The 234,374-nt window shown below is 40.0% G+C and overlaps 9 protein-coding genes and 1 long non-coding RNA gene across 15 annotated transcripts; 7 read left to right on the forward strand and 3 right to left on the reverse strand.

Moving 5' to 3' along the window:
• The first annotated feature begins 1,106 nt into the window (after positions 1-1,106).
• Positions 1,107-16,635, forward strand: zbtb10 (zinc finger and BTB domain containing 10). Its single transcript, XM_017693856.2, has 4 exons — positions 1,107-2,109; positions 6,494-7,433; positions 12,916-13,091; positions 13,769-16,635. Exons 1-4 carry the CDS (start codon positions 1,402-1,404, stop codon positions 14,072-14,074), a joined length of 2,130 nt encoding a protein of 709 aa, XP_017549345.1. The 5' UTR covers positions 1,107-1,401; the 3' UTR covers positions 14,075-16,635.
• A 53,863-nt stretch (positions 16,636-70,498) lies between these two features.
• hey1 (hes-related family bHLH transcription factor with YRPW motif 1) lies at positions 70,499-74,096 on the forward strand. Its single transcript, XM_017692630.2, has 5 exons — positions 70,499-70,655; positions 71,383-71,458; positions 71,567-71,650; positions 71,758-71,839; positions 72,225-74,096. Exons 1-5 carry the CDS (start codon positions 70,570-70,572, stop codon positions 72,863-72,865), a joined length of 969 nt encoding a protein of 322 aa, XP_017548119.1. The 5' UTR covers positions 70,499-70,569; the 3' UTR covers positions 72,866-74,096.
• Positions 74,097-77,610: 3,514 nt separating this feature from the next.
• On the reverse strand, positions 77,611-88,959 carry stmn2b (stathmin 2b). The gene is made up of 5 exons (XM_017693868.2): positions 88,802-88,959; positions 82,882-82,977; positions 82,388-82,560; positions 80,984-81,175; positions 77,611-79,299 (listed from the first exon to the last, which is right to left on the reverse strand). Exons 1-5 carry the CDS (start codon positions 88,818-88,820, stop codon positions 79,240-79,242), a joined length of 540 nt encoding a protein of 179 aa, XP_017549357.1. The 5' UTR covers positions 88,821-88,959; the 3' UTR covers positions 77,611-79,239.
• A 10,864-nt stretch (positions 88,960-99,823) lies between these two features.
• LOC108425296 lies at positions 99,824-102,423 on the forward strand. Its single transcript, XR_001857694.2, has 3 exons — positions 99,824-99,967; positions 101,085-101,154; positions 102,323-102,423. It is a non-coding gene; the product is annotated as an uncharacterized LOC108425296 (long non-coding RNA).
• Positions 102,424-102,482: 59 nt separating this feature from the next.
• Positions 102,483-116,194, forward strand: si:dkeyp-120h9.1 (uncharacterized protein LOC566469 homolog). The gene is made up of 9 exons (XM_017692489.2): positions 102,483-102,929; positions 108,358-108,483; positions 108,871-109,015; positions 109,504-109,627; positions 110,420-110,523; positions 111,566-111,662; positions 111,764-111,913; positions 112,647-112,830; positions 113,418-116,194. Exons 1-9 carry the CDS (start codon positions 102,485-102,487, stop codon positions 113,513-113,515), a joined length of 1,473 nt encoding a protein of 490 aa, XP_017547978.2. The 5' UTR covers positions 102,483-102,484; the 3' UTR covers positions 113,516-116,194.
• Positions 116,195-117,372: 1,178 nt separating this feature from the next.
• On the forward strand, positions 117,373-204,874 carry ripor2 (RHO family interacting cell polarization regulator 2). Of its 4 annotated transcripts, none has more exons than XM_037535378.1 (23): positions 117,373-117,696; positions 175,506-175,626; positions 178,211-178,369; positions 179,269-179,347; positions 179,580-179,603; positions 179,863-179,916; positions 189,640-189,789; positions 189,960-190,023; positions 190,124-190,167; positions 190,583-190,708; positions 191,215-191,363; positions 191,925-192,054; positions 193,189-193,335; positions 194,685-195,332; positions 195,888-196,060; positions 197,289-197,454; positions 197,708-197,840; positions 198,312-198,473; positions 198,705-198,878; positions 200,073-200,275; positions 200,513-200,596; positions 200,713-200,803; positions 202,171-204,874. In XM_037535378.1, the coding sequence occupies exons 1-23, from the start codon at positions 117,621-117,623 to the stop codon at positions 202,269-202,271; spliced, it is 3,258 nt and encodes a 1,085-aa protein (XP_037391275.1). In that variant the 5' UTR covers positions 117,373-117,620; the 3' UTR covers positions 202,272-204,874. The 4 variants fall into 4 exon arrangements, with proteins under 4 accessions (XP_037391275.1, XP_037391274.1, XP_017549370.1 ...); XM_037535377.1 differs by lacking the exon at positions 117,373-117,696 and adding an exon at positions 140,870-141,134; XM_037535379.1 differs by lacking the exon at positions 117,373-117,696 and adding an exon at positions 154,395-154,559.
• A 1,064-nt stretch (positions 204,875-205,938) lies between these two features.
• Positions 205,939-210,368, reverse strand: gmnn (geminin DNA replication inhibitor). 2 transcript variants are annotated; one of them, XM_017692652.2, is made up of 7 exons: positions 209,921-210,368; positions 208,184-208,254; positions 207,283-207,384; positions 207,038-207,194; positions 206,717-206,799; positions 206,473-206,583; positions 205,939-206,393 (listed from the first exon to the last, which is right to left on the reverse strand). In XM_017692652.2, exons 2-7 carry the CDS (start codon positions 208,235-208,237, stop codon positions 206,244-206,246), a joined length of 657 nt encoding a protein of 218 aa, XP_017548141.1. In that variant the 5' UTR covers positions 208,238-208,254; positions 209,921-210,368; the 3' UTR covers positions 205,939-206,243. The 2 variants fall into 2 exon arrangements, with proteins under 2 accessions (XP_017548141.1, XP_017548132.1); XM_017692643.2 differs by having other exon boundaries at positions 209,925-210,284.
• A 1,833-nt stretch (positions 210,369-212,201) lies between these two features.
• On the forward strand, positions 212,202-218,490 carry c27h6orf62 (chromosome 27 C6orf62 homolog). Its single transcript, XM_017693897.2, has 5 exons — positions 212,202-213,857; positions 215,887-216,063; positions 216,871-216,996; positions 217,100-217,234; positions 217,323-218,490. Exons 1-5 carry the CDS (start codon positions 213,729-213,731, stop codon positions 217,446-217,448), a joined length of 693 nt encoding a protein of 230 aa, XP_017549386.1. The 5' UTR covers positions 212,202-213,728; the 3' UTR covers positions 217,449-218,490.
• On the reverse strand, positions 218,298-220,427 carry acot13 (acyl-CoA thioesterase 13). The gene is made up of 3 exons (XM_017693907.2): positions 220,263-220,427; positions 218,994-219,178; positions 218,298-218,852 (listed from the first exon to the last, which is right to left on the reverse strand). The coding sequence occupies exons 1-3, from the start codon at positions 220,344-220,346 to the stop codon at positions 218,696-218,698; spliced, it is 426 nt and encodes a 141-aa protein (XP_017549396.1). The 5' UTR covers positions 220,347-220,427; the 3' UTR covers positions 218,298-218,695.
• Positions 220,428-221,623: 1,196 nt separating this feature from the next.
• tmem106bb (transmembrane protein 106Bb) lies at positions 221,624-230,553 on the forward strand. 2 transcript variants are annotated; one of them, XM_017693920.2, is made up of 8 exons: positions 221,624-221,745; positions 226,132-226,344; positions 226,511-226,574; positions 226,761-226,920; positions 227,056-227,196; positions 228,362-228,411; positions 228,494-228,547; positions 228,695-230,553. In XM_017693920.2, the coding sequence occupies exons 2-8, from the start codon at positions 226,140-226,142 to the stop codon at positions 228,822-228,824; spliced, it is 804 nt and encodes a 267-aa protein (XP_017549409.1). In that variant the 5' UTR covers positions 221,624-221,745; positions 226,132-226,139; the 3' UTR covers positions 228,825-230,553. The 2 variants fall into 2 exon arrangements, with proteins under 2 accessions (XP_017549409.1, XP_017549419.1); XM_017693930.2 differs by having other exon boundaries at positions 221,681-221,821.
• Positions 230,554-234,374: the final 3,821 nt, after the last annotated feature.

The following is a 234,374-nucleotide window of genomic DNA, read 5'->3' on the forward strand; positions in this document are numbered from 1 at the left end:
TGTGGTTGAGTCGGCATGTAGATTTTGATGGACTTTGGACAATAGGTGGCGCTAGAGCACGGAAATAACGACAGCTCAAGCCCCTCCTCTACAAAACTCTGATCCTCTTTGATTGATCCTCTACAAACTCCAAAATTCATAACTTACCAAATTTGAGTTCTCTCTCTCTCTCTCTCTCTCTCTCTCTCAATGTGTACACACTTAATCGTTAGGGAATACTCTCCACCTCTGCTCATCACTGTAATCAGTTGAATCCTGCCATTGTTGTTGTACAGTATTAGTGTCCTAATACAGTAATTTCTTATACATAAATATGCACCACTGTTTTTGTTTGGTTGAAAACAGTGATCCCAAACTTTTGAACGCTAACGAATACACACATAGGGGAGCCGCCGATGTTGGTAAAGTTAGTGCAGTTAAAACCTTATAATATCATTGCACAGAGGAAAGCACGACACCTGCTGGGTGACTATACTGAACGAATCCATACCTGACAGTTAAAATAAGATCTTGTGCAGACATGTTAAATCATCTATTTATTAAATATACATTCATACATACATGCATGTGTAATAAATAAATAAGAGAAAATCACCTAATGACTCTTTCATTTATTATTATTATTTTTTTAACACAACACATTTCATACTTATTACACATATTAACACCTTTTCAGCTGTATAGATAGATAAATAAAAAATACACATACACACATACATGTATATAAATATATATTATTATTATTTATTTATTTAATTTTTTTTTTCAAGGGGGGCTTGGACTGTGTTATCGAAAACAAGCCAACCTCCCCTGAGCCCCCCTCCCTACCGCCGCCACCACCTGTAATTAACGCACCTAAACGCTGGGCTTTGTCTTAGCTATCCTTCACCTGTTCTTCTGCTTTTCTCTGCCCTCCGTGTGTTTTCGCGCTGTGTTTATAATGCCGCTCCCCGGCGGACAGCAGACTTATTAGTTCAAGACAAGCGACTCCCAAAGATGAAAAGTGCGCTTAGGGAGGGAGAGGTGGGTGCAGCCTCCGAACACAAATGCCCCCCTCACTGTTCCAGTCACCCCCCATCCTCCTTTAAAAGTGCCCCACGACCCCCCTCACTCGAAGCGAGGTGCATTGTGGGGAAAGTCGTTGCCATTCGACCTCTGCGGGGCCTGCGCGGACGGAGCCAGAAACCCTCAAATTCATTATGCCTTTAAAACCCTTATTTATTTCCGCATAACCTACATACTCTCTCCGGGAGGCCAAAGCGCAAAAAACCCAACATTTCGATGCGGAATATTTCATTTTAGACAACGATTTCTCGTAATCGTAATTAGCCGTTTGGAAAATATATATATTTATAAAAATCGTTGGGAAAGTAGATTGTAGTTTAACGCTATTAAAGGAAAATGTCCGGAGAACGAAACCGCAGGTCGCTGGCTTTCCGAGGAGGTGGATCAGCCCCGACCGGCTCCAGTGGTGTCCGAGGCAGCAACGGTAACAGCTGGGAGGCCCAGGCCTGGCAAGATCGGCATTTAAACGGGACCAGGCCGGATCAGGAGGAGGACAGGGATCTGGGGGCGAAAGGACCGTCGCTGGTAAAAGTGGAGGGCGGGGGGTCCGTCAGCGACAGCACAGAGCCGGAGGCAGAGGAGGAGGAAGATCCGGAAGGGGGTCGATGGACAGCCGGGAAAGACGTTGACAGCATCGGGTGGACGGCCGCTACAGTCGCGGGGGAGGAGGGCGATAGTTGGACGGTCGGCAACGGTGTGAACAGCGAGGACGGCGCGGGCAGCGGAGCCACGGGATCCGAGGACGATCGAGGCGAAACAGGGAGCGGCGGGGAGCGGGAGGAGACGGGTGCCAGAAAAACCTGTGTAGAGATGAGACCTCAGACGCTGCTTCAGAAACACTCGCTTTTCCAAGCCTCCTGGCTGCAGGAGTTTCCCTGGCTGAAATTTAGCCGAGAGACGGGAATCATGTCGTGCTCTTGGTGTCACAACATTGCCACTTTCAACAGCGATGAGCTGGTCAAAGGCAGCCGAAACTACAAGCGGGCCTTGCTGCTCAGACATCACCTGTCCTCGGAGCACGGCAGAAACGACCCGACCAAACAGGTAAAGTTACACCAGACCAACACCGCGCTCAGAGTTTGTGCTCGTCACCACCACCAGGTTACTGTAGATCGTATACTCCTATGAAACCATGACGAGAGATTTATTTTATTATCGAAAATAAGTCGCGTTTTTAACGTGTTCAGTGCTGTTCTGTTCCTTAACAAAAAATATCGCGCTAACGGCTTTGCTAGTTCGTTAGCTAGCGCGGTTAGCCTGCTAAGCTAACTAGCTCACCGTTTCTAATGGGAAACGTTGCTAAAATGCTTTAGCAGATAAGCTAGGTTTACTGGCTCACAGTACTGTCGAGCTAGGTTGGCTAGCTAGCTAGGTTAGTATCTTTCTCACTGTGTTAGTGACACTTTTCAGCGATTCGTTTACGTCGTGGTTTTTCAGTATTTAATATGTTCTCAGTATGTTTGTGGATACACAGAAATTGTATTACGCGAACGACCCAGACCATTTCTGAGAAAGGTTAGTAATACTGACAGTACTGTAGTTAGTTACTTGATACCAGTTTCGGTTAAACACTTAAAGAAAGTTGAGATGTGTAAATTTTCACTGTCTGGGTAAGATTGTGTAAGGACAGTCAACCGTAAGAGTGACAGCTTAACCGTATAAACATTTGATATTGTCCTCCAGACGTTTTAACTAAGGTATGATAGCTATTTTTTTATCTGAGGGGGACATAGACGTCGTCTTCAACGGTTAGCTTACAGACGTTTGTCTTGAAACAGTCTATTTTCAAAATGACTGAATTACGTCTTTATGAGTTTTTGAATGCAACCCTTTTAATTTAGAGTTCAGGATGAGCGTGCTTCCCTTTCTTTTGTAGGTATTAGACCAGTTTACCTCATGCATGTATTACACTGCAATTATCAGCCTTAGTTGCCTTGGCAACGTGAGTTGATTACCAGGGAGGTCATGATGGCAGGATCTTGACCAGCAGGCTTTGGGGAGTCACAGCCCAGCCCAACCCAACCCCCCAACCCCCTCCTCCTCATTGTAAAAGTGACCTCTGCCACATCTCATCTTCCCCTTTAGGGCACCTAAATCAGAGCCATTGTTTTAGATGGATCTCCAAGATTCATGGCTGGCTCAATTTGGCTAGTAGTACCCCTAAATCAAGTGACCTATGATAGGTGTGCTTACTGTTTGGTATCCATCTGGCTGAACACTATAAGAGCGAGTATAAATAAATTTAGCACATGACCTTCTGACCTGATTGCTTTACCCCCCACACTCTGAAGGCAACTTGGATCAATAGTGCGCTGTAATCATTTTCAGGTCACACATTTGGATCTGTCATGAGCCTTAATGCTATGTAATGAATCTTTAATCTGTGGCCTCATTAAGACTGTTATTCTTAAGACCCTATCAGATATTGTGAATAAATGTTTTAACATCTGATGGCACTGCTCCCTGAAAAGCTTGTCTGCTTACAGATTGAAGTGTTACATTTATATTTGATATTAGAGCCTCTGACAGTATGAACATGCTGAATTTGATTTGTTTGTTAATAAAATCCCAGGGGTTAGCATTGCAAGTGCAGCCAGTTGTTCATACTAATCAGGATGACTTAAAGCGTTCCAGTTACTCAATTTATACCCTTCACTAATTAGGCAGGAAAGCAGTAGGAGGGATTACGGGCTCCTCCCTAGCAACAGAGGGGTTAAGACGCGGTTTTAGATTAGTATCAGCCATGACACTACTTCTTTTGCTCTGCTGGGTTTTCTCATCACTTCTGCAGTTACTCCTTGCTTTTAATATTTATTTTTCTTTGTATAGATGGCCAAAAGGCTGATGTCAGTTCAGACTGCTGTAGGAAAGGTGGACTAATACTATGGCATCAAAAGGGGATAAATTAGCATAAAGGATTGTGTAGGATACAATTTCTGGGGGAAAAAATATGTTAGGGTGTCCCTTCAGCAGGGCTGTGAGTGACTTTTCTAATTGTGGCATGTTGTACAGATCAGTGATGTCCCAGACAGTGGGCTAAATTTCTTTGCTTATCCAGATCTGGTTACTGGAACTCAATTAACCAAATAGGGGGTATCTGGGTTGCTTCACTCTCGGGTCTGGCCATTGTCCTCAGAGTTGCCATCCCTCGCTTCTCTTGTTAGAGAGGCTTTAGAGGAGACAGTGGCTCCACCCAACCTCTGTCTGCCACTTGTGAAATGTAGGCCTATGTGTATTGGGGGGAAGAACTCTGTGGAATTCTACATCGATGAGCTCTCCACATTGTTGGGAGGCCCAGAGCCTGGTGTTCTCCACCCACACCTTGGGTCAAGCACACTGCTACATTGTTCAAGCATCTGTGAGATGGGCTGGGAGAGGGGACATGGCTCTGGCCTGAGGGGTAGGCTGGCCCTGGGTAGGGTATGCCAAAGGAAAACAAAACTGCTGTCCCTGCAGTCTTGGGGACAATTTGGGTCCCTTTTGATAGACAAAAAGATAGATGTTCATTATTGATCTCCAGCGGGTGTAACAATACCAGATGAACATGAAACATACACATATACTACGTACTACTACATATACTTACATATGCACACAGTGCAGGAGAACATCAGGTTGATTTAACAACGCGTCTAATATACATTCAGAGTTGGCAGGTAAATGAGTCTGCAGTGGATTACATTTTGGACAGGTGTGTTTGTTTACAGTCCTAGATGTTTTTGATTTTACAATGAGATGCTCGATAACATGGTAATTGGGTAATGGGTCTCTAACATAGTGCAGAGAAGCAAACCTGGGGGGGGGGGGTGGGGGGTGGAGTATTAGTGGTGGTGGTTGTATTGTGTTCCTGTTCCACATCAAACCGAAAGTCTGAGGTGTGAAACTAGAAAGAGAGAAACCACTGTGGTTTTCATGTGTGACGTGCTCTATGAGAGAGGAGGTTTTTTTATTTATTTATTTAAATAAACACTCCTAGTTTGCAACAAAATCTGCTATAGTAGTTGGTCATAATTTCAATGCTGTTTTAAAGTTCAAGCCCAGTTTATTAAGGTTGCCTGCGTCATTTAGATTTTTCCAGTCTTTCCTCTTTCAGCTCTTTCAGTTCTTGTCCATGGAAAAAGAGCCACGTCAAAAGTCGACTGTCACCACAGCCTCATTTGGACAGCTAGTGTTGGGGCTCCTCTGAAAGCATCTGTTCTCCAGCTCCGTGTTAACACGTGGCACATCTGGAGAAAGGATGAGCAGAGGCAGAGAGATGGTGTGGAGAAGTGAATTTTGGACCAGTCTGTTCTTTCCTGCTAAGTATGTTGACTGACACCACTTCTGTCCCTCTTACCACAACATGGCTAGGCACGGTGTCAAAGCCTCTCCCCGAAACAAACAGTTGCTTGAGGCAAAGCAGGGAAACAATGGAGAACAATATGACACCACAAACTGACAACCATTCCCATATCAACCCCTTCTCCTCCACATCCCCCCATTGACTCGAACTCTCCATCTGCCTCGTTGTGTTCTGCCTTTTAACATTTTCTTATGTAAATGCATCATAACATTGTCTATATTTGGTTGCCCCATGAACAAAATCATTTTGAACATATACTGGTAAACCTTTTGCACATCTTTGTGGATGTGTGCTATAGCACAAGGAGCTGAGTGCAAGCAGCACAAAGCCTCAGTGTAGCGCAAAAACTACACTGAACAATGAGCCTGAAGGAAAGGGCTGGCATTGTGTGGAGAAATGGGGTTGCCCTCTATCTCTTCTCTCTCTGTCCACTGGTTAGGCTGGCTGCTGCTGGAGCCACGCTACAGTAATAAACCCCTTCCACCCGGACAAGGGCTGCAGTGTGGAGGAGGGGGCTGGGATGGCCTCCGCCCCTGAGAAATGGATTTAATCTGAATTACTCGAGCAAAAAAACACAGCTGTGTGATAGGAGGGGGAAAATGCTGGGCCAGAGTGGTATAAATGACTTCGTGGATTAGGACATCTGCTTTGCAATCCAGAAATGTAGCACGTACGTGTACTCTCTCTGATAGGTACCAGTCTGTTCTGCTTCTCCTTTTTTTTTTTTTTTTTTTTTTTTTTTTTTTTTTCTCCCCCTCTCCATCTTGCAGGCATAACTAAGTCTCATCAGCAGTAAAGTCTGGTGTAGAGAGAGGGGTGTTGGCCCAGTGAATCTTTCAACTTAAAGAGCTTTAGCTGAGTGAGTGGAATGGTTTGCGTAGGGTGTGTCTTGTTATACAGTTTGTGTTGAGTGGGGGGTTTCAGTTATATACAGTTCCCACAGTGCTGCAGCTTGAGAGCTGGTCAAACCAGTTCTGCTGTTGTGGTGGTGTCACCATACACCCACCACCTTGAGTTTACACTATGCACTAATACTGTTTGTCTTCTTGTGTTTATTTTTTGTGCGTGCGCGCGCACCTCCACTAGGAGACAGAGAGGCCAGAGGACAATGAGGGCACAGAGGTCGAGGACTACAGGAGCAGGCCAAATGAGAACTCCTACTGCTACCAGCTGCTCCAGGAGTTGGACAAGCAGCGCAAGAGTGGCATCCTCTGTGATGTCAACATTGTGGTGGGCGGCCAGGTGTTCAGGGCACACAAGAATATACTGGTTGCGGGCAGCCGCTACTTCAAGACCCTTTATTGCCTGACCAAGAGTGAGAGCTGTGACCAAACCACCATTACACACCTAGATGTGGCGGCCGTGCAGGGTTTCTCCGTTATCCTAGACTTCCTGTACTCTGGCAACCTGCTGCTGACCAGCCAGAATGCCATAGAGGTGATGTCCGTGGCCAGCTACCTGCAGATGACCGAAGTGGTGCAGTCGTGTCGCGCCTTCATCAAAGATGCCCTAAACATCAGCATCAAGCAGGAGGCTCCAGACTCCGTGGTGGTGGACTACAACAAGCGGAGGACTGTGCCAAAGGACAGCCAGGGTGCTGACAAAAAGCCCAGCAACTTCTGGGCCACTAGCATCCTGTCCAAATTGTCCATAAAGGCCAGCGGACAGGTGAAGGAGGAGCCCAGCGACGTGGCTGTGTCTGCGGGGGAGGGCTGCGCATTGGGCAGCTCTGGCTGGGGAGGAGATAACTCATCTGAATCCACACAGACGGAGCCTCAGGGCCCTGGGCCGGTGTTCGTCTGGAACGAACCAGCCCCGGGTGCTGGAGCTGCGGTGAAGAGGGAGGAACGGCCAGAGCCAGAGGAGCGACCAGAGCCAGGCAGTGGCAGACGGAAAAAGCAAATCGCCAGACGCTTCGTCTATAACATCCCGCCCGAGCCAGAAGAGGGCTTTGACGAGGGCATGTTCATTCAACCGTCCGCTTCCTTCACCCGAGAGGACTACTCCTATCTCTCAGAGAATGCAGGTAAACCACATATCCTTCGCTTTTTACACCCCCCTCTAAATGCACAAAATGGCTTCTCACAAGATAATGTGGGCTGCCATTTTGGATGGGGTCACACCAGATCAAATTCCGCTGCTGTTGTTGTTTTCTGCTGAACGTTTTTGCCATTAAGATAACACAACTAAATGAAAAAGGCTCTGTGCTGTTTTACAGGTTTGCGCTTCGAGTGCCTTTTGTGTTTAACGTTTCTGAGGCTGAGTATAGGGATTTATTTGAATAAGACGGCAGTGGTGGCTGATATGCTAAGTAGTTGGAGAGACTACATAAGAGAGAGTGGTGTCCTTGGCTCTTCACATGCACATCTTCAAGCTATTACACTGAAATTATACGCTGCAGTGTTGATAAAGGTGCATTTTTGTGCACTTGGTTTACATTAACACCATGTTTTCTGCCCCCCCCCCCAGTTATTAACAGTGAAATTGTAGTGACTGTCAGTGTTGTTCCTGTAACAGAGCATCCAGTGCTTTATCTTACACTGTCAGTAAGATTTTGAAGAAATTCCATAATCTTCTGTGAATGTGTAGCACATAAACTGAGCTGCAACTTTATTGTTTTGCCAAAAGGTTAGTAATTCAATGTTCCTGTGACAGTTTTTGATCTTCGTAACCATATGACAGTTTCAAGTCTATTGTTGGCTGTTTGCTGTGGTTAAGGCAGGCTACCATAAAAGACCATGCTTTCATGACTGTTGTACCGGGAATGAACCTAAATGGAGGTTGTGGTGTAACTCATAGACGGAAACATGAACTTTACTTCACTTGCACAAGATGACTGTAGTGATCTAAACTTTAATTTAATGACTTCTTGGAATTTAAGTAGTCTGGTATACTTCAGCACTGAAACCTTGATTTAAGGATAAGGCTGTGCATGACAGTAAGTCCTGTTGAAGGAAACCAGGGGAACTAGATTAACATTCAGATGTCCTTGTATTAGGAATGTGGATTTTTGCAAATTCTTTTGACTGATGATGATCATTTAGTTGGAGAATGGTTGATAACTGACATAAAATCAAAGACATGGCCCATGAAAACATCAAACATAGCACTGTGCTTTACATAAACAAGGGTTCAGACTTTATTGAATTAAATTAGGCTGCATTTTTCAAAGATATGACAGGAATGTAATGTTGTCTACTTGCTTGTCTACTACTTATAGTAGTAATATATAGTATAGTGTGTGTGTGTGTGTGTGTGTGTGTGTGTGTGTGTGTGTGTGTATAGTAGTATATATTCAAAAAACATTGACAAGTTTAATAAAAAAAATCTTCCTATTCAAATATCAGCTGTTCCTCAGAAATCAAATGAATGTTTTAGCTTGAAGCATTGGTTGAACATTTATATATTATAGGCCCTAGTTGTTTAGTTTCTGTAACACTGAAAAAACGAACAGCCTCTTCCATCTTTCATGAGAATACCAGCAATTAAACAAAGAGCTAATACTTAAGTTCCTTCAGTAACTTAAGTCAGGAGATCATTGTCTAAAATATTTTCATGTTTTTTTTTTTTTGTTTGTTTTTTTTTTTTTTGGTTGTTTTTTTGCCTGTCTGCTTTTTCTTAAGGAAAGTCTGCTGCTGACTATTCATTATCTCTGTCGGTTTGTGGAAAATATCTCAAACCTTTTCTGGAATGTCCATTGTTTGCTTTGTCATTGGAACGATTTGCCGTGTCTAAGACACTCTTTCTTGCTTAGCAATGTCTGCCATGGTTAGCTGGAGGCTCTTTCCTGTAAACAGGGACATCTCCTATATTGCTTAAGCACATTCTTACACACACGCGCACACAGCCATGCCCCGACCTTTGCTTGTGGCACCCTGCCAGCCATGGTCTTACATCAAGATTGCTTTTCTACTGGCCTGCGTGGCTGGGGTGTGTAGTATGCAGGGCCACGAGCCATCTCTCCTTTTAATTAGAGGGCCAGTCAGTGTGCCTGTGTCCTTATTAAGCTGGCTGCCTCTCCGCCTGCCTCATACCACACAAACCTGTGTAATCTCCAGCCTGTGGAGCTGTCAAGCCTCAGTCTCTGTCCCCGTTAAGCACAGCAGAGCGTGAAATGATATCATGTATTAAGTGATGTGGTACTGAGAAGGGGTGCCCCCCTCCCCACCCCCAAACGATGTATTCTCCTAATGCGGGATAATGAAGTAAAGCTGGGGAAACATTCTTCCCTCAGGCTCCCTAAATGCTCTCAAATGCGCTTAGCTCCTATTCCTCAGGGCACTTTAATATGGAGAGGCCCGATGCTCATGGCACACACTCTGTGTGTGCATACGGGTGTGAGGGCGAGTGTATTGACACATAGCCTACTTCCTTTTACACTCAAAGCTTTTCCTTTACACAGTGTGTTGCCTAACGACTGCTATGTAGACACCAGGCAACTAGCTTTTTCTGGTTTGTTTCTAAAGCTGAAAGGGATCTGGTAGAGTTGCTTAGTAGTAGTTGTAAGAACCTGTCTGGTCTCTACGTTGCATAGAGCAAGGATTCATTGTCGTAAATACTTGAATCATTTCCAAACTGTTTGCAACTGCTGCTTGACTGTTTGCAGCTAAACACACACACTCCCACGAGCACTTCCCCCAGTTCTGAGGTGCAAAGCTGCCAGGGGTCGTCCCGCCCTAATCCTCCCTAATGCAGAGCGTCCGTCCCCGCCATTCCAAATATTGACCCAGGCAGAACAGGCCCACAGCACTGGCCCTTACAGTGGGATCTAACGGCTTTGCCCTGCCAGCCCCTCAACAGGCCCTGTGAAAGATGATCCACTGTTATAGCGTGTAAATGACTGACAGAAGCTGTATCACCCACCCCCCCACCTTCCACAAACCCAATACAAAAAAAAAAAAAACGGGCAGTCTATAACTTGTACAAGTTGCCTCAGAACACTGCACTTCTTCAGAAGTCAGGCAGGTATTTATGATGCATTTAGTAGTGAACGACAGTGAATGCTGGCAAGCTATGCAGTAGCAGTAAGTGCATATGTCCTCGAGGGCTTTCAGCTAGTGTACAGATGGAGCAATTACTGGGTGGAGACCACTCAGACCCTCAGCCCATTACGATCATGTCCCATTGTGTCTCCTCACCAAGCTGACCAACTTGGTCGCTTACAAAATCCTTTAAGATTCCCAGCAAAGGGGGAGGGGGGGTTAGTGTTTGGTGATATCATCAAAACATTGTTTTGTTTGTGTGATTAGCTTTTGGCCTAAAAAGGTATTTTAATCCATTCGTGGCAGAGTAGTACATGCAGGACATTGTAGCTCATATTTTTCCAGTGTTTGATCATTATCAGCATTACCTGTAAAACCTGTAGGTTCAATAGTGGTAACCGCCAGTACACCACCGATGTAAAGGAAAAAAAGTAAATGAATTTCACTACAGTACACCATTTCACATCAGACCAGTCTGAATGATTTTTTTTGTTTTTTTACATCTCTGCACTGAATTGTGCAAAATTTTTGACCAATCTGTGAAATTTGCAGTTATTTGAAATAATTCCAAAACACACAAACTGTGGTATGTCTCCTTTTTGAAACTTTGGTTTCTGTTCAACATTCACAACATTTGTGTAAGTTTTCTTTGGTGTGAATTGAAGAAAAGCAGAACAAAACAATCCTGTCAAATGTAGTGTTTAACTTTGGAAAGTCTGTATTTCCATCGAGGGGGATTTCATTGATTTTATTAAAATCTCTGCATACGTCATTAGGGTGTAAACAGTCATTCAGAATGATTTGATGTGAAATTCTAGAGAAACTGTCTCTGATTTCTTCATAGTGATGGTGATGGGAAGGCATGGGTCACAATGTCAACAAGATAAAAATAGCAATTTTATTTACTATCCAAAATCACCAGTTCACACCTTTCTTCTGAGTTTTTATTTATGTATACACATGTTGATATTGGGCAAGAAGTGGTAAATTTGAAAGCATGTCTTTTATTTTTACATATATATATATATATATATATATATATATATATATATATATATATATATATATATATATATATATATATATATATATATATAGTGTGTGTGTGTGTGTTACGAGGCCCGTGTATTTAAAAAAAAAAAAAATAAAAAAAATTGATTTTTATCCTAACGTCACCTCAAACTCATCCTTAAATATCAGACATGCTGTTCATGATGGAGTTTTTAGGGGCATTAAACTCTTCAGTCTGGTTGCTGCCATCACCACTATGAATAATTCTTCTGACTCTGCAAGATTCTCGAACAGAATATTTCACATCAAACCGCTTTGAATGACTTGGTTCATGTCTCAACCACAGTCAATAAATTTTTAAAAATTAGCACAATAACCCTTTGAGTGTTATCAGTGCTATGAATGCCGTGATGGATGTGGAAAGTATCATGTCAGTACCACCCAGCACTACATGAGGGCTCAGTTCTTCCTTCGTGACACACTGCACAGGCCAGCGACGTGTGCAGCCCCAACAGTGGGTTTTTTTTTTTTTTTTTCTTCTTCTCAAGCCACAACAGCTTCACACCATTTGAGAGTTGTTTGATGATTAACTATCCTGAGTAATATTTTAATGGCAAAGTCTGATCCTAGGTGTGTACCTGACTACTGCATAGTGACAGATTGAACTTTAATTTAAGGCTGCATAACAGAAGGGGAAGAATCAGTGATTGTCAGCTCTTCTTCAGCCCACACGGTGGTGTGCATTCCCAGTTAAATTCCCAGGTGATCTGGCTTTCGTCAGCCCCTTGGCAACCTGCTTGACGACCCTTTTGTTTGGGCCATTTTGGCTCAAACAAAGCTGGACTCCTTCGTTCAGCATGCCACAGTACAGAGTGTCATGCTCTGCTTAACTATAGCAAGACAGGCACCACTCCCTGCAGGACTGGTGAGTGCACCAGCCTTTTGGAGCACAAATGAAAGTGCAGTTGAAGCCTCTATTCCAAAATGTCTTGACTTATTAAGCGCGAACTTATAAAATTTTTTTTTTTTCCTTTTTTCCATTACAAAAAAGCAGATTTTTTATTTTTTTTTTCCCTCTCTCTTTATTTCCTCTGATTGGTAAAATTGCATTATACTAATATAGTTAGGCCTCCAGTACAGAGTTGCCGTAGCAACTGAGAATTCACCAGGTTGCTTAGTTCTGTATTTGTGAGAGTAACGCTGAAGGGAGTGCGTTTTCCCTTCACCCATAAACATGATATCCTGACACAATAAAACAGTCCCACTGCCTGCGCCTCTCACTCTCGCTCACTCTTTATAGGTCACACGCCACAGAGCGGCCTCCGAGCTCTAGAGCACACCAACAAAATGGACTCTGCGATGAAAAACTAGGCTAGCTATGTCCACTCGTTTTTACAGATTACCAGCTCACTGTTTGTTAGAGTAACTGGTGTAAAATGCCCACTGACTTTTTTTTTTTTTTTCTTTCTTTCTTTCTTTTCCCTCTCTCTATCTCTGTTTGTGTTTCTCTTCTAGCTGAAACGTCCGACACTGCTCTGAATAAGCTAAAGTGTCCCCACTGTAACTACATTGCCAAGCACCGGCGAACACTAAAGAGACATCTGATCATTCACTCAGGCGTGCGCTCCTTCAGCTGCGACATCTGTGGGAAGCTGTTCACCCGCCGAGAGCACGTCAAGAGACATTCCCTGGTGAGACAGACACAAACACATTTTGCTCAAAATACAAAACTGCAAGAATTTCCCATACAAATGCCAGCGAGGAGAGTCTTTGGAGAATTGCAAGGACAATGAGTTTTCATGGCACTCCTGAGATTAAAAGACTTTGTCATGGCTGTGGCTTAAACCCTGTCCCACATACAAAGCTGTAACATTATCTGCTATGCTATGTAATTATGAGATGGTGAGTAATAACTGTATCTAAGAGCTCCACAGAGCCTAGCCTAAATTCCTACTTTTTACAAATTAACTTGGGTTCATGGTCATTAGCACACATTTCAGCCTATGTTGTTAGTTTGCCATTCAAAATAACCATAGCAAGACATTGACAAGTTACGCTTTCTTAAGTAGACATAAGCGCAGTGTCAGCAGTATTTTCACTGTGGGGATGCATGCATCCATGACAGGTCGAAGTAAGTTATTAAGGGAAAACCTTGAAGTGTCAATACTGCACCAGTGCTGGGTTCCAAGAGGGATGAAGTTTGTGGAACCTGAGCCAAACCACAAGGTCTGTTCACTGAAATGGATCTTGAAGAATGACCAATGAAGAATGGTCTGTCTGTGTAAATGCCTGGACACAACATTTTGTAAAATTGTTCCTTTTCGTATTTTGTATTCCTCATTTCTGTGATGTCACCATCCTCTTGCAGGTGCACAAGAAGGATAAGAAGTACAAGTGCATGGTCTGTAAGAAGATTTTCATGCTGGCAGCCAGTGTAGGGATCCGGCACGGTTCGCGCCGCTACGGGGTGTGTGTGGACTGTGCTGATTCCCACCAGGCCACACAGGAAGGCCTGGTGGGCATGCAGGAGCTGGAGTTCGCCCGAGACGAAGACTTCGAAGAGACCCCCGAAGGAGATGAGGACATGGTGGAGGAGGGCGAAGGAGAGGAGCCCAACGAGATTGACCAATCCAACTGGGACGGTGACACAGGTGCCACCCCCGAGGAGGACTAAGTTAAATGCAACTTTAAAAAATAAAAAACAAAAAAAATAAATAAATAATAGCTGGGAAACAATCAACAACTCCAAAGTGCTATCAAACCTTGTGGTTGCACAGTAATGTGCATGTCAAAGAGAAAATAAAAAGCTTTGGTAGATAGGGACTCCAAGATGTAAAGATTATTGTGTGTCTGAGAGTCTGGGCCTTCTGCCTAAAAGAGAAAGAGATGATATGATTTTATGAAAATCAGGTTTTTCAGTGATGTATTTTTTTTTTTCCTTCCTTTTCTAGGGTATGATGGTGTACAGTGTTTTAAGTTACGATAGGCCAATCATCTTAAATATGAATTATTTAATTTATGAAGAAAGTTATTATGGTCTTATTAAAATTATATAATTTGTTTTCGTTGTTTCTTGTCTGATGAGAGAAGTTCCGTTGTAGGCTGTGCTTCCTGTCGTGTCCGAACATCCACAGCTTTAGATGCCGATTCTGATTTTAAAGACGGAGCATTGTGATGTTGCCTACAGGAAGATTTTTATTTCCTTTCGAATTGTGTAGATATGTTGTCATGAAAATTTATGAGCTATATTTCCTTTCCTTTATCCCTGCACAAATCTTGGAACCAAAAAAAATCTGTTTTGTGACTCTAATTGACCACAGCCATATTTATGATTAAGTTATATTGGGGCTGTGCCATTGTGCCAAGCAGAATGCACACCAAGATTTGGCAGGACACAAACTACTGAAAATGCTGAGAGAAAACGTATAGCAGAGAAAACAAAGTTTAAAAAAAAAAAGAAAGTATAAGGGGAATATATTATTGCTAGCTTTATATGAATCACAGCATCACATTAACACTTTATAGAGCATTTTGACATTCACTTAAAGCTTGAATTTTGCCAAATGATGGAAACGTTTGGTGCTGTAACGCTTGTTTTTTTTGTTGTTTTGAAATACTGGACCTACAAGCTGTATATGATGTTAATAATCGTAAAAGCCTACTCAACTCAGATATACTAATCAGCTCTGTTTGTAACACTGTTGTGCTAAAGAGCCTATCAGGTATGCTTTGCCATTGTTTTTTTTTTTTTTATTTAATGCACATACACTCACAAACATACCATCTTTATTTTCTTTACTTTTCTTTTTTAAATGTTTTTTTTATTATTTTATTTTTAATCTACCGGCAGACCATGTAAAGATGACCCACAGTTTCGGACCTTCCTGAATTGGTGTGAAGAGGTACTTAGCATACTGATAATCACTTGAACAGCGTGTGTAAGGTAATGGTGAAGAATGCTGATTGATTGGGCTGTTTGAAGTTCTGTTTTGTGAAAGACTCCATTTTAGTGCAAAAAAAAAACTACTTAATCATTTTATTTTGACTTTTTTGTCTGCCAAGTTAATTACACTTTGGTTATATTAATGTAAAGTGGAGCTCTATGGAGAAACATAGACATGCACTTACTCCTTCTTATTTCCCCAAAGCCGGTCTGGATGGAAATAAAAGAAAACTGTTTAGTCCATGCGGAACCTTTTTTTTTTTCCTTCTTCTTTTAACATTTCATTATTTAATATTTTATATATATATATTGACTCCAAATGCAATCAAGACTGTTAATTTCTATTTGTCCTACCAAAATTGTTGTTTAATTAATGTTGAATTAATGTATGAGAAAGCCAGGTAACCTGTTTAGTGTAAATCCTTGCTTGTGTCTGTAATTGTCAGATTTAAATGTTTTTATTCCGGAATCATTCACTTTACCCTAGATGCATATATTGTTTTATTTGTCCTTTCTACAATGTTTTTTTTTTTTTTTTTTTTTTTTTTTTTTTTTTTTTTCTTATTTCCTTAAATTTTTATAAGAAATATTGTGGGTTGAAACCTAGGAAGAGCAGTTTCTGTTCATATGCAGTGGATATATTGAAGTGCTATAATGAGACAGAGTATGTTTATCTTTCCCTTTACTCCAGATGAAAGTGTATTTTAAGAGCTGTATAGAAGATATTCATCCTGTTCATATTATTTACCTTCAAATCACTGTGGGAGGGATATATAGTATATATATATAATAAATAAATAAATATATGAATAGATATTTAAGTTAATTGAAATAATGGCTCACGGCTGCATTTAACTCCTTTCAAACCTTGGCCTGGCTTTTGTTGTCCTGTCCATCCTTGTTTCTGTTCACACGTGTGCTTGTTCACCCAGACACACTGTTGGTTCTTTCTCATTTTCTCATTTTGTTTTGTGTATCTGATGAACTCGAGATGACTTTCTCCTTACATTTTATGCTGTATATGGACATAACCAACAGAAAAAAAAAAAAGACGGAACACTACAGATGAAGGTTTTTTCCAGCTGTATTTTTTTAAAGCCGTTTTAAAGATGTATTTTTCAACTCTCTTACAGTGATGCAAACCGGGCCTTTGGCTCACCTCAAACACAAATCAAATCAGGTTACTCTTTTTATGTTTTTCAAGGTTTTAAGATGAATACATTCTCCTTTCTGTTTCAATTGTACTACTGTTCCTCTATAATAAAATTGAAAATAAAACTTTATTGCTCTAATGTGGCTTTGTGTCAAGTGCATTATAGATAGTGGGAAGAACTTTGAGGCCTAGATTCTCTGAAGATCATCTTAGGCAAACATTGGTTTCAGCACTACCTCATTTATGGGGGAATTCCAGTTTTTCAAGATTTCTTGTTAACTAAATGGTTAAGATATAAAGTCATTCAGAGTGGTTTGGGAATTTATGTCCAATAGTCAAAAAAACATTTGCATGTCAGGCACTGGCCCTCAGTTGACATTCCAGTTAATCGGTGGGGTTGAGGTCAGGTCTGTGTAGGCCACTGGAGTTCCTCCACACCAAATTTGTCGAACCATGTGTTTCTGGACCTCGTTTTGTGCATCTAGGGCACAGTCATGCTGGAACAGCAAAGGGTCTTCTTCAGACTGTTCACTCAAAGTTGGAAATATAAAAATGTCTAAAAAGTGTGCTGTAGCATTAACATTACTCTTCACTGGAATTAAAGAGGCAGAGCCCAAACTCAAAACACAAATATTCCCAGACCATTATCCCTCCTCCACCAAACTACTAGATTCTGGCATGTAGTGCTCTACTGGCATCCACCAAACACAGATTCATCCATGAGACTACAATATTCATCACTCCAGAGACCACTGGCAGTATGCTTTACACCACTCTAGCTGTGCATAGTGATCATAGGTTTGTGTGCAGCTGCTCAGCCTTAGAAACCCATTTAATGAAGCTCCTGACACAGTTCTTTTGCTGATGTTGCTTCCAAAACCAGTTTGGAACTCTAGTGAGTGATGCAAAGGAGGACAAACTATTGTTGAGTACTACGTGCTTCAGCATGGTTTACTACTTCAGCATGGTCTACTACTTCAGCATGGTCTACTACTTTGTGGCTGAACTGTTGTGTTTAAATGCTTCCCTTTCACAATAACACTTACAGTTGCCCGGGGCAGATGTAGCAGGGCAGAAATTTCGCAAACTGACTTGTGACAAAGGTGGCATCTGATGACAGCACCATGTTTAAAGCCACTGAGCTCTTCAGCATGACCCAATCTACTGTCTGTGCTTGTCAGTTGATGGTGCTAAAACACCAGAACACTTCTAAAAGTTATTATATGAAATGGAGTAATAAAAACTCCCATGGTGGAGAGGTACAGAGCATTATGAGGCAAAACAGTCCCCCCAAAAACTTCCACACAATGTAGAGGGCTGCTGGCAATTTTTAAATTATGAAAAATAATTGATATAATAATATAATAAACCATCAAAATGATGTGAGGTTTTGTTTCAACATTGACAATATAACTCATGTAGATTCACTAGTCACCACCACTGTAAATAAATCTGAGCTGGAAAGTATCTCTGTAATGAACCATTTCACATGAAATGATTCTGAATGACTTTGTGACTGAATGACTGCCCTGATTGTGGCTTGGCATTATAAATAACAGGTAAATATGACGTTCTGTCATGTCTGCTGTTGAATGTTTTCCCCTCAAAGTTTCACTCAGAATTAGCGTGACTATTGAAAATCCTCACTTTGTTTCATGCTTTCGCTTTAAGTCTCCAGCAAACGCTATCGTGTGCTGCCATCTTGTGGTGATTTGTAAAATTGTAAAAGCCACTGATTTTGTTTCACATAGGTTTTTGATACTTGCAGTGTTTAAGCCTCTTATTACTTATCTTCGTGCAATTATGTCCAACTAACGAATATGCATAATTCTTTAAACGAACAAGAACTCTAAAATAATTTGTAAATAATATTTCTCCAATAATAGCGGCACGGTGGGTAGCGCTGTCGCCTCACAGCAAGGAGGACCTGGGGTCGAGTCCCCGGCCGGGCGACCATATATCTGCGTGGGTTTCCTCCGGGTTCTCCGGTTTCCTCCCACGGTCCAAAGACATGCAGTCAGGCCGTTTGGACATGTTAAATTGCCCCTGTGTGTGAGTGAATGTATCTGTCTGTCTGCCCTGCGATTGGACTGGCGACCTGTCCAGGGTCTGTCCTGCCTTTCGCCCAGTGACAGCTGGGACAGGCTCAAGCACCCCCGGCAACCCAGAATGAGAAGCGGCTTAGAATGTGTGGATGCATTTCTCCGATAATTAGACGCTGACATCGTATGTAGTTTTAGAATCAGACACTAGATGGCAGCCAATCACTTGCTTGTTATTCATTCTTTTAGACGTTCACAGTCAGAGCTCAAAACAAAACATCCTTGAGCGCTTAATAAATGCTATAGGACCTCCACAACATTCAGGGTGCATTGCTACTCATCCTGGGGTCAGTTACGACGCATGGACTTTAATTTGCTCATTTGTACCCTTAAAGAGGAATTCCGCTGCTGTTTCAAAATGTCTATATAATTAACGTGCTAAGATGTAAACAGAGTCTTTCAGGGTTGTTTGATGTGAAATGCTCTGTTCTAGAGAAACTTACAGATTCAGATTTTGGTGACAGGAGCCAAAACTGTAAACAAATGTCAGAAGAGTTTAATGCCCCTAAAAGCTCACTCACCGAAAGTTATAACATGATGCCTGAGACTTTGGTTTAAGATGATTTTGGCCTAAAACACTATTTCTAAATCCATTTTTGGCAGCCACGATGCAGGATGCAGGGTGTAGTATGGTGAAATGGTACCCAGAGAAAACTTGCTTTTCTTCTATTTTATCATTAGCAGCATTACATATAAATATTCAGCAGATATGTAGATTCACTGGTTGTTTTGGAGAGTTAATTAAATGGCTGTGTTTGCATAGACACCAAGGCCCCTGGTTCCTATCACTACCACTGTAAAATCAGTAAAGAGTCATTTCACATTAAACCAATCTGAGCAACTTTGTTTAGATATCCATCACTGAATTATGCAATTTGAAAATTTGATGAAATTCCCCTTTGATCCCTTTGTGGTGTAAGGTGATGTTCACACTTATTTTTGTTAAGCTGATATCTGATTTAGAGAGTACAGTTTCTGGATTGTAATTGTATGTGTTTGTGTTCAGTTATGCACATTCATCTGTGTGTGTGTGTGTGTGTGTGTGTGTGTGTGTGTTTGTTTATACACTGTGCCCTGTGTGCGAGTGTGTACATGGCTACCGCAGTGTGTGTGCTGTTCAAACATGCCCCTGGGCAGTCACACACTGGCCCATTCTCTGGGCTGTGTGAGAATGGAGGGCCGCCTTTGTGTGAGTGTCTGTCAGTGCTGTTGTGCGGAGTTTAGCCCCATTGTGCCCGACCACTGTTTCTTATTGACACAGAACCCCTCTCTCTGCCTGTTTCCCAGGCTCAGACCCTCCAGCCCGGCCCGCCAGCGCATGAAACCGGATCCCCTGAGCACCGGCCCGTTTGTGTCCTCCCTCCTTCTCTCCCGCTGCTATTGTCTGCTGCCGTATTTCAATCTAAACTGTGGTTGGCCCATCAAAGGACAGCAGGTAATGGTGTGGTCACAGCTGCAGCTGCTGTGGCGGCTGCTCATTCAGAGTGGGCCTGAATGGCTGCGGCCACTTTGCTTTGTGTAGCCCGTTGCATGCTGCTGTATCCTCTGTGGCGGGTCAGATAGAGGACGTGGCTCACGTATTCTCGGTTGTTCTGGAGCTGCTGTGTGGGAGGATAATTGGTCTTTAGACCTCCCAGTGATTCACAGGCAGGTAGGATGGCCCTGCAGGTAATGTGAGTCATGTGAGTGTGTAGGCTTGTCACCTCAAGGCCACTGCTTGGGCTTACCGCTGCTGAGAATGCAGGGATTTCCCAGCATACTCGTGCTCTCCTCTGCAGCATCAGCAGGGATTCAGTGATAGCTTGACCAAAAGTCAAATGTGCATGATTTTTCTCTTACCTCACATGTAATCAACCAACCGAGACATGTTTGGTTTCCGGTGTTTGCTTCTTTTGTTTTGCCCTTGGGTTGATTAGTTTACAAGTAATACTGTAGGCCCATTCAAAGCCAGAGACATTGGAATTTTCCTTCCTTCCTACACTATGATCGTCTTGATACATCTGGTGTTAAACTATTAAAATCATTATTGACTCTATACATCAAAATTACTGTTTAATATATAACTGCAATGGCGATTCTAGGCGTATATAAAAAGGGTGGCTATAGAGTAGCCAAGGCAGTTTTAGGATGTCCAAAGTTCAGAAACAAATATGACCTAGAGTTTCTTTGCCCGAAAATGGACCAAAAATTATTCAAAATAACCCAGAAAAGAGGCCTATTTCATTTTGTCCACTTCATGTCAACAAAAATTATGACCCTGGTATCAGATGAATGGCTATGAATGGCTGATGTATATATTTTAATGTACAGGAGTGAAAACACTGGAGGGCATTGCTATGACATCTTGACACAATACTCAACACATCAATAATGCAAACCACAATGCACATAAAGTGCACACACACGGTCTAATGGAGCCTTAACTTGAATTTCCGTCCCACCTTAACTGATGCAGGAATTACGTTCTATGTGAAACACAAGGCTCATGGGTCAGACCAGGCCCAGAAAACAATTTCGATTCTCTATTAATATTAGGCTATTTTACAGTGTGCTGCAATGCAGTCTCCAGCATGCACTGCAGTGCAATGTGCATTCAGTTTCAACCTCCTTCCCGTCCCCCCAACAACAATATATGGGACAGTGGATACACAGGACGTATAAAGGACAAAAATCATTTTTAAATTATGTCAAAAACTGGAAAATGGCAAATATGGACATACAAGATTTTGTTTCAACAGCAGTGAGATTTTAGTAGTTGAGTTTGACACCAGTCATATTTAGCAATGAGGCTATATAGCAATGGAACTGCTGCACCATTTAAGGTGAAATATAAACTCGAATAAGACGCCCATTTCTTCATCATTTATGCCATGCTTATGCACTTGCTCACAAATATACTCCATTGATCATACACAGCTTACACAGCTGCTATAAAATGAAAAAAAAGCTGTGTCGCTGGTTCTTTTGAGCATCTGCAAAATCACAATCTCCTCTAAACTGCCAGAGGTGCTAAACTCTACCACCACTGCCACCCCTCTGGGTTTGTGTCAAAATGCATTGAATGTCATTGACTTACAGTTTAAAGTGGGCTTTACATATAAATCAATACCATGTTAGATACCACCTTTAGTAGATAAATAAAAATGTTCTTCTTGTCAAACCTCTTCTTGTTAATAATGTGTATACAGCATTTGGAATCAAACTGTGTTTATGAGCCCCTTCCCAAAAGTTTTGGTGAAACATCAAGTGTGTGCAATTTCCCCCTCATCCCAAACAAAGCTGATCAGCCAAGACATGTTTGGTGGCCAAGGTTTGCTTCTTTAGTTTTGCACTAGAGCTACAAGGCTTATGTTGCTGAGAAGCAATGAAAAAACCCACAAGCCACAAACAAATGTAAAGTCAACCTGAAATCACACCTGACCATTTTTCCATGTTAATTCAAGTCCCTGAAAATATTAAGAGCAAATCATCATATAATTTCAAAGACAAAATCTTGTAATCTAAATGTAATGGCTTTTGCCCACCTCTAAAACATGTTTTATCCTGTCAGTGTGCACTAGTGGACAGGAAAGAATAATACTAACCAATAATAGCATGTTGCATGCAGTTTCCATGACACTAACTAGTGGCTAGAAGCTCCAGGTTACGAATAAGCTATATTAGTTTTGTAGCTCCAGTGCAAAGCTAAAGAAGCGAAACTTCAGGCACCAAACATATCTTGACTATGTTCAGCCTAGGGAGAAAATTTATACATTGACTTTTTTGCCAAACTATTTCCTTGGTTTTAAGCTAAGCCCTTCCCAATACAGAGGCATTGGAATTCGTTTTGTTGCCTTATGATCCTCCTGACAGTGCAGGAAAACATTGTATGTATTTATTACATCACACTGTTTCACATTTTAGCAACCTGTGTTATTGAACCACTGCTCATAAGTCTTAATACAGCTGCATTACAGGAAGAACAGTTGAGTGCATTAGAAGTCCTGGCGGGGAAGGCCGTGTTGCTGAGAGTTGGGTCAGGATGTATGATCTCCTTTCAGCTGTCCAACATCACCAGAGACAGAGAGGCTGCTGCCAGGTTCAGCACGTGAGAAAGAGCAGAAGAAAAATTAAATGTTGCCTGGACACTTCTCTCTTACAGTGGACATTGCTGTTTGGGGGGGAAAGGAGCAATGAAACTGTGTTCTGCTGGGTATTGTCCATTTGGCTGGCCCCACAAAAGCCAGTTCTGTTCACACACAGTGTGTTGCGTGAAGCTGGCAAGGTCAGTTCTGAACAGCCTGTTCCTCCTGCACCGGGGACACACTGGGGCTATTTGCATGTGAAAACAGCAGGAAATTAAGTTGTCAAGTTTAAACACTGCTTTACATTCATGTCACAGTCACTTTATCAGGTGTTTTTATCTATCTATCTATCTATCTATCTATCTATCTATCTATCTATCTATCTATCTATCTATCTATCTATCTATTTATCTATCTATCTATCTATCTATCTATCTATCTATCTATCTATCTATCTATCTATCTATCTATCTATCTATCTATCTATCTATCTATCTATCTATATTTGTTTATTTATTAGGGTGAATCCTGAAGTCAAGGTCAGAATTTACTACTCCACAAACACTCCTAGCTCACAAATCATGTGTCGTTCATTGCAGCCTTACACACATGCACACAGCAAGTGTGTGAACATGCGTGTGTGTGTGTGTGTGTTTGGGTATGAATCTTTGCGCCTGTTGCTGTGTGTGAGGTGTGTGTGCTTTATTGTGTGAGGCAATCTGTCAGCACATGTTTATGTACACAGCACAGCCGTGTGTGTGTGTGTGTGCAGCCATGTGTGCACACGTGTGTGTGTGTGTGTGCCTGATGAGGTGCTGGTTCCCACAGCTCTGATCTAATTCGGCTGTAACTCAATCTCCGTGTGAGCGTCGCTCAGCCAGTGCTCACCCTCCCACCGGCAGCATTCTGTGTGTGTGTGTGTGTGTGTGTGTGTGTGTGTGTGCGTGCACGTGTGTATGTGTGAGTGTGTCAGTCACTTCCCCTGTCAGTCCCTCAGGCCCGTGGGCACAGCAGTTTAGCCAGATTGGTTTACTGTGTCAACTCTGGGAGCGGGCAGCACATACCCTGCTGCATCCTGTGTGTGTGTGTGTGTGTGTGTGTGTGTGTGCGCATGTGTGCATGCACACGCACCATCCACACACCCTATACACCCTATACCTGCCATTCAGCAACTGCAGGAGGCACAGTGGGTGGGAGGCATTGAGTTTCAGGACATTTCGCCTGCCAGGAGCAGCAAGACTGAGAATGAGAGCAGCTTGTGTGTGTGTAGGTGTGTGTGTGTGTGTGTGTGTGTGTGTGTGTGTGTGTGTGTGTGTGTGTGTGTGTGTGTGTGTGTGTGTGTGTGTGTGTGCGTGCGTGCGTGTGTGTGTGTGTCTGTGTGCGCTTTGTACATTTTCAGGTCTCTATTTAAAAAAAAAAAGAGTTGCATAGAGCATGATTGAAATTACCACTTTCTTTACAGTGCTGGTGATAGGAACCAGGTTTCACAATGCAAATATTTATTGTTCTTCACACATTTAAATGACCAGTGAATGAACTTGTGTCTTCTCATGTTTATATATAAAGTTAATATAAAATAATAGTAAAACCTAAAGAATGTTTTCTTACCATCCATATTATTTTGCCATACAATACCCTGAATGTATGTGTAATCTGCCTTGAATGGATTTAAAAAACACAGACAAACATATTAAGACCAAAACTTTACCCCAGAACTACTGTAAAACAATCAGGTGGCATATTTATAACTTTTTCATTTTGTAACTTTCTGTGATGTAGCTTTAAGATTTAGAGGTGTGGTTCCTATCACCACCACTGTGACTTTCTCTAAAACAGAGTATTTGATATCAAATCACTCTACATGACTTTATCCAATTTATTTATTTATTTTTTATTTAATAATGCAGAATTTTTTGAAAAGTGGAATTCCCCTTTCAATTTAGGTTTAGGGGTAAAATTGAAAATTCCTCATCTATCATCTCTGCCATAACAAAAACCTCACTTTTAAGATATTATAACACTATAGTAGAAGAAAACATTAATGTACATTAATGTAAAGCCATTTTAACCATTTCTATTGGCCCATTTGTCATGAAATGGAAGGGGTAGTTGATATTTATAGTGTCAAATAGTGTAAGGTTAAATAAAAAATGGAGTGGAACATAATCCGTGTATCCGTGTGTGTGTGTGTGTGTGTGTGTGTGTGTGTCTGTGTGTGTGTGCAAGTGTGTGTTGTGATGAGAAGGTGGGAATGTGTGTGTGAGTTGGGCAAAGGCATAGTTGAGAGAGTTGAATAACAGGAGTCTATGAAAGAATGCTTGTTAAAGTCTGGAGTCAGGCCCCTCAGGGTTCAGGGAGAGTAGGGGGTAGCAGAGAGTTCACACCAATCATCATTATACTCCACTGTCACAGCCCAGATTGACTTTTAAGCCCAGTGCACACCAACCCAATGTTCTCCAACACCATCATTTACACTGTTCACATGGTTCCCTAATGTTCTCCCCCATTCACATTTTAGAATATTCTAGAAAGTTTGTTTGGATTGTTCGTTCTTATTCTGGAGCTAAAGCTATTTGACCTGTCCATGCCCACAATCCACACACCAAATGATATATCATAGCAGCTGTTGCCAGGTTGGACATGCTGTATGTAATGTAAAACTCTCATTCAACCAAATGAGCAAAATAATGACTGACACTACTCTCAGCCAATCACAGTGTTCTCTAAGTACTATTTTCTCTGTCAAGCAAAGGAAAGTCTCAGCTGCTCAGAACAATCCTAAATAGTTTAATTTGTTAGACTAGGAGATGAAAAAGGTGATGCCAGGGAATCAGATACATAATATCCTGATCATTGGCAGCAAAGTGTTGTTTTTATTTCATTACTGAAACTGTTAAATTTGAATTATGCTATGCAGATTAAACACTTCTCAATGACTAAACTAAAAAACTATAATTGTTTTTGCTAAAATGTATTTCAATATGATGTCAACAGTAAATAACTTTACAGGATAATGTTAAAAGTGCAATATGTAAGATTTAGGGAGATCTATTAGCAGAAGTGGAATGTAGTATACAAAACCACATTTTCATTAGTGTATAATTACCTGTAACCACAAAAAGTTGTGTTTTCATTATTTTATAATGAGCCCTTCATGTATACACGGGGAACAGGTCTCTTCTACCACCATGTTGCGCCCCTATGTTTTTTACAGTAGCCAAGAATGGACAAACCAAACACTGCCTCTAGAGAGTGTGTTTCACCTTCACCTAACATTGAAGCGACAGCTTGAATTTGGTGGCTCTATAGCACTGGTTGGAGGTGCTGGAAGATTCAGTGGCGGCTGCGGGTGCTGGATAAACAGTTTGTGTTGTGAGAAGTTTGAGAACACAAACTGTGATAAATGGATGGACATGTTATGTAGCACAAGAAAAAGCAAAGGACAGTGAATCCTCGTCATTAAAAAGCAAAAACATGAAAAATCAAAATGAAATCAGGACAGACAACGTCAGAAAACTTGATGGCCACTGTAGGTTCTACTACACATTTGGAAAGGTATGGGCGAGGAAGGGGTATTCAGTTGTTTGCAATCTGCAATTCCCCCACTAAATGCCATTAAATCTTACACTCTGGACGTTTAAGGTTGAGCTAATTTCCTAAGATGTCTCAAGATGGAGAATGCATATTATTTATTCTTAAATGAAAGGTTGCTGCAAAAATATACAATCAAATTGTAAGTGACTAACCCTTTGTTAAAAGAGGTAATCACAATATTTTACAAGAGATGGGGGGAGGGACAGAGAGAAAGGGAGGGACAGAGAGAGAGAGAGACAGAGAGAAAGAAAGGGGGAGAGAGAAAGAGAGAGAGAGAGAGAGAGAGAAAGAAGGGGAGAGAGAGGGGGAAAGAAAGGGAGGGGGGGTGGAGAAAGAAAGGTAAAGGTCTGTGAATCTTGCTGCACGCACACACACACACACACACACACACACACACACACACACACACACACACACACACACTCCTCTTAGTCTCAGGCTGAAGTTTCACACCTCTATAAACAAGCCTACACTCTCACAGCCTTCATAGCTCACCTCTCCCTCAGGATAAACTAACACACACAAACACACACTCCATCGGCCTCCACAGCAAATAAACACCAGCCCCTCACCTCTTACCATGTCAAACAAACACACTCCCTCTCTGCCCCCCACATAGCATCCAACAAACACATGTTCACACACATCTCTCATGTGCTGTAACTGTTGAGCAAGCAGTTCGATTCACACTCAGTCTACAGTTTCTGGCTGTGAAGGGTTTCATTCATCTTACTGACTGACCCTTTTACTCTCTTAGTCGAGCTCTAAAACCTGCCACATCTGTCCAGCGACGCAGAGTTTGTGTGATATGGATAATTCTGCCAAATTCTTTCAAACTGTAGTTCAACAATAAAAAAGACATTTAGGCATTAGATGTTCACAAGGACTATGTTATGACACATTCATTAAGATAGTAATAAGCTACATTTATACAAAATCATAATTTATAGGCTACCTTTATGAACTACAATTGTCACTACTGTAGCAGTCATTACACTGTAAAAAAGGTGTGCTTTAATATTTTGAGCTAATCAAGCTTCAAACAGGAAGTTAACAGAACAAAAATATGTGTTTGATGCCCCATTAACTTATGATTTGAAGTTCAAATCGTTTTATTTTTACAGTGTACTGAAACATTTGGTAAAGTTTTTATAGAGTTATGATTGTTACCAACAAAATGTTTAGTTATTCCTTCCAGTAAAATAAACATAATTAAGTTATAAGGTTATTCAAAGCAAATGGAGTTTAGCCTAAAGTCCAAGTGTGTCAAAAGTCCAAGTTGTTTACCAAGTTGTGTGTCACAGGACTCATTATGTGATTTACACTTTTGGTGGCTGTAACGTTCCACTATTTTGAAGCATATAAACTACTCACAGTAAGCATTAGCTAGGCTAAAGTACAGCCTCCACAGAGTGGGGTTAGTTTAAACACAGTGTTATAACAAAGTTTCCTAACATAAATAGTTTTTATGTACGTAAACTCATCAAAAGCATACTGCATGTCATGGAAAGAAAATCTATTTCCTTTTGGTTGAACTGATGTTGACTATAATATTGTTTGATCAAAAATAATAAGATCGTCATGCTTGTCTTTTTTTTATTGTTTTGTTAAATTTTGGTTCTAAACAAAAGACATACAATCTTGAAACACCAAATGAAAAACTAAGGACAGTTTTCTGTGAGGTCTCTAGGTGGATACAGCCAAGTGAGCACTCCCATTGCTTAGGACTTCAGAAGCTGAACTAAAGGCCTTACACATTAGATTAAACACTAACATAATTAGAAACTCACAGTGGAATCGTCCAGTCAGGTTTTGATTGACAACGGATCAGACCAAAACTTTCACTCTAGGCTTTCTGGAAGTTCTAGATACATCACTGACTGGAGTTGTAGTTTAATGACCAGAGCTCTTTACTGAGTCACTATAAAAATGATACTCATGAAAAAAATGAAGCTCAAATATATGTTAATGTCGGTTATAAGTACAAATGTGTGTATTTAATGTAGAACGGCCATTTGTATTGTTACTCTCACATACTACTAGAATCCAATAATGGCACATGCAAAAATTAGCATTATTAAAGAGGTTTTTCCTGGTTCTCAACAATTTTGGCCTGAAACAGAAGGCCTAGTTCTAACAGTCATGGTTCACCACTGAATATAAATAATTCAAATCAGTATATTTAAATAATCTAAAATCATTTGGTGCAGAAAAATGTGTAAAATGATTCTAAAATGCGAAGAAAAATTAAGAAATGAAGAAAGGCTAGAACGGTGAATGACCAAAGAGAAATATGTTATAATATGATTAACATTCAGAATGCCTTATAGGGAAATGTAGGGATCAAATATCAAGGCAGGTGGCGCTGTTAATGTGTAATAACACTATATAATTTATTCTTTGAATTACTAATTTATTCATGAAATAATTTCACAAAATTCTTGAAATATATAAAAAACATCTAAAAATACCTTTTAGTGAATAGTTTCTAAGACTTAAATACATAGTGATCAAGTTATTATTGTACATAAAATAAGACAAACTATTGATAATGACGAGTTATTATAAGCTGTTGAACGATAATGCAGCTATGAACAACATCTTTAAGAGTATGTGTGTGTGTGTGTTGTGTGTGTGTGTGTGTGTCTGTGTCTGTGTGTGTGTGTGTGTGTGTGTGTGTGTGTGTGTGTGTGTGTGTGTGTGTGTGTGTGTGTGTGTGTGTGTGTGTGTATATGTATGTCCTGAGGGAGTCTGGCTGAAATAAATCTGAGTTGTGTGAAAACAAACCCTGCAGTTCCGCTTCTCATGCATGCTCTGACACTTGATCTCTCTCTCTCTCTCTCTCTGTCTCTCTCTCTCTCTCTCTTTTATCTAGCCACCTATTTCACACACATGCACACTCATTGTTCCTCTTGGGACATAAATATGTGGTCACACACACAGAAACCACACATAAACACGCTCACACACACTCAGTCATTAGTGTGCTGGAACTGAAAGGGCCCATATGGATGAGCTCAGTGGCAGAATGGCTATAGCACTCAGCTCTGTACCATGTGATCACATTAAGGAAAGCATAGCATCACACTAACTCAGTGCACCTCAAAGAACCAACAGCAACAAGTGCAGTTTTTCTCTGAAAATATTACTTCATTTTACCACTTAATGCGGTAACAAGTAAATCAACTTTTATTCAACTCAAAAAATTGTGTTGTTTAGCTTGGATAAAGCTACCCGATTAACTTGTTACCACATGAAGTAAGTTTTTAGGTTGGACTGATGAACAATTTATCGTGGAAATTTTGGGAGGACCAAAACTTTGCTAAAAGATAAATACTATTTTGGAATTATTTGATTAGTTTTATTTTGTTCAAACAAAGTTTTTGAAAAGAATCATAGCTGACATATCATGGAAAGCAATTTTGTATTTTTCTAATAGAGGTGACATTAATGTAATATAGCATTGATATTTCTTTTATGTGTAAAGTCCAAACCCATCAATGCATATCATGAAAAGAAAGGAAATTCCTAAAAGTGATCTGTAGTGCATTTTGCAGTGAAACTCTTCAGTGCACAATCTTTTATAGTAGTTTCTTGATAGGTGATCTGCTTGATATTTGATCACCATGTTTACAGAGTGGAGCTTTGTGTTATGTTAGCTTCATTCTCATTGTTTGACAGCTCAATCATTATCATATATATCAGTAAGGCAGAAACAGTCACATATTATCCCTATTCTTTAACAACATGCTTTCAGATGTACAGTGACAAGATTCAGGTAATACTCCAATACTTTAAGAAATCTTAAGGGGTTTTTGAAGATGGAAGGATCTGTCTGTGGGCCCACAATTCAGTTTGTCACTATATAAGTTATATTTTAGCTTTATAGTATATACTGAATAACTGAAAGTGGTCTAGTGAAGTAAGTTAGTCTACAGTTCAGTAAATTACTGAAGATTATTTAAGTAATAAAACATGTAGAGTTCAAAGGGTTAAGGAGAAGATATGAAATGCTGGAAGATAATCTGTACTTTGTATAGGACATTCTTTGTACCATGAAACTACAAAGACCCACCACCGTCCACAAGGTGCTGGACTAAATGATTCTTTTTCCTGAGCGCTGGGAAGAGCAGAGGCAACTAAGTTGGCTGTTTACTGAAGGCCTGGCAGAAAGGAAACATAAATAATGGTCCATCACAATTTTATCGGAGAGAAAGGTCCCTGTTTGAGGGGCACCGGCTCCTTTCCCAGTGGCTGCTCTGTGCCAGCTGTCTTGGCCCAGGAGTGCTGCGGCTTTCCCAAGCTCCGGCCTGTGGGAAAATCCACACTGGCCAGTAATTGATTCCGCCCTGCCAGCTCCATTAGTGCGCAACACAGTCAAACAGCCAGTAATCTACAGACAGCCTGCGAGCGAACGAGCAAACGCACCCCTGCACCCCCACCCCTCTCTCTCTCTCTCTCTCTCTCTCTCTCTCTCTCACTCTCTCTCTCTCTCTCTTTGCTGTTGACTGAACGCACGTCTTGTAAAGTTGACCCTCGCCACAATTAGCGCCTGTGCGAAACAGACCACCCCCTGTCTGCAGGCTCAGCCACCTGACCTAGCATGTGCACTCCCATTCATACACACTGGGCCACCTCCTGATGCCAACCCAGCACACACACACACACACACACACACCCACACACATCGTTGACCCTCGCTCATACACTGCACACCCCACTACACGAATATATATACACACGTAGAGGTGGTACCAGAAAGGCATCTTAGGAGCAATGGCATAGAAGAAATACTTTTTGGTCCCTTAAGAACCTTTCAAAGGGTGACTGTTTCAAGAAGATTTTTTGTAGATGAGATATGCGTCTGTGAAGAACCTTTTAAAGATTATACGACCTTCACATAATGTTATGGTTCTACATCAATTAATTTTATTTAGCAACATTCAAGGGAAGAACCAGCCATTAACCTTAATTTTTAAAATAATAAATAAGTAAAAAATAGTACTCAGTTTCCAAGAACTGTAGTGAAACCTCTGTCTATCAACATAGGAGCTCATTTGTGGTGATTTGTTTATTTTTTTGGTTAAATAAAATGCAAAAGCTCAAACCTAAAGGTGAGCAATAACAAAGCAGTACAGGTGCTAAACCGACCAAAAAAGATATTTAATAAAGTGCAGTACTATGTAACAGTCAAAGACCACCCTGCACTTCATTTCCAGGCAAAACAGCATTAAATAGAAGTTAATCATTTTTCAGGAGGTAGTTCTGAGGAGATTAGATATAACATAATCCACTTGCTTAAAAACGTCAAAGGAAAATATGTGAAAAAACAGGAGTTTCCAAAACTAGAGTGTCAAAAAATGTTTAAAAGATACAGAAAAATGGGACTCCTAACAACTATGCCAGACCTTTTATAATTGATTAATTTGATGTTTAAATGAATAACTATAATAATCTAAAAATGAATAGCTTGTGCTCATTGGCTGTTTTGACTAGAAATTAAAAACATCAGTATAAATGAGTATATACAACTAGCTATTACCAACTTCTGGATGCAAGTGTGCAACAACACTAACACACACACATACACACTTGTGTCCACTCAAGCGAGCCGTCTTACACCCTGAGAATGCACACAACCATGAACAAAGCCATACTTTCAAATTCAGAAAGTGACCTCTTTAAATGTTTGCTGACACACCCTCAGTTTCACACACACACACACACACACACACACACACACACACATGCACATACACTGACACAAACATGCTCACTAGCACACATTTGTTCCCTTCCCAGCTTATCGGTCTCCTTACCACACCCTTTTATCTGTCATATCTTGCGCTAAGGGACTGTTCAATATGCACTCAGTCTGCCCTGGGGCCAGTCTGTCCCCTGTACCATTCCCCATAGAGCACCAATTTCACCCCATCACCACCATTAGTGCCTTTCATTTAGATCAAAGCCCCGGCCTTTCCGCTTTCCATTGTTATGCTTTACCTCACTTCTCTGGTGGGGCTCACTTTGATACATTTTTGTTATGACTTTTTGCTGTTTGTGATGACTAAGGCAATATTAGAGTAAACTGAAAGACTGAAGTCATGAGCTGCGTTTACATGACAGGGTTGAAGTGGCACAAAGCCGACCCATAGCGTCAATCAATTTTTTCCAACATGGTGTGAAACTTGAGCTTGTTAAATCAGATTTCAGCCTTGTCCATATGTGGTCATAACATTTTTACATACATTTACAGTTACATAACATAATGACTATATTTTTTTAAGATCACACTTAACTGCACATGCACATTTTTTATGGTCACAAGCTCAATGTGCTTGAAGGAGAACATAACTGCTAATTTTGTCATGTCAGCTAACAGACACTCATGTTGGCTAGCATCATGCTGAGTGGGGAAAGGGAAGACCATCCCAGCCACAGAGAGAGAGCAAGTCCAAATGCTTTCTTGGCCTCCTGGCCACGCGTAGTTGTGCCAGGTGATCCCTTGTGAACTTGTGAGCTCTCAAAGATGGGGTCAAATGCTTAGATGGTTGTGCTACTCCTTTTAAAATAAGAAACTAAAGGATTATTTGCACATTTACAGACAATACATATCAAAAACATTACAGCAAACATATTATATTACAATCAAATCACAGGCATGAAGGTGAGTGAAAATCTTAGGTACCTAGCTCTTTATCAATGTAGTGTACAGGGCCAAAAGCAAGTGCAGCCATACCACATAGGATGTGTAGCAGTGACAGCGCTGATAAACAGTAAGTGAAAGTTCATTTTTAAGTCAACACAGATTCATATAATGTAACACTCTTCACAAAATCACTGTTAAAAGTTACAAGGTAAAATAAGTTACAGTGTGATTAGGCCAACAACAGTAGCTGAGGTAAGAGACAATTATCATTTGTTTGTTTGTCCTAAAGAATTTAGGCTAAATGCTTTTCACGATATAAATATCAAGCCATATGTCATCTGCTTTGGTTTTTTGTGGTCTCTTTTTGGGTCTAATTTAAAGCAGGAGCGTGTCGTGTCTGATGTGAGGTGGCCTTTAAATACAAAATATATGCACATTAGACACATTATATATCATACAAAATACACAAAATGTTGAACACATTGTTATACACACTGTACATATTATCACCACACCATCAAAAACATACGTAGTATACATATATAATACATACACAACATACTTAAAATATACATATCATACACATTCAGATAGACCCCACAGGGGCTTTAATCTCTGCCCCTTTGCCCTCAGACAGTAGAAGTGCTCTCTTGGTTGGTGTGTTTAATATCTGTGTATTATATTGCCTTCATCATTATTCCAGATGTGTGGCTCATCACTCTTGGGCACCCTGTATGGTGCAGTACAGACCACCTGTGGAGATTTCTCCAGTAACTGTCATGCATTCACCCACAATGCAGGAAATCCTACCACCTAAACACTGATAGTCTTGTTAAGAAAGCAGCACATTCCATAATGTGGTTATTTTGAACAACCTAAACATACTGTCAGCAATAGGAGATGTTAATAACTTGCTATACCAAGTTTCATTAGTGTAAAAAACAGGGATTTAGAAGAGACTAAGTGAAGCTCTTAGGTAAATCTTTAACTTAAATAACATAATGAGTAATGCCACAGTTCTGCATATTAATGACTGGAGTACAGTTCTGCATATAGACAGTAATAATAATAGGTGTTTTTCTACCTTTTATCTGAAACACGCTCAGTCCATCACGGGGTCAAGCTTCTCTGCCATTAAGGACATCTATATTGAATGGTGTAAAAGGAAGGCATGCAGAATCAGGAAGGATACAGGGCATCCAGGCCAAGTCCTGCAGACTAATGAACAGTTGCTTCCTGCAGACACAGACTGCGGAACAGATCTACCTGCTGGACCTTTAAACATTCTCGCTGAACTGCTGCCTCGGCCTTACTACTCACTTTCATCTGTGGTACTTCACTTTCCACACTCATCCACTTGACTGTGAGACTTTACCTCACTCATTTCATAAGCACAGTCTCTTTAATCTGTACTTTGTCTAAAAACACACAACTTTTAGTGCTTCTGTGGACCAACAGTTAGTCTGTTTTCATGATTGTCCTGTGCTTAATGGTTGTATAGTTGTTGTATGTTATACAGAAGAATTTATTGTATAGGGTGTGTATTGATTGCCTGTAATTATCATAATTATTGTCTATCTGCTCAATTATCTGCTACTTGGTTAAATGTTGCACCATTTTTTGGAGAAAAATAGTCAAAACTGAGGACATATTTTTAAAATATTATTATAATCAATTGTAAATGGTTCTAATGTTCCAAAATTGGTGCAGCTGAATCACCACCTTCAGAGCAAATCATTTTTATACCCTTATAAAATGCCCTTCAGTAGTACTGTCTGTTCAAAACCTGATACACAGACATTACACAGTCGATTAGATCCACTCCTGCCAGCAGATGTGTTGGTGTCTTCGCTGCGAGGGATGAGACCCATGGTTCTTTGGATGCATGCATTTTGAACAGACAGGACGAGAGCCAGTCCTGCACGCTATGGGTGAAAGGTGCAGAGGCGAGCCGCTCTCTGGCGGGACCTTGTATGCTTGACCCTACACTGACAGCAGTGTATTTGGGGTAATTACCGTCCTTTAAGCCCCTGCGCCCACTCCCTCCCCCACCGGGCCTGACGGTGCCCCCCATTTGTTTGTTATGAAATATTAACAGCAGTCAGCTGCACACATGAAGGAGAGAAGGGGTGGGGTATGAACCCCCTCCTGTCCCACTCTCCCTTCACCACATGGCTGATTAAAGGTAAGCATTCGCCTTCACCAATTAGCACTCAACACTAGTCACCCACCGCCCCCTACTAGCCCCACTCTGTGCTTCTGCATCTGTGTGTCCCCTTCAGTGGAGGGATAGGAGAAAGGTAGGGGAGTTGGGGAGAAGAGGAGGGTAAGGGGGACATGTCTTGGGTTACACTGGAAACAATGTTCCTACAGTTGTACTCATTGCTCTTTAGGTTTCAGAATACAGTGTATGCTTTACCAGAGTCAGTTTTTACAAACACTTTTATTGTGGTCTTGTATCACATAGAAGGTCTTTTGCTATTTTAAAACAAACCCTGAATTACTAAAGAGCAGGACTTCTGGTTCTTCATCTGTGCCAGAAAGAAACGTGTGAAATCACATATACATTCATAAAATTAATCTAGCATCATATAGTTAGTAGAAAGCTGTAAAAATGACATTTCAGATATATACATGATAAACTGAGCTGTACATTCCTTCCTTATAGTAAAATTAAATTAATTAAATTAATCCTCTACAGAGAACACACTTCTACACATTTTAATACAGTAGTTTAATTACTGTTTATTTTGCTGAATTTAATATATTAGGAAATCCTTTTTATAGATTTTATGTATTGTTTTTTGCTATTATGTTAAGTGCCATATAGCAAATATGTAAAACAAATACATAGATACCATGTGCTAAAGTGTGCATAACAAATGTCATATTTCAGGGTGTTCTCTGAACATGATATGTTTGTTTTCACTTTGTAAGTCAACAAAATAACAAAAAAAAGTCAATAAATATTTGACATAGGGTGTCCAAATCTTTGCATTTGATTGTTTATCCCACATTTTATTTTAATTTTATTTTTTCATCTGCAGTCCACTTGTTGAATTTTGTATGGTTTTGTGCATTAAAAGAGTCTTAATACATTTTACATGACTGTAGGTCTCATTAAAACACTCCCTATCTCTGGGTTGAAACACTCCCTATAACATCATGTGATTGAATGGTGCTAAGCTGCAGGCTGAATGGGTGGATGTGGACTCACAGAGCACTGTCTTAGGGACGCAACACAAATACTGGGTAAGGCCTCCCTTTACTCTCAAAACAGCGTCAATTCCTCATGGCATGGATTTCACAAGATGTTGGAAAAATTCCTTTGAGATTCTGGTCCATGTTGACTTGATTGCATCCCCCTTTTTTAGGTGAGCTTTCATGCTGCAAATCTCCTGTTCTACTACATCTCGTAGGTGTTCTATTAGATTCACATCCCTTGACTGGGAAGGTCACGTGAACACTGATTGTGTGTGAAAATCGGAGTAGATTAGCAGCTACAAAAGTGCTCAGACCAGCCCGTCTGGAACCAACAACCATGCCACAGTCAAAATGAGACTGAGATTACATTTTTTTCCCTTTTCTGATGGTCGGTGTAAACATTACCTGAAGCTGCTGGCTGTATTCATATCTGTGTGATTCTATGCACTGCAATGCTGCCACATTATTGGCTAATTAGATTATTGCATGAATGAGTAGGTGTACAGGTGTGAATGGATGTACAGGTGTTGTTTTTGTGCCATCACAAAACCAATAATACTGGCTACACTGGGTGGTTTTGCAGGGTAATATTTTCTATAAACTCTATGGACTGGGGAGGGAGTAATACATTTAGAAACTTTATTTATACTTACATATTGCGTTAAATATAAAATGACATAATATGGGCCCTTTAACGTCCAGAATGTTTTGTATTTGAAAAGTGGTGATCAAATCTTAAGGCAGATAGCTTTACAATAAATGATACACTATAAATCGATTGTAAAAGTTTATGTATACATGTATTTAAGTATATTTCTTTTTTTTTTTTTTTAATTTAAAAAGTTGTTACCAAAAAGGTTGAACTTCAGTGAATAACACATCAAACGATAAAAATACTTCATATTATTGAATAAAATAACAATCGTATTGGTAATGTACAGTCATTTACAAAAGTTTGGGCTGGTTTAATGAACTGTTTTGTTGATTTAGTGAAAATAATTTAATAATTTTGCATATGACTGTATGGTAAGGAGAACACATATGAATATCTAACTCTGCACTTTGCTTCCCAGAGTAAGGTATGTTCACCAAGATGCCATTTGTCCAGAACCCAAGTGTTGCTTTGGTGGTGGCTCACTGGTTGGTCATTGTTATAAGCTGCTTGTGAATTTTACTCTGGTTGGTGTGTGTGTGTGTGTGTGTGTGTGTGTGTGTGTGTGTGTGTGTGTGTGTGTGTGTGTGTGTGTGTCTGCGCATGTGACAGAGAGAGAGTAAATGAGCTCAGACATTTATCTGTCTTTCTGTGAGCAGCTGAGGGTGCGTCTCTGTACTAGTCCCGCGTGCAGAGTGTCAGAGAAAAGCTGAGCTGGAGCAGGGGGTGAGCAGCCGGCAGCATACCTCCCCACGCTGCTGTCAGCCCTGTGACATGGGAACCACCGGGCCAGAGCTCCGCCACGTCCTCCAGCCGGCCCACCGCCGCGGAGGTCCCAGATACCACACATTCCTCCCTCACGGCCACTGTGAGAACCAGAGAAAGGCCAGAATAGCCAGGCTGGGTCATGTGGCCCTACTGCTGGACTGCGTGTGGAGTACAGTACAGCCATTACTGCATGAGGGGACAGTAGGCCCATACACAGCCATCAGCAGCTAATGAGTTCCCACATGCTCTGACGTCCACACACTGCTTTCTATAGGCTATTGTGGGTGCGTTGGCTCTCTGATGTTGGACACTGTGCAGGGTTGCAGGAGATCAGGGTTGCAGGGCTGTAGTGGTACAAATCTTTTTTCGTACAGATCTGATTTTTTTCACTGAGGTGTGAACCACCTTCAGACTTTCAGACACTTTCTAGATCAGCTATATATGTCACATGGCCATGTAACTGCGCTAAAAACAATGAAGTCAGAATTCATGTGGAGTTCTTTACATCAGACTTAACTGTGTATGTGTATTTTACTGTGATTATCATCCAGTGTGGACAGATTGATAGCTGCATGTAATCTGATGGTAAAATGTGCCTTCAGGGCAGTAGTCTGTTAATGATTATGACAGATTCAGCTCATTTACACACAAATATTAATTGTCAGGACAGACAGATTGGATATGAGTGAAAAAAGGCAAGATAGTTTGCAATGTAATTACAAACACAGTAAGAGTGGAGTAGAGGGTCAGCATTTTGCAAACAATCAGTTCAGTCTTTCATGAAATTTAAATTTTTATTAATACAATACAGTTTTCTTTTGTATTATTTTTAGTACTGAACACACAGATGTGAGTAGTGGAAAATGTTCAGACATCCACACACAGCTCTCTAAAGGCTATTGTGGTTCTCTAGCCCACCGGTTCTCTCATACTCTAGACTCTAGTGGGTGATTGATACAGTGCCTTAAAGTGTTGGTGCAAAGCTGGGTCCAGTGAATGGTCCAGCAGGGACTTGAGGCCAGGATGAGGATGAGGGCTGGCCAACAGCTGAGCCCAGCACTTTCCCATGCTGTTAGGGATCATGGGGTCAAGCCACAGGCCAAGCAGCAGTTGTTTTGGCCTCTCAAGGATCGGCATCATACAGTAGCCAAACTGAGAAAAAGTGAGACAGGAACAGACAGACAGTACATGCTGAACACATACTTGAGCTTTCTCTAATGACAGCAGCCACCTGCAGAGCTCTATGTGTGCGAGTGATGGCCTTTCATAATTTACAGTGACATTTGGAATTATAGACACTCTTGGGAAAGATGAGAAGACTGTGAAAAAATGGCTTTGGACCAAAACAGAGGCAAAGGTATGCTGAGATTTTGGAAGAATGGTCTTTGGAAGAATTGGAAGATCTCCTTATATGCCTACCCATATCATCCAGTATAACAAAAAGGTGCTTATATTTTGGCAAAGGACATTTGTACAGAATACCAGAACAGAACGCAGGGTGTCAATATTGACTTTTTTTTTTCATCTTTTATTTTCCATTTTTGTGTGTGAGTAATTTTACCTAATTGGAAGGTCTGGAAGGTTTAATTTCTCTTTCAAGATCAAGATATAACCAACCAAAACATGTGTTCAGACTTTTAACAAAGGCACCAATAATTCTGCACAACACTGTAATTCAACTGACCTGAAAAAGTTTACCTACCCAGGTGTGTGTCTGTTCTTCACTTGTTCTTCATGTCAGAACACTTTTCAAAGACATTCTAAAGCAAAACAGGGCTTTTAAAGAATAAAGCAGCTTAAAGACTGAAAATGTAGCATTAATCTACTCTTTGTTGTCTTTATCTTTGCTATTGCTGTGCAAGTGTCAAGCCAGGCTTTAGCCATCATCCCCTACCTTTAGGCCAGAATGCTGGTGATTTAGACCCTGTCAGAAACCTCCTGTCCATTATAGATCTCACCTATGTCCTTACAGACCTCGCCTAAGGCAGTTCTAGCTGTGCAGACATGAGCTGGTCCCCAGCTGGAAGATGGCTAACTTACCCAAATAGATAAGCCTGCTGATACAATTTCTTAGCAGGGCTGTCCAGTTAAAGGGGTTTGACAACATCAGCAGAGGAGCAAGGCCAAGAATTTGAGCCTCAAAAAAGCAATACATAGTTATTTGTAACAGGAAGGGCTTTAATGAGTGACCCCTAACCTAACCAAATGGATGATTCCTAACCATTTAAAGGGCCTATATCATAAAAATCCACACTTTTTGGAATAAAATGTAAAGATTGTTCAAGTATCAAAACATATTGTATTTCCAGTCCATACTGACCATATACAGACACTAAGCTGGAAAAACTGCCCATTTTGAATTCATTGTTTGTGTGGCATTAGCCTATTTAATTCTAAAGAAACAAAGAGGTGGGGAAATGGTGTAAAAATAAATTAACACTGTTTTTGTTACATGAAATCACACATTATAATATCATAAATGGACCTGGGGGGAGTCAAATGTAGGATGTGGTGCCTTCAGGGCGTGGATTACTTTTATTAAATCCTAAGAGTTTTTATTCAGCAAATGAAAAACAATGTAATCTGATTTTCTTAAGTTATACATACATGTTGAGGAATACAAGTCAGAGACCACCACCACAATTTAAGAGGTTAAAAAGTAAAGGTGCCAGCAAGGGTTCTATGGAGCAATGCCATAGAAGAATTAGTTTTGGTTCCCTTAAGAAACTTTGAATAAATTGTTCTTTAAAGATCTGTTGTAAATGACATGTACATGTATGAAGAACCTTTCAAAGAAAATCAGAAATCAGATTTTTTTCACTCCGTGGCCACATAATACGTCACCAGCTCACTTTTAATCAGGAAGACTCAAACACAAAGCACAAAACATTCAGCATCATATTTGTCCTAAACCACTGCTCATTAATAGACAGAACATCAAAGGGAAGGGGGCTCCAGTTGCAGCTTTCAAAACTAAAGCAAAGTGTTCTGCTTTTGGGAAACGTGATCAATGTCTACATCAGGGTCCTGTCATGAGAGTAAATGTTTTTCGGCCGGGTGCTGTGCTTTGTTGTGGCGTTGCAGTATGTGTGGTGAGCCCCTTTGAGGACTGGGGGCAAAACACTGTAGACAGCAGGACTCTCCATGCCCTGAACATTCCTCTCTCTCTGTCTTTTTCTCTCTCATTCTCTTTCTCCCTCTCTCTCTCTGGTGGTTGGGGTGTGGTCACGAGGATCCTCTGAGCCCCTTCTGCTCTGTCTCCTGCCCTGAGCCAGAAAGTCTGGACCAGTGAGGAAAAGGCCAATTATATTTGGTTTTTGCCTCTTTGTTGTTGGGGCACAATTTAAAACCATGCGTTCTTGCGTTTTTTTTGTTTTCATTCCTCTCTCACAGAGGCTGTTTTTCAAGCGTCCCCCACATCAAACGCAGCTGCCTCCAACTCCTACTTTCTCCTCAGCATACCATTATTTTAGCCCTCGCAGCAAAATGAGTGTCCTAAAATAGAGCCTTCCTCTTCCTGACCCTCCACAGGGTGATGTTGTTCACTTTCAGACGCCAACTCGCAGAAAGAGAGGGGCATCGAGGGGACGTCAGTTACCATGGTGACCAGCGGCTCCATGGTAAAAGCTGGTAGCCATGACACGAATGTCCCTTTACACAAGGAGTTATGGGCGATGTGTTCTTCTCATTCAGGGCGGCTTTAGTGCAAACAATGATCCGAAGGTTTATGTGTCAGGCACTATGGGCCATTGTATGGAGTGAATGCGTCTGTTCTCAGCCAAGCAGCCAGGCAGTCTGAGGCAGAAGCAGAGGTTGGGGCAGGAGCAGAGGCTGGGTCAGGTAGTGGACCTCCTGGCGCCTTGACTGTCACTTCGGACCAAAGCAAGAGGTGGAGTTTGGCTCAGATCTCAGCACTGGGCTCAGAGGGAAATGACAGCATGCTGTTCTGCACTTCTGGCCAACCTGCTCCTCTAGCATCATTCAAGTGCTTTCTTTCCTTTCATTCACTGCTTTGTTCCTCCTTCTTCCACTCTTAGACGGTTGCTCTTAACCTCTTAAACTGTAAAGCCCGGGACACACTGAACCAAAGCTACCCAATAAACACCAGCATTATAGTACTAGCACTCAGCTCTACACTGTGTCAGAGTAATACCCACAAGACAAAAGAACCAGTGTGAATGGGGGAGAATACAGTAGAAGAGTGTGAATTGAAAGATGTATTCTAAAACAGTATTGATGGGGGACATTTTAGAACAGTAAGGATAGAAGACATCATTCTAGAACAGTGTGAATGGTGATGGACCTTCTACAAGTGCATGGATGGGGATAGAAGACACCATGTTAGAGCAGTGTGAGATGAAAGGAACACTGTAGTTCAATAGGAATCGGGCAAACATTGTAGAACAGTATGGATGGACGCAGTCATTCTAGAACAACATGAATGGGGATGGGCATTCTAGAACAGCATGGAAGGGTGTGTGAAGCCATTCGAGGGCAGTTAGGATAGAGAATTCTAGAGCAATGTAAGCAGACAAGAGCATTCTAGAACAGTACACACAGGTGAGAGCGCTCTAGAATACTGTGAAGGATGGACATTCTAGAGCAATGAAAATATGAAATTGTATTCTAAGGCAGTGTGGATGAGGACCGACATTCTAGAACAAGGTCACTGGGAATGGGCAGTCTTCAAGAGTGTGAATGGGGATAGACACTAAAAACAGTGTGAATGGGGATAGACATTCTAGAACAGTGTGACTGGGGATTAACATGCTAGAACAATGTAGATGAGGATGGACATTGTAGAACAATGCAAATATGAGATAGACTCCTAAGGCAGTGGGGATGAACATTCTAGAACATTAGTGAATAAGGACTGACATTCTAGAACAGGGTCAATGAGAATAGACCTTCTAGAACAGCGTGAATGGGGATGGATATTAAAAAAACAGTATGAATGGGGACAGACATTCTAGAACAGTGTGAATGAGGATTAACATGCTAGAACAATGTGGGTAAGGATGGACATTCTAGAACAGGGTCAATGGGAATGGGCATTCTAGAACAGTTTGAATGGGGATGGACATTTTACAACAGTGTAAATGGAGATGGACATTGTAGATGTCACAATTGGCCCCTCCCAGTCCTACGTGGCTTTTGTTTACTTCTGGTCTTGTCCATGTGCTTCCTTGTTTTGATTCTTCCATGTCCTGCCCCTTTGTTTCTAGACTCCGCCCTTAATTTTTTTCACCTGTGTCTTGTTAACTCTCAGTGTTCCTATATTTAAGCCCTGTGTTTTTCCCTGTTAGTTTGCTGGTTTTTGTCTTGCATTGTTTGGTGTTGTATCTTCTGGCATCTGTTATATTTCCCAGTCTCTGTTTTTGTGTTTAGACTGTGTTCCTTTTTGTCATGTCTGTCCCTCGATCTCTCTGTGTTGGCTGGTTGAGCCTGGACTGTTTAGACCCTGATTCTAGATTTGCCCCTAATAAATCTTGCTTCTCTCAGCATATGCGTCCACCTCATCATCGCTCCCCTGCATTACAGTACAACAGTGTGTGTTTGTGGATATTCTAGAATGGTGTAAATAGTTAGGCTATAGTATTCTACAACAATGTGAATGGACATGGACATTCAAAACAGTGTGAATAGGAGAGAATGTTCTAGAACAATGTGAATAGACAAAAGTATTCTAGGACAATGTGAATAGACAAGAGCATTCTAGAATAATATGAATAGGCAATTGCATTCTTGCCTATTCAGTAAGGCAGTGTGGATGAACATTCTAGAACAGTGTGAATGAGGATGGACATTAAAAAAAAGTGTGAATGGAGATGGACATTCTACAACTGTATAATTGGAGATGGACATGCTAGAACAGTATGAGTGGGTGGCTATTCTAGAATGGTACAAATAGTATAGAGTATTTTACAACAGTGTGAATGTCTTAATATTAATATCTGATTAATGAGCCTAAAGTTTGAGTTAAAGTGTCCACTGCTGCTTCACCTACCTGCCCTCCTGCTATCAACAATGATCTTACTCTCTCGCGTTCATTCGCACTCTGTTATTTCATTATTCTTTCTCACACACCCACACATGGCCACATTCAGAGGTCCGTCCTGGAGCACGTTCTCATCTCCTTCGCTGCTGTTCCCAGCAGATCTGCTCAGGTGCCAAGAAGAACATCTGTATAGCTCTGCTGGCTCTCGAGCCCATAACATGACAGGAGCTCTCAGGATGTAGCTTCTCTCTAAGGATGGCTGTGTGAGAGTGGCTGAGATTCTTCTTCTCATGAATTAGAAATGAAATATTTTTCTGATGTTATTGTTCCATTCCTGCTCTAGAGTTCAACACCCTCCTTCTCCAGGTGGTTAGAATGAAATTAAGTATTAAGTAAAAATGTAATATGGTAAATTCGAAATCTAGGCTATGAAAATATCAAAGATAAAAAATGATGGCTGCATTTCCTCAATGAAAGTTCATTTTTAAAACGTATTTTGAGAAAATACCTTTTGAAACCACAGCAAACAGTAAGCTCAATAGTTAACAAAGGTTGGACTACACAATATTAACTTTAAGTGAAACAGTTCATGCTGATAGACTATAGAAATTTTGATTTAATAACTCAAAGACAGATAATCTCAAAATCTAGCCTGAAAGCAAAGTGTAACATGATGGGCAAAAAATCAAGGCTGGGTCATCAGCTGACATATTTAGCTTTGGAACTATTTCACTTATAAGCACTGGGCTCAGATGGAATCTAACCTACCATAAACACACACATGGACTCATAACTAATGTTGTATAGTTAACTTCCCATCTGATGGCTGACAGAGTGGGAGTCACTTTGCCACTGCTGGTACACCCTGGGACGTCTCAGATTTATGTCCTCCATACAAGCTCTAACTGGATTAAACAGATTTTAAATGCACACAGACATTTATTTTTGAAAATAAACTAAATAGACATTTTTATGTAAATTTGATTTATTTGATTTTATAGAATATAAAATGTTGTGCTGATACTGAGTTAGATTAAAATTATTTACTAAACTATTATACAAAGTGTAAACTAAAGAAAGGAAGGAAAGAAAAATCAGTAATTTGGACTGTGAGTACAAAATGAGCAATGATATGTGGAATTCTGGCTAATACTCAGCATAACCACCAGTGGGCTGCCTGGAAAATGGTCAGCAAAATGCCAGTGGATGGCCATCAACTGGCCAACAGTGGCCCATTATCCTCTTGCTATAGGAAAATCATGAATGTAGTTATTATTCTATGTAAATTAACTGAAAATAATAATAATGCTATTAAAACTGCCTTTTAAAATACAGATTCCACTCAAAAAGTTGAAGGCATTTGCTCCTGTTTTCAGTTGCATTCTGTGAAAAATTCTACATGTTTCAGGACTAGTTCCCTCAGAGACCTTGTAAAGTTCCCTGTTTGGAAAATGAATGGGAATGCTCACATCACAATCACTCATATTGATTAGAAAGTATTTAAAGTATGTTTCGCATTGTTAATGTGACTTTTAGTTTGAGGTTTATAGGTCTCTCCTCATTCTAAGGGATAGGAGCCTAGTCTCGATATGGCCATAAAAAGGGACAGACATTCCTATGGGGACTTTGTTTCCCTGTACTCTTTCTTGCTTCTTCTCACAATTTTTCCTCCCAGCTCCTCGAATCAGTAAAACACCATGTCATCACTACTGCAAGCAAATAAATGAAGTAAGAAAGAAAAATACCAGGAAAAGACTTTTATTAGTGAGCTGCATAGATACATTTTGCGCTCCATGAAAATGACTAATGTTTAGTGAAATCAAGGGATTTGAGCTCCAAGGCCCCACCCGGAGAGCAGTGATGAGTATATCAGATGTTTATAACTGCATCCGTGTATTACTTGGCAACATTTTTGCAATGATCTTCATATTTGCATTATTACACTTTATATGACTTTCCTCCAGCACTGCACACATGAATGATTCCCTTCACTCTTCCCGCAATGTCCTCGGAGCATTATCAGCACAGTGGTGCATGCGGCCTCATTTAAAACTGACAGCCAGTGCAGCTGGATCCTGCTGTGGCCAAAGCCAAAGCCTGCTGTTCCTCTTCACAGCACAGGAAGTGACATCAGTCACTTGCCACATCAATAAAGGAAACAGAACCTTAGCAGTTGACTCAGGGGACGCATCAGTTCAGCAATATTCGGATGCAGCTCCAGAGGTGTCCTTTAGTCATAACGTCAGAGGATGTGCTTTATCTAGAACTTACGTATGTGGTGATGGTACAGGTTTCACATGCATGAAAAGGGATGATCCTGCAGGCTGCTGCTCAAAGGGATGTTTTAACTACATGTGATGAAAGATTTGTGGATAATGAACATGAAGGGAGGTATACTGACTCTATTCTTATGAGGGCCAAATTGTTACAGTCAGAAAAAACACCTCATATCTTTATAATGATAACTTTACAGAAGAGAAAACATTCTTCACATCTTTTCCAACATTATGTACAATGTAAAATGCAGCTGACATTTTTTATCCATCCATCCATCCATTTTCCAAGCCGCTTCTCCGTCAGGGTCGCGGGGGGGTGCTGGAGCCTATTGTACTGGAGTGTAAAAATTAAGTTATAAGAATTTCTTGTGCAACAAAATAATAGATTTTCAATGTCAAGCTTCTACCTTCCTAAAAGAGACAAATAGATCCTTAATATCTCTGCAGTTTTTCTTACACAACAAGGAGATCAGATGGAAAGGCAAACAAGACTTTTGCTTCAAGCTGCACTATGTAAGATTTCTTTGTTAAAGTTGAAAGAAGTAGCATCACTGAGTCAGGAGACCAAAAACATGGTGTGTATGGGCTGTTGTGAGTCACCAAGTAAGGCCAGAAATAATTTAAAAAACCATGTAAAGGAGCAGACAGTTCCCTGGTTGGAAAATGAATGGGAATGCTGATAACTCATGATGCTCATAATAAATAACAGTTATTTCAAATATGTTTGGCTTTTAGTTTGAGGTACGAGAAAAAACATGGTGTGTGTGCTGTTGTGAGGCACCATGTAAAGCCTAAAATAATTTAAAGGTTAGAAATGTTGGGTCAGATTTTGCATGAGTTTTTCAAACCACATCTTATGGCTTTATGTATTAATGTCAGGCTCAGAAAGAGGGTCCAGCTTTTGAAACATTATAATGATGAAGAAATAATAATAACACTAGATAATTCACTTACATCCTCAGAAGACATTTTGTTTACCAAGTTTGACAATTCTCATTGAGAAATCCTCCAACAAGCTTACACTCATCAGACTCTTCCTCTTGGGGAATGGGTTCAAATCAAATCAAATCAAATTTATTTGTATAGCGCTTTTTACAACGGATGTTGTCACAAAGCAGCTTTACAGAATTTCAGAAAAGAAAAAGTTTCAACAGGACTGTAAGAATGTACAGAAACCCCCCAGTGGGCAAGCCAGGGGCAACAGTGGCAAGGAGAACCTCCCTCAGAGCTGAGGAAGAAACCTTGGGAGGAACCAGGCTCACCAGGGGGGACCCATCCTTCTCTGGTCAAACTACCTACAAGTGATTATACTACTAATATTAACAGCAGTAATATTGGTATTAGGAATAACTAGGAGTCTATGAGAACATCAACGTAGGGTGGGCAGCTCATCCAAGGTAGGTGGTGGTAGTTGGGGCGTGGGCAGCTGGTCTGAAGTGGGTAGCAGGAGGGCTCGGCAGTCAGTTGTCCTTCAGTGTCCAGCCGGACATATGGGTGATTGTATACTCGGAAAGACAGCAGGTAAATGGAATTAGTTTTGTTCTATCCGTTTGTACATAAACAGGGAATGTAAACATTTACAGAGTGTGGCTAACGACTCCGGCAGATCTGACTATGACAGCTTAACTAAAAGGGGAGAACCAGAATGGCACACAGACACGGCAGCACTCTGAAACAGTTCGGCATCCCTCCACTCCACCGTCCACAAACCTGAGTGACCGCGTGCGAGCAGCGGGACGACAGCACCAGCGTCTCAGTTTACTATAATTCCCTGTGTCCATGGACCCCTGGATCTGCTGCCTTTATCTAAGGGGGAACATTAGCTACCAAAAGCTAAACTGAACAAGTGAGTTTTCAGCCTAGTCTTAAAGATTGAGACTGTGTCTGAGTCCCGAACAGTTTCTGGGAGATCATTCCAGAGTTTGGGGGCTTTATAAGAAAAAGCTCTTCCCCCAGCTGAAACCTTCTGAATTCTGGGGACTATTAATAAGCCAGCGCTCTGTGATCTGAGTGGTCGTGATGGCTCATAATGAGAAATAAGGTCTTGCAGGTATTCAGGAGCAAGACCATGTAGGGCTTTATAAGTCAATAAAAGGATTTTATAATCAATACGGAATTTAATAGACAGCCAATGAAGTGATGATAGCACTGGACTAATATGCTCAAATTTTCTAGTTTTAGTGAGGACCCTGGCTGCGGCGTTTTGGACTAGTTGGAGTTTGTTTAAATTCCTGCTCGTGCATCCTGACAGTAGCGCATTACAGTAGTCTAGCCTAGAAGTAATAAAGGCATGTACTAGTGTTTCTGCATCACGCAGGGACAGGTTCAAAGCACAACAAACACTTAGAGTCCCCAAAACTTACATAATATAGTTTATAATAAAGTCTTTTCTTGCTCAGATTTTTCTCCTGAGAAAAACACCTCATAAACTTCACAAACCTCTTGAGTTTTAGTAGAGATCTAAAATCACACATTGTTCAGCAAGATAATAATCTTCATCTGCAATTAAACTCTCATCTCCCCTCATCTCTCCTGCATCTCATGTCTTCTTTTATATACTGCCTCTTTAATGTTAGGAGATCATTAAGTCTCCTAAACCATAAAACAGAAGCATTTGAGCATGAAAATATTCTCAGGAAGGTAACAGGGAGCTATATGACTAGAAAATCAGGTCAAATCTCTAAATATTTCCAGTATGTTTTAAGCATGTTGTGTTCAGTGATGATTACACTAAATGCACAGACTGCATTTCATGTTCAGTGCTAAGAGTACAGATGAGACTGAGGCCTTGTCGGCGTATGGCCCCGGCTGGCTGTCTCATTGGAGGATAGTGCCTCTTTTATGGGGCAGTCCCTGATTGTCCCCAGTTCCTGTTGTTCTATTTGTGGCCCTGTGGTTGTCTCAAAGGTTTCCCACCGGATCAGATTGCTGCAGCACACAGCCCTAGACAAAACTCCATTGAGGGCCTTTAGCAGGCCAGCTTCTCACTCTCTCACCACCCTCTTTCCTGTAACCCTTCCCCACTGGAGCCTGCTGGAAAACAATGTGTCGTTACCTTCAGTGCAGCACGGTTGGGTGAGACAGAAACCAACCCGCCCCAAAACTGCATGGGAATGGACTCCTCTGGGGACAAAGGAAGCGTGTGTGAGAGGTCGTGTCTGTGTGCATGTATGTGTGGGTGTGAGGTAAATGCCCAAATTTACTACAACAGCATTGTTTGTTGAAGGTAGAGCGGCAGAGTGGCTAGATGATGCTCTTCCTTTGTGACTCCTCAGGTCTGGTCACCGCTCACCATGGTTTCAAAATTCATGGGTCACTTCCTGAACTTTTGTTTGACATTGTCAATGTTAATTCACCAGTTTCTTTAAGATTAACTCACTAGTGTCCATATTTGTTATTTGCTCCACGTTCTATTAGCTGCCTGCGCACAAAGCTGAAGAATTTTCTAACATCAATCAAACTACATGCTTAAAAAGTGAGTTTTTAGCACTTCATTAACTATATGAAATATTGAATGTTGGTCACATTGGAATACAGATTGGTGAATGAAAATATGTATGTTACATACAATCAAAATGAAATAGTTGCTGTTGTAGTTTAATCCAAGGTATAATTAAACAGAATTGCATCACTTTCGACAAATCAGAACAAGTTCTGTGGCATTTTTCCTTATCATACTAAATTATTGACTTGCCGTGACACCTTTCTATATTAACTCTGTGAAGTATTGGCTAAAATTATTGTATCTTCTACTCTATTAGCTAAAAATATTCTCACAGAAAGAACCAGAACCACCTTTTTTCACTGCAGGGCCTTTCCTTTGATCCCAAAAGTAAATTGGAGGATGAAATATGGAACAAAGCTGTCTACTTAGAGAGACAAATTTAACCATTGCTACATCTGTTGTAAACATGTCTACTTGCCTCCCAGAATGATCCCACAATAGTCCTGAGCAGACTAGGAAAACCATCATGATATATTTTGAAGGTGGGAATTTTTTACCCTAGCTGTCTAATGCAGAAGGAAGCCAGCGAGCTAACGTTTTGCTAGGAAACTTCAAGTCTGTATGTGTGAGCCTCTACATCAGTGCATTCAGGAAAGCAATGTATGCTGGGTATTGTAGTGTGAGAATCTTGATGCAAAAAGTAATGAGTTATGGCAAACCTATGAGGCTGTGAGATGCAATGCTGGGCTACAGAATACAGCATAACACAAAACTCACAGCTAGTTTCAACTAACTAACCGACTGAAACTAAGTGCTAGTTTCAGTTCAAGAAAGTTTCCTTTACACTCAATTACAATATAAGAAATGCATTGCTTTTTATGGAATATATGAGATTATTTCATGTACACTCTACTTGGGCAGTTATGGGCTGGAGGTTGGGGAACCAGCCTTGTGACCAGAAGGTTGCTGGTTTGATCCCCAGAGCTGACAGCACATGACTGAGGTGTCCTTGAGCAAGGTATCTAACCCCCAACTGCTTCCTGGGAGCTGCGGATAGGGCTGCCCACTGCTCTAGGCCAGTGTGCTCACTGCCCACTAATGTGTATGTGGTGTTTAACTTCACAGATGGGTTAAATGCGGAGGTGAAATTTCCCTGTTGTGGGACTAATACGGGTAACTTAATCTTCTCAATGTGCCATTGCTAGATGTACTAAATCAATGTGCTATTCTTATGTATGTATTTATTGTGAAGAAATATTGAAATGTTAGGAAAAAATGGCTGGTATACGGCTTCTGGTCCGAGGGACACTCCAGCCTCAAGTTTGTTTGTGAAGATCTATGAATGATAACATGGTGCGTGGAGTTCTGTACTGCTGCCAGGGAAACTGTGCATCCAGCACAGTGAAAATAAACAACATCCCAAACACAGGTTAAACAAAGCCAGGGAAATGTGCAGGAGCCAGGCCCTCGTTTCTTTTCACACGGCATTAAAAAATATTTTGCTCCCACAAATACGTGAGACCAAAGAGTAAAAACAGTCTTTGCTGAAGAAAAACACTGCTTTTTTTTACTCAAGCTTATGCTCAACTTGGAGAGAAAAAACTCCCACTTAGTCCTTTTTCTCAGCCATGTAGAGGGACTGTAATGTCGACAGCTGCCCACTTCCTGCAAGGGCTGTGAAACATTTTTGCTTGGAGCTGCAAACCACTGCTGGTGACAGACGCATTAGAGTTGCTTACTAAGTGCTGACTTTTATTAGAGTGTTTTTGTTTACATGAAAAATACATTCCTGGATTCATTTTGGTGGGATAGTGTTTCAGAAGACATGAACATGCTCACCCTCTCTTAAACGTGCAGGCACATAAAGCAACCTGAGAAAAGAAGCCTCCCCAGTCACACCAACCCCAGTTATTTTATCACCTGAAATAATTTACTGAATTTACTGAATGCCCATGGTCTCATTTATTATGAAAAATTCTTCAAAAATTGATTTTTCCCCAGAATATGTTTGAGATCAGTTATCTACTTTTTGTCATCAGATAATGGTGATCTACGTATTTATATTAAGTTATGCAAGAGAAGTTGTTAAAAAAGTAAGAATATGGGGCTTATGGAGAAAACAGTACACTTGGTTTTAAGAGAATTTTTTTTTTTTAAGGTGAAAATGTAAAGTCACAAAGTTGCTGACTCTGGTCTATCTAGCAATAGTGTTAACTTGCTAGCTGCTTTGAAAGCTTTTTCTTTGTTAAAAGTACTGCTATTATTGATGACATTGCACTTGTACTACTAATACTGTTCATAATAGTACTATTACTACTAGCAATAATAGTACCATTAAAGGAATATATAATTCTCATAGTTGATATAATCACCAAACTACTTCAGTAGTAAACAACATTGACACTTCGAATGTTAGAATTTTATCTCATTTGTTTAAATAATATTTTATTCTTGTACTTTATTTAAAGCTGCACAAGATGTTTTGTCAAAATTGAAAAAAGTAGCATTATTGAGTCAGAAACCTTGTCTTGACATATGAACAGGCTCAAAAAATTCACATCCTTGGAGGGCATGTCCTTCACAAAGCTCTCATTAAATACTCTTTCATCCACTTGGGGAAGGGGTCCAAGCATAATCAACATTTTAAAATGTTCTTCAATTAGTGCAATTACACATTTCCACAATATAGAGCTCCTGATACTCATATCTTACATAGTTTGGCTTAAATAACACAAGTTATTGGTGACCAGAATAATTTCACACGTAAAGAACACATCCAGGAAAACTTAGATGCCTTAGATTCTCACTTAAAACAAAATTGTTGCATAACAACTGTGTGTACACTCCTGGGCAAATAAAGTTGGCCAAGGTCAAAATAACAAAACATTAAGCTTTTAATGATCTTAACAAGAAATCATTAAACAAATAGATAAAATAACTTAATATGGTAAAGTGTTTCCTTTTGATTTATTTAAATGTTGAAGTTTTGTGTGTAAACTTGCAAACAACCTTTTACAAAAAGACTAGTCAGCATTTTTCCACTCAGCATTAATTGCCGCAAACAGTTGAAAAACATTGCTGAGCTAGTTTGTGTTTAATGTGTAATGAGACCAAATATCCTCTATAGGGTTTAAATCTGGACTCTGACCAGGATAAAGCCATCAGTGAAAACCATGTTTTTGTCTATGTATTATCATCCTATACATGCTTAACTCCAGCACAGATATAGTTCAACTTTACAGAAAATGGACATTATTTTTAAGTGGCATTTTTACCCTATTTTCTTCTACATACATATACATTCTAAACCCCCCCAAACCCCCTTACACACAGGCCCACAGATGACAGACAGACTAATCACACTGTGCTCAGACCAGAGCAGCCTCAGGACAGGCAGCAGCAGGGGGGAAGGTGCTGTGTGTCTGTACAGGCTGGGAGCGTGGTGGCTACATGTCCTCGGTCGTAATCCCTGACCCCCACTCCCTGCCCCTCCCTGAGCCTGGGAAGCAGCAGAGGGGCGGTGTCACAGGACCGCCATAGGCACACAGCTGTGGGCCGGCAGCAAGCAGCCGTTACTGCGGCCCAGCCAGCGACACACTCCGCAAGAGTTGCACAAGCTGTCTGACACACACACAGGAGGGGAGGGGGGTGGATAACTTCATGCTGCCTCTCCTGCTCTAACATCCCAGGAGTGCATGCGTCCGAGCATGTGCGCATTTGTAATAAGGACACATTCACAGTTAAATTGTTAGTCCATTCCAGCAGAAGTGTGCTATAGACCCATGTCCATGAAGGGTTTGGAGTTAACGCTAACTCGGTAAAAATAAATATGAACAGGCAAGTTGTTACTGATGTTCATTAATATACACTCTTAATAATAAAGGTTCCTAACTTTTTGGCCTCTTGAGCAGACCATTCTATACAAAACATTTAATTACATTTAAATACATAAATTAAATACATTTAATTAACATTATTTTATAGGCTTATTATTCAGTGTTTAACCATAATACTTATTAGTTTGAGAGTTTAAAGTGCTTGTTACTATATTATGACCCTGTTCTGAACTCGAATCTGGACTTCCCCCCATACATCTGATCTACAAACATTTCCCTCCAAATTATCCCACTGTATTGTGAACTATATAAGAACACATGAAACAAAAATAGCACTTTCCCAGATAACTAGAGTTTCAGTCAAAACAGGGTTAGTAGACAGTGTTTTAACTCCCGTATGAGGGAACTTCTCGTGGTCCAGTGGGAACAGTAGTGGTGAGGCCCCAGTGTTTGTGTAAGTGAAGCTGTGGGACCTTCTGAAAACAGGCTGTCGGAGCTGTAGGCCGTGTCCACTGCGCAGCCTGTCAGTGTAATGACTGAACAAACACTAACCAGGCTGCCCAAAGCTCACAGTGACGCTCTCCATGCTTTCACACATCACTCACACAACAGTCCACACCATCAGCAGTCAGCAGCAGCGAGCTTTGAAATGCACGTCTGTAGCTTTAGAGAAACCTGGAATTAAGTCATTATGTGTGTTGACAACTGCGGCTACTCATTTTCTTAAACGCACTCTGAAGCTGAAATAACACCAGAGAGCCACTGTTAAACTGGAGAAATATTAGCTAGAGACGAAGGATGGTGTTTTTACAAGGGGATGTAAGATAACTCCAGCTCAGAGTGCAGAGGGCAGGGAGCATCCAAGGTTCATATCATAAGTCTAATGAATGTGAGAAAACACATAGTCCATCTGTAGAAGAAATTATCTGTTTTTTTAAGCTCTGTTGCTCTACCAGACAAAAGATTAAGAACTTTTTTTTTTCATAATACTCAGTTTACAGTCGCCGTTTACATAGAAGTTAATATTCAAGTGTTTAACGAAAGGAACAAAACCTTGTATCTCCATCTTTGTCGTTTTTCAGTTTTTAACGTAATTTGAAGTTACTTCACATTGTATGTAAATTTCCAAAAGAAATAACCCAAAGAAATTACCCAAAATGACTTGGTCATGTTCTGGTTCCACTGACTTACATTAAAAGTAAAGTATGTTTTTTCCTTCTTCTGTGAAGTTACCATTTTGGAGATACAAAGTTTTCTTCTGACAGCAGCAGACACCAGAGGTGGTTAGAGAAGCCCAAACCCTTACTTCAAAAATACATATAGACGGGGTTGTGCAATACATTTCAAAAAAGTTGTGATGGCTGAATACTTAACACACATTCCTAAATTCTTTATCTATTCTTTATATTCTTTATCTCTATTATTACAAATCATAAAAAATGTAACACATATTATAGATTATATGTAGAATACATTTATAGTACATTTTGGAAAAGCAAACTCTGTTTTTTACTTAGTTCACCCTGTTTTTCGCTGCGACTGGTTGGCAGTTTTCTTTATGTCATATTGTGTTGACATGTTTTATGAAAAATCACTTAAATGAGGTTCTGAAAATTCTAAAACTTTTTCTGTGAGCAGATGTGCAGTATAACACCATTGTTACTTCCAAAATTGTCCACTAGTGAGTAATTATTACTTTGATCATCCCTCAAAAGTGTAATGTGGAGCAATGAGGAGGTGGACACAGGTGCAGAGAAAAGCAAGATTTATCTGGGCCAAATCCAGGGTCATTGTCAAGACAGTCCAAGTTCAGTGAGCCAACATGGAGAGCAGGAGGGATGGACATAACGAAACAAACACAGAATCTAAACAATACTCTTTGAACAGATCAAACAATACATACAAACATATCAAAACAGACCAGGGCAAACACGGGGCTTATATATCACAGGGATGACAAGGGACAGGCGGAAAACAGGTGGAAACAATCAGGGGCGGAGTCACGAAACAAGGGGGCAGGACAGTAAAGTAAACACAACATGAGCACATGGACAGGACTGGGAGGGGCCAATCATGACAAAAAGACTTCAATAACACTGAGATTAATAATCAGTTCATCGCCTTGATTTATCCGTCTACTTAGGCTTTATCAGGAACTTTAGTGTTTGTAAAGAAGCCATTAGTTAAGTCCTTCCTTAGAGTCTGACTAATGAGCATACTGCATTTTGCCATGCAGTGATTTTAAAAAACTTAAACACAAGTACTGATGATGTTTCTTTTAAACATTGTATTTTCCTAGTATTCTAAAAATATTCTCCTAAAATGTAAAAAGTAGCTGTATTTTGAATGCTGCCTTTTACAAATGTAACTTGGCCTGAATACAGGTCTTTCATTTCTCTGTTCTGAATATGAATGACCAATTTTTTTAGTATTTTTGCTTTGTTCTTAGTTCTGCTGTTTCTTCTGTGAAATAATGAATCAAGTACAAGTTAAATTACCTTTCCAAACAACAACTTGTGCATTTTGAAGGTCAAAAAAACATACTGAGAACCTCAGCAGAATTTCTTGCTGCATCCACCTTCCATCAGTATAGAAACTGAATTTGAATCCTGAATTTGAAATAAAATGACAAGTTCAAAAGTCAGAGGTGTGATCAACCTCAAAACAGTACAGATGTCACCAATGAAACTTAATGTATTACGTCGAAAAATTGTTAAATAATTGTCACCTCATACATATGCTAGAGCAATACTCAGGAAAGTATAAATCCATTAAAAACTTCACATGAAGTCTTTGCTAGTTTCAGCAGTATTCTCAGGCTTTTTTTTTTGTTTTCATAAAAATAAATAACTAAACAAATGTGTTTAATTATATGTTATTCACTTATGATTATCTGGTCATATAAAAACAAAGCAGGGGTGGAAAATACTTGATGACCTGTATTTCATCAGTAAATGTTAGCTATATTTTTTGCTTTGAAAGATAGATGGATAAAATAATAGAATAGATTAAAAATACTCTATACCTTCAAATTATTTATTACAAATCTCAAATGCCGGGAGGATTTTCTTCCTTTTGTTTTGCCAGTAATTTCCTGTGCAGTTATTTAGTGTTTTTAGAACATCCAACCCAACCAAATTCACATTAACTTGAAATGAAACCATGAATCACAGCTACCCTCATTTGTCTTGTCGTCTTGTTGTCTGTTAGGACCAGTATCGCCAATTAACCATCAAATCGCACACAATCAAGAAAAGAAAACTTTTCATTTATTTGTTAAAACTTTTACTTTTTACTTCTATATACATGAGTGTGTTTGAATGTAGATACTTTTTGACTTTCACTCAAGTATTTCACTTGCACACACACACACACACACACACATACACACACACACAGAACAGAGGAAACATGCAGCACAGTCAGTATGTGTATCTGTTGAGTAAAATCTAATTACTGTCATGTGGGAAGTGAGAGAGTGATGGATGCTTCAGGAGCTTTGAGGCTTCTCTGACTGCTGACAGCTCGGTGTCATTTACAGGCCAAGTGTGGCTGCGCAGTTGTCTGGAATGATCAAGCCCACAGCGCCACATGGCTGAGATGGAGGCCAACAGGTTAAATGCTTACATTATAAAGTGTGTGTGTGTGTGTGTTTGTATGAATGTTGTGTGTGTTTGTGTGTGTGTGTGTGTGTGTTTGTGTGAATATTGTGTGTGAATGTTGTGTGTGTATGTGTGTGTGTGTTTGTGTGAGTGTGCATGTGTGTGAATGTTGTGTGTGTATGTGTGTTTGTATGAATGTTGAATGTGTGTGTGAATGGTGTGTGTGTGTGTATTTGTGTGTTTGTGTGAATGTTGTGTGGATATGTGTGTTTGTGTGAATGTTGTATGTGTGTTTGTGTGAATGTCATGTGTGTGTGTGTGTGTGTTTGTGTGAATGTTGTGTGTGTGTATGTGTGTTTGTGTAAATGTTGTGTGTGTGTGTGTGTGTGTGTGTGTGTGTGTGTGTGTGTGTGAACCCACACACCTCGAGAATAAAAAGGAGGTTGACAGAGGAAAATCAGCCACAAGACTGATCTTTATTCCATAGAGGAAATCATTCCAGCGTTTCTTCCTTCCAATTTTGTTGTACAATGACAATATCATAAAGACAGGATTCTTCCACAAAGTGATTCCACATGATTTTCTCAATTTATTTTATTTTTTATATAATACTGTATCAGATGACCTGTCCAGGGTGTATCCTGCCTTCCGCCCGATGACAGCTGGGATAGGCTAAGCAACCCCCCCCTAACCCCCCAGGCGACCCTAATGGAGAAGCGGCTTAGAAAATGTGTGTGTGTGTGTATCAGATATTATAGAAACGTTTTTTTTATCTTGTGAAATTACACGATGAGCAGCAATAAACTCATTCATCCTCTTCACTCTTAGGTGAGGTAGTACTGCTTCACTGTATCAGGCCTATACTGGAAAACATGTCAGGATACACTTATAATATTTTACTGACAACAATTCACAAAACTCACAAAACTCAGACTGTACTGTACAATTACAATACTTTATTTGTAAATATAGCTATTAGTGCAGTTTCCCCATCAATGTGTTTCTAATGTACAGCTCAAATGTGCTCAAACATGAACCCACAACTGTCTGAGGACCTCAATATAGAGTACAACATGTAATAATACATGCAAGAAGGGCATTTATACACTGATAGAAATAAAGGTTCTGTGCAGGTAAATTTTTCGTTCATCAAGGCACAAACAATGTAAATGTTCCCTCAAATGTACAATAGTGCTTTAAAGTCCAATTGTGCACTTCAAATAAATTTTTCTCAGGTGAAACACAAGTACACAAAGGTACACATTTGTACCTTGTTATTAAGTCACTGTCGAATGAAAAACATGTTTCTCCATTTTTTTGTGATTTTTACTTTTCTGCATCATTTGGGCTCAGCAGCTGTCCTTTATATTGTGTGAAAATTTCATGATGATTGGACTAATAGAAATGCTCCAAAATTGATTAGAATAAAATCTTTTTCCATTAACATACATTAAGAGTAAACAACATTTTGACCTCTCCTGTAAAGTTACTATTTTGGAGATTTTTCTTTGCAGAGTGACGATAACCTAATGTTTTAAAACAGAACAATAAATTAAAAAGCCTGGAGATGAGACAGGGTGTGTGGAATCGTTACAACTTAAAAAAAATAACTAGTGTCTAGAGGGGTACTGTCCTAGTGACAGTTTTGTACCTTTTTTTTCTGAGTGTGTATCTAGAGAGTTTTTGATTGCAAATGCTCAAACATGTATGCATGGTTAAGAGAACAATAAATACTCTAAAATAAATTTTTTGTCAAGAAGCTGGACCTATTTTTCCCAAAATGCATCATTTTTCTAGCTGTCTTATGTTAAGGATTATGGCAGAGCTTCCACTGTGGATTTACAGCTGTTCTTTAAAATGTAGTCCTGCTTTTGACTCTCACTGTCTTCCTACACTCTTCCTACACTCTGTACTCTCTTTCACTCTGTACTCTCTTTCTTCATTCTTCACGCTGTCTTTTCTCTCCTTTCTTCTTTCTCAGTCCTTCACTCCCTGTCCCTGTCAGTCTCACTCCCTGGATTCAGACAGGCAGGCCGCTCATGTGGGGCAGTTTCCGGAAGCGTCTGCTGGCCCGTCTCTGGCCCCCGCAGGGGTTCGATTTCACGGACTCACGCGGGTTGGGAGGAGGGATTCCAGACATGGAGGGCTTTCACACAGCCCTCCGCCTGACCCCACCCATTACACAGGTCACAGGGCGGCGCTGTCCCAGGATGGCCGCACAAAGGCCAAACCGCTACCATTTTGTGAGGGCAAAAGTCAATTACAAGCGTGTTTTTGATCGTGGGTCGTTATCAAATTAGAAAATATGCAAGTGTGACTGCGAGCGTGTGTGTGTGTGTGTGTGTGTGTTTGTCTGGCTGCGGTTAGGCTAACTTGTGGCCATCAAACAAAAGCACACAGAGACGAGACTTCAGCTTGGCAGAAAGAATGAGGACAACTAAATCTATACAGTGCACGAGTAATGCAGAACAGATTCAATATTTGTCTTGTTATGAATAATTGTGTTCGTTTTAAATTCTCTGTGGTGTATTGCAGTCTGGAAAGGCTCAGCTTTCTCATTCCCATGGATACACTCACTCTTTGGTTTTTACACAATGTCATTACATGGGGTCATACACACACACACACACACACACACATATATATATACATGTTATCTGTAAGTTAGATGTTTCATGTGGTTGTATTTATGTACAGTACAGTGTGAAAGTCAGAGACCACCTTTATTTCATTTCCTTCATTCAATTTCAAGTACAAAATATTCATTATTCAGAAAAAAAGACAGAAAACATATTCAACAGAAAACTGCATTGAAGTCTCAACAACTAAATACAATATAATACTGTTTCAGTATTTAGTGTGTACACTCTTTATTACAGCTTCCATCCTTTTTGGGAGACATACTTAAATTTTTTTTAAATAACAATCCTGAAAATGTATGAATACAAGCACACACACACACACACACACACACACACACACACACACACACATCCCACTAACACATGCAGACAGAGGAGATGAAAGCTTGAAAGTTCACAGACCTGAGCAGGCCTCTTCTTCCCTGGCCACAGTCCTGCGGCTGACGTTTGCATGTGGATGACCACCCACCTCGAGTCACCTCAAAACTACTTCAAGCACCTCATTATGACCAAGAGAATTCCCTGTGAATTATTACATCCCATACCAATGTCAACCTCATATCAACAAAGCCATGTGGGAAAAATAATGTAATACTGCTTTCATCATGTTTCAAAAAATGACTCAGGATCAAAAAACTGTACGTTTGATAATGGCCAGCTTGGGGTCTGGCTCTATTTCAGCAGAAGAGATGGAATCTGATTGGCTTTAACCCCCACAGTTATGAAGTTCAAAAACACATGACTGTTTTAGCGCTCAAATCCTGCTTCTTTTTTACTACCTGTATTTATTCTTCAAATATGTTGTTAATTGTATTTATTTTCAGGAACTATGTACAAAAACATTCATTTCACACGAGAAAAGATCCTTTCAACCAGAGTGAGTGATTAGATGAATAACTACAGATTAGTAAAACCTTTTGGCTCTGGGAGAAAAATTTTGATATACTCTTGAAAATAGGGCTCTTGAAGGGTTCTTTACTAAATGCTATGGTATCACATACAACCATAAAAACGCAAAGTAGCATTTTAATACTTAAATGGTTTGATAACACTACTTAAACCCTGCTGTATACCACTGACATAACCATAAACATGTCATGGCAGATACCATAAGCTGCTATGAATTGCTAAGGACAGAATCTCCTGTAATATAACAGTATCCTGTCATCATTGCAGGAAATTGTCATGGCAGATGTTTTATTGGATGTCATGACAGGAATAATGCTGGAATTTTTAAACACTGTGTTCATAGATGCTTCAACCTTGTAGATATAAAGTCAGAGATGATCATCTGTTTCTGCACTGTTTATTAGTCAGGCTGTAGCCCCCCATGTGTCAAACACAAGGCCTGTGAGGCAGATCAGGCCCACCTGTGTAGCTAATATTAATAGAAAATTAAAATACTTTTGCAGGCTGGATAGGATTGCACTGCACTACAGTTCCCAGCATGCACTGAAATATAATGTGCACCAACTGTTTTACTTCTCCAACAACAATCTATGGGGCAGTGGTAACACAATACTGCACAATTCCACACTAGTCATATCACCAATATACATTTCAGCTGCAGTTCCACCAATATAAACATTTAATGTTAGTTCAGCAGCAAAAATTGAGACTTACTGAACTTGCAGCCAGGGATGGGGGGGAGTAGTTAAGTAGCGCAATACTTTTGTAGCTAACAACAAATTTTTGTAGCTAGTAGCTGTAGCTACTGCAGTTTTATTAAACGTAGCTAGTAGCTATAGTGTCTACAAATTTTTTGTGTAGCTATAGCAATTTTGCTACAGGCTTCAAGCAATCCACGAAATTTGAACCGTACAACGCAGTCGTTAACTTAGCCGGTGACAATTTTGCAATCCTGACTAAGCCGCAGACAGTTTGAGCAAATGGTAACATGTGCTGATCATACCTTACTACTAGACTTAGCTCAGGCCATTCTATTCTTTCAACAAAAATGAGATCACCTCAGAAGCCACAATAATTTGTGCCCATTTTAACATCATGACTGTGAATGTGTCTCAGTATGTGCTAATGTAGTAGTAAAGGCTAAAAATATAATATAAATGAAAATGCAGACCGGCTTTGCTCTGCTTTAAGCTTTTGGACTATCTTGTGTGTCAATCTTTAGCATTATAGGTTGGTGAATCAGCTGTTATGCATTAATTCCAGTGTTTAAGACCATTTATTGTGAAAACTGTGTTAGAACTGTGTGTTATATTGATCAGCAAAGCTTCATTTTACAGCAAAAGAGGATCATGTTATTTTATCAAAAAATGTAGTTCTGCTGTGGAGCTGCAACAGGGCAGTAAAAGAGACGTGTTGCCGACCCCTGCCTTAGCTAAAGCAGGAAAAACCTTTTCATAATAGACTATTACTAATAGCACTGTGCACTGCCAGCATCACTGATGAAAAGTTTGAGGCTAAAGTATTGCTGAAGTTTAACAAAGGACTCTGACTGTCATGTCTGTATCTTGCTGAAATGTTTAAATTGGAGCAGTTTTACTTAAACAGTTGACAACACTTTGCACAAAATTGTTTGGTTTGTATTTGTTTATTTTTTTTATTTTTGTTAGGAACAACCTGGAATAATTGACTTTTCCTTCACTTAGTCTAAATTCTTTGTTGGATATCATGCCTTTGGTTGTGTAAGTTTGACTGTTGGTTACACTTTTTTGGTGATCTTTTTGTATATTTGCAGCTTTTCAGTTGTGTGTTTCTTTCTGGCACAGGATTAAGTGCAGTGTCTTGTTCACATTGTCAGTTGGGCTTGTTTGGTGTGCCAGGTGGAGATTTAAAACCATTCTGATATTCATGCCTTTAAAGTAACTAAAAAGTGGTGCACTGTTTTTCAAAAATAAGCTAAAAAGTATCCACTACTTTTTCTGGAAAAGTAGCTAAATTGTAACTGCTACAAATTTGGGAAAAGTAGCTACAAAGTAATTTTTTTTTCAATAGCTATCCTAAAAAGGATGCCAGGTGTCTATCCATCCATCCATCCATCCATTTTCTAAGCCACTCCTCCGTCAGGGTCGCAGGGGGGGTGCTGGAACAGCAGTCTTTGGGCGGAAGGCAAGATACACCCTGGACAGGCCACCAGTCCATCACAGAGCAGACAGACAGACACAGACAGTCACTCACACCTAGGGGCAATTTAGCATGTCCAATTGGCCTGACTGCATGTGTTTGGACTGTGGGAGGAAACCGGAGAACCCAGAGGAAACCCACGCAGACGTGGGGAGAACATGCAAACTCCACACAGAGAGGACCCCGGTCACCCGGCAGGGGAATTGAAGCCAGGCCCTTCTTGCTGTGAGGCGACAGCGCTACCCACCACGCCACCGTGCCGCCTACCAGGTGTCTAGTTCAAGCAAATAGGTAGAGTTAAAAGGCGAGCTCCTGGGGACATTTACATTTAGAATATTTAAACTGTCCATATTTCAAGGTCTACTACAAGTGTCTGTATTTTACTATTGATGTTTTTTCATATTTTGAATAAAAAATGGCCAGTTTGGGTTACAGCACAACATTAATTAAAAATGAAATACAAACATTTTTTCTCTAGTCCACAGATTTGATGAGATTTTTTTAATATATCCCTTTTACTGGTTGAGTTTGACACCCCTGCTCTAGTCTTTCATCAGTGTTCGGAAGACGTTGCCTACAGGAAGCTGCTGGCTGTATATTTTTGGTTGGAGGACTATTCTCAGTCCGGCAGTGACACTGAGGTGTTTAAAAACTCCAGCAGCACTACTGTGTTCCACTCGTCCACTCATACCAGCTCAACACACACTAATACACCACCACCACATCAATGTCATTGTAGTGCTGAGAATGACCCACCACCCTAATAACACTTGCTTTGTGGTGGTCCTCTGGGGGACCTGACCATTGAAAAACAAGGTGAAAGGGCCCAACAAGGTATGTAGAGAAGCAAATGGACTACAGTTGTGTTATTGTAGAACTACAACGTGCATCTTTATGGTAAGTGGAACTGATAAAATGGACAGTAATGAAGTGGCTGGTTGTTTGCACACTTTTTTAGTCATAGAACCCTTGTGGTACCATATAGAAAGCTTTTTTAGTAGGGGTAAATTTCGTATCTCATTTTGGTAGAGCAATAGATCCAGATGATACCACAGTCATGAAACTGGGACTCACTGCTGCAAAGCTAAACTATGCTGCTTTACTTAATGGCTCTAATATTTAGTCAACAAAACAGCTATTAACTTATTAGTGACCGGCTATTCACAGCAGAGGTTTAATACAAGCCAGTTCCCATCCTTTGTGAGAACAATAGGGGTGAAACCACTAAGCTTTACCTGGAATACATGTACTAAGGCTACAATAGGCTATGGGCGTTGCTCAGTAGAGAGGAGAAGAGATTATTATTATTATTATTCACAATGCCGTCAGAGAGAAGAGTACACAAACATGGGCTGTGATTATGTGACTACGAATTATTAATAGAATGCATTCTAAGCACACACAATTCCTCAAAAATGCACTTGTGCATGCATAGGTTTATATGCACAGTTTTGTGGACTTTTTGGGGACACTGGCTTTTGTGTAGATGCTATGACTCAACCTTTGGAATAATCTTCTTATTTGAATGAAATAATATTTTTTAAATATTCCCACAAGATCAAACATTCCAAGATTCTGTGAACATATGATTCCCGCAAAGAGCTAAACACACACACACACACACACACACACACACACACACACACACACACACACACACACACACGCGCGCACACACACACACTGTATATATTATAGACACTGCTGTTCAAAGTTTGGAAATCAGTAAGCCAAGAGTTGTATGAACAAGAAGTGAAAGAATAATCTACTATAATTTTCTGTTTACATTTTTTACATCGCCTTCCTTGAGATTTGATCTCCACTTTTGAAACAGCTCCACTCATCATTCTGGGCACATCTGACAATTCTTCATTTTTATTTACAGCTTTATAGTGTCCAAATGATCCTAAAGCTGTGAACTTATACATTCATCTGCAACTAACTTTCTTTACATCACTGAAGCTAGTGATTTCAACATTTTGTATAATGATTCCAAACTTTTGAATGGAAATTAATTAATAATTAATAAAATAATAATAATTAATATTATTTAAATAAGTCAATACAGTCATTACGTTATTCATTTTTCAGACATGCTTTAAGTTTGCTTTCGGGAGACCCGCCATAAGAAATCTGCAGGAGTATTTTTCCCCACTTCCAAAGTTCAGTCTTAGATGCATTTTCTGCTTCTCATGAAACATGAGAACATGATGTTTAATGATGTTGAGGCCTGAACTCTGGGGTGGTCAGTCCATTGTTCTACGAACACCAGTATCCTCTTTGTTGCAAATTATCTTCTTTTTTTGTCTGTTTCCTTCTTGTCAGCTACACATCCTTTTAGACTTGCAGCGTTGAATAGTCTTCTCACAGTGGAAGGATGGACATTGATAGTGTCCTATTGCTCAAACATAAAAACTTTAAGCACTGTTTGTCTGATGGCGACAGTTTTGGTGTTCTACCAGGTCTTTCACAGTTGTTAGGAATCCCATTTCTGTATGTATCTTTAAGTCATTTTTGGAGTGTCTTTTAGAGTGTCCTGTCCTTTGAATTTCCAAGTCAAGTTGAGTAAAATGTCATTCTTCAGGCCTCATGTTGCAAAACACAATGGCTGCACATTGAATAGGACTACACAGAGTGCAGATACAGAATATAAACACACAAGACAATATGCAGGGCAATAAATACATGGAACAGTAAATACACAACGCTAAGTAGAAACTTGCTTATGCATGTGGGTTATCATATGTGTTATGTCAGAAATATCTCCTGAAAAATTAATTAACTCATAGTTAATGGCTGTTTTGACTGGAAATGAATGAGGGATAGTTTCTGATTTTTGCACAGTACTGTCCATAATAAGGATTTTCTAAGTCATACACGAAAACCTACATGCTCAGTCTATGAAGTGCGAGGGTGAATTTCACACAGACAGTGCGTAATCACTTGGGACAAGAAAGAAGAAAAGACTTGTGATGCTTAAGGGATCAGACGGCAACTCTCCTAAACACAAGCGATGACCGAAACCACACACACACACACGCCCAGGCACACACACATTCATGCATACGACACAATGCAAGGTGTCACACACGTCTTAGAGAGAATTAGGCACTGCTTCCTCTCCCAGTGTACAAAAACAAAGCCACTCTTCCTCTGTGAGTGGACTCAATGCACTGCTATTTATAAGCAATAACATGTCCCCCTGCCTGTCCTGCTGAAGAGCACAGCCTTGTTGTACACATTGTTTCAGGGGAACATCTGTCTGTACACTGGACACGATACGGTACAGGCCAGCAGGACAGCACTACACAACTCTGTCTCAAAGTGTCCCAGGACGTTGCTGTCACAGGTGTCAATTACATCTCGTCATGTACACAGTTAGAATTGCTACTGCCTGTTGAGTAAGGACAACAATTCTAATAACAAATATGAATCTATGCCTTGTCAACTTGTCTATAACAAAATGTAAAAGCATATTAAGGTTGGCCCGAGGACATTTGATTTGACCAACCAGAAAATTACCCCAATTAAAGGGTCACTAAAGGGTTTTATACTATGTATAACTCATTAAACTCATTTTCCTTTTTACATTCCTTTTTACATTTGAAACATAGTGTAACGTTATAAAATAAAGTACAATGAAAAAGTCATTTATTTAATTTCCATTCAAACCAGCCATTAAGTCCATTTATTCATGTTTTCAGGAGCAGAAAATGCAACCAACTTCTAAGACTGAACTTTAAAGGGGGTGGAAAAATATCCCTGCAGGTTTCTTTAAAAACTGTAAGCATATCTCTTGAAAAGAATGTAGGCTGCAAAAAAAGAAAAAGTGTGGACACACTAAATACTGGAAAATTGATGTTATCTTCTTTAAGGCTTCTGTTTAACATTAAATGTATATGTTAATTAATTAATTCATTAATGTATATGTTAAATGTTCCTTAAAAACTTTATTGTGTGTCAATGTAACAAGACTTTCCAGGTCATGTTGTGTCATTTCAATTAGTCCATTAATCATTAGTCCATAAATGTTACCTGCTTTTGATCAATCATTAATAAAAAGCAGGTAGCATTTACAAAATGTAATATGACAATGACAACATACTTTATGTAGTTATGAGAGCCAGATACAAAGGGGTTCTTGCAGTTTAGGATCTAATAAAGAGCTAATAATTCAGATCACACCAAAATATCATGAAACCAGTTCATTACCCTAGGTTTCTTTAGTATGTGGTGCTTGTGTCAGTATGCTGAGCGGACCTCCATGACTTGGCAAGGAATTAAAGGGACTAAACTGAAAGCATGGCAGCACTTGAGACCCACTGAGAGGAGCAAAAAGCTCTGGCTTGGAATGAAAAAGGGCCCTGGGCATGCTTTATTGGAGGGAAATAATGTTGTGTCGTGGGCCTTCACCTTCAAAAAGAGAGCCAGCGAGACAGCACTAATCACAACATGTGATGAGACACTAGAACAAAGGCAAACGGCAGCAGAAAATAACAGCGTGGGAAACCTCTGTGAACTTGAGTTACAAGTGAAGTCCCCCCCTCCACCTCAACCACCACTACCACCACCACCATACACACTCCCCACTCACACAAACACACACCAGCTCTTTCGCCCACCCCCTCTGACGCCCCACCAACAATCAGAGGCAAACGTGGGGGGAGTTTATCTTTACAACTAAGGCCAGGCTGGTAGCAAGAACAACAACATGAAAACATGCCCAAAGTGTTTCCTCTCATTCATGTGTGCAGAACAAGGGGGCTTCTCCTGTGCGCTGATGACAATTAAGCATGCTGTGCACGAGTTGATAAGGATCCGGCGCCCTGCCTTTCAGCCCGCCACGTATGAATGGCTAAAGGTTCCATTCTGTGGGCTATTCCTGGGCCTAAAAGGAGTCAGTAGGTTCAGTGTTCTTTAAGGGGGTGACACGTGTTTATATAAGAGAGATCAAAGGGCAATCCCACCAGGTTTTCAAAAATTCTGCATAATTTGATCATCAAGATTAGAGTGGTTCGAATCAGAACTGTCCAAAGTGGTGTTGATAGGAACCAGATGTCTGAACAGTTAAACCTCTCAAAGCTACATCACAGAAAGTTACTGCAGATACAAATATGTTATCTGATTCCTGAAACATTGTTGTATGATACTAAAACAGCTTTTGGTCTTAAATGTACTTTTAATATACATGCTTGTGCTACCTGCAGAGGTAAGACAAAACAGCACTCAGAGAAATTCTTTTTATGCATTTAACACATCACATCCAAAACTTAAAATAGATGTGTAGTGTTCACTGGTTCACTGGGTAGCAAATAAAATGACTAGATTTGTGTTATGACCTCTGGTTTCTGTATCCTGCCTTCCGCCCGAAGACTGCTGGGATAGGCTCCAGCATCCCCCCGCGACCCTGACGGAGAAGTGGCTTAGAAAATGGATGGATGGATGGGTGGACCTCTGGTTTCTACCACCATCAATATAAAGAACATCCAGGAGTCTTTAAAGTTATTGTAAAATGCACCATTTCACATGAACCCATTCCAAATGACTTTGTTTACAATTGGTTTATGCAGAAAACTGAAAAAATGGTGGTTATTAACTCACTAACTTTTTACCTGACTAACTTTTATCATGTGCTGTCTCTGAAATGTCTCTAGACGCATTATTTTTGGCAAATACTTCTTTTGTTAAATTCTCTTCAGCCCTGTTGATGACAGTGAGAGACATTATGTGTGTCAGGTTTGATGTAATTTAACCTGGAATTGTCCAAAGTATATGTGTTTCAGAGGCTGAGGTTGGATTCAGGGGTGAGATTACACTTGGGAATCTGAAAATTAGACTCTGGGTAAAACCAGACTCACACGTCACATTAGATACATGACATTATCATATGATTAGATATCATATGACAAGATTAGAGTCAGAGATTAGAATCAGGGAAGATTAGGAGTTACTTTTGACCCAGAGATGAGATTAGGCTCAAGAAAATTTAGATTCAGGAAAGTAAGTTTAATTTCAGTAGAGGGTCTAGTCTCGGGAGTCAGATTAGACTCATTAGAGTCATTAGAGTAAGTTTAGGTTCAGTTAGAGAGATCCAGAACGAGATTAGACTCAGTGAGTAAGTTAAGTTTTAATCAGCAAGATTGTACCTAGGATTGAGATTAGACTGAGAAAGTAAATGAAAATTTAAAATGTGGTGAGATTAAACTCAGGGAGTACATTTATTTTGAGTGGAGAAATTAGACTTAATTAAATTAGAGAGTTTAGACACAGGAGAGTAAAAGAGAGTTTAGACACAGGAGAGTAAGAGAAAGTTTAGACTCAGGAGAGAAAGAGAGAGTTTAGACTCAGGAGAGTAAGAGAGAGTTTAGACTCAGGAGAGTAAGAGAGAGTTTAGACACAGGAGAGTAAAAGAGAGTTTAGACACAGGAGAGTAAGAGAAAGTTTAGACTCAGGAGAGAAAGAGAGAGTTTAGACTCAGGAGAGTAAGAGAGAGTTTAGACTCAGGAGAGTAAAAGAGAGTTTAGACACAGGAGAGAAAGAGAGAGTTTAGACTCAGGAGAGTAAGAGAGAGTTTAGACTCAGGAGAGAAAGAGAGAGTTTAGACTCAGGAGAGTAAGAGAGAGTTTAGACTCAGGAGAGTAAGAGAGAGTTTAGACTCAGTAGAGAAAGAGAGAGTTTAGACACAGGAGAGTAAGAGAGAGTTTAGACTCAGGAGAGTAAGAGAGAGTTTAGACACAGGAGAGTAAAAGAGAGTTTAGACACAGGAGAGTAAGAGATAGTTTAGACTTAGGAGAGAAAGAGAGAGTTTAGACTCAGGAGAGTAAGAGAGAGTTTAGACTCAGGAGAGTAAAAGAGAGTTTAGACACAGGAGAGAAAGAGAGAGTTTAGACTCAGGAGAGTAAGAGAGAGTTTAGACTCAGGAGAGAAAGAGAGAGTTTAGACTCAGGAGAGTAAGAGAGAGTTTAGGCTCAGGAGAGTAAGAGAGAGTTTAGACTCAGGAGAGAAAGAGAGAGTTTAGACTCAGGAGAGTAAGAGAGAGTTTAGACACAGGAGAGAAAGAAAGAGTTTAGACTCATGAGAGTAAGAGAGAGTTTAGACTCAGGGGAGTAAAAGAGAGTTTAGACTCAGGAGAGTAAGAGAGAGTTTAGACTCAGGAGAGTAAAAGAGAGTTTAGACTCAGGAGAGAAAGAGAGAGTTTAGACTCAGGAGAGTAAAAGAGAGTTTAGACTCAGGAGAGTAAAAGAGAGTTTAGACTCAGGAGAGTAAGAGAGAGTTTAGACTCAGGAGAGAAAGAGAGAGTTTAGACTCAGGAGAGTAAGAGAGAGTTTCGATTCAGGAGAGAAAGAGAGAGTTTAGACTCAGGAGAGTAAGAGAGGGTTTAGACTCAGGAGAGTAAAAGAGAGTTTAGACTCAGGAGAGAAAGAGAGAGTTTAGACTCAGGAGAGTAAGAGAGAGTTTAGACACAGTAGAGAAAGAAAGAGTTTAGACTCATGAGAGTAAGAGAGAGTTTAGGCTCGGGAGAGTGAGTTTAGATTTGGGTTGCAGATTCTACTCAGGGAAGTGAGTTTAGACTCACGGGGTTGGGATTAAACTCAGAGGAGTAAGTTTAGAGTGAGGGGAGTGAGTTTAGACCGAGAGGTGAGATTAGACTCCGCTGTTTTCCCCCCTGCCCGCCGCCCTGCTCAGGATGAGTCAGTATTAGATTACAGGTTCACACGCCCGCGCGCAGACCGCCCGTCGCCCCGGCCAATTGCCCCATTCATTCCAGCGCCGGAGACGGCAGGTCGCCGCTGATTGGCTGTCCGCTCCGGCCTCACAAACTTTCCCACGGCTTGCGCGTGCTGACAGCCGGCCAGAGCGACCACACCCGCGGAGGCGGAGCCACGACGCTTCGACTCTTTCTAGTGGACAGTCTATTGGCTCCGCGTCAAGCCTTATGCAAAGCAGCGTGGGTGTGTTCCAAGGGGCGCCCTGGCAACTAGCCCGTCGATCAAACGTTAGCCAGCGCGCTAATTGGCTGTCTGTGCGCAGAGCCCCGCCCTTCTTGGCTCGGTGCGGAGTTGAAATGATACCGTGGGAAAGCTCGGGGCTTCAAACGGACTGAGCTTAGAATCAGCTGAACATCAGCGCTCAGCGAGAAAGACAGAGGCAAAAATGAAGAGAAATCACGATTTCAGTTCTTCAGACAGCGAGCTGGATGAGAATATTGAAGTGGAGAAGGAAAGTGCTGACGAGAATGTGTAAGTTATCGATTTTCTACTTAACTTGGTTCTGCCGTCCACTTTGTTAGTCACTAAACCGGGCTTGACACCAATAACAGGCGTAACATGAGCAAAAACGTTCTCATAGCTTATTTTTGACCACTTCTAGTCTTAAATTAGCTTCTTGTTTCCCGGTCCACCTTAAGTGGTGCAGCAGTTACAATTCGCGTTCAGCGGAACCTGAGGAGACAGAACGGAACTACAGCCTCATTTAAGGTGGACCGGGAAAATTATAACACGAAGCTGACGGCTAGGAAGCCAAATTCAGCGTTGCATATTACACACACATATTTGCCCTGTCAGAATATAACGGCGGATAAAAACATAAGCATAAAAAAATAGGTCGGCAGTGCGAGGTTGACAGGTTTTGACGTGTTTCTAGTGAACATCAATATTTTAGCATTACTGAAGCATGAAAACACTAATGACCGCGTCTTAATGGGTTTCCTACAAAGCAATAACCTTAATTTGCAGTTTGTAATGGACAAACTAGCCACTACAAGGTAACAGGAACCGTAACGTATTATAAAATATTAATATATTATCTTAATTTCTGTATAACGCGACCTAAACATACATCCAAACATGCCTCCCTTTCAGTTTGAGTCGTCTTTACTGAGCTGTATTTGGAATAAAGCTAAATTGCCTTACAAAAATTAAGAATGTAAGACTTTTAAGACTTTAAATTCTTCATTTCTCCTTTCAGCTGTATGAGCTCTCCGCTTGGATCAGTGTCTCCATCCACAACGTCTCAAGTTCAGGCGAGAAAACGGCGCCGCGGGGTGAGTAGCTTTCAGCAGCTGTGAAGGGGGAGAGCGAGGCTGAACTGTAAAATATGTAACTTAATGACTGTCAACAGTAACTGTAGCAATAACCCCTTATTTTCACAGATAATTGAGAAACGGCGCAGAGACCGGATTAATAACAGTCTGTCTGAGCTGAGGAGGCTGGTGCCCAGTGCTCTGGAGAAACAGGTGAGACACTACATCCCACTTCCACTAATTGTTTTCTTTAGGTATCAGTTATATGTTGTAGCCTTAGAGTGCAGTGAAGTCAACAATGCTCTCCCCCTTTTCCCCAGGGCTCAGCTAAGTTGGAGAAAGCAGAAATTTTGCAGATGACGGTGGATCATTTGAAGATGCTTCATGCAGCTGGTGGCAAAGGTAGCATATGGTTATCTTCTTGTTTATCAGAATTACAAGCAATTCCAAATACAGATCTTTGAATGCCACATCCAAATGCAAATCTCATGTAGAATAACGCTGTACAAGAAGCATTTAAATACTGCAGAAAGAATCTCATCTCACTGAGATTGTGTGCTGTTTAGCTAAAACTGGTCTATTAAGGGCCATTGGTGTATGCATGCTTTAATGCCATTGATGGTTGTAGATTTTTTTTTTCCAAACACTTAAATTATACACAGTGTATACTGGCTCCCCGCGACCCTGACGGAGAAGCGGCTTAGAAAATGGATGGATGGATGGGTATACTGGCTGCACAACTTGATCCACCAAGGCAGAATCATTGACCAAGTTGCCTCTCTTTCAGGTTACTTTGATGCCCATGCATTGGCCATGGACTACCGTGGTTTGGGTTTCCGCGAGTGCCTGGCAGAGACCGCGCGATACCTCAGCATCATTGAGGGCCTGGACAACACTGACCCACTCCGCATTCGCCTGGTGTCCCATTTGAACAACTACGCCACTCAGAGAGAGGCTCACACCGGCCTGGGTCATCTGGCTTGGGGCTCTGCATTTGGCACCCCGCCAAGCCACCTGGCCCATCACCTTCTCTTACCGCAGCACCAGCAAGGGGCACCACTCTCACGCAGCAGCAGCAGTCCCGCATCCTCATCTTCATCATCATCCTCTTCCTCGTCATCCTCTCCATCTGCACCTTCCTCAGAGGCCCACAGCTCCAGCAGGCTAAGCGGCACGGTAATCGCCGAAGCCGGTCAGGCCGGGCCCCTGAGGGTGACCCCTGGCACTCCCTTACCTCCAGGCCTGACGGCAGCATCTGCATCTAAGCTGTCCCCTCCTCTCCTCACGTCACTGTCCGGCCTGTCGGCTTTTCCTTTCCCTCTGAGCGCTTTCCCTCTGCTCTCGCCTGGCTCTCTGGGGCCAGCAACCCCCTCCAGCAGCCTGGGCAAACCCTACAGGCCCTGGAGCATGGAGATAGGCGCCTTTTGAACTTTTAAACCATTTTTACGGCGCTGAAGTGGATTTCAGTGGACAGAGGGTCAGACCAGAAATGACTCTGAATCTGAATCATTGTGAGAAGATGGAGCTCTTCCAGGCAGGACTCAAACAAAGTGGAAAAGAAGCAACAGAGAGCTAATGTACCAGACTGTTAGCTGTGTTGTCTTCTTGAAAACCTTACGTTTCCATCACCCTTTGAGAGACGCTCTTCTTTCGAGCTAATCAGGGATAGTGCTGTGCTGATGGTCAGGCATTTGCCCATTAACTTCTTAGTCAAACTGTTTCTTTTGTCTTTAAGTAGAACAGGGTGCTATGCTGGTACAATGCCCTGCTTTGCTACTGAGTGAAACAGAGAGAGAGATGGAGAGACGGGTATTTTGGGACTGAGGTACTGATACATTTCAAATGGTGGTCAGAGCATTTGACCAGAATGAAAAATAATAGTGATTTATGGTTATATAAAAAAAAAAATCCTTTCCTCCTCAAGTCCCTTTATTTTAATTTACATCCTTAAGCCTAATGTCTCCAGGTTGAAATATAAGGCAGTTATTGTACTCCCTCTCAGATCTTGGCAAGATGTTGTATTTTGTTTGTATTGAACATCTTCATGAAGGTGGGTAGCTATGCAATCAGTGGTGTTACATGTTTTACATGGTATATGATGTTGGCTGTATGGTTTGAGCATTTTTATGTAAATATACAGTAAAACCTATGCAAAAACTTTATCTCAGCTGAATTATTTGGATTTTTTCAACTTCTTTTTTTTCACTGCACCTATTTATATGAAACATCTCAAACTGTAGTAGCCAGTTGTCAGTGTCAAACCACTGCTAGACACCATTTGGAATTGTGACAGCCCTTAACACCGTTTCAGAAGCGACAATCTCTGAAAAATGGCACTAAATGAACCATGTAAAATAGCACTCCGCCACTCCTGTGTGTCAGTCACGCACAGGAGTCCTCACATCCTCACCCCAACTCCACTCTCTCTCAGTGGTGGAAGTGTCACAGATAGCACAGCTACATCAAAAGTTAGTTGTTCAGAAAAGTGTAGTGTAATATACAGAGGTGTTTGTATATTTTATGTTTCCTAAAAAAACAAAGTGCACCGACAGTTCTGATGTGTCACCTCTGTTCAGCAGATGTGATGGACAGCGTTGAGGCCTGTATCTCATTCATCTGTTGGCCTTTTCTCTGCAATAAAGCATATTCGTACAACTTGTCCCTCTGTGTCCATGTATTCTTCTGGATTATTGTACTGGTTTAGAACATATACAGATAAAATACACATTATACTTACATTATATCTCATACATTCTTTGAAAGCCTATTTAATTCTCATATATATTTATAACATACTGCAATCATTTTTCCAGGTACAATTGCATGAGTAAAAGGTTTAGTGCCAATCTACATCAAGTAATGTTAGTGTTGCACTCTGAAATGAACATGGCACAACTGGCCCAGAGTCATAGGGCAATGCCCCAACAACCAAAGTTAAACTAAACTTTGTCTGCTACCACTACCTGCCACATGTGCCTATTATAAAATCGATTAACACAGGAAGGTTTGCATGCATCACTTTGTATTGGCTGAATTATGGGGGTGCGCTGCATGTTAAGATAATATGAGAAGATAAACACACACATTTCATTAACAGATTCTCTCTGGAAGGCGTGACGTCTTTGAACAGCTCTACCATAAATGTATTGGCCCATATTTTACTTTTTAAAAACGAATAGTAAAAGTACTATCACGTAGTAGGCAGGGATTTATATAGTAGCAGTTATTCAACCGATCATTAAAAAAAATCAAATATGTTAGCACGTCCTCACAGAGAATAAACAAAGATTTCTGCACTTATTTTTGCACAATTTCTTTATATGAAATAAAGCAGCTGCCATAACTTCTGCACAGGCCATATTTAGGTTCTATTTTTTTTCCCCAAATCTATTAAATTAAGTAAATGAACAGTAATTGTGCATTAAAATGTGCGTATGTGTTGTTATCTGTAGAGGATGTGTATTTATTTTCACCTGGAAAATTAATAAAACCTCATTTGAACAGAGGTGCCCAAACTTTTACATTTGACTTCATGAGCTTTGTGAACTGATTGAAAGGAATCAGGCGAAACACTGTAGGCAGTGAAGAGATCTATAGGTGACAGAATCAGAATGTGTCTGCATGGGACAGTGTGTGCTATCATGCGGCCTCAGGGCCTCTGTGGCCTCTCTATGTGTTCAGGAAGCCATTAACAGCCAGGGGATATCCTGGACAAAGGCAGGCCGCGCTGGCTCAGGCCGCGTGGGAAGGAGAGAGCGAAGGATAGAGTGGAGCGAGAGAGGGGGATAGAGGAATGAGTGAGAGAAGGAGGAGACGGCTGCACAGAGCAGCTTTGTCCTGGAGCCATCGCAGTGCACACATACTCCTGGTGTGTTGGACTCCCACGCTACTGCAAGCTCTGTGTGACTGCCAGCCAAATCCGTAAAACAGATCCTCCTCCTACACGCACCCTCATGCCAAGATACACTCCTCTTTCTCTCTCCCTGCCTCCATCTCACTCCATCCCTCCAGTTCTCTTTTGCCTCCCTCACATTTTAGACCCCAGTCCTGCCATTCTTTAACATGTCTCTGTCATATGTTCTCATGAAGTCATGTCCTTGGAAGGCAAAGCACCCCAAATCTCAGTGAAATTAGCACTCAGACACCATAACCACCCATGCAGAACAGCCATTCATAATGTGGAAGGAAGCAGAGGATGGAAGCTAGTAAATTCCAGCTAGCCTAAGTTATTTGCATAATTAGGAACTGGGGCTTTTTTGCTTTCATTGCTCATTAGCAACATAAGCATGCTTGTTTGAACGGGTCCAGTCATTCTTTACTGTGGCAGCTATTTGTTATGAAGTCAGCTGCTGCCACCTGCTGGTGATTCATGTTACTACAGCTGTGAACGGGGACGTTGCTGGTTGAAATATGAATGGGAAAACCAGAGAAAAGCAGAGAGAACTACAACACTGTAATATCTTTCGAGTTTCTCAAACGCTAGAGGGCGCTCCCGAGCGAGTCAAAATGAATAGGTTAAGGTGGAGAAATTGAGCAAAATAATAGCTTATAAATTCCTAAACATTCATTCATTCAAACAATTGCAATATAAAATAATCTATTTTCTAATCTGACCATTTTTCTAATCACAGAATAGCAGAACATATTTTAACACCGTTTTTATATTTTTGAACGCTTTTGAACTCGTTATCAGAGTTTAAAACGCCGCCTCACGTACGTTCATGACGTCAGTGAGAGCGAACAGCCAATGAGCTGCTTTTCTCGCCAATCACTCAGGACTGAGTAGTCGTAGTGCTGGCGTCCTGCTGCCCAAAACCCATTTGCTGTATAAAAAACGAAAGTACTGGTAAGTTTCCTTTACCGTTTTAGTGAAATACATCCTTTTCTTTTTAAAATTAAGGAAAGTTCAGGGCGAGTAATTAGACACTATTTTAAGTTTTCGTTTTCAGCCGTTTAGCTCCATGCAAGTCAATTCATTGAGGACTCGCTCGCGGGCGCCCTCTGGCGTTTTGCAGGTCTGTTTTTGACATAATTTGAGAGCCAGCTTATGACGAGCATGGCCACTTCTTACTTCCCCGTTATATCTGCAAAACAGCAGAGGGCGCCCGCGAGCGAGTCTCAAGATTTTAACCTAAAACATATTTTCTTCAAATTCGTTCATGGCAGATAGATACACGCAGGTTGTTGTAAATAAGAATGGTACCCACAAAAATCTTTTTTTTCCTTTAGGTTTACTATATTTTTCCATTTTCACCATGGTGAAATTAAGCTGAACACAGGTGTAGGTTCCATGATAATTTCAGTAAATAACATGGCTAAATTTGTGTTGAAATTGATTTCGAGCCCTGGTTCCTATCACAACCACTCTGAAGTAGTCTACTCAGATGTTTCTCTAGAACAACACATTTCACATAAAACCACTCTGAATCTGGTCATGTCTCAAAGACTCTAATTTGCAGAATTTTTGAAAATTCTGTGGAATTCACCTTAAAGTATAGGCCAATATGGAAACCCATCTGAAAGCATCTCGTGAAACATTCTTTTCTGAGAAATCCAACATTCACCCCTACAAAAGTCACATACTTAACAGAAAGTTGCATTATCTAAACTTTCTGAAGATTACTTTCATTTACTCTTTTACTCAAAACACAGATCAACTTAGCTATTTTTATTAAAGTAATTCAGTTACCACAATGGGGGCAGTTGTGGGCTGGAGGTTATGGAACCAGCCCTGTGACCGGAAGGTCGCCGGTTTGATCCCCTGAGGCGTCAGGACATGACTGAAGTGCCCTTCAGCAAGGCACCTAACCCCCAACCGTGGATAGGGCTGCCCTGGGCAAGTGTGCTCACTGCCCCCTAGTGTTTGTTCACTAGTGTGCATGTATGTGGGTGTTTCACCGGGAGGCTATTCCTCTGTGTGCAAGCACATTTGGCCTGTGGTTCTGAATTATGAATGAATGTCCTCATGCCATTAGAAGAGATTCTAATTAACCACATTTGATTAAACACAGGCTTCCTGTTACTCAGCCATTGTCAGCAAACACTATGCGAAGACTTATTACTTTTTAGAAGTTATAAGGCCTAATTGGCATCCAGTAACACCTATACTTCAGCTTAAATGTTCACAATATTTCTGTCAAAGGAAAGGGAAAGTAAAGAGCCACAGACACATGTTCTCATTCACAGAACCCCAAACCTTTATTCACCACAGCTTGCTCACAAAGATAAATGTGTTAAGGGAAGAAAGCACACAAACAGGAGAAGAGGAAGATGCAGGAGGGTGTGTGATACTGGGTCTCCACCTGCACCAAGAGCAATGACACCCTCTCATCACGTTGGACACACACACACACACTTATACACAGCCACACACACACCTACGTATGGAGGAAAAGGTGCAGTCACTTTGTTTTCTGTTTTTTATTGCGCCCCTATTGTGTGGTCTGTAAGTTACTTGCGTATTTTTCCCTCTGCTGCTTTTGACAGTCCCTGTCGTGCTGTGTAAAGGGTCTCCATTTGTTTTTCTCTTTTTCCACCAGGCAGTAAGGCAGAATGGCACGATTACAAATCTGTGGTCGTGCCTTTTGCCACCATTTACATCATTGCCAAGTATCTGTCTTGCCAGGGTACTAAGCGTGCCATGTTGGAACGCATGGGTGGAGCTAGAAATGGTGCAGAACAATGATTGCTCAAACGCAACCATCACAGAATTGTTAAATCATGTGATCACACAGGAGAACTCCACCTACTTTCATGTTAAACGATGGTAGCCGACCCGGGTATGAATATTTCTGGGTTCAGACATGCAGTTGTGCCACACTGTACCATATTGTGTGGTGGAAAACTGCCACCATAAAGGAACATTCTGCTGTTCATTCCAGTCCTTTGTATTCTGTTCTATGAAACAGAAAAAGACACAGAGCAGGATTTACAGTATATGGGCACAAAAGTGACCATGAGGCACAGATGTCATATGACAAAGGCAAAGCTGAAACCAAAGATTTAGCAAGCTCCTCCTGAGCAATATGTCATCTTTGCTAAACCAAGGGTGTGCTTCTGGTGTGTACGCACGAATAAGGGGTGTGTGCATGTCCATCAATGAACAGTGCATGTGTTTGTATGAAAAGAGATAAAGACCAGAGAGAGATAGATAGACAGACAGCGAGAGCTGGCTCATATTGAAGCTCCTGTGTGATCTACCTCTCACAAGAGTCAGAAGTTTGTGTGTTTGTGTGCTGTGACTTGTTATGCGCTCCACACGGACACAGATACGAACATGGCCATTGGGGTTGAAAGAGGTGAAACTGCGAAACAGCAGATAGCTGGCAAACTCACAAACACCAAAGCCTGGTACGAGAGAAACTGCAGCAGATTCGAGAGACAAAGAGAGAAGAAATTAATTACATCCATCAATACAGAGAGAGAGAGAGAGAGAAAGAGAGAAAACTATAAAATGGCTCACTGCAATACTTCTGTAGTCTCATATATAACAAAAAAGGAAGTATTTACAAAAAAAACAATACCCACTTTCACTGGTTTCGTTTCAAATTTCAAGCAAAAACATTCTTGTTTAGGGAGCAGTGGGATGCAAGATACTTCTGTTTTTCTCTTTTTTTTTGGGAGGGGGGGTGGGGGGTGTTGGTGAGGGGTTTGGTCAGCCCTTCTCCCTCACGGTGGGTGGGTGTGGCGGGGAGGGGGTAGCTAGGGGTGTCCGAGACTCTTTCTCTACATACGGGCGGGGAGTCAGGCGGATGGGGTCGGGATAGAGGGTTTGAGAGGGTACAGTAAAGGTGAAGAGATGCTCATGCTGTCAGCTCTTCCCGCAGCTCTTTGTTCCTGCGCACCCCCTGGGCATGCCTCTCCTGCACGAAGAAAAAAAAAAACAAAAACACATTCCATTATGTTTTTGAAACACTGCAAAGCAAGCCTTTTTCAGTCATTTCATATGGAGCAGCTGTCCACAACATATATTTACAATATCTGTGGGCAAAATCTCAATCTTGTCCTCACCAGACATACAAGGGGCTTTGTATGACTGATTGAGGTCTGTATTGTCTATAATCTATCTTATGTAACAATTATCTTATGCACAAAGTGAGTGAGCCTATTTGCCATGTATTTTAGCTTTAATCGTTCAACATTTCGGGCCTCATTCATGAAACACAAGCAGAACAAATTTGTGTGTGAACTGTTTGTAAAAGAATTTTAATGCAAATTGTTAAATTGTTTGTAGTGAGTATGAATACAACATTTACACCTGCTCCTGACCACACATTCTCTTTTCTTTGAGAAAAAATGACATGACTGTGTTTTGGTACAAATATGAACCAAATACTGATTCAGCAGGTTAAAGTAAACTTAGCAATTAACATAAAGCAAATAAATGCTCTGTTTCCTTTTTTATTATTGCCTGTTATTCTCAACATCTTTCCATAGCCTGTACCTTCCTAAAGATTCCATTAGATAATTTGTTAGAATTATTAAAATCACTAGAATTTTTATGACATGAGCTACTTTACTGATAAATCTTCAGAGCAGCTGTCTTACAGTCATGCACATGTAAGAATGTGATCCATCATTGAGCCCATTTTCACTCTGTTCTTCAATGGTCAGGCCCCCCACAAAACCACCACAGAGGAGATATTATTTGGTGAATCATTCGCAGCACTGCAGTAATACTGACGTGGGGGTGGCATATTAGTGTGTGTTGTGCTTGTGCGAGTGGATCAGACAGGTTTTTTTTTGTCCTCCATCCTGTGGGGGTCTAAGCACTGAAGAGCAGGGAAAAAGGGGGCTAACAAAGTATGCAGAGAAACAGTAACTGTAAATGTAGAACTACAAGGTGCATCTATACAGTAAGCGGACCTGATAAAATTGACAGAATGCAGATATAAGGAGGTACTTAATAAAATTGCCAGTTGGCATATGTTTTGGTTCTTTTTCTTTTAAATATTTATTTGACACATTAAAAAATAGATTATTTTAAATATCAATTGAAAAAAGATTTTAATTTTAATTTTAAAAAATGCAATTAAAAAGTAAACACAAATGTTGATTCCATGAACATTAACATTGCAAGCACACTAAAAATGCCCACATACATATCACTGCTGTCAGACCAAAAATGGTAACTTTACAGGAGAAGGAAAAAACATACTTTACTTTTAATGTAAAATCAGTGAAACTTTTTGTGATATTTTTCCAAGTCATTTTGGGCTATTTTTTGGTCCAATCATCATTTACCAAAAATTGACACACAATGTAAAGGGCAACAGGCATTTTCAAATTATTTTAAACACTGATCAATGGCAAACATGGAGATACAATGTTTTGTTCTGACAGCAGCAATATGATTGTGAACCACTGCTATAGAGTATAACAAGGAAACACAGTGTCATTCTGTACCCTCTGGTGGTAGTATACTGCATTTAAAATAACTCTTTCACTGTTTCTTTTCTCTTTAGTTTGACCTAATTCAATTGACTTCACAGCCTCTATTCAATCACAGTCCTAACCTGTCCTTTTCTTATTCCTGAGAGTGCTCACCTTCTCCTGTAGGCGCTCGAGCATGGCCATGAGAAGAGCCTTACGGTTCTTCTTATTGTGGTCCATCTTCATGATGAGCTTCTCCTCTGCCATCTTGCTAAAGTTGCTGTTCTCCTCCATGGCTTTCAGCAGCACATCCCGCTCATGTTCACGCTTCTCAGCCAGAGCCTTCAGCACCTGGGCCTCCTGAGACTGCGGACACAAAAATAAAGATGGAGAGAGGGAGGGAGGATGGAAGGAGGAGAGAGAAGGAAAGTGAGTGTGAAGAACAGCAGAGGACATCTGGATAGCTACTTTCTAGCGGATATTCCTGATCAATAACTCACAGCCTGACGGGGCAAAAACTGTCATTAACCTTCTAGAAGCTGCCATACCAAATGAGATTAACTATAGTTTGTCAAATTAAATCAGTAATGCCAATAAGTAGCTGGTGTCCAGAATTAAGTATTGCAGATAATTACGCTCCATTATTTCCATTTTTCAAAGCTAAGACATTTACTTAAAAAAATGATAAAATGTCCAATTGTATCTAAAATGTATATACAATATACATATATACGTATATAAAAATGTAATAAATGTTGTGTCATTTGTACATAGAAATTTTATAGATTAAAGAAAAAAATAGTAGCAACAAATATTCGCTAATTAAAATGCTTGAAAAACAAAATCAGGCACTTCTGTAGGGAAACACATTTATCAAGCCAAACACTAGCATCACACCAGTAGCATGCAGAAGCAGTTCTGCACACTGCACACTGGACTCATGGACTGACAGACTCTTGAAGGTGCTAGTGTCTTTTAACTCTAGGTTCAGTCCGCAAAAGCTTCCTACTGCTTGCTAGCAGGCTCTCACTTGCATTTCTTATCAAGATTAAATGACAGCATGACAACTACAAAAGGTATTCAGACAACACCCGCTGTTAAAGTATAACGCATGCTCCAGTCTAAAGTGGTTTTCAGTGGCTTACAACCCTTCATTACTTCTCCATTTGCCAAAAAGTCATTTAAATTTTTAAGCTAAAAGATGATGGAGCGCTGCTGCAGCACTTAGTGCTATTCAGAGCCAGATCAAGGTTGCCAGATATATAAATATAAAAGCAAATATATAAACATACTTTATGCACTACGGTGAAATCAATGAATCAATAAATGAATAAATAAAAAGAACATAATTTTGTAATCAATTTAAATAATACATTTAATCACTAAATTTAAACAACTTTTCCCATTGTTGTCTCATTGAAAATATTCAAAGATTATATTTGCAAATAAAGATATTCGGTAGTTGAACCTGTTTAAATGGGTCACTGGTAACACATGAATATGCATAAAACCACAGGAAAATTGATGGTCACCGATTTGAATTTGGCAATATTATTTGAATATTGATAATTCACTCACTTTCCTTCGGTCCTCGGCTGCCTCCAGCTTCTTCTGAATGTCTTCCAGAGAAACGTCCCTCTTCTTGGGGGGAGTGGTGATGCTGTACCCATCAGACGTTGGGGAAGGAGGTTTCAGGATCACCTCGAAGGCCTGTCCAGAGGCTCGCTTATTAATGGGCTTGACCTTCATGTCTGAGCACACAGAAGTCAAGGTGAAACATATGGTCACCTTTTAAAACACAAAACTTATACTGGAAAACATTCGTTATAACTCTTTTTAAGATTACTGGAAGAATCTTTGATTTATACAGGGATTCAGCTTACATATCCATTAAAACTTCATTATAAAGCAAACAAAGGCATCTATCAGACTTTTATTGACCTTAATAAAAAAAATATCTCAAATGAATGTCTAATAAATGTTTCAAGCTGGCATGTAAACCTTGAGCTTGTGTTAAAACGTAATTCGTGCGAATGTTATTGGATAAACTCATTACCATTTTCATTTCCTACCTTCAAACTCAGCCATCATCTTATTGTGGGCCTCTGGGTAAAAGCAGGAGCAGATGAGGGAGACGAGGGACAGCTCCTTCATCTTCTCTTTGTAAGCTGCAGGGAAACACACACCACATCAAAACAAAGTCCTTGGCCTAGATTTGCTTTCTAAGTCCCTCTATGCTTATTACAGATCACATCCTCACACGCTGTGGAAAATAAATATTCAAAAAATCGACATGAAAAACAGCTTCAAAGCAGGTTTCTCAGAGGGCTGAATTAACACAGGCATTGTCTCCATTTTTGTGGGCGGTTTTTGAAGCCTCATAGGAGGTGGGTGGTGATGGGGGGGTACCATGTCCTCGAATGCTCCTGTTTCCCAAACAACCATATTCCCTATAGGATTCCTCCTACTGCATCAAAAATGAGTTACATTATTTATTTAGTATGTGCTGGACTGGTATGGCTGGCTAAAATTCCTTTTTAGCTAGTATAGGTTTGATCGGGCAAACCATTTTAATGATAATTTACTCCAGATTAGTATATATTCTCAACAGATTTTTGATAGATGCTATTTAAAACAAACACTTATCTCCTTTTTTATTTTCTGCACTTGTGCATTTGAGCACAGCATCTGTCCTTTATATATTCGCGATGAATGGAGCAACAGAAATGGTCTAAGATGGTCTTTTTTTGGACAGAGATGATCTTGCACATCCTACTTTATTATAGTTGGTATGTACGTTTTAGTCATTTTTAACTATATCAGCCAGCAAAACACAGAGTTCCAAGCATATGGATGAATCTATCTTTACCCATTATAGAGCTGTTATTATTCAATATCGCAATAATTTAAATAAGGACAAATTTTATGCAAATTGTCATTCTTTTGTTCTTTCCCATACCCCTTGATTTTTCTTTTTTTATTGCTTCGCCTTTATTTAAACATTCCCTTCGTACAATCATTCAAATCTATAGTTAATTCAAAATGGTCTACAATAGAAAAGACTTAATTATAAAGCTGTAATTACAGGCTACACAAACAGAAATTCACAGACTCATTAGCTGAATGCACACATATTTTAAATGCTACTTGGGAAGATTATTCTGGGCAGCTTGTCCAGAAAAAAGCTGAGATTTCACCAGTTTGGCAACATTTTGGTTTCCACACAAATGAACGCAAAGAACCACTGGATGTTGACAGTGTTACATGCTGTCTGTGCAGACTAAAATAATCAACGTAATAGGTAATATTATAGATATAATATTAAAGAAATAAGTAATATTAGAAGCTAGCCTGATTAGTAATAGGCTAAGACTCTGTAACACTCATAGTACCTTCATAACTGAATTTGGATGATAATTATCCAGGTTTATCCAGATTCTGCAGATGACCATCATTTGTCTACATTTACATTGTCATCCAAGTTAAGTGAATGACTCTGAATCACTGAGAAATTTTGTTCTTCTGCTATTTTGGATTTGAATATTGTTTATATACCATCCCATTCATCTTCTTCTTATCATTATTATTCAATGATTTCGTAATGATTAAAAGCACTGACCCAGTAATTTCTAATTATTGTAAATTATTGTTGTTTTTCATATTTGGTATCATAATAATGGTTGTACTACTGTTATTTGGAGAATATTTAACTGTTTCTTCAAATACAATTTCAAATGTGAATGTGAACAGTGTGAATAAATGAAACAAACAAATTCTGGTACATGAGATCTTCTCTCCTGTGGATAGTAAAATGGATGAGCTGTATTGTTAGTCATATTGCATGTCATATCCCAACTGCAATATCTGTCATAAACAGCGCACTGCTTTATCTATATCAGGCAGTTCTGCTCTTATCACTGCTGCCATCTTGTCAACGGTAACTTTCAAGGAGAAGGAAAAAATATTCTTAACTTTAATAAACATTAATGTGACAAAATGTTACTACAGCCAATTGTGGACCATTTCCATTGTTCCCTCTGTAATGAAATGTCCACACAATATAAAAGCCAAATGATCTAAAAAAATTGAAATATATGCTTTGAGGAGGTTCTGATATGACAGTGTTGATATGCCCTCTGCAGTCGAGTCTCAGGGGAGTATAAATCTTGACTCTGATAAGTGTTCAATTCTGATCTTATCAAACCGGACATGAAACACTTTTCTAGCAGATTTCAGACAGCTGCAGCAACACCCTGCTACATCCAGCTCTGCTGCTTTGGGTGCTGTCTATCCAGCATCAGAGGAAATCTGATCTTCTCTTCCTCTCTCTGAACTCGTTAACCCTTTCCCCATGTGCTGTGGAATCAAAGACCAGAGGCAGTGAGGAGTTTGCGGCGCTCCCACTGGGATCATGAACACTCAGGCAGGTGAAAAGGTGGTGGAGGGGGTTCGGCGGCCAAATATTGAGTGCTCACACTGAGCGTTTGCACACACAGGCAGCCATTTCCATCGAGTTCTTCAGAGAGGAAGAAATGAGGGAGATTGGCTGGTTAACTGGCTGGTAAGCAAGTCAAAAAAGAAACATGAGACAGAGCCTCGTGTCTGTGCTCTGAAACTGCTATTATTAGACAGCATCATTTAGAGAACGGCACAGATGTCCAAACCTCAGAGACCACGCCCATAATCCCTACACACACATACTGATCACTGGATTAGGAAAAATTTGATTTATAATCTGAATAGACATGATTATGTTTCTGTTACAAATTATTGCTGTCATACAAAAATCATTTTTTTATATTTTATATTTGAAAATGTCCTCTACATTGTTAGAACATTTCATTATGAATAGATCATGGTCCATATGTACTTTGAATAAAACATTTTATTCCTACTTTTATAAAGTTTCCAATTTGTATATATTAGGTTTAGCAATATGTTACAATTGCTATTTTGACAATTTGACTATATTATATATATTTGGCTATGTATATATATATATATATATATATATATATATATATACACACACACACACACACACACACACATATATATTGGATCTGGCCTTTATTTCAGAACAATAGTTGACATAAAAGCAGGAAATTTATGCAGTGTTGGGCTTCTGAGCTAAGCTTCTGAGCAGAAGTAAATACATTTCTCTATAATGCTTATCCAGGGGGGATCAAATCCGAGTTTCTCTATTTTATACATTGGCCGATATGCACAAAAAAATAAAATGCTGTTGATACTGAAGATAATCAAGCATGCCTGTTAAAGACAGCAACATTTAGCATTTAATTCCATTAGTGAAGTGACATGAGCTGCAAAATGTCTACAATAACAGGTTGGTGACAAAAGCCACATCAATAAGGAAATGGCTGCCTTTTGTGTTGCTTCTTTGATAACGCATCAGCATGGCCACCCTGGAAATCAATAATCACCCTCCCCATACACACTTCCACACACACCCTGTGTCCAGTGCAGAGATGCAGACCTTCTGGTCCCATGGAAACTACCATCAAAGGCAGACATGACAATAGTCTTTATATCACCCATGGCACTGTAAACACACCTAAATGTTAGTCATGCTTGTCAGAAAAGCTTGTGAGGCATGGTGAAGATGGCTACTTTCAAGAGAATAAAATGTCACATCTCAGATATACAGTATAATGTTCAGCCACACCCCTGTGGTTTAGAGGTATATTAGTGGTATCTGATATCTCTATACTTCAAGCTATCAAGTGATTAAGTGCATTTGAAGAAATAACACTGCTTGACTGGATTTGCGGATTGGATTGGATTAGTTACACCCAACCAAATCCCCAGCTCAAAGCTAGAGGGAAGATCCGAAATGCATTGAACTAGGCTAATGAATACCGGACACAGGAGACAATTAAGCTCTCTCAACTTCTGGATAATGATAAACATCGGCCTCTAAAGGGCAGAATACCACATCATTCTGGTTCAGTGAACAGACTATTAGGCCTTATGGTATATCCCTAACTTATTTCCTGTCAAGACAACAAGGTGCATGGACATACACATAAAGCACTCTCCACAAGAGCTGCTCAAGGTCCTATGAATGTTCCATTGATTGTATTGATTGGCATGTCCTTTCTAATTTGCATGAGTTTGGAAGAAGTCTGCAATGCCTTGCAATGTATTTCACAATGGTTTTGTATTTTGTAAACATACCTAGTGCTGTCTTGATTACATAACATTTAAAAACCTTTTCAGTGAATCAGAAATGATTGGATACAAATTTGCATGATAATAATGCATGGTTTAAATTGTACTACTGGTTTGTTTTACACAACACACCCATTAATATGCACTGTTTTGAGTTTTTAACTACATTTATAATCTTCCTTGTTCATTTCTTTCCCGGCCAAGTTTTGTTATTATGTTGGAATCATTTGAAAGCCTATGCATGGTCTATAGTTTAGTTTATTTTTTATCTCTAATTACTTAATCACCAAAATAATCAAGAGATTTCTTGAGTAATAATGATAAGTAATGTAATTAACAGTAACAGCCCTTATCATAGCACCACTGGGCCTGTTCATGCTTTCCCAAAAAGCTGAAAGAACAGGTGCACTATTTTCCTTGAAAATAAATATTCCTGACAGTTCCCAGTCATCAGCGTTTTTAGGGTGACAAGAAACGACAACTAGAGCTGCGAGCCTCACCCACAACCCCAGCGGCACAGCTCCACCACCCCACCGTCTACCCATAATTCAATGAGACCAGTGTGCACCGTCTGCCTGGCCCACCCCACTTCACTCACTCATCCAAATCTCCAGAAGCCAGGAGACATGTTTATGGGCCAGACGACTTACACATTTCTATCACAAGGGTCTCTGAGTGCATGCACACATCCACCCATCAGTCACTGCTCCAGACAGCAGTGTCCCAGTCAGAAAGGCATGCATATGAATAGAGCTGCTCATGAATTAATCATCCACATCAGTGTGTGATCGTATTAATCAATTTATGAGTAAGGAGGTGACATGTGAAAGGGTGCAGGCCTACAGATTAACCTTTTAGTAAATAAGAACCACAGCTGAACAGGAATAGTTCAGTGGGTAATAAACACCAGGCCCATCCATGAAACCAAATTACATTATATGAAAAGATTTGTGATGATAAACTGGCAGATAATGAGATCAAGTTGAAATCAGAGCAAATCCGACAGCATATAGACACAAATATGACTGAGTCAGTGTCGATCGCTGGTGTTGCCTCAGACACTCACAATATCAGCTGGGAAAAAAGAACGGATAAGCTTCTTCGTGGCCGTTTTACGCATTCACCATGTCATAACCCCTTTTGTGCTGACAGCTTGGTGTGCACGATGCTGCACCCACATTTAATTGCTGCACCGGCTGTGGTGATATCAGTGATGAAAAATAAGGGGGGCGTATGGTCTGCACTGCCTTCTGACTGCGCTGCGCCCGTCATTGTTCAGCTGTAGTCGATCATATGGTGCGCCCTGGATCTTGGGTGGGGTCCTTCTGCATTATGCTGGGTCAGGCTCGAGATTTAGGCGGCACGTGCCGCATCATCCGCTCGAGGACCGTTACCTGGTCGTCTTGAATCCATTTCAAAGCATTTCATTTGTACATGCGTTTGTAAATAAATTAATTCATTAGATGAAAGAAATTTGGTGCATTGAACATTCCTGAAGGAGAGCTACTGACGCGCTCACCTATGAAAAGCAAAGGCGCTGTTAAAACTGAAAAATGGAACATGCGTCAAAAAGGTTAAAGCAGGCTACGCACGAGTCATTTGAGCTTTTTCTTTCGTTCATTTCGTTTTCTTCCCTACATGCAGTGGACTCTGCCTCATCTTTAGTCATCAGCCAGCGAGCAGCGAGTCTTTTGTGAGTTAAGGGTGTCGCCTCCCTGCATTAGCATCTCACGGCGCCGTGCAACCTGCATCGAAAACAGCAACCCATTCAAAGCAACCCACATAACAGCCCAGTCTTACCGATTGCGGTCTTGGCCATGGTTGCAGGTGGTGCCGTGACTGGTGCTGCGTGCGTCCTACTGAACGATGTGGAGAAAGAGGACCGCCGTAAGGCACTGAGTCAGCAGAACAGCGCTCTGGGTGCGGAGAGAGAGGAGAGGGGCGGTGCTTAGGAATTCATTATGAGCGTCAGATTGGATAGCAGAAGGTCAGGGATGCCAGATTGAAGTTAGTGTTTCCAAACCAATCACGTGTAAAACTAGTTTGGTGAACATTTTTATTTACACCCCCCACCCCCCCCCCCGTAATCCCGTAATCAGCAGGAGTATATTTAGTGACTGAAAGCTGATTCTACAGTTTTGCGCAGCTAAGAAAGATAAACTAGGTGACTTCCCATATAAATAAAAATAATACATTGCCACGCCTTATTTACATGTGGAAACGAAATCCTAATGCGAGGCCACGACTTACTAAGGCATGGGAAGGAGATAACTGAGTCGTAGCCACAGCTTAAGGCATGGGAAGAGATCATGCCTTATTTAGATGTGGCAAAGGCTTTATTATCTCGTGTCATTTCTTACTAAGTCGTGGCTACACATGAGGATCTCGTTCCCACATCTTACTAAATCAGGGCCACAAGGCTGGTTGGTGCTGTGAGTTGCATGTGCTGTCTTTCTCTGACAGCAGGGCACCCAGGATGTGATAACTCTTTCTGTGTAGCACTCTCAAATGCTCATCTGCTCTCCCTTCAGCCTCTGCCTGTCTAGGAGCAACTATCTGGCCATTCATGCCACCAGCGCCTTGATGGAACATCGATGGAGGACCGTGGACAATGCTTCTAGGTCATCTTATTGTTCCTGCGGCAGATCCACAAGCACCTGTAGTGCTTTCCCCTCCAGTGCGAAACACAGCTGCAAACAACAGTCATCGTCCAGCTGTGATCCAGGCAACTATGTTGGCGTAGAGCAAGACACAAAAAGCATAGCATACAACACTGGAAGACACAGCATCCGTGGAGGGCAGACACTTAATCCCACCCTTCTCATTCACAATTACTTCCAACTAAACATCTACAGTAATAACATCAACAACAACAATATCAGCAGCAGTACCTTTTTAAGCCAAAATCATGGAGCCTCCAAAGAGTCACTGTGCATAACCACACCTCACCGTTCCTCACTGCAGCATATCCTGTGGCAGAAACCACAATATACAACATGGATATAAACTGTATTAGTAGACATAACAATGCCTGCATTTTGTATGTACTGCTCATTTAATTTAAATCTCAGATTCTGGTGCCTAACGACAGATGCAGTTTGGGGCAACAGTTTGATGACTTAGCTGGTGTTTAGCCAGGTTGTATGCTTGCATGAAAGAGGATTCCACCAATATTTTAACATTTATGAATAAATAAGATGTAAACAAATTTATCCAGCGTGGTGTGATGTCAATATTTCATTCTAGGGAAACATACAGAGTGAAAATTGGTGATGATGGGAACAGCACATCCGAAAGCTTCCTCACAGGAAGGTATTATATAAAATGATTACTAATAAGTCGCCTAATACCTGAGGCATTGCTTTATGATAGTTAGATAGTTGAGATAAAGATGTATCCTTTGTCCCCAAAGATTTTTTTTAAATTTGCGCTGTATGTGATGCAAGGGGATAATTGTATACTTTTGACGTTTTATATATTTTTACCAAACAGTGGATTTTAAAATTACACAGTTGATTTGGATATAGTGAAACCAGTCCAAGTGTTATATTTGCAAATGGAGATGATCAGAAGATTACAAATGGATAAAGTACTTTATTCAATCAAAATAACTGTTACTGCTATGAAGTTATGACTTGGTTAAAAGTACCTTTCCAAAACACAACTTAAGGAGAAATATAAATGGTGGCAGCTGAAACACTACTTAAGTGCTGAGTAACTTTTAGAACTGCACAATTGCCAGACATGGTTTTTATGATGAAATTAAATAAAATGTTAAAAATAAGTAATAACTAAATGTGAAAAACGAATATACATATTAATTTCCTCAAAATATTCCTATGTAGAAGCAAAAATATCACTTGAAAATACTTAGGAATCTGTTACTGCAGTTACATAGTCTATTTTCTCACCAGGCCCTGATGCCCCTGAGTTTGCTATTTTCAATAGCACGGATTTTGCTGCTGAGCTTACTGTATATGTATATATAGTCTTCTGTTTATACACAAGATCTAGTTCAACAGCAAAAGTAGTCAAGAGCATGTCGGCATTGGGCGGAAGTCCTTTCCTCACTTCATACCGAGTTGAGAGAAAAGTCCAGGTCAAAAGAAGAATCTTTACCTTGCACTATCAGTGGTTTTATTTATTTATCAATCTGCCTAGCTCACATTAATTCTGGATGCACTGGCTGACTGAATTGGGTACTCCATTTCCTCCCAACATAGAATTTAGAATTGCACCCACTGTTTCCTCCTGATGGTGCCACATTGATCGATGAAAGCATGGGCTCCACTGCTGTTATCCTAAGGGGCTCATCTCCCACTAAAGAAAAATGAAAAAGTCAAGTCAACATGAAATTTTAAGTCAACTGCCTGGATAGCTTTTTAAAAATCTTGTCAATACACAGTTTAGTACATCTTAGGTTAGGCCAACAAATAGTTGTTAAAAAAGTTCAGCTTACTAAAAAATTGGGTGGTTGCCACCTTATATGCTAAAATTGTTTAATGGTAAAGGCAAGAGTTTTGGTGGATTTTTACTCTGTTCCTCCATTGTTTGGTCATTACTAATTCCTACCTACAAGTTATAACTCCTCCGTATTACACAGTGGCCCAGCCTGGGGGTGAGGTCTTTGTCTTCTCAGATTTCTGACCATAGAGGGCTGAGATGTCACCCAAATTCAAACTCATACTCTCTTGATACTTTGGCAATTACACGCTTTCATGACTCATGAACTAAATAGTGCTTTATATTTATTTCACAAAAGAATGAAAAGGTGAATAAACAGTGAATTAGCAGTGTGACCTCTGCTTAAATTGTTCTTCATGCTCACACAGAGAGCATTGCCTTTGCTTTGATAAAGAGCAGTTACATGTGAAAATGAATAAATTATCTAGAAGAAAGTGTTATCTTTTATAGTGTTATTGAATATTTTGATTTTTTATTGTTTCTTCTTGAAAGGACCGGCCGTTTTTGGTCCGTTTATGAAGAGGAACCAGAGAGTGGATCACCTGTCCTGTGGAAAGTCTCAGTCGCAGCGAGCGCGCTCGGTGCAGGAAGACAGAACGACTCTCGTAATCAATCAAAGAGTTTATTAAGTCTTCTGCACAAAGAAAGAAGGGCACTCCTTCTTTTTATACAAACACGTCCTGCCCTGTTGCGTACAAGCAAACAGGGTGGACCCAAATAAGTTGTCTAACAGTCATGAAATGCTAAGCTGACACTCACGGACCACCGGAACTGCCCAAAGGAGGGGGGCTTCTGCTCTGTGTACGATAATCTTACCTACAAAAGGGAACAAATGGTTCTGGATGGAATGTTTTCCGATAAGAGGAGCAAGTTGTTTGTGCAAACTGCCAAGGACAGCAGCTATGCTTGCTACAAAATCTGCTTAGAGCAGAGTTGGAGCAGAGTTAACCCTTTCATTCCCCTCTTTTATGCCTCACCAACTACGCGGAGGCCAGCGCGTAGACCCTTTCCATGAGGCATCTGAAAAAACAAGGACCCAAACACAGCAACAGCAAAACCATACAGATAAAAGGGACAGCCATGGCAAAATAAGGAGTAAGTAGTTAATAAGGAGTTAGTAAGGACATATTTAAGAATGTACTGCAAACATGTAGCAAGATCTGTAGTGTTGCGAGTTTTAGAACAAAAATCCTGTGATAAAGAAAGAGAATAATTAATGTGAGGGTAATCATAATGAGTAACATTCAAACAGTCAGGAGACAGACAGGTGTGTGCTACAGCCTGCAGAGTAGCAGAGAGATCCAGAGGGGCCGTGGTCATGGAGTGCTTGTTCACACTGGAAGGCATCAGGTGACACACGTAGCAGGAGTCATTGGTGTACTGCCTGGCTGTCCAGTTAGCATACTGCCAGAAAACGTTATCCATGGGGGATCCGCCAGCACGTTCCACCAGGCACAGGATTAATATTAGCTGCAACATACTTCTGTAACACAGGACAGGTTAGAGATAGGAAACAAAAATATTTAGACGTTTATCATGTATATACATCACTGCGTGGCTGACTGACATCTGGAGGCATGAATCCACTGTGGAAAAAGATCGGGTAATACCCCCGTGCGTGTGACAGCGAGTACAGTAGTGGGTTCAGAGAAAGGGGAGTCTGAAAAACCCTTTCTCTCAAATTTCTTGACCAATACCTGATCGCCCGGCTTAAAAGCATGGGTTGGGACCTTGGGAGGGTCTGTGATAGTTTGGTTGACCCTCTCCCAGTATTCATTCAGAACAGTTAACAACCCTGCGGTGTACTCGCTGCGACGCACATCCAAGCCGGCGTTCCCCCCAGAGCCGTTTTCTGACGCCATGGGAGGGGGAACGGCCGTCCCATGACAATTTCATACGGCGACAGACCACCCAGAGTGTCTGTGCGCGCCATCCGCAGTTTGGCCAAAACTACAGGTAAAACCTTCACCCAATTGGTGATATTCTGCATCTGCATGGCTTTTCGTAACCGCCCTTTTATAGTCCGATTAACCCTTTCGACCATACCCGAGGATTGAGGGTGATAGGGGATGTGGAAAGCCCAGTCTATGCTCAGGTGCTTCGCGAGCATCTGTGTGACTTTGGAGGTGAACGGTGTGCCTTTGTCAGAGTCTATTCCTAAGGGGACACCGTAACGCGGTATGCTTTCTTGGCATAGTTTTGTCACAACTGTATTTGCATTTTCTTTATTGCATGGGAACGCCTCGGTCCAACCAAAGATTTATCTACTAAGACCAGTAAATATTTGTACGGCCCTACAGTCGTCATGTGTGTGAAATCGATTTGCCATTCTTGGAAAGGTGTTTCCGGTTTAGGAAGAACTTGGTGCGGTCCGGCCGGTTTTGGGTTATTCTGTGCACATGTAAGACAACGGTCTAATATGCGATCAACGGCAGAGTTCAAATTGTGAATGCAAAACAATTCGGACATGTCATGCTTTACCCCTCTTCGTTCCCGATGCGAAATACCATGAAAATCGGGAACGAGGAACGGAACACAATGTGCGACCCCCGCGGCCCGTATACCAGCCTCTCATCTCCAGCACCAACAATATGTATGTGTGCTCTCACGCACCACAGTAACTTGCATTCAGAGGCGCAACTGACTAACTGCTTGATTTTTGGAAAACAAGAGATCCTGACTCCAAATTCCAGTGATGCCTCAGACCCCCAGGTCCACAGTCATAAGTATCAGAGGAGGGAGCCCACACCCCTGCACCTCTGTCTGGGCTAGGGGCACTCTGTGATAAGGGGAGTTGTTGCATCTGGGTGGGAACCTGCAATGACTTGTCATCTCCCAAATAATATGTTTATTTGAGAGTTATGGCTGGGGAGAAGCTCCAGGGAAAAATGCAGAGATCTCCACCTGAAATAAGGATTATAGAGAGTTTTGGTCCATTTTACTGGAGTACAAAGAAGTTAAAATTCTTCAGTTATACCTAATGTGATATAAATAAACAAGAGAATGTTAATATATATATATTAACTCAACTCTTAATTTGTAGCACACTAACAAATTCCAAACTTCAAGCTAACCTTCAGGATCGCACAGTTTGCACGTACACAGAGAGGTCAACGACCACATTCAGAGTGACCACATTCACTGCATTTTGTCTGAGAAAGCTCAACTTAAATTGTAGTTTGCAAAAGTAACTTAGATGCAGTACTAAAAGTGTACGCTAGGGGAGCTTTTTACTAAAGTAAGTTTAGAATATTAAAAAAGGCCTACTGACCCAGGACTGAAGTTCAGTGTGTTTGGGAGTTCAGTGTGGCATATGCACCACACTTACCATTTGTTTCCATTGTGAGTCAGCAATCATGAATACCTGTCACTTTTCTGGCTGGTGTTTAGATAGTCATTCTTCTTTCTCCAACAGTTCCTACAAGGCTGCTATGTGTGTATGGGGTCTATCACTGGACGTATGTCTGCTCTGGTACTTTCCCTCTGTATTAGGCTTTCTGCATGGTTCACCCTTCAAGTTGCTATCCCAAGCAAGCCTCGAGTGGATTTCAGTGAAAGCCACCTTTCCACTCATGGTTGATAAATGTGTGGGAAATCTGCATATACTTGCTGTAACTCTGCTATGACTGTAGCCAGAGTCCGGATGGCTCTGGCATTGTGCTGGTGACTAATCTGACATGTATTCAGCAGGACTTGCCCCTTCTGTATGTTAAGCAGTGTTTGAGCTAACTTCCATCATGGAAAGCAGGCCATGCCCAGTCTGGGCATTAAAGTCTTATGTAGACTTGCCTGGTAATGGGCAGTCATGGGCTGGTTTTTAGGGAACTGGCCCTATGACCGGAAAGTTGCTGGTTCGATCCCCAGTGCTGACTGAGGATTCCTTGAGCAAGACACCTAACCCCCAATTGCTCCCCAGGCACCGTGGATAGGGCTGCCCACCGCTCCGGGCAAGTGTGCTCTCTGCCCCCTAGTGTGTGTGTATTCACTAGTGCATATGTGGTGTTTCACTTCATGGATGGGTAAAATGCAGAGATGGAATTTCCCTGTTTGTGGGATTAAAAAAGTATCCCTTAACATTTGTCAGATGGATTCATTATTTGTACGCTCCCTTGGCATAAACAAATAAAAAGTAATGGGCATGGGTATAGAAAAGATCCTCTGTTGAAAACAAAGGCTGTCACACTGGGAGCTATAGATAATTTATATGGTCTGCAGGTCCATCCAGTGGTGTTCACTGTGTTGTGTGTCTTGTCACTATGCTTGAGACTATGTGGGCAGTGTTGAAAGGTGACTCACTGAAGTGTGTGTGTGTGTGTGTGTCTAGCAGGTTCTTAGTCATCACTCTGCACATCCTCCCACTCAGATGACCCCACAAAGTTCTTAGCCACACAGAATCAATGAGAAGATTCCTAGAGGATCTTGTCCATGTGACAAAGATACTTATATTACTTTCTGTGCTACACTGTGTTACTTAGTTGGTGTCACTGACTCATAGAACAACTGTTCCATTTGTAACTACTGTTATGAATACAGCAGTGTTTGCAATTATATTAGAAAGGTTTTGTGTAGCTCTGCATGAGGATGCTAAATAAATCATAATCTCCCATAAATATAAGTAGTGTAATGTTTTGCTTTCAATAAGAAAAGCAAAATGTAAAATCACCAGTAACCTGAAATATCACATGATCTAAGCTGTTGTCAAAGCACTGCAATTTTAGAAGTACACTATGTAAGTTCTGTGGATTTGGAGGCCTCTCTGGTGGAAATGTGCAATTGCACACAACATGTAGAAGAATATTTAGTACTGCCTGAGTTGCTTAGCACAATTGGATGATTGTGAGCCCGCTGAAAGAATATTCAAAGAGAGCTCTGTCAAAAGGATGAAGGACATATTTGGTGAAGATGTAAGTAAATTATCTACTATTGTCATCATATTTTCATCAGTATAATGTTGATTTTGTGTCTTGAGACCCAAATACTGAGCTGGACCTTCTTTTGAGCCTGTGATGCTCATATATAAAGACATATGGCATGATCCAAAAAACACTGATCTGACCCCTTTGACTTTTACATTACTATTTCAGTCTTTACAGAGTGACTCGCAGCACGCACAGGTTCTTCTGACTTAGATGATTGATGAGTCTAACTTTATACTTGGGACTATTTGAATTGGGAGAAGCAGAAAATGCAACCAATTTCTGAGACTGAACTTTGGAGGTGTGGAAAAATATCCTTGCAAATTTCTTTGGAAAACTTAAAGGAAGTCTCAAGAAAATAATTGAAGATGTAGTAAAAGCAAAGGATTTAAACACTAAACACTGAAGAAAAAATGTCATATGTTAGTAATTGTACAAAAGGAAACACATTTTAAATATTAATATATGTTAATAGGTTATAAGTTTCCATAAGTATCCTGCCTTCCGCCCGAAGACTGCTGGGATAGGCTCCAGCATCCCCCCGCGACCCTGACGGAGAAGCGGCTTAGAAAATGGATGGATGGATGGATGGAGGTTATAAGTTAAGTTCATTTGTAAGTAATTTGGAGCATTTCTATTGTTCTACTCTATGCAATTTATCTATGTACAACATAAAGGACAGCTGCTATGTTCAATGCAGAAAAATAAAACTGTATGTAGAAAAATTAAAATTGAAAAAAAAAAAGGAGATAGAAGGTTTTTATGCAGAAACAACATGCTTTCTGCATTTGTTTCCTCTTGCTGACAAATGAATAACTTGTACATAATGGCTGTTTTGACTGGATGTATGATAAATGAAAGTGGTCTCTGACTTTTACACAGTACTGTAGAAAATAAGGTCACCTAAAACAACAGATGATGCATTCCTCATTATGTGTATCTGACTGGCCATTACTTATAGTGTATCTGAGTTTCCTGTTTTCATTATCTTCCATCAATAACTGTACAGCACTGTGCTTGACCGGCAACCTGGAATATCTTGCACATTCTTTCATATTAGTTCTGGCTTCCTGGCTGACATGGATCTACACTATTTCTCAGGATTGTGTTCTTGTTTTAAAACCATCATTCATGTCACATACAATTATATACAAAATACAATAGACACACACAAATCCACTGACTTATCTTTAAATATAAATGCAAAATACAAAACAAGTGATAGGACACAACAGCCTTTTCACATTCAGCCAGGGTTTAACAATAATACGTCCGGTCAAGCTACCAATAAAATGCACAGGCTATAGGTATGTGTTCCATGAATAATGAAGGAAGCAGTGTCTGCAGCATGAATAATAAAGGTTGTGTGGTCTGAGCAAAGTTGGCCATAAAGCGATCGTGTGAATGTAGCCTTAGCCCTTGATATCTATCCAACCTCAGTAATAGAAATAATGTAAAGCATCATGATACAGTTTAAAATGATACAAGTTGAAATAATATGTTTGTAATTAAACACACAGCAATCAAATATTATGTCAATCATACTATGGCCTTGAGACATGTGACTTCTTTTAGCAGCATGACATTGTAAAATTTTATGCACAATTTGCTCGTCAATAATTGGCACCCTTAATAAAAATGGGTACAAATGGACTTCCTGTTCCACTAGTTATTTATCAACAGTGGATGATTTATTAGTACCCATATGAAGTGAGACAAAGATACAATGGTCTCCATAAATCAGGCAATGGAAGTCTCCAAAACTACAATTAGATACCATTTACAAGCTAAAAAAATATTTGAAAGACCACCAAAAAAGCATTTTCTTTCCTTTAAGCATACATTTGAGCACCTATTGCTAAAAAGTACTGGATGTTTGACTAGAACCAGGTTCATTGTTCATATGAGACAAAAATAGAACTTTTGGCAATGAACACTCAAGGTGAGTTTAGTGTAAAAAGAAGGATGTTTATGTGGAAAGGTTGTTAGGTGTGGTGGAGGATCTGTGATGTTTTGGAGAAGCTTTTTTCTTGAAAGGCCTTGGACACCTTGTTAGGATACATGGCGTCATGAACTCCAAGATGTACCAGGTAGTTATTTTTTCCCACATATTTCCAGTGTGAAATCGAGCTGATTAACCACAAAGACATTTTTACCCACTTTTACACATGAGTAATTATGGAACTTAATATAATGAAACAAGTATACTAAGTATGCTAATATCAAGTGACATGTAGAGCCTAAGGATCTACACCACATGTGTCAGACTCCAGTTCTTGCGGGCCAAAACCCTGCATACTTCAGCACACAGCCTCATTAAACACACCTGATTCAGCTGATCAGCTAATTAGCAAGGCCTTTATCAACTGAATTCAAAGTATTCGGTGACGGTAACCGCTAATCTTTACAGCTCTTTGGCCTGGAAGGTCCCAGTTTGCATGCCTGATCCATACTATATCTTGTGTTTTTGTACCTTTTGCGCTGCAACTATATTTTCCACCACAAGGTGGTAGTAATACCTTTACATATTATTCTGTGTCAATAAACAAACTACAGCACTAATCCCTAAATTTATTGGATATTATAAATAGTTATGGACATATAGATAGAATAAATAGATATAGATAGATATGAAAATGTAGTGCAGGGGAGTGGAGGCTCTGTAAGACCTAACATGAGATACATTCTTGAAGGCAATTTGAAGAGGCCTCAGGTAGGCTTACGTAAGAGACTAAACCATGGTCTCTTGACTTCACCAGGGGTGGGGTGAAGATATAATATATCAAAAGTCTTTCAAACCTGATTTCACTAGGCACAGGCTATAGTTATGGCACCCCAACAGTGTGTGGACTATTCTCAGTCCAGCAGTGACTCTGAGGTGTTTAAAAAGACCAGCAGCACTGCTGTGTCTGATCCACTCAGACCAGCGCAACACACACTAACATACCACCACCATGTCAGTGTTATTGCAGTGCTGAGAATGATCCACCACCCAACTAGTACCTGCTCTGTGAGGGTCCATGGGGGTCCTGACCACTGACGAACAGGGTAAAAGGGGGCTAACAAAGTATCTGAGAAACAGATGGTTTACAGTCTGTAACTGTAGAACTACAAAGTGCTCCTATACAGTAAGTGTGGAGCTGATACAATGAACAATGAGCATAGAAACAAGGGTGTTATGCCTGATCGGTGTATATATGCGTATGGGTGCTGTAAGAAAAAAAAATAATATAAGGATTATAAAGCACCAAAGAGATCTCATAGCCTTAAATCTTTTTTTTGTTGGAGATAATGATTATTTAATACATTTTAACTTTAAAATGAAGTATTAGCCATCAGTTTCAGCCACACAAAGGAATAAAAGTGGCACACAAGCTGTCTTCTACATCACTGGCTCTCCTCCAGCCAGCCGCAGGGCTAAGCTACGTAGGGGCGGGAAGGGCAGAGCAGGACTGCGCTGCAGCATTTAAAGCACAGGGAACTCAACTAGCAGCCTCTGTCTTCGACCAGCCGCACACGTGGACGGCACTTTGCCATCCATCCTGAATCCATCAGCACCATCCTTACCCTTCAGCCTGTGACGCAGGTGAGATCTTGATATAGCGTTATATCATAAATGAGGGAGTTGTTTTGCCTGTTGTAACTTAGTAACCACAGTTAGTTTTTTTTTACCAGTTTCCTGCCACTTCTGTTCTTATTTAGCTTTGAATCTTACTCTTATCGCCACCCTTATCGTTTTATGTTTTAACTCAGCCGCCTGTAATAACGTTACTAACAGTTTCAAACGTTAGCTAGCGGGCTAACTACCGGCTAACATGAGGAACTTGAGAGACTCGTTTCACCATCTGGAGGGGAGAAACCAGGGGCTCTGCTGCGTCGGGCATCTTTTAGCTATAACTAGGGTTCTGAATTGGTTTCGGACATGTCAGCCAGGTTCGTTTAGTCTGAGTTTAGAGAGTTGTCGGTAAGGTTTTCGACATGGAGAGCAGCCGACTAAGTTAACGTTACTCTGTTAGCTGGGTTAGCTAGGTTAGCTGGGTTAAGACCGACTAGTTTGTTAGCCGGCCAGCCTGTTAGTCAACTTGTTAACTTTCATTCGTGATGAGAGAGGTGACTTGGTGAAAGACTCAATAATATCTAAGAGGGATAATCTTAAATGAAGTTACTCTATTGTGGCTCGAAATGAATTTTGAGGATGTTTCTGGCACGTAGTATGTTATTGGCGCGTAAAGACCATAAAGCATATTCTTCCGGATGTAGCTAGCGTAGCAGTGTGGAGCTGCGCGCAAGGTTGATGCAAGAGACAGTTAGAGTTGCGTGGTTGGTATATTTGGGCAAAGGGGAAGCAGATGGTGATTAATAAAACACCGCATCGCTGTAATGCCCCTCTTGGAAGTTGTTGTTGTTGTTGTTGTTGTTGTTTCTGACTCTTGACTCTAATGAGCTGATAAGATGTCTTTGCTCCTAGTAACGTATTGATCCTCTACACTTAACCTGAGTGTGTTCTGATGTGGATAGTTTGTAATCTTCAATCCACGTGGGTGCGGATGCTGGCTTAATGACATATTGCTGATATATTAATCATTGTCTTTTCAGCTTAACATAATATTGATCTCTGCTTTTTCTTAAAGTAAAAACAAATAATCAGGGGGAAAAAAGACCAAAAAATTGGACTGCATGAAATCCACTCGTTTCTTTTTCAGGAAAAGCATGAAAACACAACTGCTGTGACGGACTGCATATTGGAACCAGTGTTATCCTCTGCAGACTGAGGTTGTTATGACACCAGAATTTTGATTTTGATACAGATGCCAAGTGTAGTACCGCAATGCTTGACACTAAATGGTATTATAACGTGTTCAAGAAAGTGTTGGTTTAAGGTTGGGATTCTTCAGTATTTATTCACTGGGTTTATTTTGCTAAGGACACCTATTGTAGAGGGTAGGGTGACAGGCTGGTGGGTGTGTGTGTGTGTGAGCGCATTAAGACAGGAATTGTGAGGTGGGTAGCAAACAAGCTGTTAGAGAAAGAAAACTGCTTATGCATGGCATAGCTGTGGCCAACAACAGCTGGAAATTAAAGCACCATGACTTGTGCAAATGCTGGGCCTTTCTTAATGGTTGTGAACAGAAAATTGACATCAATTGGGATGTGAATATCTGATTAACTACATGTCCTAGGCAAACAAAATTAAATAGGCTTCATATTGAACAATACAAGACTTATTTTTTAAAATTCAAACAAAATTCAGAGGGATGTAGATTTCATAACTGATTTCACAAAACTTCACAAATGTTCAATGTGATCATCCCCTGTGACAAGACATGTCAAGTTGGTAGTCCAGCTCCTGCCAAACACACTGTAGCATGTCTTGCATAACAGTCTCCAGCGCAGTAGTGAGTCTCTGCTTGAGTTCCTCTAGGCTTATAGGAAGACAGGGGATATAGACCAGTCCTAAGCCCCAAAGAAAAAAAAAATCATAAGGTATCACGTCAGGTGAACGTGGTGGCCATTTCAACAGCAAAAAAATAAATAAATAAGCGATCGCAAAAGATCCTAAATACTGTCTCAACATCAAATGTTATTTGAAGAAATAGGCTAACTAACGTACGTTTTAATGCAATCTTCATCAATACAAATAATCACAAGAATTGGAAGTTGACTTTTTTTTTGTTAAATTACAGTATTGAAAAAAGTCCTGAATTTACAAAACTTTGTGCAGCTCTTTTTTTTTTTTCAACCTCTATTTTGCCTCCAGACAACCCCAAAAGTTGAGAGTTCCTGTATGTGATTAAAATGTAATTTAATTAAAGCTACACTATATTACACTACGCCTTTTTGGTGGAAATGTTAATGCGCATTGCTTGTCTTACCTTTTGTGAGGAAAGCTGAAGGTTTGTTGATAAGTTTTGTTGATTGTAGCTCTTTTCTTATTTTACAGATTCGATTCATCAAGAGCAGAAGATGGTCCATAACTGAGATTGCTATGGTGCTGCCTTTGTAGTCTTGCTCTATCTGTAACTGTTTTTCCAGTCAAGTGGTTTTTTTTTTTTTTTTTTTTTTTTTTTTTTTTTTTTTTTTTTTTTTTAGTCCGTGTGAAATCATGGAGAAGGCTGAAGACACAACCTCCACTAGCTCCATGCGTTTGAAACAGGAGATCTCTCTGTTGCATGGCGTCTGCCTGATCGTAGGGAATATGATTGGCTCAGGCATTTTTGTATCACCAAAAGGTGTACTTTTGCATTCAGGCTCCTTTGGCTTGTCACTAGTGGTTTGGGCTATTGGTGGCATTTTCTCTGTCTTTGGTGCCCTCTGTTACGCTGAACTCGGCACCACCATCCGCAAGTCAGGCGCCAGCTATGCCTACATTCTAGAGTCCTTTGGAGGCTTCCTGGCTTTTATTCGTCTGTGGACTTCACTCATTATTGTAGAACCAGCTTGCCAGGCAGTCATTGCTCTTACCTTCTCCACCTACCTTGTTCAGCCCTTCTACCCCAGCTGCACTGCTCCGTATGCAGCAGTACGCCTCATTGCAGCACTCATCATTGGTGAGTTCACTGTTCTTGGAAAACATACGAAAGTTGGTACTTATAGCTTAAATTAATCAGAATGTACAGTTTCAGTTTTCACCAAGTATATAAAGTGTGTGTGTGTGTGTGTGTGTGTATATAGTGTCTGTCTGTCTGTCGCAAGGCTTGGAGCATTATTGGCTGCTTGTTGAAGCAGACAGGCAAGTAACAAACAAGCTGCAGTGCTGGGGGAGTCACAAGCTGAAAAACACATGGTCCTATATGTGTCCCACCACAAACATGATTGTTTTGGCTTTGTAATCTGTGTTGCGGTGTGTCTCAGCCTCTATTTTGGCTTTGATTTTAATTTTGGCTGACTTGTAGGTGTCTTAGTGTAATGAGCTGACACAGATACAGTGCTGATACAGATAAAAAGTAGTGAAGCAAAGTTGCTTCACTGTGGGTGTTTTGTTTGTTTGTTTGTTTTTTTTGTCTTTTTGCTTTAGTTCACTACTGCGTTCTTGTTTGTCAACAGTCATGGCCACTTATTATTTGGTGCCTTTTGGAACTCATGTTGTTCAGCCTAAGCATACATTTAATATTTACCTCTGTTTTGCATAATTGCAACATTTATTTGTGCAGCTGGGTGTATGGGGGTATGATGGCTTTAGAGTTCCGTTATGTTGCAGGGGCTGTGTAGACTTGCTGTACAAAAAGGGTGGTTGGATGGGTGCGGATAGGCATGGCTTGGCATGGCAAATTTTCTGGGTACAGATGCGACTGGTGGTTGAAGCAGGTGGGTATTAATAATAAAAGCCATACAGACCTCTTGTGTCCCCTTATACACACTTAAGTAAGATGGAGGATCTGCGATATTTTGGGGCTGTATTTCCTCCAAAGGCCATGGAGAACTTTTGTTAGATACATGGCATCATGAACTCTGTGGCAATAGATTTTGCATCAAAATCTGGCTGCAGCAATGGACTTGCATAATTCCTTGTACATTATATGTAAGTCGGAAACTGAACTACTGAAGGATATTTTTTTCCCCCAAGGAGAACTATTTAGCAGCATGCAATGACAAAACACTATTCAATTTATTATTCTTTTATACATCTCATGACTTGTACCACTCCTCTTCCATTTACACTGCTTAAAGGTATTTTCACCCAAATTCTCTGCATTTCCATTGAAATTCACAAATCGTAAGCCTCATTTCACTTCAAATGGTAATACTACCCCCCCCCCATTTTTGTTTTATGTATTGTCAAATCAAGCCGATATACAATTTGAATAGAAGTCCTTGGTGGGACTGACCGTGTCAAATTACTTAACAGTTTGTGTTTCATTATTGGAATTGCTGAGTGTATCAAAGATTACTATAGTGGCGTCTAAATGCTGGTATTGTTGAAATTTTGAGTAAATAAGCACAATATTGACTATCAGTATTGGTACAGATGCATCTTGGCAAAGGACCTTCGAGAAGATTTAGATGACACATGAGTGGCACAGAGGTGGATATTTTATGCTTTGGGGTTGTGTTCCAGGCAGCAGCACAAGAATCATTGCACAATGAGATGGAAGGATGGATTCTGTTGAACATTTGCAATATTAGATTTTGTAAGCAAAACTGACCATCTGTAAAGAAACTAAAGCTGAACAGAGACTCGCCTAAAACAAAACACTTTGCTCAAAATCCACCTTAAAGTACTCGAAGAAGCGCAGGCTGAAGCTTTCAGGATGGTCTTCACACCCCTCTGTTGTGTTGCCATTTCATACTTTTTCCAGCAAAGAGCTGCATTCTTATTTCAAAAGTTTTGTTCATTTCCTGTCTTCTCCACCTGCCATGCAGATGCACACCATACTCAAAGTCAGAGATGCCACTGCATGTAAAAAAAAAAACTAGTGGTTCGCTCTGTTACCTATGAGCTCACACTTGTGTACTTGTGAGTAGGACTGTAAATAATTATTTCTAATATGTTAACTATTGTTCAATTAATTGACTAATCCAGCCATTATGGCCTTTGCTGTTTTCTCCCAGTTTCCCCCCTTCACATCACTACCATCAAAGTTCCATCTGCAATAGTCTGTTTCTTTATGGTTTAGTGAAACAGTGGAATCTATACCGCCCCTCATGCTTCCTGTATTGTATGGCAACCTGTCGGAATAACAGCCATGGCTTGGAATTTTCTGCATCATATGAATGTTATATAGTGCAGTGTATTTTTAGAAAACAATATGTTGACACACTGTTGCAGACCTGCTTATGAACAGAACATTACAGTGCTTGACTTGCATCATATGTTCAGAGAAATTGTATCTGTTTACCTTTAAGTTCTAATATTACAGTGTATTGTCTTTCAGTATGAGACTCAATTCAATACATAAAGGTATTTAACAGTACATTCAGCAGACTGCAACAAATAAAATACTCAGTTTAAAGCTGATTATTTTGCATTAAGTTTAACAGTGAGCCCCCTGTTTTACCTGTTGCCTCCTGTTTACCTCAGAATCGAAAACAGGCTGAAAAGCATGCACATACACTCCTTTTAAGCACATATTAACTTATGGCTAGTGCATCATTATAAAATATTATTTTTATGTTGTAGACTGCTCTAATAAATCGAAAAAGGACGCATCACCATAAAGCTATAATAAATAAGGTGTTGAATCGAGATGCCACCATATTGTATCAGTTTAGTCAGTTGCGTAAGTGAATTAAAAAGTGGTCTCTGGAATATGCTATTGCTAGTTATCTCTGGAATGTGCTGTCAGATATCCTCTAAACAGGCTGCTGCAGATTCCTGGTAACTTCATGTTTGAACCTTTTTGACTGCATTATCTCTGCCAACGCTTGGTAATTATTGACTTTTGTAATTGTAACTGACCATACCAAACAGCTTTGATAAAAATGGTTTACACTGTTTGTATACCTTCCTCTTGGGCTCAGTTTAATAATCTGACCCCCAGTCAGCTATGGCAACACTTCCAGGAGACATGCATCAGCTCAGTGTTAATCGTAGGGTTTGGTTTGTGTATTACTGAAAATCTTACTGTGCAAACAGTTTGTTCAGATTAAAGGGAATTTTTAGAAAAGCCATACAAAGTTCAAAGTTGGGTATATCAAGGATGAAGCTTCAGAAGGAACAGGCTGTCCTTGTCCCCAGGCAGTTGGGCTGTTCCAAAGTCAACTGCAGTTTTTTCAGTGTTTGTAACACTTCGAAATTTTCAGTGTAAGAAAGTGGTGACATCAGTGTCTGAGTAACTGCAGACATGTTTCTAGTTAAAGGTCAGTGTTTTACAGTTTTGCTTTGCAGTGCAGATTTTGAAAACCTCTACCTTGTTTGGCTAATCCTTTGTGTCCAGCAACCAAGGACATTACAGATGGGGAAATGGCTCTCCACTGAGAGCAGACAAGACCCTGTTGCTTGGAAATCACTTTAGTCTATTAGTGAATTCTACAAATAACATTTACCTGGATTATCTGGCCAATAAGAAATTATATTAAATCCTCATTAGCTGTGCCTAATCACTTTAATGCTTAATATGTATTAGAAACATTAGTTTGGTCATGAGTTTGTGGTAATTAAATTTAATATCTTGATTTGTCTCATTATATGTAAGTACACACACTAATTCCACTGAGAGCTTTCTGTTGGTTCCCTTTCTAGTTCTGTGTGCTATCTTTTAACATTTAGAATTAGTGCATCACATTTGCATGTAACTGTAGTCACGTACCTGTACTAGTGCAACCTGTAAGTCCAGTAGGTTTTCTCTGTACAAAACTGGTCAAGCAACTAAAATAATTGTATGTCATTCCCCCAAATAACAATGTGCAGAAAGAGTGTGAAAGGAAATCAATGGGCTGAGAAAAACTGGCGAAAGATAAAATGAACAATGTCTTTGAAAGTAAGTCTCCCAAACACTCAAATCCACCAAAACCTCTAGCTGAGGGAGCCAGATAAGAAGAAAGCTAAAAAGAGATATGCCTTCAGGAGTGGCTCAGCATTTACATGGTGATTTGATAAAGTTAGGAAAGTCATGTGCTGTGTGTTCTGTAAAACATTTGCCCACACTTTTTGCCAAGGCACCACTGGCATGCCTAACTTTAAATCTGCTGATTTTAAGCCTAAGACAATGAAGTTGCATAATGAAACCGTGTAGGCACTGATTTATCAACCTTGACCCTGCAGTCCTCACGGCAGCAGATTGGTATTCACAAATCAAATGAAGAAGCTGTCCTGATCATTTATATTTTATACTGAATGCTACTTGGCCAACAAGGAGCTGCCATTCACTAAATGTTCATTAAAGCCAGCTTTTATGCCCAAACAAGGGCAGGTTGTCAGTGAACACTGGGGCATTCTATACTGGCATGGCAAGGAAATATGGGTGCTACCAGGTCAACGATGATGACAAATCTTCAGCACAACAATGTTTGGGTGCTATGTCATTTGGAAATATGATACCACTGCCATAATTCAGAAGGCTTTATGCAATTGAGGTGTCGGTTTCACTGAGCAAATTAGATTGGAATGAGTTGGGGTAATGCCTGTGATCAAGTTATGTACTGAAATTGATGTTAAAGATTCAACACTAATTCACATTGACAAGATGGTGACTATATTGATGAAAAATTGTAAATAAAAAAAACATTAGAACTGTTGTCACTGGCATTTTAACAGGGCTCAAAACTTATACCTCTGGTTACTGTCTTACTCTGGACAGCTAGACTTGTTACATTTTAGCAGCACAAAGAAAACAGTTGGAAGAGGAAAGTCACATTCTTTATTTTACACAGTGGTGCTTTTACACATGGGTATTTATTTATTTACTTTATTGATTGTTTAGTAGGTTTGTCTAATGATATGCCTTACACTGTGGCTGATATGATGCCTTCAAGCCTTAAGTACTATTATTATGGTATTAGTTTTATGGCAGTGACTGTTTTAGCTGTACATTTCCAAGCTAATGACGCCTCACGTTAACTTAAGATGGTGAGGTAGATTGTTGGAGAAAACGGTAACATCTAAATTAAACGTTATGGTGTTTTCACTCACTCTATAATATTACAGTTGCTTACTGCATGTGAATTGGTCATAATTACAGATTACATGGTAAAAATGTGGTAAAATTACATTTACCTGTCCTTGGAAAGCTAAAGCCTTCTGAATAATGCTTTAGCACCAGTGCTGCTTGTTGATGTTGAAACCTTATTGATGTTCTTTTTCTAGAATGATGCCTGACTGTTCATAAATAGTCAGTATTCTGTTGCAAGTAAGGAGCTCCTTGACCTATCTCAAAGAAATTGGCCAAAGTCAAATGTGATTCTTCAAAAGTGTGTCAAATCCCAATACTTGTTGGGTAATTGTTTCCGGTGCATAGCATAACATGTACACTGGGCCACAATAATGTTGATCACATGATCTTTCTTTCTTTCTTTCTTCCAACCCCCCCCCACACACAGCTCTGCTGACCTTCGTGAACTGTATGAAAGTGAAATGGGGGGCCATCCTGCAGGTCATTTCTACTGTGGCAAAAGTTCTGGCTCTCATCGTCATAATCATTGCTGGGATGGTTGTACTTGCCAATGGTAGGAATAATCACTGTCACAACTTTTGATGATGAATTTTGATACAGTGGCAAAAAATTAAAACTCGTTTGTTTGAATACTAAGTGTTTCGTTTGGTTGAACCCAGATAAATTTTTTACTGCTAAATTAACATGTCTTTTTTTTTCTTTTTCATTTCTATATATCTGTACAAGACTTTTCAAAAGTAGGATGTTGCAGAATACAATATCAACCTTGTCCTAGCTTGTTAAATAAGTAATTGAAAGTTTCGAACTTTCAGTACTTTGTGCAGCTGAAAATGAATTAACACTGTTTTAACTGAGATTAACTTAAACTGTAAACAGTGGTAGGTTAGTTCATGTTTTTTACAAATGAGCTTTTCACAATTTGAGCATCATGATGTTGCAGGTAAGACGGAAAACTTCAATGACTCTTTTAAGGGCTCTGAGCTGAACCCTGGGGACATGGCTTTGGCCTTGTATGCTGCTCTCTACTCTTACTCTGGTTGGGACACTCTCAACTTCATAACCGAGGAGATCAAAAACCCAGAGAGGTAGGAATATAGCCTCAAATAAGTTCTGGTTATAAGTGCATTGTCTAAAGCTCAAAGCACACCGACACAAGAAGCCTAACAAACCCAAATTTTTGATTAATGCGCCAACCCTCTCTCTTTCTTTCATTCTTTCTTTTTTTATTTTTATTTTGAGACTCTTTGGAATGTTCTACCACATTCACACTGTTCTGGGACATTCTCACCAGGTCATTTTGGCCCTTGTTCATAAAAGTTCAAAAAGGGAGCGCAGAGTTCACCACCTTTAATGATGTACAAACTGTTCTGTGTTTTATTCATGAAACTTTTGTATACATCCTGAAAACTCTAGTAATGTGTTCCAGTCTAAGAGTTTGATTTTACAGATATGCCATAAGTAAAATTGATGTGTGCCATGGTCTATGAAAAGTGAAGGATTGACCTTTCTTTATTTTTGATTCTGGATGCCTATAGGAGCATATTTCACTTTGTTTTGTTTCATTTTTCACCAGGAATCTACCACTGTCTATTGCGATCTCCATGCCCATTGTCACGGTGATCTACCTCTTGACCAATGTGGCCTATTACACAGTAATGGATATGCAAACTGTGTTGGAGAGTGAAGCTGTGGCTGTGGTGAGTATGGTGTTCTGGAATTGATTGAAGCTAGTATGTGCAGTTAAATAATAGGAGTTACATAGTATATGTAAGGAAATTTTAACCCTGCTTTAGTCTTGCTTATACACAAACAAATCCATCACAAACTGTGCTTGTAGTTAATCTCCTCAGCTCCTGTCATGAAGTCCACAATAGGCAGCATCTGCTTGGTATAATTTGGATTTTACTGTTACTCTCTGCTGTCCAGCTGATCTGGTTAAGCAGAGGAAGCCTCAGGCAGTTTCTCTCTAGGGATTCTGCAGCATTATTCCAGGACATGCTCTGTTGTCTGGTAATGGGTTGTCTGGGAGACCGTATGACACAGAACTGAATGCAATTAAACATCTTAGCAACTTTTTATATATTTTTGTTTTTCTCAAAAGAACCTTACTATAGAGATTCTTCATTGAAATATGTGTTTATGTTGGGACTTGTAAGGCAAAACCAAAGATGAGCAAACACTCAAAAGCAAAATTTATAATGAGGCAAACGCCTCATTATAAATTCCAAAAGTCTTTTATTGATGTGCTTCCATGAATGCAGTCATTTTGGTGTTTAATTTTATGAAGTGTGAGTGATCAGTGTCTCTGGATTATGAACTGTGTGTGTGTGTGTGTGTGTGTGTGTGTGTGTGTGTGTGTGTGTGTGTGTATGTATGTATGTATGTATGTATATATATATATATATATATATATATATATATATATATATATATATATATATAAAAATATAATTTTTTTTTTTTTTTTTTTTTTTTTTTTTGGTGTGCAGACATTTGCTGATAGTGTTCTTGGCTTTGCCCGCTGGCTGATCCCCCTGTCTGTGGCCATTTCCTGTTACGGAGGTCTCAACTCCTCCATCATCGCTGCCTCCAGGTCAGTGCCAAAGCAGCTGAGAAATGAGTGCCCACGCCACCCCCTGTGTGTGTCTTAAATATAATAATTGAAATAACAAGTTGCCAGGATGGCACCCTTCTTAATAGGGCTGCCTGGCCAATGTATCAGATGATAATATATTTAAAAAGTTTTGGAGATGCAAAATTAGGCAACGTGAATAACTTGGAAATCTTAATGCGCATGATTATAGCTATTTTATATGCATTGAGTGCCCTGCGATGGACTGGCGACCTGTCCAGGGTGTATCCTGCGTTCAGCCCAATGACCGCTGGGATAGGCTCCAGCACCCCCCTACCCCCCACTACCTCTCAACTACCTCTTCCTGACTGACAAACATCAGTGTGTTAAGCCTCATTAGCAAAAGGAAACCTGAAGCCATAATGTAATATATTAAGCTGCCACGAAGTACGGTAGTTAATGGCACCACCCTGCACACAGGAGACCAGGGAGACAAACGATTCCTATCATAACATCTGTCTATCATATTACAGCTCTTGATGAGAGCGCGAGGGGAAATGAATATATATGTGTGTGTGTGTGTGTGTGTGTGTGTGTGTGTGTGTGTGTGTGTGTGTGTGTGTGTGTGCGCGCGTTATGTGCTTTAACTTTTGGATAGGTCACATTTTGTGACAATACTATGATTAACAGTTTGTAACTTCTTGATTTTTGCATTGATACTTTAAACAATTACATTCATATTTATTTAGTGGTTTGTTTTTGTGTTCGTGCCCATTACTAGTTTAATTAGTGTGAGTGAAATATCTACATCATACCTATAGATGGCAGTCTTTGGGCTTTTTTTCATAGCTTTGATATTTAAGATTTACTGCAGATTCACAATGATGAACATATCATCCAGTTGTGGTAGTGTAGTTCATCATGATATACTGAATCATGACATATTGTGAGGAGTATTGTATTGTGAGCTAATTGGCAATACCCAGCCCTACTGTGAGCCAGTTATCTTGTAAATGTGCATTCAAAACTGCAAAACAGTTTTGTCTTTGTTTTATTTTTCTAGGTTGTTCTTTGTTGGATCAAGGGAGGGACATTTGCCAAACTTTCTCTCCATGATCCATGTTAAGCGCTACACACCTATCCCAGCTTTGTTGTTCAATGTGAGTGTCTGTCTAAAGATTTGTCCTTTATTATTAGCATTTTCCCAGTAGAAACCACATCCTTCAACACAGATCTGCATGAGTTTTTGTGCTTTCTCTAGGGTGGCATGGCCTTGCTTTTCCTGTGTGAGAGAGACGTGTTCCGGCTTATTAATTACTTCAGCTTTAATTACTGGCTCTTCATTGGCCTGTCCATTGGCAGTTTGATCTACCTGCGTATAACAGCTCCTGAGATGCCGCGCCCTGTCAAGGTGAGGCTAGGCTCCTCTGTGTCAGATTCAGAATCTTTATTCACTGAGAAGTGGTGAACAAGAAATTGCTGAAATTTCCAGTATATAGTGTGTACAAAATGCCATGCACAAATAGGGTATGTGGACATTACATGTTACACTATATGTGCAAAAGTTTGCAGGCACTTGTTTGACCAGTGTTTCTTCTGAAATGGTATTGATAGGATGTTTGTTCCTCCATATTTTTTCCATCTATTCTTGTTAGAACATTGCTGTGAGAATTTGATTGCTTTCAGTCTCAAGAGCGTTAGTGAGGTCAGGTACTGATGTTGAATATTAGTTCTGGATCCCAAATGTATCTCACTCGAGAGTACACAGGTCCACTGCACTGCGGTCATTTACATTTACACCATTTGACAGCCACTCTTATCCAGAGCAGCTTACAAAAGTGCTTTCTTGACCACTCAGAGAATGTATACTAGGCAATACAAATAGCAGACACTTGGCATTGGGCTTAATGAGTGACTGCTCCAGAGTGTCTCATTCTGTTGAATCTGGATACTTTTGTGCATAGTGTACACTACATACCAGCAATGTGTGCAGATTTACAGTTAATAATCTAGACTCTTACAACACTCTCATTACCGTGTGTGTGTGTGTGTGTGTGTGTGTGTGTGTGTGTGTGTGTGTGTGTGTGTGTGTGTGTGTGTGTGTGTGTGTGTGTGTGTGTGTGTGTGTGTGTGTGTGTGTGTAGCTGAGTCTATTCTTCCCAATAGTTTACTGTTTATGCACCGTGTTCCTGGTAGTGGTACCGCTGTACAGTGACTTTGTAAACTCTCTGGTGGGCATTCTTGTGGCTCTCTCTGGAGTTCCATTCTACTTCATCTGTGTGTACCTGCCTCCCAGCTCCAGACCTGCCTTCCTTGGGGAAATGCTTGGTGAGTCATGCAAAGGCTGGGATGAATTGCATTTAACATCAGTAGTGAGGAAACCTCAGGGCCGTCAAGGCATTTAGAGAAGGACTAATGTTTTCTTTCTTGGCAAAATATAATACAAAATTGTGGTAATGAAGTTTCATTCAAGTCTTGTTCAGAAACTGGTTAATGGATAATTGTTAATTGTGGTGATGATTAAAATCTTGTCCGAATGTAAGCAAGTACAGCCAAGTGAGCTGTCCTATTGATTAGGCCTTCGGGGTCTGGACACAGATTAACAGGTTGAACTAATTTTGTGAGGGGGAAGAAATATCACTGACTGTGATTACAGGTATAGCATAAACAAATGGAAAACAGTGGCAGCTATATGTCAGAGCTCTTTACTGAAGTCACTGTAAAATTGCTACATTGGTCTGTTAGTGTCTGTTATAGACTTTGAAGACCTTTCAAAATCTTTAATACTTTCCAATGTTTGTGTTTTAATGTCGAAGAGTTTATATTAGAAATCCCTTCAGGTTACTAGGAGAAACTAGCATTACCCTAATGAGCCTGAGTAACCAAATCTTTTTGTATTTCTCCTCCTTATACAGATATGTTCTCATTGTACACCCAGAAGCTGTGTTTCTGCTGTGTAGCAGAGCAAGACCTTGACCTTGACAATCCACCTGAAGGGGGAAAAACTGAATAAACCGGAACTGATTTTAGGAACTCTTTCCCTGTTCCTGATCCACTCCAGCTAGTAGAAGGAACCAGAGGATTTTTTTTGGAGGATTTTATCTACGATTTCTCACATTTTAGGTACATTTTTGTAATGTTTTTGAAGAAAACACCATCCAGTGGACCCTATAATTAGCTTCCACTCTCAGTGAGTGTGGAAAGAATTGAGCTGAGATTGAGAATACATGTTGTGAGTGACTGCCACTGAGGCATAAATGGGATCTGGTAAATGCTGTGGTCTTAAGGGAGCATTTCATATACTGTTTACCATTCCTGGGAGAACATTGGCATTAGATAGGATTACTGACACACAGACTCAATGAGCAGTTGCTTTGTCATAAGCTTTATTCTTTTCCCCATTTGGTCTTTATAGATTGCTCTTTATTGGTCCATATCTTTTGAGCTTTATTCTTTTTTTTTTTTTTTTTTTTTTTCCTCTTCTCCTCACACTGTCTGTGTGGACCAAGTGAACACACACTAGCACATTATCAGTACTTTCTGTTAGCCAAAATCATATAAATTACATTTATTTGCTCTTTACTAGGGAAAACTTGCATTTTTAACAAAACTTGTATCGTAAACATGAATTGCCTGTATTAAATAATGCGAATCAAATTAATGCTACATTGAGAGTAAGAGGCAACCGTCCATTTGGCCCAATAGGTTATACATAGTTATTCAAGTGCACGCACCTGCCTCATGTTATTTCCATCATAAATTCACATCAGCCAGAATCAGAATAGTAGAGTGGGCAATTGCTTCTTTCCAGACAAAAAATGGCAGATTCTGATCTTGGCCAATTCCAGCCATGCACTCCTGTTATATTCCTTGAGCACCAAATGTTTATTTTTTTCTGTTATGTTATTAGTGGTTAGTGACCTATTTTCTTGTGAAATAGCCATTTACTAAGTACACTAATTGGTACAGATGTTACTTTGAAACTGTCTATATGAATTTGGGAAGAATGTTTATCATAATTTTCTGGGACTACTTTAGTTTGAGCATGTTTCCAACTCAAAGCAATGTTTCCCATGTTATTGAGGATTCCGTTTTTATCTTTAGACACTTTTTTGGGGGGGGGTGGGCAATGTTGATGTCACACAGTGGTGTCATTAACCTTCGTTCTGTTGACGCACAAGCTTTGAGTGCAACCGAATTGTGCCGCCCAGCATCTCTGCTATGTAGAGATATAAACTTTGTAGAACGTTTCAAGTGCCACAAAGACCGTGAACCTTTAGTGCTAGGCTTAAACTAAATTACAATCAGTGGTTTCTCTACTCAATATGTTGTTTTCAGTTCAGAGAGGATTTTCCAATTAATTGTGTTTTTACTCTGATAATGTCAGCACCACTTGCATAAATCATTTCCTTGGGTTCTATTTTCATCCTGTCGGCAAAATGACCAGAGCTTGAGGCACAGTATTGGTCATGGAGAGCTAACTTTTCTGTAGTTCTCGGTTCAGGATCATGAGGGAGCATCTGAGCATTAAAGCCGGGTGTGCTGCTCTGTACAGCAGCAGCTTTAACAGACCAGCTTGTGTGGTCTGGCTGTGGTTCCCAGCCTAGTTGTCGGGGCCCCTCAACCAAGCTACATTTATATTCTGTTTCAGATTTAGCAAACCAAAAAATAGTGTAGTTTTGTCTGAGGGGTGCCCAGCAAACTAGTTTGAGAACCTTTTGACCAAAGCCATATTTTTATTTAAAAGCATACACGTTCAGATTTTATTTTTGTCTGTGAAACTTGTAGATGTAATGGTAAAATAAATGGAACAGAGCTAGAATAGAGCTAAAAGGGACCTGGGCCTGTGGAGTGGCTGGCTTAAGAACTTCTGTTCAAATCTTGTTTTTCAAGTTTCTATAGTTGAATTAAAGTTGAAATGTTTTTTAAAAAAAAGCCACTTCATAATGGTTTACTGTAGGTTTTACTAAATGAGGAATATATTCTAGACTAGCTTTTGTTCATGTAGGGTTTTTTATGTCCTAATACTTAGAGGCTTGTAGTCCAAATTGCAAAGATCTTCTTTTAAAGGGTTTCAGGTAACAGTGGTGGTTTGAGAAGTCTGAATTTTCGACTTTGTCTTTCATCTGAATTTTCAGCATATACGCTGCAAACCAGCACCAAAACCTCTGCTGTCACATTCTCAGTACTTTAAGCCTATGTATGTCTCAGACTTTGTGAAATGCTATCTGTGGTTTTCACTTGTCCTCTAAACATGCACAAGTACTGTATAGTTATCATGTGCCTTCTGTAAAGTTGACGTATGACCAAATTTTGATGTTTATGGTACAAATTGTTTAATTGTTCAATATAAAGGTTATTCTATAAAATGATGTTTACCATCATATACGAATCACTCAATGCTGTGTTCACCCTGCTTGATTGTGCTGTTCAGTGGTAATTGCACTTGAAGTTGCTGTGGCTGGTGTATGCAATATAATGTTCACTTTGAGAAGTCTTTCTTGCCATGTACACATTCTGAGTTTGTTCTTTTTTGCATCAAGTCTCAGCATTCCTCCTTATTTTTCAATGTAGTGAATGGAAAAATCCTCTGGAGGGTGCTGCTGTGCAACATAATGATTTCAAGCCCTTCACAATCACTGGAATGAGCAATAAGCCATTTGCTGCAAAAATATATTGCACTTGTTATCAAGTTGGTTTGATTTTTGATAATCATGAATTGACCTGTGACTCTCCCAAATATGGGATAATATACTGGTGCCTCAAATACTTTTTTTTTTTTTTTTTTTTTTTTTTTTAGGCTTGTGAGTAGCTTTTAATGTTGCTTTATCAAAGCATAAAACACAAGGCCATATTGTAGCATTTAGATTTAATTACTTGTTTGTATGTGAATGTGGTGTTTTCCCTGCTCCAAAATCTGTAGATAGACTAGTAATATTACAGTAAAAGTTCGGCAAAGTCAGATTTGCACAGTTGTCCACTTACCTCAGGTTAGCCAAGATGTGTGTCTGAGCTTTGCGTCTTTGGCTTTGCACTGGAGCTGCACACATTTTAAAAATTAAACAACTACTAAACATAATGTAAATCTTTCAGATTTTAGTGTACCTGCTATTTGCCATTACTGCAGCTTTCATTCTTTTGAAATCTGAATGGGGCCTTTTCCCACAACTCTTAAGTTCAGTGTTAGAGGTTAGTTACATTTTCAGCAGGTTGACTTTCAAATGTTCCTTTTTTTGTCTGTTTTCTCAGTAACTGTTTTGAGAGCTACACATCTTTTCAGTCTGTGTTGAGTCTTCTCACAGTGGAAAGATGGACAGAAACACCTGCACATTTTTTCAGATTTGAAGCAAGAGTGAAGCTTGATTTTCTTACAGATGAAGGCCTTAAGTACTGTTTATCTCATAGTGACAGTTTTGGTGGTCTACCAGGTTCAGCTCTTTATAATTAATAGCTTGTTTGGAAATTAAATAAATGAAGGGTGGTCTCAGACTTTTGCACAGTATCATATGATGTATTATCTCTTTTACTTAAATAGATGTCTGCCAGACTGTGTCAGGATGATCACCAAATGAGCACATATCTCTTGGCAGAGTGAGTACATTTGGAGTAAGGAGAAAATGGCAAATGTGTTGTTTTGCTGACGGTCAGATGCATTGTTCTGGGTAATTCAAAGTGACTATAGGATTCTGTTTGTGTGAATGTGTTTCTTGGTTTGTTGCCAGTGTTCTCCTTCCAGCAGATGAGAGGCATTGTGTTTCTCTGTGTGTGTGAGAGAGTGTGTGTGTGTGCGCACACAAGCGTACGTGTTTCTGCTCTCAGGTGCTGGCTGTGAATAGGTGCTGCTCTCTGAGCTGGTGTAGCCTGTGGTTGACTGAGCTGCAGAGGGAGTTGGTTTCCCCTGACTCATGCATAAAATATAGAGCTGAGGTAACACAAACAGACCAGAGGAGACAGGAGACACACAGCTACAGCCAGTATCGCAGTGTTAAGAGACGGTTCAGAAGACCAGTCAGGGACCAGCAGTCCTTGTAGGATGAACTCAGCAGTGGGAGAAAAGTGGACGTGTTTGGGCTGACATTCCTGGATGACTTCCTGTGGACACAGTCTGGTGCGATGCCATGGACCTGCCTCGACGGCTCCACTGGATCCGCAACCAGCCATGGAGGGCCCGGGCCCGTCACCGGGAGTTCAACAGTGAGTGTGACGTGTTTGTGTTGGTGTATGTGAAAGAAGAGCTAAATAGAAAGCCTAAAGATTTCCTTTCCATTTCCTCTCTATTTATTCCCTATAATGAACTGAAGAAGGATGAGTGGACCCCTCACTCTTCACTCTACCCTGCCTGATGGGATGTGGAAATGGCCTGTAGATGGCTCTCTGTGTGAGATAACTGTTATGCATCAGTCCCATTGTTGGAGTGCTTGTATATATGAAACACTGAATCAGTTTATATACAGGGGATGGATTCTTCATGATTCACAGTTAGCCAAGATGTGTTTGGTGTCTGAAGTTTACTTTTTCAGTGCAATGGAGCAACAAAGCTAATGAAGCCAGTAGGTGATGGAGGCTTATACACTTAGAAATTAAGGTCCTGTGCCGGTACATTTTTTCATTCATCAAGGTACAAACAATGTAAATATACAACAGTGAGTTTAAGGTCCAATTGTGTACCTTATTTTTTCCCCCAGTGGAAAAGTACATATTTGTACCTTTTCATAACCTAATGTATTAAAACGGAACAATGAAATAACAAGTCTGATGAGACGGGTTGTGTGGAATCATTAAAAACTTAGAAAATATCATTTCAATGGATTATGGTACAATTATGCTCCCTGACTAAAGGTACTGAGATGTACCCTTGAGGGTATCACCCCAGTGACAGTTTTGTACCATTTTATGAGCGTGTAGCCATCTATTAGTACTGTGCAAACTTTGTGCCTCAAACTGCATCAAGTAGTTAAATAATTTTAAATAGACTTGCTTTTGTGGCGTCTGGCATATTGTTATGTATAAAAATGGACAGAAATAAAGACAAAGTTGGCTAATACTGTTAACTGTGTGACAGATTTGTCCATTTTGTTGAAAACAGTGTGTCACACAGTGTCAGAAATCATGAGCGAGTCTATAACTCAACATTATTTAAGGAAAATGTGATATTATTTAGGCATGCAGTTTGTACAATGCTAAACTGCAGGGACATAAACTTCTATTACTTATTAACTACATTAGCTCCAAAACTAAAGGAATAAACTTCATTATTGTTTATATTTCTGGCTGAATCATGGCGTTTTAATCAAAGTCACTGTCATCATGCTGATGTCATGTATTTCGGCATAAGCCTGAAGTCTTCAAGAGGGTGGGGTAGTGGTGTGTTATTTGCTCTGGAGTATCTATTTCTGTGGGGCAGTAAACAGCACGAGTGTGTGGGATCAGGTGTTGCTCACACGCCGACTCATGCTGCGTGACAACTGGCCGTCAGCCAGCTTTGCTGATTGGTGATGTGATGAGGTGGCCCAGCATCTGTTCCACAATTTCCTCGCAGCTCACAGCCAATCAGAGCGGCCCTCAGCCAGTCCAGGCCAGTGCCAGGAATTTAGACCCACAGCAAGTGCAGACAGGAAATGCATCTGGGCTGCACTGACTACCGTTATATCCTGTTGTGAGAGCTTTCATGTCCATGTCTCAGTGCAGCTTCTGAGCTGATGGACCTGGTTTGAACCAGTTATACAAGCAGAAACAAGGCCAAGGAATGTACAGTGAATAAGATGAGCTGAAGTGGGACATTGAGAGAACAGCTTATCCCTTAATGACTTCAGTCAGTTTCACTGCACTGTTCAAGTTATTCAATCAATCCCTTGTGCAGAGGGGATTCTGTGAAAGTTTAATTGGAATAGCATCAGGGCTTATTGGACAGGATCAGGTTTGTGTTCAACAGGCTTGATTACTTCTGTTCACTTCTCAAATCCACTTATCAGTTCCTGCTGTAGTCCTGGCTTTGTCCCGGGTGTTTTAAATGGGCTTGGAGGGTATGTGTCGGCAGAAGCATTGAAGTTAAATTTTTATGGCCTTACTTCATTTCCTTAAAATGGTACATCAACCAAGACTTATTTGGTTTCTGAAGTGCTGAGGTGCTTTTGCAGCTTTGGGGTTTTGGGGCTATTGTAGTAGTGCTTATAGTCACCAGTTAGCATCATGTAGACTGCATCCCTAAACCATCACACTGTAAGACATACTGTCTATAAAAACAGATTATTTTCTGTTAAAAAAAAGCATGTTATATAGTGAAGAAACAGTAGTAGCAGGCATTTTGAGACATTTTTGTCTATATTTTTTCTATTCATATAGTTAACAGTAAGCCGTACAGTGTCAGAAACCATATAACATATAACAAGTCTGTGTGACTTGATTTAAGGCAAGTGTCTAATGATTTAGGCATGCAGTTTGCATGATGTTAAAGGGAGATTTCAATGATTTGTAAAATTTCTTCATAATTCAATCATGTCATTCAGAGGGGGTAATTGCGAAATTTTGCATTGTGGATAAATTTGCTTTACAGAAATGTAACATTTGCAGTGCAACCATAACCACTTTATAAATCAAAAACAACCCGTGAATTTGCACCTACATATGTTTTTATATGTAATGTTGACAATGATAAACTAGCGGTAAATATGGGAAAAATGTATATGTGTATATACACTGATCAGGCCTAACATTATGAGCACCTCCTTATTTCTACGCTCACTGTCCATTTTATCAGCTTCACTTACTATGTAGGTGCGCTTTGTAGTTCTACAGTTACAGACTGTAGTCCATCTGTTTCTCTGATACTGTGTTACCCTGTTGTTTAGTGGTCAGGACCCCCATGGACCCTCACAGAGCAGGTACTATTTGGGTGGTAGATCATTCTCAGCGCTGCAGTGACACTGATGTGGTGGTGGTGTGTTATTGTGAGTTCTGCTGGTACGAGTGAATCAGACACAGTAGTGCTGCTGGAGTTTTTAACACAGTATCCACTCACTGTCCACTCTATTAGACACACCTGCGTTGTTGGTCCACCCTGTAGATATGAAGCCAGAGACAATAAATCATCTCTTGCTGTACAGTATGAGGTAATCATGCTATATATATATATATATATATATATATATATATATATATATATATATATATATATATATATATATATATATATATGTATATATATATATATATATATGTATATATATATATATATATGTATATGTATATATATATATATATATATATATGTATATATATATATATATATGTGTGTGTGTGTATGTGTGTGTTACAGGCATTAAACACATTTTATTTATCTGATTCAACATCACTGTGAACAGTTCTGACTGAATGGTGCAACAGATCAACTTTGAATTTAGAAAGTCTGTGCAATTCCCCTTTAAACTGGTATCCGTCTGCTTTATTACTTTTTAGCTGCATTAGCCTCATAGCTCCAGTGCAAATGTATTGACACCAAGCACGTCATCTAATCATCTGTGGTGTAAATGGCCAAACCATTGAATCAAGGGCTGGTGGTTGGACAGATGTAATACTAGCTGTGAAAGGCTAAGATTTATTACAGAAGTCTACAAATCAGTTTTGCTGACACAGAGAACACTCTGATTTGTGATCCTGATCATTTTTTAATTTGGCCTCTGTTGTTCCGAGCTTGTCAGCAGGCAGCACGATGAGAAAAGTCTAGAGGCGGTGTGTAACTGATGTATGTGTGTGCATCAGAGAGAGAGAGAGAGAGAGAGAGAGAGAGAGAGAGAGAGAGAGAGAGAGAGAGAGAGAGAGAGAGAGAGAGAGAGAGAGAGAGAGAGAGAGAGAGAGAGAGAGAGAGAGAGAGAGAGAGAGAGAGAGAGAGAGAGAGAGAGAGAGAGAGAGAGAGAGAGAGAGAGAGAGAGAGAGAGAGAGAGAGAGAGAGAGAGAGAGAGAGAGAGAGAGAGAGAGAGAGAGAGAGAGAGAGAGAGAACGAACACTGTTGGCTAGAGATATATAAGCACTGGGCACAGCTATAATGCAGAGTGGGCTGGTCCAAGAAAGAACAAAACTAAACTTATTTTGCTTGCCCTAAAACTTTCCGTATCACTGCCATAAGTAAACCATGTCCAAAATGGTAACTTTATAGAAAAGGGAAACAGAATGTTCTTTTAACATATGTTAAGGTTACTTTAAATAGAACATTAGGCCTTATTCACCAATATCTTTTTCTTAAATTTGTCCTAAGGGAAAGTGTATGTCAGGTGTGCAGAATTGTTTGCGCCTTTGTGCTTGAGTGTGTATAGATTCTGTTCTTACTGAAGAACAAATTACAAATAAGAAAACATGAGTGAATGTCAGAATCTTCATGAAAACTCCAGAAGTGGCTTTTAAAAAGACATGTATATATGGGCTTATGAGCTTTAAAATAGTATGGTAGCACTAGATTAACAGTGATACACAAACATTTTTTTTTGCCATTTTACTTTTGTCTTTTTACTAAAGGTATGACATTTTGAAGCTTGTTAAGAACTTGCAACAGACATAACCCAATATGTAGCAATTTTACAGTGAATCCTCCAGTAAAGAGCTTTAGCATAGAGTTGCTATTGTTTTCTCTTTCTAACAACTAATTGAAACCTGATTAGGCTACAGCTCGTATTCAGCCAGTGATGTAACTCAGGCTTCCAGAAGACATAGAAAGACATTTTTCTCACAAAATTCACAAAATTCAGAGAGTGTTCCTCTCTGACAGCAGAGACAACAATACGGTGTAGTTTTAATATGATCTCAGTTTCTGAGATTAAGCAATAATATGTCTCTGAGCAGAGAGTTTATTATTTAATCTTATGAATATAATTATTGCCTTGGTGATGGATTTTGTTGAAGAATTAAAAGGCCAACTTTAATATATGTGTTTAAGTTGGAAGTACTCTCTCTAATAATAGGCCCCCCTCTCTCTCTCTGTCTGTCTGTCTCTCTCTCTCTCTTTCTTTCTCTCTCTCTCTCTCTCTCTCTCTCTCTCTCTCTCTCTCTCTCTCTCTCTCTCTCTCTCTCTCTCTCTCTCTCTCTCTCTCTCTCTCTCTCTCTCTCTCTCTCTCTCTCTCTCTCTCTCTCTCTCTCTCTCTCTCTCTCTCTCACACCTCCCTAATAGTGCGGGGTGAAGTCTGGGTCTGGCACCGGACACACACAACCCTGTGAAATTAATCAGAAGTGTATTAATTAGGACATGAGATGCTGATTTGGCCTTAGCACTAAATCTCTCCACTGCCATGTCACTCTGGCTAGTGGGTAGGAGTGCAGCCTGTCTGCATTGTCCCCTTCCTCCCACTCTATCTGAGAGAGAGAGAGAGAGATGAAATCCTTTTTCACGTGTGACACAAAAGATTTAGCAGTAGCTCATCAGCCGAATATCATTTTAAATAGCCAGTGACAGTAGTGGCCCCAGAAGCTCTCGACATGGCTAATTAATGACTGCAGTGTTTTTTAACTTCATGGCCCAGGCGAAAAATCTCACCTCGTCAGAACCCCCTTGATAATCCCGCTGAGAATGTTGACCATGTATCATCAGCCTCAGCTGAATGCCTCGCATGTCTAAAGCAAAACAGTTGCTTTCAGTTGCTCACCATATGTTTCTCATTCCACAAGCTCATGTTTTATGCATCAAAGATGTAGTGAACTCTATTAATTTTGAACATGGGGGCAAGGGGCGCTTTTTGACCATATTTTGAGACAGGATGCTGACCATATTGAGTTTCTGTTCCTTTTTTTGCATTTGTGAACTTTTAGCATATGCATTGCATTTCTTATAATATACTGTAAGAAATCTATAGCCGGTTTATTTGTGCACTTTTTCAGTGTACAGTTATAGAACGCAGCTCAGCTACAGCTTGACACCCAAAAATCCTTAGTTAAACAGTTACGCTGTTTGATTAATTTAAGCCTTTTGATTCTAACCAAAAATTAACAATGATATAAGAGCAGTACTGTAATATTTGCAGAGTTTAAATACAAATATGCACGCAAGCTATATATAAATAAATAATAAAATTAATAAAAATAAAAAGAATAAATAAAAATAATAAAATTAACCTACTAGTGTTTCTGGTAAAATGTCCAGTGAGTGTACAAGATCAGTGTTTTTAAAGGGTAATTACACAGATTTTTTTTTCTGGATATGTCAGTCATTGAGATGTAAACAATCATTCTGAGTGATGTGATGTGAAGTGACTCATTGTGGAGAACCTTACTGAGTATGATTACTATACAGTAGTGGTAAAAGGAACCAAGAGTCACTTTGTTCAGAGCACAAATATAGCCATTTTATTTATTTTCCAAAATAACATGTCTTCTGAGTCTTTATATGTAGTGCTGAAAATGGTAAAATAGTGGGAAGGTTCTGTTTTGCCTTACAGCACACCATATGTACTGCTCTACCATGGATAAAACAGACATTTTAGGCCTAAATGTTATTTCAAAACTCTCATAAAACAGCAGCAGGCAGTGCATTAAACAAGCATTAAACAATTTGGATGTTTGGTTCTTATCAGCTGTGAACAGTTCTGACTCTATACAAGTTTCTCTAGAATTTCGCTAGTATTTCACATCAAACCACTCTGAATGAATTTGTTTACATCTTATCCCTTTAATTATGCATAAATTTTGAAAAATCTGTGGAATTCACTTTCTGTAAACTAGTAACTCTGCATTTATTGCGCAGAGTCTGAGGCTGAATATGCATCTGTTCACATGTACAGTTCATCATTTGAATAGTGGCTGATCTAATCATGCAGCTGCTGTACAGACACAAAGGCTTTGTGTCTTTGTGTCTAAGAGTAGGCAGAGCTCTGTCTGTGGGCCGTGACTAAACACAATATAAATTAAATTCCTCGCCTCTTGTATTAAAAATAATTGTTTGGAGCACCAGTGTTTTGAAGGATGAGATGCGCACACATACAGATGTATAGACTCAGACCTCTTCCAAAATGGCCACAAGCGCTTGGGGGCTTATTTAATTTCAAAGACCTCTTTCATCTCTCTGATGAGTGGATCTGGGTTGTCTCCCTCGCAGATGAAGCGTAGATGTGTTTTCACCAGCCAAACAAAAGGCAACGCCGTGCAGGGGGGTCTGCCTTGATCCTACCCACACGACGAAGGAGCTTTGAGTGAAAGATGAGGCCAAAAAAAGCTTCTGACTGTACTAGGGCCTGGGTTCTGTCTGCAGCCTGGCCTGTCTGCCCTTTTACAGCCAGACTTACCAGGGGCTTCATCCGCCTTTGAAGAAGAGAGCAGGGGGTGGGTGAAGAAGTGATTAGGAATAGGGAAGAGGCTTTTGAGACATCAGGAGTCAGTCTGAGTCTGCGTGATTTAAGATGAGAATGGCTTCACTTGGCGGCATCTAATAAATGCACTCAGGCTTAAGCTTTGAACTTCACTTTTCTCTCAAGACCTGGCCTGAGAGATAAAGGTGCTGTATTGATCACAGTACAAGAGGCCGTTGCATGCTTTCAGGCCAGCAGCAAGATTCACCTCAAAGCAATGTCTGATTGGAGTGATTTGTCAGGTGTGCATGACATTTGATTTCCTCCGTTGACCCCTGAGGAGGAGTCACTTTAAAAGGCTTTCATTAGGCCTGAATTACAGCAAGTTGATGACTACAGCTTGTCTAATTTCATGTTTCCACGCTGTTAGTGTAAAGCTCTGTGATAATCACTTAACCTCTTGAATTTGTTTCCCTGTTTGTTCAGCTATTAATCTTAGTCAAATTAATCTCTGTCCTCATATGGCCAGTACCAATAATTACCACAAACAATAATTATGATTGACACACCTCTCAGCCAATCACAGTCACCTCTAAATGCCACTTCCTTTGTCAAGTAAAGGAAAAGCCCTACAGAACACCTGAGCACAAAACTGCACTGAGAATGGCGGTAGCAGTAAATTAGTCAGAATTAGTAGACTAAGAAACGGTGGAATGCTATTGCCAAGGAAAGTATGATCCTTGACAGACACTTGATCATCTTGATGATGATGTTGTTTTTATTTCATTCCTAATGCTAAAAGTCACATTGAAGAAGCTTTCGGGAGGTTCTGTGCTCCCAGTAAGGAGAGACATTTAGTGCTTAAGTTGTCATTGGCTTCTTGATGTGTGCATATATGTTGTTGGTGTTGATCTATGTTGGGCTGTGGGGTTGTTTTTGTGGGTTAGTGTTTATCATAGAATAAAGACATAAGGTTTAAAGTGACCTCTCTGCTATCCGGGCCACTTAAACAGCCCTGGGTGGCAGTTTTCCCTCGCTACCACTTCAACAAAATTACATTATTAATGGGCATAATTATTCTAGTTCATTACATTACTAATGGGCATAATTATTCTAGTTATAAGGTAAGCAGAGCTTTACTTGGCTTATTGTATTTACTCAAAATCATTTTAGTAGCGTGTCTAACAATAACTAACATTAGAATCAGTTAGCTAACTAGTATTTCCTATCTTAGCTGCTGAATGTTAGCATGATAAACCAGATTAAACAGGACCGATCAAAATGTGTGAGACGCTAATTAATAATGCACTCATACACACGTCATTCTTTGTTTTGATTCATTTGTTTGCTAACAAACTTGTCTAAAAGATGACAAGCCCTCCTTAGCATCTCTGACTAGCTCTGTTGTTAGCACTGGCTCATCTGAAGGGACTTTCCTAGCTCAGACCTCCCATTTACCAAACATGAAATCTACCACTTTAACATCAAGTTTTCAGAATCCATTTTTTGTTACCTTTAAATTGGCCTGCATACATATTTTTCACTTTTGTGCGCTTCTAAATATCTTTTATACAACTGAATATTTTAATTTGTTGGCGCAATTGCTACAAGTTTGACAAGCCTGAGGTGAAAGTTTGACAGACGTAGCAACAATAATAAACGTGTGTGGATCTTTCAGGGGGTGTTTCAGTGGGTATCTCTGTATTTAGAAAAGAATAGAAAGCACATCGACTCCACTATTGTCTATTATAAGAGTGTTTCTAGTAAATCTGCTTTCTGTCCTATCTTAAATGCAGAGTTTAAATTCTTCTCTGTGTTAATGAACTTTATGTTATACATGCAGATGGTATCAACTGATATATAAAAGTGAGGAACCAAGGTGGGGCCCCTGAACACCCCCCCCCCCCCCCCCCCCCCCCCCAAGTTTGAGGGGTTATATGTACTCAGCTGGTTTGCTAATGGTTCTCGAGTGGTGTTCAGTTTTTGGACTTCTGTGCATCGGGGGTGGTGCCACTGGGTTGGCAGGCTGGGGTGGTGGTGCCTTTTTTTAAAAAGGGGGACCGGAGAGTGTGTTCCAACTACAGGGGAATCACACTCCTCAGCCTCCCTGGTAAGGTCTATGCAGGGGTACTGGAGAAGAGAGTCCGTCTTATAGTCGAACCTCGGATTCAGGAGGAGCAGTGCGGGTTCCGCCCTGGTCGTGGAACACTGGACCAACTCTTCACCCTCTCCAGGATCTGGAGAAGGCATTCGACTGTGTTCCCCGGGGTATTCTGTGGGAGGTGCTTCGTGAGTAAGGGGTACATGGCTCTTTGCTACGAGCCATTCAGGCCCTGTACAAACAAAGCAGGAGCTTGGTTCGCATGGCCGGCAGTAAGTCAGACTTGTTGCCAGTGACAGTTGGACTCCGTCAGGGCTGCCCTTTGTCACTGATTCTATTCATAATTTTTATGGATAGAATTTCTAGGCGCAGTCAGGGGACGGAGGGTGTCCGGTTTGGTGACGTCAAGGTCACATTGCTGCTGTTTGCAGATGATATGGTCCTATTGGGGACATCAGGCCGCGAACTTCAGCTTTCGCTGGATCGGTTTGCAGCCGAGTGTGAAGCGGCTGGGATGAGAATCAGTACCTCTAAATCCGAGACCATGGTTCTCAGGCGGAAAAGGGTGGAGAACCCTCTCTGGGTCTGGGATAAAGCTATTGCCTCAAGTGGAGGAATTTAAGTATCTTGGGGTCTTGTTCACGAGTGATGTTACAAGGGAGCGGGAGATTGACAGGCGGATTGGTGCTGGGTCAGCAGTGATGCGGGCTCTTTACCGGTCTGTTGTGGTAAAGAAAGAGCTGAGCCATAAGGCAAGGCTCTCGATTTACCGGTCGATCTACGTTCCTACCCTCACCTATGGTCATGAGCTTTGGGTAATGACCGAAAGAATAAGATCGCGAATACAAGCGGCCGAAATGAGTTTCCTCCGCAGGGTGTCTGGACTCTCCCTTAGAGATAGGGTGAGAAGTTCGGTCATCCGGGAGGGACTCAGCGTTTAGCCACTGCTTCTTCACATCAAGAGGAGCCAGTTGAGGTGGTTCGGGCATCTGGTTAGGATGCCTCCTGGACGCCTCCCTCGTGAGGTGTCACAGGCAAGTCCACCAGGGAGGAGACCCCGGGGAAGAACCAGGACACGCTGGCGTGACTATATCACCCAGCTGGCCTGGGAGCGCCTCGGAATCCCCCCCGGAGAGCTAGTGGAAGTGGCTAGGGAAAGGGAGGTCTGGGCCTCATTGCTTAAGATGCTGCCCCCACGACCTGAACCCCGGAGAAGAAGAAGATGATGGATGGATGGATGGATGGATGGATGGATGGATGGATGGATGGATGGATGTTCTCTCTATTTTAGTCAGCAGCATCTTCTGTAGTGCTTCTGTTTCCACTGGCACAAAGCAACAAAGCATGATGTTAGATTCCTGGAATAGCGCAGTTTCTCTTGTGATAACCCTGCACTTCCCTTAGCAGACTGACAAGACAGGAAGAGCTGCTATTCTTAGCTGGCAAAGCGCCATGTCTGTCTGCAATCAAGCAGCGGCTCATTACAGCTCCAATCAGTGCCTCGACAGCATTGCCTCTTAAAACAGTGGGGAGACTGCAGCTGTCCACCCACAGACCCAGTGCCGCTGCCAATGAGCTGAGAACAGTGCATTTGATTTGGTGTTTGAAAAGTGGACCTAAAATTTGGTTTTGTTATTTAGGATCTGTTTCACTACACATTAACACTGAGTTAAGTTTTTATACTCGGTTGATTTCTTCTTATATACTTTATGTTTATTGGATGGCATGGCAGTGCTGTTTTTCAGCTCTGACCACAAGGGGGCTTCAATGGAGTTCTCAGTCAGAAAGCGTCTACAAAAGTGCCCGAATTGCACTGCTGCCCCTACACACACTCATACTCCCACACTTCAATAAGAAAGGCACGGTATAGCACATACACACACATTCTAGCTTGTCAGCATGTCCTTAAACACAGGCCCTTTTAAAGAAGTGTTTTCAAGATTTCTGCATGAATAAATTGTTAAGATTTAAACAAAGTCATTCACAGGGTTTTGATGCGAGATGGTTTAAGCTTCCTGACTCGGATTTCCCTTTAGTGGTGGTGAGAGGAACCAGAGGTCATAATGTGTACAATACAAACATTTCCATTTTATTTACTATCCAAAACAACAAGTCAACCTGAGTCAGTCTTCTGAGTTTTTATATGTAATGTTGACAAGAGTAAAATAGTGATAAATCTGAAAAAAAATTATTTTGTATTACAGTGCCATGCAATGTACCACTCTAACATGTATTTTAGAAAACAAATATAAACAATATGTTTTAGTGTGATGCCCTGTGATGGACTGGCAACCTGTCCAGGGTGTATCCTTCCTTCTGCCCAATGACAGCTGGGATAGGCTCTAGCACCCACCGCGACCCATGTGGATAAGCGGTTTAGATGATGTGTGTGTGTGTGTTTTAGTATAAGGTTTTGTCACAAATCTCTCATAAAACAATGTCTCAGGCGTCAAGCACTATGTTAATAATGTAATAAATTTGTGTGAGGTAGCTTATACAGGCATCTGGTTCCTATCACCACAGCTGTAAACAATTCTGTATTTAGATATTAACTTTGTCATTTAATTATTATTATTATTATTTATTAGTATCATTTTGTAAAAACCCTTTTAAAGAATCTTGAGAAGTAATGATTATTGAATAAAGTGAATAAATTGCGGCTAAGCGATTTCAGTTCATTCGTTTATGCTTTCATTTATTCATCATTACGGATTCTCAACACTGAAATGTAATGTAAAACCCATAACTCATCGGATACTGCTTCTTGGAGTTTTGAAAGAATAATGTTTTGTAATGTAAAGGTTGCACTTGATGAGCTTCAGGAAAACTGAACAAGAAATGAGGAAACTTTGCAATACTTGCTATTTTAAAGGTTTTTTCCATTCTCACAGAGTTTCACAGGCCTCAAAATATGACACACCCTGTGGGAAGTTTTCTAGCTGGATGATAAAATCTGAATTACTGTAATAAAGCAAAACCCTCTGACTGTACCTCACAGAGTTTAAACTGGTCACTGCTATAATTTCAAACTGAGACTTGGTATGAATTGTGCTTGACATCCCTGAATGCTCTTACAGATCTTTTTATGTAGGATTATACTGACCACACCATCATTGCTTGGCATTACATTCCAAATCAGAGCAACTTTGGTGAATATTCTTTTAAAATTCTGTTTGAGCTGCATACATTGTGTTTTTCATGTGTAGTAGAAGTGCCGGTGGCAGCCACTTCATAGTTCATAGTTTCTATTTATAGCAGTTTTCAGGATAGACATTATTCATCAGGAGGGTTTTCATCAACATTTTCACTCTGATTTACATGCATAGTGTTGAACAAACCCTGATTCACTTATGAACTGAATATATTGCGCATATTTTATGATTCAGTTTTTGACCAGCTATATTTTCCCTGTCTCTCTCTTTCTGTCTCTCATTTTCTCTGCCTTTTTCTTGCTCCTTTTTCTCTGTCTGTCTCGCTTTCTCTCTTTTTGCTTCTCTCTCTTTCTCATGCCCGTTCTCTCTCTCTCTCTCTCTCTCTCTCTCTCTCTCTCTCTCTCTCTCTCTCTCTCTCTCTCTCTCTCTCTCTCTCTCTCTCTCTCTCTCTCTCTCTCTCTCTCTCTCTCTCTCTCTCTCTCTGTTTCCCTCGCTCTCACTCTTGCTTTTCTCTCTCTTTTTCCCTCTCTCTCTTCTTCCCTCTTTCCATCCCCCTCTCTTCTTCTCCAAAATTTTCTTTTTCTCTTTCTTTCTCTCCCTCTCTCTCTGCTTCCCTCTCTCCCTCCCCCTCCCTCCCTCAACATTTTCTCTCTCTCTCTCTCTGTCTCTCTCTCTCTTTTTTCTCTCTCTCCCTCTCTATTTAGTCCTTTAACCTGATTTGTAATGGGCTTTTGCAGGCAGAACATCTTCCCACTCCATGGCAACACGCCTCTCCTGTGCTAAAGCAGGAGCGTCAGCGTGCAGCAGAGAGCACCAGTGCAAGCGGAGAGTTGCAGTGATTCACCCTCACTCCCTCGCTCTTTACTGCACTGCCCACTTCTTTCTCTCTGCCTTTATTTTCCTTTCTCTTCCTCTCTATTCCACTGATTTCTTGTTTGTCTTGGAGAGAAAACACTTTCTTTAGATGATGATAGGCCATCATTTTACATTTGAGCCAGTCGGGGAGTTTAGGTATGTTTGTGCCTGTGTTGCAGGAGGACCATTATAAGAAGCGGGCCTGATTATTGCAATCCAGGATTCTACAAGTAAAACAGTCCATTTACACTTTGCCCCAGACAAAGCCTCTGTAATGCGCTCTCAGGAAGCAGCAGCTTCTTTCTGATGTGCTTTGAAGACTTTGATCACATTGTCAGTAAGCCTCTGTGGCCTTGGCTTTAAATGACAGGATTGTGCCTTGAACAGCAGAGCCGCAAGAGGATTCTTTCAACTATGCCCTCCCAGCACCAGCAGAACAGATAATGGCATGAGCCAAAGAAAGCCTTATTATCTTGTTTACTGCATGTATGTATAATGCATTAACGTGGTTAAATATTTCCATGGTCATTTTGCTCATGCCTTTGTTTTTGTGGTGGTGTATACGGTGTTGCAAGAGATGGAAATATTACGTGAGATTGTGTGAATCGGCTGAAACTGCTATTAGGCCATGATGCACTTGCTGTAAACAGGAAGGTGCAGGGCAGAGTGTAATTAAATAATTACAGAAAGTGATATTTCAGAAATAAACTGTTTCTCTCCCCAATTTATCCAGATTTCCCTTCTTACCCGAAATGATCCACATGTAAAAATGTGTATTTATCAGAAATATTTTTGCAGTGTATAAACATGTTCAGTATGTTTTTAAAATGCATTTCACTGTTGGAAGAAAACATCCATCCATCCATCCATCCATCCATTTTCTAAGCAAATGATGGAAAATGGATGGAAGAAAACAGAAGAAGGAAAAAACCTGCTTTACTTTTAATGTCAATGGAACTAAACTTCTTTCCAAATCATTTAGGGCCATTTCTTTTCATCCATTCATCATTAAATTTACACACAGTATAAAGGGCAACATGCATTCTCAAATTATGTAAAGAAAAACTGAAAAACTATAAAAATAGAGACACAAGATTTTCTTCTGACAACAGCGATTTATTTGTATGTTATATTTTTTCAGTTATATATAGTTTTAACTAAGGTTACAGAACTAAAATGTATTTCAAGTACACAAGATATCAAGTCATAACTGGATTTATGTTTATTTTTGTATGGAACATTTTCATGTCTAATATTTCTCCATACACTTCAAAACAAATGTATTTTAAAATATATTTGGTTAATACAACCAAATATTCTGAAAAATCTTTTAATGCTTAGAATATATTTTGGAATGCACAGCAATGTATTTGGAATGTATTTCAAATAGACCAAAATATACATCCATATATTTTTTTCCATATGGGTAGCTAATCAGCCAAGACATAGTCTAGCACTTTATGTAGGTGTCTACTGTCGTTAACAAGCAGTACTGAAGCAATAAGCATTGTGCAAACTGCATGACAAAATCATCACACACGTGACATACTTTTTTGTATAAATTTCCTAGTGAACTATTCCTTTAAAAAGCTGTAGTGGGTTCTCCATATGTGTCGGTTCTGAGAACAGACAGAGTCACAAGTGAGTCACACCAGCAGAGCCTCCAAGTAATCCTGATCCTCAACAACAGCCTGCAGGCCATGCTGCATAACAGCTTCTATGCACATTACCTACAATCTGAAGCTCATAAATCATAAAGCAAACAAGCGATAAACCCAAAATAGCAGTTTGGTGACAGGACTTTTCAGAAAGCCATACAGCATAACAAATGCTGATTAGTACAAGCCATATGCCATATAGCTATAAAAATTCCTTTAACAGTGTTACTGTGATCCTTTCCCACCACAACACCGCTATACCATGGGCCTTGATGACTATGATAAAGTAATTTGTGAGGGGGTCTCAGGGTTTTGATGGCTCACCGATCCATGCTAATGGGATTGGGCGTGAAATTCCTGTTGACAGAGGACACTATGGTGTTCCCCGGGCTCCTGGGTGTTTTGAAAGCAGCACACATGTGGGCCCATTGGGGAATGCCAAGCTGCCCGGGTTGGCTGTGCTGAATGAGTGGGGGGTAGGAGGCACATTCTCATGTAGATAGACCGGAAAACAGCCTCTTGTCTGAAGTTCTGGAACACCATATGAGAATCTCTCACTTGAAGTTAAGCCATAGTTTCCCAAGAAATCCAGGAGCAAGCTGTTCCCAACATGCTTAGCATAAACTGTGAGCTAGAGAGAGTGGACAGAACTTGGCCTATGAAACTGAGGTATTTTAACCTGGCTTATGATGAAGAAGAGTGTAATGGTGCATATTTTTCATCTGGTCTCAAATTTATATGTTGTGGTCATTCTACATATGTTGTTGTGCCTATTTAGTCAAAAGATAAAAATGTACTCTCTGTGATCTAATTTTCCTGAGCTAGAACTGAAGAGCCTTTTTCCAGCCCCCTTAGTGGCCAGCCCAGAGGGGGTGGGGAGGAGTGAGTGGGCGGTGCTGGAGCCCAACCCAGCAGTCCCAGCCCAGAGGGTGTAATATAAATCAAGTCATTTACTTGGACAGTGTCTGTGTGTAAAATGTTATGACTCTCTGTAGAGCTGCTAGTGAGCAATAGCAAGAAAAGAGGAGAGAACCTCCTGCTGTGGGGAACCCTCAAGGCCTTCTAGGCCTTTAGAGGAAGCCCAATGAGTTCTTTGGGGGAAAAAAAAACATAAGTGTATAATTTTTTTGTTTATTTTTGTTTAAAACAATCATGATGCTTGTAGGATTTAAACTTTGCAAGTATTATTGTCATTCTGTTTTTCATTGTTAAGCTTGTTGGATAATCCTGAATTATCTAATCAGCATTTTTTTTTCTCTGCAGTATCTAGGTAGATATAGCCAAGTGAGCCCTCCCATTGTCGGAATAACCTCCAACATAATTAGGAAACGCCAGTGGAATCAACCAACCACACTCTGATTTAGAATGGGTGGATACAATTTAGGGAAAAAGTGCCATGCTAGGTTTTCTGGAAGTCCTAGATATGTCACTAACTGTGAATATGAGTGTCAGACCAATGCATTTATAGCCAGGGGGGTAAAGCAGCAGCTCGATGTTAAGGCTCTAAGTTACTGTAAAACTGCTACAAGGTAAAATATATGCTAATATATGTTACCAAAGTGTGCCAAAAATGCTTGTGAATTGCTGTTAGCTTAGTGCTGACTACCACAATCCCATAAGGTTGCCAGCAGAAAAAAGCATTGTTGTAGAGTTTTTTGACCTGGTTTTGACATTTATGATCTAAACTGAAGGCCTATCTCTAGTAATCAGGGTCCAGCCCTGGTCAGGAAAACTGCAGCTTTCCTGATATAAAAATTGTGTACAACTGTCACTATAAAAACCTGCGCTTAAACACAATATACAAACTTGTAAAATGTTGACCTACTTGCTCACTAATGAAGACAAAAATATTTCTCCAAGTCCTCCAAAGCAGGTGGAAAATTATATGGATGCTAATGGAAAAAGGGCTAGTGGTGAAATAAGACCATCATGCTCTCTCACTTTTACTTCAATCAGACTGAACAATTCTTCTATCTAGCAATGTAGTTGGCTAACATTATGCTATAGTTCTTATTCTATGAACAGTACAATGGCCGTAATAGCTGTAATAGCAACATTATAGTGTTAAAATGGTTATGACTTTTTGTGGTACAGCCAATCAGATTTTGTCATAGAACTATTTGTTTTATAAACAGCAAATAATAGGCACTTTCCCCTAATACCACCCCCAGGCAGTAAATCAGAGAGGCAGAGAGGAAATCAAGGATCCACACAGGTGTAAAGATGTCCTGCTGAAGTGGGTACATGCACTGGGCATGTTTTTTTTTTCCCACGACTCCAGCGCCAGTTACACTGTTACCACAGCAGGCACATTAGGCCACACTTCAATGCTTTTTCGCAGGATGTGGGGTAAGACTGAACTTTTAGCACCACTGAGCCACACCCAATGCTTGGCCAATTTAGACTTGAGATATACACTGAATACCAGTCTTACTCTGCTCTTCCTTTTCTCTGTTGCATTTACTTCTCTTTTCTCTGATCACCTGTTGGTATAGGAGCAAATGCTGTGGTCTACCACAAAGCACCCACCCACTGCCCTGCCCGGTCACTGTGGGTTTGTGTTTATATTTGCTTTATATCTGCTAAAATTGAGCAATAAAAATGTTAATTGTTTTATTTGTTGTACTTTTTACTTGTGATAAAATAATAATAATAATAATAATAATAATTAACAATAAAATGAATATATTAAAGTATTATAGTATTAGTATATGTTTATGCAACTAAACTGTGTCTACTAAGCCAACTGCTAAGTAATCTGTAAAGGGTTTTTAAAATGTATTTCTGAGTTCATATGCAGCCGTCTTGATTAGTCACTCCTTATCCTGGTAAACTCCTGAGGGATATGAAAAACAGTCTGTGAGCTGAAAGCAGAAGTCAGAGTGAAAGCTGCTGTAGGCCTGCAGCGGCGTGCTGTTTATCATCCTTTAGACTAACAGCTGTTTGTCACGTTGCAGTCACCTTGTCCCCTTTCAGCTAGCAGATGCAGTACAACTCAAAAACAGTCTGTGAAGTAAACAGGTGCTGGCATACAAATGTTTTGGAACAAACAAGCAGTGGCAGCTAGAATTTGTAGGAACTAGCTAAGTGCTCTGGTTACAGCACAAGTGCACTCAATAGACTGCAGCCAAAACACTAGCAGAAACTATAATTTCCTATTCCATGTAGTGGTACTTGTCTAGGCTAGCTGTTATTCTTCATTTTGGTGAAAATGTTGACACATCAATGTGAGGGTTTTACTCTGAATTCACAGCTAAAATGCTAAATGTCATGTTTTCTTGTGATGTTTTGATAAGATGAATGTTCTATTTCTCTGTTCATCTTTCATACAGCGCAATCTTTTGCTTGCGAACTCAGTAAGAATCTTCTCGGTATCGCTAGTGTATTTTTTTTCTGAGTTGAAGACACTCACTAGCCTTGAAAGATTGATGGAGTAGATTACCAGGAAACATGTACTTTCACTTCCCACTTTATTGGAAATCCCATAACCTTGTAGCTCCACCTTAGTGGTGCACATACTGTAACTTGTACACTAACAGACTTTTCAGTGGTCACATTTTAACCACAGAGCCATTCTTGGCAGGATACTTTGGGGTTGACCACTCTCAGCCTAGCAGCCTAGCCACTACCATGTTACAGCCATGTCAGTGTCACTGCTGTGCTGAGAATGGCCCCCCACCCAATATATGATCTGGTCAACAGTGGTCCTGTTGTCAAAAACTGACCAATTACAACTGGGTTAAAGGATGGCTGACACATTTTGCAGCCACAGATGGACTTCAGTTTCTTATATATTATTGTCACTATCCAAAGTAAAACAAATATCTTTAAAATAGCGATCTCATGGAAGAAAGCAAAAATTTCTATTGGTCCATCTATCATGGAATTTTTACACAAAGTGATGCGGCTGTGTTCCAATGTTGTAGAAAAATGGACAGAAATGTAGGTATATCTATATCTATATAAGGGAGCAACATTAAATATATATAAAGATGTGTAAGGCAGGTGTAGGTCGTAAAGTGGAAGGTAAGTGTTCAGTTGGCCTTGTGTAAAATCATTGCAGATCTTATTAATGCAAATCTTATACCAGATGATACATGCAAGCCTGCCAGAGTTGCACCGCCATGCCCTCGTTATTGTTTCCCTGGCAACCCAGAACAATTTCAAAATTTCGCACAGTTTGTCTTCCATTGTTTGTTCAAAGAAGACAGAAAGCTCAAGAGACGAAGCAGCAATGAAGAAGTAAACTGCCCACGTCATACCCAAATTTACTCAGCAAATACTCTGGCCAGAATCTCTGCCACACTTTTAAAAACTAAAGTTTCAAAAAGGGTTCTTTGGGGTGATATCATAGAACAACCATTTCTGGTTCCTTAAAGAATCTTTGAAGAACCAATTTTGGAAATGAGATGTAAGGGATGTAAGGGCGTAATGAAATATATGTGTGAGATATAAGTGTGAAGAAACTTAAATAATAATAATAATAAACCCTCCACATAATTTCAGTTTAAAGGGAATTCCATTGATTTTTGAAATGCTCCATTCTGGAGAAACATGCTGAGTCAGAATCACAGCGGTAGCTGTATGAACCATACATCAAAAAAGTTTAATTGTTCAAGAAACACTACTTCACAGAAGTTGCAACAGTAGTGGTGCCTAAGCCATTAAATACATTGATAATAAGAAGTGCATGCAGAGTGTTGTAAAGCAAATTATTAGCTAAAGAAAATAATTGTTTTCAAATTAACACTTTTTTTCAGCATCAATCAAATTTTACATTACAAAAACAAAGAAGACATGTAGGCTCACTGGTTGCAATGCATAGTAAATCAAATGGCTATATTTTTGTCATAGACATCAGGCCTCCTGATTCTTATCACCACCACTGTAAATAAATCCAACTTGGTCAGTTTCTTTACAATGAGCCGTTTCACATCAGACAACTCAGAATGACTTTGCTTACATCTCAACAGCTGAATGATTCAGAAGTTTTGAAAAATCAGTGAATTCTCTTTTAAACGTTTTCCCAGAACTGTACTTCTGAACCAAGGACAAAAAAGAATAGATTCTTCCATGTTCTTTTCCTCCAACCATCAGCATTAATGAAAGAGAACACATCATGTTCTTCTATGAATGCTACTACGACATTCAGAGGAGGCCAGGCAGCGCAGTTGTGCCCGAACAGTGACCTGTATTGTTGCAGCGTGCAGAACGTAGGACGCTGAGAGCCTTCTTGTCTGACTGGAAAAGTCCATTGTGTAAGAGAGTGCCAGGAAGGACAGTGCCAATACGTTGCTCAGGGAGCGTTGCTGAGAACACCGATGTGTTTGTTTGTTGGTGAGCAAGGTTTCAGTGGAGGGCAGTCTGTTTGTGAGGACTGGTGTGGTCATTTAATGGAAGGAGGCCGGTCCCCTGGGGAGCTTTGTGCTTTGTTGCTGTGACTATGAGAGTAGAGAAAAAAATGGAACAGGTGAAGTTTTCGGTTTGGTATTTATGTATAGAAAGGAAGGCTGAATAAGTGGCCAGGGTCTTTTCTCCTGCTGTGCAAGGCATTCACGTTTTGATCTCAAGGCAACATGTGACCTTCCTTGCCTGTTTTTTTTTTTGTTTTTTTTAAGGAAAGTGTAAATTATTGCTGTCCTAACAGAACCTTGCACCTCTAAAATGGAAAGTTTATAGTAGAAGGAAAAACACATTCTTAACTTTAAGGCAAAAAGCTACAGGTAGAAGCAATTTTTGTCTTTTTAGCTTGCTTCTCATTGCCTATAAGCATATAAGTAATAAACTGGGAAAAAGTCATTGTGACATTGTTTTACAAAATGATTCTGTTCACCTGTAGTGCCTTAATATAGATGAATATAACATAACTTATAATATAAGTTTTTATTCCAAGTAATTCTGAACCTTTTTAATTGGTATTAGTATTGTATTGGTATTGTAAATTGTATTATAATAAACATTTTGTGAGGTTTTGATATGGCCAGGTTGAAATGTTCAGTGGTTTGCTTGCTGATGTGGAATGCAGTGCTGTTGCCCTGGCAGTCTGTTGTGGGTGGGATGTGTTAGTAATAGCAGGTGTGTGAGTGAGTTGCTTACTCTCACTGGTTCTGTGAGTAATAGTTCACATAATAAGCACTCTATGAAACACAAGAGACAGCAGAGACCCTGCTCATGCATTTATTGTGACATAAAACACTATAAATATATAATCTTTTTTAATGTACTGTATGACTCAAACATCAAAAATGGCTCTCCTAGGGTGCATAATTGCTGTTATATGGCTGTGGCTGTGTTTGTGTTTGTGTGTGTGTGTGTGTTTGTGACCACCTTAACCACTAACTCAATAGAAGAATTAAAAACTTGTGTATGATACAAGAGAAGAATTCTACTGTATAGATAAAGCCTTACATGGATATAACTTGACTGGGCAATCCTGATATACTAAGAAGCCAATTACACTATACATTTTAACTCTGCCTTGCATTTTACATTTACTAGGCACGTAAAAAACATATTTACAGGTTCTAAGCCCCACCCCCTCCCCTTCCACTTTACTAAGACAGCAAATGAGAGACTCAGAACCAATTTGCATACATGGGTAAACAATTAATACATTGTTTTAAACATTATTTTAGTTTTTTTTCTGATACTTTTTGAAATTGCTCTTGAAATCGTTCTATCACTAACATTTGGACTGGAGAACCAGGCCTTTATCACAAATGTTAGAAGATACTTATTTTGCTGTAGGTTATCTTTAATCTACATTTGTGGTTCTTCCCGGCTGCCTTAGGGCTCCTGTTACCCCTCTGTCCTCCATTATTCATGCCCATAGGCCTCTGTGGCACCGCCCAACTACTACAGGCCGGGGCCAAAAGCCAGCCTGAACCTAACTAGAGTGTGTATCTGGACACACAGTCCAGTACTCTCCACTCTAATGTGCATAGGGAGTTCATTGATGTATTACACATACATACATGTGTGGGAACACAGTTATCAAAGTTTCCCCTAAAAATGTGACCGCTGTCTGGCTCTATTTTTACTCCCCTATTTGGAGCGTGTTTTACGTGGGTCCTAGGGTGCATAATTGCTGTTATATGGCTGTGGCTGTCTGAACCGGCCCCTCGGCTAATGAGATTGCTGTTAGGTCTATTCCGTCGGGGTTTAAGGGAGGTGCACAAAAAATTGAAGAGGAAGAATGTAGAATGTACAAGTTAAATCAAACCACTGCAGCCTAGTTACTATTTCAGCCTGTCTCAGTGGATTGGCATACGTCATTGTTCGCTGTGTTTGAATTCAGTGAGACACTGACTAATACCCTCCACCAGCTGGGGTGGGAGTGGGTTTGGGCCCGTAGCAAGCCACCACAGTACTTCCTGTGTGCAGAGAGTTAAATAAAGTTGTGCTAGGACAGATTATTTTTACCCAAACCTAAAGTGAATTATCACTTGGACATGTATTCTAAAGCCATGAAGCTGAGGGACAAGGACAAAGATGTAGCCCAAACAGGGCTGCACAATTTATCGTAATTGAATTGTAATCGCAGGTTTTTGTTAATTAAACATACCTGAACATGATATTTGTAAACTTAGCTAGAGTTTTTTTATTTTTGACTGGTATTGAGTGACATCATATCATGCTGGCATGATTGTACTTCTAGCAAAAAAAAACCCAGAAAATTCAATGCTTTCAGCATACTGTATAAAGTATACATCAAGCTTCCTTTATTGCTGGGTATATTGTGATATTTTATATTTATATATTTTATAAGCATCTATTCATACACATATTTACAGGTTCTAAACCCCACCCACTGCTGGCATGTGACTCATACTCCCATTCACATGTTTGCTTGTTCACAGTTGTAGCTTGTGAGACAAATAAATTAATCATATTTTCAACTTTGTTAGATCACGTTGTTTACATATCAAATAAATTCAGCAACAGCACTGAAAAGTCAGATTATTAAAAGAAAAGGGGTAGATTAAATGGCAAAAATAGCCATGTCTTCGGAGCTCCCCTAAAGTGTTGATCGCTCTGTCAGCTCATAGCAAACGTTGGTCAAACACAGGCCACTTTAGCACCTCTCACCTCACCCCTGCTGATGCTAACATGCTAGTTTAGCTGTTTAGTCACCAGAGTTTGGCGTGCTCACAGGCTTTCATCCTGCCTTGCACTGCACATGCCACATTTGCCATATTCTCAACATAACAACACACACCTCACCCACACACACCCGTTCAGAGTGTGCTTCTCCACTTCTCAACACTTGCACAGGAGATTATGAAATCATCCTGTTGATGAAAGCAGGCCTGGGTGGTGTGGGCTCTCTCTCTGTTTCACACTCGCTCACAATCGCCCGTGTGCAGTGAGCAGAAGCGCAGTCCCTGCTCAGGCTCCAGCTGACATCCAGCTTCAGAACGGCCCGAGGAAGAGCATCCAAACGCAGATTGAGTTTTTCTAGCATAGTCCATAACTCAGGAGGGCAGCTTAACTGAAGGGGAAGAAACAGAGAGCGGGGGAGAAGGGATGGCCTTGTGCGACATCACGGAGGATGGCCTGAATGAACTGATGCGCGAGGAGGCGGAGGATGTCTTCTTCGATGGTAGGGTTATGGCATTGTGAGTGGGGTGACACAGTAAAAGGGTGGCAAAGTGGGAGCAATAGTTAAGGGGACAATGGGCACTCTGAGGAGAACAGGACTGAACGGGCTTCAGAACATGTATGAGATTAGGTCTAAATCTTTTTTGCCTCACCAAAGAAAGACTGATATGATTTTTGCATTTACATTCTTAAAATAAATACTCCAAGAAAGGTTCTACAGAGGGATGCTATAGATAAAGCACTTTTGGTTCCTTAAAGAACCTTTCATGGGTTGGGTCTTCCAAGAACCATTTTTGTTAATGAATATTTTTGCAGTCTTTAACAAAATATAGAGCAGTGTTATAAAATACATTTTAAAAGCCTACCTTCCTCCTTCATCTGTGTACTGTTTTGTCTTTTTGACTCGTGGCCCACCATAAACCTTCCACCCCATCCAGGGCGAAACATTTGGGCTCCCTTGTCCTAGATCCAAGCATCCAAACTAAGAATCATTTAAGAACTTTTATTTTAAGAGTGTAAATGATCATTTTCATATGTGCAGGACTTATTCTGCTGCTTGTAGCGTTGCTCATCATGTTTGGTCATCTGCAGAATGCAGAATGTGTTGTGTGGGTGTTCTTGTATAATTCCCCACTGCCTAAAAACAAGCAAAGTGCACTGGTGGATGATGTGCGGTATTATTAGCATCACTTCTTTATGCCATAACTGGAAATAACATGAGCTTAAATACATCAACCTATGGTTTATGTTGTCATCTAATGCCATACTTCATGCTGTGAAGTATGACAATGTGCGTAGCGCTACATAGAAAAGAACTTTGCTTTGCGTCTCAATGCTTTGGATGACCTATTTATCTAGATGAATAAAATGCTAATTTGTCACTATGTGCATGAGCATGTAGCATGGAAATATGGCCATGAGGCAGATGAGGCAGTTCAAATGAGCTTCTCTATCTGCTCTTCACTATGCAGGATAGAATACCACACATACTGCTCTACTGGGAGAAATGCAGCTTGTGTGGGTTGCAGGCACAATTAGTGTGCCAAATAATTTGCTAAATCACCATCAAACTGGGAATAATGCAATATGAAACACTGTGTCATCTTAACTGTTTATGTGTTCTCAGTTTAATTTTCATAGTTCCTCTAAGGTCACAGAATGGTACAGTGCCAAGAATTACAGAAAGAGTTGTGAAATGGAAACTCACCACACATGAACATCTAAGATATGATGTTGTGCAATGCTTTGGCTTTGCAATACATAATGTTTTATATGTTTTGCAAATGATTTGGGTCACTGTTAAAGTAATGAATCAGTGGCATCTCATCTCTGTCAATGCTTACAGTTCTTCAAATGTAGAAACTGTCATGATGTTGTGTGTCCACTGCTCAGTGGAACCCAATGACCCAACTCTCCATTCAGCCATACAATATGGAAAAGACTGAGTGTGTGTGTGTGTGTGTGTGTGTGTGTGTGTGTGTGTGTGTGAGAGAGAGAGAGAGAGAGAGAGAGAGATGTGTCAGAGGGAGCATAAGCTTGGTCAAAGTATATTTCTGGAAGTCCACTGCTACAGACATGTCAGTCTTTATAGACTAGCTATGCAAAAATATGTGTTTTTCTAAAAATGTCTTTTTAGAGAACCGTTTTTGTAAACGAGGTGTATGAAGTACAGTTAAGGGTCATTCAATCGTTATGATGACAAACAGGGTATGAATATTTATGTAGTTCAAGTATAAATATAAATATATGTTATAATATATATATATATATATATATATATATATATATATATATATATATATATATATATATATATATATGTATATATATATGTATATATGTATATATAAAATAAATATATGTTGAAAATAATGTTAACCACTTAAAATCCCAGGCTTAATACATGCTAGGGCTTCTTATTCAGTAACTATAGGAACTTCAGTTATAGACATGTGAAATGGGCCCTGACTATTTAAAGGGTTAAAACAGGACAAAATTCACGCAAATGTATTTTTACAATGCAAAACAACAACAACAACAAAAAAACAAAATAAAAATGATATAGGATATCTTAAGCCATTTAACGTTGTTGGGTAATTTAACAACAGAACTAAGAACACACAGTGATCAACTTCCTGTGGTTTATTATTGCAAGGCGTGGAAGATGTAGGTGGTGAAAGTCTTTGCACAAGTGAAGCAATCTTACATTTAGTATTGAGCCAATGGACTTGGCTACTAATTTTAAAAGGGCAAACTAACAAAACAACAGATGGAGCATGGAAGAGTGGCAACCTCTGCCTTATACTATTATTCAGTGTTGTGTCAAAATAAAAGTCACTGATAGACAGAATGCAGTAACACAATAATATTTTTAAAACCTAAGTTAATTTAGGTGCCTTCATTTTTAGAGTATGGAAGTGTTTGTCAGCTGTCAGGTTAAATGAAGACACTATAGAGCAACTTCATGTTCTGATACCGTATGACTGGGTTTCCTCTGTAGATCATTGACAGTCGGATGAAAATGTTGAAATACTTCTATGCCAGCTTAGAGTTTTTCAGCCTGTTTAGGCATGTATGCAAACCCAAGACACAAGTGTATGGTTCACAGTCATATCTGAAGTGTCCTCTGGGACACGTTTTCTCCTCCTGCTCAAACCTGAGGAACTGGCTCAAGAGACTTCCTCACGCTACCCTTTAATAATCAATAGCCTGCCAGCCACCGAGTCCCACTGAACTCAGCTCACTCCCTCTCCCCCTGCAAACTTTAAGAGTGCAGAAACTTTTTTCATTAACCTAATTCAATCTTGCCAAGTAAAAAAGGAGGGAGGCTTTAAGGCAGCTTTATTGTGTGAAAAGTACACACAATGGAGGCCTTTGACTCCTGTTTGTGGGCACTTCATGAGTTATTCAGAGGGTTTTTTGCACGAGGCTGCCTGCAGTTCCTGTGGAAAGAGGAAAGCTTGTTCCTTGGTCCAGAGGAGATACTGCCAGAAGGCTTGAAGGGGGACGATCTGGAATATGAACTTTGATCACCCTACTGATCTTATCAAATTAGCTAAGGTGGGGGAGAGAAAGCAGGTCATGGGGTCACTTGAAGATCCTCACTGGGAGGGAAAGTCCCTATCCCTATCCTGAACTATGTTTTGCACATAATGCAGGTCTTATATTGCCCCAGACACTACACGGACAAAAAGCAATGCATTGAATTTACTTGATTCAAGCATGTGCATCATTTATAGTCAAATTGGAGCCTTGATCCTGTGCCATAAATGTCTAAACCCTACAATAAAGCTGATTTATGCTAGCACCATTATAGGAATCCTAACACTGTGTTAGCGCTAAGGTAATACTTGTGCAGATGAACATTTTTGGCCATTTTAGATTAAACAAATACATTTAAAGCATGTATGTTTTATTTGAAATATTAACATATATATTTCCCTTGTATGTTGCAGTTTATGAGAGCAGAGAGCGCTGGCACAGCTCTAACAGCTGGCTGAAATGGCTTAGCATACTGCTTATATTTCTAGTCAGTGAAGTATCTAGAACCTCCAGAAGGCCTAGAATGACATTTTTTTTTGTAGAATCCGCACTGGAAATCAAAATATGATGGGTGGATTCCACTTTCCACTAATTATGTTGGTAGTTGATCTAACACGTAGGGCTTTTTGTCCAGCTCCTGAAGGCTAAACCAGTTAGAAAGCTAGCTTGGCTGTATCTACCTAGATATGGTGATGGAGAGAAATGTTATCCTGACAATTTTCTGTTTTTAACCCTTTATTTTCCAATTAAGGCTTCACAATTCATATTATTAAAATACTTGCTGAATTTAAACACAATGGGCCTGGTGATTAAATAAAAAAAACTATAAATTACTGATATTCTTCAGAAATGACTTCTCTGCAGGCATAGAAAGCCCTGAGACTTCCACTGATTTCCACATTCCACAATTAATGAAGTAATAAACTGAAGGAGAAAATTGAGTTGATGTAATGCATTTTATTAATGTCTAAATGGTGTGTGTATTTGAATCAAGGAATTCAAGGAATCAACTTTTCCACTGTTTGAAACTATTCTCTTGCCACAAGGTGGGCAGCCTGTAAATCAAAATATTATATTTGCTACAAGCAAGTTGGAGCATGAATTCTGTTGCCTCATTTCTGTTCACAACTTGTGCTGCAATAAGCCAAGTATTTTGCGAACTGTGCTGACCTGTGCTGGAGAATGGTGACATACCAAAGCTGTGAAAGAAGCCATCTATCTCCACATTGCTGAAGTTACTGACACAGATATTTATCACCACATCTTTAGCAGCTCCAGGCCTCATCACCTTTTCAGTCTCAGACAATCCAAGCACTTGTATAAGGTATTAGGAAAACAGTCTGTGTTGATTATATAGCAGTGTCACTTGTCAATGCTCTCTTTCTGTATTGATGCGGTGTATCAGTCACAAATGAGGAACATAAACCTGGGTAAAGTGAGGGCTGCTGACTATAAATGTATATGAAATGTTTGGCTTGAGCTGCTGCTTTTGTCAAGTGATGCTGTCTGGATTTTAGATGTGTGAAAAATGTGTAGATTTCCAATGATGCCACAGCCATCCATAGGTGCATCTCATATATTTTAGTGTGCATACTTGTTTCCTTTCCTTGCATATTTTCCTATGTCTCAGCTACTCCCTCAGTTAACACTGTGAGATGCTGCTCACTTTCATCAGTTGTTACTGAGTTTATTAATCTGCTCATTTTAAACAATTCTATCCTTTTATAGGCTGACATTTCACTTTTCAATTCTGTTTCACTTTTCATGGGTGCATGAAAGCCTCTCTCTACTCTGAATGTCACCTCTCTACTCGCTCCTCGATTTTTCCAAGCACAATTAAACCGTCTGTCCCGAAGTCCACACCTGCAATTTGTGGTTTTGCTGTGTGCAAGCTGTAAATGTGGATGTTCTCTTGATGCTAATCTTCTCCCCCAATATTTCTGAAACAGCAGGTTAAAAAGTCACCATCACACTTAACTCTGGGAGAGAAAGGTTTACTGCCCATTTCAGTACCAGTTTTAACACACCATCATCCATTTGGCTTCACCATTTCCCCTTGGGAGGGGAAAAAATGTTGCAAAAAATGTTTTACATTGCAAAGTTTGCATGGTTAAACAGTTAGCTCACTGGGGCTAACCAGAATCACACCATAATTACAGAAATACTGAAAATATCTGAAAAACAATTTAAATAGTTTGTAGAGTTGCCTCAACAATACACAAACAAAATGTTTTTTGTTGTTGTTCTAGCTACTGCACTTGCGCAGATCTCCACAGCTGAGGGGAGTTTTCCCACTCATGACTTCAGCAGCAAGCAGATTGGCTCTTTTAATTAAAGAGCAGAACTTTCCGTGTAAACAAACGTGACATAATGAGATTCCTCTACCAACTTTTCCAACCAGCAATCTGTCTCCTCACATTATAACATCTCTGGTTATTACCATTGTGTGAACAGAGAGACTAAGCTAGTGTGATTGAATATTGGATGAAAATTGGGTAACACCTCCACATATAAAATACAGGTGTTTAACTGCATCGTTAAAGTTAATTGATATTTAATAAAGTTTGCATTATTATATATATTTTTTTTGGTCAAAAGAAAACAATTCTGGCTAAATTTCTAATTCTGAGTGCTAATTTTGAATTGGACCAAAATAATAGAATTGACTTGAAATTTGGAATTCCACACTGCATTTAAATGTTCTCTTAAGAATCCTAATTGAATCAATTTTTTTATGAGGTCATAGATTTTTAATCTGTACTGGATCTGATGGATGACTTAAAGAAACCACCGATTTCACACTGATTCTTTATTCAGCTGTGGCCATGGGTGACACATTCAATTGAACCGCCAGAGGAGCATGCAAAAAGCAATATCGGGTTTCACAAACTCAACTATTGTGCTGCTCCTTGGTGTGGACCCATCTCATGTTAATGCTGAGGGAACTGTATCCTCTCAGGGGTCTGTGCAGAGCTTTGCTGAGCAGGCGTCTGGTTTCGCATCACAACCGCCTGGTCGAGTGATCTGTGACTTATAGTGGCGTGGATGGAAGAGGAGATTTACTGGTGTAGGCCAGTGAGCCAGTGATGCTAGTGATGCTATCTATAAGCCCTTGGATAAGCAATGTCTCTGAACTAACATAGGCTCATTGAGCCTTATGGCTGTACAATACGCTCAGTCATCACGTTATGTGGCGCGTCCATAGCCATAGATGAATAATAGTGATGCTCTTGCCTCTGGACAATTAAAGCCCTGTGGTCAGTACAACTGGCCCCTGATATCCTCAGACTTCATCACTGTCTGAGACTTTGGCTTGTTTGAGGAATTTTGCGAAGTAAATTAGGGCAGATGATCCAGTGCAGCTGCTTCATTACTGTGCCAGCCAGAGTGTGTCAGAACGTTAATGATTTTAGAGTGGTTACCACTGTGTGGTGGAGGGGTGCTTATAATCTGTATTGACATAAGCCGAGCCTTCGCATAAAGTGGGCGCTAATTGCTCCTTCCATGTTTTTTTTTTCAAGTAAACATTTTATGTAACCTGAAGCAATAGGCTGGTCTCTCAGTTCTCTTTTCCCAGTTTCACTCCCAGCTTCTGTTCTCTCTTTCCCCAGTTTCACCCCCAGCTTCATAAACATGAAAGACAAGCTCTTCCCTTTTTTTTCTCAGGCTGATTAAGCGTAGTTGACAGTCTTTGAGTTTGCGTTCATGTTTTGGAAGGTCATTTTCTAGTGCGCATGCATATATAGGGTGAGCGTGATAGTATGTGATGCTGGGGGCGAGTTTGTGTTTGCATGTCTTCAGTCGCGGCCTGGTCATGCCAGCTCAGAACTCAGTCCTCCAGGCAACCAGAGCACTGTGATACCTCAGGATGGAGAGAAAGATGTAAGAGAGAAATAGAGAGAGAGTGGGGGAGGAGAGAGAGAGAAAGATAAAGAGAGAGAGAGAGAGAGAGAGAGAGAGAGAGAGGGTAGAAGAGGGAAAGGGAGAAAGAAAAAGAGATAAATTGAAGGGGGATATGAAGGGAAAGGAGAGAGAGAGAGAGAGAGACAGAAAGGGAGAGAGTACGCCTGATGAGTTCCCAAGCTAAGTCATATTTTTTCATTGATTAACCATGGATAATTGGGAAATAATTCACCAGAATCTAAATGATGTAAATCTGCACAATGTGTACTGTAGTAGAATATATCTGTTTTCTGTGTGTGGTTGTCAGTCTGAATTAAGACAACTGTATACATACTACATATGTGTAGTAAATATAAATAGATTTTGAAAAGATGACTGTGCAAGGGATTTAGCTGATCATGTGATCAGGGATCTATTGCGATGGCTCCCACACCTGGTCCCAGAACATTAGGCTGCATCCAAAACTACACACTAACATACTAAATAGTACACCAAAACCAATACACCACCATTACAAGTCCATACTGCAGTGTAATATGCAAAATGTGATATGTAACGTAACACATGTGATTCAACTAATCAGCTCACTAGCAAGCACTCCCTAAGCTGAAGTGGGTATGTTACAGGAGAAAAACACTAAAATGTGCAGGGCAGGGGTCTTCCATGACCAGGATAATGAACCATTTTCTTTTAGGAACTGTATCTTGTCAAGTAAAAGCATGTACATAACCTTATATATACATAATAAATAAAGCATTATGAGATCATTCCTGTACAGATTTAGCTTAAGAAATTGTTTTAAATGGCCTTACTGTTCTGGCAGATATTTTTGCTCAATTTAGGAAATAATGCTTGAAGGAATTTCCTGCCATTTTATGTAAATAAAATGTAACATTTTAATATTTGGGTTTCCTAAGGTACCTTTTGCTGCAGTAACAGCCTTTACTCTTTTGGGAAGGCTTTTGGCTAGATGCTAGAAGATTGCTGGAAGGATTTGATGGCATGCTGCCAAAAGAGTATAAGTGATGTCTGGGACTGGTGTTGGATGACTAGTTCTGGATCATTCCAACTTATCCGAAAGGTAGTGGAGGTTGCCCTGTCAATCTACTGCTCCACAGCTCAGTGGTGGTGGGTTTATATCCTCCTAGCCAATGCTTTATACAAGATTATATAACCTATGTGCTCAATTTAACACCTGTGTCAGCAATGGGTGCAGCTTAAAATAGTTGAATTTTGTATATAATATATTTAAGTTATAAACCTTATATATGAAAAATAGGACAAATATCACATATATTGTCAACATTGGAGATGCTTGTACTTTCCAAGATGTCATTTTTTGCAGTGCAGCATTCTTGCGTCACCCAAGGAAGCCGCCATTAGTGCATGTGGGCCATGGGGACTGCATGGCACTTTTGTCTCACCGCCTCATGACAGAGGTAACCATTGACCTACTTTAGCCCTGACAAGTTGTGCTTTTCACAAAGGCTGTGATTATTTTCTTTATTTTCGAACAGCAGGGAAAAAGAAACAATGTGGAGGCCAAATGCTGGTTTGCTAAAACAGTGCTGTTTCCTCACTGGCCGTGAAGCCTCTGGACATAAAACAAAACAAACTATGGATTCATTTTCTGTGGTTGTGGTAGAATATGTAGTCCTCTCACGCTGACCCAGACCAGCTTCATGTATTCTAGTTTTCACCTTTACTGTTATCGACCACACATAAAGACTGATCCAACAGCTCATTCCACGCAGATGAATTCAGAGAGAACACCTGGCAGGCCGGGAGCAGGCAGCTGTGTGCGGTGGGCAGCCTTCACTGCTACCTGCAGCTCAGTCTGTCATTATAGAACAAATACAGGAGATGAGCTTTAGGGCATGACAGCCTATAATCTAACCATGCAAGCCTTACTAACTCTCTAAATGTGCTGCCAGAGAAAATATACACGTCCTTTGGTTTAAGGCATGATTTCATACAGTTTCAGGTGTCTTATTATGAAACTTATGTCACTGGATTTATGTTTTGTGGAGACTTTCCCTTGTGAATAGTACCAGGAAAAACTTTGTGGTTTGACATCTTATCGCTTCAGACTTTATTACATTGATATTTTTTTGTTTTTAACATAATAACAATTTACATTAGGGGAGTAGGATTCAAATTTTACCATTCAATTAAAAATGTCAGTCTTCATTACAGTAGACTCCGCTCTAAAACCCAAGTAAAAGTTAAATAGGTAAAACTCTGGGAAGTCAAGTTAGTTGATTCCTGCTTAAACCTGTTAACCATATACCATGTGTTCAAAACTATTATTAAGCTGAAGGCTGGCTATTTTGTGGAATCTGAGTCTTAGAGACAAATGCTGTTTTTCTTGAACATCGCTTTGATAGCACTTATGGTGTGTTTTGTATGAGTTTTCATTTTCAAGTGTTTACAGGAATGTACATAAAAGGAGACAGAGAGAACCCCGTATTTATCTTGCTTAACTCCTTGTATGCACCATGTGAAACTCAGCTACCAGCATGAAGTTGACATGAGGGCAAATGGTGATAATATGGTGATAAAGTGTACAGCACAGTTTCTATTTATTTTCTGAGTTAAACATATTAGGAAAAATAAAAAATGTGCAATAACTTTTGTGCAGGCTACAGTTCATTATTTTTCTTTCCAATATGATAAATTCAGCAAATGAACAGTTATTGTGCATTAGGTGGTGCAATACATGTATGTATATTTTTATTTTGAATTTTGTGCTAACTTGTATTACACATTTATTTTGGTTGTGTGTAAAAGTACTGTTTTTTTTTTAATATATGCCTCTTTTGAAATTTATGCCATCAACATATTTCAAAAAAGTTGGGTCAGGGGCAAAAAAATGCTGGTAAAGTGGTGTAATTCTAAAAGACCTGGTGTAATCTTACAGCTAACTAGATAAATTTCTAATTTATTTCTAATTTCATGGCCGTATATGATTGGTATAAAGAGATCATCTCAGAGAGGCTGAGCCTTTAAGAAGTAAAAATGATGAGGAATTCACCACTCTGTGAAAGACTTTGTAGGCAAGATGCGCAACAATTCAAGAATAATGTTTCTTAGTGTAAAACAGCAAAGAACATTGGTGATTGCATCATCTATGGTACATAATATCATTGATGGATTCAGAGAATTGGGAGAAATCAGAAGAACCCGCAATCATCAAAATAGCAATTGAGGGAATCTGGTGGTCCAGCCCTCCATTAGAATTCCAGAGACTTGTAGAATCAATGCAAAGGTGCATTAAAGTTGTTCTGGTGGGTTGTGGTGTTCCATATGTTGACAGATAATTCATATGTATCGTGGATAAGAATGTATATGTAAATAGAAGTGTGAGTGAACCTACCACCCCTATGAGTCTGCTAGTTTCATTCTAGTGAAGAGGAACCATCTCAATGCGAAAGATCTTTGATGACATGGTAGAATATTATCAAATTTGGGTTTTATACTGTCCCTTGCGGGTCAAAGGCAGATTTTATGAATTCACACATTAAGAGTCTTTTTCTCTTGGATTAAGTCTCCTAATTTGAGAACAGTTTTGAAGGTCCGGCGGGGCTGTAAAGCTCGGCTGTTGTACAGGGCTCTTTTTAAGCATGATTGCTGTTTGCACAGAGCTCCAGTAAATATAGCTGCTGGTCGGGGGCTGCTGATGACAGCCATAATTACAGGATGAGCTTCAGAGCAGCTGAGAGAGGAGGCGTATGGAGGTGTCTGTGCTGCTCTGCCCAAGGCTGCCTACATGGATTCACTCAGGCTTGTGGACTGATGTACAACGCATCAATTAGAAGGCATGCTTTTGTACTCAGGTCAGACTTAGCCACAATGAGGTCACTGGTAGGAGCGAAATGAACTTATAGCTTCAGTGAGTGGAGTAAGTGGGGTTACAGTGCAATGGAACACCCAGGTGCTCAAAGTTTAATGTGCTTGCACTGATTTCACCTTGAAGTAGAGTGCCTCTGATGTGGGTTTACTCTACCTGCAGGAGAGATTTTGACTTTGAAGTGTGTTCATGCGTCTGTGCGTCTTTGTATGTGAAAGAGAGAGAAAAGAGAACAGAAGAAATTTAATTCAGTATTAGTTTCTGTATCTGTTCGTAGTCATCCTGACAATGTCCCAGCCCCTTTTACACTGCCCTTATAACAGTCCAGAATTTTCCATACTTCTTCAGCTAACATCTAATCCATGTACGTTTGCTAACTACATTCATAAACTATGTTACTAATGGTAATTTGCTTGCTTGTTTAGCTTTTTGCCATTGTATGGGGCTCATGGACTGCAGTTGATGTTTCAGGGTATCTATGAAGGACATATATACTTTTTTCCTTTGAGATCCACTTATAATGTTGGTGTGGTCTTATGAACCAAAAACAGTCATAATTTATTTTTACATGACCATTTTCCGTTTTTTGTCTGAGAATTAAGCAGGCTGTGTTTGTTGCTGTGACTAATATACGTAAATGACATGTTCTGATAGCCCTGTATTGTGCATCGTTCAGAAAGCAGTCCAGGCTGCCACTGGACTCTAGAGTGCTGAATCACTTTTCTCTGTCTGGCAGTCTGATAGATGAGTCTGGGTTTGGTGAATGCCAGGAGGACGCTACCTGATTGACTGCATTGTGCCAAGTATAAAGTTTGGTGGAGGAGGGATAATGCTGTGGGGTTGTCTTTCAGGGGTTGTTCTAGGGCCCTTATTTCCAGAGGAGGTAATTCTTGCTGTTTCAAAATACAGAGACATTGGTACAATATATGTGCTTCCAACTTTGTAGGAACAGTTTGGGGAAGGTCCTTTTCTGTTCCAGTGTGACTGAGCCCCAGTGAGCAATGCAAGGTCCAAGAAGGCATGGCTGGGTAATTTTGGAGTGGAAGAACTTGACTGGCCTACACAGAGCCACCTTAACCCAGTTGAACACCTTTGGGATGATCTACAACAGTGATTGCGAGCCAGGCCCTCTTGCTAGCATCAATGTCTGACCTCACAAATGCTCTTCTTGATGAATGGGTGAAACTTCACAGAGACACACCCAAAAACCTTGTAGAAAGCTTCCCAGAAGAGTGGAAACTGCAATAGCTGCAAAGGTGGGACCAACTCCATATTAATGCCCATAACTTTACAATGTGGTGTCATAAAAGCTCTTGTGGGTGTAATATAGGTGTCCCAATGCATTTGTCCGTAAAGTGTATGTGAATGTGCTGATTTTAGTAACATCACAAAAAATGAGCTGTTTTAGCAGCTTAGTTTTTATGTATGTATGGACTGGAGTCCATGTGGGGTAGTTAGTGGTTTCATAACTTTAACATTTACACAATACTTCAAACTCTTTTATTTAAAATGCTAAGGAAAATCCATCTTTACATGGAATGAGTGCTTTATTAGTGAGACTTTGGTCCCCATATCTTTTTACAGAGGTCACTTCCCTGCTTGGAAACCCATAAAAACATTCAAGTGTTTCTGTTGGCTCCTGGTTGTTTAGTAATGTGTTTTGGCTTTTAAATGGTTTGATATCACGATGTAAAGGATCCTGATGCTTTAACAGGTGACCAGTGGTTGATTCTAAATGCTTAAAGGTGTTCTACAGGAAACTAATGGTTTCTGTTGAAAACCATTAAGCCACTTACCATTAGAAAGCAATCCTTATGGTTTCCAATGGTCCTTTTTCAGCAGGGTTACCATGTTAGTAACTCCTAACTAAGCTAATTCACTGACCAGCCAGTTAACAAAGCTGTAATATTGTTTATTTGTTAATTTATTCAACACACCACAATTTATGCTACTTGGCATATGAACATCTTGAATGGATTTCGTTGTGGCCAGAGTCATGTGTTTAATGCAATCACACAATTATTCACCTCCAATATTTTAAGCACTGGAATGTAGTAAATTTGCTCTGAACAACTGCCTCTGTTGTCTCCATGTTAAAGCTGGTGAGGGGAAGGTAACGCATTCTGTTCCACTTGAGAGGAAGGTTTCATGTAGCCTTCAGGCACCCTGAGTTATTTTGGTGCACACAGTGCTGGTACAGACTTTGTTAGAGGCTGGCTGTAAATGTGGACCCCATGACAGCTGAGTAAATACCACAATAACTCGGAGCTCTACGGCTTCAAACCACAAATACAGTCCAGTGTGCGGTAAAGCTGGACTACAGCAGCAGCATGAGTTTAGGGTCAATATTTAAATGAGGGCACAGGTAGACCCCGCCCACTGCTGCCGTTCTGGCTGTTCATTCGTCCGCTGAAGCTTAGGGGGCGTTGCCCACTACAAACCTACACGGGAGGACACATGAGTTCGGATGCAATGCTGCCATTCACTGGGTGTTGTAGCGTTTACAAGCGTCGAGTCTCCAAGCTGTGAATGTTTTGATGAAGGCGCCTCAGCGGTTTGGGGTGAATGGATCAGCGACAGTTCGAGTGAACGGGATTTACTTGGACTAAGTTTTCTCTCTTCGCAGCGGCGGTGAGTAGATGTTCCCGTTTAGAGTTTGCGTTTAAAAGAGCTAACGTTAACGCTAGCGGGGTTCAGGCGGACTGGGCTCAATGTTTTTTAACGGTTTTCCCCCTCCTGTTAGAGGAGGCTGGAGGGTGTAAATACCCTTATTTGCGCCATTTCTTGGTCCGAGCTAGTGTGAGGTCTGGCAGGGGGAAAGTAGCTGCGATAGCCCCTGTTTTTCTTTTTGAAAATTCGGTTTCGTTACTTTATTTTGCTCCGAAGAATGAACCTGAACGCAGCTTTCCACTTTGCTAGCGCTGTCGCCCTTTCGGTTTGGTCAGTTTGGGTTCCCGGTCTCCTCCATCCCTTCCTTCTCTCTCAGACTCTGAGAAACGCTTTGAGGGGGAGTTAGTGAGAGCCCACAGTATACAGGCGGGACCACCTTTTGTATTCAAGACTGGCACAAACGTTACAGTGTCACAGCAGATACAGTACAGATATTACAGTACAACACAGCAGAACATGAACGATGAATGATACGGAGGTGAAAATATTATAATAAATTAATTAAGAGTAAAAGCATATAAAGCAGAATCCCCTACATGTGGGAGCAGAGGGATTTAAGATAGATGGTAGAGGTGGGTGATATGGCACAATGTCATATCTCGATACTTTAAGAAGTTTTTTTTTCTAATGTCTGAGATGTATTGTCTGAGAAGCTATAATCCAATTATGCAGGACAGATGATGCTCTCTTTGAAACCAAACATGCAGTTCTTAAGCTGTTTTTAAAAGTTGATGATATTCACAAGACGCTGAGAAAAGCATATTGTGACATATTATGATTTCATTTATCACGATGATGATAAATATTGTCACATGGCCCAGCTCTGCTACATAGTGTGTTTCAGAGTAGATAGGATGTTAGATACACCATACACTTAACATAGTTTGGTGTTTGTTAAGTTTACTGGATTTAATCTCTTGAATAAAAGATTAAAAGAAGGTTTTTGTTCAGATGTAACACAAGTTTACTCTTGGCACATTTTTTTGATTTTTAAAATGATAAGATACTCATAGTTAGGGATTTCTCTGAGTGCCAGACAGTTTCACACACAGGCAAGCTGCTTGTGTAGTTAGTGTCTCTGTATGTCTGGGTGCTTTGTATTATCACAGTGATTACAGTGATTCTGTAGGGAGCTGTAGTTCATACAGTATTTGTGTTATCGTTGTTTAAAAACAGAAGTTGTGGTTTGAAGAGAGAACGTGTATCGACGATGGTTCGGGTTGATTCTGCAGAGTTGTGTGACATGTTTGCTTGCTATCGGTGTGCTCCGTATCCCAGAGAGGTTTAGTTCTAAAAGATATTTGATGGGAAGTGTTTGGACAGTGGGGTATGGAGGGGAGATGCCAAGGCCTAAAGCTGCCAACATGCTTACTGACAGACACTTTTACTCAGCTCTGTTTTTCAGTTCCTCTTTCCTTCTTTTTCTGTATCAGACTCCTCATGTTCTCCTCTTCTCCCATTTCCCCATCATGTACTCTTGCTTTTGATTTCCCTTTCTCTTGTCTCATCCACTTTGTCTGATAGGCTCACCGATGTCATGTAACTCTCATTAGATCAATTTTTGTCAGCTGTTCTCTGACATTTCTGAGCAAAAATTCAGAGGCTAGTCACTCTGATGATCTGTTGAGGCAGTGGGTAGTAATGAATGGAGTCAGGCGGTGTTCTGTTTGTTGTTTCTATGCAGTGCAACTTTTGGAACAATGGGACATTTGTGGGTGCTGACATCATCCTGTGGGCTCTAGATAAGAGTTAAACCACTTGTTGAGGTAGTGAATGAGCTAATTTGGCATTGTATAATTTTTGATTTGTGCTTAAAGTCAGTGTTGACTGCAGATCCCAGTGAAATCTGAGGCTATGTGTATCCCAGTGGGACGAATAATCGATTCTTAGATGCTACAAGATTCTCTCTTTTGCACTGATGCCCAAAACCTTTATGCACGGCCTGTGCATAAATGTTGTTTGTTGAAAAGCCATACAAAGCATTTTTGATAAAAAGAACAAAAAGATCAGATAAGAATGCAGTTGAACTTTTTAGTTTTTTTACATTAGAATATAAAATGTGTGTCTTAGGAATGTAAATCAACCAGTCAACCATTTACTGACAAATAAATCAATGCTATCCATTGGAGAAATACAATATATTTTCCCTAAACAACCATGTCTGTTTGAATAGGCGGGTTTGCCATTCAAGTTCAGGAACATTTTGAATTTGAAGATGGTGGTGTTTGGGACTAATTTTTGAAAAGACAATAGCTTACCTACAATATTAAGATTCCCTTATTAGTCCCACAATGGGGAAATTTCACCACTGCAATTTATCCACTCCATGAAGTGAAACCAGACATACACACTAGTGAATGCATACACACTAGGGGGCAGTGAGCACACTTGCCCAGAGTTGTGGGCAGACCTATCCACAGTGCCCAGGGAGCAATTGGGGGATAGGTGCCTTGCTCAAGGACACCTCAGTCATGTACCGTCGGAGCTGGGGATTGAACTGGTGACCTTCCAGTTACAGGGCAACTTCTGCAATCATTCTGCTTTTGCTGCGAGCAGAGTAAGAATGAGCGCGAACTGTGCTGTTCAGAGGAAACATTATTTTTGTATTTTTGTAAAAGCAAACAGTCTCAAGTGATAAGACAAGGCTAAGACAAGGCTAAGACAAGGCTAAGACAAGGCTAAGACAAGGCTAAGACAAGACAGAAAGTATGATGCATGGCGGTGTAAGGAAATCACACATGGGTGTGTAAAACCATAGAGAAGGATGTGGTAGACGAGAAGGCTTTCTAGAGCTACTGTGGTACAGTAAGGCAAAGCCAGCCCCTGCATTTATGCCCATTTTAACTTGGGCTGGTAATGAGTAATATCGCTATAGAACTTTAGAATGTAGAACTTTCAGTAGCGAATTCTTATTTATTCCAGTCATTTCATCAGTTTCTTTATTTTTTTTGTCAGATGCTCAATAATAGTTTCAGCCTCTTTAAGCAAAAAGCAGTTTCTTATGTAGGGAATGATTTTGGGGTGTTTATCTCATGTTCATTATTATATTTAGCCCCATCTATCATTACTGTGATCCACAGTCCATACAAGGAACATTTCCTAATATCTTGGCACATTAATACAGACTTCAGTTGATAAGTGTGTCTATATCAAGTATTTTACAGTGGCTTTAAATGTGGCTCAGACAGTCAGATTTCAGAACAAAATTAGTTTTATGATTGATGTTTTGATAAGCTACATCCTTGATACGAGTTGCCAGTTAACGATTAATTGCTTGCTGATCATGCGTTAATGATCAAAGTTTGCATCCCTTGTAGGCCTATAGACATGTGCCCCATGTGTAGGCTATGTTCATATTCAACTCCGCTGAGAATATTTGTGAATGTGGACAATAATATGAACCAAATCATGGTGTAGGCTATAAAACAAAAAATCAAGATATAAAGACACACAGAATTTATAATCACAGTTTAGCACCATGAATTGAAGCCAAACTTGATTGAAGTGCTTAGAGATTCACCATAGAGTATTCACCATTCTCAACTTTCTTTTGAAATGTATGTCCTGAGTTTTCACAGCTGATGGTCATTGAGTTAGGTCTTACTCTTAGTGGTCAGCAGTGCTCTTGTAACACAGACCCTTAGCCTTTAGTGATCCTGCCATGTGGGCCTGTCCATATGTTCCATATACAACTTTCACCCAGATTGTCACAGTGAGCCAAGGTGAGGTTTTTTTTTTCTTCTTTTTTTTCCTTTTTTTTCTTTTCTTTTAAACAGTTCCGCACAGCTGTGTCCTGTGCTTTAAAATGGGGAGTGGGAGAGTGATATATGACCGAGTAGTGTTAGTTATCTGTGTTAAAGCTGCCTCTGTGTCTCTGTTGTGCTTGTCTGGACAAATCCCAGACGGAAAGCCCGGCCCAGAGGGTGTGAGGAGGGGTATTTCAGGAGAGATAGAGGCAGGGGAAAAGTGGGGGGTGGGGGAAAAAAGATAGAGATCTGAGATTTCCAGGAAGAGACAGAGAAAAGCTTGAAAGAGCACATCAGATTTTTTTGTAGTGAGTGGTCCTGTGGTCATTATTGGTAATTGGTGGTTTGCTGGTCGTCACAGCCAGAAATGCGAAATTAAATAATCTCAGTGAATTACAGGTCAGTGTTGTGTTACTGTGGTGTCAGACACTATAGAGAACAGGATCGGCTATGGATTTGTCTGCCTGTTAAAGCCAACCTCACAGCACTTTATATTGTGCTGTTGTGTTGTTTGGATCACTGACTTGTATGCCTGCTTGTTGAATGACGAGTTATGAATCATTACAGTGGTTTTATTAATGCATGTGTGGGTTTCCTTGAGACAACTTCCATAGATAGCACATGCCCTGCTTCCTCATAGCTGAGATTAAATAGTGAAATTACTACCTTTTCAATGCTTCTAATATGAACAAGTTTCCTATTTTCCACATTTTACAAAATACCATTGAAAGCTAGGAGTGCCGCTATTTTTATTTAAAGAGCCTGTATCCTCCTTCATTTAAAGCATCTATATCCTTTATCTTCTTATTAGATATGTATATTGATCATAGTTTGTACGTGGCCATTTTCCACCCTCTCTTAGTGCTTAGAATTAAACAGTCTGTTTCTATTACTGCACCTTTAAGACATACACTATATTTCCAAAAGTATTTACTCATCCATCCAAATCATTGAATTCAGGTATTCCAATCACTTTCATGGCCACAGGTGAATAAAACCAAGCACCTAGGCATTCAGACTGCTTCTACACACATTTGTGAAGGAATGGGTCGCTCTCAGAAGCTAGTGAATTCCAGCATGGTACCGTGAGAGGATCCCACATGTGCAACAAGTCCAGTCGTGACATTTACTCGCTACTAAATATTCCACAGTCAACTGTCAGTGGTATTATAACAAAGTGTAAGCGATTGGGAACAAAAGCAACTCAGCCACAAAGTGGTAGGATGCATAAAATGACAGAGCGGTCAGCAGATCCTGAGGCGTATAGTGCGCAGAGGTCACAAACTTTCTGCAGAGTCAAACGCTACAGACCTCCAACCTTAATGTGGCCTTCAGATTGGCTCAAGAACAGCATAGATAGCTTCATGGAGTGGGTTTCCATGGCTGAGCAGCTGCATTAAAGCCTTCACCAAAGCGCAATGCAAAAGTGTCAAATGCAGTGGTGTAAAATGCCACCACTGGTCGCTAGAGCAGTGGAGACGTGTTCTCTGGAGTGACCAATCACGCCTTTTTGTCTGGCAGTTCGTTGGACGACTCTGGGTTTGGTGGTTGCCAGGAGAACGGTACTTGTCTGACTGCATTGTGCCAAGTGTAAAGTTTGGTGAAGGTGGATTATGGTGTGGGGTTGTTTTTCAGGGGTTGGGCTCGGCCCCTTAGTTCCAGTGAAAGGAACTCCTAATGCTTCAGCAGACCTAGAGATTTTGGACAATTTCATGCTCCCAACTTTGTGAGAACAGTTTGTGATGGCCCCTTCCTGTTCCAATATCTCTGCGCACCAGTGAACAAGGCAATGTCCGTAAAGACATGGGGTGTGGAAGAACTTGAATGGCCTGCACAGAGTGGAGACTGCGAGCCAGGCCTTCTCATCTATAATCAGTGTCTGACCTCACAAATGCGCTTCTGGAAGAATGGCCAAAAATTCCCATAAATGCACTCCTAACCCTTGTGTAAAGCCTTCTCAGAAGAGTGGAAGCTGTTATAGCTGCAAAGAGTGGGCCAACATCATATTAAACCCTGTGGATCAAGAATGGGATCTCAATTTCATATGTTTGTGAAGGCAGACGAGCGAATAATTTTGGCTATGTGTGTGTGTGTGTGTGTGTGTGTGTGTGTGTGTGTGTGTGTGTATATATGTATATATATGTGTATATATCTCTTTTGGATGGCTCCCTTGTGTTGTGCCTCATTTAAAAAGCAGTGTGACCTGAAACATTCTTTATAACTTCAGCTTGATTGGGCGCGGTTAAAGTGCTGTAGGCTGAATAAGTTGACGTTGTTGCTGTTGGAACTAACCTTGTAACTTTACAGAAGGAAAAAACACAATCCTAACTTTTAATGTTTGTTAATGCAGTGAGATATTCTTCCAAGTAAATCTGAACTATCAATTTCATTTGTTTCATGTATCTGTTTTCAGAGCACAGTTTCTACATAGGGAAATGCCATTTAACAAGTTTCATTATGCTCTCTCTAATAAAACATGCAGTTGGTCAGTGTTCTTTAAGTACTGGTGGTGTTGGGGATATGCTCAAATATGGAGCAAATGTTGTGGCCAGAATCGGAATTGGTCAGACTGGAATCGGCCTTTTCATTTATATTATTTTATTTTAGGTGTTTTAAAAAATTTTGGCCACAAAATCATTTGCTTTAGCTGTAAAGAGATATGAAATGCCAATGGTATGTAAAATTTCATGATCGGTAAAGCAACTACAATGAACTATTCCGGACACCGAAATTCTGTTGGCTGTAGATACGAGTTGAATCACTACTCAATGTTTTGAAGTAGCTCATTTGTCATTGTTTACAATTATTCAACGTCTTGTATCTGTTTAAAATCAGTGATTAACGCAGAACTCAGTGAGACCTGGGCTGAACCAGGCTAAATACTTACTTTGATGATTGTCACTGTCACTGCAGTGATTAGGTGATGAGAATGAATTAATCCTGAGGATATCTTCTTATTTTTCATTTCACTCTTGGCAGATGATCTCTGTTTACTCGCTGCTGCTCAGTGGGGGGGGGTGCTCCATAATCCCCCTGACTAACAGTCTGTTCAGCTGCTGCGAGGACCCTTCTAGTGTCCCTTATACCTTTGCCCCACTGCTGCACTCATAGAACCTCAGTAGGAAACATCTATAGTGCTTATCTCTCAGACATAATCTGATAAGCTGGGTGTTTATTTTTCCCGTCTGTGGTTTAACAGCAGTGAACAGCTGTACATGATGCTGATTGGTTTATTGAATTTCTGTTTGAAACCCTATTGGTTGAAAGATTAAGTTGTGATGATGTTGTCAAGTTCAACATCTTTATGTGACCGATGAATTTTCTATTGACGCCTGCCTACTGTGATGCATAATCTGCTTTAAAAGGCACATTTGCCACGTTGGCATTTAAGGAGACATTGTGCTGTGCCCCTCTGGGGGGTTGTGATGCACAGCTGTAGTAAAACAGCTGGAGAGGGACGGTGGAGCGCACTGAACTCTATAGGCCAGAGGCGATGCAATGAACAATGACTGGGTCACCACATACTTTGCTTCTTGAAATGACTTGAAATAAAATGTAACATACTAAACTAGCTTAGTTTTAACTTGTTGTTCTGTCTTTAAATGGAAAGATATGCTTTACACTAAAACTACAATGTTCCTCGAAGTTTGAGTGTCAGATTTGAATTCACTTTTTATGTAAAGTACTGTTATCTGTGTAATATATAACATTCAGAAATGTGTGTTTCTGTGAGCTTATTCAGTTATTCTGTTTTTCTGCACATTGTTCATTTTGTCAGCAGTTCTGATTCATGATTTTTGTCAGCTTCTAACAATAGAATGTTTTTCTTATTAGCAAGTATTCTCAGTGATTAAGCTCATCTACAGGTTCCTTCTGTAGTGTAGTTTGATGGAGTTTAGATTCAGACTGTTACAGCTTAAGTGTGGCTACTTTTATTGTCTTCAGTGTTGTACAGCTTTGAATAATAATTCAGTATTTTGGCTGCATCAGATGTTGTAGGGCTGAAAAAAAAAAAAATTCTGTTTGCAATATATTTGTATATGCATACAGGGGTAGCTGGTACAAATGTGTGATGATATTAAAATCATATTTGTATCAGTAAAGATAAGCTAAAAAAAGGTTTGACCCATATTTCAAATGAACGTAGCCTATTTATTGTGCATCAAAAGAGCAAAATGTTTCATGACACCGAGCAAGTGCACTGAAATGTCTGAGTGTTATTTATTTTGATACATTTGTAACCCTACAGAAATAATTGTTACAATTCTTTTTGATAGTGGACAATATACAAGTTCTATGGGTTCTGTCCTAGCAGTTACATAGCAGTAAGCCACAAATAAGAGCAGATAGCGGAACAGTGTGAACCACACCAACATTTGTCCATTTAGCTAAATGGCAGTGTTCTGGATGTTTGTCATATTTCAGATTATACTGAACACAGCAGACCTTTGATCGCCTCCCACTGTCTAGTCCGTCTGTAGTCCACATAATTTTTGAGGCAGCAGGTATAAAAGAATGACCAGTTTCTTCTTGTACAACCTGAGAAGCCACCTAATGTGGTCAGCTGCATCAGACAACAGTGCTCTCTTGGGGTCTTGTCCATGCAGCAAGCTGTGGATCAGCTGGTTTTGAAGTGTTTATGACTCTAATATTTTCCAAATATACAATATTGACTACTTTATCTGTGTATATATATTGTTTAGTTTTATTTTTACTATTTTATACAAGAAATGAAATGTACATTTCCTTTAGTTGTTAAAGATGCTTCTTAATAAAAAGTGAGATTTTGGGAAACCAAAAAAATATATAAACATAAAATAATATGTTTTGGACTGACAAAGTAGAAGTGTCTAATCGTGGACAGTGAGTGGACACAGTCTTTAAAAACTCCAGCAACACTGCTGTGTCTGATCTACCACAAAAGCATAAGACACCATCACCACATATATATATCCATGCAAATGCATTGTGCACAAATATTTATGTATATAAACATTGGAATGTTGGTGGATTTGCCTCATTTTAGGGATAGATGTGCCAGATATGCCCGGCTGACTAAAAGTGGAGCAAAGCAGAGCAGAATGCAGCTATGCATCTTTCTTTTATACTTGTGCTTGTGCTGCTTAAAGTCATCTGTGGCTCAGCTGATGAATCGTGCTAGAGCCCTACCTGTCTACCTTCTTCTTCTGTGAACTGCTAGGTTGGGTCCCTACCTGCATAGTTAATGCAGTTAATTTCCTGCACTTCAAAGCAGGAAGCGTGGCTTGCAGCATGAACCGTAAGGGGAGCTTATGTATATGGCATGGTTCAGATGGTTCAGCGCTGAGTAAATGGGGCTTATTAACCCAGCTCTGAATTCAGTCAAACCCAATTCGAGTCAAAGTGGGCTCAGTGACTTGACAAATAATCATTTGCATTGCGAGCCTACTGAAATATGGAAATGCAGATCAAGTGTTAGATTCAAAAAGCGAGCAGAGGATTTAAGGACAACTGTTCCTCGAAGCGTTTTAGCTTCTGCAGGAGGCATCTGGGGCTGACTGTAGCTTCACTTCTTTCTCCATTTGACGTTATTTCTTTCTCTAGGCCAGTTGACACTGAATTATCCTCAATAAGCTGGTGGTTTTGTGATTTCCTGCACTGAACAAAGGTGAAGTAGAGCGCCTGACCCCAGGGTAACGCTCTAAGAGCGTGAATGTAAATAGGGAGAATTACGTAGAACTTCATCAGGGGCTGCAGGCTTTTCCATCTCATTACATCCACTGAGGTGGGCGGAGTTTTTAGAGATGTGTGTTTCAGATGGTCTCAGCAGCTGCGTTTGCTGTGTTTTCACACTGCCTTACACACCCTGCATGTAGGAATGTCAACCCCCACACACACGCTGCTCTTTCCAGTGCGTTCTAAAAATATTGGTCTTCCACATTATGCCCAGTGCCAAGCCAGCAGCTACATGTTATGCATGTCATCTCTGGTCTCTGTCACATATGGAGCCGTGCCCCACTTTAAACCCATCGTCCTCCAGCATGTGTCTCACCAAACACGCAGATCCCAGCTTTCGCCTTGAAAATACTATTCTAATATTCTAAGTCTTTCTGGAATGCTGTGTCCACCATCCTGCAGTGCAAAGAAGAAATGTAGCACTGCAGTTTTAGTTGATATTGCGTTATGACCAAAAGGGTTATTTTCAGTTTTCAAGGTCAAGAATAAATTTGTCATCCCAACAGTACAAGTGCATGTACAAAGTTTTTCTGGGGCCTTGGTGCAACACTCACACATGGCCTGTGTTTACAGGGACACATGGTGGAAGCAAACAGGCCATAAAGACAGTGACATGTTAATTCCTCCAATCAGTTGGCTGATAATATTGAACTGAATGTCGACAATCCAATGGGCTGATTATTATTATTATTATTATTATTATTTAAAAGAGTCTGACTGTCAAATAAACAGCAATCTATCAATATAGCAATGTGATTCATTTAGTTACCCTTCTTGCTGAGGTACCATGTTTACTGAGCTGTGGTATATAGGCGGGGTTAGGAATAGTGCAGACCATTGATTGGTCAAATATCAGTATTGAGAATTATTTCTCTGGCTGACCAACAACAGAACTTTGAAGCTTTTTTATGTTTCACTGTTGGCATAGTTACCACTTTTTGCCTTTGTTTAACTGTGTAACTGGATTAAACCTGCTGTGTCTGCCTTGACCACAGTGAAAGTGCTGGAGTGAGTGGGTTTAGGGAGTGCGGCTAGACTATAAAGGTTATCATTACATGGCATTTTAATAATGAACAGTCAGCCACGTCCCCTTCAGCTCACTGGCATTTACAACATGCTCAGACTTCTCCAAAGTCCTTGCGTCTTTTTAAGAGTGTGACATTATACATCCCACACACCCCAGCCTTGTATACCCTGTCACATTCAAACTTGTCTCTCTCACTCTCTCACTCTTTCACTCTATGGGTTCAGTTATGGTGGCAGTAGGAAGTGGCATGCCATTTAACCACTCATATCAGCAGCTTACACTCCACCTTAGATAACATTTGCAGTGGTTGGCTTTGTAAGGCCTCTAGCTGGGCTTTGAAGCAAACATGTTTCCATGACGGCCAGATTTGAGTGGTGTGGCTCTAGATTACATGTACTGTAGGTTTTTGTTCATGTTTTTGTTCATGCATGTGCAACCCTCTACAAATGGTGTTACAAATGTTAAATGTTAGTGTGTTACATTTTGCTTTAATGCTAATCAAGGTAGATCAAGGTAATTTCTACATCTGTATCGGGATCGGCAGCTACTAACATGAAAAATATCATATGTTGACATTAGCCCCCAATTCCCACATCGGTGCATCCTTGTTTGTAATTTTGAATCCAACACAAATATGCACTATAGTCCTGTGCTCCAACACCCCCAGTGAAGACCATTTAGTGGTCATAGTTTTTCTTTGGTGAAATGTCTGTCCAGTTGTAGATGTGGGTTTAACTGCTAACGTTTACAGAATCTGGGCCGCAGCTACCACACCCATGGTTCATGCACTGGATATCTCCAGGTCAGAGAAATGGGACCACACATCTCTTTCTCATACACTGTTAGAAATAAAGGTTCTGTGCAGGTATATTTTTTGTTCTTCAAGGTACAAACAATGTAAATGTGTCCTCAAAGGTACACCAGTAGTTTTAGAGTCTTACTGTGAACCTTAAATACGTTTTTATTTTTTTCTGTAGTGGAAAAGTATATATTTGTTCATTTTTATGACCTAATATTTTAAAACAAGGTAAGTGGGTACTGCCCCATTGACAGTTTTGTGCCTTTATTTTCTGACCGTGTCCAAAGATCACATATAGACATTTGGCATACTCATGCTAGATGTTCTATTTCATGCTGAAGTGTTATATATGGATATGTTCATTTTGCATGTGTGCTCTAAAGCAGTGGTTCTCAAACTGGGTCCTCAGGGTCCCCCAGATGGTCCACATTTTTGCTGTATTTGAACAGCATTGGGATAGAGCTGAAATATGGATTGTCTGTGGGTACCTTGAGGAGAGCCACTGCTGTAGAGTGACTGGATTGGGATGTGTTGTTGCTGGTTTGTGGTAACTGCGCACATTGTTTCGAAGCTCAAATGCTTAGTTTTAGTAATGTGAGGACATGTGAATGTGACAGCTGTCCCATGCTTTGTTATTTAGCATTGAAAATGATTTAGTGTGGGTAATTCCAAGCCTTTAGATTAATTGTTTAATGTTTTTTTTTTTATTCTGCTTGTGTCCTACAATTTATTACAGAAAAGGGGAAGGTGTTAAGCTTGTGTTGACCCCTGAAGAAGGTGACCAGAGGGTCCTCCAAAAATATGGTCAAAATACGATGAAATTACACGGAAACAGCATTTTCTCACATTTGATGTGTGTGATTACCAGCATTTCAGCATGTTGGCTTGTGTCAAGTCTATATGTCATAATTTATTTCACCTTGTAATCTCTTCAGGACACACAAAAGCCTAAGGAAGTATTTGTGGTCTGCTCTTAATGAGGTGCCTATAGATGTTACAGTTATCTTTTTAGGGATACATGATAATATTGGAATCATATTTGTATCAGATAAAGCAGATAAATGTTTTAAAAAAAATATTGGCATTGTTTAGATGTTTAGATTTGACCAACATTTCAATCTGATATTTAATGAGGCCTTTATTACTACAGCCTAAACAAGCTTGTATTGGCTGGTATGAGTTAGTTGCAGTTGGTAGTTAAAAAAGAAACCAAGAGGCAGAAGACCGATGCTTTAACCACGTTATGAGTGCTGTTAATGCATAGGTTGTCCATGGCTGTACCATTTAAGGTGGAACTGGAACATTTGAGCTGAAACTGACAAATAGGAAGACAGCTTCAGCTTCATGCCTAAATGAAGCAATGGTAAAGATATCTGCAACTCGTGTCTGTAGTTACCGTTGGGGCTTTTGAAAATAATAAAGGGGATTGTAACATGACTTCATAGCCAAACTAAGTTATATAGCTTCTCTTTAAAACGTGTTTTGAATTGTATGCTGTAACAGCACTATTTTGTTAGAGCACAGAGTGCCCTGATATTCTGTGAGATGTTTTTCACGTCTCAAATAGAATTTCTGGTATAGTTATGAGTAACACAATGTTTAAATTCTCCCACATGTAATCAGGATAATCGTTAAATGATCTGTTAAGACTGTTAAGACATGTTTATTTGTGTTCATACAGCGTGAAATACTAAAGTTGCAATTTTTTAAAACTGCATTATGTTATGTTATCTTGGTGAGGACTCTTGAAGAACTACAGGCCTTTGAGTGAAGATAAAAAAAGAATATCACCTGATATATCAGCTGAAATCGGTATCGGTCTTAAAATCCTATATCGGTCAAGTTCTATTTATTTCGTTCAGAAGAGTGGAATGTTTAGACTAAGATTACACTAAGTTCCTATGCTAAAATTTCAACATTTTATTAGTTTTAATGTGTTGCCATACAAAAATGACTGTATTTTTTAGATGCATTTGGTTCCAATTTCAATATTTTGTAACTTATCAAATCGGCAGATGTACATCAAAACGATTGGATATCAGCATTGGCCCAGAATTCTCATACAATTGCATCTCTAGTCATTTTGTTTACTATTAGATCTTATTTCCTCAGTGTATGTTTTTTCAGATATATTTGAATGCATTTCTATACTCATTTCAAGAGTTAGAGCTGTAAGACCCAATAATCTCCACTGTCACATGACTATGCTGGCCAGTGAAGTTAAAGGCCATTAAAAACCTGAAATTCATTTTTGGCCACTTTCAGACTGTTGTGTTTTTGACCACACAGCAGAATGTCTGAATATGCCCAGAAGGGAATGCTTAATGCTCTGCAATGTCACGTTGCCCAATTAACTGGTATGTGACTTTTTCTGTCCTAAATATAACGTATCCAGCTGCATTGGCAATGGCTTGCACTCATGTTCGGCAGAGCTGAGTACAGCTGAGTGAGTGTTCATAAGACCTATTGTGTCTTGTATTTGGGTAATGTTAACTGTTTGATTCTCTCTGCTGTTGCTGTGAACACTGTATGTGTTTTTACTCGAATAAGCACAATATGGTCTTGCACCGTTCAAAACAAAACTTCTTAGTGTTGGCTATGAACTTGGAGAGTTCCAGTTCAGCTCTCATTTTTGCTGTTAGTGCCAGGGGACCCATCATAATCACAGAACTCTGCTGTACTGTACAGTCTGGTGTGATAATATAGCAAAAATGTAATATCACAACACGTAAACATGGCTAATTATGCTCTCTTTTAAATAAAACATATAGTTGGTCAGTGTTCAATAAGTGTTGCTGATGTCTACTTATAAAATAAGTGATACTTTTTTTGATCCCACAACCAGGAAAATTCCACCTCCGCATTTAACCCATCCGTGAAGTGACACACCACATACACACTAGTGAACACACACACTAGGGGGCAGTGAGCACACACTTGCCCAGAGCGGTGGGCAGCCCTATCCACGGCGCCCGGGGAGCAGTTGGGGGTTAGGTGTCTTGCTCAAGGACACCTCAGTCATGGACTGTCGGCCCTGGGGATCAAACCGGCAACCTTCCGGTCACAGGGCCAGCTCCCTAACCTCCAGCCCACGACTGCCCCAATATAGGATATTGTGATGTAATTTATTACAATAACAAAAATGCCATATGTTCATACCTAGTCTGGTGCATCAGATTTCTCAGACATGCAGTAAAATCAAAGCCTCATTAAAAGTACCTTCACCACTGATATTTTGTTTATTATGCTTTTAGGTCAGTGCTGGCCTTTCTGCATCTGAGATACAGGATGCAGAATCTGCATGAACTTTCTGATCTGCATATAATTAAACAGCTTTGGCAGAAATAACCAAAACCTCCATTCAGACCTGTGTAACCTGTGTCGGGCTTCTAGTTTCACTGATGTCCAAGGCTTGTGCAATTGCATAAAGAGAATCTTTTCAGGGCAGAAATGAAACCTGAGTGCTTACTGTGTTATGTCTACCCTACAGATTTAGTTCTGCTCATAGATCATATCACGGCTGTTTTGAAACTTCTTTTTTGTTGGTCAGCAGGTCAGTAGTGACAGCCAAAGATTACAGCCTACCATCACTATCCCTGATCAGTACTGCAGCCAACAGATTCTACTGCTGAAAACTAAAGCAGAACAGTGTGCTTGCAAGAGCTGTCACTATTAACTAAATTAATAACGGACTATTGGATAATAACACTAAAAAAATTAAGTCTTTCATAGATTACAAAATACATAACCCAGCCATCCCTCCATTTTCCAAGCCGCTTCTCCGTCAGGGTCGTGGAAATACATAACGTATAACGTATATAAAAAATTATGGCAAAAATCCATGTAAATTATTATGTCTCTTGCATTCTGTTTCCTACTGTTTTTAGATGGCTTATATAACTGAAAATCTAATTTCCCTCCCGGAACTTTATGTAATATGGAAACCTTGTTAAAGTTTGAAAACATACCGTTCTCTTTCCAGTGCATAAGGGCCATTTATGTCAGTTAAGCCGCAAGAACAGGCCACTTTGAAATCACTGTTGTTTTGATGTTGCACAACCCAAAGTATTTGCATATATCTTCCTATTTAGTCTACAGCAGATTTCCCCATGTATTCATTGAATTTATAAGAAATGGACTGGCCTGTTTTTTGAATGAAGCACAATACAGGACAGCCAGTCAGTGCAGATTCCATATCAGTCTTAAAGCCACAATAACAGAAACAGCCTATTTAATTTCAAGAGATAAAAAGACATTTCAAAAAAAGCCATGTTGTAGTGAATAACTCATGTTATGTATGTACACCCAAGCAAACATTTTAAGCAGACTTCAAGGGCATGATATATGGTCTCTTTAAAATATGGATCATCATACAAAATAAATGGCAGCTATTACTGCAGATTTATTAAGAAGATACATTTAAGTCAGTTATTTTTTTTTAAATTGTGTTTTAAATCCACTTCCACTTCACCCATTTGAAATGGCATGGTGAGACAGTGGTGAGGTCACCACATTGTGCTAGCCAGTGTGGAGATAAGAGATGAAACACAAAGAGCAGCCTTAGAGGCCCAGAGCTAAAGAACCCTCCTACCTAGCACAGCCTGTAGTAGAGCCAGGCAGTGGACAACAGAGCCTCAGAGCTGAATGGAGTTGGAGGCGATGGGCTCTGCACAGACACCATAATGGCAAAGTTGTTTTACTCCACATGCTCTGTATTGTGTTCTGTTGCTATGGGGAACATCGTTTATGCAAGCATCAGGGTTTAGACTGCTGTTAACGCACTGTGGGCCGAGTTCAACGCTCCTCACAGATACGCACCACAGCAGTCACTGAGTTCCTGTTACCGACGTTTGGGTGGGGTGGGGGCAGGGCGCATGCATGTAGAGCTTTTGCGAGCTCATGCTGAGAAGAAGTTAATCTACATGTTTATAAATTGAAATAGGGAACTTCTCTAAACCTCCTACCCAGTTCCAGCCAGCAGATGATAGCTTCCTGTTTTTTTACTCTTGCTTCTTGTCAAGGTCTCTTCCTTTGTTTTTTTTTTTTTTTGTTCGCTGCCACTCACACTTTTGACTTTCTCACCAAGGTTTAGTTTCCAACCATGAAGTAAAGTAAATTGTACTGAGCTGAATGGAGGGATGTAATGATGATGATTAAGAAGGAAGAACCTGGAACAGAAAAGACTGATACTTGCTGTCCTGTAAACTCTGAAAATTTTTGCTCTTGTATCTTGGTGTGTGTATATGTGTGGTGTTGTGGGGTGGAGTGCATGCTAGGTTATTCAGACTGTTAAATTCATGCTTCTTATGTGACCTGATGGATGGACAGAAGGTATATGTCACAGCACACAAATCTCTGAGTAGTTGTCTGCCGATACGGATATGATTCCAGTATCCCCATGCATTCACATAGGTGAACACTTGACATCATTTTGCATTGTTTTTATTTTGTTTTTATTTTATTTTATTTGTTTGTTTGTTTTTATGTTTGTTAAAAAAACTTTTGTTTGTAAAAAAAAATTTCTTTCTACAGATCTGTTTTCTGTCTGGTTTTGTAAGGTTTATATATGTAAAGTTTTGTTTGCAGTAAGGGAAAGCAAGCAATGTCACAATTGTAGTACAGTATCTCATTATTGCCACACAGAATGCCAGTACACAGGAAAAAAATAACATGAATTCATTGACTTTATTATTGCAAATATAAATATCACAGATAATGAATGTTCATGGGCGATTTTGATTTCTTTACAGCCCAATACTATCAAGTTATATGAATGTCTTGATTCCTTAAATCTCATCTGGAAGAGTTTTAATGAGGTGATCATCCCCTGCATTGGGACCCTCTCACATCCTCAACAAGCCTCATGCTCATGATAAAAATTTAGTGAATCCCTCTCACCATCGGCAAAGAACACTCTGTCTGCTCATCTCTTCTTTCTTTTTCCCTTGCCCTGTCTTCAGAGGGGGCTTTGACCCCTGTGCCAGGCCACTGTAGTCTGAATGCTGATGAGCGTGGTGCCCAGAAAACGGGATGACGTATTCCTCCTTAGCTGTGTTTTCAGGGCTGATTCTGAGATGAGATGGGCAGGTCTCAGTGGAGAGAGTGGCACCTCCATTCAGTGGCTATCCAAGCATGCACTGGGGGCCTAACTGCTGCTTTGTCCTCTTGAGATGCATGAGCAGTTGGAAAGTGGGACATTAATCGTGCTGCAAGAAGCAACAGATTCCTTAGCAAAGTTTCTCAGTTGGTTTTAAAAGAATACTGTGTGGTGTGGGATGATCATGCATCAAGGAATTGTAGTATAGCATCAGTAATCCCTGAATACAATAAATAATGATAATGAGTTAATTGATTCTCTAGCACAGTTCTTTGCTTGGTAGACTGTTCGTTATGTAACAGCATGTGGTCTTGGATGTATGTTTGTACAGAATAATATATGTCTTGTGCAAAACAAATGAGGTGGAAAAAATGTGTAGTCTAAAATTTGTTTATCTGAAGGGTAGCCTTCAGTCTGGGGGTCTGTCTAATGAACACTGACCTTCTAGTCCAGTCCATTGAGCAGACTTTCAGTATCTGTAGAATAATAGCAAATGTTTTTGTTTCCCATAATGGGAATAATGGGTAACATTTTTTTTTTTTTGTCTTAATACACCATAATTATTTGGAAATGGCCTGAGATTTCCTTAATTGTCCCAGTGTCTTGAAAATGTAGTTTCTCACAACTGATATTCACAAATAGTACAATAGATACAAAAGATACTATTTTAAGCTACTGTTTTAGGACAGAGCTTTGTATTTATAGCTTTGTATTTATTTCAGGAGTTCTTATTTGAAAAGCAATGCCCTGATTAGTCAAAATGTCAAATCCAAAATGGTCTTCACTGAAGTCTTATCTATAAATAGCCCATTTTATGTCAGAAGAGAGACTTGTGTCTTCCTTTTGCAAAACAAGATCCTGTCTTTCTGATAGAACCGTGTTGCTTTTGTGTTGCTATTTCTGAACAGTGATATATCCATTGCACTGTTCTCCGTCTGGAGACCCAGGCCTGCGTTTATGGTTGCACTCAGCTTGTTCTCCAGTGCTCAACACTGACTGAACTCAACACAACTGCAAGGAACCTCCTCTCCACAGCAACATACCCAACAGGAAGGGACAGAAACTAAATGCCAGTTTGATGGAATTACCATTTTTCAATTACCCCAGTTGTAGATAAACAGCCAAGACATACTAGAGTAAAGAGACTGATGTTGCTAACAAACCCTAGAAGTCAGGAAACAACCAAATGTTTTCTGTAAATCCACCCCTAAAACTTCTCTCAACCTGCTCAAACCATATCCAGGTGCCCATTAAGGTCAGATGTGGTTTAAGGCACAGTATTACTTTCTGTGAACTGTTAAAATGAACAAAAAGTTTTTTTTTCGCATGTTGTGTAAACATTTTGACAGAGGTTTAATTTGTGATTCCTGTAGTTTCACTCCATAAATAGCTCTTAATCTTAAATTTCTATAAATTGAGTTCACATGTTTCAGCCACGGCCATTGCTAATGATTGTAGAATATCAATTTCACAGCTGTGCAAACTCTGTAGACCAAAACTGACACGGGTCATATTGAAGAGCTCAGTCAGTTGTCAATTCATGAAATTTCTGCCATGCTAGATCTGCCCTGGTAAATTGTAAGTGTTATTGTGAAATGGAAGCAACAACAGCTTGCAAAGTGTCAGCTTCATGAAATGGGTTTCCATGGCTGGGCCACTGCACACAAGCCTAAGATCACTATACATGATAAGTGTTAGCTGAGTGATGTAAAGGATGCCACCACTAGACTCTAGAGCAGCAGTGGAAACATCTTCTCTAGAGTGCTTCATTATCTGACAGTCTGATGAACTATTTTTTTGTGGATGACAAGCAATCGCTACTTTGTGGAATGCATGATTCTAGCAGTAAAGTTTAGTAGAGGAGGGATAGTGGTCTGGGGCTATTTTTCAGGGTTTTTCGCTCAGCCCCTTAATGTGTTAAGAAATGCGTAATGTTAATGCTACAGTATATAAAGTCAGTTTATACAATTATATGCTTCAGTCTTTGTGGCAAAAGATTGGGAAAGGCCCTTTCCTGTTCCATCATGACTATGGATTTCGCTTTGTGCACAGGGTACAAAGACATGGTTCAGAGAGTTTGTGGAGGAAACTGTTTGAGAGAGTTTTGTAGATGTATTCATGGAAACGATTGGAATGACCATTGACATCTGCTGCTTGTTAGCAACGTTAGCCTTGTAGCTCCAGTACTAAACTAAAGAATCAAAATTTGAACACCAAGCATGTCTTGGCTAATCAGCTGCATCTAAAATGACTAAAATTTTGTACATTTTGATTTTTTGTGGAAAAATTCCTTTAAGGGTCTAACGCCAAACGTTACCTTACATCATATGCATATATGGACATTTAAAATCTTTAACCTTGCAGCGGTTAAGTGTAATTGTGATTCTTTAGAAAACAATTCAGTGCATCATAAAATATGAAATTTGTACACAATTCACTTTATGGAATTTAAAGATTTATGGAATTATTTTAAAACATGCCCGAAATTCACAGATGTAAGGAAAACGGAGAATAACAATACGCAGAACTTTTTCAATTAATTCCAGCAGTCTAAAATCTGTGTAGTGGCGTCTCCACCTTCAGATCATTGCATAACATTATTACACCCTGATGCCTAGTGATAATGACTGTACTCTCATAACCCATCTCTTCTTTCATGCTGTGTATCTTTGTGTAATAGATGTACATCTTTTCTACAGAAACGGCAATAATGAGAACCCCACGTTTGAATGGTTTGTGCTCAGAGACTAGCGTGCATGTCCACAGTAATACTCATAAACAGCGTAACCCATATTTGACTGTGGCCTATATCTGAGGCTGGTTTGTAGGGCTGATAGCTGCTGGCCATGCTGATGCAGTGTCAGAGCGAGTGAGTGTGTCTCGTACTCCCTCTCGCATCGCTGAACTTTGCAGCCTTGTTGCCCCCCAGTCAGGAGCTTGCTACCGCTGTCATCATCCTGCTGCGCTGTGATGCAATGGATGAGGTAACAGCCTACAACCAGAGCAGCCATCGCAACCAATTTGTTGTCTGAAGGTGATTTAAATTCACCTTTCGTTGTGTTGCTGAATTTAATTGAAATGTTAAAGGAGTATAGTCTGCAAACTGGTTCCTTTTCCCTGCATTTTCTCCGCCACTTTAGCTGAAGTGGGCTCAGGTGGCATTAAGCCTTTTCTAGGAACCTTTCAATGCGCACCGTATGGGGCCCTCTTTCTCCGCGCTGCTATTTTCCGCCTGCATTTGCACAGGGGATTAAATGACTCATCTCTTGCTTTTCACTGCGTTTAAATGGGATTTTGGCCTGTGTTCATTGACAGCCAAAGTTGGCCAGATTCCAGAGTCTTAATAATGACCTATAATATATTTGAAATCTTCCATCTAATTATCAAATTACATTTATTCTTGTCAGAGGCATTCCACTGTGGTTTAGTATTGACATTATAATTTAAGGTAACTCACTGTTATACGCTACTTTTACCTGTAGAGGCCTTCCTCTTATCCGTCAACTTTTCTGCCTCCCTACAGGAGTGTCTTCCCGCTTCCCAGAGATCATGGCGGCAGGCACCCACTCTCCTGGAGGGCCCAATGGAATCATCCGCAGCCAGTCGTTCGCAGGCTTCAGTACCTTGCAGGAGAGACGCTCACGGTAAGGACAACCTGCCTGTCACAAGCGCCATCAACTTCACAGATACAACATAGTCCCCACAAGCCAGTCGAATTCAGTTAACCTGTCTGTACTCGGCCCTTTTAAAACCAGTGTTATGAAGTTAGGCAAGGTTTATAGACCCATAGCAGAATCCCATTCAACCTGATGAGAAATTTTAATATGCAGCACAGTTTTTGTGCAATAATGCTGCATTCATTTAGAATGCTATTTATGCTATTCATTCACAAATGTTATTTTTTTCTTATTATTCTTTGCACAAAGATTTGCAGTGTTACTTCTCCTACAGTTTTGAGCTAGAATCATGAAACTCTACAAGATCATAGAGGCTATATCTGAATAGGTTGCATATGCTTCTTTAACTGATTTGACGTTTTGTGTCTATATGGAGTTCAAACACAATTCACTACATAGAAGCGAATGGAAGATTGCTTAACATCCATTATATAATGCTTATTCCACTACCTGCTTTGTAGCCAATGTTTTGGACACTCCTCTTATATCAGTAAGCATACCAGTAGGCTAGTAACAACTATTCTAGAAGCCACCTGGGATGACATAGCAACCACCTAACAGTACCTGTGCAACCTCTTAGAATAACATAGCAATGGCCTAGCAACATCTTAGTGACTACCGTGGAAAATGTAGCAATGGCCAAGCAACGCTGTAACAAGAAACTGAAATACCATAGCAGCTACTGGGAATTATTATTTAAACCCAATGAAGTTATCAAAAAAATCAACTCCAATTTTTAAAGTTCTATTAGTTGGCTTTGTTAAGCCAACTTATATTTTGTTTACAATCTCTCCCTTTCTAGTTTAGCCTGCAGTATTATTTTTGAATACTAACGTTGACATGATGGCAAACATATCATGTTTTCCATCTTGACTAGTTTTGAAGCTAAATAGTCCAGCTCAGTAGTGTAGCAAACCGGAGATTTAATTTAATGTAGTTAATGTAAACTAGAGGTCTGCACAGGCATGAAGCTCAACCTGTGCATGTGACTCTGCAAGCTTGCCCAACTCGACCTGTCTGATACTAAATATGAAGCCTGAAACCAACCCAAATCTGGTTGCACATGCTAACAAGGCTGTATTATAGCAGAGATGGTTTTAAGGCAGTTTGCTTTGTCACTAAATGCTTGTGTTGATCAGCAGAATAATTATTTTCAGTATATTTTTATGGAATTACTGATTATTGTACATGACAGAGAACAACATCCAACATCCTCTGATCAACTTTTAGCCCTGCTGTACTAAAATTCCTCTCTCTACTGCTGATACTGCAGAAGTGCATAACACACCTCAGGCAACTTAACCAGCAAGAAGAAAGGTTGCTAGACTTTTAAAGGGGAAGGTATTTGGGAACTATGAATGCTTTATTTATAAAAAAAATACATCTATTACAGTATATGTTAGAGCCGACGTTCAGTGAAAGCTATAAAATGCTTTCCAAACTGCAGATCTATTTTTTTTTTTTTTTTAACCTTTCAGGGTGTCGGGAGATTAAATCGCAGAATAACGCAGAATGTGGAGGTCTGTTATGATTTGATAATAAGGGAGAGACTATGAGTGTAGTGAGTGATGACTTCAGAGTGCTCTCTTATCTTAACGTGACCTAGTGCAGTACATGTGTATGTGTGACCCCTGTGCTCATTCACCACACTGGCCTAGATTTAATGCAGTGGAACCTCCAACAGTGTGTGTGCGTGAGTGACACGTTGAGACATGTCAAGCAGTTGAGACAATGTCTTACATCTTAGGAATGCAGCAGTTTATTATGTGGTAAATGACTGTTGTTGCAGATGGAGGCTAATATGCACTCTGCTGCATTACTCTGTGGTTTAAGTTTCGGATGTTTAGAACATTAATACATCTGTAGAGCCCTTTTTCCTTGAGCGTCACTGGTGTGATTAGAGCATTCCTGTGAGCTGAACTCTAGCTAGGTAGCTGCGCATAACTGGGTATTCATAAAGGGCTGGTTTCCCAGGCATGGATTAAGCCAGGTCTTGCACTAATTTGGAGTGCCAGTGGTGCATCACCATTGGAAATGCATTGCGGTTTAGGTCTAGACTTAACCTGGGTCTGGGAAACTGGTCCATAATTGATTAATGATTTAGCACCTTGAGATTTTCACCTAAATAAAAGATGCATTGTAAATAAAAGTTGTTGATGTTGTTGATGTTGATGATGTTGATGTTGATGTTGATGTTGATGTTGATGTTGATGTTGATGATCCCTGGAAATTTAGTTATTTCTATCATTATTCCATATGATTCAGGTGTAATTACACAGTTGCATGATTACTTGCATACTTATGCAAGGAGTTATTTACATTTGAGTTTATATTTCTATAATTTGCTGTCAACAAAATTTCACTTTTGTTTTTACTGAGCTGTAAGTGAGAAATGGTTAAAACAAAACATGCTTTTATTTTCACTGGCAATAAACTAGGGCTTTGTGATCCACTCTTCCCTGAAGCAAATCATAAGTGTCGGTCCAGTTGCACTGAAACCCACAATGGAGGTCATTTGTGATTGTGAATGTGTGCTCTTGTGTATTTCCAGGTGTAACTCGTTCATGGGGAACTCAGCAGTGCAGAAGAAGCCCATCTCCAAGCCCAAGAAACCCCATCTGTCTGGGCACAAGTCCAGTAGCAGCAGCTCACATGAGCCACAGCCCAAGAGAGTGGAGGAGGTGTATGGAGCACTGAAACAGGGCCTGGAGTGAGTGCAACCCAGCTCAAGTCTTCCTATCAGTAATATACAGTAATATAGTGTTTGCTCTTCAAATAAAGGGGGCATGGTTAACATCCGTGTCAGTGTTTTGTTAGTTCTGGTGGTCGAGTACCCCAACACTGTGCATGTTCTCTCACCAACTTAACTCATTAAAAAAAAGTCACTGAAAGACAGTGTTTGTTCATAAGGCCTTTCATGACAACGGACATAGCTTTATATATTTTTAGAAAATTAGAATTCCAGTGAGTTGTCCTAACCTTTCGGGCGAAACGGCATCAAATAACTAAAGAAGCCTTTATAGCAGCTGTTGCAAGTCTCTGTAAATGCCAATGTAGGTTCATGTCAGTTGTTGTAAAAGGCTTTTGTATGCATCATGTTGCCATATGAATGGCAGATTAAAGCATTGCCAAAAAACCTCTTGACAAAATCTCTTATTGATGAGGAACCTTAACATTATGATGAGGGTCCGTACGTTTTAGTAATTTTTTTCACATTCTTCCATCTGACAAAATGGTTCCTTAAAGAACATTATACAAGAGCAGAAGACAGTTTACCTTTTGCAATATGAATGGGACGGTATGTGTCACTCAGCATGGCATCCTTAAGGCTTGTCCTTCAATTAAAAAAGATCCTTTTGGCTTGATGCTAGAAGTACAAACTGGAAAAACACACCCTCATCAGGGAGTCAACTGAAAGGATTTTTAAGTAACACAAATGTATGTAGTAGAAGAAGAAGTGAGGGACATCTCATTTGGACAGTCCTCACTTTTGGTTTAAATTATCCATCTTCTCTGAAGCACTACTTTGTGAAATTACCTCCTTTCACTGAGTGTGCCATGGCTCATTGTTCACAGCGTTGTCTCTGCTCTCTGTTCTCCCTGCATCAGTGAGTATCTGGAAGTGCACCAGGTGGAGCTGGACAAACTCACATCTCTCATGAAGGATATGAAGAGGAACTCGAGACTGGTGAGACAGAGCATGACCACCCTTCTCTACGTTAATGTTCTTGTCTTCCAGGAGCGTAATCAGACTTTGTTTAATGTCTCGAAACGCTGCTCAAATGTTGTGTGATCATAAAGAGGTACTTAATTGTCATTGTCTGATTATTAGAGCGATGTCAGTGCTTTGCATGAATTAATGCTTCTGTTGGAGAGATTATAGTGCACTGATGTGTGTGTGTGTGTTTGTTTGTCCTCAGGGAGTGCTCTACGATCTTGACAAGGTGAGTAAGAGGAGGTTAACCATAAACACTTTCCTGAACTTCTCTCAATGTGGAGATTACAAAATTTAAATAGTTCAGAAACACAAGAGTAAGATGAAGCATAAAGTAGGCAGCTTTGCAGAGATGATGTGCAGGTGCAGTCTGTTATTTCAACACAGTGAATTGCCGCAGGTGTTTGCCTTTGGGAGAAATGTTTGACTTTGAACCTGGTTTGATTCTTGTGTGACTGCTTGTACTCTCTTTGGTTTTGTTCTTGCAGCAAATTAAGACTATTGAGAGATATATGCGACGGCTAGAGTTTCACATTAGTAAGGTAAGTAATGATGTAATCACGTTTTAGACTACTCATGTATTCTTTTATTAAGCACAGATGAACTGTGCCCAATGTCCAGTATTTAGTAGTGTTTAAAAGTGTTTTAATATTACATTGCTTAGCTCTTGATGGCCTAACAGGATGCAGGGGATATGGTGGTGCTCATGTTTACACATACAGATAAAAACAAAATCACACACTCTCCCTTACTTGAGAATTAGCCCACAAATATGTGATTATTCCATTGTTTATGTAATTTTTATTATATTTATCCCTTCTGAACTGTCTGAGTGAGTGCAAATCATGTATTAAATATGTAGTTTATAGCTTTTCATTTCATTTTTGATACTGCTTTTAATTTGATTAATTTTCAGTCAAAACAGCAAGTAAGTACAAGTAATTCTTATTTCAGTGTCAGGAGGGAAAGCAGAAAACTTGTGCTTAACAAAAAATGCACAGAAGCCTTATTTAATATTAAGCCTTAACTTAATATCATGTCAATTTTTTAGTGTTTAGTTTGTCTGCTATTGACCTTAATTACAGCTTAGATTTTTTTCATGAGACTTTCTTTTAGTTTTTCAAAGAAATCTGCAGGGGTATTATTCCACATATTAGAATTTGGTTGCATTTTATGCTTCTCAACCAAGGGGCTCATTCAGTGATGCTGAGGTCTGGACTTTGTGGTGGCCAGAACATTGTTCTGAGAACACCGGCTGTTTGATTTGCAAATTTAGTTTTTTTTCCTCAGTAAATTTTAGAAGCTTTGTTTCCTTTGCCTGTTCGTTATGATAAATGAAACAGTTCTATGCATGCATGTGTGTGCCTCTGTGTTAATATGTATGTGAGGACCTTTTAACCCTTTATTATCTTCTCCCTTCCTCTGTTTGACTTTTTCCATCTCTGACTTTTCCCCTCTCTGACTTTTCCCCTCTTGGTTTTTATGGCCATGTGCACTTCCTCCACACACCAACTCAATACGCAGAGAAGCACATCAGCCAAGTGCAGTCCCACGCACCAGCAGCTGGGCCTTGGTGTGGACCGTTTTTATGGAGGCTAAGCATCTTTTCATCATTTCCCTCCTTTTTCCCTACTGTTTTTGTGGCCATGTGTACATAATTCTCATGCCAACTCAATACGCACAGCAGCACATCAGCCAAAAGCTATCCCACGCACTAGCAGCTGGGTTTTTGTGGATTGGTTTGTGGAGGCTAAGCACTTGACTCTGTGCACCAGATTAAAACTTTTTAACTCATTGTAAGGCCAAGCGAACTCCTGGTAGTCTTCACAGCTGCTTGAACTGGAAGTGCAGACTATTTGTTTTGAACCATTTGACACCTAAAATGTTGTGTGACTGTGAGCAGTGACTGTGTGCTATTGGTGGTTGTGCATCATTGTTTGTAGTAATTGCCTTGACTCCAGAGTCCCTGGTCAGTTTCTCTCAAGCCCTGCTGTGCTGCCTTCCTCTCCACAATGTCCTGCTGACAAAGGTGTGTGGCTGCTTCACAGCGGAGCACTAATTGGCAACCTGAAAGCGCTTCTGCTCTAGAGGTAGTCATAGCAACCTGAAGATGGAAGCATTTGAAGCCATTCTAGAGCAATTCATAGCTTGAAATTAGCCCAATGTCCTTTCTACTCTGCTACTCTGAAAGAACTGGGTGGCTGTCCACATGTCTCATAAAGACAATTGAAACATCACTTGTACTTTGTTTATGGTTCTGGAGACTGCATAGAACATTGTGCAGCTCCCTTACAGTGATTCACAGGGCTGTTTTGTTCTGTTTACCCGAATGCTTGGCAGTGGTTTGCGTTGTTTGTGATTGGCTCTGGATCTAGGTCAAAGCAATCCTCCAGAGTGGTGATGGGTAGACCTTTGATGACTGCGTTGGAGGCTTTAATGAGGATGTAGAAGTGCATATATTCATACTTGTGTGTGTTTGTGACTGTGTGAGCTTTTCCATATTGGAGAGCAGTGTGTACTGTCCCATGTGTTCTGCTCTGGTGGAACAGTGGGAGTGTGTGTGAAGGACAGCATGTGTGTTTTTGTGTCCTAGTGACGGAAGCGAGACTGCAGAGACACGTTTACACCCCATTCCCATCTGCATTTTGTTTTAAGTGCTTTTATGCATGAAAAGATTTGGCTCATGAAGGAATAATATACCCTGGCACAACTTAATTTAGTCTGCCTGGTTCTAAAAAGTGCAACACATCATACTTCCTTCCTCTTTTCTTCCTTCTGTTGGGTTTGATTGCTCATCAGCCGTTAGTGTTACCATGCTAGATACTGGCACAGAAAGAGAGTCACAAATGTTATGGACTTAAATGCAAGAGCCTGCACTGCTTAGCAGATAAAGCACAGCATCTTCCACAGGGCAGAGTAATGTGGGTGTCCAGTTGATGCCTATCACTGCAAACACTCCTACAGGCTCACTCCTACATATACCCCAAATATTTCTGTAGCTCGAAAATGGTCCAGCAGTTGTAGCTGCAGTCGGCACTTGGCCATCTGTACACTCACATGTCGCACACTTGCAGAATGAGAGAAATGTTCGTTCTCTCTTTAGAAACACTTGTGCCTGAATCAGTTCTGCAACCACAGGTGTCCCACCCATCCACAGGAAATAGGGCAGGGCAAACAGGAAGTCTTGCGACAGGTGTTCTTAAGCAGGTTGGTAGAAAAGAGGAAGAACAGATAAGGGTGAAAGGGAGGAGTCATCTTCCTTTTATCTCTTCTCAAAGCTGTGATGAAAAAGGAGCCAGTGTTCCTCTGACGAGGGTTAAAAATAACCCTGCACTTTTCCTAGAGGAGCTGTTTCTCAGAATTTTCCCGACAAGCCCATCGCTCCTGGGGATGATTTGAGCACCCATCAGAACCTTGAAGTGAGAATGGCACCAGAGGAAGGAGTAGGCGACAAATTCTAGTGAGCTTTAGGGAGCGAGGGACATATTAGAGGTGGGATATGGTAAGATCTCCTGGGCAATTTGACTTTAGCCCTTGAGCTCAGTTTACCTCATCTGTTGCATTACAAACACCTGTAAAATCCAGTTTCTCTATAAGATTAGCCTAACATAGCAGTGATGGTCTCTTGGTGATCCTGAGGCTCAAAGCAGCAGTCTGTTTATTTGGCTTAGTCTTCTCTCTCTCCCACACTTCTCTTCTCCATGTTGTTTGATCTTTGTGTCAATCAGAACCAGTATGCTTAATGTGGGTGAAAGGAAGGTCTTAATTTTGGTTTAATCGGTCTAGTATCTGTGGGGTGATGTGGAGTAGGGGTCCTAAATCCATAAGTACAGCTGATAATGCACCCATATCTTCTTTTTTGCACATCACTTAATTTCTGTTTAGTAGTTTGTTATTCCTCAAATATAGGTAATAAGGTTTGTGTGTATTGTGTCCAGTCATCATGAAAAGAAAAAAAAAACAAAACAGAACAGTACATTTTTTTTATATGCAAATGAGTTTCTCTCTAACATTATACATTATACTATCCATTATATATATTGAACAACCAGATGTCAAACTGATGTACTGCTTTATTTTATTCAGGTTTTTTTTTCTGGCATTTGATTTTTCATTTATAAATTTAAAATGCCAGTTTGTTTTAAAGAGGAGCAAATAAGGTTTCATATGTCATGTGTTTCATATCTTCTTTTAGTCCCCACAGTTTGAGCTTCAGGTTTTAAAAAAATGCTAATAAATGTTGGCCAAAAAAAATTGGCCATTGAACAGTTTGGTGATAAAGATATTAGAATTGGCCATAAAATTGACAATCGGTGCAGTCTCACTTTTATTATATTATCTCTGTTGTTTTCTCAAGATCCAGCCACTTTATTTGGGTTGGATATTTCACTTGGTTGGCTAAATCTGACCCCCCACAATGCACATGTGCGCACACACACAAGTTAGGCTAAAGTGTTGCCAAACAGATGCTTACTTGCACAAATGGGCTGGTCTCGTAGTGCCTGGGCCCATGCTGTGAACTAAAAAGGACACAAGCCCAACATCAAAAACTGTCTCAGTGGAAAGTGTGTCTGTCTGTACGCATGTGTGTGTTTTCTATGTGTATGCAAATTTATTGGATGTGGGCCGTGTTCCCCAGCTGTCTCTTTTTGTGTTTCATAACAAACACACTCGCATCACATCCTTGTGACTCTGAGGCAAGGTGTGAGTTATATAGAGATATAGACACTAAACATCTTCAGCTCGCCTTACCATTTTAGGTTAAAATCACCATTCCAAGGTCCAGAATTGCAGTGTTCAGAAATATTAAACCTAATTTGTTTAAGATGCATGTATAAAAGCAGGGACTTTCACATTGTGTTTAGGTATATTAAAGTGACTTGAATTTTTTATTTTTTTTTGGTGGTGTGTATTCCAGTGGGGTGTGTGTGTGTGGTGTGCAAGAACTAATCAGGTAAATACTAATCCTCAGACAAAGCAAAATAAGCATATTTTGAACCCTATATGTTTCAATAAGGACAGTGTCATTGATGCAAAGCACTGCTCTTATGAAGCATAAGAGCATAAGAACTAGAGAGCGACAGAGAGACAGAGAGAGAGAGAGAGAGAGAGACAGAGAGAGAGAGATACTGAAGCTGACCTGAGGCTTCTTACAGCACTCTTCCAAGTTCAGCCGCTGCAGGGCTTTCTGATTGGCTGTGAGCTCTGCCTCAGAGCACGATCGCTCCAGGCACAACACAGAAGATAAAGAGCAGTTTGAGTGGAGATAAATGTTTAATCGGAACAGTGTAAGGCTGGAAGAGTATCAGCAGATGAAGCAGAGGAACAGTGCGGCGTGCTGATTCTGTACCTTTTGTACCACTGTGTATGTATCAAAGCCTCCCAAAAGTGAGACAAGCTGGTAATTTTTATTGGTCTCACACACGGGCACCAGCAGCTGAGCTCACTTGCCCATAGTCCTGTCAGTCACATACCCCACCCTATTCCGCAGTTTCCTCTAGCACATGTGCACAGCCAGTGATGAGGCTTGATGACTCTTGTGTAACATGAAGGCGGTTTTGAGTCAGTAGTATCATATTCATGGATGTTAGACCCTTTCTTAAAGTGATAGTTCTCTGTAAAAGCTGGATTTACACATTTTTACACAATCATCCAAGACATGTTTGATGCCATATTTTGTGTCCACTAGAGCTATGAGGCTAATGTAGCTAACTAGCATTGTTATTATTTACCCACTTTTAAAAAGATAGCAAATTAAAGCTTGTAGATACCTATACTATTTTATCTTCTACTGTTTTATCTAAGCTAACAGTATTTTTTTTTTATAGATAATAGTGTCAGAAACCACATTATCTCAAATTGAGCTTAATAACTACATGGTTTGAGGCAAGTGAAATCATTTATGCATGCAGTTTTCTTCATGTAGGCACCATCAGGACAACCTTTTATCTCCATTGTTTGGACATGTATTGAAAAATGCTAACGATTTGTTCACCTTCTTTTGTAAAATTACCATTTAAGAGCTACTATGCATTGGTTAGACAATGACAGTCATATGCAAAAGTTTGTGTGCCCCTGGTGAAATTACATGTTTTATTGATTTTCTAAGTAAAAGGAAATTAAAACATCCTCTACAGAGAACAAACATATTTTAACATGCAATCAGTGTTTATTTGATAGATTTAACATATTGCAGGCAAAACATTAAACATTAAATCATAAATATAAAACATGGCCTGTGCACAATACATGGTACATTTCTATAAATTGTTTATATATTATATGTTGTTATGTTAATCTTTGTTAAACTGTCCTTTTAAAAGACATGCGTCTGATTATAAGATTGATGGGAAAATGCAGTATGTTCTTTTAATGATGGGAGGACACTCCTTTTCTGTTTCAGACAGGACAAATTGTACTTGGGGGAAAATAAAACACCCTATTAATGCTGAGTTAGCCCCACCAACACACAGATTTAACAGACAAGGCATGAGAGAAAAGGGGGGATTTTGAAAAGCCAAGGCGACCACATACTTTCCACAGCAAGAATGGCTGTGGTGGGTGTTTGTGGAGAAATCTAGACTTGGGTGGGTCTTTTTCTCTCGTTTAACTGACTCTTCAGATGGGACCACCACCAGACACATTCACACATTTATACACACAGACAGATGATACACCCACACATGTGTCATCTGGACTGCCCAACCCTGCTCCCTGAAATTTGTCCTTCAGCAGAATGTGGGTCCAACTCTCATGAGAACAGCATTATGTAATATTTAAATCCCACAGGTCTGCTTTTAGATCTGATATCATTTGTACTAAAAACTAAATATATAGTTTTAGAAATTTGGTGTAAGCTTCCCTTTGGGGCAACTAAGGAATGCAGATCAAAGCCAAACTGTCCATTTAAAGTTATGCCAGTTTGTAAGACTTTCCGGTCACACTTTACTTGAGCCCTTCTACGTAACACTGACATAACCATACTGTAGGTAACAGCTTACATCTGCCATGCCACCTACCATGGCCTGGTAATGTCAGTGTTATGTAGCAGTGTTCAAGTAAAGTGTTGACTTATTTGTTTTAACAAAGATTAGAACTAGCTATAGGAGCATGGGCTCATTAGCTTTATTAATACAAGCTAAAATTTCATAAGATGCTGTGATATGTTTGAAAAATATTACATATTATACCATCCAGGGGTTTCAACTAGACTAAGGATGCACTAATAGGGAATTGGGGGTCAATGTCAATATTCAGTCCAATATTTAATGTATTTATCTACCCATGCTGATGTGTAAATGTTAAATAAAGTACAAATTGGGTCTACATTTATAGATTTGCATTACAGAGCAATATAATGTTCATTTCTTTAGGTTTACAAATTCAGTAAAATAAATAAAATTAATAAAACCTCAGTATTTTAGCACAGTAGTCCAGTGTTGGAATACTTTTCTTCCAGTGTACAATAAATGTCATCAAGTAGTCGTTTGAAATTTCAGTCTAAGTGTCTCTCTGATGCTGATGGAGATTAAAATTATTGACTGAAACCAATTTAATTCCTCATATCATGGTGTATCCTTAAACTGAACTCTACAGAAGGCTCTCCGGGTGTGCATTCAGTACTACTTGATTAGTGTCCCGTTTTCTAATCCATTTGTCATTGTTCTGGATCAGAAAACAGAAATCTATCAATGTTTAACATCTCTGGTTGTGAATATGTGAATATTTCCTTTTGATTTGAGTTCTGAGTTTGTTTTCTGAAGAAGCGCATGGGTACATTTATACAATTGTCTCTGTATTCAGCTTCTTGACAGAGTCACATGAGCTCATAACCATGGCTGTGTCTCCCATTGCTTCAGCTCTCCTGGGGGGTGATTAGGATGTGATGGCCACACACACACACACACACACACACACACACACACACACACACACACGTACACACAGAGGGCTGTGTTGTCACTCAGGGAGTGCTAAATGCCATCTGCTGTTTGAGACGGCTCTGCAGCACTGTCTCAGCCGCTGGAAAAGCTGCCTTGTTATACGCGCTCTCTCCCTTTTCTCTCATCTCTTTTTCTGTCATCTCTCATCCCATCTTATGCACTAATTCCACTGACAATCTGTTTTTCCTTCCTCCTCGTTTTCCTCCTTCATCTTCTTCCATCCTCCATCTCCCTTTCTCTTTCTCTCTGCTGATGCTTCATTGGAAATGTTCCAAGTATGTATTTCTGTAATAAAGACTCTGGGGCTGAGATGTTTCATCAGTCACATCAGCTTGGCAGTGGCTCTGTCCATTTGTCTGACTATTCTCTCAGCATGTGTGTCCCATTGGGATGGAACGGTTGCTTTTTTATAAATTCATAACAGTATAAAACCCCATGATGAGGAATGAACCAATATGACAATTGTGGGCTCATGCTGACTTCGTATATCGTATGATTTATGGTGCTGTTCCAAAAGAGACCATTATTTGTTTATTTTAAAAGGCCTATTGAGTACAAGTTATTCATTTTTCAAAATATATTTCTGAGGAGATAAGAAATGGACAAAAATAAAATTTGCACTGGAATGAAACTGGACGTCTGAGATGTAAAATAAGATTATATGGACTCATAATTCAAAAATGTGTTATTGGTATTCCTTTAATTGTGAGAAGCAGAAAATGCTACCAGTCTCTGAAGAGTTGAACTTTAAAATATCCTTATAGATTTCTATGAGAAACTGAAAGAAAGCCTCCTTAAAAAGTGGAAGCTGTAATAAAAACAAAAGGGTAAACACACCAAGGGAATAACTTATTTTTATGGGTCCTTCTGACTACAGTTTAAATAAATGAAGGGTGTTTTTTGACTTAGCATGGCCACATAATTGCAATTTGTATATATACAAGGTGGGCCATTTATATGGATACACCCAAATAAAATGGGAATGGTTGGTGATATTAACTTCCTGTTTGTGGCACATTAGTTTATGGGAGGGGGAAAACTTTTCAAGATGGGTGGTGACCATGGTGGCCATTTTGAAGTCGGTCATTTTGGATCCAACTTTAGTTTTTTCAATGGGAAGAGGGTCGTGTGACACGTCAAACTTATTCAGAATTTCACAAGAAAAACTATGGTGTGCTTGGTTTTAACGTAACTTTATTCTTTCATGAGTTATTTACAAGTTTCTGACCACTTATAAGATGTGTTCAAAGTGCTGCCCATTGTGTTGGATTGTCAATGCAGCCTCTTCTCCCACTCTTCACACACTGATAGCAACACCGCAGAAGAAATGCTAACACAGGCTTCCAGTATCCGTAGTTTCAGGTGCTGCACATCTCGTATCTTCACAGCATAGACAATTGCCTTCAGATGACCCCAAAGATAAAAGTCTAAGGGGGTCAGATCGGGAGACCTTGGAGTCCATTCAACTGGCCCACAACGACCAATCCACTTTCCAGGAAACTGTTCATCTAGAAATGCTCGGACCTGACACCCATAATGTGGTGGTGCACCATCTTGCTGGAAAAACTCAGGGAACGTGCCAGCTTCCAAAGTGGATTGGTCGTCGTGGGCCAATTGAATGGCCCCCAAGGTCCCTCTTCCCACTGAAAAAACTAAAGTTGGATCCAAAATGGCCGACTTCAAAACGGCTACCATGGACAACACCCATATTGAAAAGTTTTCCCCCTCCCATAAACTAATGTGCCACAAACAGGAAGTTGATATCACCAACCATTCCCATTTTATTTGGGTGTATCCATATAAATGGCCCACCCTGTAGATCTGTGTCCGTGTGTCTGTGTCCGTTCGATCCTAGAATGAAAGTGGCTCAATCTGAAAACATTAGGTTTGTTTGTCCACACAGCTTGGAAAAAATTTGGCACCTTAAGCAAAAAAATAGGATTTCTGACTCTTCAGCATGGTAATGTCAGTGTAACCAAAAAGGTTAACAGTATAGAACCTGAGGAGAAATCATTCCAGTGTGTATTAATGCTTTCACTAACTTGTTTTAATACATCAGTTATGCCAGCCCCACCCTTACTGTTTTTTTTTTGTGTGTGTCTGTGTGGTTGTTTGAGCTAGTTTTGTCATGCTGTGCAGTCTGACTCTCGTGTGCATTGACTGTGAGGTTCCTGTTAAAGCAGTATTGTTGTTTTGACTTCTACTGAATGCAGCACTCTATACGAGCACAGTAAATGCAACATTAATGCAGTCCTTTTGAGAGATTGTTTTGTGTATGTGTGTGTTGAAGTCCTTATTACTAATCCTGTGCATGTTTTGCAGGTTGATGAGTTGTATGAGGGTTTCTGTATTCAGAGGAGGCTGCGAGAGGGGGCCAGTAAGATGAAGCAAGCCTTCACTGCCTCACCATCAACTAAAGGCACACGAGACAGCCTGGCCGAAGTCAACCGCCGCTACAAAGAATATACAGAGGTAATCTCTCTCTCTCTCACTCTCTCTCACAAGCAGTCACATGAAAGTTGGGCTTTGCTGAATTCCTATGGAATTTTTCAAACAAATATCCATATACTTTAGCAGCATGGGTGCTATAGGCTACAGCAATAGCTTATCTGTCTTTTTGTTTTTTTTTCTCTTTTTCTTAGAACATGAGCACTTTTGAAGGGGAGCTGGAGAACCTCCTGGGAGAATTCCATATCAAAATGAAAGGTAAAAGTGCTTTTTTGTGCAGTGAATGAAAAACTGAAAAAAAGCCCATAATTTCAGTTATTAAGGAATTGTCTATTATAGCCGTGTTCTCCTCCCTCAGGTTTGGCTGGCTTTGCAAGGCTTTGTCCAGGTGATCAATACGAAGTAAGTTACATAAACTGCTGATAGTGTTACATGCTAAAAAGCTTCAATGCTCATGGGCTTTCATGCAGCAATTTATGTAATTCTAGCAACTAAATGCATTTTCCACCTCCCCAATTAGAAAGTCCTCATAGTAAATGCCTGGGAATCTGCTAAGTACATCAAGTACATCCATAATGACTGTTCCCTTAGCAACACTCACTCGCTCTAATCCAGCAGCACAACTCTCCTCCAGCTTGGAGAAACAGGTTTTATAAGCCTATATAAAACCCAAACCACTCTTCTTTGCTTGTGCTAAATGCTTTTCCCCTTAATTGCTGTGGAGCATTGATTGAGCCTGCCTCTGCCTTTTTAACCTCAACATCTTTCTCTCGTCATCTTTTATTTTAATCTGTTTCCTCTCCTTCCCTCCGCTCAGATTTTTATGCGCTATGGACGGCAGCGGTGGAAGCTGAAAGGGAAGATTGAGGCAAACTCCAGACAGAGCTGGGATGGAGAGGAGATGATCTTTATGCCTCTTATCACAGATCTCATCTCTATTAAGGTGCTATATGTACTTCTCAACATGTTACCTATGAAGCATCAGCAGTACCCTGATTAGAAAAGAGAAAGTAAACAATTGCTTATTGCTACTTTTACTTTGAAAAGAATCATCATTACATTTTTACATTCAAAGTTGTGTATGATTTTAAATGTACTTGTGGTAGTTGGAGGTTTAACCTTCCAGCCATGAAAAAGCAGGCTTCAAGATGGGTGGAATGGCTTTTTAGACAGTGATCTAACAGTATGTTATACAGTTTTAGACACCACATAAGCAAGTCTACTTAAGATTACCCAACAGATCACTGTACTGCACTGTGAAAATTTGTTAAAAACTAAAGAAGCAAAAAGTGTATACCCAACATGTTTTGGCTATGTAAATTTGATCATTTCCTTTAACTAATGAATGACCTAACATGCCCAGTATGGTAATCAAGATTGAAATTTAATTAACATGCCTGAAAGTAATCCCTGACTTTGACACTAACCTTCCCTGACCTTATCCAAAAGGTGACGGAGCTGAAGGGTCTTGCCACTCATGTCCTGGTGGGCAGTGTTATCTGTGAGACAAAGGACCTGTTTACTGCCATGCCTCAGGTGGTGGCTGTGGATGTTAATGACCTGGGCACCATCAAGCTGAACCTGGAGGTCACCTGGTTGTAAGTAGCACTATTTCATGTTTTGTAAGACTTTGAAAGTGAGGCTTCAGTTCTTACAGATACCGTACCTCTAAAATAAAACGAAGTGTGCTGCCCCCTGCTGGGCAGTATGATCTTTTGTAAATGTACTCAAAAAATACAAAAATTTCTGTCACTGTGTAACACAAATATATCCAGAGTTTGCTTCTTTGCATTGGAGGTACAAGATGATGAACCAGTAATTTAAGCTAATGTTTACCGGTTAGAATCATGCATCACACACTTAACTCAAACTACATTGAGTTGTTAAGTGATCTTAAATAGATTTTCTTATGTGGTTTTTGACACGTTCTGATATACTATTGTCTGTAAAAATAAACAGTATTATGTCACATAGCTAAAAACAGTGGTATCAGAAGTATTTGTCTGATTTTTTTATTTTTTTTCTCTCTACCTGTTTATAAACCTGTCTTAGCTGATTGTGCACAGTTGCAGTAATGGAGAAATTGTGTAAATAAGAACTTTTCTTTTAAATGTGTAGCCCTTTGTCTCACCAAAGAACCATCTGTTTTTCCCCTCTAGTCCGTTTGATGTGGAGGACCTGACCCTTTCCTCTGGTAATGTGAGCAAAGCCACAGCCCTGCAGAGACGAGTGTCTGTATACAGTCAGGGCACACCTGAGACTCCCACCTTCCAGGACACATCCTTCTTTGTGAGTCTTTATTTTTACACAGAATGTAGGCTGACTAAATATATGTATCCTGTCTGCTTCTAGATGTATTAGTATTCCACCTTGGGTAGAGTGTGTATTTTTTTCAACTGTGCTGCTGATACATATAAAAAAAAATGAAAGTTGATTTATATTAGCAATGCAAATGCACCACTTAGTCAAAACATTATGACCACTCTCTCAGATGAAGCAAATAACGTGGGTTATCTTGTTACAACGGTGCATGTCGAGGTCTGGGATATACTTGACAGTAAGTGAACAGTCAGTTCTCACGTTGGAAGTGAGAGAAATGAGTAGGCGTGAACATCTGAGCGGCTTTGATAAGAGCCAAATCGTTATGGCCAGATGACTGGAGCTAGCATCTCCGAAACAACAAGGCTTGTTGGGTGCTTCCGGTCAGCAGTGGTGAATACCCACTGACAGTGGACAGAGGAGAGACAAACCATGAACTGGAGGCAAGGTGTTGGGCATCCAAAGGTCATTGATGCTCAAGTGCAATGAAGGCTATCCCGTCTGGTCTGAAGTGACAGAAGGGCAACTATAACACAACTTTTTTTTTTTTTTAAAAGTATGACACAACATTCAGACCAGACAGAACACCTGTGCTAGCTCCTGTCCACCATTGAAAGTGATGGGCGTGCAAGCATTGCAAATGGTTCTTGGATCAGTGGAAGAAAGCAGTTTGGTCTGATAAGTCCAGTTTTCTTGGTGCCAGATACCACAGGGTGCCTTGAGAGGTGTTGTTGAGTCTGTAACTCGGCAGCTTTGTTTTGTCAGCATGCAGAGGAATCACAGCTTATTTGGCAGGTGGTCATGATGTTTTGGCTCATCGTTGTATATGATTGGAGTCTGGTGTTGGTTGACTCTGTTGAATTAACCCTGAAGCGTCATTTTCCCATCACCCCAAGCCCGAAATGCCATTGATATCTCATCCACCCTGATGTGCCCTGATATTGCCATGCTGCCTGCTGCACGTATATATGTCTGTGAATGTGTACTATGTAACCAGCCCCTGTTGCTCTGCCTTATTACCACAAGTTAACTACTTTTCCCTTGGTCCTCTGTGTCAATATCCCCTGCCCCCACTGTGTATTTTTGTCTACCGCTGGTGCACAGACATGGCAGCCTCAGCTTCGGCAGGGCCACCACCTCTCTTTCCTGCATACACTCAGGGACACTCTTTTAGAGAAGCTCAGACGCAGTCGCTCGTTTGGCGACCTGGCTGTGCTGCGGCCACGCCCCAGGTCCAGTCTGGAAGTCTATGTGAGTCAGGTTGCATGCCTCGCTACAGTCTGTGTGCAAGTGTGCTGGCCTCCAAAATCTGCAGTATCAGCTCCCACTTCCCTTTTTGCATGTTTGCAGTCATTATTACATTTGCAATCACACCTATTTGTCAGCCATGTCACTCACCTTATCCTGTCCTGTTGTTTCATCCTCTGTTCTATTGTTACAGACAGAATTTCATAATTTAGATGTCAGGTGATGACAGGAAGTATTGTTGTAATAAGGAAATCTCAGAACTCCATTTTTGCTTTACTCTAATTTTGTTTTAATCTGTTTGAAAAGGCCAGCTGACCTTTATTATATTTCAAATGTGAAGGAACCATTGTATGGAAGAGTCACACCCCCCCCACCAACCTTTCAAAAATATGTTTAAAAAATATTATTAATTGTATTTTTGCTTGTTTTGCTTACGAAAGTTCAAAGAAAAGGTTGAAATATAGTAGTGTGTTTTGATGTGTCCAAATCAGGTATGATAAAATAAAAATGATCTGTGATGGAAATTGTCTTTTAGGTAAGAAATGAAAATGCTTTAAGCTCCCCTGCTGCACAGAAATTGCTGCCCCAGAACAAACCATGCCAAAACGCTGCAGAGAGAGCAACATGACAAGTGGGGCTGCATCTGCTTCAGTAGGCATCGAGCCTGTTTTTTGATCACAGTGAAATAACAAATGAACAGAACAAATCAACCAAAAAAATAAAATGTCAAAAGGCACATTCTAAAATTCATGGCTGTTTTCTAATCAAATATTAATGCTAAATAAATGTAACATGCCTTTCTACAAATTGTCTTTTTATTAAGCAAAACAATGTATGTGTTTTAACTATTTATAGATGGATGGGTGCCTGTAGGAGCTATAAGCCTGTTCTAGTGTTGTATGTATGAATGGGCAACACATGCATGCTATATTGATCATGTCGCACATAGGGCACATTTATTTAAGCTGTCACCTAATTTGCTACGTAATAAAAACTTGTGTTTCTGTTATTAAATTGCTGATGTCATTACAGCACATTGTAAACTCACGCACATGGCACACTGTTCATTTTTAATTTTTAAGTTATGTCCAGATGCGCATTATTACATTATAATATCCCCTTCACTCCTATGCTTTTGCTTTGTTTGAATATTTTATGACAAATTAACTACTAGAAATCGTCCAAAGCTAGGGTTAGGGTTAGTTGACCTCATAGTCTTGAACTATAAAGCTACCATGTCAGAAATTAGAGATTTCCTTATGCCAGCAATAATTTATTGAAATTGACTGATAATTGGTCAGTTTTTTATGCTTTATTCCTCATCTTTTTATTTTGTTCAATTTGCTCTTCAGTCAACGCTGCCTGATGATGTTTTTGAGAATGGTGGCTGTGGAGTGGCCGAGTGTAAGCGTCTCTCCTTCACCTTCTCTGACGCCTCCACCTCCAGTCCTGCCCCTGGCCAGTCAAACCCTGAGATCACAGTGACGCCCCCTGAAGTGGACTCTCAGCTGCCCCCTACAGCAGATCAGGCTGTGGAGGAAGAGGGAGGTGAAGAAGAAGAGGAAAGCGGCAGTGTGAGTGTGAGTCTAGCTAGTGCCAGTGAGGCAGATTCTGAGCGAGACTGGGAGGGTCAGGGGCCTGTGTATGGCTCCACAGCCCCATCTCTATCTTCTGAGGGACAGCTCTCTGCTGTGGGGCCCGAGGATGTGGTTTTCCTGGAGCCTGGAGGACCTGATGAAGCCTCTGAGCTAAAACCGGTGGAACTGGATGGAGAGGAGGGCAGTCTGACGAAACAGCTAGTCAGGAGGCTGACCTCGTCTGAAATCCTGCCTGAGGCTGGAGCCCTCAGCTGGTCTGGAGAGGGCAGCAGGGCCTTCCTGGAGAGTAGCCTGGAGGAGGCCATCCAGAGCCTACTACTACAGCTGGAGAGCCTAAGTCAGCGCTGCAGGGAGCTCCAGGACCTTGAGCAGGAAGTGATGAAACTGGAGGACCTGCTTAAGGTGTGGCTTCACAACAGTTTCAAGCCTTGTATTGCTTTTACGTAACAGTTTTGCAAAGTAAAGAAAAGGGTAAAGCAAAGAGGTCTCAAACATTTGGTTTAAATATGCTATAATATGTTTATTAGATTAAGATTATGATTAAGATTATATGGTTTGAGCTTTGGTATAAATCAGGGAAAATGTCAGCCCAGAAGTATATGTGGTAGTCTGTGCCAGTCTGCTAATTTGTAAACATAGTTCCTGAGACCTGACGATGAGGCCACATCATTTTATGTGCCGGAAACACTTTAAATAAGACAAATAAGACCTACAGACAACTAACATAGCAAGCATTAAAAGTTCATCAGGATTATCCCTATAAGAAAGTTTGAGGAGTCCAAGGTTTCTGAGTAATGAGTCATTTTAATGAGTAAGAGTGCATTTTCTTCTAATTAGCTGGCGTTGTCTGGAATAGTTTAAGCTTGTGGTGTAGCTCCAGTGAGTTGTTAGTGTTTACCTTGCAAGGTTTCTTTTGAGCTGTGCTGGCAGGGTTTAAATGCTTTTGTGTCTCCTTAGTGTCGGGGGCCTGCTCGCAGGAGCCGCTCGTCCAGTCTCAGCCTGACCGTGGAGAGTGCACTGGAGAGCTTTGACTTCCTGAACACCTCTGATTTTGATGACGATGACACTGGGGACGATACTGCCGCTGTCCCGCGGTCTGTGTTCTTTGACATGGAGACAGAGAGAATCGGGTAAGCCTTCTGCCGGACAGCTGAGACTGCAGAAAGCCTTTCCATCACTTTTCAATTTGACACCTGCCTCTGACTAACACCTGCCTTCCCACAAAATCCCAGGACCATGTATGAGCATGTATGTGTGTGAAAAGCAGTAGAGACAAAACTGGTTCATCAAAATATTCATTTTGTCTTTATTATCTTTCATATTGGTTCTTCAGTGTAATATTGCAGCAGTATGAGGAGGGTGTGTCTCATTGTGTTGGAATTTGTTTAAAAGAATGGCTACAGGTGACTGAAAAGAAAAGCCTGCTGTACCTCTTCTCTGGTCTACCACACTTATGGATTTCTGTGTTGGTGCTGTGAAGGTGTTTGCCTGGGGGCTACAGGCTGCGAAAGCGTTGAACTATGGAAAGATGTTATTTGACGATGTGTCTTCAGCCTTATGAAGTGCCTCTACCTCATGACTTACCTTGCCTTTTGAATGCATTTAATTTTTAGTTTTAATTCAAAAGAGCCTGTTGAACCTATATTTTATTTTGAAAGCAATGAAAATATTTGTGGTATCATGACATATTTGTGGCAGTACTGTTTTTCTAATAATGCCACACCCCACACATTGTATCCCATTGTTGTAATGTCTGCACTAAGCCTGGGTATTGTTAGAACCTTTTCAGATACCAATACAAATAATACATTGACTTTGAAACATGTTTCTGAGCGATACTTTTTTTAATACCCTCTTTTAAATAACAAACAAAAAGCGGATGAGGTTTGCACCAAAAATGACTGTAAGGTCATTTGAACAGCCAGTCAGTAGTCTGGACTTTGGAATAATCAAGCTAATAAAGATTTCACCTAAGCTAGTTTGTATTGTAAAATGCTATGTAGTGTTGAAATATTTCATTTAGTAAAGTGTTGAATTTCAATACCCAGCCCTAGTCATCGCTCAACTGCACTTAAACCTTTCAGGTGTTTAGATCATCTTTGGGCCAAAAGATTTTCACCATGTGCTTTTAACAATAGAAAAGAGGTCCTGTTTTATGTACATCTTTGCCAGTATTTTTCTTAAGTAATTGGAAAGTAACAGTGAGGAAACTGCTTATTTCACTCTAATATGTTACAGTACAGACACTGAACAGTTCCATTGCATAATGTATGCCTGCTTTTGTGTGTAACTACTCTGTGTGTAATAAACCATGCTGTACTGCCCTCTTGTGGTGAGAATATATCGTGTGTTTGACAGGTCAGGACAGCACCCAGAGGCCAGAGGTCACCTGAGTGAAGCCCTGACAGAGGACACAGGAGTGGGTAACAGCGTAGCTGGCAGCCCTCTGCCACTGACCACAGGCAACGAGAACCTGGATGTGGCCATCGTTATTCACCTCCAATACTGCAACCACCTCATTCAGGTGCTTGCGGTGACACATACATTTATCTGATCCAACCCACAGAGTTATACGATCATCACAGCTATAACATGCTTCAGTTCCTATTTGTATTTTTTATGCCCTCATACTCATACAACTTTTCTCTTTGACTAATAAGTAAACACTGCATGTCTATAGTCACAACACTGTTATTGGGCTTTGTGTACATGTTAAGCACAAATGTTTCATGTTCGTTGACATAAAACACTTCTGTTTCTTGTGTGTGTGGGTGTAGCTGTTGACCTCAGGAGGAAGCCCATGGCAGCACAGGACCCATCTGCGCAAGCTCTCAACACAGACTCTCTTGCTGGAGGAGCTGACTGAGAACAGTATAGAGCGACTGGGCAGCATCAACTCCGCAGTGGATGGTAAGTGTGTGGTACATTCTGTGGTAGATCTCGGGTGGTAGTGCAGTGGCAAGCCCTTGAAGGGGATCTGGGCGGGCACAGGCCCCCACAGAAATTTAATTTAGCCACCAAGTGCAACCTACACCGAAGCTGGTAGTTGATTGTTTCTTAGGTTATCAATCCTGGATAGTTTGGTATCATCATAGACGTGTGCAGCACATGATCAGAACGTTGTGCCGTACAAATCACAGTCCTGAGAGAAAGTTTGAACACCGCATGTCAAATTACATGTTTTGTTGATTTTCTAAGTAAAAAGATGCTAACACGTCCTCTACAGAAAACAAACTTAAATATGGGACCTTTACAAGTTTTAGTTTTAGTTTAACCCTTTAAACATTAAGCTGCTTTAATCACAGAAGTGTGTGTGTGTGTGTGTGTGTGTGTGTGTGTGTGTGTGTGTGTGGGCGTGTGCGTGTGCGTGTGCATACTCAGTGCTACCTGGACTGGTGGAGCGTCCGGCGCTATTGGCTCTGTGGTCTGAGTGTACTGGATCTGGAGGCCTTTTCCACACCACACTGGACCGTGTGCTCAAACACATGCATCATAGCTTCACTGTGCCACTGCAGGAGACTCACCGACACAGTACAGACTCAGGTACACGCCTTCACAGCACACATTCAGCTGTACACTAGGACCAGTTGTTCTTTCGCTTCTTATGTTTTTACTATTGCACATAGCTGGGTAGTGGTCATAATGGTCAGAAAAATACATAATGACTCATAAACAATAGGACAGATTTAGGTTGCACTGGGTTGGTAAAGTATTATTCACTAATTCACTTGCACTGGTTATTAATGTAACCTCTGGTGTGTGCGTTGTGTGCAGTTATCAGGCTGGTTGTGAGTGAGATGGTGGACAGGAGTGACCTGGCCGTCTCCGCCTGCCCCTCCCTATCCTCTCTGGCCCAGGATGTACTGACAGTGTTTCAGTTCCACAGCTATGCCACCCAGCACAACGTCACCGACATGGAGCAACACCTGCTGGAGGTGGCCAGAGAAGGTACAACACACACACACACACCATTGATTTAAATAAATTAAAGCTGCATTATGTAAGATTTGTAATCGTCTTTGGAAATATGCAATTTCATGCAATGTGAGGTAGAACATTTTGCAACGTGGGACTAAATTATTATTATTATTTCAGGCTTTCGCAGCAGTGCATGTATTAGCTTGTTCTGACTCAGCTACTTTTTCAGTTGTAACAAAAAATCTTTCAAAGTGCTACTTTAAACAAGTTAACTCATAGGGAACACACTTAAATATGGTATATGTTTAACGTAATGTAATTTTTTTTTTTATGTAAATATCTTTGTAGAGGTTGTTTTAAGTTATTCTTACATTGAAAATCAACAACATGTAATTTGACCAAGTTGCACAAACTTTTGCATATTATTGAATAACAGTTTGTATATGACAAGTAATTGCACACTCAGTGGTGAATTAAATAAAAAATAAAATTGCATAGTTAACTGCATAACAAATTGTATATCACTGCAAATTGCAATTTTTATTTATATTTACATATCAACACTTGACACGTGTTGATATGTAAATATAAAAGTTTTTTTTTGTTTGTTTTGTCAATGACAAAAATTGCCAAACAACAAATTATTTACCTACAAATTAAGACTAATATCCACAATAACGTCTTTAAATCTAAAGGATAATTTTATCTCCTCTTCTACTTACAAACACAAATGTCGTATGGAGTGAAAGTTAGAATCTGCACTTTCGACAGAACCTTTACACTTGTTTCAATAAGCTTTGAGTAAATAAAAATGAATATCAAATTACAGATTGCTTTTTATCACTACCATAACTGTGACTGTGACTAAAGATTATTTCTGACTTATTTCAGATTTCAGTTCCGTTAAAATGAACCCTGAACAGCATGATTCAGACAGTTGTGAATCAATCAGTTGTGGTGTTTTACTCGTGTGATGTTTGTTTCCATCTTTTTGTTCAATGTAAAATATGCCAGTGTAAAATGATAAATATGTTAATGTGCAATAGTTTATCATTTTCTGCTTTAGTCTGGACCAAGAGAGATAAACTAAAAGTATAAATGCACCCTAAGAGTAAAGATAGACACCAGTATTTTATTTTGACATACTTTGAATTTCATATAAAGTTTGTCTTTACATAAGGTGCACAGTATGAGGCTGAATGATGTGTGTTGTGCTGTGTGCAGCTATGTTTGCGGAGCGTCTGAGCTGTGGTGATGCAGAAAGCTCTTTGAAGGAGCTGCAGGAGATGTCAGTCTCCTTCCTCCAGCCCCGCCCCCATACCCTGCGTGCCCTGGCCAGTCTCCTGACCTCTGATGATCCTGACCTCAGCAAGGCGGCCAATGCCTTCCTCTCTAATGCTGCCTCACATTCATCTTTCAGGTCAAAGGTAAGTGTTATGGACCATCACAGTGTTTTTGACCATCAGCCTGACTCTGAGTTACTGATTTAATCAGCTGGTTTATGTTATGTTTGTCCTTTGATCATCACTCTCATTCCTCACAAGCTGCCTTTGAGCATCAGATATGTGTGTAGTCCTTAAATGACATATAAGAGACTACTAAGGGTTTCATTGGGTGGGTGTGTGTGTGTGTGTGTGTGTGTGTGTGTGTGTGTGTGTGGGCAGGCAGTGGATTACTTCACTCAAGCCTTATCAGAAGCAGGGCTGCATACACAGAGAGCTGCTTGCATTGCCCTAAGCTGTCTGCAGGTCAGTATGATGGACACACTGATGCAATCACAGTGGTTTGTAGGCTATTCAGTTGCAATAATGTGATTATGTTGAAGATTGTATGGTATTTCAGGGCCTCTGTCTCTCTGTCCCAGGCTGTGGAGAGCATTAATGCAATCGTGTCACTGTGTGACTCAGCCGATGAAGAGCTCCGCCATGTTGCCATAGAAACACTCCTCACATTTGGTAAGTTAATAACTAACAGTGTCTGCTTGTTTGTTGATGACGGAGAAAGTGAATTACACATCGCTGTCTCCAAACTAACTTTATAGAAGAGAAATCATTCTTAGTTTTAACTTGCACTGAAGTAACAAGATTTTGTTACAAGATGGGATCAACATTTACTATGTCCTGGTGCTTCTAGCCATAACATTTCACACCACCAAAAATGCAGAACTTGTGATCCAAGTGTTTTTTTTTTTTCAGTTTTCCCTTTTAATATACCACCAAACCAACTGAATTGTCACATATTCATAAACACCACCATGAATAACAAAAAAAATTGCTTTTCTTCCTATCGCACGTTTCAGAGGCCGTTTGATCAGACATGGAACTTTATTTTAATCACATTTTGTTGAAACTGTAACATTAAGGTAACCGTTGCTATAGCTAACATAATGACAAGTCACAACTTCTTTCTATAACACTGGCCACCTGCTGTGCTGACAATAAAAAAAAAGAATCTGATCACTACGAAAAAAAGATTACATGGTATGAAACTGAATGGGGAAAAAAATAATTAGTGTGGCTAAGATATGATTTGAAGAAGGAAGTGATATTTTGTTGAGCTTGTCCGTTTACACAAGGCAGACACCACAAGTTGACAAGTTTAATAAAAAAACAGATGCATGGCTCTAGTTTGACTGGAGTAATGGAAAAATAGAGTGGACGTGGGCAACTTGCAAAATGAAACACTGTTTTTTAAGACTGAAGTATGCTTGTTAATTATATCTACAATGCATATTTGATGAATGTTACATAATGTTTTGCCACAAATTCTTAATCTTGGTTCAGAGTGGCCAGTGTAAATTTTTATCTTGGTCCATTCCTGATTACAACATGTTCTGGACCAATTCTGTGTAACCATTTGTAATAAAATGTGCACACAAAGTGAAAGGGCAGCTGGTGTTTTCAAGTGGAGTTGAGGGGCTTTCATAAGACAATGATAATGCAAACACAGTAGAACTGGGATGCTAAAATCTAGTCAAAGGACTTCAAAGGAAGCCTGTTGATTCCTTTGCTCAAATAGATGTGATTCAACTCACCAGTTACAAAGTTTAGTTCGTGGACTGTGTCATGTCTGAAAAGTGTATGGAACCCTTCTGTGCAACTTTGACATAACTATGCCATAATTGTGTCATGCAGTCATTTATTGTCATGTTAGGTTCTGTGCAGTGTCACGTTACTGTTTCTGGTAATTGTCGATACGCCACTCGGTGTTCATGTGGAATGTGTATACAGTAAACCCTACAGATAACTGAATCTTTTTTGTGCTATTCTAAAGGAAATCTCATGTTAACACTTGGCTCATCAGAGAGTTTATGTGTGCGCAGGTGAAGAAGGTCGACTGGCATATGAGCAGTTGGACACAGTGCCGAGGGAGATGGTGCGACTGGGAACGCGTCGCGGCAATGCTGTCACCACTGCCTTCTGAGAGGAGCTGAAAAAGCCAGGGTGAACGCCCCAGCATTACTGTCTCTGTGGCACTCTCCAGCCCAGACGTTTATCGTCTTAGGCTGAGAGTTTGCAGACACTGAGGACATTTGAGTTCCTCACAAGGCCGCTCAAGCAGGGTTCCTCACTAGGAGACTTCTGAAGCCATTTCTCTCTGGACAGATCAGTTACAGCAGTACTTTTATCACTTTCATTAGATGATGATTATTCATGTTATTGATCTTACAGTAATAACGTTCTTTATTACTACCGTTTAATTATTTGTTGGTATTAGTTATATGATGATATTCCTGAATTTGCACTTATCAGATGCGTGTAAATAGAGCACATAATTATCGATTATCGTATTGTGTGGCATATCCTACCTGAACTACCTGAGAGCTATGTTGCTTATTTTCCTAACACTCAACCCCCCCCAGTATGTGCCGTTCAGTTTCAGGGATTCTGAGGGACACGTTTGATTTAACCCTCCTGGTTTGTGTGTGTATGCATGATATGATGTATGTAAGCTCTAACTGTTGATCACTGGACAGATGTAAACTTGTCTCCACACCACTCCACTCTGGATGCTGTGAAAAGACAACAAGCAAAGGACATGACAGCCAGCCTGCTTGCCTTTAGCCTATTGAGGGCCAGTATGGTGTGGAACAGTGCGTAGTGGAAGCATGGTGGCCTGCTACAACCACCTGTGGATACAAGTTCTTTAGATCTTACTCCAGGGATTATATATTGCATTAATAAGGTCACAAATGGACAGAGTTCTGTGCTTCAGTACTTGAGTAACAGTAGGTGTACTGTTTGTAAAATATTACTGCAATAGAAGTACAAATATTCTAGCTGTAATTCTACCTAAGTAAAGACTTGCTTGTGAATGTACTTCAGTATCAAAAGTTCAAGTACTTTGAGTTATTATAAATATTATTTTGATGATCGGGTTTAGCTGGGGAGACCTGTGTAGCTGCACCCATGAATATGTTTCTAACAGGCCGTAGAACAGAACCCAAAATATTAAGCAAGGTCTATAAAAACTCAAAAGTACCTTTATTTTTAATACTTAAGCACATTTATAAGCTAGAACATGTGTACTGTTACTTATACTTTTAGGATTTTACCAAGAAGACATCTACTAATACTCAAGTACAGAATTATTGTATTTTGTCCACTCCTGGTAGCAGGGCAGTGGTGAGTGGGGACAGGGTGAAGAACAGACTTGGACCTTGCTAAGGCCGTTCACTAGTGTGGGTGTGAAAGAGAGCTTGTGTGTATGTGTGTTAAAATGCACTTTTTGGTATATTAAGAGAAGTGTTAATGGATTTACTGTGAATTTGGTGTTTAACTTCAATGAAGACTGGAAGTACAGTGCTCTGTGATCCAACTAGCTTCTGTGCCTATTGAAACTGTACTACTGAGTCACATTATTTACTGTGACAAACTGATTTTCACAACTTAATTTATTTTTTACATGTCGCTTGTCATGTCTTTTTCTTTTAAATCTTAAAAATGGATTGTATCTGCAATATACTAAGCAAGCTAGATATTTATGTGAACATATGATACCATACTTCAGTATTTTGTAATCACTGAGATTCTTCTTTTTCCCCACACCCCACTAAGAGTTAGTTTTACTGTAAAGGTTTACGTTGTTTTATTGATTGGTTGTGATATTTGAAATGTGTTCTCCCTAACATACCTCAGGGTGAGAAATCCTGCAGCAAGCATCTTGCAAAAAGCATCCCCTTCACTGTTTTTAACAACCAGTGTTCATATTTAAACAGTCAAAATGTACAAATGTGCAGTTGTGTAAACAAAGAACATCTTTTAACTCATCAGGTTTTTGCTATTGTGAAGAGAATTAAACCAAAAGATTGGCTGACCTGTACTGGTGGGTGAAAATTCACATTTAGAGAATGTACAGAGAACAAATATTCCTTGGAGTAATAACATGCTTAGCAAGCACAACTGAACTACTTCTGTTTTAGCATTTTTATTAATCTGTTCTTCTGTCCTAAGAAGCTGCACAAATCCCTAAAGCCATAATTGATGCAAACCCAGTAAAAGTCTGATTAACTTTGTAATCTGCATCACTATTGTTATCTTAAAATGAGGCCTTTTGTCCATTTGCATATGAACATTTTAAGGTTTTTGTCCTGGCTGTTCTGTGAATTCTTCTCTTTTTTTTTTTTTGACTTGGACATTAATTTTCAAGGGAATTTTTTGTTTGTTAGTTTGTACATATGATTAAAGTGACTAGTGGCACATTGATATGCTTTATTCAAGTCCAAGGTAACGCAAAAACCTTGTTGTATTTTTACATTTTTTTTCACTTAAAGCTTCTAAAACCCTGTTAAATATTTTAGTATTAATGATTCATGGCTTAAAACAAATTTTATTTACCAACATAGAGGGCTTGTCTTAACAGCTTTAGTGTATAACCACTTTGATTTGAACAACTGCAGAACTGTCGCTGTCATGTTTGTTCTGTAATAAGCTCTCGATTTGATTTTTTTTTTTTCTTTTGAGTTTACAGTATTTCTTCTGTCTATTGAAAGTGGCAATAAAGTTTATTTTTGCATAATTATCAGGGCAACTTTATCTGTTCTAATCCTTTGAGTGCTAAAGTCTCATTGAGTCATAATTATGTGACACTGTCAATATTAAGAGACTATATGGCTGCTTTTTTTTTTAAGTGGCAGAAATGGACTTCCATACATTCTCTCAGACCTAAGGTCACTATTTTCCATCAGCAGACTATTGGACATTTTGGGTATAAGCTAGTCATTCATGATTTCCTCATTCTTTTATAATGAAGTTGTGCCATCAGATGCTGAGAATTTGAGCCTTGTCCTCAAAGCTCCACCTCTCATTGTTACCTTGGTTGCATCACAAGGGGTAAACAGAATTAGAAACTTCTGAGGAATCATCGTGGATTTGTACTCATCAGATTTTATTCTTCGAGTCAGAAGTTCCACACTGAGAATGTGGCTGGCTGGCCAATTCTAGCAGGTTTACATCAGATTAATGATTTTGAATAACACTGCATATATACACTTAAGATTTTTGCACAGTACTGTCAATGTATGTGCAAATTCAATTTTACAATAACTAAATTTGCTTCATCTTCTACAGACTTTAGAGGAAGGCCAGTATTATTCAATAATTTCATGTGGTACTTCACTAAAGTCTGGTGTTCTGCTGATGGAACACAATGACTAGCACATGACTGGAATGCACTGAGAAGTCCAGAACTGAAGCTGTGAACTGAACATTGATAACTATTTAAAACTAGCCATCAGATAACTACTGTACAATTAAAAAAAGGGAGGCCCACTTTAAAAAAAAAAAAAAACCCCTTTACACCTCACCAAATATGAATTATTGAGGTTTTCTGTAGTATGGTACACAGACATGGGACCTAAAGACCTTTATAGGAACAAGCTTAATAATAATAATTCATGTTTTAAATGCACCAAACTTACAAAAATCCTTACAGGAAGACACCATCATTGGTTCTTAAACACCATCTGTGACCATATGGTCTTCTTTTTTTTTTTTTTTTTTTTTACATTTTACCCTCCTCTAATAGGATTCAGTCACCCAAGTAGAAGATTTGATAATCATGACCTTTATGGACTGACAGTAAAGCAGTATTTATAAAAATATGGCACTTTATTCATGTACATGTCCAAGTTTTACATATGTACAGAGAGTGCATCAAATCTACACAGTCATAAAAGTGGTCAATGTATTTACAAAGCATTAAGTTTATATAAAAAGGCATGTCACTTAAAACCAAAAGGTAATTGCACATCTCTTGTTCAAAAGGCAGTCAAACACACAGGCAGTTGAAATGTACTAAATTACATCACCACTGGCCAAGACCTTAAAGCACCGACTGTTTTGTATCTGAGGGAACTTCTGCATCTGAAGCCATGGCATCGTCTGCTTTTGGCATTCATTCATCATTTTGTTCACCCAAGTCTGGTTCTTCATCCTTATCTTCACAGTCATCTTCATACTGCTCCTCTGCATCCTCATTATCCACTGAATCAAAGGCAATCTCTCGCAACTCCTCCAAATTATCTGGACTTTTACCAGTTAACCTCTGTCAGAAAATGAACAACATTATTTCAAAATAAAACCATGCATTAGACAATAGTGTATTAAGCAAACCAAGTGCTTACCTCAATCATGTCAGCCATGTGTTGGACATGCTGTGCTAGCTCCTGAAGTTCATCATTTTCACTTTTCAGCTGAGCAATCTGTTCGTCTTTAGTTTCTATCTCTTTGTGCAGCTAGTGGAGAAATATTTGATGAGTACAATGCTCGATTTGGCCTCCACTGAAAATGGTTAAGATGAAATCTTGTACATCTGAAGTGAGAACCACTGTTGCAGATTTGTAGATCTAAATATTTCCAATAACTCACCTTTTCATTTTCCTGAAGAACATTGAACAGCGCTTTGCGTCGCTCTTCTGCTACCTCCTTCCAATAGGCAGATGAAGGAGTTTCTAAAAGAAAGCAGAAAGCTTATGTTAACAGATTGGTCTGATGTGAAGAGGCTGATGGGCAGTGTCCTGAGCACCTTACTGCACAAAAATTTACACAAATGCTACTTCTGTAGCATCTCAAATAATCAAAAGGTTCACTTATCAAAAGTGACCTTTTCCAAAGCCTCAAAACAAATGCATGTTTTTGCTTGGATTGAAAGCTCAAAGCCGTACAACTTTAAAGCATCTGTAAAATTACCTTTGACCATCAGTTCATAGGCTTCCTGAGGGATTCCTTCAGGCAGGTTCTCATTTTCTGGGTCTGTGGTTTTTACTGCCACTTCAGCTTTAACCCTCTTTGAGCCCTTCACCTGGTCTGCACTCAACAGCTTCCTCTTAGGAACAGCCCTCACAGTCTAAAGAGATTAGGGAAAGGAAAGTCTTTGAGATTCTGTCCTGAATTACGTTTTACTGGAATGTTTATAGTAATTTTGGGCCTTGTACCCCAGTTATCTTGCCAAGGTTCTTATTAACTGCAGATGGCTGAAGGACTTGCAGTGTTCTCCTCCCCGATGAGGCACCTGATGCTTGTGCTGCAAAAAACTTCTGCAAGAGCACAAAATCTTGATTAAAATAACTGGCCAAAAAAAAAAAAAAAAAAAAAAAAAAAAAAAAAAAAAAAAAAAGGCACTTGCTGGGGTGGTTTGTAGTATAAGCCATGCAAGTCAAAAAACGTGGGAACAGCCTGAACTGCCAAACTGCACTCCCCTCCCAGAATACAATAACAAACAGAATTCACCTGGCTCACTCTTCTCCACTTACATTCTTGTTAAACTGTCATTGTAAGACTAAAATGTGCCTGGTAGCTGAGCAGCCCTGCGTGTCTGTAGGCCTAACAAGCGTGGGAAAGGGGCAGGCCAGTCATCAGCTGCATGGGGCAAACACCTTGAATTCCCACAGGTAGTGATTGGTCCTTTCAAATCATTATCTTACTGCAAGATTCCTGAACAAATAATTACCGTGGGAACTTGCTTCAAAAAACTCATTATGGCCAACTACAAGTTAGGAGCTGGTTAATGTTTTCACTCAAACAACACAGTGGCAGCCTATGCCACAGTTAACAGGTTCAAACACTAGTGCACAATGCCAATACAAGCACATCTTGGTACAATCATTAATTCAACTAGAAAGACTGCAATGTCCTTAAAAATAAGGGGACATGCAGAATTCTGCCCCATGACTACTTCAGTTGCCATTATAAACATACAATAAAGACCTGCTTTCTACTCTAAAACTCCATTTCTTTCACAAACCACATTAGTCATTTAATTCACAGTTCATTAGGCGCTCAGAACCTGGCTACACACTGAATGGCACTAGACAAACAGGACAAATTTTAACTCACCTTTATATTTTCACAAGGATTCTCTGCTTGCTTCATTTTTCTGGCAGAGCTCATGATTGATTCACGACTACCTACAGAAACATTAAGGCAGACAGTTAACGAGAGGTCAAAATTAGAGATAGCAACAATATATTGTACTCTGATTATATTGTGACTAGCACTTAACTTGGTGCCAATATTAGAGCAATAGCTCAGGTTACAAAAGCACAAGTTTAAGTTGTTAAGTACTGCACTTCTGTAATAAGTTCACGTAGACATTTTTACACTTACGTCAACTGCATTAAATCAAGACACCACTTTGTATTAAATCATGGTTCGTGTATTGTTACACTCACACTTAAACCAACACAATTAACACATTCTAACCAGCTCATTCAGTTAGTCTTAGTAATCAGCTACAGCTGAGAAGTTGACATCAATTCATTAGTAAGCGGTCAGTCTGGTAGCAGTGTTTGTTATTGTATTGCATTGAATGGCACAGAGTTGAATCTGCGTTCAACTCTTTCTCTTGGTGTCTGCAGGGACATTCTGTTTCTAGCAGTATCTGAGCTCAGGACTGTCTTTTTCTCCAAGCTATTGGTAACTAGCAAAGATACTTTCTCTAGATTGACAAAGCACTTCTTGTAAGTTGCTCTGGATAACAGCGTCTGCTAAATGCTGTAAATGTAAGTGTGTTGATTTGTCAAAAGCCATCTCATGCTCTGTTGCCACTTAGGTGATGTGGTGGTCCTGGTCCTTGAGATCCACCACCCTAAAGAGTTTAGCATCAACTCTAATGCAACACACCTTATCCAGATAAGGAAGGCCTTCAGGAGTGTACGAATCAGAGCCAGGTGTGCGGGAGCTAAAGTCTCCAAGACAAGGACTGGGCAACCCTGGCCTAAAGTGATAATCATCTAGTCAGCTTACCCATTCGGATTTTGATTACACATAGGACTTTCCATTTTATTAGACGTCAGTAGAGAAAGACTAAACTTGATAGATCAATAACACTTTAGTCAGGCAGTTCGAGCCTTGTGTTCAGGCAGAACCCCGATACAGACGTTATATGGTTAATACTGAAGCGCAGTCGTTTCCTCTACTCAAATAGCCGCTTGGTTAGAGGCGCAGACGAGTACGTGCTGGCCAACGACCCTAGGTGAAGTAGACACCCCACCACAACCAGGTGCTTTGCAAGCCACAGCAGACCACCAGCGCGCTTTAGTTTCACAGCTAGCTGTCGAGCAAGAAAGACGTACCAAACCTAGCTCTCTGCTTAATAACGGCGTAAAACTCCACAAGTGAGTTCAAGCGGACGTCAGCGAGGCATAGGGCAAAAACCGACCACTTGGGATGAAGTCTAAACCCGTTTTTTTTACGTAGCTACAACGCGCTAACGAAGTAGCGACTTTATTCTCCCAGATTTCTCGGCAGACAGTCAGCTACAGGCTAAAGAACAGAGGGGCTACATTCATCCGGCTCCTCCATGAATATAAACACCAAAACAGGACTCGCAGCACAACATATTTACCGGAGCACCTTTCACGGTGAAGGAGTTACACGTTACTGCAGCACCGTTTAAACTGGACCAGAAACCGGACTCGGAGCAAACAGCTACACAGATAACGCTAACAAGCCGAGGTCACGGACTTAACCGGTTAACGTTACGGAGCTTCTGGCTTAAATCGACGAGGCCACAGAAACCTGTAACGACACACTTCTTATTATTAGAAAAGGGGTGAAAATACATTTACATACTTACAAAACAGGCGAAATAAAGCGCTGAACTCAGACACTCCCGCGGCTCGGCGCTGTGTTGAACTGAGAATCGCGCCACGAGCTTAAGTATCGGCTTTGTAGTCGACCACGTGACTCCCGGAATTTGGCGCCACTTTGAAATCCTGCAGAGACCCCTAGAGGATTTCTCACCCTGAACGCCTCGCGTACCTCAACTGCTTTGTTTTGGTTTCCCCCGCTCTTTTATAAGGTGACTGTAGAAGTCCGACAGGGAGCATGAACGGGTTTCTTTACACGTTTCGACACTAACAGCACACACACCTCTGACGTCTGCGCGGTTTCTGAGAGAGTGCGCGTGATCTCCAGCGTCCTCATCGCCGTCTGTGTATATGGTGTAGATCCGAGCTCTCAGCACGAGCGTGTACAGCTGTGAAACTCGTTAATAATAATAGGCACTTCATGCACCGTCATGAAGACGAGAGTGCCACAGAATTAGTATGTTTCCGGACATCATGTCTGCATTTGAGTTTGTTTTTTTCAGTTGTAACAAAGTTCGCATGACTCAAACGCACTTCTGTCTTCTTGGAAAAACCGCTACATTTCTTTTGGTATTGGTCGCTTAAGTTTTACTTGCCAGCTTCTTGTTCGGATTTTCCCGTTCCACCTTAAATGGAGCAGCAGTTACAGAGGCGACAGGATGGAACTGCCGCAACATTTAAGGTGGAACGGGTAAATTCGAACATGAAGTTGGCAAAAAAGAATCCAACTGTAGAGATTACATATCTAAACGTGCCCTCTGCTGTCGCTAGAAATAACGAACCAAATGGGTTAAAAGGGAGTTGTTTTGCGCGAGGCCTGTTCTCCCTCAGGTGAGGTTATTGTTGTTGCTCATGTCGGACACGGACCGCTCCAAGGTTTCAGCTACAGTGACGTGTCGTATAAAGAGCAGCACAGACGCGCGGACGCACCCGCTGTTACTCTGCCTGTCTGACGCTTTTCTGGCAGTAAACTCGTGCATCGGGGTGTGATGGCACTGGAGAGTATTAGACACAGTTTGTGACCCTGACGATTGGATTAAAGGATCGGTGTACTACAACATTGCTGTCAAAAGCAGCAACAAAACGCTCATATTTTCAGTCACATGTCAATCACGTGACGTTTCCATCGGGTTGCCAGATTGTGCCCCTAAAAGAGCCTTTGTGCCGCTGATGAAGAGCTAGGCGCATACGCGGGTATGTTTACTTATAAGCACGTGTAATAACAGCGGGAAATTCAGAAAATAATACACATAACTGTAATGCACGACTTCGCAACGAGAAGAACGAATGCCACATAATAAATTGCTTAGACAAGTGTTGTACTGGATAACAATCTCAGGGACCCTCCAATAGGATAGGGACCCTCCTCTCCTATAGGAACATCCCTCATTACTCCTCCCACTGAACAAGTTATCTGATTAACAGAAAAAATCCTGCTCTCTGAAACACTTTGCTCGCCTTGCGATGTAGTTTTTTGTTGTTGTTTTTATGATAGGGCTGGGCAAATGACAATATGTGTCATTATTGTGATAAATTACATCACCATGTCACATGTTTTCCCGAGAATACTGAGGATATCGCTGCACTTAAAAACTTCACTCAACTGCAAGTTTGATTACAAAGAGATGGCGGTGTAACGACACAGTCAGCCCACCAGTCGATTCTCGATACTGGGTCCACGATTCGATGTTTTCATGATATTTTGAACAAAATTCGAATTGAGAAAAACGATGACTTTAATAAGACACAAACGCTGGGAGGCTGAGGAGTGCTGGAAGGAGGTGTTGATTGGTGCTGATCATTCTCAAACTCTGGTGTTTTAACAATGCAGTTAGATGGCATAATAACAGAATATCCACTATCTGCGATGCCTCGCCACACCTCCGTGATGCCCACTAGCTGTCACAGGTCACAGAATAGAATTTACAACCACTTGTCTCTGTGTTCGCACTCTGTGAAATTAGACCTCTGCATTTAACCCATCCGTGCAGTGAAACACCCACACACGCATGCACACTAGTAAACACACACACTAGGGGGCAGTGAGCACACTTGCCCAGAGCAGGGATGGGAAACACTGCTTTAATAAATCAGTATTTAAGCATTCGTAATTTCTGGCAATACAGGATTAATTTAATCCTCCCGAGAGGGAGGGCCTGAAACCGACACCGACGTGAAACCTAATTTTTTACACCTGGCCTCAACAAGAACGTTTATATGAAGGGGATCTGGCAACCGCGTTTCTTCACAACTCCGTGACGTTCACCGCCAGCCATTTTGAGTTGTTTGTTCAGAGACGCGGGTTTGTTTTTCTCCACAGACAGAAGGGGAAGACCAACGACACGACAAAAGAACAGCTCCAGAGACATTTTACACAACCATTTTGTAATTATGGGTCCACCGAGAAGCAAATCTAGTCGTTTATTATCCGAAAGAAGGGAGAATTTCAGTTGGTTTGTTCATTTATCTTGACATGGCATGGGTGGTTTGGTCGGTTGGTCTGTGACGACGGAGGAAAACAACGCAGCAGCGGAGAGAAACGAGTTGGGCAGCAACCAAGCTTTCGCACGGGAAAAGTGTTTTATTTAGCTAACAGATTGTCATTTGAGAGCAGTACACAGTTGTGGTTTCTTAAACGAAACAGCCAACGCTACGGCGGTTAATCCATTGACAAAATGATAGCTGCGAGCACGCGAGATGTTGAACAGTAAACGTTAGTTAACGTTAGCTGTCTTTGCTAACCGAACCAGACACACCACGCAGTTCCCGTTCTGCTAGAAGAGGCGGCGAAGCAGAGACCAGACAGCTATAACAAAAAGGCAGAAAATGTAAGGGTGACGCCTTGAACAGACGTTGGCTAGCAAGCTATCAGTGACCTGTTAGAGTTAATCTGAAATGTAGCTGACGTTAAGTGAACTCGGCGTGTTGTTGGCGAGGGAGAGTGCGAGCGCACAGCTTAGCTTAGCTGAGAGAAGTTTCGTTAGCTAAGCAGCCACAAGGAGCCTAAACATGGAGACTCACAGCAGCGGTGACACTACAGCAGACCGTGGGCCGAGTTCACGGCCTTAAACTCCAGGATGTCAAGCAGTTCTGTGTTCTTGTACCAGGTGCCAACGCCTCCAGGCATCTTACATTTCTCTGCCATGGTCGCCTTTACCCCCTGTCATTCACTCGTGCGTTACTGAAGACAGTTTAATGCAATATGAACACAAACAAGACGTGTCGTGGAAGAGACTCCAAAGTCCGCAGTAGTCAGGCCTCGTAAAGCCTAAATATTTTTTTCTGAGCTAGCTTAAGGTAGCACATTTGTTCAACTTAAGTCAGGGATCTTCTTCTCTATCTCCAAAAGTAATAAGCTGTCGGCATGTCATTTGTTTTGCCAGTGTCAGTTACATCTAGCTATAAAATGCAGAATTGAGGTTTGTTGAGCTCGGCATTGAAGCAGTAGTGAGATATTAGTCTAAAACTGGCCTGCGCTCGCTCGGCTTGTTGCTCAAACATGGTGTGATATTCAGACACGATTCAAAATTGTTGAGCCCCATGTGCACTACCCATACTGATCTCAAAATGACTTGATTCAGTGAAAAAATGGTTTGATTTTGGTAGATTTGTTTCCTCGTTAGAATTAGTGTATTTTACAGGTAGTGCCGGATCTTTTTTTCTTTAACTGTTTTTTTTTTTTTTAATATTAAAAAAAAACGCAAAGCAATTTAAACAACGTAGCTAGCCTACACATAGGAGGCACTGAAAGGGGGAAAAAGTGTATAAAGAAAAAAAAATCCTACATAACAATGGGAGACCCAACATCTCGAAGAAATCAAACGAGAAACCGACTCCGTGCCCAGCTACGGAAGAAAAGGGAATCTTTGGCTGACCAGTTCGACTTCAAAATCTACATTGCCTTCGTGTTTAAGGAAAAGGTGAACTGCATAATTTGACTCATCCGCTTCGTTGCACTGTAGTGGAATGCACTTCATTTAAAGCATTGACATTAAACTGCAGGGGAGAGGGATGGGGGGCATAGCTTCTCAGTAAACTGGATAACTAAAAGGGAATTACACCGACTTTTAGAAACTGAATAATTCAGTCAGTTGTAAAGTCATTCAGAGTGGTTTCATATGAAATGATTCATTGTAGAGAAACTTGACAACTTGGATTTCTTGGTGATGGGGACCGATGTCTGTAACACTAAAAATGGCCTTTTTAGTTACTTTCCAAAAGGGACAGTGTTATCTGATTCTTTTATGTGGTGTTGATCACATGGTAAATTAGTGGGTAATCTGGGGAAAAAAAGTCTTTGGGGGCAATTTAACCTCACAGTGCCTTTCATGTAATCCTTCACCATAAATGTCTTTTGAAAATGTTTTAGTAGGGTTTTACTTAAGTAAAACAGTGTCTCAGGCAGCAGGTTTGTGATCATATAATGTAGAAATTTTGTGAGGGAGCTTTTAGAGGCTTTGAGCTCTTCAGGTATGTAGTTCCCATCATCACTTTTGTGAACATGGGGCATTTCAAAGCAAGTCACTCCAAATAATTTTATGTATATCTTAACAATTACGTTATGTAGATATTTAGAAAAATCTGATTCTTCTGTTTAACTTGAGCCAAACGTTAACTAGTAATGTTTCTAAGCGCTGTTTCTGTTGCGCAGGTATTTTTGTCCCATCAGGCTAACCAAGAAACCCTACTTTGTGAAATACTCCCCTAGTTTTGGATTTTGTTCTGAGTCTTACAGACTTTGAGTTCATTGGCTTTTCAGCCAGTACATTCATACCCAGATATTGTATGGATCTATTCTTTGGGACTAATTGCTCTAGGCTTTCATTAGGCAAGAGACTGAATTGGACTAAATTGTAGGCCTCAATTTTAATTATGTTAAAGGAGAATTGTGCAATATTTTGGAAAAAACAGCATTTCAATTGGTGAAACAAAGCTGTTCAGAGTGGTTTGATGTGAAATTATTTTTCTACAGCACAAATAGTGTTTTTTTTTTTTTTTTTTTTTTTGGTAACTAAAACTGTCAGTGAACCGCAGTGTGTCTGGAGTTTTTCATAAATTTTTTCTGGAGATTGTCATAAATAATGTGAAATAGTGACTTAACAAATCAAACGTCTTGTTCATCTGTTTAAATAATCAAATTGGCTTATTAACCATCTTGTTTCCTAGCTATGTTTACGTAGTACCTGACTTTGGTAGTACTATATTGAATTGATACCACACATGCGTCTCAGTTACACAGAATCAAGTGTAAAGCCTGTATTTTTTTCTGCATGCATACATTAGAATGTGTTTCATAGCTAGCTAACGGACAATCTTTGTGCTGCCCTATAAATGTTACAGCACCAGGTTCAAAGACAGTTTGTTCATTTATGATGTGTCAGTATATTTACTGCTTTGTTTTATTTACATTTATTACAAAATCATATTTAAGATGAGCCTTAAATTGTGAAATCTAATGACTGGAAAGTTATTGCAGTCAGCTTATATAATTATCATCTCAAGTAAACGGTGACAAATCAGGAAAAAAAATCTTTGTGAATAGTTTTGCTTTACAATACCTTCCACCATGAACATATTAAAAAAAAAAACAAATAGGCATCACATTTTTAATAAAGAGAAGTAAACATCCATTTTAAAAATATAACTTTCTGCCTATGATGTTCAGCTACTTTAAATTTGAGTAACTTGTAAAATAGAAAAATGATCAACAAAATGATTGATTTGGCCAGCAATGCTGAAACCTTTGCAGGCCAAAAGTCAACTGTACAGTAGGAAATGAGCTAGGAAACATTTCTGGACATGCCATTCACTACTTAGATCATTGAACTCACCAGAAAATGGAGCTTTGTGAAATATCCACTGATTTGTATCATGTTATTAGAACTGTTGTATACCAACTTGCATCAACTTGCTTAATGCTGTAATCATGTGTTCCTTATTTCTGAGCAGAAAAAGAAGTCTGCTCTTTTTGAGGTAGCTGAGGTGGTACCTGTGATGACCAACAACTATGAAGAAAATATCCTCAAAGGAGTGAAGGAATCGAGCTACTCTTTAGAAAGTTCATTGGAACTTCTTCAAAAAGATGTTGTGCAGTTGCATGCCCCTCGCTACCAGTCAATGCGCAGGGTAAGTCATTTTTTTGCAGTTTGGTTTTGCTTTAGTTCTAGTTTAGAGTTTACCTGAATAATTTTATACTCTCCAATAGGGCTGCACAGTACAGAGTAAATGCAAGGTGAAAGATTATCATCACATGTTTTGGTAATTTTTGAGATTAGTTAGGAGAAATCAGAAATACTGTCCTTTGCATTTTGTGGCCTTTTGATGTGCCAGTATTGCAGGGTAAACTATAGTACAGTGAGGATTAACCAGTGGTTTGCCAAAAATAACTCTTTAGTCATATTGAGTGGATGATGGAGTGCTTTTATACTAATCAAACTGTGGTTCCCTATAAGGAATCTGTTGCGTCTTCCTCATGTGGTAGTTCAGCTGTTATCTTAAGAGATGCGTGCAAAAAAAGTGATGTAAACTAACATGAGTTCTTTGAAATAGAATAGCATTTACTATTGTAGGTTAGCACAATAGACGTAGTTTAACAATATTACTTGTTTTTTAATGTTTTTTATGACAGCAAGACATTGACGTTAATGTTTCACATTTTGATTTACTGGAGAATGGTGACAGCGCAGTTCAGATAAAATGCACCACAAAGTGTGTGTTCCTCTTCATTGTAGGAAGACCAAGTATACCATACACTGTAAAAGGAAAATCACTTGTTATTTTATTTCTTTGCCATTGCAAAGTTTTTGTATTGGTGGTGAAAAAAATTCATGTAGTGTGTGAAATTAGATTAGATGTAAACTTGCTAATTTAGTTGTTTTTTCCTACTGATCATTGAAATTCTGTGATCTCACTATGGTTTCTAAATATGTAAAGGATGTAATAGGTTGCACCCAGGAGATGGACTTCATCCTTTGGCCCCGCAACGATATTGAGAAGATAGTCTGTCTTCTGTTCTCCAGATGGAAGGGAGCTGACCATGAACCATTCAGGCCTGTTCAGGTAATCTACACGCCATAGAAGTTACATGCTTTAAAAAAATAGCATAATTCTAACCCTTCTTATATATCATTGGTGTTTTTTCTTGCTCTATTTGCATTCAAAGGCAAAGTTTGAATTTCACCATGGAGACTATGAGAAACAGTTTTTGCATGCTGTTGGCCGGAAGGACAAAGCTGGGATGGTTATGAACAACCCAAATCAGTCTGTATTTCTTTTCTTGGACAGACAGCACTTGCAGGTTGGTCCTTTTTGGACCTGGTTTATTTAGACAGTAATGTGTATTTATATTTATATTATTGTCACCTTTTGGACATATTTTTCTACAGACTCCAAAAACCAAGGCCACAGTTTTCAAGTTGTGCAGCCTATGCCTCTACCTGCCACAGGATCAGCTGACCTGTTGGGGGGTTGGGGATATCGAAGACCACCTCCGTCCATACATGCCAGACTAGGAGAGACATAGAAGATTCCTCCCAAGGCCACTGAAGCAAGTTGACCTCATATACATCCCTCAGTTGAATAGAATTGAACTTGTGCTTGGAACTCTCCTTTTTGTTAACCACTCATTTTCATTCTGAGGTTAATTTAGTTGTTTATGTCCCTCCAGCCAACCACTTTTGGGTTGGTTCATTCATTTACTCTACACTTAACCTGTCTGCTTTTATTTGAACTTGCACGAACATTGTTTTGAGTGGTTGTTCTCTTGGAGCAGCACTGTCAGCAACAACAGTCACAGAAGGAACTTTGTATATGGGGGAGTAAAAAAAGCAAACCAATGCAAGAGGTTCTTGTATTTGGGCTTCTTGTGTTGCTCTGGTGCTGATACCAGTGACATGAGTGGGTAGTTAACTTGTCTCTAATTTTTTGGGGAAAGGATAGTTTTAAGAGTACAGACAATCAGTGACAGATGATCAAACAGCCTGCTTAGTCTTAGTGAAAAGGCTAATTTTCCTAGATGAACAATACTTGGTTAAATTTATTTGGTGTAGACATTGCTTCTCATTTTCAACTGCCTGTTTTGCTGGACTTTTTTTTTTTTTTTTTTTTTTTTTTGGAGTGTCATTCCTTGCCTGTACCTTTCTTCATTTTATTTTTTGTAATTTCTGGAAGAGTGATGCCTGATGGGTTTGGAGGTATTAAACATACTTTTCATCTGAGGATATGGACATTAAGTGAAGTCTGTAGGATGGATTCTGGGTGGGTTTTAGGGGGTTTGGCCTTTCTGAAAGTTAATGTTAACTGTTAAGCAGTTCATGCATTATTCATTCATGCTACTGATACCTGATTTTTGTCTTCGGTGGTGGATATTCAGCGGGGAAACTAATGCTTAAGTTCATGTACCTAACAAAATAATTTTGTGGAAAATTGAAATGCATCATTAAACTTTGTTTGCTTCTTTGACAACCCCCTTTATGAGTACTTAGAATCTCAGAGCTTGGACCGTGGTATCTGTAAGCCAACTTTGTTGGATAATAAAGCATAAATCTAACCATCCCTTCCACTGTAAATCTCATGGGTTCCTCTGAAAGGCGTTTGCTATGTTCATGACTTGCTCATTCTGTTCAACAACACTGCTAAACATATCCCAATACAGTCCAAACAAAGAAATCTTGTGCTGGTGCTTTTATTATACTTTACATATGTGCAGCATAACTTTACACGAGTTCCATTGTTTTTTATGACCTTTGTGCAAGGTCCATCAGCTGCCAAGGTGCTTTGTGTGCCGTCCCTGAGCGATTATTTTTCCGGTAGTTTTGTTTATGAGATCCACAGTAGCGAATGCCAGAGTTCTTCCTTCCTTTAAAACCTGGGCGGTGATCAAGACGTCTTCACCAAGTTTGGCTGCGTTCATGTACCTGTTAACACCAGATAGGCGCTGTTAGCTATGAGGCATTTGGGTTGTTAAGTATTATTAGTTTATTTAAATGCTTATTTATAAACGTTAAAACGGGTCTTGGATATGATTACTTCCATCACCTTAGCTGGAAAAGCCTTACGTGATGTTCATGTCAACACTAACTCCCGGGGCGCCTCTCTCGCTGTACATAATGGCAGTTGTGGAAATAACATCAACCAGAGTGGCAGTCAGGCCTCCGTGCAGCGTCCCTAATCGGTTTGTGTGCTCCTCTGCCACCTTCATCTCGCAGACCACCTTACCAGGACTAGCTGACACGATTTCAACCTGTTTGGAGTCATGACATTTTTCCCATAATACATGTTTAAATAAAAAAGAGGTATCAAAAAGAAAGGAACTGTCACGTTTTATATTCTTTTATAGCAAAACGTATTTATAGAGCACATTTGAATGCACAAAAAGTGCAGAGAGAAGAAAGAACAAAATAAAGCACTGAAAAAAAAGAAAAACGAAAATGTAATTAAAAATGCTAAAATAACCGGCTCTAAACAACGAACAATATAAATGAACTAATGATAATGAAAAAGTTGAACAAAAAGTGTATATACATGCATGTAACAGCAACGGTTTTAGGTACAGATATAACTGCTGTGATGTCTGTCGTTCTCAACCTGGGGTGGTAAGACTGCGCGCCCGCCATATTGGTGCGGTCAAAATTGGCTTGTAAACAAATACACGTGTATTTTATATTATATATTATTCATGATGAAATCATAGCTTCCTTAGTACATTTTCATGGTTTTCACTTTTTCATTATTTAAATGTCTATAACATGGCCCTGCTTTCGTAAAACACATCGGTTTCCAACAGTTAACTTAGCTAGGTTTTATTGTATTTTATTAGATTTTATTGTATTGCACTGTGTATTGTAGTTTATTGTATTGTATTTTATTGTAATTCTACTGCATTGAATGGCACAGAGTTTTGTGTTCAACTCTTTTTCTCTTGGTGTCTGCAGTGACATCTTGTTTCTAGCAGTATCTGAGCTCAGGACTCTTTTCTCTAAGCTATTGGTAACTAGCAAAGATACTTTCTCTAGATTGACAAAGCACTTCTTGTAAGTCGCTCTGGATAACAGCGTCTGCTAAATGCTGTAAATGTAAATGTAAGCTAGGTTAGTTATAAACGAACCGTCCCAAGACGGCGGCGTCGTTGACGTGCCTGGCCGTATCTAACGCGGCATCTATGTACGTGCTGCGTCCAAAATTACTACCGTACTAATTAGTATATGACAAGTAATACGCCGCGATCAGAATGATTTCCTTAGTATAGCATGTAGATTATAATACAGCAGCACGCAGTTTGGGACGCAGTCTTGGTTTTAGGTGCGTCTTCAAGGTTGAGCACTCACCTTTTTCAAAACGCGGTCAAACCCAGGACTGTCCACCATGGCCCGCAAGACCTGCTTCAGCGAGTTTAAAGACAACGAAGCCATTGCAGCTTTTCTTTATAACAGACAGCAAACGAACCTTGACAAGATAAAAGGTCACAAAAATGCCCAGGAACTTGTCTTTTACCCTAAAAGCATTTCCTAAAATAAGTGTCTCTGATGATTACTTCTTTTGGCTATTACTTTTGTGAAGCAGATTATATTTCGACTTTTTAAAATGTAACTAGATTGTGAATATATATTTTTAATTGTGTTACATAAAATTGTACTACATATTTTTTTTAATATTTGATGAATAATTATTGGGACTGTGGGAACCTTTATTTCGATCCCAGAGCCGGTTTATGGTTTCCTTCCGTTCCGTCAACTAACGCGCTCGGTCAGCAGCATAGTGATCTCCTGAAGACGTCCCCGTGTCCGAGCGTCTGTCTGTCCTCTCTCACCGCGCCCATGGGAAGATTTCTGACCGCTTATATTGATCCTGGATTTTACTCTCTACCTGAAAATGTTTTGTTTTTGTGTTTGTTATTGAGAATAATTCCGCAGTGTATGAATTATGATCTCATAAATGTCAATAAAGGTGATTTTAATAATTTAATAATGCCTAGCCGTTATTCTTGGTTATTGTGCCAGAGACGAGACGGTGTGTTAAAACTATTTTTCTTTCAATGAACAGAAAGGAGAAGACTGAAACATACTTCGTTTTCTTGTGTTGTTTATGGCTCTGTTGGGCTGTTTTATAAGATCAGGACAAGGACAAGCTACTTTGCAATAATTTGTAGATACTGATATTTTTCTGAATCAAACCCACAGCTGCAGGACTGAAAACTCCATTGAACCTGAAAAACCTTATTATTATTATGATTATGAGTATTTTTATTATTATTATTATTTAAACATTCGTGTACAGGGGCAAATGTACAGCTCCAACTACATCTTGGAAGAATAAAACATACAGATTTAAACGGAACCTGTTCAAATAAAAGGGCATTACATACACCCACAGATAAATAACATAGTAAAATAAAATAATGGATGGATGGATGGATGGATGAATAAAATAAAATAAAGAAATAAAAAATATATAATAATAATAATAGTAATAATAACGATCATCATCAACAACAACAATAACAACGACCAACAACAACAACAACAACAACAATAATAATAATAATGGCAAAAAGAACATTGTGGTGAAATATGCATTTTAAAGCTCTAAAGCAGGACACTACGGTAATAGAAACTAAGCAGTACTTTAAAATAAATATATTTTGTCTTTGTTCGGGAGTCCCTCACTGGTCTATTACTGGAGCGGTAGGCAGGCGGCGCCGCAGACCGTCCCCCCTCTTTACCTGACCTGCCGCGCATGTCTGCCTGTCTCTGGGATATAAACAAGACTTGCGTGATCAGAGAGGCTGCTGGGGAGCATAATCTGGGCCCGGTAAAGAAACATTTGATTTCTTTCGCATAGAAACGAAACACGGACGGGGTGAAACATGTACTGTTTGACTAAGCAAGTATGTCTTACTTAGCTGTTTTATTCCTCTAGCTGCCGTGCAGCGACCTAGCTGGCTAACAGTTGGCCAGCTAGCTAGCTGTCGCATGCTAAAAACAGTGGGACATGACGTTAGCGTTAGCTCACAGCGTAGTTCGGGTATTTGTTTTAATTTACCTAACAGTTACTTAGGTAACTAGTAACATAACACTGTATGGCCTGTGACCTTTAGGGCTAACTCTTCCAAATTATATCCCTGTTAATATGCTGATATGCATTACAGCATGTTTGTCGTTACCACATAAAAGGATAGCTTAGCTAGCTAGCTAACGAAGCTGACGTCAGCTTCTTATACGCCAGTTACTTGCTCGAAATTTTCCGTTCCACCTTAAGTGGAGCGGGAACTGCTGCACCAGCGATACTAACATCATACGAGCAAGCTAAATATATTAGATAAGGGCTTCGCTGTACCGTCGCTGTCTTGCTTGTGTTTTTATCGCCGAACTTAAGTCCGTTTTACTGCCGTTCTAATGGACTTTCTAACGTGCGTTGTTGTAGCTACATGAATAGATGTGAAGTTAGATTTGACAGGGGATCATTCGGTTCAATTACATATTATTTTAGTTATTTATTATGTTTTGAAAGGTCGGGCTGTCAATTTTGCCTTTTAAACTGTTATACTGTGGCCTGGCGCAGTTTTTTTTAGAGTACTTAGCTTAGCTAGCTACTGGGTTTACACTGTAGATAACTGGGAATGAATAATTAGGTAGCTAGTTTAATCAAATTTTATCAGTTTTATAACCATTGATTCAGAAAAACTAGAGTTGGGCCCTTTGACACTTTTTTGTTGCTGGGATAAATAGTAGCATATCGCTGTTGTCGAAACAAAACATAGTATCGGAATTTTTATCGATTTTCTGTTTCTGACATAATTCGAAAATGCACGTTGGCCTTGATATTATGTGTGAATTTCATGAAGAATGGCCAAAAATGTCTGGTTCCATTGACTTGCATTGAAAGTAATGTATGTTTTTCTCTCTTTGGAGATGCAAGATTTTGTTCCAACAGCAGTGGTGATATGGATATCATCAGTACTTAGAAACATTTCCAGCTGCGTGTTTGATTAGAATAAAAGCATTATTAGTCCTATTTAATGCAGCACAGTGTGTGAAAGGTTGAATAAAAATAATTGGATTCAGTTACTGGACTCATAGTTCTTGATAGTATTCAGCAAAATGAAGCCCTACCGTATCTGTGGTAACTTTGAAGATGTCAGATAAAATAAATATGACATGGTGTGTAATGTAAAAAATAGCAAAGAAAAATTTCCTGAAGTATTGTGATATTATATTTTGTAGGGATGCATTGATACCGATACTGGTATTGGGTATTGGGCCGATACCATGCTCTTTTACTTGTCACTGATGCCAACGTTACGATCCACGCTGTGATATAACCCCGAGTTTGCACTGCTGCGCTAATGAACAAGTGACTCAAGACGGTCGTGAAGGAAGCCCTGCTCACACAGAGAAGTGTTGCTGACTCTGTGAAAGTCAGCCACAGAAGTCTTTGGTCACTTTAAACATTCCGCTTTAGTATACTCCCATCAGACCTACACCATTATTTCTGCCCCCAATAACAACTGCTTCCCCAGTATGTGTGGAGACCCTGGTTACTGTGTTTGACTGAATAGAGCAGTGCGGTATAAACATTAATACGATAATATCTATCTATCTATCTATCTATCTATATATATATATATATATATATATATATATATATATATATATATATATATAGACACACACACACACACACACACACACATAGATAGAGAGATAGAGAGAGAGAGAGAGAGAGAGAGAGAGAGAGGGCATATGATAGGGTGCCAAGAGAGGAACTGTGGTACTGTATGAGGATGTCCGGTGTAGCTGAAAAGTATGGTGGTGGTGCAGGACATGTATGAGGCTAGTGAGACAGTGGTGAGGTGTGCAGTTGGAGTGATAAATGGTTTCAAGGTGAAGGTAGGGTTACATCAGGGATCAGCCTTGAGCCCCTTCTTGTTTGCAATGGTGATGGAAAGGGTGACAGATGAGGTCAGTCAGGAGGCTCCATGGACCATGATGTTTGCAGATGACATTGTAATCTGTGGTGAGAGTAGAGAGCAGGTGGAAGAGAATCTGGAGAGGTGGAGGTTTGTACTGGAGAGGAGAGGAATGAAGGTCAGTAGAGAAATACGGAATACATGTGTGTGAATGAAAGGGAGGAAGGTGGAAAGGTGAAGATGCAAGGAGTAGAGGTCATAAAGGTGGATGGCTTCAAATATCTTGGGTCAACCATCCAGAGCAATGGACAGTGTAGAAAAGAGGTGAAGAAGAGGGTACAGGCAGGATGGAGTGGGTGGAGACGGATGTCAGGGCTGATGTGTGACAGAAGGATAGCAGCAAGAATGAAAGGCAGAAAGGCAGTTACAAGACAGTAGTGCGTCCTGCTATGATGTATGGTTTGGAGACTGTGGCTCTGTCTAAAAGACAGGAGGCTGAGCTGGAGGTGGCGGAGATGAAGATGCTGAGATTTTCGTTGGGAGTGACAAAGATGGACAAGATTAGAAATGAGCAGATCAGAGGGACAGTGAAGGTGGAGCAGTGTGGAGATAAAGCCAGAGAGGCCAGGTTGAGATGGTTTGGACATGTGTTGAGGAGGAATAGTGGATATATTGGTCAAAGAATGTTGGAGATGGAGCTGCTGGGCACAAGGAGAAGAGGTAGACCTCAGAGAAGGTTTATGGATGTAGTGAAGGTGGACATGGAGATGGTTAGTGTAAAAGAGGAGGCAGTGGATAGGGCAAGATGGAGGCAGATGATCCGCTGTGGCGACCCCTAAAGGGAGCAATAGATAGATAGATAGATAGATAGATGGATAGATAGATAGATAGATAGATAGATAGATAGATAGATAGATAGATAGATAGATTTTTTGTACAATAGGCTGCAGAGAGACAGTATTTTGCTAACATGTACATCACTGTCTGGTTTAGTTTTAGTGCACATTGTTACCAGCGCTGTGCAGTTTCTCTTTGCTCAGTACTCGGTGTGCAGTGTGTTGTTTTGAGTGAAACAGCTTTATTGAAATTGTCCGTAGACAATAGGGCCGCACGATATTGACATAAAATGTGATGTTGATGAAGCTGTGAGACATCACGATGACAACATGAGCATCAATACATTTCTATTGAAATAGTGTGTCTGTGGCTGGATGTAATGCAAGTGCAGACATTTTTTGGGATGTGTAAACAGAAATCTAACTAATCTCTCTTTAAACCCCTCTTTAAACAAATAGCAAAGTACATAATGACGTTCTTGTTTATGGTTGAGTGTAGTTAGGCACTGTGTTCTTAGTTGGTCAGGGCCTCTTATTTTGAAGGACTCTGGGGTGTGTAATGTTGCAAGCTTCAGTAGAAAATATCACAATAATGAAAACAATACGATTTATTGTGCAGCCCTAGTACAGAGCTGGACAGAGTGTTTCATACTGCTTGAGTATGTAAATCACAGTTTTTGTCCATACTTGATGGAGTATTCAAACGTACAGGGCGCGTCACCAAAGAACAAGATTTCTAAAATCGTACAGCGTGTGTGGACATTCAGCTACAGTCTTACCACCCAGCCAAACAAAAGACTTCAGACTTAAATCAAGCTCTTCAGATGCGCTAGGATCAGATGGGATTTCTGCTGTTACTGTGCTACAGAGACCATTGTTGAAAGAGACAGATCGAGGTTCAAACCAATGGAACATACTTTACTCACAGCTGTTCAGAAGGGCATTTTTGGTGATGAACAAAATCTGCTTTTCTCCACTGCAGTGGTACTTGATCGAAGGTAAATCATAGTAGCTAATACAGATCATTTAATATGAGTTTGGGCATTGGTGATTTAAGGTACATTGCACTCATTTACACTAACAACTACATAATTCTAAGTAGATTATTCAATGTTGTTTTGGACTTGGTCTAAAAAAAGGGGTGTTGCTGCATCCCTAATATTTTGCCTTATCACCATTGGATAGGAGACCATTATTAACTATTGACCATTTTTTTCTTGTCAGTCTTATGTGCTACTTGTTTTGAATGCAGTGTTATTGGATGTTATTTCTGTGCCTCCACATGTTTGCTTTCTAAAATTAGTTGTATTGAGAATTACAAGCTGATGCATCAAAATTAACATGTTAGTCAACAATGCATGGAAAATTCCTGACAAAATGTCTGTGCATCTTGACAGGTTTGCCATCTAATTTTCTAGTTGATGTTAATGACGCGTTTCCTCCTGCTCGCAGGTGTAATCATGGGGACGACACTGTCTCACCTGCCTAAGCAGACGTGCCACGATGAGTGCCATGACAGCCTGACCTCTTCACCTGAGTACAATGCCATGCAGAGTGAGGACAACAAGAATGGTGGAGATGTCTCCCAGTTCCCTTATGTAGAGTTCACTGGTAGGGACAGTGTGACCTGCCCAACGTGCCAGGGTACTGGGCGGATCCCACGAGGTAAACATGTTTTTTTTTTTTTTAATTTATTTTTTTATTTTATTGTTTTATTGCTTTAACAAGCTTTACTAAAGAACCATTGAAGAGCCATCCTTTTAAAGAGTGTATACTTGTGACTGGTAATATGAGCATGAGTCATTGGTGCAGTGTGATTGTTTTCATGCAGGTCAAGAAAATCAGTTGGTGGCATTGATTCCATACAGTGACCAGAGGTTGAGACCAAGGAGAACGTAAGAGCTCTATTAGTACTTTGTGCTTCGGGAGATATTGATATTTTTAAAATTTTCTATCCCAGAAGAAATTACCTAAGCAATTTTCGGTCAGTTGTCCACACAGGCCTAGTTGGGGATTCATGTGACCCTTTGTAGTGTGCATAGAGAAAGCACTTTAATGTTGATAATGTATGTGTTTCACAGAAAGTTATATGTGACGGCCTCAGTGATTGTGTGCCTGCTGCTCTCCGGGTTGGCAGTGTTCTTCCTTTTTCCCCGCTCTATTGACGTGAACTACGTGGGGGTGAAGTCAGTCTATGTCACCTATGACCAGACCAAGCGCACCGTGTATCTTAATATTACTGTAAGCTTCTAACAGTGTTTCAGCTTAAAGGAAAACTCTGGTGTTTTGTAAACCTTTATATTATAACCATCTTTTGCTGTATATAACTGTGAAATAAAGCTGAATCTCCTAACAGTGTGTTGTTTTATTTTATAGAACTTGCTGAATATTACTAACAACAATTATTACTCCGTGGATGTGGCCAACATCACAGGACAGGTGCAGTTCTCCAAGACTGTGATTGGAAAGACCCGCGTCAGTAACATTACCAGTATCGGCCCCCTGGACATGAAGCAGGTAGATCTTTTGTCTGTGACCATAAAGGTCCTGCATTATTTTATTCATATTATATTTTATATGGTACTGAGAACACAACCGATTTAGATAATGTAAATTTTTGATGTGATCCACATTCAAAACGTCTAATTTTTCACTTTTTATCTCAAAGACTCTTACATTGAGGGGAAACAAATATTCAAACACTTGGGTTTGGTTTATTAATCTACTTCCAGTGTATATGCAGTGGGGTCTAAAAGTCTGAGACTGTACTGAAAATCTTTTTTTTTTCTTTTTCTTCATTTAAACTTGGAAATAAACAACAGGAAAATTTTTGAGTGAGAATAAATAAATAAAATAAAGGAGAGTTATGAGGAAAAAATGTTTATGATTCTGCACTGTTTCTAGGCCACTACTCAATTTCAAACAAATTTGTGGCATTGTGCATGTTGAGGGTAGTTTTTAAGTTTTATCTCTTCCGTTGAATCATGGCTCTCAGAAGGATTCAGTTTCCTCATCAGAGTTATTTTGCCCAAAGCTTGTGAAGTCTATGCCAGCTCGAGTGCATGGTCATTTTGATGCTCATCATTAAAGCAAAAGAAGGATATATCAGATACTAAGAAATTCTAAAAATGGTGTTAAAATTTCAAAGATTGTGTTTTTCATTCAAACGTTTATGCTAATAATAGATTTTGTAAGGAAAATCTATTAAACTAGAAAGGAATACAAAATAGAAGCATTTTTTCATAGTTAAAAATTGTTAGTGGAAAAGGTATTTAGACATCACAAATAAATAACAGCATTGAGATGTCTACAGTAAGAAATGATTTTTTTGCAGCATTTTAGTTCTTTAACTCCCCAGGGCTGTAGAGGACTCTGTTTCAGAATCCATCATCAATTTTCAGTGGAGTTCAAGTCAGGAGATTAGCTAGGCCATAGAAGTATCTTCACTTTTTTAGAAGCCAGTCTTATTTTGCATGTAGGTAGACAAGTCTGAGAACATGTATACTATGATATTGTTTTAATAGATATAAGCAGATGTATCCACTGGAAGTATATAAATTCTTAAAAATAAAATCTCTGAATGTTTTTTTTTCTCCCTCATTGTATTTCCTTTTTACATTCTTTCACAACTTCAGTCTTTAGATTCCGAGGGTACTGATGTTGTTCTCTCCATGTGTTTCAGATTGATTACATGGTGCCCACCATCATAGCAGATGAAATGAGTTATATGTAGTAAGTATGATTCTTTTTCAGACATCAAAATACATACAACTTTGTGACCATTTTTTTCATCCCAAGCTGTTTTAATTTTCAGTGACTACTGTACTCTGCGTACCATCAAAGTGCACAACATTGTGGTCATGATGCAGTAAGTTTTGCACCTTCACAAGCTGCATATTTTCTGAAATGAATTACAAATGCCAACATAAAGTATTTTCACAGCACACATGGATGATCAGTGACAGTGAAGAGTGGCAGTAATGTTAAGTAAGATGTTTGGACGCTTTGTTTGCAGGGTGACGGTGACCACAGCGTATTTTGGCCACGCTGAACAGGTGTCTCAGGAGATGTACCAGTATGTGGATTGCGGAGGCAACACTACATTGTTGCATGAATACACGTTAAGAACTCCTGAATCAGAATAGAGTTTAAACTCATTGCATTTAGCCCCCTCCACCCCAATACCACAGTCACTGTATTCTTGTTTCTGGCCAAATGTATCTACACTGTATTCCATTGAAGAATAATCAGGGTGGTTTCATATAAACAATGCACTTTATTTTCAAATACCTTTTAATGACAATGCTGCTTCTTGTAGCAGTGGAACAAAACCACTCCAAACTGAACCACTCATACCTACATTTTGTAATTTTTTCACTGGATTTGAAAAAGAAAAATCACTTTAGATGCAAAATTTTTGTTTGTTTACTAACTGATGTTGTTGGTTCCCTGTCTAAAACTGTGTGCATATAACTTGAGTTACTGATAATCTTTTCTAATATTTGTTAACAGTAGTGAGTGATAGGACAACCTGAAAACTATAGGTCATGCATTTTTTTTATGTTTCTTGCAGTGTTATTTCTGTATAATAAGTACAAATATTTATTAGAATAATGGTTTACCTCATGTCAGTACTAGTCCCTCACACCATGCAGTTTCACAAACAATGAGGCAGAGTGTTTGCTCTATGGGTCAATTTCAAGTGGTTTCAGTTTTTTCTGCTTTTCATAAACAAATTACATTTTCTTTGCCTCCATTTCCAAGCTGTACAATACAGGTTCAAAACAACCAGAAAACACACTACTTATTATAACACTGTTTATTTGGGACTAATTGCATTTATCTGAATGTAAATAAGGGTTGTTGCCATGGCAGTATTTGAAAAAGAAAACCAAACATTCCGCACAAGAATTAAACTTCATGCCTTTTGTGGTTTTCATTACATATGGAATCATATGCAAAAGTTTGGGCACCCCTGGTTAAATGACGTTTTGTTTTTCTAAGTGAAATGAAGTTAACATACTCTACAGGGAACACACATCTGCAAATTTAAATGCACAATTACTGTTTATTTTTGGTATTTAATATATTGGGGGAAAATAAATAAAACGTGACCTGTCAAAAGTTATGACAGTTTATATTTTTTGTTAATAAAAAAACAAATAGAAACTGTAAAATGAAGTTCATTTCCTGCAGAAGATGTTATATTCACTTAGAAAGTCAACAAAATTTGTAATGTGACCCAGGATGTTCAAACCTCTGCACACAACTGTACATACATTGTTTTCTTCCTTGAGTAAGCTACATGTTTTGCCATGATGTGTTGAACTAAACAGGACAGAACTTTAGTACTAGCACTTTAATATTGCATTTTTAACATTGTTTCTACACCAGATGTGTATAACACAGCATTTTTAACATTTTAATCAGTTATTAACAAATACTATAAAAGCTAATAAGAGAGTAGACACTGGATATTCTGTAACAAGGACATGGCTTGAGGTTCATATAAATTACCTTAGGTTGAAGAACCTGTTTTATAAATGATTTTGTATGATTGGATTGGATTAACTTACTCACTTTGACTGCAATGAATATTTTTTTCAGCAACCTAATAATAAAGTTGGTGTGCCAGCAGGTTTTGTTATATTTACCAACTATGTTTGAAAATGTACAGGCATTTTCTGGATTGTAACTGCTGTATGTTTGAGGTGTTGTTTTAGCATCAGCTTAGTTCTCAGAAATCTAATGAAACATGTAATATATCCAAAAGTGAACCTATGTAAAAAAGACACATGCACATGAATAGTTTTGCTACGTGGTCCTCTGAAACATATTTTCTTGGCATGAATAAAGGTCTAAATCCTGTTGTGACTTTGGCATTAAATTTTTCTTTTCTGTGAATCTTCATAGACAGTGCAGATACATCTGTACTTGGGTGTTTTTCATGATTTTCCCTGGGGCTAGAAAATGGAAGATTTGTGCTTTATATTCAGGAATAGCCTCGTTCTAAAGCAGATTAAGGCAGAATGTAGGTGACTACTGCCATTCCTGCCTTAGGCACACATGAAGTTTGCCGACCGTACATTAGCATCCTGCATAACCTGGAGTTGTTATAGTCTCATAGAAAGTGAGAGAATCTGGAATATTCTAGTCACAGAATCTGGGGTTGGGTAAAAACCAGAATACATGATTTGAATCAAGTTCCTAGAAACAGCAGTATTGAGGTCGTGTGCTGCAAGGGGTTTCTTAAGAAGAGTTCAAAGTGCTTCTTGATCACAGTCTGATAAACCTGGGTCTCTAGTGTTTTTGGTAATTGGAGCCCTGATGACTTGGAGACTACAGATAATCACAGTGAACAGTATGATTACCTTGAAGGCTGAGCAGCCAAATTAAAAATTTAACCATTGCTAGATCTGTGGAAAACAGCTTCACCAGCTGTTCTGCACTAGACTGCAGAGTGAGATTTTCCAATGTAAAGGCCAGGAACCCCCCATTCTGCTGATGCATCTTGAAGGTGGGAGGAACCTCTGGAAAACTTAATGTGCTTTGGGCTGGACACTTGAGGGCAGGTTGTTTATCCCCCAACTGGTAAATGCACAGGGAACTTTATTGCTAGAAGCTGGATATTGGGTCTGTACTTCTTATCATCCATATAAACACCAGTGGCCACACTAGCCGTCAAGATATCTATCATCTTCGGGGATGGAGGAAGTTTGCAATGGTGATTTGACGTATTTGTATAATGTGTACTGCTGGGATAGGCTCCAGCACCCCCTGCAACCCTGAGGGAGAAGCGGCTTAGAAAATGGTTGTGTGTGTGTATAATGTGTACTAAGTACTGTGAGAGAAAACGGTTGAAAAGAAATTGTGAATTTTTTTTCAAATTGAGACTTAGGGATAAAGTACTGAGTTACAGAAAACTGAACAAATAATTCATTTAAATGCTCGTTTTTGGGCAGAATGCTTGTATTTAGGTGATCGGGTATGAGGGTAGCCCTAGTTAACTGTGAGTATTTGATGCATTATTATGTGAATTATAACCGATAGTTACATGTCATATGTTTACATAATGCAAATTGCCACAGATTGATAGGCATTTAGGGGGATATGTAACAGTTTTGTCTTTCAGCCTCAATTTTGTTGATGCCCTATGTAGGCCCACTGAGGCTAACTCGTGAAATATATCTTTTATTGACAGAGGAAACTTTAAAAGCTGTACATGGACATCCAGATTAGCTCTGAGCAATGATAGTATATGTTAGGCGGTAAGTAATACTGTTCTGCCCTCTATACCTGGCCTGTTGCCTGCCATTGGTGTACTCTACCACTAGAGGAAGGTGTAGGGCTCATGAAAGGAGTAGGAGGAGTGCAGTATTCACCAGAGAATCCAGATAATCAGTCCCTGTAAACAATATGATTAGTGTTTACTCCTGAGCGTCTACCAACGTATCTCTGAGATTGCTGTTAGATCGCTGGAGTTCTTCTGAAGAGCTGAGTGTTGTGGTGTGTGGTGTCACACATAGCTCTGGACTCCACTTTTATTGAGGTAATCCTGTCTAGACCCAAGAAAATGCAAACATCTATGCAAGCAGTACTTTCTACTGGTTGAGATCAACAGTCTGAGTAAGCCTGTAGCATCAACTCGCAAGGATCTTGGAACTACTGGACAAGTGCAGAGCCCAAATTGCTGTGGGTTTACCCTGAACTTGGAACAGACCAAGAATCCATTTTACCATGCTGTGTGGATGGATTCACCCACTGACAATCAAATTCTCTTTAATGCTGAGGTGTTGGCAGTGAACGATAACCAGAGGATGCCATCATTTCGGCTCTTTTATTGAACAAAGCAAAAAAGGCTGACCAAAACAGACGGAATAACTGGGAGGGTCACTTCTAGCCATACTGCTTCTCTGTGTGGTAGACACAAACCCTAAACCTTTGCATACCATGGCCCGAAAGCCTCTTCTGAAACATGGAGCAAGTGTCAGACACCACAGTAGAAAAATAAACAATACACGGCCTGCAGGGCACTCTCATTGTTAGCTGCTTTCATAATGGAAACATCTCTCTCACAGTAGCAGCTTCTTCTGGGAAGGCTTTAGACTATATATTGGAATATTGCTGTAAGTATTTGATTGAATTCAGGCACAAGAGCATTAGTGAGGTCAGGTACTGATGTTGGATGATTAATTTTGGATTACAAACGGCACTCCAGCTCATCCCAAAGGTATTTGATGGTGTTCCATCACTCCAGACTGCAGTTCCACTGCTCATGTGTGGCTGCTTCAGAGTGTCTGATTGTATTGGCAGTGCTTTTCTATGGAAATGTGTGTACCTTCAGGATAAAGGCACCTTAAAGTTGATTCACTACTACCCACAGATTTGCTAATGATGTTCAGGTCAGGGAAGTGTGAGGGCCATTCTAAAAGCTTCAGCTTGCATTTCATGAAATATAGTTCATGGTGGGTTTTGAGGTACATTTAGCATTAGCCTCTTTTCAGCTTCAGTTTCTTCACAGACTGTCACATTTGCTTCCAGAATTCCATTCTTCCATCTACCTGTGCAATGTTTTCTGTGCAACTGGCTGCCACCCAAACTCAAAGCTGTTGGCACGATGTTATTTTTGTCAAATTGTGCTCCTTTTTTCCTCCATACCTTTGCTGATTGTGGTTTCATTACTTCATCAGTCCACAGTTCTCATTTCCAATATCCCTTTGGCCTATCTAGACGTTCTTCTACATACTTCAGACATTGTCTTCTGTGGTGAGGTTGCCGATAAGGTTCACCACCACTCATGTGTAAGTATCTTTCTGTAAATCCATTGCTGTCATATGGGGGTTTTGCTTTGACTTTCTGGCCAGTATATGAACAGTTATAAATAGTTACATTTATAGTGAAAATGTATTTGCTCAGAAAAACGCTAGTATATATAGTAATAATGTTGGAGTACTATTTAGTTTAGTTTAGCCATTTAGCCATTTCCAAACCTCCCTTTAAGGAAAGCTCAGCATTATATCAAGATATACACTGAACAAAAATATAAAGGCAACACTTTTGTTTTTGCTCCCATTTTTCAGAAGCTGAACTCAAAGATATAAGACTTTTTCTCTGTACACAAAAGGCCTTTTTGTGTGTGTGTATATATATATATATATATATATATATATATATATATATATATATATATATATGTGTGTGTGTGTGTGTGTGTGTGTCATATACAATATCAACTATTATTATCCAAGAGGTCTTGTTGCATTTTACTGTATTTATCTTTGTATTTATTCCAAGTGTATATATAGTGTTTTGCATGCAAAAGCACACTAAGATGATCATGCTCAAGACCAAGCATCTGCTTTAGGGATATATAACGTGGCTGTACAGCAGTACAACTGTTCTATGGACTGATGAAGCACCACTTAATGATTCTGAGATGAGCTGGAGTGGCATTGGCCCACTAAATGCCAATCAATACAAACAATCATTGTGTATTTCTTTTATTCCTTCATTTATATGGTGCGTCAGTGAACATTAATAAAAATCAAAAAGCATCTTTTTTTTTTGACACTGTCATGTTCATCAGCATTGTGTAGGTCATCACACAGCTGTGTCAGACTTTCCTAAAGGTTTTTTTATCTATTTAAAGGAACTGCTTCCCACACATTCTTTCCTGCTGCCCACAGAGCATCTGC

This window comes from Pygocentrus nattereri, chromosome 27 (assembly GCF_015220715.1).
Source record: "Pygocentrus nattereri isolate fPygNat1 chromosome 27, fPygNat1.pri, whole genome shotgun sequence".
Classification (NCBI taxonomy): Eukaryota; Metazoa; Chordata; class Actinopteri; order Characiformes; family Serrasalmidae; genus Pygocentrus; species Pygocentrus nattereri.

Excerpts from the sequence above, each read along its gene's own strand:
- zbtb10 (XM_017693856.2), top strand. The coding sequence starts at position 1,402 with ATGTCCGGAGAACGAAACCGCAGGTCGCTGGCTTTCCGAGGAGGTGGA. Across the intron at positions 2,110-6,493 it reads GAAACGACCCGACCAAACAG|GAGACAGAGAGGCCAGAGGA; the intron begins GTAAAGTTACAC and ends CACCTCCACTAG. Across the intron at positions 13,092-13,768 it reads ACGTCAAGAGACATTCCCTG|GTGCACAAGAAGGATAAGAA; the intron begins GTGAGACAGACA and ends ATCCTCTTGCAG.
- hey1 (XM_017692630.2), top strand. The coding sequence starts at position 70,570 with ATGAAGAGAAATCACGATTTCAGTTCTTCAGACAGCGAGCTGGATGAG. Across the intron at positions 71,651-71,757 it reads CCAGTGCTCTGGAGAAACAG|GGCTCAGCTAAGTTGGAGAA; the intron begins GTGAGACACTAC and ends CCTTTTCCCCAG. Across the intron at positions 71,840-72,224 it reads TCATGCAGCTGGTGGCAAAG|GTTACTTTGATGCCCATGCA; the intron begins GTAGCATATGGT and ends CCTCTCTTTCAG.
- stmn2b (XM_017693868.2), bottom strand. Across the intron at positions 82,561-82,881 it reads GATGATGGCTGAGTTTGAAG|ACATGAAGGTCAAGCCCATT; the intron begins GTAGGAAATGAA and ends CTGTGTGCTCAG. Across the intron at positions 79,300-80,983 it reads TCGAGCGCCTACAGGAGAAG|GAGAGGCATGCCCAGGGGGT; the intron begins GTGAGCACTCTC and ends TTCTTCGTGCAG.
- si:dkeyp-120h9.1 (XM_017692489.2), top strand. The coding sequence starts at position 102,485 with ATGGAGAAGGCTGAAGACACAACCTCCACTAGCTCCATGCGTTTGAAA. Across the intron at positions 102,930-108,357 it reads CATTGCAGCACTCATCATTG|CTCTGCTGACCTTCGTGAAC; the intron begins GTGAGTTCACTG and ends CCCCACACACAG. Across the intron at positions 108,484-108,870 it reads GATGGTTGTACTTGCCAATG|GTAAGACGGAAAACTTCAAT; the intron begins GTAGGAATAATC and ends ATGATGTTGCAG.
- ripor2 (XM_037535378.1), top strand. The coding sequence starts at position 117,621 with ATGGACCTGCCTCGACGGCTCCACTGGATCCGCAACCAGCCATGGAGG. Across the intron at positions 190,709-191,214 it reads CAGATCTCATCTCTATTAAG|GTGACGGAGCTGAAGGGTCT; the intron begins GTGCTATATGTA and ends CTTATCCAAAAG. Across the intron at positions 197,455-197,707 it reads ACTGCAACCACCTCATTCAG|CTGTTGACCTCAGGAGGAAG; the intron begins GTGCTTGCGGTG and ends GTGTGGGTGTAG.
- gmnn (XM_017692652.2), bottom strand. The coding sequence starts at position 208,237 with ATGAGCTCTGCCAGAAAAATGAAGCAAGCAGAGAATCCTTGTGAAAAT. Across the intron at positions 206,800-207,037 it reads CTATGAACTGATGGTCAAAG|AAACTCCTTCATCTGCCTAT; the intron begins GTAATTTTACAG and ends GCTTTCTTTTAG. Across the intron at positions 206,394-206,472 it reads ACATGGCTGACATGATTGAG|AGGTTAACTGGTAAAAGTCC; the intron begins GTAAGCACTTGG and ends ATTTTCTGACAG.
- c27h6orf62 (XM_017693897.2), top strand. The coding sequence starts at position 213,729 with ATGGGAGACCCAACATCTCGAAGAAATCAAACGAGAAACCGACTCCGT. Across the intron at positions 216,997-217,099 it reads AACCATTCAGGCCTGTTCAG|GCAAAGTTTGAATTTCACCA; the intron begins GTAATCTACACG and ends TTGCATTCAAAG. Across the intron at positions 217,235-217,322 it reads TGGACAGACAGCACTTGCAG|ACTCCAAAAACCAAGGCCAC; the intron begins GTTGGTCCTTTT and ends ATTTTTCTACAG.
- acot13 (XM_017693907.2), bottom strand. The coding sequence starts at position 220,346 with ATGGCTTCGTTGTCTTTAAACTCGCTGAAGCAGGTCTTGCGGGCCATG. Across the intron at positions 219,179-220,262 it reads TTGACCGCGTTTTGAAAAAG|GTTGAAATCGTGTCAGCTAG; the intron begins GTGAGTGCTCAA and ends GACTCCAAACAG. Across the intron at positions 218,853-218,993 it reads AGTGTTGACATGAACATCAC|GTACATGAACGCAGCCAAAC; the intron begins GTAAGGCTTTTC and ends TGGTGTTAACAG.
- tmem106bb (XM_017693920.2), top strand. The coding sequence starts at position 226,140 with ATGGGGACGACACTGTCTCACCTGCCTAAGCAGACGTGCCACGATGAG. Across the intron at positions 226,345-226,510 it reads TACTGGGCGGATCCCACGAG|GTCAAGAAAATCAGTTGGTG; the intron begins GTAAACATGTTT and ends GTTTTCATGCAG. Across the intron at positions 226,921-227,055 it reads CCGTGTATCTTAATATTACT|AACTTGCTGAATATTACTAA; the intron begins GTAAGCTTCTAA and ends TTTATTTTATAG.